General features: G+C 44.0%; 3 protein-coding genes across 21 annotated transcripts; 2 read left to right on the top strand and 1 right to left on the bottom strand.

Moving 5' to 3' along the window:
• Nucleotides 1–57,798: 57,798 nt before the first annotated feature.
• PLAT (plasminogen activator, tissue type) lies at nucleotides 57,799–86,005 on the top strand. The gene is given in 14 exon segments (NM_214054.1): nucleotides 57,799–57,865; nucleotides 71,137–71,231; nucleotides 72,403–72,445; nucleotides 74,406–74,543; nucleotides 74,899–75,009; nucleotides 75,348–75,522; nucleotides 76,803–76,894; nucleotides 78,570–78,741; nucleotides 79,309–79,394; nucleotides 80,899–81,094; nucleotides 81,187–81,323; nucleotides 81,482–81,622; nucleotides 82,572–82,738; nucleotides 85,193–86,005. Coding segments are annotated over 13 exon segments (1,689 nt in total). The 5' UTR covers nucleotides 57,799–57,865; nucleotides 71,137–71,159; the 3' UTR covers nucleotides 85,352–86,005.
• Nucleotides 86,006–90,773: 4,768 nt separating this feature from the next.
• On the bottom strand, nucleotides 90,774–114,484 carry AP3M2 (adaptor related protein complex 3 subunit mu 2). Of its 4 annotated transcripts, none has more exons than XM_005657654.4 (9): nucleotides 114,313–114,484; nucleotides 112,423–112,767; nucleotides 107,206–107,377; nucleotides 102,253–102,390; nucleotides 96,465–96,550; nucleotides 96,105–96,238; nucleotides 94,264–94,471; nucleotides 93,865–94,009; nucleotides 90,774–92,947 (listed from the first exon to the last, which is right to left on the bottom strand). In XM_005657654.4, the coding sequence occupies exons 2-9, from the start codon at nucleotides 112,693–112,695 to the stop codon at nucleotides 92,847–92,849; spliced, it is 1,257 nt and encodes a 418-aa protein (XP_005657711.3). In that variant the 5' UTR covers nucleotides 112,696–112,767; nucleotides 114,313–114,484; the 3' UTR covers nucleotides 90,774–92,846. The 4 variants fall into 4 exon arrangements, with proteins under 4 accessions (XP_005657711.3, XP_013846153.3, XP_005657710.3 ...); XM_013990699.3 differs by having other exon boundaries at nucleotides 112,627–112,767; XM_005657653.4 differs by having other exon boundaries at nucleotides 114,448–114,484.
• Nucleotides 114,485–171,734: 57,250 nt separating this feature from the next.
• KAT6A (lysine acetyltransferase 6A) lies at nucleotides 171,735–279,377 on the top strand. Of its 16 annotated transcripts, none has more exons than XM_085004290.1 (19): nucleotides 171,735–171,821; nucleotides 173,905–174,032; nucleotides 174,274–175,190; nucleotides 222,580–222,688; nucleotides 227,445–227,560; nucleotides 228,967–229,048; nucleotides 231,817–231,952; nucleotides 233,994–234,310; nucleotides 237,433–237,551; nucleotides 248,396–248,511; nucleotides 259,809–259,950; nucleotides 261,476–261,637; nucleotides 262,692–262,785; nucleotides 264,364–264,595; nucleotides 265,277–265,484; nucleotides 266,905–267,528; nucleotides 271,224–271,533; nucleotides 274,033–274,484; nucleotides 278,622–279,377. In XM_085004290.1, exons 3-19 carry the CDS (start codon nucleotides 174,591–174,593, stop codon nucleotides 278,712–278,714), a joined length of 3,912 nt encoding a protein of 1,303 aa, XP_084860416.1. In that variant the 5' UTR covers nucleotides 171,735–171,821; nucleotides 173,905–174,032; nucleotides 174,274–174,590; the 3' UTR covers nucleotides 278,715–279,377. The 16 variants fall into 16 exon arrangements, with proteins under 16 accessions (XP_084860416.1, XP_084860414.1, XP_084860418.1 ...); XM_085004288.1 differs by having other exon boundaries at nucleotides 278,619–279,377; XM_085004292.1 differs by lacking the exon at nucleotides 173,905–174,032 and having other exon boundaries at nucleotides 231,817–231,931.
• Nucleotides 279,378–288,358: the final 8,981 nt, after the last annotated feature.

Raw genomic sequence — 288,358 nt, 5'->3', positions numbered from 1 at the left:
TTTAGGGCTGCACCCACAGCGTATGGAGGTTCCCAGGCTAGGGGTCAAATCGGAGCTGTAGCCACCAGCCTACACCACAGCCACAGCAACCAGATCCAAGCCGCGTCGGCGATCTACACCACAGCTCACAGCAAGGCAGGATCCTTAACCACTGAGCCAGGCCAGGGATCAAACTCAAGTTTTCATAGATACTAGTCGGGTTAGTTAGTGCTGAGCCACAATGGGAACTCCCTCCTGCTGGAAAGAAGGACTCCTATTTCACAGACTTCATCAAAGGTTTGGAGCGATGGAGGGATTTACATGCCAGCACCACCACAGGCAGCTTAAAATAAGCTTCAGGCAGCTTCTCTTCAGCGGTTCCCATTCCCAGCACCTGGCCCCGCCCCGCCCCACCCCCTGGCCCTGTCTCTGCCCACCTGCTCCGACCCCTCAGTTCCAGGCCATGTACTCAAGGACAGAGAACCTGATCTCAGGCAGGGCAGCCCGACCATCTGGGCCACAACCCCCAGACTCAGTTATGTCACTCACAGAGCTTGCAGCCAGGGGCCCTGAGGCGGCCAGTACCAGGTGTAGCTTCCAATCAGATCCGAATGCTCTAGGCTTAGGCCTAAAGCCTGTCCTTTCCCGCCAGGGATTGGCCCACCCACTCTCCAGCTGCTGCCTCACCTTCTTCGGAACCCCCATCACCCCTTGGGGGCCTCCCCTCACGTGACCAAAATCCTGGGCTGAAGGAGGAGGTGTCTACACTCTAATTTCCTTCTCTGTCCCTACCCCGGTCCCCACCTAAGAAAAAGGGACTGGTAGTGATTTGATAGGAATTCTGCCTCCGATTAGAAGACAGAAACATCGACAGACCAGCCCTGGTCCCAAATAATAAGTATTTTCCCCTTTTGGCTGCACTACTGCTAACTGCCAGCCTGGATCAATTCATTCTGATCCAGGGGGTAGGTCTGAGAAGTGGGCCAAAAATTGGCAGGACCCAGAGGGATGATTTTTAGGAGAAAAAAACCGTAGATGCTTGTCATTTTATTATCAGAGGATGTCAGATCACTTAAATGCATAAATAATCTCTCTGCTTCATTTTTTTTTTCTTTTTAGGGCTGCACCTGTGGCATATGGAATTTCCCAGGCTAGGGGTTGAATCAGAGCTGCAGCTGCTTGCCTATACCACAGTCATAGCAATGCCATATCCGAGCCACATCTGTGACCTACACTGTAGCTTTCGGCAACACTGGATCCTTAACCCAACTGATCAAGGCCAGGGATGGAAACTGCAACCTCATGGTTCCTAGTCGGAATCGTTTCCACTGTGCTACAACAGCCTGGGATTCAACCCCTAGCCTGGGAACCTCCATATGCCAAGGAGGCGGCCCTAAAAAGAAAAAAAAGTTTTAGGAGTTCCCGTCGTGGCTCAGTGGTTAACGAATCCGACTAGGAACCATGAGGTTGCGGGTTTGATCCCTGGCCTTGTTCAGTGGGTTAAGGATCTGGCATTGCCATGAGCTGTGGTGTAGGTTGCAGACGAGGCTCGGATCCCAAGTTGCTGTGGCTCTAGCGTAGGCCAGCAGCTACAGCTCTGATTCAACCCCTAGCCTGGGAGCCTCCATATGCCACGGGAGCGGCCCAAGAAATGGCCAAAAGCCAAAAGCCAAAAGCCAAAAAAAAAAAAAAGTTTTATAAAGGTGCCATTTACATACTATGAAATCTACCAATTTTAAGTGTATAATTTCATGAGTTATCTTACAACCAGATGTAGCTTGTAACTTTTGTGAGATTCACCCTATAGAACATTTCCATTGGGCCAAAGTTCCCCTCCCTTCCGCCCCTTGGCCGTCAAGCCCTCCCTGACCTCCTGGCCCCAGCCTCGGCCAGCACTGAGGCAATCGCTATAGTTCTGCAGTTTGTTGACGTTCATTTCGTTCTTTAGCCACCATTTCTAGAGAATCCCTAAGACGTGCCTAGGACACTGGGTTGGGCTGAGATTCTCCTGCCAAGGAATCAGAGGTCAGGGATGACCAAACTGGGATGGGAAGGGCAAGGTCAGCACCTACAGACCCAGCTGAGCCAGCTAAGGCGGGAAGGACAGCTCAGCCCAGAGATGGAGCCAGGAATGAGGAACAGAGAGAAAAGAGAAAGGCCAGGCACACTCCAGATAGAGGACAGGGAGGCCACATGGCCGCAGGGTCAGGAACTTTCATGAAAGTCCTGACGTATGTTGCAATTCAACCGTCAGACCCAAATCCATCCCAGGCTGCTGTCAGCACTTCCCCTGGTCAGGGGTGTCTGTGTCCCTTGCCTGGCAGCCCCCACTTCTCCTTTCAGAGAGAGGCTATGGGCCACTCAGGGTGGCCAGGTCTCCAAATAGGTAAAGCAAGTTTCAGTCTCCCCACCCACTTCCTGCCTCTGCCTGAAGATGCCATGCAGTGCCCAGGTCCTCTCGCCCCTGGGCTTCTGCCTCCAACTTCATGTCCCTTTCTGAGACATGTCCCTTGCTGGGGCATTTGTTTTGTTTTGCTTTGCTTTTTTTGCACCCGCAGCATACAGAGGTTCCCAGGCTAGGGGTCAAATTGGAGCTACAGCTGCCAGCCTACACCACAGCCTCAGCAATGCAGGATCTGAGCTGCGTCTGTGACCTACACCATAGCTCACAGCAACGCCGGATCCTTAACCCACTGAGCAAGGTCAGGGATCGAACCCAAAGCCTCGTGGTTCCTAGTCGGATTCATTTCTGCTGCGCCACGATGGCGACTCCTGTTTTGTTTTGTTTTTGATTGTCCCATGGTGCTGGGTGGGGGATCGCACCTGCATCTTGGTGCTGCCGAGATGCCGCCCATCCTGTTGCGCCACAGCAGGAACTCTTGCAGGGGCATTTGAATTTTAAGTGGAGAAAGGAAAGGAAGTAAATTCTCCTGTCTTGAACTTTTTTTTTTTTTTTTTTTTTTTTTTTTTTTTTTTTAACCAGAGGAAAGGGAAAATTCAAACAATAAGAAAGAGGGAGTTCCCACTGTGGTGCAACAGGATCTGCAGTGTCTTCACAGTGTTAGGACAAAGGTTTGATCCCCAGCCCAGCATAGTGGCTTAAGGATCCAGCATTGCAGCAGGTGTAGGTCACAGCTGTGGCTGGTATCTGATCCCTGCCCCGGGAACTCCATATGCCTCGAGGTGGCCAAAAAAAAAGAAAAAAACAAAACAAATAGTAAGAAACAAAAAGAAAAATGAAAAATTCTCTCTCCAGGCCTCAGTTCCTAGTCTATCTCCAAGAGCCAACATGTCAAACACTTCTTGTCTGTCCTTTGTGGGGGGAAGAGGGGGTATTATTTCAAAGCAGGGTAATATACGCATGGTTCTGTACTTTCTCTTTTCCCCAGCATCACTGGAACTCTTTCTTTTTTTATTTTTATTTTCTTGTTTATGTTTTTAGGACCACAACTGTGGCATACGGAAGTTCCCAGGCTAGGGGTCAAACTGAAGCTGCAACTGCCAGCCTACACCACAGCCACAGCAACATTAGAACCGAGTCACGCTTGCCACCTACACCACAGCACAGAGCAACACCGGATCTTTAACCCACTGAGTGGGGCCAGGGTTCGAACCTGCATCCTCGTGGATACTAGTTGGGTTCGTTACCAGTGAGCCACGATGAGAATCCCTGGAACTCTTTCAAGGTTGGCATATATATTAATTTTGATATAATTTCAATCTGGTAGAAAACCTGCAAGCATAGGAGCCAGAACCCCTATACACCCATGAGCCAGATTCACCAGTTATTGACATTTCACCCCTTTTGCTTTATCCGTCTTCCCATATACATGTTACTTTTCTGAATCAGAGAACCTTAGAGACAGGGGACCTCTCACCCCTGATTACCTCAGAGTGTGTTTATCGAGAGTGGGACCTCCTTTTATGTAACTGCAAGTTCAATGATCAAAATCAGGAGAGTCAGCATAGGACTGTGAACTGTTACCCGGGTCACGGTTCATCCATAAATACCTCAGGTGTTCCAGTCTGGTCCTTCACGGTCATTTTCCCCAGTACAGGATCAATCAGGATGACATGTAGATGACATGTGGCCTTTCATTATCCTATCTCTGTAGTCTCCTTTCAGCCAGAAAACTCCTTAGTCTTTCTTTGTCTTCCTGGACCTTAATGTTTTGTTTTGTTTTGTTTTTCTTTTTCTTTTTTCTTTTTGGGGCTGCACCTGCGGTGTATGGAAGTTCCCAGGCTAGGGGTCGAATTGGAGCTACACCTGCCGGCCTACACCACAGCCACAGCAATGCAGGATCCAAGATGTGTCTGCCACCTACACCACAGACACAGCAACACCAGATCCTTAACCCAATGAGCAGGGCCAGGGATTGAAGCTGTGTCCCCATGGATACCTGTTGGGCTTGTTACTGCTGAGCCACATGGGAACTCCAGAACACCCTACTTTTCCAGCATCTGAAATTCACTAAGTGGTTGTCTTGGAAAATGACTACCAAGGCAAGGATGGTATCAACCACCAAAGAAACCATTTCATCTTCCTTGTATAGGAAGCTTGAAATTGCTTTATAAGGACAGTCAAAGGGCAGAAAAGCTGCTGAATAAACTGTTTTCCACTGGCTGTCCTGCTGAGATGCTGTGGTTTTCTGTACCAAGATCGAGATAGATACCTATTGCCCCTAGACGTTTCCTGATACCTCAAGGCTAAGATTTAGTAAGCATCTCCCCATGCCTGATCCACGTTAGGAACTTTATTATTTTTTCTTTTTAGGACTGCATCCATGCATATGGAAGCTCCCAGGCTAGGGGTAGAATTAGAGCTACAGCTAAAGGCCTATGCCACAGCCACAGCAACACAGGATCCGAGCCACATCTGCAACCCACACTGAAACTTGTGGCAACACCAGATCCTTAACCTACTGAGTGAGGCCAGGGATCAAATCTGCATCTTCACAGATACTGTATCAGATCCTTAACCTGCTGAGCCACAACGGGAACTCCAACTAGGGGCTTTGTAAATTGCATTGGATCCTCACAGATTTTATTGGATACACCTTTCCTATTGAGAGGCATTTAAATGCAAAATAATGTATCTCGGGAGGAAAAGACAGCAATACAGAAATGTATGATTCAGATAGTGAAACTCCCTAAAGGCAGCTCACAGAGATAAACTCTTCCGCAATGTTTTTCCACTTAATACACTGCTTTGCAAAGAAATCTACGTCAATGAGTAAGATTAAGAATTTGGGGGGGGGGGGTTTTCAGCTGCAGCCATGGCACAAGGAAGCCTGGGCCAGGGATCAAACCCATACCACGGCAGCAGTCCAAACCACAATAATGGCAATGCTAGAGCCTTAACTATTAGGCCACCAGGAAACTCCTGTTCTTATTCTTTTTTGTTTGTTTGTTTGTTTTTGTCTTTTCGCCTTTTCTAGGGCCGCTCCCGTGGCATATGGATGTTCCCAGGCTAGGGGTCCAATAGGAGCTGTAGCCGCCGGCCTACACCAGAGCCACAGCACCACGGGATCCGAGCCGAGTCTGCGACCTATACCACAGCTCACGGCAACACCGGATCCTTATCCCACTGAGCAAGGCCAGGGACTGAACCTGAAATCTCATGGTTCCTAGTCGGATTCGTTAACCACTGAGCCACGACGGAACTCCAGTTCTTATTCTTTTTAATATGTTTCATATTCCACTGGGTGGTTGTACCAATTCTTTTTTCTTTTTTTTTTTTTTTTTTTTTGCCTTTTTAGGGTAGGACCCAAGACATATGTAAGTTCCCAGGCCAGGGGTCGAATTGGAGCTGCTGGCCTACACCACAGGCACAGATCCAAGCTGAGTTTGCCACCTACACTGCAGTTCACAGCAATGCCAGATCCTTAACCCACTGAGCGATGCCAGGGATTGGACCTGCATCCTCATGGATACTAGTCCGTTTTGTCACCACTGGGCCACAATGGGAACTCTGGATATATGGCTTCTTAGGCGTTTTACTGTCATAGTTGTTCCAAATTTTGGCCATTGTAACAGTGTGGCAATCAACATCCTTGTACGTGTATCTTTGCGGAGATGTCAGGGATGCCGTAGAATTCCCTGGAAGCAGAATTTCGAGTTCAATAAGTATGCAGTCATAAATATTGTAATAGTTATTCTCAAATTGCTCTCCAAAATGTTTATATTTTACAGACATTCTCCAGATAAGTGCTCTTGGGTCTGGTGAACTGAGGGCTGCCTTTCCCCTCTGAGCCTGAGAGTCCTGATTCCCTCATGATCACAGTTAAGATGAAACTACAGGCTCCTGGACACAGGGGCTCACTCTCCCTGGATCGTGTTATCAAGTGCATGCCAAGCAGTCTCTGGAAGAAGTCCTCACTGTCCTCTGCCTGCCGTGTGACTCTCATCCTTCCAAAAGCTTCTCCTCCCAGAGCTGGGTGGCTCCCTGGGCACTGTGACAAATGACCTGTCCCTGAGCCTCTGTGTGCATCTGCGGTACTGAGGGGTAAAGTGCCCTGTTCTGTTGCTCTCCTTGGATCAGAGGATGCATACCCATGGCGTCATCCAGCCTCCACCCTCCCACTGCTTTGGGAATATGGACAGGAAAGGGGGCGGTATTCCTAACACATCCAGGAACACTAAATTTCTTAGACTCACACACACAGAGAATGGACTCGTGGTTGCCGAGAGGGAAGGGGAGGGAGTGGGATGGACTGGGAATTTGGGGTTAGTAGATGCAAACTATTTCATTTCGAATGAATAAGCAATGAGGTCCTGTTGTATAGCACAGGGAACTTTATATAGTCTCTTGGGATAGAATATGACGGAAGATAAATTTTTTTTTTTTTTTAAAGAATGTGGCTCAGAGGAAATAAATCTGACTTGTAGCCATGAGTATGCAGTTTTGATCCCTGGCCTCGCTCAGTGCGTTAAGGATTCAGTGTTGCCATGAGCTGAGGTATAGGTTGCAGAGTTGGCTTGGATCTGGCATTGCTGTGGCTGTGGTGTAGGCTGGTGGCTACAGCTCTGATTCGATCCCTAGCCTGGGAACCTCCATATGCTGCTGGTGCAGCCCTAAAAAGACAAAAAAATTTTTTTTAAGTTAAAAAAATTTAAAAAAGAATGTATATATATATGTATGACTAAGTCATCTTGCTGTACAGTCGAAATTGGCATGACATTGTAAATCAACTATAATTTAAAAAATAGAGGAATTCTCGTTGTGGTGCAGTAGAAATGAACCCAACTATCATCCATGAGGATGTGGGTTCAATCCCTGGCCTCACTCACTGTGTTAAGGATCCAGTATTGCTGTGAGATGTAGTGTAGGTTGCAGACATGGCTCGGATCCCATGTTGCTATGGCTGTGGTGTAGGCTTGCCGCTGCAGCTCCAACTTTTGACCCCTAGCCTGTGAACTTCCGTATGCCTCAAGTGTAGCCCTAAAAAGCAAAAAAAATAAAATAAAATAAAAAGAGAGAGAGAGAGAGAGTTTGTTTCTAAACAAAGGGTGTAAAAGCCTGTTCAGGCCAGAGCTTTCCACATGTCCTGTGGCTCTCCCCCTCATTGCAGGTGTGCCCTCTATCTGGGGAAGGGTACTCCGACCTTGGTGCAGTCATTGGAATAACCAGAGGTGAACCAGAGCCTGTGTATCCCTTTGATGTCTGTTCACCGGGAAAGTGCATTTGCTGGAGATTTTCCTGAAGGTTCTCAAGCTACCTCTGGACAAGTCAGTGAGGGAATCAGTATTTGAACCTGATTCAAAAGCCTATCTGGGAACATACAGATGGCCAAAAAACACATGAAAAGATGCTCAACGTCACTGATTATTAGAGAAATGCAAATCAAAACTACTATGAGTGAGTTCCTGTTGTGGCTCAGTGGGTAAAGAACCTGACACAGTGTCAGTGAGGATGTGGGTTCAATCCCTGGCCTTGCTCAGTGGGTTAAGGATCTGGCATTGCTGCCAGTTGCAGTGTAGGTCACACTCAGGTGCAGCTCAGATCTGGTGTTGCCATGGCTATGGCATAGGCTTGCAGCAGCAGCTCTGATTTGACCTCTATTCCAGGAACTTCCATATGCCACAGGTGTGGCCATAAAAAGAACAAAAATGGACTGCTATAAGGTATCATCTCACGCCAGCCAGGATGGTCATCATCAAAATTAATAAATGCTCTACAAATAATAAATGCTCTACAAATAATAAATGCTGGAAAGGTTGTAAAGGGAGCCCTCCTACACTGTTGGCAGAAATGTAAATTGCTACAACTGTTATGGAAAATAGTATGGAGTTTCCTTTAAAAAACTAAAAATTGGAGTTCCCGTTGTGGCACAGTGAAAACAAATCTGACTAGTATCCATGAGGGTGCGGGTTTGATCCCCAACCTTGCTCAGTGGGTCAGGGACCCAGTGTTGCCATGAGCTGTATTATAGTTCGCAGACATGGCTCAATCCTGAGTTGCTGCGGCTGTGGTGTAGGCCAGCAGCTGCAGCTCTGATTCGACCCTCAGCCTGGGAATTTCCATATGCTGTGGGTGTGGCCCTAAAAAGCAAAACAAAAAACAGCCTAAAAATAGAACTACCATATGATCCAGCAATTCCACTCCATTCCTGGGCATCTCTCCAGAGAAAACCATAATTCAAAAAATACATCCACCCCTATGTTCACAGCAGCACTATTTCCAATAGCCAAGACATGGAAGCAACTTAAATATACATTAACAGATAAATGGATAAAGAAGATGTGGTACATATATACAATGGAATATTACTCAGTTATAAAAAAGAATGAAATAATGCCATTTACAGCAACATGGGTGGACCTAGAGGTGATCATACTAAGTGAAGTAGGTCAGAGAAAGACAAACATCATATGATTTCACTTATATGTGGAATCCTAAAAAGAAGGATATAAATGAACTTATTTACAAAACAGAAATAGACTCACAGACTTCAAAGACAAACTTCTGGTTACCAAAGGGGAAAGGTGGGGTGAGGGATGGATTGGGGGTTTGGGACTGGCATATGCACATTATTGTATGTGGAATGGATAGCCAACAGGGATGTGCTGTCTAGCACAGGGAGCTCTACAATATTCTACAATATTCTGTCATAACCCATATGGGAAAATAATCTGAAAAAAAAATGGATGTGTATATGTATAACAGAATCACTTGGTACAGTAGAAACTAACACAACATTGTAAATCAACTATATTTAATAAAACTTGAAAACAATGAGGAAAAAAAAGCCTGTCTAGGTTTTGGGGGAGTTCCCTGGTGGCACAGCAGGTTAAGGATCTTGCATCATCAGTGTTGTGGCATGGGTTCGATCCCTGCTCTGGGAACTTCCATATGCTGCAAGTGCAGCAAAAACTAAAACAAATAGTGTTGGGAAAATTGGATATCCACATGCAAAAGTAGGAATTTGGACCCTTACCTTATACCACATAATATAAAAATTAACTAAAAATGGATCACATACAAAGCAAAAAAAAAAAAAAAGCAAAAACTAAATTGCAAGTAATCCAATTAAGAAAGTGGGCAAAGGACTTGAATAGAAATTTTTCCAAAGAGGAACATACGGATGGACAACACATACATGCAAATGTGCCCAACATCACTAATCATGAGGGAAATGCAAGTCAAAGTCCCATGAGATATCACCTCACACCTCTCAGGATGACTATCAACAAAAAGACAAAAGAAGCAAATGCTGGCAAGGATGTGGAGAAAAGGGAACACTTGTGTACTGTTGGTGGGTTGTAAATTGGTACAACCACTGTGGAAAACAGTATGGGGATTCCTCAAGAGATTAAAAATAGAATTACCATATGATCCAGCAATCCCACATCTGGGGCTACATCCAAAGGAATTGAAAACACTGTTACAAAGAGATATGCAACCTCTTGTTCATAGCGGCATTGCCTCCAGTAGCCAAGCCATCTGACACCACCTAAGTGTCCATTGACAGACAAATGGATACAGAAGGAGTTCCCGTCGTGGCACAGTGGTTAACGAATCCGACTAAGAACCATGAGGTTGCGGGTTTGATCCCTGGCCTTGCTCAGTGGGTTAAGGATCTGGCGTTGCCATGAGCTGTGGTGTAGGTTGCAGACGCGGCTCGGATCCCGAGTTGCTGTGGCTGTGGCGTAGGCCAGCAGCTACAGCTCCGATTCGACCCCTAGCCTGGGAACCTCCATATGCTGCAGGAGCGGCCCAAGAAATGGCAAAAAAACAAAAACAAAACCCCAAAAAACAAAAACAAACAAAAAAACCCAAATAGATACAGAAGATGCGGTACATATACAGAATGGAATATGATTCAGCCATTAAAAAGAAGGAAATCCTGCCATTGCAACAATGTGGATGGACCTTGAAGGCATTATGCTAAGTGACATGTCGACAAAGGCAAATACTGCATATTCTCACTTATATGTGGAATCTGAACAGCAGCAGCAACAACAACAAACCAAACCCATAGAAAAAGGGATTAGAGGAATTCCCACTGTGGCTCAGAGGGTTAAGAACCCAACTAGTGCCCATGAGGATGTGGTTTCGATCCCTGGCCTTGCCCAGTGAATTAGAGGATCCAGTGTTGCTGTGAGCTATGATGTAGGTCACTGACAGGGCTTGGATCTGGCATTGCCATGGCTGTGATGTAGGCTGGGCAGCAGCAGCTCAGATTCAACCCTTAGTCTGGAAACTTCCATGTGCTGCAGGTGAAGCCCTTTAAAAAAAAAAAAAGGAATCAGATTTGTGGTTACCAGAGCCAGGGGCTGGCAGTGGGGAAGTTGGATGAAGGTTGTCAAAAGGCACAAACTTCCAGTTATAAGATAAATAAGTACTGGGAATGTAATGTACTATATGATAAATATAATTAACATTGTCATTTGGTATATTTGGAAACTGTTAAGAGGGTAATTCCTAAGAGTTCTCATCCCAAGGAAAATAATATTTTTCTTTTTTTTATATCTACATGAGATAATGGTCATTAATTAAGATTATAGTGGTACGGAGTTCTCATTGTGGCTCAGCAGAAAGGAATCTGACTAGTATCCATGAGGATGTAGGTTGGATCCCTGTCCTTACTCCGTGGGTTAAGGATCCAGCATTGCCGTGAACTGTGGTGTAGGCTGGTGGCTATAGCTCCAATTCAACACCTAGCCTGGGAACCTCCATATGCTGCAGGTGCAGCCCTAAAAAGATTAAAAAAAAAGATTATTGCTGTATGTCAAAGATATCTCGATAAAACTGATGGGGAATGATTTTTTTTAAATGAACCATAGATCTCAATGTAAGAGCTAAAATTATAAAGCCCTTAGAAGAAAACATAGAAGTAAAGCTTCACAATATTGGATTTAGATATGACAGCAAGAACACAGGCAAGAAAAGAAAAAATAGTTTGGACATCAAAAAATTTTTTAATTTTGTGCATCAAGAGACAAACAATGGGAGTTCCCACTGTGGCGCAATGGGATCGGCAGCTTCTCTGCAGTGCCGGGATGCAGGTTTGATCCTGGCCTGGAACAGTGCATTAAAGGATCCAGCATGGCTGCAGCTACAGCTCGGATCTAATCCCTGGCCCGGGGAACTCCCTATGCTGAGGGATAGCCAAAAAAAGAAGAAGAAGGAAAAAAAAAATCAATAGAGTGAAAAGGCAGGAAGTCCCATCATGGCTCAGCAGGTTAAGAATCCAACTAGTGGAGTTCCCGTCGTGGCACAGTGGTTAACGAATCCGACTAGGAACCATGAGGTTGCGGGTTCGGTCCCTGCCCTTGCTCAGTGGGTTGACGATCCGGCATTGCCGTGAGCTGCGGTGTAGGTTGCAGACGCGGCTTGGATCCCGCGTTGCTGTGGCTCTGGCGTAGGCCAGTGGCTACAGCTCGGATTGGACCCCTAGCCTGGGAACCTCCATATGCCGCAGGAACGGCCCAAAGAAATAGCAAAAAGACAAAAAAAAAAAAAAAAAAAAAAAGAATCCAACTAGTATCTATGAGGATGTGGGTTTGATCCCTGGCCTTGCTCAGTGGGTTAAGAATCCAGTGCTGCCATGGCTGTGGCATAGGCTGTCAGCTGCAGCTCTGATTTGACCCCTAGCCCAGAAACTTCCATATGCCACAGGTATGGTTAAAAAAAAAAAGGGTAAAAATGCAACAAGGGAATGGAAGAAAATACTTGCAAAATATCTATTTGATAGATAATATCCAGAATATATGGAAAACTCTTAACAACTGAACAATAAAATACTATTAAAAATTAATGGAGGACTTGAAGTCCTTTTTCTCCAAAGAAAATGTATGAATGACTTAGAAGCACATGAAAATGTGCCTAACCTCATTAATCACTAGGGAAAGTCAAATCAAAACCCCAACAAGATACCACCTCACATCCATTAAAATAGTTTTGTTTGTATATAACAACAGGTATTTCCAGATGACAAAGAACTGTTTGAAAAGTGATCTTCTCACATCACCATTGAAAGATGGTTTAAGTTCTGTTTGTTTGTTTGTTTTTGCTTTTAGGGACACAACTGCGGCATATGGAGGTCCCCAGGTAGGAGTCGAATCAGAGCTACAGCTGCTGGCCTACACCACAGCCACAGCAACTCGGGATCTGAGCCATGTCTGTGACCTACACAGCAACAGCAGATCCTTAACCTGCTGAGCAAGGCCAGGGATCAAACCCGCATCCTCATGGATCCTAGTTGGGTTTGTCAACCACTGAGCCACTAAGGAAGCTTCTAGGATAGTTACTAAAAAACAAAACCAAAAACAGAAAAAGGAAAATAGTGAATGTTGGTAAGGATGTGAGGATATGGTAACTCTTGCACACTGTTGGTGGGAATGTAAGATAGTGGAACCACTGTGGAAAAAAGTGTGGTGGTGGTTCTTCAAAAAATTAAAAATAGAGCTTACTATATAATCCAACAATTCCACTTCTGGGTACAAACCCCAAATCATTCAAGCAGGGACTTGGAGAGATACCATTATTCACAATGGACAAAAAGCAAAAGCACCCAAGTGTCCATTGGTGGATGAAAGGATGAATAAAATGTGGTCCATACACAGCAGGATACTATTCATCCTTAAAAATGAAGGGAATTCTTTTTTTTTATTACTCAATGAATTTATTACATTTATAGTTGTACAATGATCATCACAATCCAATTGTACAGGATTTCCATCCCACAACCCCAGCCCATCCCCCCATGCCCCGAACTGTCTTCTTTGGAAACCATGAGTTTTTCAAAGTCTGTGAGTCAGTATCTGTTCTGCAAAGAAGTTCATTCTGTCCTTTTTTCAGATTACACATGTCAGTGAAAGCATTTGATGTTGGTGTCTCATTGTATGGCTGACTTCACTTAGCATGATAATTTCTAGGTCCATCCATGTTGCAAAAAATGCCAGCATTTCGTTCCTTTTAATGGCTGAGTAATATTCCATTGTGTATATATACCACATCTTCTTTACCCACTCCTCTGTCAATGGACATTTAGGTTACTTCCATGTCTTGGCTATTGCAAATAGTGCTGCAATGAACATCAGAGTACATGTGTCTTTTCGAGTCATGGTTTTCTCTGGATAGATGCCCAGGAGTAGGATTGCTGGATCAAATGGTAGTTCTATGTTTAGTTTTCTGAGGAATCTCCATACTGTTTTCCACAGTGGTTGCACCAGTTTACACTCCCACCAACAGTGTACTAGGGTTCCTTTTTCTCCACACCCTCTCCAGCACTTATTGTTTGTAGACTTTTTGATGATGGCCATTCTGGCTGCTCTAAGGTGGTACCTCATAGTGGATTTGATTTGCACTTCTCTAAGAATGAGTGATGTTGAACATCTTTTCATGTGTTTTTTGGCCATCTGTATGTCTTCTTTGGAGAACTGTCTGTTTAGATCTTCTGCCCATTTTTCGATAGGGTGGTTTGTGGGTTTTTTTGGTATTGAGCTGCAGGTGTTTATAAATTTTGGAGATTAATCTCTTGTCAGTCGATTCATTTGCAAAGATTTTCTCCCACTCTGTGGGTTGTCTTTTCATTTTGCTTCGGGTTTCCTTTGCGTGCAGAAACTTTTAAGTTTAATTAGGTCCTATTTGTATATTTTTGTTTTTACTGTCATTACTCTAAAAGGTGGATCTGAGAAGATGTTGCTGTCGCTTGTGTCAAAGTGTGTTTGGCCTGTGTTTTCCTCTAGGAGTTTTATAGTGTCTGGTCTTATATCTAGGTCTGTAATCCATTTGGAGTTTATTTTTGTGTATGGTGTTCAGGGAGTGTTCTAATTTCATTATTTGCATGTGGCTGTCCAGTTTTCCCAGCACCACTTATTGAAGAGGCTGTCTTTTCTCCATTGTATATTCTTGCCTCCTTCGTCATAGATGAGTTGGCTGAAGGTGTGTGGGTTTAATTCCGGGCTTTCTATCCTGTTCCACTGATCTATGTTTCTGTCTTTGTGCCAGTACCATACGGTTTTGATGACTGTTGCTTTGTAGTATAGTCTGAAGTCCAGGAGCCTGATTCCTCCAGCTCCATTTTTCTTCAGGATGTCTTTGGCTATTCTGGGTCTTTTGTGTTTCCAAACAAACTTTAAAATATTTTGTTCGAGTTCTGTGAAAAATATCCTTGGTAATTTGATAGGGATTGCATTGAATCTGTAGATTGCCTTGGGTAGTATAGTCATTTTGATAATATTAACTCTTCCAATCCAAGAGCATGGTATGTTTTTCCATCTATTTGTGTCATCTTTGATTTCTTTCATCAGTGTCTTACAGTTTTCAGAGTAAAGGTCTTTTGTTTCTTTAGGTAGGTTTACTCCTAGGTATTTTATTCTTTTGGATGTGATGGGAAATGGGATTGCTTTCCTAATTTCTCTTTCTGATCTTTCTTTGTTAGTATATAGAAATGCCATTGATTTCTGTGTATTAACTTTGTATCCTATGACTTTGCCAATGAATTCATGGATGAGCTCTAACAGTTTTCTGGTAGAGTCCTTAGGATTCTCTAGGTATACATGTCATCTGCAAATTGTGATAGTTTTACTTCTTCCTTTCCAATTTGGATTCCTTTTATCTCTTTTACTTCTCTGATTGCTGTGGCTAGGACTTCCAAAACTATGTTGAAGAGTAGTGGCAAGAGCGGGCATCCTTGTTTTGTTCCTGATCTCAGTGGGAATTCTTTCAGCTTTTCGCCATTGAGAATGAAGTTAGCTCTGGGTTTGTCATATATGGCCTTTATTATGTTGAGGTAGGTTCTAGTTATGCCCACTTTCTAAAGGGTTTTTATCAGAAATGGGTGTTGGATTTTGTCAAAGGCTTTTTCCGCATCTATTGAGAGGATCATATGGTTTTTATTCTTCAGTTTGTTAATGTGGTGTATCACACTGATGGATTTGTGGATATTGAAGAACCCTTGCATCCCTGGGATAAATCCCACTTGATCATGATGTACAATCCTTTTAATGTATTGTTGGATATGGTTTGCTAGTATTATGTTGAGAATTTTTGCATCTATGTTTGTCAGTGAGATTGGCCTGTAGTTTTCTTTTTTTGTGGTATCTTTGTCTGGTTTTGGTATCAGGGTGATGTTGGCCTCATAGAATGAGTTTGGGAGTATCCCTAAAAAGGAAGGGAATTCTGACCCAGGCTACAATATAGAAGGACCAAGCGAAACAAGCCAGTCACAAAAGGACAAATACTGTATGATTTCCTTAGTACTTAGAAGAGTCAAACTCTTAGAGACAGAAAGTAGATTAGCAGCTACCAGGGGCTGGGGTCAAGACGGGTGGGGAGTTGTTTAAAAATGTCATTATTATTTAATGGGTACAGAGTTTCAGCTGTGCAAGGAGACAAGAGGCCGGAGGATGTATGTTGGTGATGATTGCACTACAATGTGAGTATACTTGATGCCACTGAACTGGTACACTGAAAAATGGCTGAGATGGTACAGATGGTACATTTCATATTATGTGTAATTACCACAATTTAATTTAAGTAAAGTAAGTCAGAAAGAGAAAGACAGGGATTTCCCGTCATGGCTCAGTGGTTAATGAATCTGACTAGGAACCATGAGGTTGCGGGTTCTGTCCTTGGCCTTGCTCAGTGGGTTAAGGATCTGGCGTTGCCATGAGCTGTGGTGTAGGTTGCAGACGCGGCTCAGATCCCGAGTTGCTGTGGCTCTGGCGTAGGCCGGTGACTATAGCTCTGATTGGCCCCCTGGCCTGGGAACCTCCATATGCCATGGGAGTTGCCCAAGAAATGGCAAAAAAAAAAAAAAAAAAGAAAGAAAGAAAGAAAGAGAAAGACAAATACCATATGATATTGCTTATGTCTGGAGTCTAATATACAGCACAAATGAACTTAACTACAGAAAGTAAACAAACTCATGGAGAACAGACTTGGGGTTGCCAAGGGGAAGGGGGAGGGAGTGGGATGGACTGGGAGCTTGGGGTTAGCAGATGCAAACTATCGCTTTTGAGTGGATAAGCAATGAGATCCTGCTGTATAGCACGGGGAACTCTATCCAGTCACTTGTGATGGAACATGATGGAGGACAATGTGAGAAAAAGAATATATGTGTGACTAGATCACCCTGCTGTACAGCAAAAATGGATAGAACACTGAAAATCAACTATATAGAAAAAATAAAAATCTTAAATAAATAATAATAATTTTTAAAATTTCATGCTAGTTTTCCTCCAGTGTAAGATCTACACTGTCGGAGTTCCCGTCGTGGCGCAGTGGTTAAGGAATCTGACTAGGAACCATGAGGTTGCGGGTTCGGTCCCAGCACTTGCTCAGTGGGTTAACGATCCGGCGTTGCCTTGAGCTGTGGTGTTAGGTTGCAGACGCGGCTCGGATCCTGCGTTGCTGTGGCTCTGGCGTAGGCCGGTGGCTACAGCTCTGATTCAACCCCTAGCCTGGGAACCTCCATATGCCGCAGGAGCGGCCCAAAGAAATAGCAAAAAGACAAAAAAAAAAAAAAAAAAAAAAAAAAAAAAAAAGATCTACACTGTTGCTCAAAAGTGTGCCAAGACCATCAGTTTTTGTTTTTGTTTTGCTTTTTAGGGCCACATCTGAGGCATAAGGAAGTTCCCAGGCTAGGGGTTGAATTAGAGCTGTAGCTGTCAGCCTACACCACAGTCACAGCAACGCGGGATCCAAGCCCCACTGCAACTTACACCACAGCTCATGGCCACGCCAGATCCTTAACTGAGTGAGGCCAGAGATTAAACCCACGTCCTTGTGGATACTAGTCAGGCTTGTTATTGCTGAGCCGCAATGGTAACTTCCAAAGACCATCAGTTTCTCAAAAGATCAGATTCCTGGGCCTCACCCCCAATGCATGGAATTGGATGCTGGAAAGAGGAGCCCAGGAACTTGCCTTTGGACAAGTTCAGGGAGTTCCCAAGCCCACCAGCTTGAGAACCACTTTCTATTTTTTTTTTTTTTTTGCCTTTACTAATCAGATTTTATTATCTTTCAGATCCTATCACATAGGACAGTATGCACCTTAAGATCCTGAAGAAAAGGCACAAAATATTCACGTAATGTTTAGAAATAACTTGTGAGGTAAGAGTAACTCTTTATCTGGGTGTTTTTTGTTTTTGTTTTTGTTTTTTTGTCTTTTCTTGGGCTGTACCTGTGGCATACGGAGGTTCCCAGGCTAGGGGTTGAATCGGAGCTGCAGTGGCCAGCCTACGCCAGAGCCACAGCAATGTGGGATCCGAGCCCGCGTCTGTGACCTACACCACAGCCACGGCAACACCGGATTCTTAAGCTACTGGGTGAGGGCAGGGATCGAACCCGCAACCTCAAGGTTCCTACTCGGATGTGCTAACTACTGCACCATGCTGGGAACTTGGAGAGCCACTTTCTTAAAACCAAGTGGCCAACTGGGAAAATAGCAACTTTTTTGTGTGTGTCTTTTGTCTTTTTAGGGCCACACCCACGGCATATGGAGGTTCCCAGGCTAGGGGTCTAATCGGAGCTGTTGCTGCCAGCCACAGCCACAGCAACACCAGATACGAGCTGCATCTGTGACCTACACCACAGCTCACTGAAACACCCGATCTTTAACCCACTGAGCGAGGCCAGGGATTGAACCTGAAACCTCATGGTTCCTAGTCGGATTTGTTTCCACTGAGCCAAGATGGGAATTCCAGAAACAGCAACTTTCTAACACACACCCCTTGGCCCAGGGAAAGCAAGGGCTTGGGCTTTGAAAACAGAATGACACTCGAAATCACCTTGCTTTACTTCAGGGGTGTGGTCTGCAAGCCACCAGCTGCCCGCCCTCACCGCCTCCTTGCAGGTTCAGGACATGGCCAGGGCCTCAGACACAGCTGACTTGTGTCAGGCCTGGTTCTGACATAACTGATAAAGTCACGGATGATAACTGCCTCACCAGGTTGGCATGAGGAAGAAATGAGAAATACAGACTCTGGGAGTTCCTGCCATGGCATACTGGGCTAAGAAGCAGGTGTGGCCGAAGTTGTAGCTCAGATTCAATCCCTGGCCTGGGAACTTCCATATGTTTTGGGTGTGACCATAAAAAAAGAAAAAAAAAAAAAAAAGAAAGAAATACAAACTCTGCTTTGAAGTCATATGTAAACATAAATTGCTATCTTGGAATTCTGAGAATAAATCCATTCTGGCAACACATGCTCAGATCCATCTCCTGAATGCAGCCAAAGACCTTCCTCCATAGGGAGTGAAATAGAGCACATGGACAGAAGTGTTGTGTGGTCCGGCCTCGTACAGATTAGGAACTAGGTCCCATCGCCGCATTTCCTGCCTTCCAGTCCATGGCCCAATTATAGGAGCAGTCCAGTGTCGCTGGATAATCCATTGATAGCTGACAATTTAACACATATGATTAATTACAGGTAGTTCCTTCTGTGGCTCAGCTAGTTACGAACCTGACTAGCATCCATGAGGATGCAGGTTCAATCACTGGCTTCACTTAGTGTGTTAAGGATCTGGCATTGCAGTGAGCTATGGCATAGGTTGAGATGTGACTCGGATCTGGTGTTGCTATGGTGGTGGTGTAGGCTGGCAGCTGCAGCTGCAATTCGACTCCTATCCTGGGGAACTTCCAATATGCCAAAGGTGCTGGGCTAAAAAATAAAAGCAAGGGGTTCCCGTTGTGGCTCAGTGGTTAACGAATCTGACTAGGAACCATGAGGTTGCAGGTTCGATCCCTGTCCTTGCTCAGTGGGTTAAGGATCCAGTGTTGCCATGAGCTGTGGTGTAGGTTGCAGACTCAGCTTGGATCCTGCGTTGCTGTGGCTCTGGTGTAGGCTGGCAGCTGTTGCTCCTATTGGACCCCTAGCCTAGGAACCTCCATATGCCGTGGCAGCGGCCCTAGAAAAGGCAAAAAGACACACACACACACACACACACACACACACACACACACACAAAGCAAAAAGCAAAAAAATATATATATATTAATTATTAATTACTTCTTGGGAATTCCCTATGTGATGCAGTGGGTTAAGGATCCTGAATTGCCCACAGCTGTGGTGTAGGTTGCAGCTGCAAATCAGATTCGATCCCCTGCCATGGAACCTCTAGATGCCATGGGTGCAGCCAAAAAAAAAAAAATTACTTCTCAAATCATTGTTATTCCAGTAAAAGAGGAGTTCCCATCATGGTGCAGCGGAAACGAATCTGAGTAGAAACCATGAGGTTGCGGGTTTGATCCCTGACCTCACTCAGTGGGTTAAGGATCTGGTGTTGCCATGAGCTGTGGTATAGGTCGCAGACCTAGTCGCAGACATGGATCGGATCTGGCGTTGATGTGGCTGTGGCTGTGGCTGTGGCTGTGGCTGGCAGCAACAGCTCCGATTAGACACCTAGTCTGGGAACCTCCATATGCCTCGGATGAGGAAAAGACAAAAAAAAAAAAAAAAAAAAAAAAAAAAGAAGGTGGAAAGAAGCAAGAGGAACTTGGCACACTTAAATCAGGCCTGTTTGCTCAAGACATAATCTGTAGCATCGCGTGTGTTAGAGGAACGCCTTGTCCAGTCACATGTCTGGCAGTTGCAGCACTGGGATGGCCAAAGATACATCCATCTTATTTCTAAACAAGAAACAGATTGGACTCTGTTTTACTAGCTTCCTCCCCCCAGCAGGGTAATTAACCACCTTGTGTCAAGAGCGGGTCAGACCAGAAAATGGTGAAGCTTTGATGAATTAACCCATTCAAGTAAAATTATTCCACTGATAGCCATACACATGGGACTGGGTCTCCATATGTGGGTTGGGAGACCTCAAACCATGACAAACTCCCAGATACAGTATTAGTACATTTCATGAAAATATTCATATGTCATCAATGGAACCAAAACATGATGCCCAGAAGTTGTTACTCCCCAAGTAATAGGAAACATTTTTTGGAGTTTGGACAAGAGGGAACCCAGGCTCAAAGTCAGATCAGCACCCCCATCATGGAGTAACTGCTAATAAAGCCGGAAGCACCCAATGACCAATGTCTTGCATCCTCTGAGTTCAGCTGAGTTTCTACCTAGAGTCTAATTGTTTGGGTATAAACAAAATTTCGGGTATAAACACACACAAGTCTAAAAACTCAAAGGTTATGCATCCAACTGAAAATGTTCTTAAAATGATTAACCAAAGGACCAGGGTGTACATTCTTTTTTCTTTTGAGGGCTGCACCTGTGGTATATGGAAGTGCCCAGGCTAGGGACTGAATCAGAGCTACAGCTGAAAGCCTAAACCGCAGACACAGAGCAATGCTGGATCCAAACCACATCTACAACCTACACCACGGCTTGTGGCAACACTGGATCCTTAATGCACTGAGAGAGGCCAGGGGTCAAACCTGCATCCTCATGGACACTATGCGGGTTCTTAACCCACTGAGATACAACGAGAACTCATGTTTATTCTTATTTTAATGCTCTGAACATCAGTCCACCACCGAGCTCTCCTACAGTTAGTTACAAACTTGGGGTTCCTGCCAGGACTGTCCACCTCCCTGAAACTCAGTCCTGTGATCTGACTCAACCTGGAACCCAGGGGCCTGGAACCACAATCTGAAGTTGTGCTCACTGGTGTTCTACTGTCCACATGCTAATTAATAGCTGTTATTATTATTATTATTATTGGTCTTTTTGCCTTTTCTAGGGCTGCTCCCTTGGCTAGGGATCTAATCCGAGCTGTAGCCACCGGCCTACGCCAGAGCCACAGCAACGCGGGATCCGAGCCATGTCTGCAACCTACACCACAGCTCACAGCAACACCGGATCCTTAACCCACTGGTCAACTCCAGGGATCGAACCCGCAACCTGGTGGTTCCTAGACAGATTCGTTAACCACTGCACCATGACGGGAACTCCTAGCTGTTATTATTGTTAATCCTGACCGCAACTCGGAGGAGGGGTGAAACCCCAGAAGTGTTTGGGGCTCTGAGAACACAGAAGCTCCCTGCCCATGTCTGGAGTAACCTGCCCATCGTCAGCAAGCCAGGTTCCATAGCAGTCATGTGGAAGCGGGGACTAGGTGTGTCTAGTCTCCTGTGCCCCGCAGCCCACCTGAACAGCACCGGGAGCCAGTGGGAGAGGGTCCAAGGACCAGCTGGATCCTCTCAGCAGGGATTGGGGGACAGCATTCGAAGATGTGGCATGGTCTTTCTAAGCCAGCAGCCACGAGAGGACTGTGGGTGGCAGCAGACACTGCAGAGAGAGGGACGGTGATCAATGACCAGGCAGGGTTGACATCTGAGGAGGGTGGCTGAAATCAGTATGGACCAGAGAGCACCTCAACCCCCTCAGGACTCAGCCACAGTTCACCAACCAACTGCATGTATAGAGTTTGCATTACAACTTTATTTTCCTATGGGGCCATTTATACATCCCCTTGGCAACATCTACCCTAATATCTGTGATTCTTCTTCTATTATTATTATTATTATTATTAGGCTGTGCCTTGGCATGCAGAAGTTCTGGGGCCAGGGATGGAACCTGTGCCACAGCTATGACTGCTGAGATCCTTAACCCACAGAGCCAGATCCTTAACCTGCTGAGCTGCCAGGGAACTCCCTCTGCTTCTTCTATTCTTTTCAGTGCCCAGTGCTGCTATAAGATTTGCTAATAATAGCATCTAATGTGGACAATATTGGTTTTATCAAAATCTTAGCTGTTCTTCAATGCTAGAAAATTTTATTCCAACCACAGGGCTGATGCTTTAAACCATTCCAACATTATTTTACTTTAAAATTTTTATATATTTTTATTTTTTTTAATTTTATTTATTTATTTATTTTAGGGCCGCGCCCACAGCATATGGAGGTTCCCAGGCTAGGGGTCGAATTGGAGCTGTAGCCACTGGTCTATACCACAGCTCACGGCAACACCAGATCCTTAACCCACTGATCGAGGCCAGGGATCAAACCCACAATCTCATGGTTCCTAGTCGGATTTGTTACGGCTTCGCCATGACGGGAACTCCTGGATTGTGATTCTATGAAGAGAAGCCCATTACTTCTCATTTACTAAGAAAAATTTTAAGAAAGTTTAATTCCTGTTACTCTATGTAATCAGTGTTTTTTTAGATTTCAGATAATAATTTTTTGTTGTTGTTTCAGGAGCCAAAAACTTGGTAATACTCCAAATTAAAAGGTATTAATAGATTGAATAGTAATAAAACGGATGATTGCTTTTTCTGTGTTATCCCCACATTTGCACAAGTCATATCAATATTCAAATTATCTTAAAATAGCTCTTCCACATGCCTTTACAATTGATCTTCTCCCTGGCCCTGCATTCACTAGTGGAGGTCAGATGACTGCCATTTCAAACCCACATTGACCAACAATGCAAACATTTAGGCTTCTCAGAAATGTTAAATTCTCAAAAAAAAAAAAAAAAAAAGGGGAGTTCCTGTCGTGGCGCAGTGGTTAACGAATCCGACTAGGAACCATGAGGTTGCGGGTTCGGTCCCTGCCCTTGCTCGGTGGGTTAAGGATCCGGCGTTGCCGTGAGCTGTGGTGTAGGTCGCAGACGCAGCTCGGATCCCGCGTTGCTGTGGCTCTGGCGTAGGCCGGTGGCTACAGCTCCGATTCGACCCCTAGCCTGGGAACCTCCATATGCCGTGGGAGCGGCCCAAGAAATAGCAACAACAGCAACAACAACAGACAAAAAAAAAAGACAAAAGACAAAAAAAAAAAAAAAAAAAAAAAAAAAAAGAAATGTTAAATTTGATTGTATTTCAGTAACCTTCATTCCTACTGCCTCTTAGGAACAAAAGGGAGTACATATCTACTCAAATATTAATCAATAACTAAAAAAATTCACCCTGATTTATAAAATTTTCAAAACCTGGGTTTGAAAGGAGGAATTATCAAGTGATCATAAATCTACTTCGTAAGTTTTTTTTTTTTTCCAGGGCCACAGGGAGGGCATATGGAGTTCCCGGGCTGAGGGTCGAATCAGAGCTACAGCTGCTGGCCTACACCTCAGCCATAACAACACCAGATCCAAGCCGAGTCTTCGATCTACACCACAGCTCACCGCAGCGCCAGATCCTTAACCCTCTGAGTGAGGCCAGGGACTGAACCCGCAACCTCGTGGATACTGGTTGTGTTTGTTTCCACTGAGCAAGGACCAGAACTCCTACTTCATAAGCTTTTAACTAATTTTTATAATCAACTCTACTTGGCTACCCAGTTTCGACTTAGTTGAAGGCCCTGAGAAAGCACCCCAGTTTGGGCTCTGCTCATGACTGCTTCCTACAGAGGAACTCTTCCACACTACTGGCCCTACTTCATTCCAGGACAAGAGCGGAATAGGATTGGTTTAAACTAATCTGAGTCTAATATCTCCCTGAGAAAATAAAGCAAAACCAGCATCACAAAACACGCAAACCCGAAACCTGTTTATGAGTCCAGATAAACTAAGTTCTACAGAAACACTATATTTTAAAGCTGTTGCTTTTCAACCTTTGACATACTGAGAGTGGTAAGAATACCCAACTAATTTTTTTTTTTTTTTTTTTTTTTTTTTGCCTTTTAGGACTGCACCCGAGGCATATGGAAGTTCCCAGGCTAGGGGTTGACTAGGAGCTGCAGCTACTGGCCTACACTATACAGCCATGGCAACGCAGGATCTGAGCCTCATCTGCAACCTACACCACAGCTCACAGCAATGCCAGATCCTTAACCCACTGAGAGAGGCCAGGGATCGAACCCATACCCTCATGAATGCTTGTCAGGTTCATTATCCCTGAGCCACAATGGGAACGCGACCAATGGAAATTAATCAAAGCTACTTAAAAAGAAGATAGGGAGTTCCCTGGTGGCTCAGCCGGTTAAGGATCTTGCATTGTGGCTAAGGTTGCAGCTGTGGTTTCGGTTTGATCCCTAACCTGGGAGTTTCTGCAAGCAGCAGGCATGACTGAAAAAAAAAAAAAAAAGATAGGAGTTCCCGTCATGGCGCAGTGGTTAACGAATCCGACTAGGAACCATGAGGTTTCGGGTTCGGTCCCTGCCCTTGCTCAGTGGGTTAATGATCCGGCGTTGCCGTGAGCTGTGGTGTAGGTTGCAGACGCGACTTGGATCCCGCATTGCTGTGGCTCTGGTGTAGGCCGGTGGCTACAGCTCCGATTAGACCCCTAGCCTGGGAACCTCCATATGCCGCGGGAGCGGCCCAAGAAATAGCAACAACAACAACAAAAAAGACAAAAGACAAAAAAAAAAAGATAGATAGCAAACACGCACATATGAAATGATGCTCCACATCATATGTCATTAAGGAATTGCAAATTAAGACTACAATGAGATACCATTACGCACCTGTTAGAATGGCCCAAATCCAGAACACCGACAACACCAAATGCAGGTAAGGTTGTGGAGCAACAGGAACGCTCTCCTTCATTGCTGGTGGAAATGCAAAATGGTACAGCCGCTTGAGAAGACAGTTTGGTCATTTCTTACAAGATTCTTACCCACTCTTACTTTATGACTCAGCAGTCATGCTCCTTAACATTTACTCCAATGAGCTAAAAACGTACGTCCACACAAAAATCTGCATATGGGCGTTTACAGGAGCTTTATTCAGAACTGCCGAAATTGGGAAGCAAAGAAGAGGTCCTTCAGTGGATGAATGGATAATTAAACTGTGCTGCATCCAGACCTGGAAATATAAGCAGCACTAAAAAAAATAGGCTCTCAAGGCATGAAAAGTCAGGGAGAAACCGAAAATGTGTATTACTAAGTGAAAGAAAGCAATCTAAAAAGGCTACATGCTGTATGATTCCAACTCTGTGACAGTCTGGAAAAGGCAAAACCGTGGAGAGAGTAAAAAGATCAGAGGTTGGCAGGGATTGAGGGGAGGAAGGGTGTAGAGGCAGAGCACAGAGGGTTTTAGGGCAGAGAAACTACTCTACATGATATTATGATGGCAGATACATTTGTCTAAATCCATAGAAGGTTCAACTCTAATGTAAACCACAGACTTTGGGCAATAATGATGGGTCCATGTAAGTTCATCAGTTGAAACAAATATACCATCTGGTGCTGGCGGGAGGCTGCATCTGTGTGGGGGCAGCAGGTATATGGGAACTTTCTACATCTTTTGCTACACTTTGCTGTAAACCTAAAACTGCTCTCAAAACTATGCCTATTTTTAAACTTTTTTTTTTTTTTTTTTTTTGGTCTTTTGGCCTTTTCTAGGGCGACACCCGCGACATATGGAGGTTCCCAGGCTAGGGGTCTAATTGGAGCTGTTGCTGCCAGCCTACACCACAGCCACAGCAACTTGGGATCTGAGCCTCATCTGCGACCCACACCACAGCTCATGGCAATGCTGGATCCTTAACCCATTGAGAGAGGCCAGGGATCGAACTCAAAACCTCATGGTTCCTAGTCAGATTCATTAACCACTGAGCCACAACGGGAACTCCAAACATTTTTTTTTAATAGTTGGAATCCCCGTCCTGGCTCATCAGTAACGAACCTGACTAGTACCTGTGAGGACTCAGGTTCCATCCCTGGCCTCGCTTGGTGGGTTAAGGATCTGGCGTTGCCATGAGCTGTGGTGTAGGTCACAGATTCGGCTGAGATCTGGTGTTGCTGTGGCTGTGGTGTAGGCCTGCAGCTGCAGCTCCTGTTGGATCCCTGTCCTGGGAAATTCCATATGCCACAAATGTGTCCCTAAAAAGACGAAAAAAAATTGTTGCTTTTTCAAATTTTTCAAATTTCTGCTATTAAGAGTAATAATATACCAGCTAGAATTAAGTCAATGTGCTTAAAAATCCTTTACAACTAAACACATGCTTTTTTGTTCCAGAACAATTTTATTCATGGCTCTCTTCCTCATAGTTCTAAGGATGAATGGACACTGGTGAGACAGGAAGACTCGTCTCATTCTTCCTTTTTCCTGTGTCATGTTTTGCAGCTGAGAGCCTCACCTTATTTTTTTCCATTTTTTAAAGATTTTTATTTTTTTCTATTACAGTTGACTTTCAATGTTCTGTCAAGTCCTGCTGTACAGAAAAATGACCCAGTCATATATATATATTTTTTTCTCACATGATCCTCCATCATGTTCCATCACAAGTGTCTAAATAGAGTTCCCCGTGCTGTACAGCAGGATCTCATTGCTTATCTACTCCAAATGCAATAGTTTGCATCTACCAACCCCAAGCTCCCAGTCCCTCCTTCTCCCTCCTCCTCTCCCTCAGCCACCACAAGTCTGTTCTCTAAGTCCATGAGTTCGTTTCTTTTCTGTAGAAAGGTTCAATTGTGCTGTACATTAGGTTCCAGATAAAAGTGATATCACATGGTACTTGTCTTTCTCTTCCTGACTTATTTCACTTGGTGTAAGAGTCTCTAGTTCCATCCATGTTGCTGCAAATGACCTTATTTTATTCTTTCTATGGATGAGTAGTATTGCGCAGTGTATATATACCACATCTTCTTAATCCATTTATCCGTCGATGGACATTTAAGTTGTTTCCATGTCTTGGGTATTGTGAATAGCATAGTATTGCAATGAATGTAGGGGTGTATGTGTCTTTTTCTTTTCTTTTCTTTTTTTGTCTTATGTCATTTAAGGGCTGCATCTGTGTCATATGGAGGTTCCCACACTAGTTGGAGCTGTTGTTGTCGGCCTATGCCAGAGCCGCAGAAACTCGGGATCCGAGCTGCACCTGCGACCTACGCCACAGCTCACAGCAATGCCGGATCCTTAACCCACTGAGTGAAACCAGGGATTGAACCTGAATCCTCATGGTTCCCAGTCGGATTCGTTTCACTCCGCCACGACGGGATCTCCATTTTTTTTTTTTGTTTGTTTGTTTGTTTTTCTTGCATGTATCTTTTTCAATGAAAGTTTTGTCTGGATATATGCCCAGGAGTGGGTGTTTTATAATTAATTAATTTTTCTAAGTTCACTTTAGTTGAGTGCTTTTTCTAGTATATTTTAAAATTATAAATTGTGAAGTATTTCAACCTTTCAGAAATTAGATAAATAACAGACAATCCCATATCCACCATTCATTCAAAAATAGATGCAAATATTTTGCCATACTTGCTTCATTAACATCTTTGGGGGGGGGGCACACCTGTGGTATATGGAAGTTCCCAGGCCAGGGATCAAATCCTACCTGGATCTGTGACCTACGCCATAGATGCAGCAATGCCAGACCTTAACATGCTATGCCACGATGGGAACTCTGTTATTAACACTTTTAAAATACAAACTATGTGTAGCCTTATCACCATGCATATCATTTCTACATTCTTTCCTTCATTGGCAAACTCATGAGAAGCCAGCAAACCTGTTGGAGAAGATTCTTCTTGGCTGGGGTCCCTTTTTCAAAGCAGTTTCTAAGCTGAGCAATGGGTGGTCCTTCCTCCAGGATCATAAATCTAAAATTGCCCTTAATTCTTCTTAAATAAGACATCATCACAATGAACTCATGACTAATTGGTTCATTATCAAGCAAGATTTTGTCAGTTGGATATCTTTAGTTTTATATTGCTTTATTTTTATTTTATTTTATTTTTTTTGTCATTTCTTGCACTGCTCCTGCAGCATATGGAGGTTCCAAGGCTAGGGGTCTATTTGGAGCTGTAGATGCCAGCTTATGCCAGAGCCACAGCAACGCGGGATCCAAGCTGAGTCTGCACACTACACCACAGCTCAAGGCAATGTCGGATCCTTAACCCACTGAGCAAGGCCAGGGATCGAACCTGCAACCTCGTGGTTCCTAGTCAGATTTGTTAACCACTGCACCACGATGGGAATTCTTGTTTTGTATTGCTTTGATGTAAACTTAACATACCTACAGAAAAGTCCATAAATTGTAAGGCTACAGCTTGACATCATTCAGATCACATGGTATCTTATAAAGGGAGATGCTGTAATCCAGATATGACCATTAAAAACCTAAAGACAGTCTAAGAGCTTATAGCGTGTGATCCATGAATACTATTCTCTTAATGTTTGTAAGACATAAATATTTTATCAAAAGCAATGTATAATAAAGACATACACGGGCACAAATGTATATGAGGTAGTTAAGCAAAAACTAGAAATAAATATAAAATTACATCAATTTAATTAGTTTATTACAAACCCTCCTGAATTACCTACCCCTATTACTTTTTTCACCATGCCCACAGCATGTTGAAGTTCCCAGGCCACGGTTCCAACCAGCACCAGAGCAGTGACCCAAGCCACAGCAGTGACAACATTGGATCTTTAACCCATTAGACCACTAGGGAACTCCACTAGCCCTATTACTTTTAATATCTTGTTGGACCTCTAAAGTAAGATTAGTATATACAACAGCAATAATTGGTATCCTGTATTAAAAGATCAATTTTTAGGTATAAATGTTGAAGTTACTAATGAATCCTATAGATTTTTCAAAGTTCTTTGGTGGTACAGTAAGTTAAAGATCCGGCTTGGTCACTGCTGTGGCATGTGTTTGATTCCTGGAACTTCCACATGCTATGAGGATGGCAAAAAATAATTTTACATAAATTTACATAAATTCATTTATGTAAATCACCTGGTTTTATGCTTCGATACAGACACAGCACACAAAAGCTTCCCAAGTAGGTCTTACTTATATTAAAGCTGGACAACGGAAAGTCCAGAGGGCTTTTACAGGCACATAAACCTAAAAGCCAGGCCAGGTTTTATTGTTAGTGATCAGTAGAATTGTACGTGCCAGCATCAGCACGCCAAGGAGAGGGGCTCTGGTCCCCAGAGACTGAAAGGCCCTCCCTCCAAGACCAGCATAATGCAGCTTGCCACATCTTGCTTGACCACCTCCCCATGGAATCAAGTTATCAAATAATTTAAAATTATCCAATGATACATGGCAGTTTGACTAAGCTGACCTTAGAATGGCAAATCTCATTTAGCAACTGAGTTCATGTAATTGAACCACACCAGCATCACCCAAGTGTAAAGCATGTCTGAGAAGTGAAACGAGAAATTAATATTCAACTGAATTGTGGAGAGTTCCAGCTGAAATAAAAATGAGGCTATTTCATTTCCCCCTTTTTTGGTGGGGGAAATGGGGTGGGTTTCAAACATACGGAAAAGTGGAAAGAATGGTACAATGAATATCCTTATACCTTCCACCCAGATGAAATGACTGCTAACATTTTGCCGTACGAGGGAGTTCCCATCATGGCTCAGCAGAAACGAATCTGACTAGCATCCATGAGGACTCGGGTTTGATCCCTAGCCCTGCTCAGTTGGTTAATGATCCAGTGTTGCTGTGAGCTGTGGTGTAGGTTGCAAATGCGGCTCAGATCCTGCGTTGCTGTGGCTGTGATGTTGGCTGGTGCTAAAACTCCCATTTGACTCCTAGCCTGGGAACCTTCATATGCCACAGGTGCGGCCCTACAAAGACAAAAAAAATTTTTTTTGCCATATGTGTGTGCATGCGAAATCTCCGTTTTTGTCCCTCTGGGTGGATAGATTGATCAATAGATAAATTACCGTTATATAATTTATGTTCATGTTCGGCAAAGTCTTTAGAAAGTAAATGGGGGACAGGTTATCCCTAAAAGTAAAGGAAGGACAGGTCATCCCTAAATATTCCAGAATGAGTCTTCTTAGAATAAGGACCATCTCCCACCACAGTCCTACTATCACTCCTGAAAAAACTAACAATCATTCCTTAAGAGCATCTATATACACTCCATATTCAAATTCCTTAAATTCTGCCCACAATGTATTTTTTTAGTTTTTTAAAATTATATCTTGGCGTTCCCTTCGTGGCTCAGTGGTTAACGAATCTGACTAGGAACCATGAGGTTGTGGGTTTGATCCCTGGCCTTGCTCAGTGGGTTAATGATCCAGTGTTGCTATGAGCTGTGGTGTAGGTCAAAGACATGGCTCGGATCCCTCATTGCTGTGGCTCTGGAGCAGGCCAGCAGCTACAGCTCTGATTCGACCCCTAGCCTGGGAACCTCCATATGCCATGGGAGCGGCCCTAGAAAAGGCAAAAAGATCAAAAAATTTAAAAAATAATAATAAAATAATATCTTTATTAGAGTATTGTTAGTTTACAATGCTGTGCCAATATCTGCTGTGCAGCAGAGTAATTCAGTTATACATAGTCAAACATATATGTGTATATGTATATATATATATATATATATATATATGTATGTTCTTTTTAATACTCTTTTCCATCATATTCTGTCCCTGTACAGTAGGACCTCATTGCTTATCCATTCTAAATGTAGTAGTTTTCATCTACTAACCTCAAACTCCCAGTCTATCTCACTCCCTCCCCTTCCCCCTTGGCAAGCACAAGTTTGTTTTCTAAGTCCATGGGTCTGTTTCTGTTTTGCAGATAGGTTTCCTTTGTGCCATATTTTAGATTCCAGATATAAGTGATATCATATGGTATTTGTCTTTCTCTTTCTGACTTACTCCACTTAGTATGAGAATCTCTCGTTGCATCCATGTTGCTGCAAATGGCATTATTTTGTTCTTTTTTGTATGTATATATGTATCACATTTTCTTAATCCACTCATCTGTTGAATAGTGAGGTTATTTCCATGTCCTGGCTATTGTGAATAGCACTGCAATGAACATAGGGGTGCATGTATCTTTTTTAATAAAAGTTTTGCCCAGATATGTGCCCAGGAGTGGAAAAGTCTACAAATAACAAATGTTGGAGAGGGTGTGGAGAAAAGGGAACTCTCCTGCACTGTTGGTGGGAATGTAAATTGGTACAGCCACCAAGGAGAACAGTATGGAGGTTCCTCAGAAAACTAAATATAGAACTACGATATGACCCAGCAAGTCCACTCCTGGGCGTATATCCAGAATGTATTGCCTTGGAATCGCTTGTTACATGGTCTTCTGTATTTTTCAGTCTAGCAGTATCCCCAGCCCCTTTTATTCCTCATGACCTTCACTTTTTGGTGAATCCAGGACAGTTCCATTCCACTTGTCTCACTGGCCTCTTGATGTCATTTAACTTTTTCTCCCTCTTTTGCACCTCCTGTGAACCAGAGTGGATTTTACAGCCTTGGTAGACGCAGGCAAGACATTTGGATGAGTCTTCAAGGAGGATGTTGGGTGCTTTTTGCATCCCACTAGGAGACACATAAGTTGAGTTGTCCCACTATTTGTGAGGCTAGTTTTGGTCACTGGATCAAAGTGGTGACCACCAGATCACTCTATTAAAAAGTTATATTTCCAGGAGTTCCCTGGTGGTGCAGCAGAAACAAATTCGACTAGGAACCATGAGTTTGTGGGTTCGATCCCTGGCCTCGCTCAGTGAGTTAATGACCTTGTGTTGTCATGAGCTGTGTTGTTGGTCAAAGACAGGGCTCGGATCTGATGTTGCTGTGGCTGTGGTGTAGGGTAGCAGCTGTAGCTCCAATTGGACCCCTTGCCTGGAAACTTCCATGTGCTGCAAGTTCGGCCCTAAAAAGCAAAAAAAGAGAGATACATTTCCAGATTTACCTGATGACTCAACGGGTTAAGGGGCCAGCGATGTCACTGCAGTGGCTCGAATTGTTGCTGTGGCACAAGTTCCATCTCTGGCTCAGGAATTTTCACATGCCATGGGTGAGGCAGGAAAAAAAAAAAGGTACATTTCCTCTTTGCAGTTCATGATTAATCTGTGGGTTGCCGGGAATGTGTGCTGTTCTCTAATGATCCTTCACCGAATGGTTTGAGTATCTGTCAATGATTGTTGACTGAAAAAATGATTACATGTGGGGTTGGAAATTGGTGATTTTAAGAAAATGATTTTTAAAGAATATATAAGTCAAGATCATGATGAGAAGTAGATGCTTTTGGAGTTCCTGTTGTGGCTCAGCGGAAGGGAATCATGACTAGTATCCATGAGGATAGACCCACTCAGTGGGTTAAAGGATCCTGCGTTGCTGTGAGCTGTGGTGTAGGCCAAAGACATGGCTCAGATCTGCCATTGTGTGGCTGTGGTGTAGGCCAGTGGCTGCAGCTCCAATTTGACCCCTAGCCTGGAAACTTCCACATGCCTCGGGTGCAGCCCTAAAAAGCAAAAAATAAAAAATAAATAAAAATAGGAGTTCCCGTCATGGCTCAGGGTTAATGAATCCGACTAGGAACCATGAGGTTGTGGGTTCAATCCCTAGCCTAGCTCATTGGGTTAGGGATCCGGCATTGCCATGAGCTGTGGTATAGGTCGAAGACGCAGCTTGGATTCCATGTACTGTGGCTGCGGTGTAGGCTGGATGCTACAGCTCCGATTAGACCCTTAGCCTGGGAACCTCCATGTGCCACGGGAAGCAGCCCTAGAAAAGGCAAAAGGACCAAAAAAAAAAAAAAATTAAAAAAAAGAATTAGATGCTTTACCATGTTTCATCCTAAACTAACACAAAGCACGTTTTTTTTTTACCAGAAGACTGCTAGTAATGGCTGAAAGCTCAAATAATGTGTGGTTGTTGCATCCCTATGAAACTCTGTTCTAGAATGAATATTCCTGTAGAAACCTCAGCTTCCTTACCCTGGAGATTAGCAAAGCCTTGGCTGAGTAGAAGAGGAAGTACTAGTCATAAACTATCAGGAAATGGTGTTCATCTGGGTTAAGAACAAAGGAGCTACATTCCATAGAGTATGCGGTTTCTAAGCATCTCCATGCTTAAATGTTCCAAAAGAGGATTTATTCTTTTTTTTTGGCCATGCCCACAGCAGGTGGAAATTCTCAGGCCAGGGATGGAACCCTCGCCACAGCAGTAACAATGCCAGATCCTTCACCCACTAGACAACCAAAGAACCCCCCAAAGAGGCTTTAGTCATTATTAAAACCATCTATGAAGCACTCATATACAACCTCTGTGAAAAGTCTGAAATTCCTAACATGATGTATTTTATTGGAGTTTACAGCGGTCAGAACGTGGTAGTGAACGGAAAGCTTCTCTTGGATGAATTGAGAGTAGATCAGTCCAAGCCCCCAGCTGACTTGGGGTGAGTTGCGGGTCATGTGATGACTCTCAACTCACCTTTGTCCCTTCCTAAGTCTAAATAAACTGTGCTCCACATATCCCAAAATATTCACGTTCACTTAAAGAAGGGAAAAGGCACTGGGGATTTTAAACAAGTGCCTTAAGGAAGAAGAAGATGGCAAACAAAGTAACTGTAAAAATTAGCAAAGATCAAAACTGACGTCTTTTCTTTTTGGCCCGCTCACAGAGTGCGAAAGTTCCTGGGCCAGGGCAGTGACTTGAGCCACAGCAGTGACAATGCCGGATCCTTAAGCACTAGGCCACCAGGGAACTCCCAAAACTGACATCTTTGGCATAAAAAAAATGAACCAGAGCTAGACAGACAAAAATCTTATGGGTTTAAAATCTGGTAAGCAGGGAGTTCCCGTCATGGCATACTGGTTAGCGGATCTGACTAGGAATCATGAGGTTGCGGGTTCGGTCCCTGCCCTTGCTCAGTGGGTTGGGGATCCGGTGTTGCCGTGAGCTGTGGTGTAGGTCGCAGACGTGGCTCGGATTCCGAGTTGCTGTGGCTCTGGTGTAGGCCGGTGGCTACAGCTCTGATTAAACCCCTGGGAAACTCCATATGCCACAGGAGCAGCCCTGGAAAAGGCCAAAAGACAAAAAAAAAAAAAAAAAAAAAAAAAAAATCCAGCAAGCAGGAGTTCCTGTTGTGGCTCAGCTAGTTAAGAACCGGACACAGTGTCCGGGAAGATCCAAGTTTGACCCCTGACCTCCCTAGGGATCCGTGTTGCTGTGGCTGTGGCATAGGCTAGTAGCTGTGGCTCTGATTCAGCCTCTAGCCCAGGATCTTCCATATGCTGCAGGTGGGCCATTAAAAGAAAAAAAAAAATAAATAAATAAAATCCCATAAGTAAATGAGCCACTCCTGAACAACTAACAGAATGTAGTCATCTGTATTGCAGTTGTCGTGACAAGTTTTATTAGGAAAGTGGGAAAGGCCAACTCCACATAGACAGTTGGTTATAGAAAATGGAATTTAGGTTAGACTTTAAATACACTTTTAGCAATAATAACCTCAAGATTATTTCAATAGAAAAAGAAGGCACAGGTCTTTTTTTTCAGGGCTACATCTGTGGGAATGAAAGTTTCCAGGCTAGGGGTCAAATTGGAGTTAGAGCTGCCAGCCTACACCACAGCCACAGCAACTTGGGATCCAAGCTTCACCTGTGACCTATGCCACAGCTCATGGCAATGCCAGATCCTTAACCCACTGAGCAAGGCCAGGAATCAAACCCGCATCTTCATGGATACCAATCAGGTTCATTAACCACTGAGCCACTATAGGAACTCCTGGCACAGTCTTCTGAAGTCAAAAATATTCTTTGTGGGTAAATAAAAACACCAAAGCCCATTGTACATATGAGAAGGCATCAATTTAAGTGGCTTAATTCTCATAATCAAACACTCAAACAAACTATTAAACTAATCTACCTTTTTAGTTTAATTAACTTATTTATTTTGTCTTTTTAGGGCCACACCTGCGGCACATGGACGTTCCCAGGTTAGGGATCCAACTGGAGCCATAGCTGCCGGCCTATGCCAGAGCCACAGCAACGCAGGATCCAAGCTTCGTCCTCGACCCATACCATAGCCCATGGCAATGCCAGATCCTCAACCCACCAGTTGAGGCCAGGGATGGTACCCACGCCCCCATGGATGCCAGCTAGTTTGTTAACTGCTGAGCCACAACGGGAAATCCTAATCCACCTATTTTAGAAGAAACAATACTTATGTAAGTTAGAAATAAGAAAATCCAATGTCTTAGCACATCTCTATTTAAAGGATAAGAAGGACAGAGGCTGGAAAGGTGAGGTGGGAAGCAGACAGTGTCCAGACAGACTTTTTCTCAAGAGCCTGTACATCCTTCCGTAGGTAGTAGGGAGCCAGTGAATGTTTCTGAGCAAAGTGACAATACCAAGGAGGCATTCTGGGGGGATGATTGGGAACAACTCTCTGAGAAATGATTATGGCTGACCTGGGGGCATCCAATAAGGGCCAGGCTTGGAGTTTCCACTGTGGCGAAGCAGGATCAGCAGCATCTCTGGAGCACTGGGACACAGGTTCTATCCCTGGCCTGGCACAGTGGGTTAAGAATTTGGCATAGGTCCCAGTTGCAGCTCGGATCTGATCCCTGCCTTGGAACTCCTTATGCTGCAGGAAGGCCAAACAACAAGAGCAAAATCAATAAGTACCAGGCCGTGTGCTGGCCTGGTGGATATTCTTCTCACAGCTTCTCAGCAAGTCTGCAGAGCAAACACTGCCCCGGGTTTACAAATAAGGAAACGGTTCAGAAAACATATATCCTGCCCAAGGCCACACTGCTGGCAAATTGTGGAACTAAGATTCAAAACAAGTGTGTTGGGTTCCCATAGTGGCTCAGTGGTGAAGAACCCAACTAGTATTCATGAGGATGTGGGTTTGATCCTTGGCCTCGCTCAGCGGGTTAAGGATCTGGCGTTGCCATGAGCTGTGGTGTAGGTCGCAGACGTGGCTTGGATCTGGTGTTGCTGTGGCTGTGGTGTAGGCTGGCAGCTGCAGCTCCGATTCAACCCCTAGCCCAGGAACTTCCATATGCCAAGGGAGCAGCCCTAAAAAAAAAAAAAAAAGGACAACAACAACAACAACAAACAAGTGCGGTGTATTTTCCTCTGCCTCAGGCAGCAGCCATGGAAAAAGCCACCCCAGCAATGAGAGACCTGCCTTCCTGTGCTAAGAGCGCTGGCTGAACTGAGGGCCCAGGGCATCGGGGTTTCTGCTGCCTTTCCGGGGACAGTGCTGCCACCAGGGGATCCTTGTCCCCTTGTCCCATCCCTTGCCATTTTCATAATTGTGTGGCCTTGGAAAAGTCATCTTACCCTCACTGTAAACCTCTAAAGGATTGGCAAAGGAACAAAGAAGTAGGACACAAGGTAGACGTGGCCTACGGAAGATGGGAATTCAGGGCTGAGGACTGGCTCTGACTCTCACATGTGTCACTTGAAAATTTTTCTGCTCTCACTTCCTTCTTACCTAGGCAACCACCATCACTGCGGGAAATTTCCCTTGCCAACCACAATTGCTGCCAGAAGCAGGAATAGGGCAGGTGCACGCAAAGGAAAGAACTGGTAAGGGGAGAGACAGGGTGGGGTGCAGAGGGGGCTGATCGTGTTTTCTGGACTCAGAATATAGCTGGAGTCACAAAGTATGACGACTACGGTTTTAGAGGTGATTTAACATTTGAAGTTGGGATTAGTGACCGTTTCTGAGTACAGTTGCAAAATCACATTTCCTGGTGTTTCTCAAACTTAACTGTGCATATGAATCACCTGGGGATCTTAGTAGAAATAAAGATTCTGGGAGTTCCCACTGTGGCCCAAGGGGATCAGAGGCATCTCTGGAGCTCTGGGACGCAGGTTTGACCCCAGCCTGGCATAGTGGGTTAAGGATCCAGCATTGCTGCAGCTGCAGTCTAGGTTGAAACTGCAGCTTGGATCTGATCCCTGGACTGGGAACTCCACAGGCCCAGGGTGGCCAAAAAAAAAAAAAGAGAGAGAGAGAGAGAGAAATAAAGATTCTGATTTAGCAGGTCTAGGGAGGGTCCTGAGACTCTAGTCCAAGTTCACCCCTTGAGTAGCCAGAATCCAGACTTCTGTAAAGAACAAACTTCTGTAAAGTGACCTCAGAGGTCTCGTGTGGAGCCAAGGTGAAGAATCAAATAAAAGTTAACTGTCTAAGGAGTTCCCGCTGGCTCAGTGGGTGAATAATCCAGCTTGTCTCTGTGGCATTGCCGTTTCAGTCCCCGGCTGGGCACAGCGGGTTAAGGATCCAGCATTGTGGCAGCTGTGGCGAAGGTTGCAGCTGCAGCTCTGATTCCATCCCTGGCCTGGCCTGGCCCGGGCTGTGGGTCAGGCTGAAAGAGCAAAAAAAAAAAAAAAACAGTCGCTTGTATAAATCATAGACTTCGAGGTTAACTGTTTAATTCAGCAAGTGTCTGCTGAGCACCCACCCAATGCCTGGCAGATGTGGAAGAGGAAAAAGCTGTTCTGTGAATCACTCTCACTTTCAGAGCCGAGACTCAAAGAACCAAAATGTCCAGCAGCTAAGCAACAGTGTAAACGGTGACCTCACCTACAAGCCCCCAGGGAGGGACAGGAGGGGGATGACCCTACCCAAGAATTTCTGGAATTCTCTGAACTCTGTGACCTCAGGCATGAGAGCCTGCTGCACTGCGTGGACTCCAGGTGGGCCCTGGCTAGGGCCAGTGCCACAGAACAGGAAACTCTCAACCACAAAGGCATGCCCTCCCCCAGGGCACCAGCTCCCCTGGCTCCCAGTCAGCCTCGAGGGATGTGCCAGCCTAGGAGTGTGACCTGCCTACGCCCCTTCTCATTATCCCCTCCCCGCACCACCCATGGTTTAACTTTCTTCCAAATCTGAGCAATCTTGGTGTTTTTAAGACCTTCCCACTGGCAGGGGAGGTTCTGGTGGCAGGGGGTGGGGTGGAGGGGGGCGGACAAGGGAGGGAGGGGCGCTCCAGGAGCGGCTGGGGCCCACAGAGCACCAGGGTCCGGCACCAAATGCTGCCACTCAGGGGCAAGTGTTCCCATCACAAAGTGGGATAAATTGAGTTCCCGTAGTGGCTCAGAGGTAATGAGCCTGACTAGTATCCTTGAGACTGTGGGTTTAATCCCTGGTCTCACTCAGCTGGTTAGGGATCTGGCGTTGCCATGAGCTGTGGCAAAGGTCATGGATCGAAGGTGACTCGGATCCTGCGAGGCTGCGGCTATGGTGCAGGCAGCTGTAGCTAGGATTTGACCCCTGGCCTGGGAACTTCCATATGATGCAGGTTTGGCCCTAAAAAGGAAAAACAAAAACAAAAAAACCAAAATGTGACGTTCCCATCGTGGCTCAGTGGAAATGAATCTGACATAGGTTCGATCCCTGGCCTTGCTCAGTGGGTTAAGGATCCGGCCTTGCCGTGAGCTGTGGTGTAGGTCACAGGCACGGCCCAGATCTGGCTTTGCCATGGCTGTGGTGTAGGCTGGCGGCTACAGCTCCCATTCGACCCCTAACCTGGGAGCCTCCATATGCCATGGGTGTGGCCCTGAAAAGACCAGAAAAAAAGGGGGGCCGTTAATAAGGTTGATCTCACTGCGTTTTGTGAGAGTGAAAGAGATTGTTTATGTATATTATGCGGAAGACACTGTGTGCCTGTTTGTTCTCCTCTCCTCGGCCCTGAGAACAAAGACGGAGTCCTCAGTGGGGCTCGGAGCTTCCCTGAGCTGCCTGCTCTTTCCCCATTTCCCCCCAGTCCAGTCACACAACTGGCTTGTGGCTGCCAGATGTTCCCTGTGGTGCTGGCCACTGGGCTTGGCTCTGCCATGTACCTCCCTTTCCAGCCATGCCACCCCAGCCCACGTGGCAGGTTCAGCCTCCCGGGTCAGCTCAGCAGAGCAGGGCCTCCCTCCCAAGGCCTGCAACGTCCCACCATCTCCCCAGTAAAATGGCTGACCTCTCTGAGCCTCGTTGGGTTCGTCACACATACATCATCTTCTCTAGCACATTCTTGTCTTCTCTATTTTTAAAAAATTTTTATTTTATTTTATTTTTTTAGGGCCACACCCATGGCATATGCAAGTTCCCAGGCCAGGGGCTGAATTGGAGCTGCAGCTGCCAGCCTACACCACAGCCATGGCAAAGTCAGATCTGAGCGGCATCTGCAACCTACACCACAGTTCATGGTGATGCTGGATCCTTAACCTACTGAGCAAGGCCAGAGATCACACCTAAGTAGCACTCATGGATGTTAGTCGGGTTCATAACCCACTGAGTCACAGTGAGAACTCCTTGTGTCCTCTCTCTAGACTGCCTGAAACCTGAGGGCAGAGTGAGTGTCACCTGCCTCTTTCACCCTGCCTGGCACATAGCAAGAGTCCACCAGCGTCTAAGAGGTGGGAGGTTCAGCATGCAAATAAAGGAATTCGGGTCTGTCTTCCTTGTCCCCTCGCAGAGTGGGGACCCATTGTGTGGCTTGAATGTAAGGCATTGGGTTGGTTTGATGGAGATGAGGTCTCTTGGATCTCAGGAGGCGTATCAGAATGCAACGGTGACATAAAGCAGCTTTTCTGGGTGACAAAGAGCTCAACTTCAGCCAGGTGCTTGTAAAGATGCCTGGGGACCACAGAACAAAGCTCATGGACAGGAAGACAGCAGGGAAGCTGGGCGGGAGCCGTGTATACCTGCCTCCTCCCAAGGAAGAGCACATGGTCAGATTTTGTCAAGAGGGAAAAATCTTGGGCATGAGCTGTGGTGTAGGTTGAAGACAAGGCTCAGATCTGGCATTGCTGTGGTGTCAGCAACGTGAAGTGCCATGAAGCAGTGACAACTTCATGCATGAAATCTCTAGGGGCTGTCTCTACCTATTTTCTTTCTTTTTTTTTTTTTTTTTTGGCTGCCCTGCAGCATAAAAAAGGATCAGATCCTAGCCACAGCAATGCCAGATCTTTAACCCACTGTGCCAGGCTGGGGATCAAACCTCAGTCACAGTGCTCCTAAGACACTGCTGATCCCGCTTTGCCACAGTGGGAGCTCCAACTGCCTATTTTCATGGAGGATCATAATTGAGCCTTTCTTTGATAGGCAGGATCCTTACCTGCAGAAATATTTCACTTCGTCTGAGTCATTTCTTTGGCATGGGGAAGGTGATTTCACGGTGTTCTAGCGAGAGCCCTGGTCTGGGTCAAGGAGCCCTGGGGACCCAGTCCTACCACCACTGGTCCAGCACCTTTGAGATGCAGGGAAGTGAAAGTGCAGACTGTTGGCCACACCTTCTTCTGGTTTCATAATTCCAATAAATCAGAATTCCCATTGTGGAGCACTGGGTTGATAACTTGACTAATGTCCTTAAGGATGAGGGTTTGATCCCTGGCCTCAATCAGTGGGTTAAAGATCCAGCATTGCCATGAGCTGTGGTGTAGGCCAGCAGCTAGAGCTCCAACTGGACCCCCTACCTGGGAACCTCCATATGCTGCAGAGCTGCAGAATCAGAGCTGCAGCTGCTGGCCTACACCACAGCCATAGCCACGCGGAATCCAAGCCATGTCCTTGACATACACCGAAGCTCATGACAATGCTGGATCTTTAGCCCATTGAGGCCAGGGATCGAACCCACATCCTCGAGGATGCTAGTCGGGTTCGTTACCACTAAGCCACTATGGGAACTCCCCCCAGGATCTTTCTGTGGAGATGGGCTATGGGTACTATCACATCTGTGTCCCCGGAGGCATGGAATGCCAGTCCAAGAGCCCCTGGCTCGCAAAGAGAAGGGGAGAGGTATGAGCAAAGACCCAGGGTAAAGCCCCTCTGCACTCAAGACAGTCCACGATGTCAGGAGCACACAACAGAGCCCTGGCCTGACCATCACCCTTCAGGCAGCTCAGGGCCCCCAGACCCCCGACCTCCCACCCCTCGCACCCTTCCCACCCTCTCAGGGAGTCTCTGCTAGGTGGTACTGTGTCGTGATTACACAGACTGGGCTAAATCCTGGTCTGTCACTCGCTCATTGTGTAACGCTGGCAAGTGACTTCAGCTCTTGGTCCCTCTGCCTCCTCACCAGCAAAATGGGTGCAGTCGCAGCACCTCTCTCATAAGGTTGAGGGTGTGAGAAGGGTGGGGGCATAGAGGAGCTGGGCAAGATGGGGCTGTTCCTATCCTCCCTGGGAACTCACACCTCCTTTTAACAAAACTGTAAAAGTATGTCATTTAAGGTGTGATCAGGTCAAGGGAGTCGGAGGGGGCGAAGTATCTGAAACCCTGATGTGGGGCTCCCATTGTGGCTCAGTGTAGTGTCCGTGAGGATGTGGGCTCCACCTCTGCCCTCACTCAGTGAGCTGTGGTGTAGGTCTCAGACATGGCTCAGATCTGGCATTGCTGTGGCTGTGGTGGAGGCTGGCAGCTGCATCGCTGATTTTGAACCCTACCCTGGGAATCTCCCTATGCCGCGGGTACGGCCCTCAAAAGACAAAAAAAAAAAAAAAAAAGAAAAGTTCCATGATTACTTCCTATGAAGTCCCTTAAAAAAGGGTACAGACCGGAAAGGGGGGCGGGGGCAGGGCAGGAGGGGAGGGAAGGCAGCCCATCTCTAGGATCTTGCTCAGACGCCCTGGGGTCACCCAGCTGTGCGGGGGGCCAGGGTGAGGGGAGCTGTTTGACTGTTGGGGGATGTTGCGGTAAACAGCAGAGGGGGCGGGGGGCAGAAAGCTGGAAAGTTTAATGGGACTCTTTCCCTTAGGTCCTCTGCCCGTCCTAAACAGGAAATTGTGCCTGAATTCCGAATTCCTATAAATGATTCAAGGTAAAGCAATAAACAAAAATACATTTGAAGTGGTCCTATCCGGCGGGGACAAAATGCTAAACACAATTGTTGATGCACGCACTCACGCCCTGCCACACTGAGAGGGAAACAAATTGCCATCAAGGGTCTGAACTTCCTCAGCTGCGACCATGACCCCAGTTGGCACACAGCAGCACTCCCCAGTGGACAGCATAGCCGGCGCCCCAAATCTGTGTTTTTACTTCCCAGCAGTGGGAGGCCGTCTGCAAGGGTGCAGCGGTGTGGTTCTGCACAGATCTGCTCACTTTGTGACACAGGGAGGGACATGGCCCCTGAGGTCCTGCCACTTGCTGGCGCCAGTGGTGGCCACTGACCCTGTTGTCATTTTTTATTTTATTTATTCATTTATTTTGGTCTTTTCTAGGGCCTCACCTGCAGCATACGGAGGTTCCCAGGCTGGGGGTCCAATCCAGCTGCGTCTGCAATCTACACCACAGCTCACGGCAACACTAGATCCTTAACCCACGGAGCAAGGCCAGGGATCAAACCTGCACCCTCATGGTTCCTAGTAGGATTCGCTTCTGCTGAGCCACAATAGGAACTCCTCATTTAAAAATTTTTTATCAGGAGTTCCCGTCGTGGCGCAGTGGTTAACGAATCCAACTAGGAACCATGAGGTTGCGGGTTCGGTCCCAGCCCTTGCTCAGTGGGTCAAGGTTCCGGCGTTGCCGTGAGCTGTGGTGTAGGTTGCAGACGCGGCTCGGATCCTGCGTTGCTGTGGCTCTGGCGTAGGCTGGCAGCTACAGCTCCGATTCGACCCCTAGCCCGGGAACCTCCATATGCCGCAGGAGCGGCCCAAGAAATGGCAAAAAGACAAAAAAAAAAAAAAAAATTTTTTTTTATCATTCTTTTTTCTTTTTTTTATGACTGCACCTGTAGCATATGGAAGTTCTCAGGCTAGGAGTTGAATTGGAGCTGCAGCTGAGGCCTATGCCACAGCCTCAGCAGCATCAAATCCAAGCTGAAGCTTGCAGCAACACTGGATCCTTAACCCACTGAGCGAAGCCAGGGATCAAACCCGCATCCTCACAGATGCTATGTCAGGGTTTTTTTTGGTTTGTTTGTGTTTTTGTTGTTGTTGTTGGTTTTTTTTTTGTTGTTGTTGTTGTTGTTGTTGTTGTTGTTTTTTGCTCTTTAGGGCTGCACTCACAGCATAAGGAAGTTCCCAGGCTAGGGCTCGAATGGGAGCTGTTGCTGCTGGCCTACACCACAGCCACAGCAATATGGCCAAGCCGAGTCTGTGACCTACATCACAGCTCATGGCAAGGCCGTATCCTTAACCCACTGAGCGAGGCCAAGGATTGAACCTTCATCCTCATGGATACTAGTCGGGTTCATTATCCCTGAGCCACAAGGGTAACTCCTATATCAGGTTCTTAACCTGCTGAGCCACAATGGGAACTCTGTCACTGAACTTATTTTTGTGTAACAACATCTCACCTGTGATCGCTCTGCCCTCCAGCACCCCTCTGAAAGCTTGTCTTGGGTGAGACTCCCATTTTACAGATGAGGAAACTGATCCGAGAGCAGTGTGGGGCCTGGGGCTAGTTTAACCTAATTTAACCTCTGGACAGTGTCTGCACTAATAGAGGCCATCAGCCAGCCTCTGGGCAGAAGTGTTCCAGATGTGGGCTTGTCCATCACACCTGCCTCCTGCTGCTTCGCTCAGGTGAACACACCTGGCAGGGCTGCCCATCCCCCCAGGCAGAGCACGATGTCCTGCCTCCCACGTGCCAGCTGGATGAGGACCCATTCCCACCATCAGCACCTTCACCAAGCGGGACTCCCAGCACAGTGGGAGGTCCGTCTACAGGGCCAGCTTTAATGACCCTGGCAAGGGCACGCCTTTGGCATCTCCAGGGATGGAAAAGGAGTGACCTGTCCCAGGCCCGACGGGGTGGAGGCCGGTGGGGAGGGCAGAGCCGTGTGGCAGCTGCAGCTTTTTGCCATCCATACCCTCCTCCTGACCAGGTGGATGGAGCCCCTTCAGACGTGGCCGGTCAGGGGACTCGGGGGACGGGGCTTCTGCGCCCATGAGTGCAGGAGACAGGCAGGAGGAAACACAACACACCCACTTGGGAACATTCTGCAAGGAAAAGGGGGGCTGGGCGGTTCTGCCTTGAGGACGTGGAGGGTGTGGGGGTAGCGTGTGCTACAGGAAGCCACTTGGCAGGCAAACCTACCGCAGAGCATCCCTTCTGGCCAACACACCGTGAGAGGCAGCTTCTGATGTGGTGTGGGCCCTATTGGGAGCGAGAGAGACGAAAATATCAACAAACTTAATCCTCATCTGACTCACCACCCTCGAGAGGCTGCTGGGAGCTCTCTGCACCCGCGGACAGGTTGTCTGAGCCCCTCTGCCACGTGCTGTGCTGGCCCAGAACAGATTTTACTTCGTTCGGCCTCTCTGGGCTCCTCTGGTACCGGTGAGCAGTTCTGTGGCCACAGGCAAGTCCTCGCTGGGCCTCCGTTTGCTGCTCTGAGAACTGGGTACAACACCATCTCCATCCCTCTCCTAGGCGACCACACTTGGGAAGAACACAAGTGATCATGTACCTGAAAGCTTTGTAAAAGATAAGGCACTGCATAAAATTAGTTATTACTGGGAGTTCCCTGGTGGCTCAGTGGGTTATGGATCTGGTGTGGCTGCTGTGGCTCAGGTTTGCTCCCTGGGCAGGGAATTTCTGCATGCCTCAGGCGTAGCCAAAAAAATTAAAAATAAAAAAATGGGAGTTCCCACTGTGGTTCAGTGGGTTAAGAACCCTACATAGTGTCCGTGAGGATGTGGGTTCGATACCTGGTCTTGCGTTAAGGATCCAGTGTTGCTGTGGTGTAGATCACAGATGTGGTTTGGATCTGATATTGCTGTGGCTGTGGTGTAGGCCAGCAGCTGCAGTTCTAATCTCCTAGCCCAGGAACTTTCATATGCTGAGGGTGTGGCCATAAAAAATAAAATAAAATTAGTTCTTACCACAGTTGCATGATGTCTGCAAGGAGGGGCTCCCCCTCAAAGCATCCGGCATCTTCTTGTTGGAAATCTCCTTCCCTTTCTCTCTTCTCCAAAGACTCAGTCTCCCCTGGATGTCACAGCCATGGCACAGTGACAGTGCCAGTGCCATGGGGGACCACACAGCCCTCACCACCCTGCAAGAATAGCATCTCCCTTCCTCGATGACTCAGATTACCTTTCATTCCCCAACAAGCTGTCTTCCTTCCCAGCTTCATGCTGCCCCCAAACCATCCCAGTTCTCTGCCTCCCAGTTCTCCTGCTCTTTAGTTCCACCTCTCCCAACACTGAGCCCTATGCCCTTGGCCAGCCTGGACCCAATGGCCCATTACCACAATGCCCACCAATGTGTTAGAAACTCCGATGTTTTTATTCTAAATCCAAACTTGGACCTGACCTTGTCAACACTTCCTCCAGTTTCAAATATTTTTTCAGAGCAGTTGCCTCTCCAATCTTTAGTTCTAGCCTCTTTTAGGCTGTTAACCCTTTGGTAAGCTTTTTTTTTTTTAAGGGCCACACCAGGGCCATATGGAAGTTCCCAGGCTAGGGGTCGAATTGGAGCTACAGCTGCTGGCCTACACCACAGCCACAGCAATGCAGGACCCAAGCCGTGTCTGAGACCCACCTCACAGCTCACGGCAACGCTGAATCCTTAACCCACCGAGCAAGGTCAGAGATCGAACCTGCATCCTCGTGGATCGTACTCAGGTTCGTTAACCAGTGAGCCACAAAGGGAACTCTTATGTGTGTTTTTTTAAAAAAGTATTTTATTGAAGTATGATTGATTTACGATGTGTGAATTTCTGCTGTATAAGAAAGTGACTCAATCACACACACACACACACACACACACAGACATATATATACATTCTTTTTCATATTTTTTTCCATTATGGTTTATCACAAGACATTGAATATAATTCCCTGTGCTATGCGTCTTTTTATTCATCCATCCTATATATAAAATAGCTTACATCTGCTAATCCCAAACTCCCAATCCACTCCCCTCTCCCCTTGGCAACCACAAGTCTGCTCTCCTTGTCCTTGAGTCTGTTTCTGTCATGTAGATAGGTTCTTTTGCACCATATTTCAGATTACACATATAAGTGATATCATATGATATTTATCCATCTCTTTCTGACTTACTTCACTTAGTATGAGAATCTCTAGTTGCATCCGTGTTGCTGCAAATGGCATTCTTTTCTTTTTTTTTTTTTTTTTTTTTTGCTTTTTAAAGACACACCCACGGCACATGGAGGTTCCCAGGCTAGGGGTCTAGTCGGAGTTATAGCTGCCGACCTAACCACAGACACAGCAACGTGGGATCAAAGCTGCATCTGCAACATATACCACAGCTCACAGCAACGCCAGTTCCTTAACTCACTGAGCAAAGCCAGGAATTGAAACTGCATCCTCATGGTAACTAGTTGGATTTGTTTCTGATGTGCCACAACAGGGAGTCCTATTTTGTTCTTTTTATGGCTAAGTAATATTCAGTCGTGTTTATGTACCACATCTTCTTAATCCTTTCATCTGTTGATGGACACTCTGGTTGTTGCCATGTCTTGGCTATTGTGAGTAGTGCTGCTCTGAACATCTGGGTGTGTGTATCTTTTTGAATTAGAGTTTTCTCTGTGTATACACCCAGGAGTAGAATTGCTGGATCATACAGCGACTGTATTTTTAGTTTTTTGAGAGACCTCCGTACTATTCTCCATAGTGGCTGCACCAATTTACATGTCCACCAACAGTATAGGAAGGTTCCCTTCTTTCCAGGAATGTGTGTTTTTTAAAAGTTGGCATCATTACATTTTGAAAGCTGATTATTTCTTCACTTTGCTAAGTAATTTCCCTATTAGCCCAAACACAGCAAATAGTAACTTAAGAATCTGTGCCTGTAATCTGCTGCCATGTGGGGGTGCTGCCAGATAGGGTGGGGACTCACAAAGGCCTTTCTTCTGAGTTGGAGGACAGGTTAGAATATTCAGATAGAGGCACACCCCATGGAGTTCCCATCATGGCTCAATGGTAATGAACCTAACCAGCATCCATGAGGTCTTGGGTTTGATCCCTGACCTCGCTCAGTGGGTTAAGGATCCTGTGTTGCCGTGAGCTGTGGTGTAGGTCACAGTCGTGGCTCAGATCTGGCATTGCTTTGGCTGTGGTGTAGGCCAGCTGCTGCAGCTCCAATTTGACCCCTAATTTCCCTGGGAATTTCCATATGTCGTGGGTGCAACCCTAAAAAAAAAAAAAAAAAAAGGAATATTCAGATCGACAAGTGCATGTTCAGTGCTCTGTGTTCTGGCAGCTTCCCTCAGTTTCTACTCAGTTTCTAAAAAAAGCTGTGGACTGAGCCCTTCCCAAACCACACAGTGGGATGGGACAAGTGACATTTGGGATGTGATTAAAGCCACCAATCTAAAATCAAACAGGAAACCCTGTGCCCTACAGATAAAGGGGAGCTGGGAAAAAAAAATCTGATCTCAGCTTTGCTCAGATGGGTGAAACCCCCAGTCAGGATGAGTTAAAAGGGCATCCCATCAAAGACGCACCACTTCCCTGGGGTGGAGGAGACAGGCGCTGTGTGGAGCCACGCCAGGCCTGTATTCACGGGGCAAAAATGCTCGACTCAGGAAGAGGCTGCCAGGCGGGGGGTCCTGTGATGCTGCGGCAGGAAGGGGTCCAGTGGAAACAGAGTATTCCTGACAACCTGGACTCAGCCACTCCCCCTCGGTAACCAGAACTGATGCGGAGAGCCTCGCCCACGTAACCATGTCAGGGTGAGCTCATCGGAGGTGCAGAGGGTTTTGGCCTTTGCCCTGGAGCCCATCCCAGATGCAGCAAAGACCTGACACTGGGAGGGTCAGCTCGGGGGCAGACCTGTATCCACTTAGCTTTGGTTATATAGCTGCTGCTGTTATTTTAAGACAAAAAGGAAGTGGCCAGAAAGGCTGGAAGGAAGCAAAGTCAAGTACACACTTGCCACAAGGCCACCACATCTGGTGGGACCGGATTCAGTAGGACAAAACACGACATGACTCCGTAGCATCATCGTGGCAAATCTGGCCTCACTTCTGAGTGTCCTCAGGTGAAAGTTAAGGGGCTGGCCTAGTCCAATTTACCCAAACCTAATGGACTACAGACACACTTACCTTGAAATGCTGATAGAATCCTTATATGTATTGATCAGATAGAAAAGGCTTGCATAGAAGTAGGTGGCCGTGGATGGTTTCACAAACCAGTGGGAAAAAACAAACAAACATAAAAACTGCCCAAACAACCCATCAAAATGAAATTCTTAGTTATAATATGTATACATAAATATAATACTATATACTTTTTTGTCTTTTTTTTTTGTCTTTTTTTTTTTTTTTTTTTTTGGTCTTTTTTTGCCTTTTCTAAGGCCGCTCCCGCGGCATATAGAGGTTCCCTGGCCAGGGGTTGAATCAGAGCTGTAGCCACCGGCCTACACTAGGGCCACAGCAATGTGGGATCCGAGCCGCGACCTACGGCTCAGATTATTAATAGGTAGGTCGCTACCTATTAATAAGCGACCTACACAGCAGCTCACGGCAACGCCGGATCCTTAACCCATTGAGCAAGGCCAAGGATCAAACCCGAAACCTCCTGGTTCCTAGTAGGATTCGTTAACCACTGCGCCATGACGGGAACTCCTACTATATACTTTTCTATCAGAAATGGCCATACTTTGCATTTTCAAGTCAATATTTCTAAAACGAATAAATATTTAAACAATATTTTGAGGGATTTTTGGTTTGCTTTTTCTTTTTAGGGCCACACCCAAGGCATATGGATGTTCCCAGGCTAGGGGTGCAATAGGAGCTGCAGCTGCTGGCCTACACCACAGCCATGGCAACTCCACAGCACCAGCGAATCCAAGCTGTAACTGCAGCTTTCAGAAACTCCAGATCCTTAACCCACTAATCAAGGCCGGGGATTGAACCTGCATCCTCATGGACCCTAGTTGGATTTCCAACTCACTGAGCTACCACAGAAACTCCTTGTTTTTGTTTTTAATGATTTTTCTTTTTTCTTTTTTTGTGTGTGTTTTTGCCTTTTCTAGGGCTGTTCCCCTGGCATATGGAGGTTCCCAGGCTAGTGGTCTAAATGGAGCTGTAGCTGCCGGCCTGTGCCACAGCCACAGCAACGTGGGAATCCGAGCTGTGTCTGCGACCCACACCACAGCTCAAGGCAATGCAGGATCCTTAACCTACTGAGCAAGGCCAGGGATAGAACCTGCCACTTCATGGTTCCTAGTCGGATTCGTTAACCACTGCGCCACGACGGGAACTCCTATTTTTTTTCCATTACAGCTGGTTTGTAGTGAAAAAATAGTCAACATCCCTGATTATTAGAGAAATGCAAATCAAAACTTCTATGAGGTACCACCTCACACCAGTCAGAAAGGCCATGATTAATAAGTGCCCTAATAACAAATGCTGGCGAGGGTGGAGAGAAAAGGGAACTCTCCTGCACTGTTGGTGGGAATGTAAATTGGTACAACCACTATGGAAACCAGTATGGAGGGACTTCAGAAAACTATATATAGAACTATCATATGACCCAGCAATCCCACTCTTGGGCATATTCCGAGACAAAACTTTCCTTGTTTTCGTTGATTTAATGGCTGCACCCACAGCATATGGAAATTCCTGGCCCAGGGGTTGAATCCAAGCCACAGCTGCGGCAACACCAGATCCTTTAACCCACTGTACTGGGCCATGGATTCAACCTTTGCCTCTATAGCAACCTGAGCCGCTGCAGTCAGATTCTTAATGCATTGTGCCACAGCAGCATCTCCCAAGAAGAATTTTACTTACAGAAAAATTAAGCTGAAAATAGAGTTTTTCCATATCTCCTTCTCTTCCCTCATGATTATCTTGTGTTTGGTGGGGTAATATTGTTTTTAAAAGAAAAATGTCGGAGTTCCCGTTGTGGCTCAGTGGTTAACAAACCCAACTAGGAACCATGAGGTTGCGGGTTCAAACCCTGGCCTTGCTCAGTGGGTTAAGGACCTGGTGTTGTAGGTTGCAGAAGCAGCTTGGATCCTGAGTTGCTGTGGCTCTGGCGTAGGCCGGCGGCTATAGCTCCGATTTGACCCCCAGCCTGAGAACCTCCATATGCCACCGGAGCAGCCCTAGAAAAGGCAAAAAGACAAAAAAAAAGAAAGAAAGAAAGAAAAGAAAAGAAAAACGTCATTAGTTGTTTTTTTTTTTTTTTTTTTTTTTTTTTTGCATAAGTGAGACACTCATACTGCCTAAAAGACATTTCGAGAAGACTTGAGGTTGCAAAAAGAGGGAGAGGCTTTCCCCTAGGATGAATTCTCCATCTGAGGACAGACACAGGGAAGGGACAAGTCTGCAGAATGCATTTAGGAAGTGGCTTATTAAATCACTCACAGCAGGTTATGGGTCTAAGGGCTTTTTCTTTCCCTCAAGTTATTCTCTTGGCGCTGAATAACAATCCTTTGAGTTTATTGCACTCATCTGAAACAAAAGGAGGCTAAAGCACAGGAAAACTGGCCACAGTCATGCAACTGGTTTTGATCACACAGGGAAGGTGAACTTTCTGATTTCCTTCCACAAATTCTCACCATAGTCAGCACAGGTCACAGGGGGCACAGGCCCCAGGGAACACAGGTCATAGGGGGCACAGGTGCCAGGGGGCTCAGCTCACAGGGGCACAGGATCCAGGGGACACAGGTCCCAGGGAGCACAGGTGCCAGGGGGCTCAGCTCACAGGGGCACAGGATCCAGGGGACACAGGTCCCAGGGAGCACAGGTCCCAGAGGGATCAGCTCACAGGGCACAGGTCCCAGGGAGCTCAGGTCACAGGGGGCACAAGTCACAGGAGACACAGCTCATAGGCAGGGAGGACCGTGGACAGGTGCTTACTCGCAGACTCTTGAAAGGTTGACAGTGCTGTGATGCCTCAAAAGTCAAAGGGGCAACTTTAGGAAGGAAAAACTGGGGGGGCAGCCAGTTCTGTTTACAGAATTGAGAGGCTAACCTGAGAAACTCATTTCCCTCCACAAAGCGACCGATTGACTCAGAGACTTTGAGCACGTTCATGGGTAACTCCATAACTTTCCATACAGGCTCAGGAAAATTCCTAAGCCTCTGACACATTGTCTTGGACCAGCCTGCCTTTACGCTGTCTGTCGCAGAGAGAGACTGCTGGCCACATTCACACTTGCCTGGGTCCAGTGTGGAGCCCCTAATCTTTTGAATAAAGCAATTTCAAATTATCGAAGAAAAATTCATCAAAACCACGGGACTCCACACTTGATTTCCTCTTGTAATTTTTTTTTTTTTTTTTTTTTTTTGGTCTTTTTGCCATTTCTTGGGCCGCTCCCGTGGCATATGGAGGCTCCCAGGCTAGGGGTCGAATCGGAGCTGTAGCCGCCGGTCTACACTACAGCCACAGCAACTCGGGATCCGAGCCGCGTCTGCCACCTACACCACAGCTCACGGCAATGCCGGATCCTTAACCCACTGAGCAAGACCAGGGATCGAACCCACACCTCATGGTTCCTAGTCGGATTTGTTAACCACTGAGCCACAACGGGAACTCCTCCTCTTGTAATCTTGATCACACATCTATGTGGTGTTTACATAGTTTACATCATAGTTCATGTTCGAACTTGTTTTCTCCTTCTTTTGGGTAAGGTAATGTGTGATCAATTTTAATATTCTATGTAATTACATTATAATCATTAGAATGGCTACACAATATTGCATTATACTGACATATAATACTCCTCCCTTATGCTCAGCTATCTATCATTTTTAGTTTGTTTTTGGTTTTTTGGCTTTGCCCCTGGCATGGGGAAGTTCCCAGGCCAGGGACTGAACCTGTGCCACAGCAGTGACCCCAGCCACAGCAGTGAAAATGCCAAGTCCTTAACCCCCATTTCCGTCTTTAGATGGAAAAGACAATGTTTTGTACATATTGTTTTCTCATATGGGAACTTACATTTGTTTTTTTTACTTCATTGAGCAAAATATTCAGTAGTAGAATTATTACTCCAGGAGAATAACTCTGTTTTTACCTTTTTATTTTGAAGTCATTTCAGACTTAGAGGAAAGTTGCAAGAGAACTCAGATACGACCTGATGAATGATTCTTTTTTTTTTTTTTTTTTTTTTTGTCTTTTTTTGCCATTTCTTGGGCTGCTCCCGCAGCATATGGAGGTTCCCAGGCTAGGGGTCCAATCAGAGCTGTAGCTGCTGGCCTACGCCACAGCCACAGTAACTTGGGATCCGAGCCGAGTCTGTTACCTACACCACAGCTCACGGCAACACCGGATCCTTACTGAGCAAGGCCAAGGATCGAACCCGCAACCTCATGGTTCCTAGTCGGATTCGTTAACCACTGAGCCACGATGGGAACTCCTGTATATACATATATTTTTTTTGTCTTTTTGATGAATGATTCTTAACAGAAACGGCCATTCTCCCTCTCTCTCTTTTTTTTTTTTTTTCTTTTTTAGGGTCGCACCCTCGGCACATGGAGGTTCCCAGGCTAGGGGTCGAATCGGAGCTACAGCTACCAGCCTGCCTACACCAGAGCCACAGCAATGCAGGATCCTTAACGCACTGAGTGAGGCCAGGGATCGAACCTGCAACCTCACGTTCCCTAGTCTGACCTGTTTCCACTGCACCACAATGGGAACTCCAGAAACAACCATTTTCAAGAGCACTTCCCAAGGCTGGGCCTATCCTTATGGGTAGGTCACAGGAACAGCTAGCCAACGTGAGTGTTTTGTCTGGAGGCAGATGTGGACAGTGGATGCCCAGGGACAGCATTTCAAATCCATTGTGATTTTTACCCCATCCCTGAAAACCCAGATTGAAGTAGGAGGTAGATGGGCCCTTGGACTGAGAACAGCTAGAACTTGTCTGGCTGAGTACATGGAGCCTCTGGCACGTCAAGGAGAAAGTTAATTGCAAGAGCTGAGTTCTGCTGGAGGAAAAGATAAGACGACCACATCAACCACTCCTGGGGTCAAGAAGTTCTCCCCAACCACACATGCACGGAAAGACTCCCAGGGGTCAGAAAGGGAGGGGGCGCCAGGACATAGTAAGTCTTGATACCTTCCCAGAACCCTTTGCTCTGGAATCCATCTTGGCCAAAAGATGCACATGCATATCGGGGAGGGCTCTGGGTCTGGTTAGTTGTGAGAAATAAAACAAGCTAACTGGCCAAAGGAAAACAAAGACCCAGAAGAACGGTCCCATATAAGTGACTTAAATCACCTCACTGCCAGACCCTCATTCAGGGGGATGCCTGCACCTGTACTCCTTCTTTGGGGTGTGTATTACTGCTTTGCTTCTGCTGAAGATAAACAGACTACTTCTCCGTGGGCTCGCCCACATGTTCCCTTCTCTCGCTAACAATAAACTTTGTACCTCTTTTCATAGTCTTTGTCTCCTCGAAATAGTCTTCCTTTCCACAGGGGCAAGAATCAGGGCAATTCTGCTTTTAGCCACTAGCTGGTCTAGTGGCTAGGATTCCTTGTTTTCACCCAGGCTGCTCAGGTTCAATTCCTGTGCAGAGAATTAAGATCTTGCTTCGAAATGGAACCCTCCTACAGTTTTGGTGGGAATGTAAATTGGTACAACCATTATGGAAAACAAGATCGAGGTGCCTCAGAAAACTAAATATAGAACTACCATATGATCCAGCAAGCCCACTCCTGGGCATCTATCCAGACAAAACTTTCATTGAAAAAGATAACATGCATCTGTATGTTCATCCAATCACTGTTCACAACAGCCAAGACATGGAAATAACCTAAATGTCCAGTGACAGAGGAAAGGATTAAGAAGAGGTGGTACATGTGCACAATGGAATACTACTCGGCCATAAAAAAGAACAAAATAATGCCATTTGCAGCAATATGCATGGAACTAGAGATTCTCATACTAAGTGAGGTAAGTCAAAAGAGAAAGACAAGTACTATATGATATCATTAACATGTGGAATCTAAAATAGGGTACAGATAAACCTATCTACAAAGCAGAAACAGACAGAGACATGAAGAACAGACTTGTAGCTGCCAAGGGGTAGGAGAGGGAATGGGATGGGTGGGGAGTTTGGGGTTAGTAGACGCAAACTATTACATTTAGAATGGATAAACAATGAGGTCCTACTGTACAACACACAGGGAACTATATCCAATCACTTGTGACAGAACATGATGGAAGATAATGTGAGAAGAGTGTATATAGATGTATAATTTGGTCACTTTGCTGTACAGCAGAAACTGACAGGACATTGTAAATCAACTTTAAAAAATCTTTTTTTTTTAAAAAAAAGATCTTGGAGTTCCCATCATGGCTCAGTGGTTAACGAATCTGACTAGCATCCATGAGGACTCAGGTTTGATCCCTGGTCTTGCTCAGTGGGTTAAGGATCCAGCATTGCCATGAGCTGTGATGTAGGTCACAGATGCAGTTTGGATCCTGCTTTGCTGTGGCTCTGGCGTAGGCCGGAAACCACAGTTCTGATTTGACCCCTAGCCTGGGAGCCTCCATGTACTGTGGGCATGGCCCTAAAGAGCAAAATAAATAAATAAATAAATAAATAAATAAAATTTAAAAAGATCTCGCTTCAAGCCAGCACCCCCCCCCCTTTTTTTTGCTTTTTAGGGCCACACCTGCAGCATATAGAAGTTCCCAGGCTAGGGGTGCAATCATAGATACAGCTGCTGGCCTACATCACAACCACAGCAACGCAAGATCCTTAACCCACCGAGCAAGGTCAGGGATCAAACACGCATCCTCACGGTTACTAGGTGGATTTTTTACCACCAAGCCACGATGGGAACTCCATGCCATCACTCATTTCTGTTTCTCCAAAATCGAGATGACGACTAAAATTAAACCTTCTCAGATTGTACACGAAGTTTCTGTCTGCTGGTGCCAAACCATCTCGTCACAAGCCCTTTGTCCGTCTCTCTTTTCTTGGAGTTCCCAGACATCACGTCATTTTTTACTCAGTTGATTGGGGGCTCAGCGAGGTCCTTGTTCTTGAGGCCACCTACGCACACTCGGATGATAAGCGGCCCGCCTGGTGACTCAGGAAGCTGCGCCCCCTGCAGGAGCAGCATCTGCTGGAAAAGCCCTGCAGGAATATTTCAGTCCAGTTTTCCTGTGCTCCCTTGGTCTCTGCGTTATCTCAGCTTGGGTTTTATTTCTCCTTGAAAGCCAAAGACTTTGATCCAGTTTCCCAGGATGTGATTTCACCAAGATTTATTTTCATTTCTTTTTTTTCCCCACAGCAATCTTGTGACTAAAATCAAGGCTCCCAGGTTCATCAAGGGGCCTCCCTACACCCACCTCCCAGTCCGCAGGCTTCCTCCGTGAAAGGGAAAACATTCTGCTATTTAGTAGGAATACAAAGACCCATTCCCAGAACCAGGATATTACCTACTCTGAGTCATTAGGCTGGATTTCCACAAAACTCACCTGACCTGAAAACCTTCTCCTCTCAATCCCCTGTGCTGGGCCCACCTCGAGACCCCAAGCACCCCCCAACACACACGCTCTCCCCCCACCACCCAACAGACCGCCCCTCCCTACGGGAGAGCACTTTGAAGTTTAACCGATCAAATTTGCATTTGATTTGGGGCCTAAAACCTAAGGGGGGTTGGGGTTGGGGTTGGGGGGGATGGACTCCCCCTACCCACCCCCCTTGCAAACCTCCCCCCCACCCCCACAGCCTTCAATCACACCTGGCCACCCGCTTCCCTGCCACCACAGCATCTCTGGCCAAACTTTCGGAGTCCTTACCCAGACTTGCCGTCTCTCTGTGATCTAAGCATTTACGTGAGATCATTCATCTTCTACGGGAGCTCAAATTAAAGTCCTATTGCCGGAGTTCCTGTCGTGGCGCAGTGGAAAAATAAATAAATAAATAAATAAAGTCCTATTGCTCTTCACCTCTGCTGAGCCAAAATGCAAAAAACCAAGAAAGCAAGAAAGGAAAGAAAAACAACAAAAACCCCTCTGAGCCTCTTCCTAGCAAAGCACCTTACAGGAAAGTAGACCGTCTCAAGGGACAGGTATAGCTTATCCCTGATAGAGCTTTATCCGATGCTTGTCTGCAGATAAAGAGCCAGTGTAGCTGACTTGGCACCCCACCGCGCCTTTCTGTAATGGCCAGGGACTGAGCTATGGCTTGATAAAAAAATCTGGACAGACAGGAGTTTCCGTTGTGGCTCAGTGGGTTAAGAACCTGACACAGTGTCGGTGAGGATGGAGGTTCGCTCCCTGGCCTCACTCACTGGGTTGAGTATCCGGCGTTGCCATGAGCTGTGGTGTAGGTTGCAGATGAAGCTCCGATTCGACCCCTAGCCAGGGAACTTCTGTATGCCGCAGGTGAGGCAGTGAAAAGAAAAAAATTACGTGGAAAGACACTTCAACCTTGGCCATGACTCTTATTTTCCAACCTCTAAATCAGCTCTCAAGCTTGACAAGTACGAGGGTATTTAGAATCAGAGTACAGGAAAGCTGGCCTGCCACATTTTTCCTTGCCAGCCTCCTGCAGCCTTTGTCCCACTTCTCTCTCATTTTCACAGTGCCTTTTCTCAGCGGGACATCATCGACCAGCAAGAGCAGCTGCCGCTGGCTGCACCCTTCCACGTGTCAGGGATCTCATCTGCATTCTCTCTCTCTAATCCATAGGTGACCTCAGCTGCCAAAGCTCAGCATAACTGAAAAACTTGACTGAGGTCACATCCCTAATTCCTGGTACAGCTGATTCAGGCGTCAGGCTTTCCCCTATACTGTGCGTGCGGCCCTCATTTATCAGTCATTTGCCAGATCCAGGTCAGACGGGGACATGTACATTTAAGGGCAAACACGGAAAAACTTCCTTGGTACGACGGTGGGTGGGGAGGGATGGAGCTTCCGCGTGTGCAGCCCGGTTCAGGCAGAGAGTGGACTCAGCGCCCCCAGTGGGTATTCCACAACCCAGTGGGGACCTCGGGAGCTCAGAAGACCTCAGTGGCCCCAGAAGGATTCAGTTTACAGAGAAACGAAATGATTTCCCCCAAGGTGACAGAGCTGGGGAGTGGCTGATTCCCGGGCAGGGACACTTTCCAGGGCAGGTGAGCAGGGAAGCCCTGCCCACTTCTTGTTTACCTGTCCTCACCCTCCCTCAGGTGCCTGACTTTCCTCTGCCCTGAAGGCGGCTGGTCCATCTGTCCAGCTCTCCCAACCTCTTGTGTCTGGAGCAGCAGAGCTATTCCTAGAGATTCCAGAAGAATCCCCCTCCCCCTTCCAGTCCCCTCGGAGTGCATTCGTTTAAAAAAGTAAATGCCGCTTCTTCAGAAAGGGGCTTCAAGTCAGCGGGTCTTCAGCATCCATTGAGATGGTTGTAACAACAACAACAATAATAATATTTTGCTTTTTAGGGCCAGCCTGTGGCATATAGAAGTTCCCAGTCTAGGGGTTGAATAGGAACTACAGATGCTGGCCACAGCCACGCCAGATCCTTAACCCACCGAGAGAGGCCAGGGATCAAACCCACATCTTCCTTGATTGATACTAGTCAGGTCCATAACCCACTGAGCTGCACTGGTAACTCCCGGTGACTGGTGACTAGAGTTCTAAAGGAAGACGTATCTTCAGGTCACAGTCTACCTCCCAAATTCCTGTGAATGATGACATCAGGACAGTGAATAATCAGCCCTGGCCCGAAGCCAGGATGGCCTGCGCCCGCTTCCAGGGGGAACTTCCTCCCCCTCTTTATAAAAACAGGCCCGCCCCGGCTGGGCTCCAGCGGCCAGTCCACTGGGCATCTTCCGGCGGCAGCAGAGAAGCCCGCCCACCCCAGGGCCACCGACCCCACCCCCTGCTTTGAAATTTAAAGGAGGCCGGAGCCGGCGCCGGGTGAGTGCTGCCGAGGTCCTGCAGAGCCCGGGGCTGAAGGGAGAGCCTGTCCGAGGAGAGAAGACGGCGGCGGCGACAGCGGCGGGCAGTGGCGGTAGGTGGGATTCTGCACCTCTCGGTCTCCTTTTCTCTCGCTCAAAAGTCTTTCTGAGTCGAGGAAGGAGCGCCGTCTGATCAAGGGGCCGACTTTGTGATTAGGGCCAGAAGCGGTCTGCGCCCGCAGGGAGCTTTCTTTGTGCATCTAATGGGGTGGGTGGGCTGGAGTGTTCGGAGGGGCGAGGCGACGGGGGTCAGGGGTGGAGAGGGGGCTGGAAAGGATGTATTTCCTGGAGCTGAAGATTGCAAAGGGGACAGTGAAAAGAATGGAACCCAAAGGCTCTGAAGAGACAATGGACGCGCCTCATGACTAACGGGCAAAAGATGTGAAAAGGGCTATCAGGGGTGAGTGCGCGGAGGGTCCCTGGGGGCATCTGGCTAGGCTGCCTCCCTCTGCGAACCCACAGGGAAACTGAGGCTGGGGAGGGTGGAGAGGGACTTGCCCACCGAGCCGGGGACTAGAGGAGGGGGCTGGCCTCTGGGCTCCCCCTCAACACCCCTTCCTCTGCTGGCATCCCCTCCCCCACCCTGGTGCAAAGTGTGGGGACCTCAGAACTTTTCAACTCCAGGGGCAATCACAGCCATGTCATCTACTGCTAACATGTTCTGCAGGGAGCCTGTCTGGCCCTCAAGGGTTTCGATGTTATTATCTGCATTTTCTTAACCTCAAGGGGAGGGAGAGAGGGAGCTCTCGGGTAACTGATGGCAGACTCAAGCCCAAAGAAGTGTGGTAGTGAGAATCCGTCGTGGTGGTTTTCTGCACCTGGCTGATGAGAGAAAAATTACGTGTGTGAGTGTGTGAAGAAATTCCGAAAGCCAGTTCTTAAGTGGATTCCTCCCACCCCACCCCCCCAAAGGACTTCCTAGCAATTCTTGCCCGTGGGGCAGGAAGACATCCTGGGATGCACACACTGACCGGTCCAGAATCAATAGACGCAGGTCAGCATGAGCTGCCCGGTAAGTGCTTCCTGAGCACAGAGCCAGATGGGGCAGCTGCAGAGACACCGTGAAAATGGAGCTAGAAATAGCTCTATCCTATCCATCGGTTGATTCTACTTAAAACGTTCTCCAAGACGCCAGCCTCAAAGTGCTGGCTCTCATTGAGAGCAAATGAGAGCCACTCTTTGCAGAGTCTCCAGGACCCTCTCAGTAAATTAATTCTGGGGACCCTCGTATCAGATGCTCCTGGGGATAAGGCTGCCCTTGGTGGCTTCCTTACAGGCCTGGTTCAGTTCCTGCTTTGAGCGAGTAGCTGAGAAACAGCAACGGTCCTGTTACTAGTTTGTGCTCAAGGAGGGACTCTGGGACCTGGGGCCCTAGCTTGTTGGAGAGCAGAGCTGGAGATCAGTAGGAGCAACTCAGCCACAACCCCCTGCTGGTGTGAGTTGAAGCCACCAGCGCCCCTCAGAAAGCTGTTGCGCTTCTGGGGCAGTTACTGTGCAGGTGGGCCTGTCACTAATCCCCCTGCGGCCTGGGGTTTTACAGCAGCGTAAGCGGTCCTTTGGCTTGATCGTCCTTTGGAGGGAGCAATGTTGGCCTTGGGTCTTCCAAAGCTTCCAGAGTGTGGGCAGGTCATTCTGGATTGGAGGCCAAGGTGGCAACCTGGTTTTTGGCTTTAATCGTGGACTCAGTTCCAGTCAAAACTCCAAACCCGTGTGCTTCTCTGAATACCAAATATCTGTATTGAGTTGAAATGTTCAGTTTTGGAGTTCCCTGGTGGCCTAGAAATTAAAGACCCAGAGTTGTCACTGCAGTGCCTCAGGTTCAATCCCTGGCCTGGGAACTTCTGCATGGTCTGGGCGCAGCCAAAAGAAAAAAAAAGTGTTCAGCGTCAATGACTATTTGGCATCTGCTGTCTCAGAATAAAATTCCTGTTTTCCAGGAGTGCTGATAAGATGGCCAGAATGGACAATGAGTGACCAGAATATTCTGTTCATTCTTTCTTGGGGCCATTCGCTTTGCATAGAGAAAAATTCTGTCCATAGTTTCAGGTGGTAAACCTCCTCGTGGTCAACCAGCTCAGAGAACCATGTGGCAGACTTCAAATGAAGCCAGTTAAAAAAGTGAGGGTGAGGGAGTTCCCGTCGTGGCTCAGTGGTAATGAACCCAACTAGATCCATGAGGATGAAGGTTCGATCCTTGGCCTTGCTCAATGGGTTAAGGATCCAGCGTTGCCATGAGCTGTGGTGTAGGTGGCAGATGCGGCTCAGATCTGGCATTACTGTGGCTGTGGCTTAGGCCAGTAGCTACAGCTCCGATTTGACCCCTAGCCTGGGAACTTCCATATGCTGCAGGTGTGGCCCTAAAATAAAACAAACAAACAAACAAAAACCAAGGGAAAAAAAAAAAAAACTGAGGATGATGTAGGCTCACAGAAAAGGCTAGAAAGAATCTTAGAGACTACCCATCCTGATCCAACCCAAAAAGCAGCCACAAGGTTCCTGATATTGGCTTAGGTATACCTACATACATAAGGACAGCATGTTTTCTTAGTGATATTTGTGCATTTTATATTTCACTTCCCTGCCTGGGAAAAAGATTCCTACAGAAGGGCATAGAGAGATAAACCTCGTGATCATCTGAAAGTTAAGACCTGTGATGTAGGAAAAATGAACCAGTGGCTGAGCACATGGCACGCATTTCATTGTTTTTTAAAAGCACGAATCAACAGGTTAAGGACCTGGCCTTGTACTGCTGTGGTTCTGATTACTGCTGTGGCTCAGGTTTGATGCCTGCTCTGGGAACTTCTGCATGTTGAGGATGTGGCCAAAAAAAAAAAAAAAAAAGCAGGACTCAGACAAGTTCTGCTTCTGATCATAGTTCCCCAGGAAATGCTAGCAGCTCTTCTTCCTGTGGACAGGTACAATTGGGTGCCTTTAGCGGCTGCCCACGCCATCCACGCCAATGGCCAGGAGCCAGAGGGTGACTCTTGGCCACCTGGCCAGCTGGGCAACACCGCATGGCTGTGTGATGCTTCTGACACACACACAGTGGCTGGGAGAGGTTTGTTTGGCAACTGACCTACAAGCCCTGATTCCACCTGCGGTCTCTGAAGGGATGGCTTCAAAGTCAGGCTAAACCCTGATAATGGGGGACCTTTGTATTAAGAGACTTTTCTGTTTCTTAGAGCATCACAAATACACCTTTAACTTACAACTAGACAGTAAGGAATGCAAACTCCTCCTGCGAGACCCCTATCCTTAGAACCCTTGGGTGTTCCAAGACACACTTCTTGCTAGGGATGTTCTCGAAGCAAGAGCCTGGGGTGTATGACTCAGACTCTTGCCCAAAGAAAGGTGTCTGTGCTGAAGATTAAGGGGCTCTGGAGTCCCCTGGTGGCCTAGCAGGTTAAGCATCCAATGTTGTCAGTGCAGCAGCTAGGGTCACTACTGTGGTACAGGTTTGATCCCTGGCCCAGGAACTTCTACGTACTGTGGGCGCAGCCAAAAAAAAATAATAAAGACTAAAGAAGGGGCTCTGAGAGTTCCCGTCGTGGCTCAACGTTAACGGACCCAACTAGTATACTTGAGGCACAGCTTTGATCCCTGACCTTGTTCAGTGGGTTAGGGATCTGGCGTTGCCGTGAGCTGTGGTATAGTTTGCAGATGTGGCTCGGATCACGTGTTGCTGTGGCTTTGGTGTAGACCGGCAGGTACAGCTCTGATTTGACACCTAGCCTGGGAACCTCCATATGCCGTGAGTGAGGCCCTAAAAGAGACCAAAAAAAAAAAAAAAAAGAAGAAGGGGCTTTGGCTACTTGCTCCTAGTAAGTAGCCCCAACTTTGGGCTATGCTTGGTCAGCAACACCCCAGCATTGCCTGGTCCACTCCTACTTCTGTTCAGTAAACAGCTTATGTAGGATCCATTCCTGAAAGCTGACTTTGACCAGCCCCAGCTGCAACAAGAGGGAGCTGCATCCCTTCCTTTACATCCCAGGAGGCCCCCTTCTTCCTCTGTGTATCCACCTGCAGCCCCCCACACCCCTATCACAGTGCCGATAGCACTGTGCAACGGTTGTCTAGTTCCTTGTCTGCCCTGATCCTGAACTATGAGGTTTTAAGGATAGATTGCGTATGTCTTTTTGCCATTTCTTGGGCCGTTCCCTCGGCATATGGAGGTTCCCAGGCTAGGGGTCGAATTGGATCTGTGGCCACCGGCCTACGCCAGAGCCACTTCAACACGAGATCCAAGCTGCGTCTGCGACCTACACCACAGCTCATGGCAATGCCGGATCCTTAACCCACTGAGCAAGGCCAGGGATCGAACCCGCAACCTCATGGTTCCTAGTCAGATTCGTTAACCACTGCACCATGACAGGAACTCCAGGATAGATTGTATATGTCTTTATACCATGGAGCCTGACCTTGGTGCAGGGTGGGTGCTTGTGTCTGATGTGATCAGAGTAAGTCACCCCCCCATGAATTCAGGAAAGGAGGAAACTAGACTGAGCAGAGGCTTGAGGTCTAGATGGATGGGGTGGGGGACCTGAGAGATACTGGGAGAATGGTTCCCAAAATATTCCCAGACCCTTGGTTAGAGACCTTGGCATGGGCAGTTCCTTGAAGGTGGGAGAAGCTACCCGGTGGGGATATTAAACCCTAAACCCAGTTACTTCCTATGAATAATCTAAAACAGAAAGCCCAGGAGTTCCCTGGTGGTGCAGCAGGTTCAGGAGCCAGCTTTGTCACTGCTGCAGCCCCGGTCACGGCAGAGGTTCCATCCCTGGCCCAGGACCTTTCACATGCCATGGGCGCTGCCAAAACAAAACCAAAACCAGCCCACCAGTAACTTGTCTTGCTATTGACATATTGTCACATTCAGGAGAAAGAGGAACCTGTTTTCTTTTGCCCCCTCATAGCAAGAGCCAGGCTCTGCCACCTGGGCTGCAGAGAGACAGGAAAGATTTGTGGAGGGGTTTTCGGCGCTGCTCCAGTTTCCTTGTTTTTCTTTCTTAACGTCTCTGGCTTTCAAACATCCATGTGGTCTATCTCAGCACAGAGGGCCTGATCTTCTAGCTGCCTCTGAGACCCTGGTGTGTGTGGTGGAAATAGTTTGGGAGAGGCAAACAAAAAACCAGGTTGAAAATAGGATAAAAGACACCACCCCACGATCCAGGAAATACTGATCTCTTTACATAGATGAAGCGCGTGAAACTTGACATCAATTATAAAGAATCCGGTCACAGGTTATCATAAGATGTCCAGATGATCTAGGAAACAGGATTTGAAATTAACACTTGAACTTGACGGCGACCCCATAGAACTTAGCTTCCCTTCTGGGCCTTGTTCCAGGGAGAAGCTAGAAACTGTTGGTCCTGCCCCATCTGAAGTGCGCTCCTGGCACTAGGGTACGGTTAACTCTGCTGTGCACCAGAGATAAGTAGGGGCTTTACCTGCTTCTTCCCTAATTGCCACCAAAATGGATTCAGCAGGGCTAGGGTGGAAAGGATTAGCCCATTAGAAAACTGCCTGGAAGTGGCGTCTGGAGTTGGGCCCTAGGGCTTGTGCGCCTTGCATTCCGACCAGCAGCTCCTCTCCAAAAAGCAACTCTGAGCACATTACAAACATGACAGTCCAGCATCAGGACCCAGCCAGGGTTGTGGAAAGGGCGACCGTGGGGCTTGTAAAAGAACGGACCATCTATCCAGAGTCCCCACGCCTCCCCTTACAAGATGTGACAGGCCAGAGACATTTCCTTTGACTTTTTCAAAGTTCAATCCTTGCCTCCGTGAAAATGAGATAATAATATTGACGTTACTGATTCCACGGATGCCTGGCAAGGGGTGGGCTCTCCAGCGTTCAGCCCCCACACATTTCTCAAAACTACGCTGTCAGGTCACTTTTATAAAATGTGGACAAATTCTGCCTGGGGTGATACAATGAAAACCTCTGATCATTTTTGCCCTGATTCCAGTGTGTTGAAATCTTCAGGGAGACCAGAGAATTATCAAATGATTGCGTATTTCATTCCTCGGAGAGCTGTTTGTTTTAGGGAGTGGAAGGGACAGGAGGAACTACCTCAGCCTTGTTGAAGACTCTCTTAGACTCATCTCAGACTTCAGGTTTCTTGAGGTTCAGACTTGATGGTACTCTGTCCTTGCATCGAATAATGGAGTTAGCTTTGCCAGCTGAGTCTTGCATCTTCTTGACAAGGATCTGAGTTTATTAGGAAAGGGCTTCTTTGGTTGTTCTTGTTTGTTTGTTGTTTCTTTTGGCTGTGCCCATGGCATGTGGGCATTCCCGGACCAGGGGATCGGACCCGTGCCACAGCAGCGATCCCAGCCACTGCAGTGACACCACCAGATCCTTAACCCACTGTGCTACAAGCAAACTCAGGATTTCTTTTGTTTTTACCATATGAGGAGGGACTTCTGTTGTGGATCTGTTTTTCTAGATCCATAACTACACTCTCTGAGTTCCTCCAGATAAGCAGAATTACCTGGCCGAGGAATTCCTGTTGTGGCTCAGTGTGTGACGAACCTGACTAGTATCCATGAGGAGGCAGGTTCGATCCCTGGCCCAGCTCAGAGGGTTAAGGATCTAGTGTTGCTGTGGCTGTGGGGTAGGCTGGCAGCTACAGCTCTGATTCAGCCCCTGGTCTGGGAACTTCCATATGCCGAGGGCGCGGCCCTAAAAAGCAAAACAAACAAACAAAACCCCCAGAATTACCTAGCCAACAATGCTCCGTACACATCGTCCTTAGTGGGTTAACATCCTATAAAGCTCAGACACAGGTCACATGCCTATTATTTTGGAGAGGCTCTGCGGAGAATTCCACCCTGAGTGGAGATGGGTGGGGCTGGCGGAGCCAGGAGAAGATTCTATTCCATTCACCTCTTTGGAATCCATCCAATTAGATAAGAAAACAGACTCTTCCTCTCTTGCTCCCTAATTAAAAAGAGTTTGGTCCAGGAAGAGGGGAAAATCAGCTTTGGCACATCGAGAATTTTTTCCCTTTTTGCAAAGCAAAGAATTGCTTCTGTGACGGGAATGTTCGAAAAAAATTTTTTTTTTTTGTTTTTTTTGTTCTTCTTTTTTGTTTTTTAGGGCCACACCTGCAGCATACGGAATTTCCCAGGCTAGGGGTTGAATTGGAGCTGTAGCCATGTGGGATCCCGGAGCCTCATCTGCGACCTACACCACAGCTCACAGCAACGATGGATCCTTTAACTCACTGAGTGAAACCAGGGATCGAACCCACATCCTCATGGATACTAGTTGAGCCACAATGGGAACTTCTTGAAAAATGGTTTTTATTCTGAGAACATAAACTCTGTAAAAAATAGGACCTGTCTTGGTGAGACCAGAGGCACCAGGCTAACAGCTCAGGCTCTGGGCTGATGCTGGACCAGACACAGGTGGGCTTTGCCAGAGCTCATCCATCCCTTTTTCCAAAGGCTGCTTCCTCCCCCATCTTACCTTGTGTCTCGTGTCTCTTGTCCTGATGCGGTGGCAAGACTTTGCAGTTCCAAATTGTTCTGACCGCTTCTTTTCTAATTTGTTGGCACCCTTCCTGGGCATGATGGTTGAGGGTGGAGGGAGGGTGTTTGTTTTGAAGCCGTGAGTCATCTCAGGGTTTTGCTGTTCTTGGAGATTGGCTTTCTCTTACTCTGATTTCCAGAGATTTTGCAAAGTGAAAACCACACAAGAATCCCCTTTACCAAAGATGAAACTCGCAACCTTTCCATGGGGTGGGATGTAAAAAGTGATAATAGTATCCATTTACCTTTATCTTTCCCTTGCAATTTCCAAGGTCCTTCTTGCCTCAAGGGGAAACTGCAAGCCTTCCAGTCCTTTTAACATCTGGGGCAAGTGCACTCTTTGTACCTAGAATCACAGAACCACTGCCTTAGGTCCTAGGTCTTTATTGCAGATCATGTTATGGAATGTGGTGGAGTGTTTTGTAAAATTACTTATCCCCGTTGGTAAGTATTTCACAGCTGACCGAGCATGTGCCCACTCATGGCATCTGTTCTCACAACAACCAAAACCACAGAATGTTAGCCTCGAAGAAAACCCTGAGAGTTCAGCGCCCTTGGGTTTGCATCCCTTGGAGCTGGTTTGAGAGCTCAAATTATGGATGCTTTTTGGAAGGGCCACATGTTCATTTTCCTTGGCAGTCATTTTGCAAATGAGTTCATGCATATGCAAATGAGGGTGCCAGGTCCTTTCCTGAGAGCAGATGTTTCTGGGGGCAGGTGAAGGAGTAGGAGGATGGGGGCGGGATGGGTCATGCAAAGGGCAGTGAAAGGACACTCTGTTTCCCCAGGCCCATCCTCCGGCTGTCCTGCTGCCACTTCCATCGGCCCTTGCTAACCAGTCCCCATCCATCAGCATTCCCCATGTCACCACTGCAAAAAGGAACCCTGTGCTTCTGGCTTCAGTTTCCCAGCCGCAACAGCACACCCTCTTGGCTCTGGGAGACCAGCCCCCCTCCCTGTTTCCCAGACCATTGTTCCCATTCTCCCCTGGAGCAGTCATCATTCACGGTTGTTCAGAGGCCAGAAAACAGAGTCATTCTGTCTCTGCGGCCAAGCAGGACCCTGCACAATGTCCAGGCAGGCACCGCCTCCCACACAACGATGCCAGCCAATCCAGGCCATGCTTTCTTTGCCACATGTCTGCGCTGCCCCCAGACCTCTGTAACATTTCTAATTTGCACAGATTCTTTGTCAACTTGCCAAGCTCTCCATCCCCTGAGCGGGTACCTTTTGCAAAACTGCAAAAACTGACACTATGGGCCAAGGTGGTCCTGCCAGGGCTGGGGCCTGGGGACCATTCCACACACTCTCCCCCCATAAAGTGATGCTTCCAGTGACTTAGAGATTCCAGTCCCACGAATATCAGCCATCCTTGTAGCTTTTCTTTTTCCTTGTCTTTGCTCCTTCAATCCTTCCATCTTCCCTTCCTTCCATCTTTCTTTCCTCCTCTTGGCTCCTTGCTTTTTCAGTTCTTTGATTCTGGGAAACTATTAAATGTAACAAAAGAAAGAGTCCATAGAAAAAAAATGACAAGTCTCTGAATTCCTAAGATGAGCCTCCAGAGGACTTCTTACCCTTATCCCTCAAATCTCGTGGGCGGGCACTCAGCGCCTCTCCCTTTGATGGGAGCCTTTGGGCTGGGGTTGAAATCCACCTCGGGTCCAGTCTGTTTGTGGTGTCACTTGTTCTTTGTTCGGCCGCTGCCCCCAGACCTCCCGCCTCTCTCCAAAGAGAAACACAGGCCCATGTTTTTCTTCCCTCTTTCTTGCTCCCTTGTCTTGGGACAGCCTGGTCCAGCTGTCTGCAGGCAGGATGACTAACTTCTTTGTCATCCTCTTCCCCACTCGTCCCTGTCCAGCTGCTTGTGGGGCTGCTGTGCAGAGAGGATGGAGCTATCACGGGGTGCGTTTGAGACTCTTTGACTCTGGCTCAGCTCCAGGCCCAGCAAGGCCACCAGAGGCAGAGGGAGATAAGACTGAGAGAAGGGAGACAGGCTCCAACTGTCCCAGAGCAGAAGACAAAAGTCCACTCCTTTCCCCCGTCTGCTGATTCTTTAGTTGCAAAGGGGTCTGACGCGGTGCAGCTGTTGAAGCCTGGTCCAGGGAATGCAAATGCCCTCCCCCTTTTGGTCTTTTTAGGGCTGTACCCACAGCATGGAAGTTTCCAAGCTAGGGGTCTAATCAGAGCTGCAGCTGCCAGCCTACACCACAGCCACAGCAATGCCAGAACCAAGCCACGTCTACGACCTAGGCCTCAGCTCATGACAATGCTGGATCCTTAACCCACTGAGAAAGGCCAGGGATCGAACCCGAATCCTCTTGAATACTACTTGGGTTCATTACCCCTGAGCCGCGAGACAGGAACTCCTGCAAATATCTTTTTAGGGTTTTTTTGTTGTTTTTTGTTTTTTGCTTTTTATGGCTGCACCTGCAGCATATGGAAGTTCCCAGGCTAGGAGTCAAATTGGAGCCGTAGATGCTGGCCTACCCCACAGCCACAGCAACACCAGATCTGAGCTGTGATCTTCGACCCATGCTGCAGCTTGCGGCAATGCCAGATGCTTAACCCCCTGAGCAAGGCCAGAGATCAAACCTGCATCCTCATGGACCCGAGTCAGGTTCTTAACCCACTGAGCCACAACAGGGACTCCTCCTGTAACTGCCTTAATACTTCACTTGCCACTCTGTGATTTTCCAGTGTCTAGACTTGTATTCCGTTGAGGAGGACCTTGAGCTCTTGAGGTTAAGGGCCTCCAGAGAAAAGGCAAGCCCCCCATGTGAGGGGATAGAACTTGTTGGCAGCCCAGCTGGTTGGCAGAGAGGATGAAAAGGAGTCAAGTTTCCCGCTCGCAGGCTGGTTCAGAATTTCTTCGTTAAGTCCTGAGAGGGTAGAATCTCCCTGTCTCAGAGGCTTGGCTGAGATAACAAAGGCTGGGACAACCTGTAAAGGTGGGGAAAAGGATGCACGGCAGGGAGTGCACAGAGGGGGTGTGGAGGGGTCTAAAAAGATCTATTTTCAAAGGGCTTTGGGGTCATGCATGGGATTAAAGGAAGAAGTGGAAGGAGTTCCCGTGGTGGCGCCGTGGAAAGGAATCCGACTAATAACGCTGCGAATGCCGATTGGATCCCCGGCCTCAGTGAGTTAAGGATCCAGTGTTGCCGTGAGCTGCGGGGTAGGTCCCAGACAAGGCTTGGATCTGGCGTTGCTGTGGCTCGGGCATAGGCTGGCAGCGGCAGCTCCGATTCGACCTCTAGTCTGGAAACCTCCCTATGCCACAGGTGCGGCCCTAAAAAGCAAAAAAACAAATAAATAAATAAAAGAAGGGGAATTTAAGAGGAATTTGGGGAAATTTTGAGAAAAGAGGAATTTGAGGAAATCTGGAGCAACTCCCTGGGATCAGATGGTCCCCCACGTGCTCCAGTTTTTGGGCGATTCCTACTGCTTCCTTCTGCAACTGCCCGAAACCAGCCCAGAGCTGCAAGCTTCCTGATATGAGTGAAAAAAAGGCCCCCATGCGGCACACCCCCACCCTGCCCGGGAAGGGGCCCTTCGCAGGCCAAACTGGAACAAAGGCCCAGATCCTGGCTTCTTTTAGTTTCCTTTGAGATGGGGGCAGGGGCGGTGGAGGATGGGGCAAGCTGCCTGCCAGACGCCCTGGGGGCAGTGGAATCTCACTGCCCAGACCATCCCACCCACTTCCAAACAGCTCTGTGCCCTCCTCTGTCCGTCACCAGCCACCCCAGCAGGCCCCTGGGCACAGAGCATCCTGTTCTTTTTAGGGCTGTACCTGTGGCCACAGCCACAGCAACGCACACTATGAGCCAAATCTGCGACCTACACCACAGCCACAGCAATGCCGGATCCTTAACCCACTGAGCGAGGCCGGGATCGAACCTGCATCTTCACAGACACCCGTTGGGTTCTTAACCGCTGAGCTGCAACGGGAACTCCCACCCTCCTTTGTTTTTCATCCTTGGCCTGAAGCGGGGCTGTGGCCTCAGGAGGGGAACCAGCCAAGCTGGGATGAAGGTCCTAGAGGGCTCTGAACCCGCTCAACTGAGGAGACCCTGGGGATCGTGGGAGGGAGGGCCAGGGGCAGCTCCAACATTGTTGTGACTGAGGGGAAATGAGTCAAAGGAAGAGAAGCCCTGATTTAATTCTCATGGACGAGGGAGTGAGTGGGCCTGCCAGACCACAAAATAACACCCCAACCAACTAACCTACTGGAGGCTGCTAAGGGGGAGGCCCCTGCCCCCACCCCAGGGAAAGGCACACGGAACCAGGAACCAAGAGCAGGAGTCTAGAAAGATCCTAGTCTCATCACCAAGACCAGGTACCTCCCCTCCTTTCTGCAAATCTGCACTTCCTGGCTCTGTCTTTGAAAGAGTCTGGCTCCCCCTTGGAGAGGAGAGGGGAAGGGGAGGGGGAGGGAGGGTCTGTGGGGGAGCCTTTCCTTTAGTTGCATGAAGAAGCCTGGATAGTGTGGGTTTTTTTCTTTCTTTTTACGGTCACATCCACAGCATGTGGAAGTTCCCAGGCTAGGGGTCAAATTGGAGCTGCAGCTGCCTGCCTACGCCACAGCCATAGCAACGTAGGATCCAACCCGCCTCTGCACCCTACACCACAGCTCATGGCAATGTCAGAGCCTTAACCCATGAGCAAGGCCGAGGATCAAACCCACATCCTCATGGACACTAGTCGGGTTCTTAACCCACTGAGCCACAACAGGAATTCCCGGGAGCTTGGAAGTTCAGGTCATCTGAGGAAGGCTGGGTCTGTGATGTCCCCGCAGCAAAATCTCTAAGGTTTCCTCTGAAAGTCAGAGAGGAGACATCGCTATGGCTCCATCTAGTAAACCTGAGGGCAGGTACTCACTTCAAGGGAAACCGGCCAGCCTGAGGTCCTGGGCTGCCAGAAAGTGCAGTGGTGGTTTCATCCTTCAGCCCACAGAGATCAGGGCAAAATCATCTCCCCCCCTCCAAAAAAAAGGAGTTCCCGTTGTGGCTCAGTGGTAATGAACTGACTAGTATCCATGAGGACGAAGGTTCGATTCCTGCCCTCGCTCAGTGGGTTAAGGATCTGGTGTCGCTGTGGCTGTGGCATAGGCCAGCAGCTGTATCTCTGATTTGACTCCTAATCTGGGAAATTCCATATGCTGCACGTTCAACCCAAAAAGACAAAAAAAAAAAAAAAAAATTCTTCCAGCAACACATAGCCATGGACTGATAAACAGATAAGCAAGATGTTTTGCACAAGCACCGAGGAATATTATCCAGCCTTAAAAGAGAAAGCCATTCTGACAGACACAGGCTACAACACTGATAGACCTTGAGAGCCTGGTGCCAAGGGAAATAAGTCAGACACAAAAGGACAAATATTGTGTAAGTCCATCTATATGAGTTACCCGGAACAGTCAAAGTCACAGAAATAGTGAATAGGATGGTGGTCGCCGGGAAATGGGGAGTTAGTGTTAAGTGGGTGTAGAGCTTCCGCTTGGGAAGACGAAAGTTTGGAAATGGATGGTGGTGACAGCTGCCCAACAATGTGAATGTACTTCATGCCACTGAACTTATGCTTTAGGATGGTTGCAATGGCAAATTTTATGTTGTGTGTATCTTACATACAAAATATACATCAGTTTTTAAAAAATACCATCTTCCAGACACCTGCGATGGCCTGTCCTGCTGTGGGTGCCGATGCTCGAGGGACCGGCAGGTTCCTGAACTTGGCCATCCTTTCAGACCTCTCACATCACACGACTAATCTCTTTTTTCCCCATCTTCTTCCAGCATTTACGAGACACTGAGGAACAATGTATGCACTGAAGAGAGAGCTCTGGTGTGTGCTCCTGCTGTGTGGGGCCATCTGCACCTCGCCCAGCCAGGTGGGTGTACCGCTTGGGGTCTGTGCTGGGACCCACCGGACACATGTCCCTTGGCAGATAATGCTTGGGATCCAGGCTTCCAGGGGGAATCTCAGGCATCCATCCTGATTTGAGAAAACGCTGCCTCTCAAATGCCTTCTTTGGAGTTGACTTTAAAGGATGTGTTTGCATAATGCATTCCTAAAAGACAGGGCACGTGAATGGGAACATTTGAGCTGCCTGCGGACTGCTTGCTACCTAGTGGGGACGGGAGCTCTACAGTACACATGCTCTGTAAAGATGCTGGCAGCCAAAGGCATCACTGAGTCAAAGAGTGTTGCCCCCAGAGCAGGATTTTAGAGAAGGAAGAATTGGAACCGCTACATGTAGGGGACAGCATGGCGTGTGTGTGGGGGTGGGGGGTGTTCAACTCCACTAACCACATGTGGCTTTTTAATTTTTTATTATAATATTTTATTATTTTTTAATTTTTTCATTTAATTTTTATTTTAATTTCATTATTATAATATTTTATTATTTTTAGAATTTATTTCATCTAGTGGATTTACAAGGTCATGACAATCAACGAAGTGATTCAATTATACATGTACACACATCCATTCTCTTTCAGATTCTTTTCCCACACAGACTATCACAGAATATTGGGTAGAGTTCTCTGTGCTATATTAATTTAAAAATAGTTAAAATGAGGAATTCCCTTGTGGTGTGGCAGGTTAAGGAGCTGGTGTTGTCACTGCTGTGGCTTTGGTTACTGCTGTGGCAAGGGTTCAATCCCTGGCCCTGGAACTTATGCGTGCCACAGGCACAGCCAAAAAATAAAATAAAACGAGTTAAAGTTAAATGAAACTGAAAACCCACTTCAGTCACACCACCTCTGAAGTGCTCAGTCCCCATACATGACCAGCGACTGCCATATTGGATGGCATGGATATTAGACATTTCCATCACTCAGACAGTCCTTTTGGATGGTCTAAGAGAGGAAGAATTAGACAGGGAGGCAGGTAATGAGCATTCCACCTGGACCAGTTACCTGAGGGGGATGCTCTGGGCAGGTGGTATCTGACTGGTGGGCTGATGATGCTCTTCTGATGTGATCACCTTTATTCTCAAGACACCTTGCCTGTGCTGATCCTTCTTCCCCCCCCCCCCTCCACCCACCATGTCTTTGCAGGAAACCCACAGGCGACTCAGAAGAGGAGTCAGATCGTACAGAGGTGAGGTTGCTGAGGTGGACAGGGGTCGATGGAGGCGGGGACAGGGCTCAGGGTCAGGGTCAGGGTGCTCTAGGCTCTGTTGGGTATTTTCTCCCACTGTGCCCTGCTTACCTAAGCTCCAGTGAAGGTAGAGACTCTGCAGAGATGCCTGTGTCCTCATTCACTGCTCACACAGGCTCTGAGGGGACAGGAACAGGTGTGTTTTAGGGGCCAGCCAGCAGGGAGTCTCATGCTGCTGGAAGCCTGCCAGCCCAATGGCCCAAAGTCCTGTTACACAGATGGGAATGCAGCCCAGAGAGCCTGAGTGACTAGGCCAGGGTCACACAGCCTCTAGGCTGTGGGGCCTTTCCCTGGGCTGTGATCCCCGTCCTCCCAGACTCCACTTGGCATTGTTGTTATCTAACACCTCTGTGCCTCGGCTTCTTCAATGGGTAACAAGGGGATAACAAACCTGGGATACCTCACAGGAGTGCCATGGGAAGACCTCCTCTGCAAAGCCATGTCTAGAGTTGACCCTAGAAACCCAAGGAACATTCCACCAGGATCCTAAGAATAAAACATGGGAGTTCTCATCATGGCTCAGTGGTAACGAACCCGACTAGTACCCATGAGGAGGCAGGTTTGATCCCTGGCCTCGTTCAGTGGGTTAAGGATCCACCATTGCTGTGAGCTATGGTGTAGGTCACAGACTTGGCTCAGATCCCTCATTGCTGGGGCTGCGGGGTAGGTCGGCAGCTACAGCTCTGATTTGACCTCTAGCCTGGGAACTTCCATATGCCGTGGGTATGGCCCTAAAAAAGCCAAACAAAACAAAACAAAACAAAACCCCCCAAAAAAACAGAAAAGAAAAGAAAAAAGAAAAAGTTAAGGAGTTTTTAAGTTGGCATTCTGGTTTGCAAACAGAGAGGGAGACAGAGGGAAATCCATATCCATGCGAGTATACTTCAGTTATCTTCACTTTGCCAAAAACACGCATGGAAGTAGCGCCATGTCTGCACAGACTAAAATGTCATTTTCTTTGTTTTGGGCCAGAAATGCGTCCTCTCAGTGTGGTAATACGCATGCGGATCAAAAATTCTGGTAGGCAACTTGCATACATGTGCTTATTTTTGATTAATTAAAATAAGAAGTTAGAGTATTAATAGATGTGTTTTGATAGATAAACTCTTTCAAAACAAGGGCCCATCAGAGGAAAAACAATAAAAGGGGTCTTTTAAAATTATTTTCCCTGGAAGTTCCCATGTGGTGCTGCTGAGGCACAGGTTTGATCCCTGGCCCAGGAACTTCATATGCTGCGGGTGAGGGCAAAAAAAAATTGTGTTACGCAAGTGTAGTCATGTTTCATTGAAACTAAAATAAGACAGTAGAAATATATCACTATATTCTAGAATATATTTCAAGAAAATAACTGCTTTTCAGAGCACTTCTAGAAACTAAATGTAAAGATCACATAGTTGCAGTTCCCACTGTAACTTGGTGGGTTAAGAACCCGACTAGTCTCCCGAAGATGGGGGTTTGGTCCCTGGCCTCACTCTGTGGGTTAAGGATCCAGCGTTAGCGTGAGCTGTGGGGTAAGTCACAGATGCAGCTTGGATCCCACGCTGCTGTGGCTGTGGTATAGGCCAGCAGCTGCAGCTCCAATTTGACCCCTAGCCCAGGAATTTCCATATGCTGCAGGTGCAGCCATAAAAAGAAAAAAAAAAAAAAGACCACATAGTTGTTTGTAAAGTAACATTGGCACTACCCTCTAATAAACTTGATTTAAAAAATTTTTTTAATAACAATTAAACTAAATGAAAATGGTGGTTGGTGACAAAATATGGAGTATTTGTTGTCTTCCATCTGAGAAGAGAAAGGAATAAAGGATGGATTATCCTGAAAGTGAGCAGGACAGGTGGGGGCAGGGCTCCAGTTTGGGGTGAGTCATGCCCTAAAGAGGCCAGCCTGTCTCTCGTTACAGTGACCTGCAGAGATGAGAAAACACAGATGATATACCAGCAACACCAGTCGTGGCTGCGGCCCCTGCTCAGGGGCAACCGGGTGGAACACTGCTGGTGCAACGATGGCCAGACCCAGTGCCACTCTGTGCCTGTCAAAAGTAAGTGACCACCCAGGCCAGGCTTTGAGCCTTGGGGTCCAGTCTCCCAGCCCAAGCCCTATCTGTCACAGTCCTTGGCCTGTCCAACCCTCAAGGGGGGCTCAGGTAGCCTCCTCCCTAGGCCAAGGTAAAGGTGCCGAGAAGAACGCTTGAGGCTGCGGGCCTCAGTTTGCTCATCTGTAAAATGGGGGAACAGGAGGACAGACTTTGTGGACTGCTATGAGGAGTAAATGAGTTCGTTTTTGTAAAACACTTAGAATAGTGCCCATGTGTGGCGAGCATATTTTAACTCCGACTCATCTCCTCTTGGGCTGCTTGGACAGTAATTAGGGGTCCCCTTGCTTACACTTGACAGGTTGCAGCGAACCCCGGTGCTTCAATGGGGGGACATGTCTGCAGGCTGTCTATTTCTCAGACTTCGTCTGCCAGTGCCCTGTGGGGTTCATCGGGAGACAGTGTGAAATAGGTGAGTGGCCGGCAGGTGGGTGTGAGTGCGCGAGACCCCAGCTGCCAAACCTACCTGGCGAGGAAAGGAAGTGTGTGCGGACGGGGCAAGGGTCAGGTGGGGTGGGCAGGCCATCCAAGGCTGGTTGGGAAGCCAAAGTGCTGGGCCTGACAAGCAGAGCCCTGGGCGCCAGTCTGGAATCTGGCTCTGCCCCCATCAGCTGGGCGACCCCAGCCACCCCAGCAGCCAGCATGCCTCTGGTTGGCGGTGATGACAGAAGCGGAGGTGAGCTCCCTTCGGGAATTAAGTGACCGGGGGCTCTACATGCAAGGTGTCGTGTGTGTCCCGCTTTCCCTCAGATGCCAGAGCCACCTGCTACGAGGACCAGGGTATCACCTACAGGGGCACGTGGAGCACAACAGAGAGTGGGGCCGAGTGTGTCAACTGGAACACCAGTGGCCTGGCCAGCAAGCCCTACAATGGGCGGAGGCCTGACGCTGTCAAGCTGGGCCTGGGAAACCACAACTACTGCAGGTGAGTGGGCTGCCCTCCCACTGGGAGGTTTCCTCTGGGGAGAAGCTGCCACAGTTGGCAAAAGACCTGTGTCAGACCTGTCAGGTTTCTCCAGAGAAGCAGAAGCAAAAGGAGAGAAATATATACACACACACACATATATAATTACATGTTTATATATTTTATATATATAATGTATCTTCCAGAGAAGCAGAACCAATAGATCTATATCATATAATTATATAGTACATGTTTATATAATTATAGTAATATATTTACATATATATAGTAAATAATTAAATTATTTATAATTACATAAATATATAAATTATTTATAATGACACAAATATATAATTATATGATATAGATCTATTGGTTCTGCTTCTCTGGAATAGCTATAATATATAATTATAACTACATATCTAATTATATTACATTTATGATATATAAATATATATAGAGAGAAATTTATTTTAAGAAATGTGCTCATGTGATTGTTGGGGCTGGCAGATTTGGAAACTGTAGGCAGGCCCCCAAGGTGGAAACTCAGATTGTGAGTCTATACTGTGGTCTTGAGACAGAATTTCTTTTCAGGGGACTTCCCGTCGTGGCGCAGTGGTTAACGAATCCAACTAGGAACCATGAGGTTGCGGGTTCGGTCCCTGCCTTTGCTCAGTGGGTTGACGATCCAGCATTGCCGTGAGCTGTGGTGTAGGTTGCAGACGCGGCTCGGATCCCACATTGCTGTGGCTCTGGCGTAGGCTGGGGGCTACAGCTCCGATTCGACCCCTAGCCTGGGAACCTCCATATGCTGTGGGAGCGGCCCAAAGAAATAGGAAAAAAAAAAAAAAAAGAATTTCTTTTCAGTTTGGCTCTTCACACCTTTGCCTTCGACTGATTATATGTGGCCCACCCACGTAATGGAGGATAATCTCCTTTCCTTAAAGTCAGCTGACTCCAGATATGGAGCACATCTGCAGATCCCTTCACAGCACCACCTAGGTTGGTGTTTGATTGAGTAACCAGTCATAACAGTCCAGCCAAGTTAACATATAAAACTCACCATCACAGTCCACCCCTTGTGCAACTTGCCAGCCATGTGCATCTTCTTGAACCACAATCAATCATCAATCTCCAAAGGAAGACAAGGACAAGGTCATAGCTCCACCCAACATAACGCAACTCTCCTGTGTACAACAAAAGCCCAGAATTCCTTCCCCAGAAGAGGGAGCATAGCTTTTGGGTCCAAGCCACAGGCTTCACTCTTCACCTCCCCTGGCCTTCCCTGACTGATTTTTCAGAAACCCAGACAAAGACTCGAAGCCCTGGTGCTACATTTTCAAGGCAGAGAAGTATATCCCCGATTTCTGCAGCACACCCGCCTGCACCAAGGGTAAGTGCAGCCTGCCTCCCCATGGCCCCTGAAGCCTCATGGGGAGCAGGGTCTGGAGGCTGATGGTACTTCTGCCAATGAGGAGACAAAGGAGTGGGTTGGTAGGTAGGCACTGTGGTGTCAGAGGGAAGAAAGGCACGAGGCTCAGGTTAGGTCCTCGCCCAGGCTTCTGTCTAACTAGCTGTTTGTTTGACCTTGAGCTGATCTCTGCACACCTCTGACCGACAGTTTCCCCACTGACAGAGAAGACAGGGCAGGGCCAGTGGTTTCCTTCTGAGAATGCAAGGATTCCGTATTGCCATGAGCTGTGGTGTAGGTCCCAGACGCTGCTCAGATCCCACGTTGCTGTGGCTGTGGCATAGGCCAGCAGCTGCAGCTCTGATTGGACCCCTAACCTGGGAACTTCCATATGTCACAGGTGTGCCCCCCACAAAAAAAGACTGTTCATGTGAGAAAATTTCCCAGATTTAAAAAATACTAAGTTCCTGTGAATTTACTGGTGCTTTCACAAATAATTATGTTATGTATTACAATGGTATGAAAAATATGCTTTGAAGTTCTAAATGTGCATTCAGACTACAGCGAATGCTGATGGACTTGTGAATTTGGGAACTCTTAAAATTTTATTTTTATTTTTGGCTACACCCTCGGCATGAAGAGGTTCTTGGGCCAGGGACAGAACTTGTGCCCTAGTAGTGACAATGCCAAGTCCTTAAACACCAGGGCACCAAGGAACTCCTGGAAACTCTTTAGAGTAACACTAAAGCATACTCCCCATCCCCCAGATCTGGTATAAATTGGGATTTACTGGTCCTGATAAATCTTTTTGTTTGTTTGTTTGTTTGTTTAGGGCTGCACAGGCAGCATGTGGAAGTTCCCAGGCTAAGGGTCTAATTAGAGCTGCAGATGCTGGCCTATGCCACAGCCACAGCAACTTGGGATCCTTAACCCACTGACTGAGGGCAGGGATTAAACCTGCATCCTCATGGATACAAGTTGGGCTCGTTGCCGCTGAACCACGACGGGAACTCCTGGTCCTGATAAATCTTAAACGTCCCTTCTCATTATGCTATTTACATATATGTAAATTTACTATAGTAAATTTTTACTATAGTGGTACACCTTGTCAGTGTCAAATGGGGAGAAAAGAAGGTAAAATGGGGTAACTATGTGAAAATTTGAAGCACTTGAAGGTTCAGCCTCTCCCTTCCCAAGTCTGACAAACCCTTCAGGACCCTGACAGACAAAAATCTGAGAAAACTGGGCCTGCCCACGTGTCCCCCAATAAGCAGGAGGTTTACAGAAGCCTGTCAAGTATAAACAAGCAAATCCCTAGTCACTTTGCAGGCAGCTCCAGGAATAATCTCCACTAGCTGAACTCAGCATCCTTTCCTGCTAAACCTGAGTATATCTCAGAGTCTCTCTCAACACAGCCCTCGAGGAAGCCATGGCCCGTGATGGAAGTCGGCACCAGATGGAAGCCGCCTACCACCGCCTGTGAAAGGGCTTGAAGGAGAGGAAAGGGGGGGTGGGCTGTGCCCGGCCCTCCTCACGGCCAGGCTGGCCACCCTGGACATTCCAGGCTGCCAGCTCCACCTAAGGCCCTGCTGCAAACCTCATGAGCCCACTTTAGCGTGGGTGGCTTTGTTTCAATCTGAGATCTCTTGTGTTCCAGAAAAAGAGGAATGCTACACTGGGAAAGGGTTGGACTACCGCGGCACCCGCAGCCTCACCATGTCTGGGGCCTTCTGCCTCCCATGGAATTCCTTGGTCCTGATGGGCAAAATTTACACAGCCTGGAACAGCAACGCACAGACTCTGGGCCTGGGCAAGCACAACTACTGCAGGTGCGCAGCTCAGAATCCCCGGCGTCTGCGCAGGGCGGGGCGTCTGCGTAGGGGAGGCGCATCTGTGCAGGCGTGGGGCTTTGGGGCAGGGGCGGGACCTCTGCGCAGAGGCGGGGCATCTGCGTAGGGGTGGAGTGCTTGGGCAAGGGGCGGGGCGTCTGCTCAAGGGGCGGGGTTGGGGAGACCAGTGGGACAGGATCTGGTGCTGAAAGTTACCTGAAAGACCGAGATGGGATGGAACAATGGCCTCCAACCTATTCACTGGCTAGAATAGCACCCATTGTGAAAAGTCAAGTCCTCCAGTTTTACGACCCAAATCCCAAGTTTGAGGGGCTGTCCCCTAGCCACCTGGTCCTCATCTGCCCGTTCCTCACCTGGCCTTTTTATTCCATTCTAAGAGTTTTCTCCTAGCACAGCTGGGAGATGAGAACGTAATGTCGATGCAAGAAAAACAAAGTTACAGTAGTTTTCCTATGGTGGGGTCAGCGGTGGAGCCCCGTGGAGAGCTCAGGGTCCTTCCTTCCCCTACTTGTGATGTGAGTGGAAACCCTCATCCCTTCCGACTAGGAATCCAAATGGGGACACCCAGCCTTGGTGCCACGTGCTGAAGGACCATAAGCTGACCTGGGAGTATTGTGACCTGCCTCAGTGCGGTAAGAACGGCCCTGGCCCCCCCTCCCTCCCTCAGCCTCACTCTTATCGGTTTCTTCTGCCACTGCCTGTGTCTGCACTGTGGCTGGTTCAGACTGTGCAGCTGCCAGATTTTCAGAAAGGCGGGGCCTTGATGGGGAGGGGGCTTCCACCACTGAGCCAAAGATGGGTTGGCAACAGTCTTGGGCAGGTGATGGGGGGAGGGGGGGACCAAAATAAGGAAAAGAATGCACCAGTTTCCCTTAGAAGCCATAGGCTCCAGGCTCTCTCTGGATGGCTCTGTCAATGATGACAGTGGTGGTGGTGTCAGGAGAGGACAGCACATGCTCATTGCCCCCTCGATGCTTCTAGGTTCTCCCAACAAGGTGGTGAGGGTGGCCTTCCCACCCCACTCTCCTGGTTAGGAAACAAGCTCTCAGATGTCACGTGACTTGCCCAAGCCGGCTGGGTTTGGGAATAGAGCTAAGGCCTGACCCATCATTTGACTCCAGGGCCTGTGCAAGGACAGGCTGTGAACAATCCTGCCTTTCTCTCAGAAGCCAGTTAACCCAGGGGAACAGGCTTAGGGACACGGGGTGGAGACAGAAAGACATTCAGCTTGGCCCACTTTCCTAAGAAATGAAACTTGAGAAATTGTCTGAAAATAGGCTGTTATTAATCGGTTCCTGAGAACCCACAGATCAGCCAAACTCAGGGAATATAGAGTTTAATCGGGCAGGTAAGACACCGGCTCCCAGTAATCTCACAGCCAAGGTCACAAATGGCATGACTTCGGGAGCCATATTATCAGGCTGGCTCAGAGCCTGCTGGGCTGGAGTTTTAGGGAAGAGGCAGGATTTCACTCTAGCCTTGAAGGAGGGTTGAGGTTGAGGAGATGGGAAAGCAATGAGGAAATAGTTCCCAGGAGAATTGCAATGCCCTGTTCTTTCTTTTTTCTTTTTTTTACCTTTCTTTTTTCTTTTTATGACCACACCCGGCATGTGGAAGTTCCCGGGCTAGGGGTCAAATCAGAGCTACAGCTGAGGTCTGTGCCACAGCCACCACAACACTGAGTCAGAGGCGCATCTGTGACCCACACAGCTTGCGGCAACACCAGATCCTTAACCCACTGAGCGAGGCGGGGATCAAACCCGCATCCTCATGGAGACTATGTTGTGTTCTTAAACTGTTGAGCCACAGTGAGAACTCCCGCCTCATTATTTCTCAAGCCAGCAAGTGGCTACAGGAAGAAACTAGAGGTGGTGACGCATAGCAGAAAGACCCTGGTTTGGGGGTCAGACAGATCTGGGTTCAGGTGCCTCTCTGAAGCTGGGAGCTGTGAGGGTTAAAGAGAGCCTCTGCCCAGTGCTCGGTGGGTCCTGTGACTCACTGCAGGCCAGCTGTGGATTTATTGCCGTGGAGGCTGTTCTGTGGTTCTATAGGAGGACACACCAGGCAAAACACTAAGACAGGGCTCGGGGAGGTTGCCCCAGGTCTGACCCCCTGCTCTGCCCTTTCCTCACCCAGTCACCTGCGGCCTGAGACAGTACAAGGAGCCCCAGTTCCGCATCAAAGGAGGCCTCTATGCTGACATCACCTCGCACCCATGGCAGGCTGCCATCTTCGTCAAGAACCGGAGGTCCCCAGGAGAGAGGTTTCTGTGTGGGGGGATCCTGATCAGCTCCTGCTGGGTGCTGTCAGCTGCTCACTGCTTCCAAGAGAGGTAGGGAGGGAAGCCAGGTGGGCCATCCTCCTCCCTAAGACCTTGGACCAGGCCCGGTGGGGAGGAGCATCCTAAGGCCGTCTCTCTGCCAGGTTCCCTCCCCACCACGTCAGGGTGGTCTTGGGCAGAACGTATAGGCTGGTCCCTGGAGAGGAGGAGCAGGCGTTTGAAGTGGAAAAATACATCGTCCACAAGGAATTTGATGACGACACTTACGACAATGACATTGGTAAGGGGTGGGGAATCCGGATGGCCCAGCTCCGAGGGCCATCACACCTTCTTCCAGACCCCCCCCCCCCACACACACACCACTCCACTTCCCCATCCCATCCCCCCACCCCGCCCACCCCAGACAAAGCTCACCCTTCCCCGCCCCTCTCCCTCCAGCTCTGCTGCAGCTGAAATCAGACTCGCTGACCTGCGCCCAGGAAAGTGATGCGGTCCGCACCGTCTGCCTCCCGGAGGCCGACCTGCAGCTGCCCGATTGGACGGAGTGCGAGCTGTCCGGCTACGGCAAGCATGAAGCCTGTGAGTGTGAGGAAGTGGAGGCCCCATCCTGTCTGTTTTGGGGTGGCCTGGCGAGCGGGGGTACTGACCAGATAGAGGAGAAAGGGGTCCCCTGAGAGTGTCCAGCCTGGGGTCAGGCCCTGCTGCAATGACAGTGGAGGGAGGGCAAGTTCCTGCCCCCAGGGAGGCCCCACCCTCCTGGCCTCTCAGAGGAGCCATGCAGGTTAAGAGGAGTCTGAATAGCACGAGTGCTTTGAGAGCTTAAGGTTTCCAGGAGATCCTTTTTTGCTCTTTAGGGCCACACTCGAGGCATATGGAGGTTCCCAAGCTAAGGGTCCAATTGGAGCTGTAGCTGCCGGCTTACACCACAGTCACAGCAACGCCAGATCTGAGCTGCATCTGTGACCTACACCACAGCTCATGGCAACGCCAGATCCTTAACCCACTGAGTGAGGCCAGGGATCCAAACCACAACCTCATGGTTCCTAGTCAGATTCGTTTCCGCTGCGCCACGATGGGAACTCCCAAGAGATTCTGATAGGAAGTGGAGAGAGATGGAGTTCCCGTTGTGGCTCAGTGGGTTACGAACCCCAACTGATATCCATGAGGACACAGGTTCCATCCCTGGCCTTGCTCAGTGGGTTAAGGATCCAGCGTTGCCATGAGCTGTGGTGTAGGTTGCAGAGGCGGCTTGGATCTGGTGTTGCTGTGGTTCTGGTGTAGGCCGGTGGCTACAACTCCAATTAGACCCCTAGCCTGGGAACCTCCATATGCCATGGGTGTGGCCCTAGAAAAGACAAAAAAGACAAAAAAATAAAAAATAAACATTACCAATTTCATAAGATTCAATTTCATACATGTAACAAATTGATAAATGTTAGCTACTATTGGAAAGTTTGGCTTTCTCCTTCAAAAGGGTTATAAATAACTTTCCCTAAAACCACAAGAAGTCTTTCCTCCTCTCTTTCAGCTTCTCCTTTCTATTCTGAGCGGCTGAAGGAGGCTCATGTCCGGCTGTACCCATCCAGCCGCTGCACTTCAAAACATTTGTTTAATAAAACCATCACCAACAATATGCTGTGTGCCGGGGACACACGAAGTGGTGGGGACGATGCAAACCTGCACGACGCCTGCCAGGTAAACTCAGCGTCTCTCCTATCCCTTGACCCATCCCTTCACTCCTGACCCATCCCTTCACTGCTGCCCCCTGCTCCAAGGGCAAAATGTTCCTCTACCAACAGATTCTCAACCAAGAAAAAAAAAGTAAGGAGTTCCTGTTGTGGTTCAGTGGTAATGAACCCGGCTATTATCCATGACGATTTGGGTTCCATCCCTGGCTCAGTGGGTTAAGGATCTGGCTTTGCCATGAGCTGCAGTGCAGGTCACAGACTTGGCTCAGATCTGACATTGATATGGCTCTGGCGCAGGCTGGCAGCTACAGCTCCAATTGGACCCCTACCCTGGGAACCCCCATATGCTGCAGGTGCAGCCCTAAAAAAAACCCCCAAAAAAACAAAAAAAGAAAAAAAATATATGGCCGGAAAGGAGTGATTCATTTCAGTGAGGTGCTGGGGATTCTAGATGAAGGCCTCAGAGAATAAAGCAATTGGAAAAAGATCAAAGCCATCTAAACTTAAGAAGTCTAAACTGCAGGAAATTTCCCCGAGGTCTGCACCGGAACCTCCACCTGCTACAGGATTTCCTGTAAACCCAGGCAATTACATGACTATCAAGGTGATGGATAAAGCAACAGATATTAGGACACTCTTTTGGGGTAGGGGGGCTTTTTAGGGCTGCATCTTCACCATATGGAAGTTTCCAGGCTAGGGGTCTAATTGGAGCTGTAGCTGCCGACCTACACCACAGCCACAACAACCCAGGATCCAGGTCTCATCTGTGACCTACACCGCAGCTCACAGCAACACTGGATCCTTAACTCATTGAGCGAGGCCAGGGGTGGAACCTGCATCCTCATGTATCCTTGTCGGGTTTGTTAACAGCTGAACCACGACGGTAACTCCCTCCTTTTTTTCCTTTCTTTTTCTTTTTTCTCCTTCTCTCTCTCTCTCTCTCTCTTTTTTTTTTTTTTTTTTTTTTGTCTTTTTAGGGCCACATCCTTGGCATTTGGAATTTCCCAGGCTAGGGGTCGAATTGGAGCTATAGCTGCCGGCCTACACCACAGCCACAGCAATGCCAGATCCAAGCTGTGTCTGCGATCTATACCACAGCTCATGGTAACGTTGGATCCTTAACCCATTGAGCAGGGCCAGGGACCAAACCCGAGTCCTCATGCATACTAGTTCAGGTTCATTACTGCTGAGCCACAGTGGGAACCCCCATACTTGTATTTCATGATAACAGGACACTGGGTGTGAGACACAGACCAATCTGTGTGCCTAGGACCTAAAGAGACCAAGGAACCAGCCATGCTGAGCCATTTTTGTGCCCAGAGCACACCTGGCTCTCCACCAAGTCTTGGGCAGAGGGGACAGGAGGCAGCAGGACCGGCTCTGGTGCTGAAGACTTTGTGGGCTTGGTTCTCACATGGTGATCACACCAAGCATCTTCCTCCCATTCTTGGTTCCTTATCAGCCTTTGGCCTCTCTCTCTCTCTCTCTCTTTTTTTTTTTTTTTTTGTTTGTTCTTTCCTTTTTTGGTCACCCATGGCATTTGGAGATCCTGGGCCAGGGATCAGATCTGAGCCACAGTTTTCACCTAAGCCACGGCTACAGCCAATGCCAAACCCTTCAACCCACAGTCTTGGGCCGGGGTGCTGCGGAGAAGCCGCTGATTTCATTGCATCACAGCAGGAAACTCCACCTTTGGTCTCTTTCTGAAAGGTTTCTTCAGACCCCTCAACCACCCCACCCAGCTCGACAATCATAAAAAGGTTGCACGCAAAAACTAAACCGTGATCTATCGGCTAGGTCAAGTTAAAACAGAAATCGTTTCCATTCCGTAAGACAACAGCTAACAATTACCGGGAGTTTTACTAAAGGTCATACATTGTTTTTAGAGCTTTTTAAGCTTTCTCCCCCACAATTCCCATAACCTTATAAGGGAGGTAGGATGACTTCCATTGGGGATGAGTATTCATTCTCTAGTATCATTCAGGTAGGAACACTGAAGCTGAGTTAGCCCCAAGGCTACTAAGTGGCGGAGTTACAAGCCAGGTACAGACCTGAAATATCTGAGCAATTAGCTTAATTCCACTTTACAAGGTAAATAACAACCCAATTCTCCAGAGGACCGAGATCATGGAGATAAAATTTCCCTCCCCCAGGAGTCCCCACTGTGGTGCTGTGGGTCAATGAGCCGGCTCCTCTGTGGTTCAATCCCCGGCCCTGCACAGTGAGTTAAGGATCGGTGGTGTGGCTGCAGCTGTGGCACAGGTCGCAGCCACAGCTCTGATTTGATCCCTGGCCTGGGAACTACCACCTGCGCTGGGGGCAGCCGAAAAAGCAGAAAGAATGCCTTCCCCAAACTAAACTCTTTGAAGACTGTGGATAGTAATACTACGAATGTTCACCCTAACTTCCCCCAGAGCGTCTGCCTTCTCGTAAAACAGCTCACCTGTTCTCCTTCCTGCAGGGGGACTCGGGCGGCCCCCTGGTGTGTATGAAGGGCAACCACATGACCTTGGTTGGCGTCATCAGCTGGGGCCTGGGCTGCGGGCAGAAGGACGTTCCGGGTGTGTACACCAAGGTCACAAATTACCTGAACTGGATTCGAGACAACACGAGACCGTGACCGAGAACCTCACGGAGACGCTACTTCCTCCACCTTGGAGACGATGCGCCGAGGCGGGTGCTTCTTCCCGCCGCCCAGGCAGGGGGAAGGTGTTATCTTCGCAGGTACTTCCCATCTGAGAAGTTTTCAGGACTTAAGGTCTGAAATGGACTCTGTCAGTCGGGGACAATGGATGAATGCCACCTGAACACCACCACCCAGCACAGAAGCCCACCTCCTGCTCTGTCAATGCCAGAAGCATTGGAAACGGGACCACAAAGATAAAAGTGTGTCTCAAGAGTCAAAGAGAACTTGATCCTTCAGGGAAGAAGGGTTGCATTAGAAATAGAATGTCTATTTATAGTCACAGGAAGCTGGGGGCTCTTAGGGAGGGAGGGGCTGGCTGGCCAGATCAGACTCCTCAAATCCAGCCTTTAAATCAAGTGTCTGGCTTTCCTTTGCTCCAGCTCTTGGAAGGAAATCCTGTCGTGCACAGTGTAATTCTTTTTTCTTTATAAACATCATAATAGAAGAGGAGACACATGTCATTTGAATAACTGAGAAACTAGGCTTCAGCTTATTTATATCAATCCAGTCTCGTGTTTATTTACTATGTTGCCACAACCCTGAATGATATCTTACTGGAATAATAAAGTCTGATATATTTTTCACATATTTTCCCAAATCAGAGTGGAGTCGTTTGTGACCCCCGCCCCCCAGCTCTTTTATCCATGTTACTCCTGTCCACATTCTTTGAATCATTGGAAATATTTCCTTTCATTCATTCAGAATAGCTGCGGCATACAGTGTGCTGTACTAGGTGCTGTGGTTGGGAAAAAAAGGGGGGAAGAAAGGAGCTTTTGGTTTGATTGGAAAAGAGCTATTTAGGGAAATGACAAGGCAGAATGGAGATGGAGCACAAAAAGGAAGTTTTACTGAAACTTAGCTGCAGGAAGGATTGGAGAATGTTAAGGAACAAGATAAAATTAGGTAGGCTTTTCAAAAATTGGTCATGATTTGGGCTGGTAGAGAGAGGTGGTAAAGGCTTTTTTTTTTTTTTTTTTTTTTTTTTTTGGCTATGCCCACAGCATGAGGAAGTTCTCAGGCAGGGATTGAAACCTGTGACCTGAGCCACAGTGGTAACAATGCTGGATCCTTAGCCTGCTAGGCCACCAGGGAACTCTGTGGAGTGCATTCCTCAGGCAAGGAACATCCCTGTGTGAAAATCTGCAGATCTAGAGAGCAAAAAAGGCCGGGGAAGTGAGGAAAGGAACTGAGTTGTACAGTTGGTCCAAAGTGAAGTTTATGAAGAAGAATGTAGGTTGGAATTTAATTACGGTGTTTTGAATGCCAAACTGAGCTTTGGACTTGATTCTGAAACTGATAATACATGAGACTTGAACCTAGCCAGAGCCCAGACTGGGACTTGAACCCACGTGCTGGACCCAGCCAAAAATCCAGATTGGGACTTGAACCCATGGATTTTAAATGAGAACCACTCACCTGGTGTCTGGATTTGTTGAGGTTCCGGTTCTTTGTGCCTGAGCATAGAACGTATTCAGCGAGAGACAAAGTGATGGACAAGAGACAGATTTTATTAAGATAAGATGCTTGTGAGAGATGCAAGTGGGCAGGGGAGGAGACCCTGCCCGAGGATTAGGTGGACTACAGTTTTATCATGTAAGGGGAGTGGGGGTGGAATCTGCTTCAGTGAATCTGCTTCTTCTGTATCACTTTGAACTGAGACATAAAGAACCTGAACTTCAGTCCTGAAATCAGGTCCCGCTGTGGCTCAGTGGTTAACGGATCTAACTAGGAACCATGAAGTTGCGGGTTCGATCCCTGGCCTTGCTCAGTGGGTTGGGGATCTGGCATTGCTGTGAGCTGTGGTGTGGGTTGCAGACACGGCTCTGATCTCAAGTTGCTGTGGCTCTGGCGTAGGCCGGCAGCTACAGCTCCAATTAGACCCCTAACTTGGGAACCTCCATATGCCGTGGGAGCAGCCCTAGAAAAGGCAAAAAGACAAAAAAAAAAAAAAAAAAAGAAAGAAAGAAAGAAAGAAAGAAAAAAAGAAAAGCAGTGGAGAAGATCCTGTCATGGCTCAGTGGTTAACGAACCTGACTGGCATCCATGAAGACATAAATTTGATCCCTGGCCTCGCTGAGTGGGTTAAGGATACCGAGTTGCCGTGAGCTATGGTGTAGCTCACAGACTTGGCTCAGATCCCGAGTTGCTGTGGCCCTGGCATAGGATGGCGGCTACAGCTCCGACTGGACCCCTAGCCTGGGAACCTCCATGTGCGCGGGTGCAGCTCTAAAAAGACAAAAAAAAAAAAAAAAAAAAGGCAGTGAGATTAAGTCCCAATCTGAGTTGTGAGATTTTGTTAGGGCACAATTGACTGAAACTGCCCACCTTGGCAGGCATGGTAATAGCCACTTGCATGAGTTATCTTACAACAAGGGGGTGGGGTCCCAACAAGGAACAAAGTGCTACCCTGAAGAATAACTGGGAGGATCTGTGAGGGGCCAGTAGGGAGAAGATGACCAACCTCCCAGAATCCTTAGTGCTGGAATCCATCTTGGCGGAAAGATGCTCACACCACCAAGAAGGAACCAGAGCCAGACCACGTAGGGTCTGAGCAAGATGACTGGCCAGAAACAACCCAGAGGGAGTTCCCATCGTGGCTCAGCAATAACGAATCTGACTAGGATCCACAAGGATGTGGGTTTGATCCCTGGCCTTGCTCAGTGAGTTAAGGATCCGGTTTGATGTGAGCTGTGAGCTGTGGTGTAGGTTGCAGACATGACTCAGATCTTGTGTTGCTGTGGCTGTAGCGTAGGCCGGCAGCTGCAGCTCCAATTGGACCCCTAGTCTGGGACCGTCCACATACCGCATGTATGGAAGGAAGGAAGGAAAGAAAGGAAAGAAAGAACCCAGAAACCAATGCCATCCCATAAACCCTGAGACATGAGGCAGAACAATTCTTCTGGGTTCCTTCACCTGCTGTTTTCCGCCTGGGCACCCCTTCCCAATAAAGTCTCTTGCTTTGTCAGCACCTGTGTCTCCCCAATTCATTCCCGAGTGTTAGGAGGCCACACTCAGGCCCTGGAAGGGGGTCGTACCCCCGGCCCACTTCCTGCCAGAGTTTCACTGCCTGACAGTTTTTTGTCAGTGACACCCCGGATCTAAGAGTAAATCTGATGATGCAATGCTTGCTATTGGGTACAGGCCGGTTCCTTGGAGAAGAGGAGACATGGTCGCAATTGTCCCCTCCCCCCACCCCCCTTCCCCCCCGCCCCGGCTGTCAGAACTGCTCAGCTTTGAGGATCTTAGAAGAAAAGTAGTTTTCGACTCACAAAAGAGACTCTCCACTTCAGTGGCTCCGTTTGCTGCTGTGGCACAGGTTCCATCCCTGGCCCTCGAATTTCCACATGCCACAGGCACAGCTAAAAAGACCCCCCATAAAAACAAAAACAAAAAAAGAAAGAGATTCTCTAAAGGCCAAGAGCTTGATTCAGGGGGGAAAACGCCAACTTCCTCTAAAGGCTTAGGTCCCTGGACCAGTTCAATAAGCGCAGGTCACAGAAACTTAAGTGATAGGTTTCCTGACTTGAGCCTGTTCACTTATGAGTTCCCCTGTCAAAGTGGCAGATTTTGTCTCAGGTAGATAAGCATCCTAGCCATTTGGGGAAAAAAACTGCCGGAGGACAAAAGTAAGGAAAACATTTCTGGCAAGAATTCTGCTGGTTTTATCCCCTCCCCTTCGCAGGACCAGCTTTTCTTCAGATAGCTGGGTTAATGAAATTAACCAAAGCAGTAAGACCTCCTTTGACAGAAAGGCGAAGTGAAAAGGCCCCTACATTCCTCGCAGTGAAGTCCTGGAAACCACAGACTGCATGAAGACAATTGCTCAGGAGAGGCCACTGACAGAGCTCCAGGGCAGAGTCCCGGCCCCACAAGTGGACGGTGCTAAAACACATCATGACCCGGGGTGGGTTAGGAAATTCAGGATAAAATGTCTGGGACTCATCAGGAGAAGGAAACAGGTATAAGAGGAAATTATATAGTATTCCTTTATTATCCCAAGATGGTTAATAAAATAGATGCCAATAGACCCAAAGAACATGAAAGATTCTCAGATAATTGTGCAAAGTTTTTTTTTTTTTTTTTAATGGCCACACCTGCGGCATACGGAAGTTCCCAGGCTGGGGTCGAACAGGAGCTGCAGCTGCCAGCCTACACCACAGCTCACGCAACCCTGGATCCTTAACCCACTGAGTGATGCCAAGGATCAAGGGGTTCGTAACATTCGGAGCCACAACAAGAACTCTCTGTGCAAAGAGTTTTAATGAAGAACTGATTGAAACTGCGATCGCCCTGGAGCCCCCATCTTAAGGCAGTTGTCAAAGGGTGTCATAAACTTTGGTTTTGCATTTAGCCTTGAACGCCAAAGACACAAAACTCCCAGTACTTGGGATCTTGAGGGAAAGTTTGAGTTTCAAATTCAGTTCCTTTGAAAAAAATTCAATAAAAACGATTTATGTCATTGCTGGCTCTGAGTCACCACCAACTGGCCATGGAGGAAACTACAAGTATTATAAAATAGGTCCATTATAGACACATCACAAAGGACAGACCGAGACCAAAGAGATTGTAGTGACTGAGATAGGACGGGGTTGTAATAAACACTCAACCCTTGTGGTCAGAAGCAGAAAGAAGTCCTGTCTGTCCCTGGCTCCTGGGAGCTACAGAAGGACAGATATGGAGGAGGACCCATGTCTACACAGGAGACTCCCCATGTTTTTGGTTTTGTTTTTGTCTGTCTTTTTGCCTTTTACATGAGCCACTCCCGCGGCATACGGAGGTTCCCAGGCTAGGGGTCTAATTGGAGCTGTAGCTGCCGGCCTACGCCAGAGCCACAGCAACGCAGGATCCAAGCCATGTCTCCAACCTACACCACAGCTCACGGCAACGCCAGATCCTTAACCCACTGAGCAAGGCCAGGGATCGAACCCGCAACCTCGTAGTTCCTATTCGAATTCGTTAACCACTTCGCCACGACAGGAACTCCGGGATGTTTTATCTTCAGGAAACCTCCACCTCAATTAGGATGACTAGGACCTCAGAGTCCTGCTTTTCACCCAAACTAACCAACCTAAGATGGAGAGGTCGGGGAAGCGCTAGGACAGACACCAGCAACTTGAACGGTTTTTGTCCTTGACACCCTGGGGAAGCATGGCTTGGTTGATCTGGACCTTTGTCTCCCAGTCTTCAAAATGACATGAACACTAGTGTCCCCAAACTACATATGGCTTCAGGGGTGCTGGTTGAAAGCTGCAGACACAGTGAGAGCTCAAGCTGGTCTCTTTCTTCCCACTTCTACGGGTGCACGCATGCACAGCATTATGGTTAGTCCTGGTAACGAGACACTGGGGACAGGAAGGACTGGTAGAACTCAACTTTATTAAGATTTAAACATAGAAGATGCTTCTTACACATCAAACACATTTGGAACTAGTGGCCCCGATGGAGGTGCCAGGCACCACCTCTGCTAATACTGCGCTGGGTGGAGGGGGATGTGTGTATGTGGGCAGGGGGTGTGGGGGGGTCTGCGGCCCAGGGATTCCCCCCACCCCCATGCTAAGGTTGCGGGTCCCACATTCCTGATGCTTTATTTCTCCTTAACTTCTTCCCTTGAAATTAAGATGTGCTGTCCTGGAGGAAATAAAGCAGCTGGACCTAAGAATATTCAGGGACCAAGACTGATTGTTTCCTGTGACCGAGGAAACTTTGAAATCCCCCAGAGCCCTGGGTGGAAGTGGTTCCAGCATTCTAAAACACACAGACAGAGGAGTTTCTGTTGTGGCTCAGTGGTAATGAACCCAACTAGTAACCATGAGGACATGGGTTCAATCCCTAGCCTTGCTCAGTGGATTAAGGATCCAGTGTTGCCATGAACTGTGGTGTAGGTCACAGACTTGGCTCAGAACTGCCATTGCTGTGGCTGTGGCATAGGCTGGCAGCTGCAGCTCCAATTTGACCCCTGGTGAACCTCCATATGCTGCCGGCGTGGCCCTAAAAGGCAAAGAATAAAATAAAATCCTCAGGTAGAGAGGTGTCCCTACCATGGGGCCTGGTGATCCCGGGACAAGACTTTGCAGAGTGACGGGGTATGACACACACCTAGTTGTACACAAAACAATTGAATCCAGAGGAAAACCACAAAGCAACATCATTCTGCAGCAAAAACAAGTCCAGGAAGTAGGAAGATGAAACTGGGAGGGAGGGATTGCTTAAGTATTTGGAAACAGGGCTTTAGAGAAAAATCGTAGGGTTTGGAGAACTCAAGGGCTTCATTTTTCTCCGTGCACAAAACAGAGCACAAATGCCATTCCTTGAGCTATAATTAAAAAAAAAAAGCACCTGTCTTTTATATAAATATTTAAATGGGTAATGGGCACACTGAACTAGAATAAAAATGAGCCACTGGGAGAGCCTCAGGTACTCCTTCAGCTGCCGTGTTTTTAAAACTGGGCCGCGCACAATCGGCATGGCCCATCTTCCTACATCACTTTTATTCAAGGATGTCAGGGGCACCAGCGCTGCACCCACCGTGAATGAGAAACCCGTGGGTCACAGTGACAGAAGCCAGGCGGCCATATCGGTACCAGCACAATGACACAGAATCTGCTGCCCAGGGTGATGGGACTGGATCCTGAGAGTCTCCTCAGGTGACAGGAAGTCTGTAAGGTGAAGTGGGTGCAAGTGTTTGGGGTCAGGGGAAGAAGCATGTCACACCCACTGGGGACAGGGCAGGCCACCTCCTCATTGACAACATGAGCACTAAAGGCAGGCAGCGGTCAGTTATCTGAACACTGTTCGGATATTTATCGGATTCTAGTGGGGGTTTCTATGTCAACAGTGGACTCGAATTTAACAAGTTGCCAGTTCACTTCCAGAAGGACAAATTTTTACATGTATCGGGGTCAAAAAGAAACCAATTCAACTCCATTCCCTCGGCCTCCTGCAGGTGGCGCTGGCTGGTCCCCTCGCCCTTGCCCTCACTTCAAGCCCAGGAGCACAGCCCTCCCAGCCCTTCCTTGACTGATTCGCTTTCTTCCAAGCTTGTTGTCTTTCTAACCTTTGTTTCCACCTTAAAAAACACAAAGTAGACTTTCCCTGACTTTAGAGAATTAAAGCCAGGCAAGTAACAAGTACTGGTCTCTTCTCTGGTAACCACGTCACAAGGAGCCACACGTGGCCTCAAGTGCCTCCACCTCACTGCACACCTCTGCTTGGAAAACTGAGCTGTGCTGCTGGCGGGTCGTTCTGCCCAGGCTTCCCTGGTGGCCCTTCCTCCCTTTGTGGGTTCCATGGCACCGAAGGCTAAGGACAAATGGGAGCGGGTGGGTCCAGAGGGGGGCACGGACCCAGGAGACAGGCTGATGGTTTTTACTTTTGGACAAGTAAGAAATGAAAAAGTGTCCATGACTGTTCCCTTTGCAGAACTCTCCCTTCAGGTTCGAACTTGGAACTTCCCAGCTTTGGTCATGTATTTTATGCCCTTAAAGGGTTTGTACTTCTCGCCATACATATCCAGACGATTCACTTTGAGTCCTGGAAGGAAGGAAGGAGAAGATGCAGACATTATTCTAAAAGAGCATGTAGCTGCAGTTTCCATTGTGGCTCAGAGGTAACAAACTGGACTAGTATCTGTGAGGATGTGGGTTCAATCCCTGGCCTCGCTCCGTGGGTTAAGGATCTGGCATTGCCATGAGCTGTGGTGTAGGTGGTAGATGTTGCTGTGGCTGTGGTGTAGGCAGGCAAGTGCAGCTCTGATCAGACCTCTAGCCTGGGAACTTCCATATGCCGTGGGTGCAGCCCTAAAAAGCGAAACAAACAAACAAACAAAGGAGCAGGTAGCAGAACTGTTTAATTCATTTCAATTCAAAGAGATGAGTGGGCTAGGGAAAGCTGTGACAGTGAACTGGAAAACAAGTGTCCTTGTTTATATCACTTAAATGACAGGTTCTTCAGTCTTGATAGATACGCCGAAAATAAAAAACTACCCCCACAAAAAGCTAGCCTAATGAGGAGGTCTGTTCCTGAAGTGGAAAGGGCAGAAATGAGAGTAAGGGAAAAATAAGACCACCCTAGATTTTTTCTCAAGCTGGTGGGCTGAACACATGAATTAATAATAATAACAAAATTAATTAATTCATGATTAAATAGAATGTAACTAAGTGAATAAATTAATGATGGAAATGATGAATTAATAAACAAGGAGTTCCTGTTTTGGCTCACTGGGTTAAGGACCCGACACTGTCTTTGTGAGGATGCGGGTTTGATTCCTAGTCTTGCTCAGTGAGCTAAGTATCCGGCACTGCCGCAAGCTCAGATCTGGCATTTCTGTGGCTATGGTGTAGGCCGGCAGCTGCAGCTCCAATTCAATCCCTAGCCTATAAACTTCCCTATGCTGCAGGTGTGGCTCTAAAAAAACAAAACAAACCAAAAAAGCCACCAGGGTCACTCACCAGAAATGGCCAGCTGCTGGATCTTAAACTGCAGGTTGATCGTGGGGTTCTCATCTGGTTTGGAAGCTCCGGCCTGAAGACTCATGGTCCCCTTCAAGCTTGGTAGCTTTTGGGGGTTTATTTTTCCCACATCCCAGGACAGCATCTCCAAAGAAAGAGGAAGGGAGAAGTTCCAGTGGAACCTTCATCCAAGGCGCCTGACCCCGGGCATGTGTTCCCAGCAATATTAGCCGCCTCCGGGGTGTTTTCCAGCAGAGAACACTGCTTGTGACCGTAAGTGATCTCAGGAGGAAACTGTGGCCCTTTGATCAGTCTCCCCTTTCAGCAAGATGTCAGAGGTCCTGCAGAGTCCCTCACATTTATCACATCAGCAACACAACGCTCCCACTTTTCTCCTACCTTAGTAACTGGGTCAAACGTGTGTGTCCCCTGAGACGGCGTGAGGCTCATGTTCAGGACGCCTCTGGGCATCTGGCTGGCGACAGTCACCCCCTCTATGGTCTTCCCCATGGTCTGCTTAGGCCCCACTGTTATTTCAAAGCGCCCGAGAGAACTACTGTCCCGGAAACTGATGTTATGTTTGACGTACACTGGAATCGCCACCAGGCTGGGAGAGACAAGAAGCCCCCAAAGTTAAGGTACCAGGAAAATGGCTGGTTTCCTCTGGCCCTGAGGGCAGCTTTTCTGCCCTCACCTGCTTTCTGATTCCTTATCTTACAAAGCCAGCACAGAAAACACCCCTGACCTCTCCAATTGTTTTACTTTTGTAAAGCTGAGATGCTTACCAGTAAGTAAACTAACTCTTCTAATGACTCTTTGCATATCAACAAAACCAAAGAGTATACTCAGCATACTAAGTGAAAGGCATGGCAAATAAAAGCTGTTTTTATGTTTTACTTTGTGACACGAGACCAATAATTATGTGTACCTGGGAGAGTAAGAGTCATACCTCGTGAGCCTTTTAGGACATTTTTTTTGGCTGTGTCTACAGCATGGGAAAGTTCCTGAACCAAGGATCGAACCCATGACATAGCACTGATCACGATGGTTAGGCCACCCCCTTTACAGTTTCTTGAGAGTGCTTTTACCTGACTACCTCACCCTTATAAAAACCCTAAGAGGTAGGGTAGGTCGTCATGATTTGACAGAAGAGGAAATAGAGAAGCTACAGAATAATACTGAAGTATTACCATCCTAGCATCTCCTGATACCTCCTGCAGCCAGGACTACAGTAAAGGTTTTCTATGCTTTCATTTAACCTTCCCCATGAGCAGGAAGTAGGCTCAGCTGCTGTCCTGATGTTATGAATACTGATGTCCTTGACTTTTTTCCTTTTTTTTACTCCCACACCTGCAGCATATGGATGTTTTCTGGGCTAGGGGTCAAATCAGAGCTGCAGGTGCCAGCCTACACCACAGCCACGGCAACAATGGATACTTAATCCACTGAGCCAAGACAAGGGATTGATCCCACATCCTCGAAAAAACTAGATTGGGTCCTTAACCCGCTGAGCCACAAACGGGAACTCCAGGATGTCCTTACACTTAACTGAGGTTACCTTATTTGCCCATGGCCACAAGTCACAGGTATTGCAGATGGGGCTGCAGCGGGGCAGGCTGATGCCACAGCCCTTGCCTCAAGCACTCAGATCTTTCCCTAAATCACTTACTCCGATCACAGAGGAAGGCCCTGGTGGCTGTGAGGTCGAAGGCTCTCTCGAGTCTGCACACCTTCTATGAAACACCTACTAAAAGCCCTCAGACTCCCTAAGAGAGAGTGTTTCAGACTAAAAAGTCACTGAACTTTATGGCTTTTCATAGCATAACTCACTGCTTTTTTTGGGTGGAGGGGATTGAATACTGGTGTTCTCAGATTCTAACTAGAAAAAAAAAATGTTCTCCTTTAGGCATGTCATAACAACAAAAAATAACAGCAGCAAACTTAACGAGCACTGATTTCATGTGAAGTGCTGTTGAGGTTCTCTTATTTAATGCTCAGAACAAGGTACTTTTAATATTTTCAACTTACAAATAAGAAAACAGATATGGAAAGGTAAGGCGACTTACCTGAGGTTATCCCGTTAGTACAAAGGCTGGAATTGGAGCCCAGGTAACTTCAGAGCTGAGCTCCTCACCACCATAGGTACTGTTTCCAAGTGCGCATGCTCACACACACACACACACACACACACACACACACATACACACACACACACACTCTTAGGTACGAGGGCCGCTTACTTCTGTGCACTGACATGGTAAGAGAGCAGGCGGAAGTTTCCATCAGGGGGAATGAAGGACAGGATGCGCTCAGATTCCCAGCGCTTGAAGCGAACACACGGATGGAAGCTGACATCATCCAGCAACCTGGGGTTCTAGGGTCACCGGCCAGGAAAAGCAACAAGCAGGAATTAAACGCCTCATCTCTCGCAGGAAAGTAATTTAGCTGCCGCTCTCACTAAAACGCACATGCAGAGTCTGTCATTACGCCCGACCTGAGGTTGTGGCTGTCCTGGATCACTTCTTCTGGTCCCATCCCCTTCTCACCACTCCAGAAGCACTGAATTTCCCAAGAACTAAATCTCTGGCCCAGGGTTTTACCATGAAGGAAAGCGTGAGGTCGGGCATTCCGGTCAGCTTGACGCAGGCATCGATCACCCCCTGGATCTCAGCAGTGATGGTGGACCCTGAGCCAGAGGAAGACAAAGAGGAAGTCAAACCCCTCCGCTCCTTCCACAAATTTACCTCCTCCCTCGCTCCTCCTCAACTTTCTCTTTCCCTCCCCAACTTAACTTCCTAACTTCCTTCCTTCTTTCTTCCCTCCCTCATTCTCTTTCTCCTTTCCTTCCATCCATCCATCTGAATCATTGACTCAACCCATTTGTCCATTTTCCAAACATTTATCAAGTGCCTATCAAGTATGAGACACTCTAGTCAAGCAGTGGTTTATGATAAAGACCAGTTAGACAGTCTCGGACGAAAAGGAGTTTTCAATCTAGTACCAGAACCAAAGAGAACATCACTACCTCTTTTTTCGGTGGTTTTTTTGTGGGAGGGGGGGGCTTCTTAGGGCCAAACCCATAGCATATGGAAGTTCCCAGGCGAGGGGTTGAATCAGAGCTATAATAACTGCCGGGCTACACCACAGCCACAGCAATGCTAGATCCAAGCCGCATCTGTGACCTACACCGTAGCTCACGGCAATGCATCAGCTGTGCATCACCTTAACCCATTGAGTGAGGCCAGGAATTGAACCTGCATCCTCATGGATTCTAGCCGGGTTCTTCAACCACTGAGCCACGACGGGAACTCCCAGAACATCACTATCTTAACCGATGGTTCAGAACACTGAATTCACATCAGAAACTGCTTCCCCTCAGGGCACCAAGGAGCTGTGCTGCCAGATGGGACCAACACCTGCGGTCTTTCCCCTGGGGCCCCCCTGCCGCAGGCCTGCTGACCCCTGCTTCCTTTCAAGGGCTCCTGGCTCCTAACCACTCCTATTTTCTGTTTCTCTAGCTCTTCTTCCTCCTGCCTTTGGCAAGTTCCTCCTTCTTGGCACAGCCTTTAAACGTCTACATCTTTTCATCATTCTTAACTTCTCCTTTCTTGAACCTGACACGGTCTCCCTGGGTGACTTTACCTACTTCCTAATGTAATGATGCTTCAGTGTTCACTGATGGCCAGTTCTCTCCTGATCTGTTTTCCAGTTCAGCCTCACTCCTGTCAATGGGGGTCTCCATTTGGATGTCACTGAGGCACTTTAAACTACTCGTGTCAAAAAGCGAGTCCATTATCTGCACTCCTGGATCTGCGACTCCTCTCTTCCTGACCTTCATGACGACACCGTCCATCCTGTTGCCCAAGCAGAGACACGGATGCGTCCCACCCTGGGCCACTTCCACCTCTTCAGCGGCCACATCCAGCCAACAACCCATTCCTCTTTCCCATGACTTCTGTCTGTCTCCTCCACCTCTCATTTCTCTGCATCCTCGCTACCACCAAGGACACCTGTATCCGGGCTGGACTCCACGGCCACCTCCTGCCTCCCTGCCCCCAGTTCCCCCCAACTCCGAGCCACGCTGCATGCAGCAGCCAGACTAACAGCTCTGAACGACAGGCCCGTCAAGTTACTCCCCAGCTCAAAACTCCTCCATTGCTCCAAATTGTCCTTAAAATGGCGTATAAGAGTTCCCATTGTGGCTCAGTGGTAATGAACCTGACTAGTAGCCATAAGGACACAGGTTTGATCCTTGGCCTTGCTCAGTGGGTTAAGGACCCGGCATTGCCGTGAGGTATGGTATAGGTCGCAGACATAGCTTGGATCTGGCATTGCTGTGGCTGTGGTGTAGGCAGGCAGCTATACCCTGGGAACTTCCATATGCCACATATGCAGCCCTAAAAAAAAAAAAAAAAAAGCATACAAGACTGTTTTTTTTTAATGGCCACACCCAAGGTATACGGAAGTTCCTGGGGCAGGGATCAAACCCAAGCTGCACCTTTGACCTACACAAGAGCTGCGGCAACGCAGGATCTTTTAACCCACTGTGCTGGGCTGGGCGTTGAACTCATACCTCTGCAGCGAACTGAGCCGCTGTAGTCAGATTCCTTCCCCACACCCCAATTTTTAGGGCAGCACTTGAGGCATACAAAAGTTCCCAGGCTAGGGGTTGAATCGGAGTTGCAGCTGCGGGCCTACACCACAGCCACAGCAACCCCAGATCCAAGCCACATTGGCGACCTATGCCATAGCTTGTGGCAACCCCAGATCCTTAACCTGCTGAGCCACCAAGGAACTCCCAGTGATTACAACTTTAGCCCTGCCATGCGGCCTGAGAGTCAAATAATTCCAAAGTGAAATCTAACCAACAAGAAACTCATGTGTTACTTTTCTTTTCTACTCAAGAGGATAAAACCAGGAAAAGTGTGAGCTTGGCACTGGTCTGCCTCATGTTTTTCTACTGCTTTCTTCGGCTTTATGGGGCATAATTAACAAATAAAAATTATATATGTTTAAGGTGTACAACATGGTGTCTTTTTTTTCTTTTTTTTTTCCTTTTTAGGGCTGCACCCTTGGCATGTGGAAGTTCCCCGGCTAGGGGTTGAATTGGAGCCGCAGCTGCTGGCCTACACCACAGCCACAGCAATGTAGGATCCTTAACCCATTGACGCCAGGGATCAAACCCTCCTCCTCGTGGATACTAGTCAGGTTCTCAACCCACTAAGCCACAATAGGAACTCCTTTTCTATTATTATTATTTTATTTTATTTTTTTGATGTCTTGATATATGTTTCCAGTGTGAAAGGATCATCACAATGACACTTCTTGACATATTGTCAGCTCACATTGTCAGTTGGGTTTTTTTGTGGTGAGAGGCCCCACCCTCTCAGCACATTTCAAATATACAATATATATGTGAGGTGACAGATATGCTAATTAACTAGATGGGGCAGGGGGAGAGGGGAACCCTTTCACAGTGTATATGGATGTTAAACCACCATAATGTACATTCTAAATATCCCTACAATTTTGTCAACTATACCTCAATGACACTGAAAAAAAAGCAAACTTCCCTCCCCTCATCCCTGGTAACTGCCGTCCTACTCTCAGCTTCTATGAGTCTGACTATTTGAGATCCCACATGTAAGTGAGACCATGCAGTATTTATCCTTCTATCTCTGGCTTATTTCACTGAGCATCACATCCTCCAAGTTCACCATGTTGTCACAAATGGCAGGATGTCCTTCTGTTTACGGCTGAATAGTACTGCTGCGTGTGAGTGACTCACAGAGCTTGTTTCCATGTCTTGGCTCTTGTGAACAATGCTGCAATGAATATCAGGGCACAGGTATTTCTTCAAGATAATGATTTCATTCCTTGGGCTCTATACCCAGGGGTGGGTTTGCTGGATCATAAGTAGTTTTCATTTTTTTGAGGAACTGCCAGAGTAAGTTCCATAGGGGCTGGACCAATTCACATTCCCACCAAAGATGTATGAGGATTCTCTTTCCTTCACATCATTGCCAACACTTAGTATCTTTCTTTCTTTATTTTTTTTTTTTTTGGCCACACCTGTGGCATGTGGAGTTCCCAGATCTGGGACCAAACCCAAGCCATAGCAGAGACAATGTCGCATCCTTAACCAATTGAGCCACCAGGGAACTCCTATTTTTTGTCTTTTTTTTTTTCCCCCTCCACTTTTTTGGCCACCCTGAGGCATATGGAGTTCCCAGGCCAGGGATCAGATCCAAGCTGCAGTTGCAGCCTACACCATAGCTGTGGCAATGCTGCATCTTTACCCCTTGTGCTAGGCCAGGGATCAAACCTGCACCCTAGTGTTCCAGAGATGCTGCTAATTCCATTGCACCACAGCAGGAACTCCTCTTCTGCCTTTCTGATGTGAGGTGGGAGGCAACAGCTCACTTTGGTTCTGACTTGCTTTTCTCTGATGATCAGTGACCCTGAACACCTTTTCAAATTCCTGTTGTTCATTTGTATGTCTTTTTCTGACATGTGTTTACACAGATCCTTTACCCACTTTTTAGTCAGGTTATCCATTTTTTGAAATGTATAAGTCTCTCACGTATTTTGGATGTTAATTTACCCTTATCAGATACATGGTTTGCAAACATTTTTCTCTTATTTGTAGTTGTCTTTTCGCTCTGCTGATTGGTCCTTTGTTGTACAGAAGCTTTTGAGTTTGATACAATCCCATTTGTTTATTTTTCCTTTTGTTGCCTCTGGTTTTGGTGTCAAATCCAAAAACTCTTTGCCCAGACCAGGGTCAAGAAGCTTCTTTCAGAGTGCCCATCGTGGCGCAGTGGTTAACGAATCCAACTAGGAACCGTGAGGTTGTGCGTTCGATCCCTGGCCTTGCTCAGTGGGTTAAGGATCCGGCGTTGCCGTGAGCTGTGGTGTAGGTTGCAGACGAGGCTTGGATCCCACGTTGCTGTGGCTCTGGCATAGGCCGGAGGCTACAGCTCCAATTAGACCCCTAGCCTGGGAACTGCCATATGCCTCGGGAGCAGCCCTAGAAAAAGCAAAGAGCCAAAAAAAAAAAAAAAAAAAAAAAAAAGAAGAAGAAGAAGAAGAAGAAGCTTCTTTCATGTTTTCTACTAGGAGTTTTACAATTCTGGGACTTAATTTTAGGTCTTTGATGTGTTTTGAGTTGATTTTTGTATGTGGTGTGAGATAAGGGTAATTTTATTCTTCTGCATGTGAATATCCAAATTTCCCAGCATCATTTACTGAAGAGATCTGCCTTTCCCCTTTGAATGTTCTGGACATTCTTGTTGAAGACCAGTGGATTGTAAACACATGGATTTATTTCTGAGCCCTCTCTTCTGTTTCACTGGAGTATATGTCTGTTTTTATGCCATTACCATACAGTTTTGTTTTTTTTTTTTTTGCCATTTCTTGGGCCGCTCCCGCGGCATATGGAGGTTCCCAGACTAGGGGTCTAATCAGAGCTGTAGCTGTTGGCCTACGCCAGAACCACAGCAACACAGGATCTGAGCTGCGTCTGCAACCTACACCACAGCTCACAGCAACACCGGATCAACAACCCACTGAGCAAGGGCAGGGATCGAACCTGCAACCTCATGGTTCCTAGTGGTTATTCCTTAACCACTGCGCCACGACGGGAACTCCACCATACAGTTTTGATCACTGTAGTTTTACAATGTATTTTGAAACCCAGAATTGTGATGTCTCCAGCTTTGTTTTTGCTCCAGACTGCTTTGGCTACTTGAGGTCTTTTGTGGTTCCATAGGAATTTTAGGATTGTTGGAATTTTAGGATTGTTTTCTCTATTTCTAGAAAGAATACTATTGAGATTTTGATGGGCATAGAAGTTGGGATTTTGTTGGGGGTAGACTACTTTGGGCATTACAAACATTTTAACATTAATTCTACCGATCTGGAACACAGCATGTCTTTCTATTTATCTGTTCTTCTTTAATGTCCTTCATCAATGCTTCATAATTTTCAGTGCATAAGTCTCTTTGGTTAAGTTTATCCTAAGTAGTTTGTTCTTTTTGTAGCTATTGTAAATGGGATTGTTTTTGTAGTTTCCTTTTTGGATTGTGTATACATTGTGTATACAAATGCCACTGATTCTTCCATGTTGATTTTGTATCTTGAAGCTTTAATGAATTTGTTAGTTTTAACGGTTTTTGGTTGGAGTCTTTGGGCGTTCCTCCATGTATGATCATGTCACCTACATCATAATAATTCAGTCCAGTCCTAACACACAATGCTTGACACAAAGTTGGCACTAAGTTAGAATGAATGACCTTGAAGGGGGGATAATTGTGATGGCAGCAAGCATTATCTGAAAGGGGCCCCTTTCTATTTTCATAGTTCTGTGAACGGGCTAAAAACACATACCTGACTTATCAATGATGGCATCAATCTCTTCAATCACATCAAAATAGGCCTCATTGTTGGTATATTTCACCCCGGTCCGTCGCCAAGGTACCACGGACAGCTGCCCAGTGGGAAGTTGGTCACCCACATTGGTGCTTCCTGAAGCAACAAATATTTGATCATTAATATTTGATGTAACCAATTACCTAATAACTATAGAATCCTTCCCTCAAAGTTTCTATGCATCCACTATTCATGCACTTAATTGAAAATTTTTCTCAAAAAAAAGATGATAGTTTTCCCAACTTCTATCTTGGTAACCTAGTCTATTTTAAAAACTTGTCACCAGCTGGCCTGCCTCCTCTAGCAGAACAAAGGTTAAAAACGGTACCTGAGAAACAAGATACCATATTTTGGTTTTGAAAGTAACCTGACCTTGAGTCTCTCAAATTTCACAATAGCTGGCAGCTTAAATAATGCATTGGCTTTCAGTAGGAATGGTAATCTACATGTTTATATAACATTTTCATAGGTAAAGACAGTATTCTAGTTTGAGGGAGGATCTTAGGTACATTTATGCTTGGTATTAAAATGTACACATAACATAATCTCTTTCACATCAACACTGAAACTCAGGAAAAGAACATATATCAGATTGTTCCCTGTCTGTAAGACCTGTAAATTGATTCTTTGACTTGTTTCTCCCCCACGGGCTTCAAAAAAAAATTTTTTTTTTTTTGTCTTTTTAGGGCCACACCCACGCATATGGAGTTCCTAGGCTAGGGGTTCAGTTGGAGCTGTAGCCGCCGGCCTATGCCACAGCCACAGCAATGCCAGATCCAAGCCACGTCTGCGACCTACACCACAGCTCATGGCAACACCGGATCCTTAACCCAGGGATTGAACCTGCAACCTCATGGTTCCTAGTCAGATTGATTTCTGCTGCACCATGACATGAACTCCAAAAGTATTTTTTTAATTCAAAGATTCTAGATTGAAATTCTGAAATAGTAGAACTAATTTAAAAATCTGTTTCCTTCTTCTGTGACCTGGATCTTTTTAATCTAAAGAAAGGAACCATAAACACACGCATGCAGTCAGCATGTTTACAAGACATTTTAGCCAGATATCTGGTTCTCAGGTTATCTGTTCTAGATTTAAGAGAGATTCAGGAAAGTGATTTCATAGTATTCATTCAGGCACTACCAAAGCTTTTAAGGTTTAAAATGAGCCCAGAGGAGTTCCCATTGTGGCTCAGCAGTAATGAACCCAACTAGTGTCCATGAGGAGATAGGTTTGATCCCTGACCTTGCTCAGTGGGTTAAGGACCCAGCGTTGCTGTGAGCAGTGATATAGGTTGCAGATACAGCTTAGATCCCAAGTTACTGTGGCTGTGATGTAGGCTAGCAACTGTAGCTCCAAATAGATGCCTAGCCTGGGAACTTCCATATGCCATGGGTATGGCCCTAAAAAGACTGGGGGGAAAAAAAAAAAAAGGAAAGAATTAAATCTAAAAATAAAACCACAAAAGAACTAAAAGTGGGAGTTCCTGGGGTGGGTTAAGAATCCTACTGTAGCAGCTCAGGTCACTGCAGAGCTGTGGGTTCAATCCTTGGCCCAGCACAGTGGGTTAAAGGATCCACCATTGCCCTGACTCGGATTCAGTCCTTGGCCTGGGAACTTCCATATGCTATGGGTGCAGCCATTAAAAAAGAAAGAAAGAAAGAAAGAAAGAAAGAAAGGAAGAAAGAAAGAAAGAAAGAAAGAAAGAAAGCAAGCAAGCAAGCTAGCAAGCTAGCTGACTGTCCCAATACAATGTATTAGCAATTCAACAACTGGCCCATGTTCCACTGATTTGATATGTGAGCACATTTATCAACATCAAGTTCCTATAAAAGCAAAGATTTGTTTCTGGACTTTCTAGTTTATCCCAATCACTTATTTGTCTGATAATGGGCTACTACTATATTTCTTAAATTACCAAAATTTCACAATATATCTTGAATCAGATAGAGCACATTTTTTTCTCTTGCTCTTTTTTCTGGACACACCCACAGCATGCATAAGTTTCAGTGTCAGGGAACAAACCCGCACCACAGCAGTGACCTGAGCCACAGCAGTGGTAACACTGATCCTTAACCTGCTGTACCACCAGGGAACTCCTCTTCTTGCTCTTTTAAAAAAAAAAAATACATTTAAAAATACACTTCTTCCCCAAACTGTCTTGGTTCTTACATTATATCTAATTTATGAGTTTTTGTCTCACATACCATACGAACTTATGGTTTGATATTTGGCAAGGTAAATTCTTCCAACACCTTTGTAATCATTTTTCAAAATTACTCTGGCTATTTTTGCATGTTTATACTTTTTAAAATGTATTTTTTCAATCAGTTTCTCAAATTCCATGAAAACTCTTGTTTATATAAAGAGTCAGACCCCAGGAGTTCCCGTCGTGGCGCAGTGGTTAACGAATCCGACTAGGAACCATGAGGTTGCGGGTTCGGTCCCTGCCCTTGCTCAGTGGGTTAACGATCCAGCGTTACCGTGAGCTGTGGTGTAGGTTGCAGACGCGGCTCGGATCCCGCGTTGCTGTGGCTCTGGAGTAGGCCGGTGGCTACAGCTCCGATTCAACCCCTAGCCTGGGAACCTCCATATGCCGCGGGAGCGGCCCAAGAAATAGCAACAACAACAGCAGCAAAAAGACAAAAGACAAAAAAAAAAAAAAAAAAAAAGAGTCAGACCCCAAATGTAAAACCTGGAGTTCCCATTGTGGCTCAGCGGTAATGAACCCGACTAGTATCCATTGAGGCATGGGGTCGATCCCTGGCCTCACTCAGTGGGTTAAGGATCTGGCGTTGCCATGAGCTGTGGTGTAGGTCGCAGACATGGCTTGGATCCCACATTGCTGTGGCTGTGGCATAGGCCGGCAGCTGAAGCTCCAATTTGACTCCTAGCCTGGGAACTTCCATATCCCCTAGGGTGAAGCCCTAAAAAAAAAAAAGATAAAATATAAAATGAAACAGAATGATTAATTTGGCTAAATCAAAAAAACCTTAAATATGGCTAAATAAACACCACCCTGAAAACTGTTAAAGGACAATGGGCAGGTCAGGAGAAAACATATGCAACAGAGAGTCCAAAATATACAGAGAGTTCTACAAACTATCACCTGTATCTCCAGTATGTATGATAGTTTAATATCCTTAAACGAATATTCTTAAATATCCTTTTAAATTAGTATGAAAAAAGGAAAACATTTCAACAACAAAAAATGGGTGAAGAACACAAAAAGGTAAATCACAAGAAAAGAAGTCAATAAACATTTGAACAGATTTTAACTTTCTTTTCTTTTTCTTTTTTTTTTTTAAGCTTTTTAGGGCCATACCTGTGGCATATGGCGTTCCCAGGCTAGGGGTCTAATTAGAGCTACAGCTGCCTACCACAGACACAGCAACGTGGGATCTGAGCCTCATCTGCGACCTACACCACAGCTCACAGCAATGCTGGATCCTTAATCCACTGAGTGAGGCCAGGGATCGAACCCGTATCTTCATGGATCCTAATCAGGTTCCTTGACTGCTGAGCTATGAAGGGAACTCCAGTTTAAACTTTCTCAGTAATAATAATAAAAAAAAAAAAGTGTGTAAATAACAAGATATCACTAAACCGGAGTTCCCGTCGTGGCTCAGTGGTTAACGAATCCGACTAGGAACCATGAGGTTGTGGGTTCGATCCCTGCCCTTGCTCAGTGGGTTAACGATCCGGCGTTGCCGTGAGCTGTGGTGTAGGCCAGTGGCTACAGCTCCGATTTGACCCCTAGCCTGGGAACCTCCATATGCCGCGGGAGCGGCCCAAGAAATAGCAAAAAAAAAAAAAAAAAAAAAAAGATATCACTAAACCATCAAATTGCCAAAGTTTTAAAAAAATTATTAATAATTATAATGGGATTGGGTAGGTTGCACAAGCATTGCTACCGAAAGTATAAATTGGCGTAACTTGGCACAATGCATTAAAGTCCTTAAAATGTGCATGTACTATGACCCAGCACTTGCATTCCTAGTACCGAGAAGAGATCATTCTATATGTGCACAAAGATTTAGGCATAAGAATGCCAATTCCGTGTCATTTAAAAAAACAAAAAATCAGAAACATCATCAATGGGGGCTGAGTAAATGACTTGGGGTCTATTCCCTATGGCAGAAAATTGTAAAGTCACTAAAAATGATGTTACTATTTATCATAATGGGATAATGTTCACAAAATACTGATGAAAGGTAAGTTTTTTAAAAATACCTGAGTTGGAGTTCCTGTTGTGGCTCAGTGGTTAACGAACCCGACTAGTATCCATAAGGACATGAGCTTGATCCCTGGTCTCGCTCGGGGGTTAAGGATCTGGCGTTGCTGTGAGCTGTGGTGTAGGTCGCAGACATGGCTCGGATCCCGAGCTGCTGTGGCTGTGGCGTAGGCCAGCAGCTGAAGCTCCAATTCGACCCCTAGCCTGGGAGCCTCCATATGCCATGGCTGCGGCCCTAAAAAAGCAATATGTATACATGTCATATATATACATACATTTATGTTGTTTAAAAAATTCTATCTGTCCATCCATTATCCATCTAAAAAAGATAAAAAATACATATACCAGTATATTAAAAGTGTGGTGGGATTACGAGTTATTTTCATGTTCTTTGTGCTTTTCTGTATTTCCAACATTCCTACAATAATCATGTGCTTCTTCTGTAATCAGAAAAACATTTTTAAAGAAGAGTAGTTCATTCAGTCACTGAAATCAATATTTCTAAGTAACAGAAACATACTTCTATATTCACAGTCTATATTCAAAGACTATTGAGAGTATAATTAAAGCATCTGGATATTTGAGATTCCCAAAGACAAGCACTTAAAACAATGCACAACGGCAGCCTCGGTCACAGCCGGGGTGGCCGAAATCTTCCTCGGGCCCCGTCTCCGTACCTGTGATGGTGTTGACTACTGTTCGAAGGATAGTGGGAGGCTTTATCAGTTCTTTGAGGATGTTCGACTCGGTAGCCAATGGAAACCCATTGTCAAGCATCTCTTCCAGTACCTCGTAAACCACAACCACATTGTCTTTTATCACTGGCTCTGAACAGACTCCAAAATAATCCTGATGAAAACACAATACATATATACATTGATCACTCAGAGACTGCGATGAGTGAAGGACTGTTGTTAGAGAGTAAGGCTCTAGACTTGTCCACATGTGTTCACTCTGTGCATCTGAGATCTTCCACAAGAAGCGAATGACGCATAACCATCCCTCTCTGAGCCAGTCCAGCTTGGTGGGAAGAACACCGGACTAGACTATAGAACTAGTGTCATTAACAACTTCTTTCATAAACTAGAGTAAGTCATTTAACCTCTTTGGGTTAGTTTCTTAAACTCAATTAAACATGAAGCAGCCCAAAATGAATCCAGACTATTACATGTGCTTATGAACACGAATTTGAAAGAATTATGCAAAATGATAATACCCGGAATGACATGTGCTGGCCTGAAAAAAAAATTTATTTTTCTTTTTACAGCTGTACCCGCAGCATATAGAAGTTCCCAGGCTAGGCTAGGTAGGAGTCGAATCAGAGCACTACCACCAGCCTATGCCACAGCCACAGCAACACCAGATCCGAGCAGCATCTGCGACCTATACCACAGCTCATAGTGATGCCAGATCCTTAACTCACTGAGCGAGGCCAGGGATTGAATCCACATCCTTGTGGATACTAGCCAGGTTTATAACCCGCTTAGCCACAACAGGAACTCCTGGGCTGAAAAATCTTTTAACCCTTATTGTTGTGCTATTCCTTTACATTCATGCAGCAAGTAAGAATTGAGAGGAAAATAAAATGAAATGAGAGGGATGAGCTAGCACACCAGAAAATCTTTGAGTCAGTCTTACTCTTAAGACCCTAAGATTCTAATAATACTTTGTCCTTTGCTTTTTCTTTCTTTCTTTTCTTTCCTTTTTTTTTTTTGGTCTTTTTAGGGCTGCACCTGCGGCATATGGAGGTTCCCAGGCTAGGGGTGGAATCGGAGCTGTAGCCACTACTACACCACAGCCACAGCAACACCAGATCCTTAACCCGGTGAGCAAGGCCAGGGATCGAACCTTCGTCCTCATGCATACTAGTCAGATTTGATTCCACTGAGCCATGATGGGAACTCCCATGGATAATAATCTTCATTCTCCCCTGCTAGTTAAGTCATGCTGACTAATTTGGGTCTCACTTTCTCTAGTGTTATAATCAGGAAAATACCATGGGACACAAAGGGTTGTACAAACTAGATGTGATGGATGAAATGAGAACATGTATGAAAGTGCTTTGTACATTATAAAGCACCATGTAAACGGTGATGCACAGTGATGAAAGGATGTAGAGAGAAATGCTTGTAGCCACTTGGTGAGCCCTTCTTGGCAACATCCTGATCAATGCTGGACTTCAAATGGTCAGACAGTCCTCTAGGAATTCATCCACTGAAGAGACATTTACCCCTCCTGAGAAAGCCCATTCTATTCATGGACAGTGCTGATTATGAGAAAGTTCCATCTATTGCTAAACTGAAATTTGCTTGCTAGATCTGCCTTACAGAACGAGTTTACACAACAGCCCCATAGTGATCTGAAGGCAAGTATAAGCTTTGACTTCAGTTTTCCTTCTCAGGGCCAAACTCCCTGTTTGATCCCCACACTGTTCACGCTATGCTAAGTTTTCTAAATTCTTTTACTGCCTTGCCATTTCTTTGAATCTGCTCCAGTTTTCCAACAGTCTCCTCAAATTATGACATCCCAAACTGAACACAGGAGTTCCCTTTGGGGCTCAGTGGTAACAAACCTGACTAGTACCCATGAGGATGTAGGTTCGATCCCTGGCCTTGCTCAGTGGGTTAAGGATCCGGCGTCCGGCGTTGCTGTGAGCTGCAGTGTAGGTCACAGACACAGCTTGGATCTGGTGTTGCTGTGGCTGGTGTAGGCTCCAATTCGACCCCTAGCCTGGGAACTTCCATATGCTGTGGGTGCAGCCATAAATTAAAAAAAAAAAAAAAAAAAAAAGGATTGAAGGGGGAAAACAGTTACACATTTCCATCTCAAGAGTGATTTTATTTTGAAAAATAAATAAAACACCTCACTTGAGAAAAGGGAACCCTCCTATACTGTTGATGGGAATGTAAATTGATGCAGCCACTATGGAAAACAGTATAGAGATTCCTCAAACACTAAAAACAGAGTTGCCATATGATCCTGTGATTCCACTCCTGGGCATATATCCAGACAAAACCATAATTCAAAAGATACGTGCACTCAGATGTTCACTGCAGCACTGTTCACAACAGCCAAGACACAGAAATAACCTAAATGTCCATCAACAGAGGAATGAAGGTGTGGTACATATATATAATAAAATATTACTCAGCCATAAAAAGAATGAAATAAAGCCATTTTCAGCAACATGGATGGAACTAAAGAGTCTCATACTAAGTGAAGTCAAAAAGAGAAAAACAAATACCATACGATAGCACTTACATGTAGAAGCTAAAATATGGCACAAATGAACCCATCTACGGAACAGAAACAGACTCAGGCCTAGAGAACAGACTTGTGGCTGCGTAAGGGGGGGCGGTGGAGGGGGGTTGGGAGTTTGGGGTGAGCAGATGTAAGCTATTATACACAGAACAGATAAACAACAAGGTCCTGCTATAGAGTACAGGGAACTATCGTTAACATCCTATGATAAACCATCATGGAAAAGAACATGAAAAAGACTGCATATATGTATAACTGAGCCACTTTGCTGTACTGTAGAAATTAACACAACATTGTAAATCAGCTAGACTCCAATAAAATAAATTTGAAAAATAAAACACATCCCTCAATTTTTTATATATATAAAAAAGGCACAACGTGGAGTTTCCGTTGTGGCTCAGTGGTAACGAAACTGACAAGTATGCATAAGGTCGCTTGTTCAGTCCCTGGCCTTGCTCAGTGGGTTAAAGATCCAGTGTTGCTGTAAGTTGTGGTGTAGGTCATAGGTGCAGCTCAGATCAGGCGTGGCTGTAGCTGTGGTGTAGGCTGGCAGGTGCAGTTCCAATTCGACCCCTAGCCTGGAAACTTCCATATGGCCCTAAAAAGACCAAAAATAAATAAATAAATAAATAAAGGCACAACATGATTTTATATGTCAGCAATCAGAAAAGGAGCATTTTGACCGTGGCACAGTGCAATATCAAAAGCATGTGCAATTACAGCAGGAACTCTTGTGTCACAGTCCAGTGCCAGAGGAGTAACACAGCCAGAGAGCCCACATCAAATGAGGCATTAAAATCAGGATGCGTCCATTTACTTGTAACCAGTGCTTCAAAAATATCAAGCTCTGGTGTTCCCCATGGCTCAGCAGGTTAAGGATCCAGCATTGTCAAGGCTGTAGCTCAGGTCTGATCCCTGGCTTGGGAACTTCCATGTGCTGAGAGCATAGCCAGAAAAAATAGCTCTGAAGCCCCAGACATCCAAACTAGACACTTTGCTGTTTGGCCCAATTCCTCTGAGGTTTTGATGGGATTAAATAACATTTCTCACTTCTGCTTTGTAATCAGTTACATAACATGGCTGGGGAGTTAAGGAGCAGCCTGTTCCTATTAGAACAGGGAAAGTGTCCCGCGTGGTGGAAGATGGTAACTGCTGGTTCTGGTTCTTCTTCCTCCTGGGGTTTGTCACTCTCAAGTTTTGCCTGTGGGAAGGAATGAGTATGCCACTGGAATTCTAGAATTGTACTACTGGGACAAATGTGGGGGAAAAAATTTTTTTTATATATATATTAATTCTTTGGGGATGAAAACTGTTCTAAACATGTGATCTCTATATGAGGGCAAATAAAAGGACTCTTTGACTTGCTTTTTAGGTTTTATCATAATGTCTGGGTCCTCATTCTCTTCTCCAATCCCACAATTTCATGTGACTGGTTCCAGACCTCACATGACACAGAAGTTAAACCAAAGGGCCCTTGATTCTCATTTATCACTGAGTTGTGCAAATAACCACAACCGTTAGGAGTTGAGCAACTCTTTTAGGGAGAGGATTCCCTTGTGTAAATCAAGAGTCTGATACCCTAAAATCCTGTGCTATAAACAATGCTGGCATCCTGGTGTGGGATGTCACTCCCTAAGATCTTCAAATCTATTCCTGAAAGAAAAACTCAAATGAAAACTGGAGCTTGGAAAATGTGTCACTAAAAATTTTCATAGGTACACAAGATTTCCTAACCTTAAGTTTGCACAAAGAGCCCCTCGCTAGTAACTGTATGCTGAGGATAAGCCCCCAAATTTGGGATAAAGTATGAGTTCATGAACTAACCCCTGGCGGGGAGAGTGAAGTTTTTCTACTTAAATCATATATACATATCTTTACACACTCATCACTTTTTGATGCAACTCAAAACAATGGTTAATATCAAGTCCACCATAAAAAAAAAACTAAATTCCTTAGATTTGTGGACAAAAAGTAGGACAATTTCAGTCTCTAGAACTGAAATGACTGTACACAATCAGAGCAAGTATGGTAGCTTTCTCCTGCAACAGGTTCAAAAGTATACAATTTGTCATTTAATTAATTAATTTATTTTTTTTGCCATGCCCATGGCATCCAGGGCCAGGGATGGAACCTGCACCACAGCAGTGACAACACTGGATCCTTAACACACTGAGCCACCAGGCAACTCCCTGATTTGTCATTCTTAACTGCAACCAAGCCAATAAAGGGAAACAAGAAACTTACCAGATGGGAGACGAAGTGAGCAATGGCAGAGGTTTTTTGTTTTGTTTTGTTTTTTTTTTTGCTTTTTGGGGCCATGCTTGTGGCATATGGAATTGGGCCAGGGGTTGAATCGGAGCTGCAGACTTAAAACACAGCAACGCCAGACCCAAGCCACATCTGTTACCTACACCACAGCTCGAGACACCGTTGGATCCTTAACCCAATGAGTGAGGCCAGGGATCAAACCCACATACTCATGGATACCAGTCAGGTTTGCAACCCACTGAGCCACAGTGGGAACTCCCAGAGTTTTATTTTTGTAAAGTTCTCTCATGGAAGATGAAAACGATGGAAACAGAACTATAAAGACACGATAACATACATGGATGACCCTCCTCATAGTTACACACCTGAAATGTGTCCACTACTCGATGAAGGAACTCAATGACAAACAGAGGCGGGACCTCCGTCTGGATCACAGCCACGAAAAAGATCTTGTGACGGTAAACACTTAAGAGATAGTGGTGAGGGGTGGGAATAACTGGAGGGACATTTTCCGCCTCAGTTGCTCGCTCTTGCGCCTCAAAAAAGTAATCACAAACAGAACGGCTCACCACACTTTTCCAGTGTTTCTCCAAGAAAATATCTCCAGAGGAGTTGATCAAGAAAAGGCTATGAATCATGGTGGAGACCGTAGGTGGGAGAGGAAGGTCTTTTTCAGTCCAAGAGCCTCAGGATTTTGCAAATGTACAACTCTAAAAACATGAGAAGCAAAGTTAATGCCAGCCATTCAAAACCCCTCTGTCTGTCCAGTAGCCCAACCCTCTCACCCATCTCTGCTAGACTCAAGTCTTCTGCTACTGCAGGAGCCTGAAGTATCCCTCCCCAGAATCCCAAAGGGAGATTATCAGCCATCTCGTTTGTCCATTAATGATATATTGTCCAGTTATTTTTACTATTATTTGTTCTTCTTTTTTTGCCACACCTGCAGCATATGAAAGTTTCTACGCCAGGGACTGAATTCGAGTGGCAGCTGCAACCTGTGCCACAACTGTGGCAATGCCTGATCCTTAACCCACTGTGTCTGCTGGGGATTGAACCCATGCCCCTGCAGCAACCTGAGCCGCTGCAGCCGAGTCTCCTTAACCCACTGCATTACAGGAGAACTCCCAGTTATCTTTACTATTGTCTGGATCATATCCATTTAAAATTCTACTTAATTTCTGAGTGTCTGTTTTTTCATCTGGACTGGAAGCTCCTTGAGAAAAAAAGACCATGCCTTGTGGTTTCTGTTGTCTCCGTTGTACATTGCCTCCCTGCACCGAGGCTTCAGAGAACATGGAAAAGCTTCATGTATTTGGCGACACCTCACACATATGTGAGAAATGGTTAAGATTCTACAGTCTCATACAGCAGCCATTAACCAAACGGGGTCACTGAGCACATGAAATGAGACTAGTCCAAACTGAGATGTGCTGGGAGTTTAGAACACACACTGGGCTTTGATGGCTTTGTACAAAAAAAAAAAAAAAAGAATTTAAGATAATCTTACCAGCAATATAACATCAACTAATTAATTCATTTAATAATATAAATTTAATATGGATCATATTTACTATTTATATTTTAGATATACTGGGTAAATAAAATACATAAAAATGAATTCAACCTCTTTTACTTTTAAAATGTGGCTACTGGAACATGTAAAATTACATAGCATGTGGGTCGCTGCACACTTCTATTGGACAGCGCTGAGCCATGGAATAGAGCTGTCACTGTGGTCTTTATTCATTCGGTCAGACCCCGTTCTCTAAGTACTTGTTATGCACAAGGCTCTTCATTGGATGCCTTTTTAAAAAAAACCCCTCTGGGGACTCCTGCAAGTCCCTCAGGCGGCGGCATCTCTACGGTGCCAGTCCCCAGAATGAGGCGACCGCCCTGGACCCCAGCTGTGGCCATTCCTCGAACTGGCCCAGGTGGTCAAACCGCCAAGGCCTGTTGTGCCAAATGCCGCAGGGCGAGCTTAATCCCTTCGGCCGCGACGGGAGGGAGGGGGCTGCGGGGGGCCTGGCTGTGGAGATTCAGAGGAGGCAGCCAACGCAGGTTATCTCCCAGCTGGTCGCTGGGAGGATGGAGGCCGCTTGGGGCGGGGGTGGAGCGGAGGATTGAGGTGCGCGTGTGATGCGAGACCGAAAAAGGTCTCCCGTTTGCGCACCTAGTCTCCATGGCAACAGTGCCCCCCACCCCCAGCCCTCTGGAGGGCGCAGGCCACCTTCCCAGCCCCGGACTCAGCCCCTCACCTCTCCCAGCAGCATTCCGCAGCCCAGAGGGTCCGTCCGGCTGCACCTCGTGACCCTGCTTCCACTCCGCGAGCCCCTGCCCCGACCCCCGCGCGCCCAACCCCACCCCAGACGAGGGTCCTCAGCCCTCCTCACCGGCTGGCTCTTCACAGCGCCCACCAATCGGCCTTGCGGACAGACCCCGCCCCCGGCCGCCCACCCGCGGAGGTTTTTCGACCGCTGATTGGTCAGCAAGCGGGGCTCACTTTAGCACCGCCCGCGGCCAAGGCCTGAAGGCTCCTGATTGGGCAGTGTTGATCGGCTCCTCCCCTCTGATTGATCGCAGTCCGCGGCTCACCCTGTTCTCGGGCTCGGGGCTCCGATTGGTCCTTGTTCAGGCTTCGATAATCTCTGACTGGTGAAGCTCTGGGGCTCTGAGCCCTGATTGGCTGTCGTGAACAATCTGCGGACCACCGGCCCCCAGTTCACCCAGTCACCCAGTTCACAAAGGGCTGCGCTGACACCTGCGAAACCGCGGAATGGGCCTCGAAGGGGTGCGAAAAAGTGTGATTTCCAGGGCCCGATTTATCGAACAGCATATCATAGGTAATAAGTTAGGAGCAGTAATAACTGCTCTCCATTAAATAAGTGCATTTAAAAAGAGACATAATGTCTTCATTTATGTGCATTGAGTAAAAGTAAAGGCTGCATAGCGTCTTATCAAGAGCTCTGGACCTGGATTCAGGAAGTCTCTTCCAGTCCGAGCAGGACCACCAGCTGCTTGCCCTTGGGCAAGGTGCTTAACCTTTCGGAGTCTCAGTTCCTAGATTTGAAAATGCGGGGATTGGACAGGTCTCTTTCCAAATTGCACTGGCGCTCTGATGACTATTTTGAGTCGGGCCACTGTGACCCAGAAAAGCACGCAGTAGAGGTCCAAACACAAGGCTCAACTTAAGTTTTAAGTTTTCGCTTACGAAGGTAAGTGAGATGAGGTGTGGAAGGGGTTTGCCGGTACCTGGACATTGGATGTGTTCAATAAAAGGGTAAACTGTGGTAATGATGGTCGCGATGACTTAGATGAGGAGCGCGTCACCGTGCTGTGCTTTGGTTCTCAATTTGGTAAAATGAGCCTGAGTGAAAGCTCCTCCAGACACAGGATCATAAATGTTTACTGAAAATGGCGTAGACTGCTAAGGGCAGAATGTTGGCTAATTTTGAACTGAGTAAAAGAAAACCTCAAGTCAAAATGGCTGAGTGATGTGATATCCTGTAAGGTTAGGAGCTCTGCTGCCAGATAGCCTGGCTTTGATTCCCGCTCCAACAGTTAGCAGATGTGTCCTTGAGAAAGTATCTTATCGTCTCTAAACTTCAGTTCTTCACTTCTCAAGTAAGGACACTAATAGTACCTATTTTGGAAAACTATTCTGAGGATTGAGTTAGAAAACTGTTAGGAAGAAGCAGCACAAGGGAGTTCCCGTCGTGGTGCAGTGGTTAACGAATCCGACTAGGAACCATGAGGTTGCAGGTTCCATCCCTGGCCTCGCTTAGTGGGTTAAGGATCCCGCGTTGCTGTGAGCTGTGGTGTAGGTCGCAGATGCGGTTCGGATCCCCGCGTTGCTACGTCTGTGGCGTAGGCTGGCAGCTACAGCCCAGATTAGACTGGGAACCTCCATGTGCAGCCCTAGAAAAGGCAAAAAGACCAAAAACAAAACAAAGCAGGACAAGATACAATTACAAGCAATTACTAAGCAGTGTATCTAAGGGGCAGACATGCTCTCACTGCAAATCTCTGGGTCGCTGCAGGGACTAATATTAAAGGCAGAATCGAATCTCTGGTCAGAGAGTTTGGCTGGGAAGACAAAGGAGAAGCAATTACAAAACGGTATGATGGGAGTTCCCACTATAGCACAGAAGGTTAAGAACCTGAGACTGCAGGAGTTCCCATCGTGGCGCAGTGGTTAACGAATCCGACTAGGAACCACGGGGTTTCGGGTTTGATCCCTGCCCTTGCTCAGTGGGTTAACGATCCGGCATTGCCGTGAGCTGTGGTGTAGGTTGCAGACGCGGCTCGGATTCCCACATTGCTGTGGCTCTGTCGTAGGCTAGTGGCTACAGCTCTGATTGGACCCCTAGCTTGGGAACCTCCATATGCTGCAGGAGGGGCCCAAGAAATGGCAAAAAGACAAAAAAAAAAAAAAAAAAAGAATCTGAGACTGCAGCGCTTGGGTGGCTACAAAGATGCGGGTTTAATCCTGGCAAGGTGCAGTGGGTTAAAACATCTGGCAGGCAACATAGGTCAGATCCCCCCAAACTATGCAGGAGGTGTGGCCATAAAAAAAATTAAACCATTAGAAAAAATTTAGGCACACGTTGTAAATCAACTGTATTTTTAAAAAAATATGTAAAACAACAACAGTGACAACAACAAAATGAACTCATATATACAGAGAACAGATTGGTGGTGCCTAGGTGGAGGTGGGAAGTGGGGGTGAGGAGTGGTGATGGGAGGTAGAAAAGTACAAACCTCCAGTAATAAAATACATTAGTTATGCAGATGTAAGGTACAGAATATCAGGGTGACAATACTTAATAATACTGTAAGTAATTAAAGGGGTAGATCCTATAAAAGTTCTTATCATATGCACAAGTTTATAACGATGTATGGTGATGGATGTTAATTAGACTTATGGTGTCTCTGCCTTCTTGTATGAAGTAGAATTCTAGTGTGTTTGTTACTCACCACTCACTCCTACCACCAAAATTACCTGTGACACAGAATTTCAGGCTTGAAGTAATTAAATATTTGGACTAAAGTTGGGTAGTTTCTAATCACCCTCTTATTAAATATTAACAATTTGATTTAAAAAACATTTTTTAGAAGTTACTATTTTGGCTCAGCAGGTTAATAGCCCAACATAGTGTCTGTGAGGATGCAGGTTCGATCCCTGGTCTCACTCAATGGGTTAAGGATCCGGCATTATGCAAGCTGCTGTGTAGGTTGCAGATGCAGCTAGGATTCAACCCCTAGCCTGGGAACTTCTGTATGGCTTGGCGTGGCCTTAAAAAAAATTGTTTTTTTTCTAAAGTACATACAGAAAGCTCTAGAGACAAGAGAGTTAACTGTAGCTGAGCTAGGCTGGGGAAAAGAGTGTAGACTTTTTGTTTTCCTCTCTCTAAAATGAGATTAGAGGAGTAAGTAGGAGCCAGGTGGTTGTGAGCTTTGTAATAACTATTTAAAAATTATTTTTATTTAAGTATGCTTGATTTACAATGCTGTGTTCATTTCTTCTACACAGCAAAGTGATTCAGTTATATACAAATACACATTCTTGGGAGCTCCCATCGTGGCTCAGTGGAAATGAATCTGACTACTATACATGAGGATGTGGGTTCAATCCCTGACCTCACTCAGCAGGTCAGGAATCTGGCATTGCCGTGAGCTGTGATGTAGGGTGCAGACATGGCTCAGATCCCACGTTGCTGTGGCTGTGGTGTAGGCAGGCAGCTGTAGCTCCAATTCGACCCCTACCTGGGAACTTCCATATGCCGTGGATGCAGCCCTAAAATGAATATATATTATACCTACATAAAGCATATGTGTATGTATGTATATATGTGTATATATATATATATATACACACACACATACATATACATTCTTTTTCCATTATGGTTAATCGCAGGATATTTAATATAGTTCCCTGTGCTCTACAGTGGTTTATCCATTCTATATACGCTAGTTTGTGTGTAATCATTGCTATAAAACATGGCACCTCTAGTAGCCATCCAAGTGAAAACATTGGGAAGGATATATGAGCTTAGGGTCTGGGAGAGAGGTTTGGGCTGGAGATGAAAACAGGGAGTTATCAGTATACGGATATTTAGTCATGTGACTAGTTGCGATGACTAAGGGAGAGAGCTCAGAGTTAGGAAAGGCCCAGAGCCGGGGCTCTCTGTTTGTTTTGTTTTTTTGTCTTTTGGCCTTTTCTAGGGCCGCTCCCGAAGCATATGGAGGTTCCCAGGCTAAGGATCGAATGGGAGCTATAGCCGCTGGCCTCCACCAGAGCCACAGCAACTCAGGATCCGAGCCACGTCTGCAACCTACACCACAGCTCACGGCAACGCTGGATCCTTAACCCACTGAGCAAGGCCAGGGATCGAACCCGCAACCTCATGGTTCCTAGTCAAATTCGTTAACCACTGCACCACGATGGGAACTCCCTGGGGCTCTCTGAAGTTAAGCGTGCACAGAAAAGAGAAAGACCTAGGTTCACTTAATCCTCCCAGCTACCCTATAACCAATTATTGTTATGATCTACCCATCTTTTTTTTTTTTTCCCCATCTTTTTGGGCCACACCCTCAGCATATGGAAGTTCCCAGGCTAGGGGTTGAACTGGAGCTACGGTTGCCGGCCTCCACCATGCCACAGCAATGTGGGATCTGAACCGCATGTGTGACCTGTGCTACAGCTCACGGCAACGCCAGATCCTTTAACCAGGGATTGAACCCTCGTCCTCATGGATACTAGTCAGGTTTGTTAACACTGAGCCACAACAGGCACTCTGATCCCCTTTTTATAGATGAGAAACCACAGGGAGTGCTTAAGGAACTTGCTGAAGGTCAAGCAAGTAAGTAAGTAGCAGAGCTGGAATTCAGGCACACAGGGTGGTCTAAGCTCTGTGCCTGCAAGCGACCACCTGGAGCCTGAAAGCCCACTAAGAAATGTTAAGAGGAAGAGTGAAACACCTTGGGATTTACATTTCAGAGAGGCTGTGGGTGTGAGGCGGCTTGGGGGAGGCTGAACTTGGGGACAGGTAGACAATTTAGACCACTGCAGCTAACCACATGAGAGATGCTTGTGTCTGCAGCCAGGATGGGGGTTTGAAGAAAAGTGGACAAATTCCAGTGATAGGTGGAAGGATAAGGATCAGGGTTAATTGAAAGTGAGTAGTTGGGAATTCCTGTCGTGGCGAAGTAGAAACGAATCCGATTGGGAACCATGAAGTTGCCAGTTCAATCCCTGGCCTTGCTCAGTGGGTTAAGGATCTAGGGTTGCCATGAACTGTGGTGTAGGTTGCAAACGCAGCTTGGTTCCGGTGTTGCTATGGCTGTGGTATAGGCCGGCAGCTGTAGCTCAAATTAGACCCCTAGCCTGGGAACCTCCATATGCCATAGGTGCAGCCCCAACAAGCAATGATAATAATAATAATAATAATAAAAGTGAGTAGTGAAGGAAAATGAAAAATCAAAGGCAATTCATGGGTTTCTGGTTTGGGCAACTATGTGCACTGAAGTGTCATTTGTTGAGATGGAGAACTCTGGAGGAGAGACACCTTATGGGCAGAGAGAGATGGCGTGAATTCAGTCATAGCGATGCCCAGGGTCACAAACAAGTCGAAACTCAGGTTTTTTGTTTGTTTGTTTGTTTTTCTTTTTAGGGCCATATCTGTGACATATGGAAGTTCCCAGGCTAGGAGGCAAATAGGAGCTGTACCTGAGGCCTATGCCACAGACACAGCAACACCAGATCTGAGTCGCATCTGCGACCTACACTGCAGCTTGCAGCAACACCGGGTCCTCAACCCACTGAGCAAGGCTAGGGATCAATCTCTCATCCTCTTGAACACTATGTCAGGTTCTTAACCTACTGAGCCACGATAGGAAGTCCTCAAATATTTGCTGATTTGAACCAAACAACATAGAACTTGGGAGCCCATAGAGTGCGTTCCCATGGCTTTAAAAGAGACCACAGGGAGTTCCCGTCGTGGCGCAGTGGTTAACGAATCTTACTAGGAACCATGAGGTTGCGGGTTCCATCCCTGCCCTTGCTCAGTGGGTTAACGATCCAGCGTTGCCGTGAGCTCTGGTGTAGGTTGCAGACGTGGCTCGGATCCTGCGTTGCTGTGGCTGTGGTGTAGGCCAGCAGCTGCATCTCTGATTTGACCCCTAGCCTGGGAACTTCCATGTGCCCCGGGTGTGGCCCTAAAAAGACAAAAAAAAAAAAAAAAAAAAATCTCGAGGAGAAGATTTCCTAAAGCTGTTACTGATTAACCAGTTGCCCTCCAGCTCTTACTGCTCTCACTGCTGAGAAATTTTTTCTTTCTTTCTTTTTTTTTTTTTTTTTTTTTTTTTTTTTGCCTTTTTGTCTTTTTAGAGCCACACTCTCAGCATATGGAGGTTCCCAGGCTAGGGGTCCAATCAGAGCTGTAGCTGCCAGCCTACACCACAGCCCCAGCAACGCCAAGTCTGAGCCATGTCTGTGACCTACACCAGAGCTCACAGCAACACTGAATCCTTAACTCACTGATCGAGGCCAGGGATCGAACCGGCGTCCTCATGGATGCCAGTCAGTTTCGTTAACCACTGAGCCACGACAGGAATTCCTTGAGAGATTTTTTGCCACGAAAAGCCAACCCCAGCTCTCAGGGGTGCCTGAGAATGATTAATTAACCAATTAATTAGGGGGCCTAAGACAAGAGAGGCCTCTTACAGGTGAGAAGGACACCTGTAAGGGCTTTGCAGTGGGGCCCCCACCCTCCTCTCTGGCTTAACACTTCCTCCTCCCGTCCATGCATGGTGCCCTTGCCCCAGTCCTCGCTACTGGTCGTGCACTGAAGAAGTGGGATGCCCCCCTCCACGTCTTTGCTCCCACCCATCCCTCTACTTGGCACATACTCACCTCTTAATCCTCCTTTTGGCGGAAATTCTCTCCAGCCCTTGAAGCCCAGACATATGTTCTCTCCTCCATGAAGCCCGTCCCAAGCTTGATGCCCCCACACTGGAAGTAATTTCTCCCTCCTCTGTGATCGCATTGCATTGCACAGCTCTGTCAGGTAACCTGCAGCACTCTTGACACTCTGCCATGCACTGGGCGAGATTCCATTCCCATCACTGACCTGTGAACTCTTTGAGAACCACATGGTGTATATCTCAAGGCTTTATCATACACTCATTCACCTATGAAACCGACAGTAATGGAGGGCCTACTACTACCTGGATGCTGAGGGTACACATTAAAATGTGGCTTCATGGACATTACAATCAAATGTGGGAAAAATCCCTAAAGACCCGCTCGGAGTTCCCTTGTGGTGCAGCGGGTTAAGGATCTGATGATGGCACTGCAGTGGCTCAGGTTGCTGCTCTGGCGAGAGTTTGATCCCTGGCCCGGAAACTTTCACACGCTGAGGATGTGGCCATAAAAGAAAAAGCCTCCTCTTAAAATCAAGATCAGGGAGTTTCTGATGTGGTACAGAGGGTTAAAGATCTTACCTTGCCACAGCTGCTATATTGGTCACAGACTGAGCTCACATTCAATCCCTGGCCCAGGAACTTCCATATGCCACAGGTGTAGCCCAAAAAGGGAAAAAACAAAAATAAACATTAAAAATCAAGACCAGCTTCTTTAAGCCTGGCTGCAGAAGGAGTTGTTTGTGGGGAGCAGAGACCTTGAACTTGATACTCCTGCTATGGCACAAGAGACCCACTTCTCCCTTAGGTACCTCCCACTGGGCTGCTCCCCCCACCATGCTGGGCTTGGGAGGCCCAGTGTTCCCAGCTCTTCAACAGTGGGGTAGACACACTAGTTTTTTTGAGTGGGTGTCTTTTTTGAGGGCCACACCCAAGGCATATGGAAGTTCCCACCCAGGCTAGGGGTCAAATCAGAGCTACAGCTGCCAACCTGCACCACAGCCACAGCAACACAGGATCCGAGCCGCGTCTGCGACCTGCAACCACAGCTCACAGCAACGTCAGATCCCCGACCTACTGATCGAGGCCAGGGATCAAAAACGCATCCTCATGGATATTAATTGGATTTGTTTCCACTGAGCCACAATGAGAACTCCCTACGCCTGACTTTAGATGTCCATACCTCAACTTCTGGACACACCCCCAGACCTACATATCCAGTGGCTCGCTTGACCTTTCCACTCAGGTCTCTGCCTTCCAGATCTCTTCAAAGGGCAAAAAAGGAACTTGAGTTTCCTTCCCAGATCTGTTCCTTCCTCCAGCCCTACTCCACGTCCTGTTTTGCCATCCTGGTAAAGGACATTACCATCCATTCAGCTACTCAAACCAGGACCTACAAATCACCCTAAATCCTCCGTTACTCTCATCCCCAACTGGATCCAGACGCAAGCCCTGTTGATTCTATCTCTAAAGTATGTCAGGAATTTGGAGTTCCCCCTGTGGCATAGCAAGGTTAAAGATCTGGTGTTGTCTCTGTGGCAGTGTGGGTTTGATCCCCTGGCTCAGTGCAGTGGGTTAAGGATCTGGATTGCTGCAGCTGTGGTGTAGGTCGAAGCTGCAGCTTGGATTCCATCCCTGGCCCAGGGAACTTTCATATGATGCAGATGTGGCAAAATAAATGCCTAAATAAAAGGTATGACAGGAATCCATCTTTCATCATCTCCACTATCCCCACCCTAGTCCAGGCCACCATGGCCTGAAAGACTATAAACCACCTCTAGACTGGTGTCAAAGTTCCACTCTCACCCCTTCAATCCATGTTTTAAACAGAAGCAAAAGTGATCTCTTAAAACTTTGAACAGGGAGTTCCCATTGTGGTGCAGGGGAAATGAATCTGTCTAGTTTCCATGAGGTCACAGGTTCGATCCCTGGCCTCGCTCAGTGGGTTAAAGGTCTGGTGTTTCTGTGAGCTGTGGTGTAGGTCGCAGATGGCGGCTCGGATGTGGTATGACTGTGGCTGTGGCCGTTGGCTACAGCTCCGATTTGACCTCAACCCTATAAACAGTTACCTGCAGCTCAGAACCCTTCAAGGCCTTTGCTCAGCATTCAATCCAAGTGCCTTTACCACCTTGCTCTAGGCTCAATGTTTGTGTTCCACTGAAGCCCACCTGTTAAATCCTAAGGCCCAGGGGAATGGTATTTGGAGGTGGGGCCTTTGGGAGGTGGTTAGGTCGTACAAGCGCAGCCCTCATGAATGAGTTTCTCGTATAAGCGACCCCAGAGGGCAACCTTGTCCATCCTGCTAGGTGAGGACACAGAAAAGACAGTTGTTTTCTGAACTAGGAAGCAGGTCCTCACCAGACACCAAATCTGCTGGCACCTTCATCTTGGACTTTCCAGCCTCCAGAACAATGGGCAATAAATGTCTGTGGTTTAAGCTACTCAGTCTGTGGTCTTTTTTTTTTTTTTTTATTATAGTTGATTTACATTGTTCTGTCAATTTCTGCTGTACAGCCAAATGAGCCAGTTCAGTCTGTGGTCTTTTTTGTTATAGCAGCCCTCATGGACTAAGGCACACCCCTGTCATCTTGTCCCCTCCACCTCTCCAGCTGAATCTCTTGCCACTCCCCACCGCCGCCAACCCAAACATTCATGTTTCTAGGCCCTAGAACATATTGTTTCCTGTGCTTGAAGGCTCTTCCCTGGTCTTCATGTAGCCAGCTCCTTTCTTTAAGGTCTTCTGACATCACCTTCTCAGGCTTCCATTATCTCATCTAAATACCTCCACCTCCCTCTTCTTCTGCTGTGCTAAGCTATTCTCTATCTATTCTTTTTAAATTTTTTTAAACTTTTTTTTCCTTTTTAGGGCCATACCTGTGGCATGTGGAAGCCCCCAGGCTAGCGGTTGAATTGGAGCTATAGTTACCGGCCTGTGCCACAACCACTGCAACGTGGGGTGTGAGCCCCATCTGCCACCTACACCACAGCTCACGGCAATGCCAGATCCTTAACCCACTGTGGGGGACTGGGGATTCGAACCTGCGTCCCAGGGCTCCAGAGATGCTTTCAATTCCATTGCCCCACAGTGGGACTCCCAGACTTACTTCACTTAGTATGATACTCTCTAGTTGCATCCATGTGGTCTTACATGGCATTATTTCATTTGTTTTATGGCTGAGTAGTATTCCATTGTGTGCGAGTGTGTGTACCACATCTTCTTTATCCATTCATCTGTTGATGGACGTTAAGGTTGCTTCCATATCTTGGCTACTGTGAATAGTGCTGCAGTGAACATTGGGGTGCATGTATCTTTTCAAAGTATGGTTTTCTCCAGATCAATGCCCTGAGGTAGGATTGCAGGATCACATAGTAACTCAGTTTTTAGTTTTTCGAGGGACTCCACACTATTCTCCACAAGCTGCACTGGCTTACATTCCCACCAACAGTGTAGGAGGGTTCGCTTTTCTCCATACTGTCTATTCTTTGTAACACCCATCCCAGCCTGTCATGATTGCCTTTATTTCTCTGTTGCCTTTTTGTCAGTCTTCCCCACTAGAGGATGTGTGTCTTGCTGTATCTGTCTTTCTTACCCTTAGAGCTCTTGTCTAGCACAGTACCTGGCACCCAAGAGGCCTCAGTAAATGTTTGCTGAATACGTGGACTCTTCTTTTTTTTTTTCTTTTTTTCTTTTTACACACCGGCATATGGAAGTTCCTGGGCTAGAGGTCGAATCAGAGCTGCAGCTGAGGCCTAAGCCACAGGTCGAAGTAATGCTGGATCCTTAAACCCACCGAAGATCAAACCCTCATCCCCAGAGACAATATTGGATCCTCAACCTGCTGAGCCACAATGGGAACTCCAATAAATGCACAGTTCTGATTACTGCCTGGTTACCCTGTTGGTGAAGGAAGGATTCCTGCCTTTCATGGTATGAGATGGCCAAACACATGGCACCAACACTGGACAGGTGACACTAACAGCAGTTTATTAGTGACAGAGGCTCACAGCCTGGGGGAAAGGGGACATTATATACCATGCAGGGCCCCATGGGGGCACACCCTGGAATAGAGTGAGCCAGCGGGGACTGTGCGAGGTGAGGTTTGTAGGGACAAGAGTGTGGGATGGCCCTTGGTTCCTACAGGACCATGTGCCTGGCTTGTTTGAATAATAATTGAAAGGGAGATGAAATCCATTAGTTTGAGGACTGCATGGATTTCGGGGCTCCAGCTGGGCAGGTAGACTTTTCCTATTGGTGGGGGCATAGCTGGTGAGGCCTTTGGGCCCTGTGATGTTCAAAGATGCCAAAGCAGCACTTGAAATTTCAGGTCTTACAATACATGGACCCGGCATCGGGACAAGACACATGTACAGACAGAGCCTCCTTGCCTGCTTGCTTGCACCTCTCACAAGCATCCTATTTTTTTTTTTTTTTTGTCTTTTTAGGGCCACACCCACAGCATATGGAGGTTCCCAGGCTAGGGGTTGAATTGGAGCTGTAGCCTCTGGCCTACACCATAGCCACAGCAATGCCAAATCTGAGCCACATCTGTGACCTCCACCACAACTCACAGCAGTGCCAGATGCTCAACCCACTGAGCAAGACCAGGGATCAAACCTGCGTGCTCATGGATGCTAGTCAGATTCATTTCCACTGAACCACGATGGGAACTCCATGTGTCCTATCTTAATAAGTCTATTAATTGCCTATCAAAAAAAAGAGAGAGACATGCACATATAGAGCCAGGGGTAGGGAGTGGGGGATAGGAAATGGTTTCATTACATGAGTAAGTGAATGAATTATCATTATGCTATAGTCCTGTGAAGGTGTATGTAAGTACTCGGTGAGCAATGAGTACATCTTCAAAAAAAAAAAAAAAAAAGGAATCATTCCGGAGTTCCCACCGTGGCTCAGTGGTTAACGAATCCGACTAGGAACCACGAGGTTGCAGGTTCGATCCCTGGCCTTGCTCAGTGGGTTAAGAATTGGCATTGCCATGAGCTGTAGTGTAGGTTGCAGACACAGTTCGGATCTGTGTTGCTGTGGCTCTGGCATAGGCTGGTGGCTACAGCTCTGATTAGACCCCTAGCCTGGGAACCTCCATATGCCGCGGGAGCGGCCCAAGAAATGGCAAAAAGACCAAAAAAAAAAAAAAAAAAAAGAAAGAAAAAAAAAACCCATTCAATAAAGCTGAATCCTACTTTGTTCTCATCCTAAATGGGAGTCAGTGGAGACTAGGTTCAGCTGCATTTAAGAGAAAACCCAAATAACATTAACTGAGGATACGGGTTAAATTTTCTCTCACATTACAAGAGGAGGTAGGAGATCCAAGGCTGGCACGGCGGCTTCACATTAAGGATTCAGGCTTCTCTTAGCTTGCCCTATTTCACCATTTCTAGGATGGTGTTTTCACCCTCATGCTCACAAAATTGTTGCTGTGGCTCCAGTTCCCAAGTTATATTCCAGGCAGCAAAAAAGGAGGAAATACAAAGAGTAAAGGGGCATGAGCCACTGGAGTCAGTTCCCTTTAATGAGCTGTTCCTAAAGTCCCACTCATGCTCTATTGCTCAGGATTAAGCTAAAAGAAGTCCTGGGAATGATTTGTTTTCTTATTAGGGCTCCGTGTGTGTGTGTGTGTGTGTGTGTGTGTGTGTGTGTGTGTGTGTGTGTGTGTGTGTGGTGTTTTGTTTTGGGGTTTCTTTTCATGGGTTTTTAAAAATTGAAGTAGAGTTGATTTACAATGTTTCAGGTGTATAGACATTAAATATATATGTATATTTTTTCAGATTATTTTCCATTATGGGCTATTATAAGACACTGATTATCATTCCCTGTGCTAGATAGGAGGTCCTTGTTGTTTACCTGTTTTCTACATAGTAGTGCACATCTGTTAACCCCAAATTTCTAATTTATCCCTCCTCTTACCCCACAGTCCCAGGAATGTATTTACCTGGGCACATTACTACCCCTGCTCCCAGATGTAAGGAAGACAGGAGAATGGACATTGGATAGGCACCAGCCTTTCCACAGCCAGTGGGGATGAATACAGCAGCTACAACCAATGAATAGATTGAACATTTTAAATCAAGTCTGGAAATGAAGCCCTTAGGAAAGGCAGACTAGAAAATGGGGAGGTGCCACAAAATAGATTAAAAGAGGAAGAAAAGACCAAAAAAAAAAAAAAAACCATGTCCATAGTAAAAAGAAGGTTCAGTAAGTGACGGCCAGGGAGGGGACACTGCGGCCAGCTCTGGTCTGAAAGGGTTGTAGGAAAGGCAAGTGATCGCAGGATCATGAACAGCCAGCCACACACAGACAGCAGGATCTTGGGCAGGTTATCTAGAAGTCCTTGCATCTCAATGTCCTTACCTGTAAAATGAGAGGATTGGACAAAATTATCTTGAAGATCTTTTCCAACTCTAAGTTTCTTTTATAACAGTGGTCTTTTTCTTTCTCTTTAAATTTTTTTTAAAAATTTTTATTATTTTTCTTTTTACCGCCACACCTACAGTATATGGAAGTTCCCAGGCTAGGGGTCAAATCGGGCTATCAGTAATGCTGGGTCCTTAACCCACTGAACGAGGCCAGGGATTGAAGCCGGCATCCTCCCAGAGACAATGTCGGGTCCTTAATGCACTGAGTCACAGGAGAAATCCTTCTCTAGCAGTGATATCTTTTAGACAAATGAAAGCTTACATAGAAAACAGATAAGGCAGAACTTCTCTGCATGATACACGGATCTGAACCCTGGAGTTCTGTCTGCTTGGCCTCAGTTTTAGTCCCTAGGGTGGCCACTAAACTCCATGAAGCACTTTTCCATCTAGTAACCTTAATAAAATGATGTGTTTATTGATATAAATCCAATGACAGATATAACCATGAGTATTTCTGTCAAAAAGGAAAAATTGCTTTTACTTGTTAATAACAATCTTAAACTCTTTCTAAAACCTATTTAGGAGTTCCCGTTGTGGCTCAGCGGTATCCATGAGGACTTGGTTTCCATCCCTGGCTTTGATCAGTGGGTTAAGGATCCGGCCTTGCAGTGAGCTTCGGCATAGGTTGCAGACCCAGCTCGGATCCCGAGTTGCTGTGGCTGCGGTGTAGACTGGCAGCTGCAGCTCTGATTAGACCCCCTAGCCTGGGAATGTCCATATGCTGCAGATGCACCCCTAAAGTAAATAATTAAATAAATAAAAATTTGAAAATTAACTAAAACTCATTTAGTAACTAGGGTTTCAAATTGTGACATCTATTGTGACTCTCATTTGACTTTTTTTTTTTTTTTTTTGTCTTTTTTGCTATTTCTTGGGCCGCTCCCGCGGCATATGGAGGTTCCCAGGCTAGGGGTCGAATCAGAGCCATAGCCACCAGCCTACGCCAGAGCCACAGCAACGCGGGATCCGAGCTGCGTCTGCGACCTACACCATAGCTCACGGCAACGCCGGATCCTTAACCCACTGAGCAAGGCCAGGGACCGAATCCGCAACCTCATGGTTCCTAGTCGGATTCGTTAACCACTGCGTCACGACGGGAACTCCGAGTGACTCTCATTTGAAATCACTGGGCAAATATGCATCAGATCACATAGGAAAATTGACAGGATTTTCTCCAAAATGTATTCGGCCATGTTGGTGGAAAAAGGAGCTTGGATTGTAAAGAAAAGTTTTTGGTGTAACATCCTTATTATTTTCCAGGTAGTTATTTAGATAAAAATTATGCTCAGGGAAAAAAAAAAAAGCAACCCCTTGTTTTGCAAATACTTGTTTCCTGTGTGCCAGACGTGGCTGCTTCCTGTTTACCAAAAGTAATTGTTGGTAACTGGAAGCAAAGACCAGAAAAATGTACCTCTTTTCAGTCACCTGCTGAACTTCCTTTCTCTTACACTTGTCATACTTTTAAGATTTTAAGAGTCCCAAAGATTTTAAATGTCCCATCAAAATGTTAAAAAAAAAATTTGCTCTTTTTTCTTTCTTTTTTTTTTTTTCAGGGCCACACCTTTAGCATATGGACATTTCCAGACTAGGGGTCGAATTGGAGCTGCAGCTTCTGGCCTACACCACAGCCACAGCAATGCCAGATCCAAGCCAAATCTTTCAATCTACGTCACAGCTCACAGCAACACAGGATCCTTAACCCACCGAGCAAGGCCAAGGATTGAACCCAAATCCTCACGGATACTAGTCAGGTTCATTACTGCTGAGCCACAGTGGGAACTCTCAAAACTTTATTCAAAAACAACACTAGAAGGACTTGATGGGAGCTAATACAGTTACCTTTACATTTCTCCCTCTATAGCATCTACCCTTTGAATATTAGATAGAATTTTATGAGTACTCTGATTATTTTTCCTACCCCCACAGAATCCTAAGCACGTCTTTATCTCCATAACAGCTTCTAGACCCAGCTTTGCTCTCTCTCTCTTTCATTCTACATTGGCAATCACCATCCCAGGCCCTGCATTTTCCTCTTCTGTGCAATATTCCACTTCCTCCTCCTCTTTTTTTTTTTTTTTTTTTTTTTTTTGGTTTTTAGGGCTGTCCCTGCAGCATATGAAAGTTCCCAGGCTAGGGGGTCAATTGGAGCTGCAGCTGCTAGGCCCACACCACAGCCACGGCAAGTTGGGATCCAAGTCTCGTCTGCAACCTTCACCACAGCTCACGGCAATGCTGGATTTTTAACCCACTGAGCAAGGCCAGGATACTTAGTTGGGTTCCTTATGGCTGAGCCACAGTGGGAACTCCTCCTACCTTGCTTTTTCTCTCACCACTATAAGCTTTTTTTCTTTACAGATAGGTCTGGAAAACACCATCTGTTCCAATTTTAAGATCTCTGGTGCAGATTATAGGAGTAGTGATCCTACCAACTTCAAATCCCAGACACGGGGTTAGCAGATTTTTTTTTTTTCATTTTTAAATTTAATTTTTATAAACTTCCTTCACCGACAAAATAAAGGAAATCACATTTAGGTATTCCTGAAAAGTCATAAAAAAGTTTATTCTTTTTTCTTTTTAGGACGTATGGACATTCCCAGGCTAGGGGTCAAATTAGAGCTGAAGCTGAGGTCTACACCGCAGCCACAGCAATGCCAGATCCAAGGCATATCTGTGACCCTATGTTGCAGCTTGCAGCAATGCCGGATCCTTAACCTACCGAGCAAGGCCAAGGATCAAACCCTCAGCCTCATAGACACTATGTCAGTTTCTTAACCAGCTGAGCCACAATGGGAACTCAGAAAACTTTAAAAAAATAGTTTAGTAATACATTTCAGCTAGAAGTCTCGTTATTAACACAACAGTGTAAATTAATTATACTTAAAGAAAATAATTTTTTTTTTTTTTAAAGAAGACCAGAAGTGCCCATCGTGGCTCAGCAGTAACTAACCCAACTAATATCCATGAGGATGCGGGTTTGATCCCTGGCCTCAATCACTGAGTTAAGTATCCATCTTTGCGGTGAGCTGTGGTGTAGGTCGAAGATGTAGCTGGGATCCCGCCCTGCTGTGGCTGTGGTGCAGGCGGGCAGCTACAGCTCAGATTCCACCCCTAGCCTGGGAACTTCTATATGTCAGGGGTGTAGCCCTAGAAAGACAAAAAAGTAAAATATAAAAATAAATAAAAAATAGAAAAGAAGTCTGGGAGTTCCTATTGTGGCTCAGTGGGTAGTGAACCTGACTAGTATCCATGAGGAAGGATGTGGGATCAATCCTTGGCCTCACTCAGTGGATTAAGTTGCTGCAAGCTGACTTGGAGGTGGCAGACGTGGCTTGGCTTGGATCGGGTGTTATTATGGCTCTGGCTGTGGTGTAGGTGGGCAGGTGCAGCTCCGATTCTACCCCTAGTACAGGAACTTCCATATGCCACAGGTGCTTCCCTCAAAAGAAAAAATTTAAAAATACATAAGAGGTCTGATCAAAATACAGGTCATATTGTTATTATATGGCTTTTTTTTTTTTTTTTTTTTTTTTTTGCCAGAAAGCTTCCGGCTGTTTGAAGTTGAGATCCGCAGGACAGTTAACCTACCTGTTCTTGCTCTGAGGAACAGACCTGACCTGCAACTTGGGCGCCGAGAGCGTCCGCGGGCCGGGGCCAGGACAGCAATGAGCTCTCGGCTACGGAAGGTGGCGCTGTTAGGTCTGAGGGGAGAAGGGCTGGCGCCGGGACTCCCGGAGCGGAGTTGAAAAAAGCAACCGGGAAGTCCAAAGTGAGTTCCCCTAGTTAGGACATCACACTTGAGAATGGGACTTCTGGGGACTCAAAGATTTCGGAGAAATGGCAGAAATGCTTCAGGAAGAGTAAATCCCAGAGGAAATTTAGACCAAAACTCCGGGCGGGGACTGCGGGCATCTTCTGGGGTCGCGGCTCCGGGCGCGGGTAGAGGAGTTGGCGCGGAGAGAAGGGGGGCGATGAAAACCAAATGTCTTTCATCCCCTGGAGACAAAGAGGTGCCTTCTTTTGACAACAGCTGCCAGTGCCACACACACCATACGGCGGGGCCGGGGGAGGGGCGCCGGGGGAGCGGCGGGGCCGGGACCGCTCCGACTTCCCACAATGGTGGTTGTCATGGTGACGGGCCATCCATCTAAAGGGGTGGCTGAAAGGACCCATTGTTCCTCAGGCGGGCTGCCCGGGCTGTGCCTGTTTCTGAGACACCTTTAAACACCTCCCCGGCTTCCGGAGGGCTGTGGACCGTGGCTGGTGGCGTCCTCCCGAGCCTCAGGCCCGAGATCGCCGGGCTGTCTGGGTTCTGCTCGCTCTGCGCCGGGAACCTGCGGTCACTCGCCCCTCCCCGTCCCTTCTTTCGCGGGCGTGCAGCCAGCAGCGGAGAACACGTGCGGGGCACACACACACACACACACACACACACACACACACGGGCTTGGTAGCCCAGCAAGCACATACACAGAGGCCTGGCAACACAGCCAGTAGGCGCGCACGCGCACACACACACACACACACACACACACACACACACACACACGGGCTTGGTAGCACAGCTGCCACACAGACACAGACACATATATACATGCGCACACACTGGGTGCCACCTGGGTCTGGAAATCAGCGGGAGACACACACACACACACATACACACAGGCCTGGGCCAGCAGGTGAACTGGAGACTGATAACAAGGATTCTGGAGGAACCACACAAGTACTTGCTGAGATCTAGGGCCTGGAGAAAACCCCGCAGAATGACTTTGCAGTCGTGCTGGAAGAAAAAGGAGTACAAAGCTACAGGGTAATGAAGATTAAAAGTTACAAGGCAGCGTGGCACGTTTCCTTACAACAGCAAACACTTGGAGACAACCGAAAAGTTGGTCCCTGAGGGCTGGTTAAATAATGTGGGGTACATCCGTCTGATGAAATGTTAAGCGGCTGTTAAAATCACAAGGCAGCTCTATATGCGGAGCTCAGGGAATGTTCCGTCTATTCTAAGTTATAAAGCAAAATGCAGAACAGCATGAGTAGCATGTGGACGGGTGTGTACACACACACCGCTGTGCACGTGTGTGTGTGTGTGTGTGTGTGTGTGTGTGTGTGTGTGTGTTTGCATGCCAGGAAGCGGTTGCTTCTTAGGACAGTAACTGTGGGACAGGAATGTACAGCGAGGTGATGGAGAAAACATCCTTTTCATCCTATAGTCTTTTATACCTTTTGGATTTTGTCCTGTGTACCATGTATTATCCAAAAAATCTTTAAATAACTTTTTGGAGGGTGGGAGATGGGATGGGGGTTTGGGATGGAAATGCTATAAAATTGGGTTGTGATGATCATTGTACAACTATAAATGTAATAAAATTCATTGGGTAACTAAAAGAAAAAAGAAAGAAAAAAAACCCCAAAAAATATTTAAATAACTTTAAAATTGCATCTGAACACTATCTAATGAGATTGGGAATTCTCCATAAAGTGTCTGAGCTCTTTTTAAAAATATTTTAATAAGGGGAGTTCCCATCGTGGCTCAGCGGGTTAAGAACCTGACATAGTGCCTGTGAGGATGAGGATTTGATCCCTGGTCTTGCTCATTGGGTTAAGTATCCAGCATTGCCGCAGCTGTGGTAGAGGTCACAGGTGCAGCTCAATCTGGTGTTGGTGTGGCTGTGGCGTAGGCTGGCAGCTACAGCTCCAATTGGACCCCTAGCCTGGGCACTTCCATATACCGCAGGTGCAATTGTAAAAAGAATAATTAATTAATTAATTAAATTTTACCAAGTATTAAAATTTTTTTATGGTCACCCCAGAGCCTGGGCCAGTGATTGAATCTGAGCTGTAGCTACAGCAACACCAGATCATTTACCCACTGTGCCGGGCTGAGGATTGAACCTGTGCTTTGGCAGTGACCCAAGCTGCTGCAGTGGGATTCTTAACCCACTGTACCACAGCAGGAACTCCATTAAGTATGAATTTTTAAAGTATACATGGACAACAAATACCATTAACTCACAGATACAGAAAGAATGACAAAACTTGCAAATACACACCTCTGGGAGCCTACTGTACAATCTATTACATCAAATTAATCACAATTAAACAAATATGACATTAGGGTGATTTTCCTAATTAGAAAATGATTATACAAGTGAAGAAACAAGAAGTGTTCTTCATTTTACCTAATATCACACAGCTAAGAAAGCTGCAGAGCCTGGACTTGAACTCATATCTGCCTGACACAAACCTACATTCTTTTGTTGTTGTCGTCTTTTTTTTTTTTTTCTTTTAGGGCCGCATACATGGCATATGGAGTTTCCCAGGCTAGGGGTCTAATCGGAGCTGTAGCTGCCAACCTACACTACAACCACAGCAACACAGGGTTCAAGCCTCGTCTACAACCTACACCACAGCTCACAGCAACGCTGGATCCTTAACCCACTGAGTGAGGCCAGGGATCGAACCTGTAACCTCATGGTACCTAGTTGGACTCGGTTCCACTGCGCCTCAACGGGAACTCCACAAACCTACGTTCTTGGGTTTTTGTTTTTTCTTTTTTGGCCTAGCTGAGTGCGGTATGTGCAATTTCCAAGCCAGGCATCAGATCCGAGCCTCAGTTTCAACCTATGCTGCAGCTGCAGCAACCCCAGATCCTTAACGCGCTGCACCTGGCCAGGGATCGAATCCGCGTCCCAGCCCTCCAGATGCCACCCATCCTGCTGTGCCACAGTGAGAACTCCTAAAACCTAAATTCTTAACCTCTAATATACAAATCAGTTTTTAAATTATAGTGAAAATACAGACTCAGTATAACTCTTTAATCCTGAGGCATCACACATTTCTTAATTGAAATACAGTTGATTTACAATGTTGTTAGTTTCATGTATACAGCAAAGTGGTTCAGAATATATGCACATATATTCTTTTTTGGATTCTTTTCCCTTATGGGTCATTACAAAATATCATGTAGGAGTTCCCGTCATGGCTCAGCGGTTAACGAATCCGACTAGGTACCATGAGGTTGCGGGTTCGATCCCTGGCCTTGCTCAGTGGATTAAGGATCTGGCATTGCCGTGAGCTGTGGTGTAGGTTGCAGACGCAGCTCGGATCCCAAGTTGCTGTGGCTCTGGTGTAGGCTGGCAGTACAGCTCCGATTTGACCCCTAGCCTGGGAACCTCTATATGCTGCGGGAGCAGCCCAAGAAATGGCAAAAAGACAAAAAAAAAAAAAAAAAAAAAAAATCATGTATAGTTTCCTGCATTGTGCATAGTTTCCTGTAGGACCTTTTTGGATGTGGCTTCACAAATTGAATAAAAGCTTTCTAACTATTAAGAGTTAAACCATATTTGAGGAAACATCAATTGTAAACAGTGTGGTGGGCCTGTGAAATTTTAACTCATGCTGTAGTTTGGTTGTACAGAATAAACATAAAGTCTTTATTTTGTGAATAGCTAATGCCTTTATTTAGGTGTCCATAAATAAAGTTGAATTGGAATGCAAACATGCTCATTCCTTTATGTTTTGTCTGGCTGCTTTTGCACTGCCATAGCCGAGTTGCATACTTGTAAGACTGGCCCACAAAGACTAAAATATTTGCTATTTGGAGTTTCCTGGCGGCCTAGTAGATAAGGATCCAGCACCGTCTTTGCTGTAGCGAGGGTTCCCTGGCCCAGGAACTTCTGCATGCTGTGGGCAAAGGCCTAATTAAATAATTAATTGAATATTTGCTACACGGCCCCTACAGAAAATGTTTGCTGATCCTAGAGGTAAGGCCATGCACTTAGAAAGGCAAAAGAGGCAGGGACTTTTATCATTTACAAATTCTAGCCCCATTTCAGGAGTTCCCATTGTGGCTCAGAGGAAACAAACTGACTAGTACCTATGAGGATGCAGGTTCACTCCCTGGCCTGGATCAGTGGGTTATGGATCCACTGTGGCTGTGGTGTAGGCCGACAGCTTCAGCTCCAATTTGACCCCTGGCCTGGGAACTTCCTTATGCCGCAGGTGCTGCCTTAAGAAGAAAAAAAGGATTCTAGCCTCATTAAAAAATTACTATTTTGTTATTCACCCAAATATTCCACCCCTGTTCTAAGTTGTGCATTCATGGTTGTCCCAAAGGGCTTTGGCAAAGAGAAATAATATTTCAGTTCTTACAGGATAAAAATGGTAGATGTACCGACATAGGTATTTCAGTCACGAGGCTGTTGTTTTTTTTTTTTTTTTTTTTTTCTTCGAGAAGCAGCTCACTGATGACCACCTATCTTATTGCTTTGGAGGCGGTTTTTGTTATTGTTTGTTTGTTTGTCACACCTACTGCATGCAGAAGTTCCCAGGTCAGGGATCCAACCTGTGGCACAGCAGTGACCCAAGCCACAGTGGTGACAACACCAGATCCTTAACCGGCTGACCACCAGGGAATTCCTGGAGGCTGTTCTTAATTGAAGAGCTTCCAGAAAAAGAAAGAAGCCAAAGGTACATGATGTTTTGCCAAAATAAAGCAATTCCTATGAGCTGAAATATAGAACTTGTGATATATATAGAGGGATGACTGGCACGGTTTTCCTTAGATGTCAAAGAATTGTGTTCCTTTTTTGTCTTTATTTTATTTTTTTATTTTTTGTCTTTTCTAGGGCTGCACCCTTGGCATATGGAAGTTCCCAGGCTAGGGATCTATTTGGAGCTGTAGCTGCTGGCCTAAGCTACAGCTACAGCAATGCCAGATCAAAGCCACGTCTGCGACCTACACCACAGCTTGAGGCAACACCAGATCCTTAACCCGCTGAGCGAGGCCAGGGATCAAACCCACAACCTCAAGGTTCCTAGTCGGATTTGTTAACCACTGAGCCACGATGGGAACTCCTCCTCTTTCTCTTTAAAAGCTGTAGTGGCTCTGGGAACCCTGAAGACGTTTGTGTGAGTTTGTAGAAAAGACATGTGGGGGAGGGCACATTGCCAGCTGCAGGGACAGTTTCCACTAATCATAGAGGAAAACTTTGAGGAGTTCTCTGGTGGCTCAGTGGGTTAAGGATCCAGCATTGTCATCAGTGCAGCTCGGGGTCAATCCCCAGCCCAGGAACTTGCACAATCTGCTTCCGCAAATGAACAAACAAACAAACAAACAAAACTCTGAGGAAAATAGACGTAGGGAGTTTGTTAAGCCTGTTGCCCCTCCTCTGCATCACCTCCTGTCACCTTCTGGCCCAGAAGCAGTGTCAGTTGTCTTCTTGTCGCACGACTAGAAATTCTTCGGTTATGCCCATGGACAACACCTGCTTGCAAGAGCCAAGATCTGTAGGTGTCTTTAGGCGGCAAGCCAGATGCCTTTTTGAGTTTGAAATTTTGTTTTTTTAAGCTGTGAAGAACTCTCTGGAAGCTTCTCCACCCAGCTAACAGCTGACCTGTGTTAGCTTGTTTAAAGCATTCATGAAATTGGCCACAGTCCAGAGCTCTTATGAAGCACTGGCCCTACCAGTAGGAACAGAATCTTTCCTATGTAATTATGGTAGAGCTATTGCTCTCTTCAGCATCACTCAGAGGCTTAGGCAAATATGAATTCAAGCCAATAACAATTAAATTCTGACTCTAGAACCTAGGTTGTGGGTATGTGGGTGTTCATTGTATAATTCTTTTAAATTTGCTGTATGCTTACTTTTTTTTTTTTTCCGACGAGATGTTGGGGAAAAATTACATTCTTTTTGTGTTGTTGTTCTTTTTTAGGGCCGCACCAGAGTCCATGGAAGTTCCCAGGCTAGGGGTCAAATCGGAGCTACAGCTGCCTGCCTACACCACAGCCACAGAAACGCTGGATCCGAGTCACGTCTGTGACCTACACCACAGCTCATAGCAACGCAGGATCCCCAAACTACTGAGCGAGGCCAGGGATCGAACCTGAGTCCTCATGGATATTAATTGGGTTCATTACAAGAAAGAAAACGTCATCATAGTAATATTCACCTTATCAGTGATGAGTTAATATCCAGAATATATAAAGAACTTCTACAGCTCAACAATAAAACAACCTAATTAAAAAATGGACAAAAGACTTGAAGAGACAGTTTCTCCAAAGATGAGATGCAAATGGCCTACAAGAATATGAAAAATGCTCAACATCACTATTCAGGTGTATGCCAATCAAAATCACATTGAGGCACCACCTCACACTCAAACAAAATAAAATAAAATAACAACTGTTGGTAAGGCTATGGAGAAATTAGAACCCTTTTTGTTCCTTGGCACGACTGGTAGGAATATAAAATGGTGTGGCCACTATAGAAAAGAGTATGTTTTTTCCTGAAAAAAATTAAATATAGAAATATCTTTTTTTTTTTTTTTTGCTTTTTTCAGGGCTGTAGCTGCAGCATGTGGAAGTTCTCAGGCTAGGGGTCGAATCAGAGCTATAGCTGTTTGCCCACACCACAACGACAGCAACGTAGGATCCAAGCCACGTCTGTGACCTATACCACAGCTCATGGCAATACTGGATCCCTGACCCCCTGAGCGAGACTAAGGATCGAACCCGCATCCTCATGGATACTAGTCATGTTTATTTCCGCTGTGCCACAACAGGAACTCCCTAAATATGGAAATATCTTATGATCCATCAATTCCCCTTCTCAAATTTAAAAGAATCTAATCAAGGACTGGAAGAGATATTTGTACACCCATGTCCATAGCAACACCTTCGCACAACAGCCAAAATGTGGAAGCAACCTAAGTGTCCATCAGCAGATGAGTGGATGAACAAAATGTGGTCTATATATACACTGGACTATGACTCAGCTTTTAAAAAGGAAGGAGGAGTTCCCATCATGGCTCAGTGGGTTGAGAACCTGACTAGTATCCACGAGGATGCGGGTTTGATCCCTGGCCTCAGTGGGTTAAGGATCCGGTGTTACTGTGGCTGTGGTGTAGACCAGCAGCTGCAGCTCCGACTTGAGCCCTGGCCTGGGAACCTCCATATGCCACAGGTGCAGCCCTAAAAAAAGAAGAAGAAATAAATAAATAAATAAAAATAAAAAGGAAGGAAATTTGACACATGCCACAACATGATGAACCTGCAGAACGTTATGCCAAGTGAAATAAGCCAGTCACAAAATGACAAATTACTCTAGGATTCCACTTATACGAAGTATCTGTAGGGGTTAAATTCATAGAGACAGAAGGTAAAATGGCAGATGCCAGAGGCTAAGGGGAAGGGGAGTTATTTAGTGGGCAAAAATTTTCAGTTTTGCAAGAGGAAAAAGTTCTGGAGATTGACTGTATGACAATGTGGATATACTTGACACTACTGATCTGTACTCTGTAGATGGTTAAGCGGGTAAAATTTTATGTGTGTTTTACTACAATTAAACATTTTAGGGGAGTTCCCTGGTGGCCTGGCTGTTTAAGGCGTTGTCACTGCTGTGGCTCTGGTTAGATCCCTGTCTGGGAATTTCTGCATGCCACAGGCTCAGCCAAAAAACAAACAAACAAACAAAACTTTAGAAATTACTTCAAAACAGATCAAAGATCTTCTTCTTCTTCTTTTTTTTTTTTTTTTTTTGTCCTTTCTAGGGTGCACCTGTGGCATGTGGAGTTTCCCAGGCTAGTGATCTAACTGGAACTGTAGCCGCCAGCCTACGCCACAGCCACAGCAATGCCAGATCCGAGCCGCCTTTGTGACCTACACCACAGCTCATGGCAACACTTTAACCCACTGAGCAAGACCAGACATTGAACCCACAACCTCCTGGTTCCTAGTTGGACTCGTTAACCACTGACCCACAACGGGAACTCCCAAAACAGATCAAAGATCTTAACGTAAGAGCTAAAAGTATCACTCTTAGAAGGTAAGAGATACAAATCTGCATGACTTAGAATTAGCAATAATTTCTTATGTGTAAACCAAAAGTACAGACAACTGAAGCAAAAATAGATGTGTTGGACTTCATCCAAATGAAAAAGAGACTATCAAGAAAGTTAAACGACAACTGACAAAATGAGAGAAAATATTTGCACATCATGTATCAGAGAAGGGTCTAGCCTCTAGAGTATAAGGAACACAGTTCAACAAGAAAAATACGAACAACCAGCTTTAAAATGTGCAAAGGGTAAACCAACTATAATAGAAAAAATACAAATCTTTAAAAAATTTTTAAAAAAATAAAATGTGCAAAGGATTTGTATAGACAGTTCTTCAGAGAAAACATACCAGTGGCCAAAGAAGCACATGAGAAGATCCTTAAGATCACTGGTCAACGGCAAAATGCCAGTCAAAACCACAGTGAGACACCTCTTCATACCCACTAAGAAGACTATAATCCAAAAAACAAAAAATAGCAAGTGTTGGTGAGGATGTGGAGAAACAAGATTCTTCCTATATTGCTGGTGGGAATGTAATATGGTACATCTGCAGAGTTCCCATTGTGGCTCATTGGTAACAAACCTGACTAGTAACATGAGGATGTGGGTTCGATCCCTAGCCTCATTCAGTGGGTTGAGGATCCGGCATTGCCTTGAGCTGTGGTGTAGGTCGCAGACGTGGCTAGGATTTGGGGTGGCTGTGGCTGTGGTGTAGGCCAGTGGCTACAGCTCTGATTTGACCCCTAGCCTGGAAAGCTCCATATGCCCTGGGTACGGCCCTAAAAAGTAAAAAAAGCAAAAAAAAAAAAAAAATAGTAATAATAATAATAAAAAGCTCCCACTGTGGTGCAACAGGATCAGCCATGTCTCTGTAGCACCTGGACACAGGTTCTATCCCCGGCCCAGCACGGTGGCTTAAAGCATCTGGTGTTGCTGCAGCTGCAGCGTAGGTCACAACATCAGCTTGGATCTGATCCATGGCCTGGGAACTCCGTGTGTCTCAGGGCAGTCAAAAATAAATAAATAAATAAATAAATAAATAAATAAATAAATAAATAAAAATAATAAATATAAAATTAATACAATAAATTAGATTTACACACTACTTTGTGAATATACTGAAAACCGTTAAACTATATACTTTAAATGAGAAAATTTTATGATATGTGAAGTATGTCTCAATAAAGCTATAAAAAAGTATGACAAAAAGGACCATTATCTCCTACCCACTTCTCCATGTTTTCATTGTTACTGGGCCACTTGCATTTCTTCTCTTCCCTGCTCTCGGGCTGCTCTTTGTCTTGAGGCTGTCTTATGCTCTATAAAACACTCTGTTTTCTCTAACATGGAGAGGGTGTCTTTCTATTCTTGCCTTCCCACGTCCATTGGTGAGAACTGGCTACTTGGTCTTTTCTCCTTTCCTTTACCAGTGAAAACTCTGGACACCAAGGCTTGGAGGAGTTTCCTAGTGGATGGAGACAGTGGTGTGCCAGGAGGATTATACACTCAGACTCCAAGACCTCGAAGGCAGAGAGGCTCTGTGCTCCCCTACCGCAAAGTCCCAACATCTTTTATAATAAAACTAGTTACAAGCATAACACACAGCGAACTGGAGACGGTCACTTGCCATCTGCCTCTACACGGATCGAATCAGGAGCCACTTTGGCTGTTGACCTTCAATACCACCTGAAAGGAGCTCTGGGTGGGGATCAGGAGTGAGGTGCTCTGTGCTCTGGTGAAACTTGCAGAACAGGTCTTCAGATAGTTTGATATTTTCAGAAGATTTTATGAGCCCAATTCTCGCCCTGCCTCATCTCTAGAAAAGCCCTAAAATCCTTCATGGTGATGTCGGCTTCTCTCGACCAGCAGTGACCTTCGTGAGACTAGCAGCAATCTTCTGCAAAATGTGTGCTTGGCTGCATGGACCTCCCCCTTTACCAAAATCACATATATACTGACATTTCCCCTCACTACCTCTTTGGAGAGGTATCTCAGAGCCATCTGAAATGCTGCTTCCTGGGCTACTGTTCTCATTTTGCCCCAAATAAAACTAAACTCAACTTTTAAGTGGTGCATGTATTTTTTTGAGTTGACAGCACTTTCAGTGGGCTCTGTGAGTACTTTTGGTGAATTATGGAATCTGAGGGGGTCATGGGAATCCCCAAATGTATAGCCGATCAAGCAGAAGTATGGTGCCCTGGAGATACTGATGATTAGCATCAGAGTTGAATTGTATTGCATTCCACCCAGTTGGGGTCAAAAGAGGGGGTGATGGAAACAGAGTAAGACACAATAGTTTGATATTCAAATTAGGGGATTGTGGGAATATCAGGGCTGGAGGGAAAACAGTATGAGTTATGAGCATAGAGATAGTGTTTAGAGGCCGAAAAGTGGATGAAGTCATTGAAAGAGTGAGTGTGGATGAAGAGAAGACATCTGAGGCCACGCCGACATTAGAAGTGAAGAAGATGAGGAGGGAGCAGAAAGGGAGGCTGAGAAGTGGCGGAAAGGAAACCAGATGAAGGTGGTCCCGAAGACAAGAAAATGCATCTAACATTGCTGATGGAGTAAGATGGAAACTGAGATTTTTTCATTAGATTCAACAGTGTGGAGGTTATGGGAGACCAAAGTCAAAGAATTTTCAATGGAACTGATGGGGTTCAGGAAAGAATGGGAGGTAAGAAATGAGAGCAACTCGTTTAAAGAATTTTGATTTCCTCTAAAGAGAGGAAGAGAGATGAGGAGTTCCTGTTGTAGCTCAGCAGTAAGGAACCCGACTAGTATCCATGAGGATTCAGGTTTGATCCCTGGCCTTGCTCAGTGGGTGAAGGATCTGGCATTGCTGTGAGCTATGGTGTAGGTCACAGACACGGCTCAGATCCCACGTTGCTGTGGCTGTGGTGTAGGCCAGAGGCCACAGCTCCAAGTCAACCCTGGCCTGGGAACTTCCATATGATGCAGGTGTGACCCTAAAAAGACAAAAATGAAACAAAATGAAATAATATAAAATAAAATAAATAAAATAAAATAAATTAGGAAGAGAGATGAAGCAAAGCCAGGAGGAGTCGTAAAACCAAAGAGGGCACTGTGGCTTTTTTTCATTGTGAGAAGTAGCAGCAGGTGCATATGCAAATGGAAATGAGCCAGGAGGAAGGGGAAAATGAACACAGAGGGCGAGTCACTGGATGGGGCAATGTGGGGTGAGTGACAGGTGAACTGGGACTGGAAATAGTACACAAGTGGAGAGGACCATCCAGTTCAGCCCTAGTCACAGGAGGAAGTGTACAGAGCAAGGTGGGAATAAGATGAAGGTTTAGTGTTAGGAGCTATGCAACCTCTTCCCTAATTGCTGTTGTCCAAGGTTGGATTCTCCAGGAGCAGACAGCGAGACAAGGATATTTACTAGGGATTAGCACTTATGAAAGTGGAGTGCTAAAGCACAGGGAAAGTGGAGGAGGCAGGATGGGGCAGAGGCAGAATGTCAACTGTGAGGCAGACTCTCGGCAAAACCTTGGACAGCCCAGCGGGGTGCTATGGAGAAAGTATAGTCCATCAAACCTGCCCTGCACTGGGCTGTCCTCTAGGCACCAACTTCTCCAGCCTACTCTGTAGCCTGGGCTGTGGCAGGATTCTCCCTGTTCTCCTAGTGAAAGGCTGTCACACATGTGGGGTCACACTCCATGGGGCTGTGAGCCCCCAAGAGTGTCTCCTCCCAACCACTAGGTATTGAAACTGGCCTCCAGGGACTGGGAGTCCAGGGAAGATTGTCATGTATCCATTGTTCAGTATCTCTGATCTGTAGGAGGGAAGAGGGATAGGTGATGTGCAGAGTGGGGCAGTGGCAGCCTATGTGTGGGGCGAGCCAAATGAAGATTGAGAAGATGAGTGGAAGGTAGGCCAAACTGGGAGGATCAACTCAGATGTTGAGAAGAGGCTCTCAAGAATCCATGTCTGGTTCTGAGTGAAGTCCATCAGAAAGAGAAAGACAAATGCCATATGATACCACTTATATGTGGAATCTCAAATATGGCAGAGAAGAGCTTATTTAGAGAACAGAAACAGACTCACAGACATGGAAAACAGACTTGTTGGTGCCAAGGGGGAGGGGAGGGAGTGGAATGGACTGGTAGTTTGGGGTTAGTCGACGCAAACTATTACATTCAGAATGGATAAGCAATGAAGTCACTGCATAGCACAGGGAACTATGTCCAATCTCTTGCGACAGAACATGATGGAAGAAAACGTGAGAAAAGACATGTGCGTATATGTATGACTGGATCACTTGGCTGAACAGCAGAAACTGGCACAATGTTGTAAATCAACTATAATTAAAACAATTTTTTTTTTTTGCTCTTTTAGGGCCACACCTGCAGCATATGGAAGTTTCCTGGCTAGGGGTTGAATTGGAGCAGCTGCCGGCCTACGCCACAGCCACAGCCATGCTGGATCCCCAACCCACTGAGAGAGGCCAGGGATCAAACCCAAGTCCTCAAGGATACTAGTCATGTTCGTTACCACTGAGCCATGATGGAAACTCCCTAAAAAAAATTTTTTTTGTCTTCGTAGGGCCACACCTGAGGCACGTGGGGGCGCCCAGGCTAGGGGTTGAATCGGAGCTGCAGCTGCTAGCCTATGCCACAGCCACAGCAATGTGGAATCTGAGCCTCATCTGTGACCTATACCATAACTCACGGCAAAGCCAGATCCTTAACCCACTGAGCAAGGCCAGTGATTGAACCTCCATCTTCATGGATACTACTCAGATTCGTTTCCACTGAGCCACGCTGGGAAATACCCTAAAATTTTTCTAAAAGAGTTAAAAAAAAAAAAAAAAGAATCCATGCTCTGGGAGTTCCCTCGTGGCCAGGGGGTTAAGGACATGGTATTCTCACTTTAGGGGCTCAGGTCACTGCTGTGGTGTGGGTTCAAATCCCAGCCCAGGAGCTTTCACATGCTGCAGGTGAGCCCCCTCCCCCCCCCAAAAAAGAGAGAGGGAATCCATGATCTGGCCAAGACTAAACCCTCCCCTCTTCTCTGTTGAAATGGCCTCCTTTGGTGTGAATTTGGCTGACTGACTGTCCACAGGCCTGAACTCCCATCTGGCCATCTGGGAGTCTACCTCTGTGCAGAATGACACCTCTGTGCTATGTTTTCTGTTTGCCACTACCCTCTGCCCGGCTTCCTGCCCTGGAAGTCTTTGTAATTTAGCCTCCTCCCTCCCTCTTCTGAATGGTTTCAGTCACTAGGGAGCACTGTCGGAAACCAGAAGTAGGGAGGAGAATGAGGTCAGAAAGTCTGACCCTCTGGCTCCCCATGATGTCACCTTGGGCTGGCTGTGTCCTTTAACAGAAGGTCACTGGTTCTCTCAAGGAATTTTATTCTGCAAGACATTGCTTCACGTTGCAGTCAGACTTTTCCTCCTCTCATCCTCTTGGGGCTTAAGGCTCCAGGTTCCTCTCTCATGTTTTGTATGGGTCCTCTATACCCCACCCACGCTGGGGGAATTAATACCTTTGTAGATAAACCCTTCTCAAGCATTACATTTCTTTTTGATTTCCTGAGAATTTTTTTTCTTTTTCTTTTTCTTTTTTTTGGTCTTTTGGGGCTGCACCGGCAGCATATGGAGGTTCCCGGGCTAGGGGTCTAATTGGATCTGTAGCCACAGGCCTACGCCACAGCCACAGCAACTTGGGATCCGAGATATGTCTGTAACCTACACCACAGCTCTTGGTAACGCCAGATCCTTAACCCTGAGCAAGGCGAGGCCAGGGATTGAAACTGCGTCCCCATGGATGCCAGTTGGGTTCCTTAACTACTGAGCCACGACGGGAGCTCCAGAATTTTTTTTTTAATTCATTGTAATTGAGTGGAATCTAAAAAAAGGATGAAATGAACTTTTTGCAGAACAGATACTGACACACAGACTTTGAAAAACTTATGGTTTCCAAATGAGACATGTTGCGGGGGGGTAGGGTGCATCGAGGGTTTGGGATGGAAATACTATAAAATTTGGTTGTGATGATTGTTGTACAACTATAAATGTAATAAAATTCATTGAGTAATTAAAAAAATAAATTCACTATAATTGATTTACAATGTTCTGTCAATTTCTGCTGTACAGCAAAGTGACCCAGTCATACATACACACACACACACACACTTATACACACACACACACATTGTTTTTCTCATATTATCTTCCATCATGTTTTATTCCAAGAGATGGGATACAGTTCCCTCTGCTGTACAGTAGGATCTCTTTGCTTATCCATTCTAAATGTAGGAGTTCCTGTTGTAGCTCAGCAGTAAGGAACCCGACTAGTATCCATGAGGACTTGGGTTCAATCCCTGGCCTTGCTCAGTGGGTTAAGGATCTGGCATTGCAGTGAGCTGTGATGTAGGTTGCAGATGTGGCTCAGATCCTGAGTCGCTGTGGCTGTGGTGTAGGCCAGTGGCTACAGCTCCAATGATATCCCTAGCCTGGAACTTCCATATGCTGCAGATGCAGACCTAAAAAACAAACAAACAAAAACAACAAAAAATTTTTAAAACTCCACTTTTCCAATTTAAATGTAATAGTTAGCATTTATTAACCCCAAACGCCCAGTACATTCCACTCCCACTGCCTCCCCCTTTGCAACCACAAGTCAGTCTCCATGTCAGTCAGTCTGTTTCTGCTCTATAGATAGGTTCACCTGTGCCATTAAATATTGTGTTTCTTGGAGTTCCCATCGTGGCTCAGTGGTTAACGAATCCGACTAGGAACCATGAGGTTGTGGGTTCGATCCCTGGCCTTGCTCAGTGGGTTAAGGATCCAGCGTTGCCGTGAGCTGTGGTGTAGCTCTCAGACGTGGCTCGGATCTGTCCTTGCTATGGCTCTGGCATAGGCTGGTGGCTACAGCTCCGATTAGACCCCTAGCCTGGGAACCTCCGTACGCCACGGGAGTGGCTCATGTAAAAGGCAAAAAGACAAAAAAAAAAAAAAAAATTGTATTTCTTATCCCTAGCTACCCCCCCCCCCCAAGTCCTGGTCTGCTGCTGGGGCAGCTGAGAATGGAGACATGAGGACAACTGGCACAGACGTGCCATCAAAGGAAGAGTGTGCAATGGTCAGGGCCCTCTGGGGTGCAGGGGTCAAACCAAAGGAACTAACCAAGATCGGGGAACCATTGGGTCATATAACTAACGAGCATAGAGGCAACCCCTCTCCAGGCAAAGCTCATCCAAGGACTTAAACATGTTCTCAAGACTCCATTTCTTAGAGGTCCCGTTGTGGCCCAGCAGAAACAAATCCAACTTGTATTCATGAGAATGCAGGGTCTACCCCTGGCCTCGCTCAGTGGGTTAAGGATTCGGCGGTGCTGCCTCAAGCTGTGGTGTAGGTCACAGACTCGGCTCGGATCCCGAGTTGCTGTGTTGTGGTGTAGGCTGGTGGCTACAGCTCTGATTGGACCCCTAGCCTGAGAACTTACATATGCCGCACCTGCGACCCCTAAAAAAAAAAAGTCTATCTCTTGCCCCATCTCCTGCTTGCCTCAGTGTTGCTTTCAATCACAGCCATGCTCTTTCCTTGTGGAATCAAAGATGGCTAAAGGCAATATTGTGTTTATATCATCCATGAGCTAGTGATCTCATAGAAAACACTTTTTCCCTGATAGAACCAGCAAAAGTCCCAAGTCTTTTGCTGGGTGGCCTGGCTTGGGTCAAGGGCTCCTTCCTGAACCAACCACTATGATGTGAAAGAATTATTCAGACGTGGTTCTTCTGCCCAGTTTGGGGGGGGCAATGGGGGAGGGCTAACCCCCCTATGAGAAGTAAGAGTTCTATAACCAGCGGGGCGGGGAATGATCTGGGAAGGAAAAGTTAAAGCTCCCGCAGTCCAGGACAAGTGACTTCAGAGTGGAGGTGTGAGTGGCAGCCTTTGAGAATTCTGCTGGGAGAAATGGCTCCACCCCTTTGCTGTGGAGGTAAGTGGGGACCCTTTCCATGCGGGAAGGTCAGCCTCAGTGGGGGAGGGGAGGTAGGGGGTGGGGGAGGGGAGGTAGGGGGTGGGGGAGGGGAGGTAGGGGTGGGGGAGGGGTGTAGGATATGATGGCTGTGGATTGCTTTGAAGTTTTTTTTTGTTTTTGGTTTTTTTTTTTTGTCTTTTGTCTTTTGTCTTTTGTCTTTTGTCTTTTTAGGAAGCATCCAGCATATGGAAGTTCCCAAGCGAGGGGGCCAATCAGAACTGCAGCTGCAGGCTTACACCACAGCCACAGCAACACCAGATCTGAGCCACATCTTCCACCTACACCACAGCTCTCTGGCAACGCCGATCCTTAACCCATTGAGCGAGGCTAGGGATCAAACCTGTGTCCTCATGGATACTAGTCGTTTTCATTACAGCTGAGCCACGACGACAAGAACTCCTGCTTTGAAGTTTGACTGCCTCTCCTGAGATGGGGAATGACTGGGAGCCTCCACGTCTGTTTGGACGGCTCATGAGCAATGCCATGGATCGGGTGGGGTTCTGAGAGCCAAGGGCACCTTCAGCCAAGCTGGGTAGAGCCTCAGCCTGGGGACTGTGGGAGCCAGCCAGCAGATGTGTGTGGGCGTTCAGCCGCTGCCAGCCTCCACCCAGGTTTCTTTGTCCTCTTTGGGGCCTAAGCATTTTCATCATACAGGGACACTGTTAGGTTTTTTTGGAACCCTGTGCCTTGAGTTCTGGCTCTCTTTCAAGGACTTGGCTTAGACCTATCTCGCTGGTTTCATTTTTGTTGTATCAGTTCGAGAAAGAAGCCCTGCCCACATGAGCAATCCTAAGCCCAGCCATCTTAACACCCACCATGTTGGCCCCACTACGGAGAGTGGGCTGTGCACACCTTGGCTGGCTCTTCCAGAACAGGTCCAGAACTTCTGGCTATTAGAGCCACCTTGTGAAGAGGAGAGGGCTCTTTATGATTCTAAGGTAGTCCCTTCCACCAATATGTTCTCTAACTGTCCTGCTAAATAAGCATCCTTTGAGCTCCCTAGTGGCTCAGCGGGTCAAGGATCTGGCATTGTCACTGCTGTGGCTCAGGTCACTGCTGTGGTCTGGCACGCATTTGATCTCTGGCTGGGAATTTCTTCATGTCAGGGGCATGGGCAAACAAACAGAAAAGAGTTTTACAGTTTTAGCTCTGACAATTAGGTTTTGATCCATTCTGAGTTAATTTTTATTTTTTTGTGTGTGTGTAGATCTCTAGTTTTCCTAGAACCATTTGTTGAAAAGACTATTCTGTGTTTTGTTTTGTTTTTTTCTTTCTTTCCATTGAACTGTCTTGGCACCCTTGTTAAAAACCAATTTAACTTGGAGTTGACTGAAGTCGAACTTGACTGGAGTTCCCACCATGGCACACAGCAGCTTAAGAATCCAGCTGCAGGGGGTTCCCATTGTGGTGCAGTTACTAGTTGGAAACAAATCTGACTAGTATCCATGAGGATGTGGGTTTGATCCCTGGCCTTGCTGAGTGGGTTGGGGATCCAGCATTGCCTTGAGCTGTGGTGTAGGTCGCAGATATGGCTTCGATCTCGTGTTGCTATCTATGGCTGTGCCGTTGGCCGGCAGCTGTAGCTCTGATTTGACCCCTAGCCTGGGAACTTCCATATGCCGAGGGTGTAGCCCTAAAGAGGAAAAAAGAAAAGAAAAGAAAAGAAGAGAATCCAACTGCGGCTTATGCTGCAGGTGTGCCATTAAAAAAAAAAAAATCAATTGACCATAAATGTATAGGCTTATGTCTATACTCTCAATTTTATTCCATTGATCTATGTTTATTCTTACACCAATATCCTACTGACATGATTACTGTAGATTTATAGTAAGTTTTGAAATGCGAAACATGAGTCTTCCAACTTTGTTCCTCCTTTTCAAGACTGTTTTCACTATTTTGGATCCCTTGCAATTCCACATGAATTTTAGGATCAGTTTGTCGATTTCTGCAAGGAAGCCAGCTGAAATTTTTATAGAGATTGCATGGACTCTGTAGATCAATTTGGAGAATGTTGTCATTTTAAAATATTCAGCCTTCTGATCCATGAACATGAGATTCCTTTGCATTTATTTAGGTCTTCTTTAATGTCTTTCAACAATGCTTCATTGAAAAAAAAATGAAATAATGCCATTTGCAGCAATATGGATGGAGCTAGAGACAATCATACTATGTGAAGTAAGTCAGAAAGAGGAAGACAAACACCATGATATCATTTAAGTGCAGAATCTAAAATACGACAAGTGAACTTATCTAGGAAACAGAAACAGACTCACAGACAGAGAGCAGACATGCAGTTGACAAGGGGGGGAGGGATCGGGGAGGGGATGGATTGGGAGTTTGGGATGCAGATACAAACTATTATATATAGAATGGATAAACAACAAGGTCCTATTGTATAGCACAGGGAACTATACCCAATCTCCTGGGATAAACCATAACGGAAAGGAATATGAGCAAGAATGTGTGTATAAGAATAACTGAATCACTTTGCTATATAGTAGGAATTAACAGAACTTTGTAAATCATCTTTACTTCAATAAAATATTTTTTTTGAAAAAGAACTACTCTTGGAATTAGCATAGTGAGGTGAAGCCTTAGCTAGCTCCAGAGGTTCTTAGGTGCGTTAGATCAGAAGCCGCTCATGAACAAATTTCCAACTTTCTTGCTGTCTCCATGTTTGCTCCACAACAAATGGCAATCAAGCCCCAAAGTCCAATGTGTTCCTTTGTGGAGAGCAGCTCTGAGGTTAGTGAGTTGGTGGCTCGCTGGTTAGCAGGCTTAGGGAGGAGGGATGATGGAGAAAAACACCTCGGATCTAGAGTAGAGGTGGCAGGGGCTGAAAAGAGGCAAGAAGACAGTGTTTTCGGGTGTGTGACCACAAGGGAATAAACAGGTCCCTGGTTTGGGCTTAAGACGAGGCCTGAGGACTTCCCCTCATGGCTCAGCATGTGCCAACCCCACTAGTACCCCAAAGGATTCGAGTTCAATCCCTGGCACCTCTCAAAGAGTTGGGGATCTGGCATTGCCATGAGCTGCAGTGGAGGTCAAAAACAAGGCTCAGTTCTGGAGTTGCTGTGGCTGTGGCGTAGGCCGGCAGCTGCAGCTCTAATTCGACCCCTAGCCTGGGAACTTCCATTATGTCTTGGGTGTGGCCCTAAAAAGACAAAAAAAAAAAAAAAGTGAGACATTAGTGCTGAGCAGATGACAACATACCTAATCCCTGATCACTTGTCGAGCTCAGGGGAGCATGGGTTGGCCTTGACCCCCACCACTAGTTTTTTGTTTTTTTCCTTTTTTGGCCACCCCTTGGCATATGGAGTTCCTGGGCCAGGGATCAGATCCAATCTGCAGTTGTGACCTATGCTGCAACTGCAGCAATGCTGGGTCCTTTAATCCCCTGTGCCAGACCGGGAATCGGACCTGTGCTACAGAGATGCCTCCAATCCCAATGCACCACAGCAGCAGCTCCTCCCACCACCCATCATGCTTAAAACCTGGATCTCATGCCCGGTTAGCATGTCCCCAGCAGAAACCAGGATGGTGAAACCTATTATCCCAAGCTTTGCTGGAAAATGGTTGGGGATGTGGGCTGGGGCATATGCTGGATCAGATATTCTAGAACCTTCTGAATATCTGACTCAGATATTCCGGACTGGGTATACACTTGGATTTGGACACTGTTCCCTACACAAGGACTGGGAAACCATGTGGCCACTGGTCACTTCATGGAGCATCACCCATGGAAGTGTTTCAGCAGCCAAGCTCTGTATGAGCCCCGGCTCCCTAAAGCAGGTCTGGAAGATTGGGGCTAATAATGTGAACGGAGGTTCCAGAACACTGATCCCTGAGATGGCAGCCTTGGCCAGGGAGGTGAACAAGCAGTCAAACCCAGACTGTAGATGTTTTCTTCAAGAAGAACTTGTGGAGTTCCTGTCGTGGCACAGCAGAAATGAATCTGACGAGGAACCCTGAGGTTGCAGGTTCGATCCCTGGCCTCGCTCAGTGGGTTAAGGATCCGGCATTGCCGTGAGCTGTGGTGTAGGTCACAGACTCCGCTCTGATCTTGTGTTGCTGTGGCTGTGTAGGCGGGCAGCTACAGCTCTGACTAGACCCCTAGCCTGGGAACTTCCGTATGCCCCGGGTGCGGCCCTTAAAAAAAAAAAAAAAAAAAAAAAAGAGAAGCACTTGTAAAGTTTGTGCCTTTGGCAGATAAAGAGATTGTGCCCAGGAATTATGAGGTGATGGGGCTCAGAATGAGCAAAGAAGTTATCAGGGTGGTTTCCCTGGAGGTAGAAACTGAACAGGGCCCTGCCAAACCCAGCTCCAAGAAAGACCTGTACCGTGGGGTAGCAGTGGGGGTAGGGGGGAATTGGGCAGAACAACAAGAGAGTTCTCAGCAGCTGTGAAAAGTAACGTAGAGTGGGATTGTAGAAACAGCTGGAAGTTTGAACATAGATGTGAGAGCAATGCAAAGTTTCACATAGCGGTTCAGAAAAAGAAATAGCGTCAATGATTTTTTTTTTTTTTCTTCAAACTGGGGCTCTCTATGACCAAGTCTAGCCACTTAGCATCAGGTGTATGTGTCACAAAGTATTTTCCATTAATTAAATCCATCCGTGGCACTGGGTCCCATACCCACCTGTGGGATTTTATGAAGACCTGCATAGATGAAAGTGCTATGTAAGAACTGAAATAAATGCACTTGGGGAAGTTCAGGATCTTCCAAGGGGACCTACAGGTCATAGCCCAACTAGGCTGAAGGGAATCCAAGAAGGTGGCAATGATGGACTTCAAGGTGTGTGGTCACTGTCACCATGCTCCATGTGTTCAGATGCATCCGTGTCTGTAAAGGTCAGCAATCTCTAGAGGAGGAGGGACCACACCTCTTGGAACCCGGTTGCACTGGTCGAGTTGCTTCTGTGGAGTCCCACGAGGTTTGCGGTGGCTTCCTTCAAAACATCTACTAAGCCAGCAGAGGACCTGGCCTTGCAGGGACCTGCCACCCTGCCCATCTTCCTGCCTCATGCTACCGTCAGCAGCTTGAGAACATGACTTGAGTCACAGCTGAAAGAATTCATCCTTCATGAGGATTCTTGGAGGAGAAATTGCTAGGAGTTCCTGTTGTGCTCAGTGGATTAAGAACACAACATAACGTCCTTGAGGATGAGGGTTTGATCTGTTGGTTAAGGATTCAGCATTGCCACAAGCTGGGGCAGAGATTGCAGAGGCAGCTCAGATCCCGAATTGCTGTGGCTGTGGGGTAGGCTGGCCGCGGCAGCCCCATTTCATCCCCTAGCCTGGGAACTTCCATAAGCCACCAGTGTGGCCATTTAAAGAGAGAAAGAAATCCTCCATTTCATGGGTGGGATCTCTAACTATTACAATAGAAATCCCTGGAGTTCCCGTCATGGCTCAGTGGTTAACGAACCTGAATATCATCCACGAGGTCGTGGGTTTGATCCCTGACCTTGCTCAGTGGGTTAAGGATCTGGCGTTGCCATGAGCTATGGTGCAGGTTGCAGACGAGGCTCGAATCCAGCATTGCCGTGGCTGTGATGTAGGCCGGTGGCTGTAACTCTGATGGGACCTCTAGACCAGGAAGTTCTATGTGCCGTGGGTGCGGCCCTAAAAAGACAAAGTAAATAAATAAATAAACAAACAAACAGCAGAAATCCCAGAAGGCAGATCCGGGACCAGATGAAGATGGGAGATAACTTGTCAAGTGTGGGCATGGAGGGCCACCAGGAGGCCAGCAAGAATATTATGCCTTTTCCCTGACCTCCTCTCCCCCCTCATATGACCCTGGCAGGCCAACTCCTAATGTCTCTTGTATCTGTCATTTCCTCTGCATTCCCACGCACCCCCCCCACCCCCGCCCCAGAGCATCTGCCGTTTCTCTTCTGCTCTATTGCAAACATCACCTTGCCTGACCAACCCCTCTGCCTTCTTTGCACCCCCTCTGGCTAACCCTCCACAGTCACCTTGGCCTTGGTCAGTTCATTCCACCACCTGAAATCCTTCCGCAACACCCCACTGGGTCTCTGCAATGAAATCCAAACTTATGTTTTTTAACCAAGGAAACAGTTGTAGTCAAAAAACTTTTTCCCGGTTATAGGAGTTCCTGATGTGGCTCAGTAGATTAAGAATCAGACTGCAGGAGTTCCCATCGTGCCTCAATGGTTAATGAACCCAACTATCATCCACGAGGATGAGGATTTGATCCCTGGCCTCGCTCAGTGGGTTAAGGATCTGGCGTTGCTGTGAGCTGTGGTGTAGGTGGCAGACACGGCTAGGATCCTGTGTTGCTGTGGCTCTGGCGTAGGCTTGCGGCTACAGCTCCAATTCGACTCCTAGCCTGGGAATCTCCATATGCTTCAAGTGTGGCCCTGAAAAGACAAAAGACAAAAAAAAAAAAAAGAGAGAGAGAGAGAGGATCTGGAGTTCCCACTGTGGCACTATGGGAGTGGCATCATCTTGGAAGTGCTGGGACACAGGTTCAATCCCCAGCACAGTAGTTTAGGGATCCCACATTATCACTGGTCAATGTGGCTCTGGTCGCTGCTGTGGCACAGGTTGGATACCTGGCCCAGGAACTTCTGCATGCCTTGAATGCAGTCAAAAAACAAAACAAAACAAAACAAAATTGCGCAATATAGATAAGCACAAAACCAAAGCTGAAATTCCTCTGTAATTATAAGGTGAATATTAAGTTACATACGAAAGATGTTCCCTGGGAACGAGGTAGGTCACCTTAACATGAGTGCCTGAATTACGGAGGCTTTGAGAATCCTTCTCGCAATGGGAGTGTCCCTCTCAATCCCCCCCACAAAGGCTCCCTCAGCTATTTCTTTCTTTCTTTTTTTTTTTTTTTTGCCTTTTCTAGGGCTGCTCCTGCGGCATATGGAGGTTCCCAGGCTAGGGGTTGAATTGGAGCTGCAGCCTCCGGCCTACGCCAGAGCCACAGCAACGCCAGGTCTGAGCTGTGACTGCAACCTACACCACAGCTCACGGCAATGCCGGATCCTTAACCCACTGAGCAAGGCCAGGGATCGAACCTGCAACCTCATGGTTCCTAGTCAGATTCATTAACCACTGCGCCACGACAGGAACTCCTCCCTCAGCTATTTCTGAGTCTGGGAAGTGTCCCACATGGGCTCAGAAACAAATCAGCCTTGACCTTCCCCTTCAGCTTCCTTGTGGAGGCTCTGCTACGTTCCAGCCCTGAAGGAAGGCGCCTCAGCTACAGGTGACACCGAGAACACTGGTTCCCAGTCCTTCCACTGGATGCAACCGGCTCGACACCCTGTGAGCTGACACAGTGGCCAGCGCACTCTCCCTTCCTCCTCTGGGGCACCTCCATCACTGCGTTTCCCTCTTTTCCTTCCATCTCAAAGCTCCTGCCGGCACTCAGGCACCTCGATCACACACAAACAGGAGAGGAAACCCCAACAACTACAACAAAGCGTTTTTCTCTTTCAGGAGCCCAAACCCCACCTGGTATATCATAGCAAATATCAACATGTCCTTTCCACGTGCCAGGCACTCTTCTTAGCACTTAGTAAAACTTATAAAATAGGTGTAAATGTTTTCTTCTTCTTCTTTTTTTTTTTTTTTTTTTTTTTTTTGTCTTTTCAGGGCCACACCCACAGCACATGGAGGTTCCCAGGCCAGGGGTTCAATCAGAGCTGTAGCCACCGGCCTACACTAGGGCTGGGGATTGAACCTGCACCTCTGCAGTGACCTGAGCCATTGCGGTTGGATTCTTAACCCACTATACCATGGCGGGAACCTTGATGTCTGTTTTGTTGGTGGACCTGGCTCCTCTTTCCAGCCCTACTCTGGGTGCTAGGGTCTCAGGTCTCAGGTCCCTGACTTCTCTGGGAAGCTGGATGCTTCCTCCCATCCACTCCCAGGCCCTAAACTCTGCTAGAGGCCCAACCTACGATATCAGGGTTCTTGTGTGTGTGTTTCTGATTCCTGGAGAAGCTGTGAGCTTCCAGAGGGCAGGAACTCGACTCTGCGTCCTCTTTCCCAAGGGCCTGCGAGAGTGTTAATGAACTCACTTTAATAAACTCATTAACTTTACAGATGAATATTTATTGTATTTTTCAACAGTATGTAGGAAAAGTGATTCCATTGCTTTTCTTTCTTTCTTTGGCCACACCCACAGCACGTGGACGTTCCCCAGCCAAGGATTGAAGCCCCGCCACAGCAGCGACCTGAGCCATTGCAGTGACAACCATATCCTTAACCAGCTGAGCTAACAGGGAACTCCTACGTTGCTTTTCTTAGTCATGAATTCCAGTCTCCACACCTGCCACTTAGAACTTTTTTCCTAGTGGAATCTGTACATGCCCCTTTTCCTCTCCACGACAGTTACCAGGAACTCTCTTTCTTCCTCCTGTGCAGAATTGTGCAAAATGGATTATGGAATATGCCCAAGGTCATAGGATGTCATAACAGCCCTAAAAATGCAAGTGCCAAGGCATGCCGATTGAGAAACCTGCCCAACTCCACCCCACCCTTCTGAGAGGAAAAACAACCTCTAACTTTTACAAGGAACATTAAAGCTCATTTTCAATCTTGTATTTGTTTGTTTGTTTTTGTCTTTTTGCCTTTTCTAGGGCTGCTCCTGTGGCATATGGAGATTCCCAGGCTAGGGGTCGAATCAGAGCTATAGCTGCCGGCCTGCACCAGAGCCACAGCAACTCAGGATCTGAGCTGTGTCTGCAACCTACACCACAGCTCACGGCAACGCTGGATCCTTCATCCACTGAGCAAGGCCAGGGATGGAACCCGCAACCTCATGGTTCCTAGTCGGATTTGTTAACCACTGCGCCACAACGGGAACTCCCAGTCTTCACTTTTTTGTGAGGTGAAGCCTCTGGATCTGTAATACCATTTGTTTGGTTTTTGTTTTTCTTTTTTATTGAAGTATTGATGATTTACAAAGTTGTGTTAGTTTCTGCTGTACACTAAAGTGACTCAGTTATACATAGATACATGTTCTTTTTCCAGTGTAGTTTACTATAGGATATTGAATATTGTTCCGTGTGTTCTACAGTAGGTCCTTGTTGTTTATCCAGGCTATATGCAACAGTTTGCATTCTACTAACCCCAAACTCCCCATCCTTCCCTCCTCCTCCTTCCCCCTTGGCAATCACAAGTCTGTTCTGCATGTCTATGAGTCTTTTTCTGCTTTGTCAATAAGTTAATTTGTAACACTTTATTATTATTTTTTATTTTCATTTTTAAATTTTTTTGCCTTTTTGCCATTTCTTGGGCTGCTCCCGCGGCATATGGAGGTTCCCAGGGTAGGGGTCAAATTGGAGCTATAGCCGCCGGCCTACGCCACAGCCACAGCCACACGGGATCCGAGCCGCGTCTGCAACCTACACCACAGCTCATGGCAACGCCGAATCCTTAACCCGCTGAGCAAGGCCAGGGATGGAACACGCAACCTCATGGTTTCTAGTCGGATTCGTTAACCACTGCACCACGACAGGAACTCCTAAATGCAGTATCTTTTAAGTCCTGCTGCGTAAGAGATAGCGTGGAAACACTTGTGATTAGATTCGAAGAAGAATTATGTCAAAATCCAACCTCAAATTCTCATCACAGGAAAAAAATCTTTTTCCATTTCTTTAATTTCATATCTATGTGAGATGTCAGATGGTCACTAAACCTACTGCGATAATCCCTTCATGATGTATGTCAATCAGAGCATGATCTGTGCATGTGAAGCACGCATTGCTGTATGTCAGCTGTATCTCAATAAAACCGGAAGAAAAAAATCCAGTCTCTTGGTCAAGACATATGCATTTTCTTTTTTTCTTTTTTGGGCCACACCCTTGGCATAAGGAAGTTCCCAGGCTAGGAGCTGAATTGGAGAAATAGCTGCTGGCCTACCCCACAACTACAACAATGTGGGATTCGAGCTGTGTCTTCGACCTACACCACAGCTCATGGCAATGTGAGATCCTCGACCCACTGAGTAAGGCCAGGGATTGAACCCCAATCTTCATGGATACTAGTCAGATTCGTTTCCTCTGCGCCACAACAGGAACTCCCCTCCTTTTCTTTACAATAGTCCTTTATTTGTTTAGGTGTTGGAACGGAAGGAGGTTATTGCCTTAAGCATTTTAACATTAAATAATCCCAGTTTAACCTTTAACCTTTTTGGGACCATCTCTTCCTGCTTGGTTTTCCTGAGTCCATTTAGGGGTGTGTGTGTGTGTGTGTGTGTGTGTGTGTGTGTGTGTGCGCGCGCGCATGCATGTGTCCGATCGCCCCTGCTGGGTTGGGTGCTAAGAAAAATGCCCTGGGAATTTACACATACTGAACTTTTATTTATGCAAACAATAGCTCCTCACTCTTAAATATTCCTCATCAAGCAATGATTAAAAGCAGCGTCCCCTTGGAGTTCCTGTCGTGGCTCAGTGGTAATGAACCTGACTAGTATCCATGAGGACAAGGGTTCATATTTCCCGGCCTCTGGAAGTGGGTTAAGGATCTGGTGTTGCTGTGAGCTGTGGTGTAGGCCTAGCAGCAGCTCCGATTCAATACCTGGCCCAGGAATTTGCATATGCCACAGGTGCTGCTGTAAAAATAAATAAATAAATGAATAAACGTCTTGAGCTCTTAACTCTCAATGTATTTCTCAATTCCGAGTGGATGCCAACAATAGGTATGTTAAAGGTTCCTTAATGTTTCAAAGTTACAAGATTATGAAATTATCCTAAGAGAGAGGGAAGGGCCTCTTAGTTCCTGGCTAAACAGCAGTGGTTAGAAGTACTCCTTGCTCTATTTCTGATGATCAGCGTAAACTTACTTTAAAAAACATGCGAGCGAGCTCGTGGCTTGGGGGATTTAGGACCCAGCATTGTCACTTCTGTGGCTCTGATTACAGCTGTCACATGGGTTCGATTCCTGGCCTGGGAACTTCCATGTGCCGTGGGGACAGCTAAAAAATATGTATGAATTCTTATGTATTTATTTATTTATTTATTTTGCTCTTTAGGGCCATAGCTGTGGCATATGGAGGTTCTCAGGATAGGGGTCGAATTGGAGCTACAGCTGCCAGCCTACACCACAGCCACGTCAACTCGGGATCCAAGATGAGTCTGCAGCCTACACCACAGCTCATGGCAACGAGGGATCCCCAACCCACTGACCGAGGCCAGGGATCAAATCTGCCTCTTCATGGATACTAGCTGGATTCATTTCCACTGTACCACAACAGGAACTCCCAAATGTGTACTAATTCTTACTGAACCCCCACAATATGCCTATAACTAGGCTCAAGCATTTGGGCAGCACCCAGTCTTACCTGTAAAGAACTTGCAGCTTCTCAGGAAGACAAGATGTACATTTAGACATGTACAATGAAATTGCAGGCTGGTATTGTTAATGTTTGGATGACTGATTATGGAAATGAGGGATAAAATATCATGTGCCAGAATTCATCTTCCCAGTGATGACATGACTATGAAGCACTTGCAGTCAAGTGGGTTAACATTCACATTTGGCCTGGTTCATTGGGCAAGAACAAAAAGTTTACATGCTGAGGCAGATACGGTGGACAGTCCTTCCATCCTTATTTCAACCTCCTTCTAGGGAGCCCTATTGTCCTGCAAAAGCAGGAAGCATGAACAAGCATCCCCCAGATTCCCTTGCAGCTTAGGGTCTGGTATGGTTTGGGTTCCACCAATCAGATGTCTTCCTGCAAGGAATGAATGTGGGAGGTCCTGTTGCGGCTTAGCAGAAACACATCCATCTAGCATCCATGAGGATGAGGATTCGATCCCTGGCCTTGCTCAGTGGGCTAAGGATCTGGCACTGCTATGTGCTGTGATGTAGGTCGAAGCTTCGGTTTGGATATGGTGTTGCTGTGCCTGTGGTGTAGGCTGGCAGTTGGGGCTCCGATTCGACCCCTAGCCTGGGAACTTCTATATGCTGCATCTGCAGCCCTAAAAAAAATAAAAATAAAAATAAAATAGAAATAAATGTGAAACTAATTAAGTGGCAAGAGGGACCCAAGCCGTTGGCTGGCTGGTCTGGATGGCAGTAGGTGGGCTGACTGTTCAGTAGTGTTGCTGACCCGCAGACCACAGTTAAGGTGGCTGGAGCCTGGAAATAACAATGCGGCCGCAGCTTCCTGAACTCCTGACTCAGCTAAAATGGCCATAAACTAGAGCAGTGGTTGTCGAGCAGAGGCTATTCTGAGACCAGGAGGCAATCAGCCCATTTAGCAGTCTGAAGACCTTTTTTTGTTTTTTATTATAGTTGATTTACAATGTTGTGCCAATTTCTGCTGTACAGCAAAGTGACTCAGTCATATATTCTTTTTTTGCTTTTTACGGCCATACCTGTGGCATATGGAAGTTCCCAGGCTAGGGGTCAAATTGGAGCTGCAGCTGCCAGCCTACACCACAGCCACAGCAACATGGGATCTAAGCCACATTGTGACCGACATCACAGCTCGTGGCAACACTGGATCCTTAATCCACTGAGTGAAGCCAGGGATCGAACCTGCATACTCAGGGTTACTAGTAGGCTTTGCTACCACTGAGCCACAATGGGAACTCTGCCATTTTAAAATATAAACAAAAAAGCCAAGAATTTACTATGGGCTGAATGGAGGGGGTAGGGCAAAGGGTCAAGAGCACAGACTCTGGTCTAGAGCAGGTGTCTGGACTCAAATCCTGGCCATGTGTCCTTGGGAAAGTTGGTTAACTTCATCTTTAAGTTAGTGATGAGTAACAGTCTTTATGTCACCAGGATGCTGTTCAGACTGAGATAATTAATATGTTTTAAGCAGTTAAATGGTGCTTACACAGAGTAATGCTATTTAAGTGTTTGCTAAATAAAATTTAAATGGAGGAAGACTTTCACTTGTACGGGATGAGTAGCGTTAGACGAAGCAGGCGATGTGGAGAAGGTGATGTCCTGGGAAGAGCACCCTGAGCGCATCCAGCGCCTTTATGCCAGACTGACACAGACCCATGAGCCCCTGGCCAACTGGCCCATCAGAGATGCTTTCAACACCTACGAGTAAGTATTCACAGTAACCACCTGGCCTTTCCCTACTCTGAAAACCTATCCTGCCCTAGACAGGTTGTGTGGCCCCTGCAGTAGGGGACGGGAAGCTTGGAAACATATTAACTTTAATAAATATTTGTCTTAAAAAATATCACAATTGTTCTATGAAATTATATGTCAGTTAAAAATGACTGGTGTCCCTTGGTTGGCTTATTTCTTTTTCTTTTTTGTCTTTTTAGGGCCGCACCCACGGTATATGGAGGTTCCCAGGCTAGGGGCTGAATCAGAGCTACAGCTGCTGGCCTACACCAGAGCCACGGCAATGCCAGATCCGAGCTGCGTCTGCAACCTACACCACAGCTCACAGCAATGCCGGATCTTTAACCCACTGATAGAGACCAGGGATCAAACCCACAACCTCATGGTTGCTAGTCAGTTTCGTTAACCACTGAGCCACATGACAGGAACTCCTTGGTTGGCTTATTTCTTTCACTCTTTTTCTCTTTCTCCCTCTTTCTTTCTTCCTTCTTTCTTTTTCCTCTTTCTTTCTCTTTCCTTCCTTCTTTCTTTTCTTCTTCCCTTTTTCTTTCTTTCCTGATGTCTCAGCTAAATCTTTAGGGTTAGACGTTTATTAGGGTTCTTAGGCCCTACCCGCCACTGTCACCTCTTCCATGTCATTACCACAAGCACAGACTCCGCAAGAGATGAAGCAAGCATGAGCTGTTGCTTCTTGTTGTTTTGTCTGATAAGGGAAAAGTATCAGAGGTGGCTTGATCAAAACCAGGATTGTTCCAAATTTCTTTTACTTATCTGCTCAAAGTCAGAGGCATTAGGGAATGAAGATGCGGGAACTACCTAGAAAGTAAACTATAGAGTTCTTTGGGGGGATAGGAGAGAGGGAAAAACCAGGGACAATTCCTGGATTTCTGGCTTGGGTGACAGGAGTGGTGCCACCATCAAGTGACTTTAGGAAGCAGAAGGAGCAGGCAGGCCAGCTCCAAGATTTACAGGGCTTATCGAAAAAGGAAAATGCTGGTCCGTAGTACAAAGTGCAGGGAGAACACTTTGCTTTTCTCCATGGTGTTGATCTCAACTTGTCACTGGGGTATTTATTCCCTACTTAACAATCTCTTCAGTGCAGTGATAAGTATGGGTGAGAGCAGACCCTCCCAGAAGATGAGGCACAGGGCCACCAGGTTACGCCTCCTGCCCACCAGGGATCAGCACCTCTGGAACCCAAGCTGGGCATCTCCTCTTCCCTTGAGGCTGCTGTCCCAACCCAGCTGCAGGTGGGTGTCCCCGCAAGAATTTTGTTACTTCATCTTTTTGTCTTTTTTTTTTTTTTTGCCACACCCCCAGCATTAGGAAGTTCCCAGGGTAGGAGTTGAATTGGAGCTGCAGCTGCTGACCTACACCACAGCCACAGCAACGCCAGATATGAGCCATATCTGCAACCTACACCCAGCTCACGGCAACACCAGATCCTTAACCCACTGAACAAGGCCAGGGATTGAACTCAAGTCCTCATGAGTTACTCATTGTGTTCTTAACCCATAACAGGAATTCCTTAAATCTGTCATTCTGCAATAGTTTTCTGTTTGTCTCATCTGTTCTTTGTTCTGTTTTTCTTCCTTTCCTGTCTTCTAAAGTAATTTCGTGACTCCATTTTATTTCTAGTATTGGCCTACTGGCTATATCTCAATTTATTATCATTATTCCTTTTCGTGGTTGCCCTAGAGTTTTCTATATATATTTGTTTGTTTGTTTGTTTTGTTTTTCTTTATGGCAGCATCTGCGGCATATGGAGGTTTCCAGGCTAGGGGTCTAATCGGAGCTACAGCTGCCGGCCTACACCACAGCCACAGCCATGCAGGATCCGAGTCATGTCTGAACTATACCACAACTCATGGCAATGCTGGATCCTCAACCCACTGAGCAAGGCCAGGGATCGAACCCTCAACCTCATGGTTCCTAGTCAGATTCGTTTCCGCTGCACCAGAGCGGGAACTCCTATAATATACTTCTTTAGCTTAGCACCGTCTACCTTCAAAGAGCATGCAGTATAAAACCTTACAATAGCTACTCCCATTTCTCCAGACAACCCCATCATCCACTTGACCTCTATAAAGGTTTTAAACTCCACATGCATTGTTATTAATGTGCCTTTAAAAAATTCATCATCTCATAAGGAGATTAATTTTTTAAAAAACTTTTTATTTATTTATTTTGTCTTTTTTTTTTTTTTTTAAAGCCGCACCTGCTGCATATGGAGGTTCCTAGGCTAGGAGTCAATTGGAGCTGTAGCCTTCCGCCTACACCACAGCCACAGCAACACCAGACCAGAGCCACATCTGTGACCTACACTACAGCTCATGGCAACACTGGATCCTTAACCCACTGAGCGAGGCCAGGGATCGAACTTGTGTCCTTATGGATGCTAGTCAGATTCATTTCTACTGAGCCACAACAGGAACTCCTATTTTTTTTTTTTTAATTATACTTAGAGTTCCCATTGTGGCTCGGCGATAACGAACCTGACTAGTAACCATGAGGATGCAGGTTTGATCCCTGGCCTTGCTCAGTGGGTTCAAGATCCAGCATTGTCCTTGGAAGGTTCCCAGAAGGATGGAGACAGACCCCCACCCCCTCCCTTGAATGTGATTATTCACTTTGGAGACCTGCTGTGGACATTACAGCCCAGCACAAGATCTGCACCCTTTCTCGGAATGTAGAGCATAGATTAACCACCTACAAGGATTAATTGCCCTCTGTCACGGGACTCCACCACCTACCCCTCCCCACTTAAATTTGACCTTCCCTTCCTCCTCCTTCGTCGTTCCTGCCACAAGTTCCGCCATGAACTCCAGCCACAGATTCCCACCACAGAGCCTTTATAAGCCTCCCCCTCCTCACAGTCAGGGCTGGTGCCATCTGGAGCTCAGCCCGTGCCCCTCTGATGCCTTAATACCTCTCTCTTGCTTTACCAACTTGGCCTTGCCCATTCCTCCCTCGGCAAACCTAACAGTCCTGAGCTGTGGTGTAGGTCACAGGCAAGGTTCATATCCTGCGTTGCTGTGGCTGTGGAGTAGGTCAGCGGCTATAGCTCCAATTTGACCCCTAGCCTGGGAAGCTCCATATGCCACAGGTGCAGCCCTGAAAATAAAAACAGAAGTTCCCAGGCTAGGGGTCGAATCAGAGCTGCAGCTGCCAGCCTACACCACAGCCACAGCAACACCAGTATCTGAGCTGTGTCTATGACCTTCACTACAGCTCATGGCAACACCGGATCCTTAACCCACTGAGCGAGGCCAGGGATTGAACCTGCATCCTCATAGATGCTAGTCAGATTCATTTCCAGAGTCACGATACTACTTTTTGTCTTTTTTTTTTTTTTTTTTTTTTGGCTTTTCAGGGCTGCACCTGCCATATGGAGGTTCCCAGGCTAGGGCTCCAATCATAGGTGAAGTCCCTGGCCTATACCACAGTCACAGCAACTTGGGATGTGACAACCTACACCAAGGCTCATGGCAATGCCAGATCCTTAACCCACTTAGCAAGGCCAGGGATGGAACCCATGTCTCATGGTACTAGTCAGGTTTGCTAACTGCTGAGCCATGAGGGGAACTGGGAAGTTCCATATGCCCTAAAACAAAAAAACAAAACAACAAAAATTGTATTTATCTACACATTTCTCACTTCCGGCACTTTTTCTCTTCTTTTTTGGCCACATCTGCAGCATATGGAAGTTCCTGGGCCAGGGATCATATCTGAGCTGCAGCTGCAACGTACACTGGGCTGCGGATTGAAACCATGTCACCGCAGAGACAAAGCTGGATCCTTAACCTGCTGCACCACAGCAGGAAATCCTCACTTCCAGGACTCTTAATATCTTTCTACAAATCCAAATTTCCATCTAATAAAGGATATATCATCTTCTTACTAAAGAAATGCTTTCAACATTTCTGGCAGTTCAGGTCATCTGGTGATAAACCATTGTAGCTTTTTCTTCATGTGTCTGAAAAACTTGTTATTTGGCCCTCATTTCCAAAAGACATTTTTTGCTGAATAGATTTCTTTTTTTTTCTTTTTGTCTTTTTGCTATTTCTTTGGGCCACTCCCGCGGCATATGGAGGTTCCCGGGCTAGGGGTCCAATCGGAGCTGTAGCCACTGGCCTACGCCAGAGCCACAGCAACGCGGGATCCGAGCCGCGTCTGCAACCTACAGCACAGCTCACGGCAATGCCGGATCGTTAACCCACTGAGAAAGGGCAGGGACCGAACCCGCAACCTCATGGTTCCTAGTCAGATTCGTTAACCCTTGCGCCACGATGGGAACTCCTGAATAGATTTCTTAATCTAAAGTTCTGTTTTTCATTTTCTTCTTGCCTGTATAGTTTCTAATGAGAAGTCTAATGTAATTCTTATGTTTGTTGTTTTATATATAAAAATGTCTTTTTTCTTTGGCAACTGTTAAATTTTTCTCTTTAACATTGGTTTTCAGTAATTTTACTATAATATGCTTTTGTGTGGTTATGATTTTGTTTAGTCTACTGGGTGTTCATCAAACTCCTTGAATCTGTGGGTTTGTTTTGTTTGTCTGTTTTTGTTTTTTGTTTTGTCTTTTTAGGGCCACACCCATAGCATATGGAAGTTCCCAGGCTAGGGGTCAAATTGGAGCTGCAGCTGCCGGCCTACACCACAGCCACAGCAAGGCAGGATCTGAGTCCCGTCTGAGACCCACACCACAGCTCGAGGCAATGCTGGATACTTTAACCCACTGAACAAAGCCAGGGATCAAACCTGCATCCTCCTGGATACTAGTTCGGTTCATTACTGCTGAGCCACAACAGGAACTCCTGGGATTTGTTTTATTTATACTTTTTTTTTGGTGGGGGGACACCCACGGCATGTGGAAATTCCTTGGGCCAGGGATTGAACCAGAACCACAGCAGTGACAGTGCTGAATCCTAGGCCACCAGGAAACTCCTGTATACACTTTTTTGGTTCTTTCCCCTGATTTTTCTTCTCCAACATATGCAAATTAACATGTATCCACAGACTTAAGAGGGCCGCTTGGAAATAGCTGGGGTTCTACATATGAGCCCTTTGACCTTTCTGGTTCTCTGTCTTGCAAATGCTAGCTAGCTACCTTGGTTTCCTTCATCTTATACTTGCCTCCTCAACTCTACAGTATTTCTGGACTCTGTCTTGAGTCCTGGAATCTGTCTCAAAGTCGTAGGCTGGGGTCATTAGTTTGTTCAAGTTGTTCACTTCTCTTGGTTCAGTCATCACTGTCCTACACTATCTAATGTAGCATCCAAAAGCTGTTACAATTTCCAGTTGTCAAGTTTTCCAGTTGTTTTAAGAGCGGAGAATAAATCCAGTTCCCATGACTCAGTCATGGTCACAGCAGAAGGTCTTACCTGGGGAGTTTTTTAAACCACAGAGCCAAGTTTATCTCACTCTCAAAACTCAGATTTAGTAGGTTTGGTGTGGAATCCTGGAATCTTTACTTACTAAAATGGACTCAGGTGATTCTGATACACAGGCTGTGTTGGACCCTATCTCTCTCTCTCTCTTTTTTTGGGTCTTTTTGCCATTTCTTGGGCTGCTCATGTGGCATATGGAGGTTCCCAGGCTAGGGGTCTAATCAGAGCTGTAGCTGCTGGCCTGCGCCAGAGCCACAGAAACACAAGATCTGAGCTGCGTCTGCAACCTACACCACAGCTCACGGCAACACCGGATCCTTAACCCACTGAGCAAGGCCAGGGATGGAACCCACAACCTCATGGTTCCTAGTCGGATTTGTTAACCACTGAGCCATGACGGGAACTCCTAGACCCTATCTCTTTGGCAAAGCTTTGTTCACACATTTTCTAAACATAAGAAAGCGCAGACCTTTTTAAAACTTTTCCTGGTCTAACCCTGTGTGATAGGGTACAATTATGCATGCAGCTACAATATTAAACATCTATTTGAAGGCATCAGCGAGCAGCTGAGGCAGCCAGGATTTAAAAGGACACCACCTCAGAAAAGGGGAGACTACACGGAGAGGTGGGATGACATTCTCCAGCACCTTTGTCCCTCAGGGAAATTCTGGGCATAAGGCCAGAGTCTGAGTTTTGGAATAGAGCCATAAAGGATGCCCTGAGAGGCTAAGAGACCAGTGGGGATTTTGGCAGGTAAGCAAGGTTGGAGGGACAAAACTTAAAGACCAAAGGGGCCAGATTCCTCCTGAGAAGGGTAAGGTGAATAACTGAGCCTAAATCTCTGCCAAGCCACTTGTCAGATTCTGAAGATGCCCAAGACAGAAGTGTAAGTCCTGGGAGAGCAGAGTAGAGTTTTTTTTTGCAGTCTCACAGTTCTGAGGAAATAGATTTCAGTGTCCACTGGGGTCAAGGCCCCAGGGAACAAAGACTCTCAATTGTAACCCCTAGAGGGCCATGCTGTAGGAGCAGCAGCAAAAAAGGAGTCGACCAGGTCTTGCCAAAACCTAACCTCAAGTTAAACTATTCTCTGATTGGTTATGGTGCAGAGTTCTCCTAGGTGCTTTGGAAAGGACAGGTGGAGCCCTCTCTGGATGAAGATAATATTAAGCAGTGCCTCTACAATTTTCATACTTAACATGTGGCATTCTATTAAAAATTGCCAGGCAGGTCAAGAGCTGGTTAACAAACACACAAACAAGACCAAAAACCAATGGAAAGAAAATGCAATAGAAATAGACCCACAGAAGCTCTAGCTATTGTAATGATCAGAAAGACATTTAAAATACCTAGGACTGGAAGTTCCCATTGTGATTCAGCAGCAACAAGCCAGACTAGTATCCATGAGGATACAGGTTCAACCCCGGCCTCGCTCAGTGGGTTAAAGATCTGGTGTTGCCGTGAAGGTCGGAGACACAGCTCAGATGCTGGTGTTGCTGTGGCTGTGGTGTAGGCCAGCAGCTGCAGTTCCAGTTTGATCCCTAGCCTAGGAACTTCCACATGCTGCAGGTGTGCCCCTAAAAAGCAAAAAAAAAAAAAAAAAAAGCTAGGACTAGGACTGATGCTCAAGAATGTATTGGCAAACGTGGAGAAAAATAAAAAGATGGAATACCTCTCCAAATGAGTTAAATTTTATTATTTTTTTTTAAGGCCATATCCACACCATATAGAAGTTCCCAGGCTAGGGGTCAAATTAGAGCTGCATCTGCCAGCCTATGCCACAGCCACAGCAAAGCAGGATCTGAGCCGCATCTGTGACCTAGACCGCAGCTCACAGCAACTCTGGATCCCCAACCCAGTGATCAGGGCCAGGGATAGAACCCGTGTCCTCATGGATATTAGTCAGGTTTGTTACTGCTGAGCCACAATGGGAACTCCTAAATTTTATGAAAAAATTTTTTTCTTACAGCTGCACCTGTGGGATATGGAAGTTCTCAGGCTAAGGGCAAAATCAGAGCTGCACTTGTTGGCCTATACCAACAGCCATAGCAACACAGGATATGAGCTGCATCTGTGACCTACACAAAAGCTTGCAGCAAGGCAGAATCCTTAACCCACTCAGCAAGGCCAGGGATCATACTCACATTCTCTTGGAGACTATGTTGGGTTCTTAGCCCACTGATCCACAAGGGACACTCCTAAATTTACTTTTTTTAAAATCCCATGAACATCCTAGAGCTTGGAAATACAATGATCAACATTAAGAACTGAACATATTTAAGATAAGATTTAAATAGTGAATAGAAACTATAAAGACTCATGCACAAAGAGGCAAAATATAGGAAATATAGATGATAAACTATGAAAAATTCTGACATAATTGAAGTCTTAAAAGGAAAAGAAAGATAAGAAGAGATAGTGATCAAGATTTATCTAAAATGGAGAAAAGACATCAAGCTACCAGTTCAAAGAACTATATGAGTGGCACTCATCCCACCCATGAACCCAAATGGGATGAACACAAAGATAATCATATCTAGACACAAAACAGGAAAACGGTTGAAAACTAACCCCCCCAAACAAACAACAAAAACTAAAAGGAGCCAGAGGAAAAAAGACATTACTTTCCCAAGAAATAACAAAGGAATGATGAAACCAGAGGACATCTAAAAAGTGCTGGGAAAAACTTGCTAAACTAGAATGGTATACCCAGCAAAAATATGAAGGATAAAACGAAGTTTACAGGCAAACAAAAATGGAGAGAACTTGTTACCAGCAGACTTGCTTGGAACAAAGGAATTATTCAAACAGAGAGAAAAAATTCCACTCATAAGCATACAAATACATATTGGAAGAGGAACATAAAGGAACATCTAATGAATATTGACTGTACAATGATAACATCTTTTAAAAAAGTTTTATCGAAGTATAGTTAATTTACAAGGTGTGATTATTTCTGCTGTACAGCAAAGTGACCCAGTCATATATACACACAAATCCATTCTCTCTCGCAGACTCTTTTCCCACTCAGATTATCACAGAATACTGGGTAGAGTTCTCTGTCCTATATAGCAGGTCCTGGTTGGCCAATCATTCCACATACCTCAGTGTGCATATGCTAATCCCAAATCCCTAGTTTATCCCTCCCAATAAAATCTCATGTGCTTTAAAAATATACGCACAATTAAAATACAAGACAACCAATAAACACAAAAGGGGAAGGGGTTATGTGGAGACACAATACTATCCTAAAGTCTTAGTACTTGGGGGGAAGTGTTGAAAGTAATCATTTAAAATGGAGTGTAATAAATCAATTGAGACTATTGTAATCCCTAAGACTTCTTAAAAGTGTAAAATTAATAAGCTAATAAAGGAGGTAAACGGTATACTTAAATCAAAAGAAGGCAAGAAACAAGAGAATTACGGATATAAAGTAAACGGGCAAAGAAAATAATAGTAAGATGGCAGGTAAAAATCTAAACACAGCATTAATTATACTAAATGTAAATGGACTAAAAATTTTTCCTGTTGAAACAGGGATAGAGCAACGTTCCAATTTCAGGCTTGACTGGACTCTGCATAAAAGGTAGTTAACAGATAGAACTGAAAAGGCAGGGATTCTTAAAGCTAACTATGGAAGGGGGAAGAACTTTGAGCTGCTAGCCCTGCAGGGCTGAATTCTGAGTAAGCTGGAGCCCAGAAAGGCTGCCCTTTCACTACCTTAATCTGTCTTTCTGCAAACCTTTTATTTTAAGAAGACCGCCAGAATGTGTCATTAAGTTATGCAAATGTAAAGCAAAGACTCTCAATGGAAGCAGTTTGAAAAGCTAAACTGTGCTTTGTTGTTGCAAATTGTTTTAAATTCTTGCCACTGTGGGATTAAACTCCAGTTTAGTCTTTTCACAGGAGTGGCTCAGGCTAGTTTTCTTTTGAATTATCCAAAAACAAACACAACTCATCTCTGTATTATTTTTCTTCTGAAGACCGCATGCTAGTCACGTGAATAACTTTTCTTTCTATTAATATGATTTTATTTGTCCTCTCTGGGAAATAAAAACCTTAATTTATTCTTCTAAAAGATCATTTCCCCAACTCCTCTTGCTGTATTGCAAATATTTACAAATATTTTTCGTTTTACCCGAGTCTAATCCATCTAGGACAGAAAATATCCTTCATATTTTTCTATCCCTAAATTTCCATCCTAATGTAGGAATGTGGCTTGACAGTAGGTGATGAAGGGTGATTCAGTAAATCTTATCACACCACACCTGTTATCGTTGCCACTGCTAAGACATCAAATTGAAAAATATTGTTTTTATGTTATTGAATGATCTAGACAGTCTATGGTATAGGCTAAGGATTACAGTGGAGAAAAACTATGGAGATAGGAAAGTATAGGTTGAGGCATAAACAAGGCAGGCTTGATTTGGGGATGGAAATCCTCTCTTTCTCTTTTTTAGTTGTGCCCTTGGCATGTGCAAGTTCCTGGGTCAGAGATTGAAACTGAGACACAGCCGTGACAATGCCAGGTCTTTAACTCGCTCAGCCACCAGGAAACCCCTCACTCCCACCTCTTTCTTAGCGGGCTGAAATAATGTTCACCCACCAGTAACATTTTTTGGAGTCTGTACTGCTTGTACAAACTCGGTGCCACTGGCGATGCAAAGAGGCATCCTAGAAGAGAACATATCTGGGAATGCATTCATCAAAGGTGTAGAAAGGCCACACAACAAGCGCCCTGCGAAGAGTGCAAACGGTCGACCTAGAGAAGTTCATAAAAGGAAGTAAACACGAAAGTTAAGGTAGTGAGTGAGGGGATGGACTTTAAAAGTTAGGGCTGAGATAAAAGGAGGAGGTGCTGGGGAGGACCGTCTAGCAGGGGGGCACAAGGCAGATAAAAAGGACCAGTGGCAGGAAAACGCTTCCACACGAAGTCCTCACGCATTTTGCATGTCATTTACTGCCCTTCCAGTGAAGGCAGGGAAATGACTCAATCTCTGCCTCAGGAGTTTCAACTAAATGAAAGACAAAGAAACATCCATGCAGCCAGTATTGGACAGACAGGCCATGAAAGGTGCCCGTTCGTAGTTCAGCCATAAATTCTGACAAGAGCAATTCTGCGAAGGGCAGCAGCAGAAGACAGGCGACGGAATGAGACACTTCGAGGCTCCAAACTCAGATGTGTGCCACCCAACAGCTGTGTGACCTTTTGCGAGTCTCAGTCCCGAGCCTACGTGGTTCTTCACAAAAATGGCTCAACAAAAAGTCCAACAAGTCTCTCCGAGTGGGAATGAGGTCATTCTGATGAGAGGGCCCCGTAAGGTGTCCAACTTTCTGTCCTTCTCCCCTCTCATCGCACCTGCTCTTTCTCCTGCAAAGGGCTGAGGCGTGTGGGGAGAAGGAGACGGGAAGGAACGGTGAGGGCAGGCGGCCCTTCCCCGCCCTCCGCCCAGCTCCAGACCTCAGGCTCCGGGAGGCGCGGGGGGAGCGGGGCGCGGACATCGCGCTGCGGAGGGAGGCTCGGTGGCTGTAAACACGGGCGCCATCAGAGTTCAGATCCTACCGGATTTCCGCGCCGCACTGAAGCCTCCCCACCCGGGCGCTGCCCTCAGCTTCCCCAGCTGTGTAATGGGGAGACAGCAGCTTCTTCGCCCGGGTATCCGCCCGGCCGAACCTCGCAACGAGGGCGAGCTGGAGCCCCCGGCCGCAGGCCTCCAGCCCCTCCAGTCCTCCTCCCACTTTGGCTTTGGCCTTTTGTACCGGCCCCACGTGACCGGCCAGGCTGGCTCTTCCCTTCTGCCCCGCCCCGCCCTCCGGCCCTTCCCGGCTCTCGGCCCAGATCTTCCCGCTCCTCGGCCGCCCCCCTCCCGTGCGGCCCCTCCCTCCCCCTCCCCCTCGCCTCCCTCCCGGGCTGTTCCCGCGCCCTCCCCCAGGCAGCCGTTCCCTCGCGACGTTTCCCCTCCCCCCGCGGCTGTTCCGCCGCCTCGCCTCCCCTCCCCCCGGCCGGAGCTCACTGTCTCCAAGATGGCGGCCGTGTCAGTTTGGGGCATCTCCGCGGTCCGGCCCGGGGCCCCGGGAACCCGGCGCTCTCCGCCCCCGGTAAGTAGCCGAGGGGCCGCCCCCGGCCGCCCCCGGGCGTCGAGCCCGAGGCCGAGCCGCTCCGGGGCTCGCCCCGCCGCCTCGCGGGGCCGGTGGCCGCTGCAGGCCCCGCCGCGGCCTGTGCCGCCTCCCGCTGCTCTGCGCCAGGCCTCGGGCTGGGGCGCCGCGGCCGCCCCCTCGCGCCCGGCCGGCGCCCGGCGCCCGGCTCCCGGGTCCCCCGCCCCGCGGCCCGCGCGGCGCCCGCCGCCTCCGCGAGCCGAGCCGGGGAGCTGGGAGCCGGCAGCGGGAGGGGGCGGCGGCGGCCGCCCAGGCCGCGGAGCCTCGGGCGGGCCGTGCGGCGTCCGGCTTTCCCTCGGGGCGCGCCCACCGGCCCGGCCCCTGCGCCGGCCGCCCGCCCGCCGCCCGGCCCGCGCCTCCCCACCGCCCGCGCTCCCGGCGCTCGCTCTCGGCCCGGGCGGCCGCGCGGCGCGGAGGTGACAGGCGGCCGTGTTGTGGTGCCGAGGGCGCACGTGCGGCGGTGTGTCTGCCCGGCTGTCAGCCCCAGCGCCGGGGGCGGACGGCGGGCGGCTGTCAGCGCGGACCTGCCGGGCCCGCCCGCGCGCCGCCGCCCGGGACCCGGCCTCTGTGCGGCCGAGGCTTCGGAGGAGCTGGGAGCGCAGAGGTGCCGCTCTAACTCTTTCACGTGATTTCATTGTTAACTTACTCCTCGGGTTCTGTTCCCTTCTGCTGGGAGCCGCCAGCTCCCGGTTGGCGAGCCGCGGGCTGGTGCCGCTTCAAGTTTGTAAAGTTTCTCGCTCTTTAAAAAGAGAGCGCGAATCCGTGTTTGGGGGTGGGGGATGGAGGCCGGGCCAGGACTGTCGGAAGCGAGTTGAGCTTTCTCTTCAGCCGCCGGTGTACTTTCCGAGAGTTAAAGTTCAAGTCTGCAGGCGCTTTACTTTTGCAGACCTGGAGATGCGTTCGGAGCCCGGCCGGAGAGACAATGAGTGACTGTCATTCATTCTCTTGCCTGTGAGCTTCATCAGTTAGGACGGGCCCTGCTTCTTCAACTCGGCCGAAGCTGCTCATTTAGTTCAGCGTTACTGTCTCCATAATGAACTTTTTTGGAGGAGTAATACTATGATTTCTGACCTCTCGAAACTCTCACCAAAATGAAGCCTAGTGTTCTCAGGGGGCTTCTTTTCAGTCAGTTAATTTAAAAAAGTCTGGGCTCGGGTTTGAATGTTTACCTCGGCCTTTTCTTTCTTATCAGAGTTGATAGTACTATCAGTTTCCTCGTATCTGTTAGTTTTCCTTTTGATTTTGATGTCACTCTTAAGAGTAATTGCTCCGGGAGCCATTTTTCTAGCATTGTTTATGTTATAATGTAAATGCTCCTCACAATAAGAGAAGTTCTCAAAAACGTTTAGGTCAAGTTAAATCTGTTTTTGGAAGCAAAGGCGGTATTAGAGTCAGCATTCATTATTTCGATGATTTTAAAAAGATTGGCCTCTGCCAGATTGTTTTGTCTGAGAGAATATTGACTTTGATCCTGAAGAGGCAACGTATGTGTACTTGTGTTTCTGTTTTATTCATTAATGTTCCTTCCAGGACAGCAATCCTGAATCTTTATGAGCTCTACTCTTTAGACTCCAGACCGGCAATACATTTTTTTTTTTTTCTGTACTGTATATTTGATATGCGGTTTGTGCATTTGAACCCAGTGATTCTGGGCCTTTCTCATTTCTAGTTTATCTGTAGATTGGTTATGAACGTTTTGACAGTTGTTGGACTCCAGCATATTGAATGTTACTTGGAGAAGCTATCAGCATGTAATTCTTAAAGTTTGAATGAAGTTGGATTATTTTGAAATTCTTTAAACACTTTTACACTTGACCATTTTCACTGTTTTCATTGGGAATGTTTAAAGTGATATTGTACATAAAATACGAACTTGGTTTGCATTAATTGTACTTGTTTCTTTTAATTTATGAAATAATTAAATTTTCCTTCTTGGTTTTTCTGCCTATCTTATGGACTATTTTCATCCAAATCTGAATATCTAGAATTTTGCAAGATGAAAGATGCACTCTTACTTTCATTGCAGGATTCTTTCTACTAAAGAATACTTGTTGAAGTGCGGACTAGTTTCTGGGGGAAAGATGTCAAGGAAGAGTTTCAGTTCATTGCCTGGTGAGCAGAGATGTGGAGTGCAGAGTAACCGCAACCCCTCTGGTTAGTTGTAGCCTAAGGTCATCCATAGTACATTCCTTATTGTATCCTAGTTATTCATCTTCTTTTTCTTTTCTTTGTTATCCCAGTGGTTTCCATACATGATTGTTTTGGAATGTTGATAGAGACATGTTGAAACTCCTACAGGTGCTTAGTGAACACTTGCTATTTGAGTGCTTTGAAGACTGGGGTGTTTCTTTGAGTTTTAGCTTATTTATAATTTTTTGTTGTAATTGTCTTTCAGGCATAAGATGCACAGTTTTCTGCTGGGAATGAGATATTCTTGAGTTCTTACAACTTTATGAAGAAACCCATGTGTGGTGCTATTGAGAAATTTGTTGGGAAGTTTGAAGACATTACAAATAACAGATTGTTTTGGTTTCTGAAGTGAAAGTGGGAAGGCAGTCTATTTTGTGAAAGGAGGAAGGACTCAGGCCAGAAAACTTGTATGCTATGGTTAACTGGTTCCCAGCCTTCGGGAATGTTGTTTTCCATGGTGTAAAACTTGCTCAGCATCAGGATAAGGGATAACGACTCTATGGATATACAGAATCCTTCACCATGGTAAAACTCGCTAACCCGCTGTATACGGAGTGGATTTTGGAGGCCATCAAAAAAGTGAAGAAGCAAAAACAGCGTCCTTCAGAAGAAAGGATATGCAATGCAGTGTCTTCATCCCATGGCTTGGATCGTAAAACTGTTTTAGAACAATTGGAGTTGAGTGTCAAAGATGGAACAATTTTGAAAGTCTCAAATAAAGGACTCAATTCCTATAAAGATCCTGATAATCCTGGGCGAATAGCACTTCCTAAACCTCGAAACCATGGAAAATTGGATAATAAACAAAACGTAGACTGGAATAAACTGATCAAGCGGGCAGTTGAGGGCTTGGCGGAGTCCGATGGCTCAACTTTGAAAAGCATCGAACGTTTTTTGAAAGGTCAGAAGGATGTGTCTGCATCATTTGGAGGCGGTGCTGCCTCTGGCTTTCACCAGCAGTTACGATTGGCTATTAAACGTGCCGTTGGCCACGGCAGACTCCTTAAAGATGGACCCCTTTATCGGCTCAACACTAAAGCAACCAGTGTGGATGGGAAAGAGAGTTGTGAGTCTCTTTCCTCTTTACCTCCAGTGTCACTCCTTCCACATGAAAAGGATAAGGTAAGAATGGCATATGCATCAGTGTTCACAGAGCTCATGGTAATGGCATATTATGAAGCCACATTTCTAGGAAGTGAAATAGAAGTTCCATTTGGTGTTTGGGAACTTTTGTGGAATGGTTAACTCCTGTTTTTTTATTGGTGAGTCCTAGGTGTGAGAGTGCAATAGATGCTAATTGTTCTGATACTTTGAGTATTTGATGCCTAAGACTCAAAGTGTATTGATCTAGAGGAACATATTTGGACTAGAATTAAAAAGTAGCATACAACTTTAAAACTGTTCATAAAAGTTCTTATTCTACCTTACTGCTGAAGTTGATGAGCAGCCAAATGCTGGAGGCTCTGAGAACCTGTCTTCTTTATTTTTTCCGTTTTGTTGTAGATTATTAGACAGGAATGAGACTAATTCTCCTGACCATAGAAGTGGCTAAGCAGATTTAGCAGTCCTTATTTCTGCTGTTTGCAGTCTTTTTGTCGCATATTATATTTGCATATGGTGAAGTCTTGAGTGTTATTATTTATGACAGGTGTAGTAACTGCTATGAGTCAGGAGTACAGTATCCTGTAAAATTCTGGGGAGTTGGGAGTCTTGACACACAAATGTACCGTACTGTATTGTGTTTTTTTTGCTGTTATTTTGTACAGCTGGAAGTATGCTGTCTTAACAGTCACTTCTGGCCCTTACATAGACATTTGTGGATGAGGAGAGTTTTGTTAGTAGCTCCTTTTTACATTGACTTGGTGTCAGCTGTGAATTTATTTCAGATGCTCCAAATTGTAGTTCTGTGGAGAGTAGTAATACTTCAAGTTGTTGCACATCTTAGTGTCCACCCATAAAATAGTCTTCGTTTTGCTTAAGATTATGGAGGCTACTTCTAGGGTGTTAAGATTGTAAAGTTAACATTGAATGAACTTTAAAATATTTGAGATTTGACTTAAATTCATTGCAGCTAATAACCCACCAGGAGATTTTTGTTTAAATAGCAATTGAAAATTAAGGTTTTTTTCTTTTTCTTTTTGGATAAAGTTTTTAGAGAAGTATTTTAGGGTTAAATTTTCCCTGTGAACTTTGAAATAGAAGCATTATCTTACTGCCGTTACCCTTGAAATGATTCTAATGGAGTCATGAATTGATGGACAATCCATTCATAAAATGGTTCTGTGTTATTGGACCATTTATTAAGGGTGTAGTATTAAAAATTCAAGGTGGACAGGTAACTGAAATACATTATTTTGCAGTTTAGTGCTATAAGAGTTCTTATCTGTACAAGTAAGAACTGTTTCTTGATCACATATGGCTGAAATTAAATATAATGATTGATTTCAACAACTGTTATCAAATGATCTACTGGTTCACTGCATGGAAATAGGAAATAATTTATAGTTTAGAATGAATTCTGTGAATTGAATATTATAAATTCTTGTTGGAATACTTGGTTGCTTGTATTTATTATAATTTCCCTTACTTGAATTTAATATTTATTTATTTAAGGGCCGCACTGGCAGTATAGGGAAGTTCCCAGGCTAGGAGTCCAGTTGGAGCTGCAGCTGCCAGCCTACGCCACAGCAATGATAGATCTCAGCTACATCTGCAGCCTTGCACTGGATCCTTATCTCTCTGAATGAGGCCAGGAATTGAACCCGAATCCTCATGGATTCTAGTTGGGTTCTTAACCTGTTGAGCCACAATGGGAGCTCCCAATATTTTAGTATTTAAAAATATTAGCCATGCATTAAAATGTCAGTTGTGCTTTTTTTTTCTTTTAGCTTTTTAGGGCTACTCTCTTGGCATATGCAAGTTCCCAGGCAAGGGTTCGAATCGGAGTTGTCGAATGTGCTGCCCTGTGCCACAGCCACAGCAATGCAGGATCCAAGCCAGGTCTGTGACCTATACCAAAGCTCATAGCAACACCATATCTCTGAACCACTGAGCGAGGCCAGGGATCGAACCTGCATCTACATGGATACTAGTCAGATTTGTTTCTACTGCGCCACAGCAGGAACTCCAGTTGTGCGTATTTTTTAAAGGTAGCAGTATAGTATAGTGTAGGACAAATCTAAGCCCTGTCACCCTAGGATTTTACTTTTGGAAAGGACTTTTTGATCTAATCCAACAATCCTTATTTTGCGGCTGAGCCTGAGACCTCTGCGTTAAGCTGTTTAACCCAGTAGATATCTGCTGGTTTGCTTTGGTTAGCGATCTCTCTTTGGTTACGTAACTTTAGTGTATAGTATACAGTGTTGTTAACCAGAGTAACTAAATTTGGAGTATACTTTTGGGAAAATTGAGTTTTGTTGAGTAGACTTTAATGAGTTTGTCCTGGGTTGATTGGGAATGAATTTCATGATAATATCTGTGAAATTAGAGTTGATGAGGTCTGCTATATGCTTTCAAATGGCGTCTTATTTTCAGTGGTACATATTCTGAGTGACTTTACCCAAAGATACAAAAAGCTCACATTAAACATAACACAGTGAACTCAATGGTATTATTCTTCCCATGAACAAATCTGTTCCTCTTACTGTATTTAACTACTTTCCTATTTTCTAAAAAACTATTCAACTGATTGATTCGCTATAGTGAAATGTAATAGTCTCAAAAAAGTTATCCATAGTATATTCGATAGTTTTGGAGAAAGGAAAGTGTAGACCAGAAGTAGTTTCACTTTTAGGCATTAATTAATTCAGCAGATAGTTCTTGAGCACCTACTGTGTGTCTGGCACTCTGCTTGTGGAACTGCAATGGTATTAACTGCTCTGTATTGCACATGTATCTTTCTGTCTGCTCAGCTGTAGGGTAAGAAATAAAGTTCATGGACTATATGGATTGGCCTGAGTAAGTTCCTCTTTATTTTCTTCCATATCAGTTCTAATGCTTATTTATTTATTTTGTGTGTGATATTATTAACCTTTGGAAAGAACTGTAAGATTTTCAGCACCACTGGAATGGTTTTTGTTTTGCCCTTCTTGATGAGATAGCTGTATAGAAATATTTTTAAGAGTTTTTGTGAAGACACTTGAACTTAAGTGTGTTTTCACATTGATAAATAGGAGAATCTGGAGACACTGTGATTTAAAAGTTTTATGCATGTTGTGAGGGAAATTTCTGTCTAGCTTTAGGTTGTGGCAGTTAACCTAATGTTTATACTATGTGCCAGGTGTTACTTTAGAGCTGTACATATATTAACTCATTTAATCCTCATACGATTCAATGAGATAGGGACTGTTATTTTACAGATGAAGAAACTGAGGCGTAAAAGAGGTTCAGTAACTTGTCCCAGTCACAAAGGTATTAGGTGACAGAGCTAGGTTTTGAATTTGGGTAGTCTGGCTCCAGAGTCTTTGTAAGAGGGTTACCTGCTGTCTCTTGGGGGTTGTTTCCTATAATACCTGTCACTGTAGTAAAATGCTCAATTGTAAATGTTCTTGGTGTTGACTTCAAGGCAAATTCTCTTAATTTTGAAAGGACATGTCCCACTTCTACCTTTACTGTTTGCATTCCTTTTTTCTCTTTCCGTTGTAGAATGCTGAAATTGATTTTTTTTGGGGTTTTTTTTTTTTGCGATTTCTTGGGCCATTCCCGCGGCCTATGGAGGTTCCCAGGCTAGGGGTCCAATCGGAGCTGTAGCCACCAGCCTGTGCCAGAGCCACAGCAACTCAGGATTCGAGCTGCGACCTACACCACAGCTCACGGCAACGCCGGATCCTTAACCCACTGAGCAAGGCCAGGGATCGAACCCACAACCTCATGGTTCTTAGTCGGATTCGTTAACCACTGAGCCATGGCGGGAACTCCTGAAATTGATTTTGAGCCTGGGGTAAGAATGTATCAGAAACCAAAGATTATGAATAATCTAGCTGCATGTATCTGAAGTCCTCACATTTAAAAAATAGCTTGTCTGGAGTTCCCGTCATGGCTCATCGGTTAACGAAACTGACTAGGAACCATGAGGTTGAGGGTTCGATCCCTGGCCTTGCTCAGTGGGTTAAGGATCCGGGTGTTGCTGTGAGCTGTGGTATAGGTCACAGACACGGCTAGGATCCCAAGTTGCTGTGGCTCTGGTGTAGGCTGGTGGCTACAGCTCCGATTGGACCCCTAGCCTGGGAACCTCCATATGCTGTGGGTGTGGCCCTAGAAAAACAAAAAATAATAATAATAAATAAAAAATAGTTTGTCGATGGACATTTAGGTTGTTTCCATATCTTGGCTATTGTGAGTAGTGCTGCAATACAGAAAAGAAACTCATGGACACGGAGAACAAACTTGTGGTTGCCAAAGAGGAGAGGGAGGGAGTGGGATGGATTGGGACTTTGGGGTTAGTAGATGCAATCTATTGCCTTTGGAATGGATAAGCAATGAGATCCTGCTCTGTAGCACTGGGAATTATGTGTAGTCACTTTTGATGGAGCATGATAATGTGAGAAAAATATGTATACATGTGTGTGTAACTGGGTCACCTTGCTGTACAGTAGAAAATGGGCAGAACACTGTAAACCAGCTATAATGGAAAAAATAAAAATTCTTATAAATGAGAAAAAAAAAAATAGTTTCGGAGTTCCCGTTGTGGCTCGGGGTAGCTAACCTGACTAGTAACCATGAGGTTTCAGGTTTGGTCCCTGGCCTCGCTCAGTGGGTGAAGAACTCGGCGTTGCTGTGAGCTGTGGTGTAGGTGGCAGACTCAGCTCGGATCCCGTATTGCTGTGGCTGTGGTGTAGGCTGGCAGCTGCAGCTCTGATTCAACCCCTAGCCTGGGAACTTCCATATGCTGCTGGTGCGACTTTAAAAAAATAACTAACCTAAACTAAAACATATTTTGGTCTGTGTGACTTTTTTTCTTAAATATATTTTCCGTGTTTATTAATTTTCACTTTAGATGTCACTGAAATCTTCTGATTTGTAGTTTGGGTTTGGTGGCTGTAATAGAGTGCTTTCATTTGGGACAAAATGTTGCCTTTCCTTGAATTGTGGTATATAGGTGAGGGTGATAGTGAAGTTGTTAACAACTTCCTCCTTGTAAATTTCTTTCTGAAATACAGATATTACTGAAATGTAATTGGATTGTTTATTTAGTCATTTTCAGCAAGCATTTTAGGTGCCTACCATAAATAGTACATTTAGGATTCAGGTCCTGTTGGGGATTAGGACAGACAGCATAGAAATGTGAAGTACCTTTTGAATCCCCTTTTTAGTTTATGAAATGTAAGTTTTAGTTTTTTACAGTCACTTTTTTAAGGTATTGTGAATCTGTAAGAATGAGTTGTTTGCTGGGTGAGGCTTATTATTATTTGTGATTGTAATGGTCCATTAAAAGAATTACTTTGGACACTGAGGCCTGGAAGGATCGTTTCCCTTTGAGGAATAATTTTCACCTTCATTTCAAATTTCTGGGTTCATTTTACACACTCATGTTGCTAGTCCAGAAAACTATACTCTAATGGCAATCAGCCCAATCAGGAAAATGTTGTTAGTCTGTGGAATATTATGGACCAGTATATTTTGCTGAAGCATTCTGGTTGGAAAGGGAAGAGAAGATCTTGTAACTAAAGTTACTGTATAAGTTATTCTCTAGCTAGGTGACTTGGAGCAGAAAGATCAAATCACTAGTCTTCTAATATGTTATATCTCAACTCAGTAAACTCCTTAAGAGTCCAGATTGTTTTGTGTTACTGGAATTTGGCATTTTAAATTCATAGAATAAATAGGGCTTTGACAGGAACTTTTTTTTTTTAAATGGCTACACCTGTGGCATTTAGCAGTTCCCTGGCCAGGGTTTGAGTCTGAGTTGCAGCTGTGCGACATGCCTGATCCTTTAACTCACTGCACTGGGCTGGGAATAGAACCTGTGCCTTGGCAGCAACCTGACCACTGCAGTCAGGTTCTTAACCTACTATGCCCTAGTGGGAATTGCCAGGAAACTGATTTTTGATGGAGAGGTGCTAATTAGTATGGAAATATGTTTTTTTAAGTTATGAAGAGTTAAGAATGATAGTTTTGATTTAGCTCTTTGGAAATGGCTTTTATTGTAAAATTGTTTCATATTTCATATGTTAAAAAGTTTTATATTTTAGGAGTTCCCTTCCTGGCTCAGTGGCAACAAACCTGACTAGTATCCATGAGGACCTGGGTTCGATCCCTGGCCTTGCTCAGTGGGTTAAGGATCCAGCATTGCCATGAACTGTAGCTCAGATCCTAAGTTGCTGTGGCTATGGTGTAGGCCAGCACCTACAAATGTGATTCGACTTTTAGCCTGGGCACTTCCACATGGGGCAGATTCAGTCCTAAAAAAAAAAAAAAGACAAAAGACAAAAAAATGTTTTACATTTTATATTTTAGAACAGCGGTATGGTGAAATTGCTTATAAATGTAAACTTAGTAATGTCATTTTCAGATATTTTGTTGCTATGATACTTTACAGTAATTGTCCACGCTGTTTAATTCAGGGATGTTTTGACTACTTGGCCAAATGATTATTTTAAAAAAACGCACATACACACCAAAAAACTGGAAAGCAAGAGATGTTACAAAAAAGTTGAGAAGTGGAAAAAGTTCTCAATTTAAAAAGTGAAGTGGAAAAAGTTCTCAATTTAAAATCCTTATTAGAGAGCATATAAGCAGGTGTATTTTATAGTATAATTATTGGGAAACTCTAAGTTGAAAGTTTTAGTTCTTACATTGTGGGGAAGAGAATGGAGTATACTGCCAACTATATATCAGTCTTTAAGTAAAGAAGGATTATTTTAGGGAACATTATCCCAACCATATGTAGCTGACTTTAGTTTTCAAGTAATGGGAAGGACATAGTGACATGAATAATCTAGTTTTGTAAGGTCATCCAATCTGCAACTAATTCATCTTAATAATTATATTTTTGTACATTATAATTAATTACCTTAATTATATTACAATAATTATGCATTTCTTACACACCATTGTTTGTAGCATTTTTTAATAACTCTTAAATGTCCTGGGTCCTGAGGAGAAGCTGGCTAGAAATAAAAATTTGTTAATAACAAGTCATTGCAGTGGATAAAGTATAAATGTGGTTAGAAAATTGACTTTGTCTCAGTAGACTTGTTCTTAATTAAAAAAAAACACAGACGTTTAATAATAATTCCGCCAGAGAAATGTTTGTAATGCAGTATTTGTTTAAATCCAATCAGTTATACAGCTATTTTTTTTTTTTTTTTGTCTTCAGGTTAGCCTGTGAGCTCTGTGTTTTGGTAATTTTCAGTCCATGACACACACTGAAAGAAAACTTGAGCTACTAACGCAACCTTTGATTTAGCCATTGCTAATCAAAATTTCTATACCCAGCCAATGCACACAACCTAACATTTTTCTTACATTTACAGTTGTTAGCACTTTACTCTTTCTTGGGCTGACTTATAGTAAATTAATGAAATCAGGGGGAAAATTAATGAAGACATCATATACTACAAATTGCTTCGGGAATTAGAGATCTAGATGCTCTAATCTCTTTCTTTGCCCTGTATCAGGAGACCAAGGGAATGGAAGCAGTTGCTTATACAAACCTATTAATAGCTAGCATTTGTTAAGGCCTAACAATGTTGGGAACTGTACTTTCTTACTGAAGTCTCAAAAGAACTTAACATGGTTCAGTTTTATAGGCATAATATATTTATATAATAGCTATTTAATAATACAAATTTTTGTTATGGCTTCTCATAAAACACCAAATGGAAAACGAATTATCTTTCTTCTTAATCTGCTGCCTGTTTTTATTCAGTTCATCCGGACACATGGACCAGCACTTTTGTACATTACACTTACTGTTAATACTGTGAAAGTGAATAGATAACACAAACTGTTTGATGAATCTGGGAAGAAAAATATTCTTTCATTCCAGGCCTCTTGAGGTTGTAAGAATCTCCTTCACAGATATTTTTTTCCTTTCTAGTTAGAATATAGGAGAAAGCATTTTTACACTGACATGATTCTTAGCTAATGTAAGAGGACTTGACTCTGGGTGCCAAGTTTGCTAAGTTAAACTAGAATTGAAAGATTTTTTTTTTTTCTAGTGAACTGGGAACTATTTCTTAAAATTATAATAATGAGTACTTTCATGCTCTAATTAAAAATTTTTTAAATAACCAAATATATGTTACGTATAGGAATTAATAAAGAGGCTCATTCTGATAAAGTTGTTTACCAATTGGCTACTCAGGGGTGGAGTCAGTTCACAAAGGATCTGTCTGCAGCAGATGAATCAAACCTGTAGCGAGTTCGCCCTTCTGCTTCTCCCAGCTGGAGTAGGATTAGGACTCATTCAGCTACAGCTGGTTCCCAGGCAAATCTAGGCTGCTGCTTCTGTTTTTTTTTTTTCCTTTGACAGGAAAGTCATAGTTCTCAACAGATGGCTTTCATCAGCACTGTACATAACTCTGTAAATTCAAGTCCAAAGAATTACTTGCTGCTTCATTAGGGAACAGGTGAAGAAACAGTTCATAGTTTGCACTATTTGGTTTAGGGTTGAAATTAAGCACAGAGATTATAGGAGTGTAGCATTTAGGTTCGCACTATGCCATGATGGGTCAAAATAGTTTTTAACTGCTAGCAATGAAAGAAAAATATAACAAAAAAATCAGTCTGGTTGACTGTAGTGTTAAGTAAGGTATGCTTTTCGATTAAGGTATATTTTATATATTTATATTTTCTGTATTATATATTATTACATTTATATATTTTACATTAATATTTTATATTAAAGTCTTTTTGATTAAGGTGTATTATTTTTACTTCAGATTCTGTTATAATTACAAGGTATAGATAAATACCTGGAAAAAAAAGAATAGAGTCATCTACATTTTGTAGAATTTTGAGCAATCTCAGATAACAGTGATTCTAATCTTGTTTCACAAATAGAGAAACTGATGGCCAAAGAGATTTAATTGTCTTGTTTAATGTCACACAGCAGGTTAATCACATCTGAGAGAAGTGGTTGGCCCTTCTTGATTCTGTAGGTTTTTTCTTTTCATTAGGCTGTGCTACTGCTTTATATTATTAGAAAGTAATGAGTGTAAAATCTCTTCCTTAATGGAAACCATAGGATAAACCCTGGTGTAGAGAATTTTGGTGGTTTTCACAAACCACAAATATGTAAATCTACTTCTTTCGATGTTTGAAGATAGCTGTACACTCTAGAAGATGGAAGCCATTTTATTATTATTATTTTTTTTTGGACTAAAGAAGATTTATTAATTCCCTGAAATTGAATGCAGAATGTTGTTTGAATTGTATTTATTATTATTTTTAAGACTGCTTGCTTATAACCCAAATTAGAGGACTTAGAAAGTTTTCTTATGGGCAAGCTAAATACAAGAAGAAGAACATGTTAAACTACCTCAGTGCTGGGGGAAAAAGTGTTCCTTGAGTTTTGGAAGAAAAAAAAAAAAGAGTCCACTTACAATTAAGTCTGATTTTCAGAAAGTGTGCAAAGCAGATGTCTGAGTGATTTGGGTAATTGGTTCGAACTTAAAAGTATTTAAGACTGAGATGGGAAGGTGTAAATAAGTGTATTAATTAATGAAATAATTCTCATTAAAGGCATTAAATATAGGTGGCCTAGGAGTGCACAGTCTATTACTTGTTACATATACACAGTATCTTGGTCCTGGGTGATTTTGTAATACCAGTAAACAAACCTTACAGGGAATGCAGCAGACAACAGGTCATGTTTGTCTTTTTTTGGTCTTTAACATTCATTCCTGCATTACTTTTACTTTGTCTTTAAATTTAGGAAATAGACTAGAAAGTGGCTAATAAAGGTTAAGATTGCAGGCAGTTACTTAGAAAATAATTGGATAGAGTAGTTAGATTTGTAGTAGGGAGTTTTAAGATTGTTGGCAAAACTTGTTAAGGAGACAATGACTGCTGTAGAATGGCAGTGGGGCAGCCTAAACAACTTAAAATCTGTGTAAATGTGAAAGAAGACAGCTGATTCTTTCACCTTTTGTGCAGAAGAGGTAGATTCCATGGACATGAGGTTATTATCATGCTTATACGATAGGCTGCTTTTTCCTCCAGGGAATTGTGAACTGTAGTTAACCTAGAGCTGTTGTTCATGGTTGATTTTCAGTTCTTTCTTAGTAGAATGCAGGTTTTTCTTTTTTCTTCATCCTTGGATACAGCGAAACATTTAATTCCTGAGTTTTCTAGAATCTATACCAGAAATCTTGGAAACATCATTACATTTTTGTGTGTTTGTTAAGTGTGATGCTGTGTTTTAATAGTTTCCCAGCCTTCCTGTGCAGGGCATCTCTAGGTATCTGAAGTAGGGTTTAGATCTTTTTTCACCACTTTCCTGCTTTAGTTATTTCATTTCTTCTCATGCCAATCTGTTTTCCCTTTTTTTTTTTGGTCTTTTTAGGGCCTCAGCTGAGCCATATGGAGATTCCCAGGTTGAATCAGAGCTGTAGCTTCTGGCCTACACCATAGCCATGGCAACGACAAATTGAGCCAAGTCTGTGACCTACACCACAGCTCACAGCAATTCTGGATCCATAACCCACTGAGCAAGGCCAGTGATCAAACCTGAGTCTTCATGGATCCTAGTCAGATTTGTTTCCACTGAACCATGACAGGAACTCCCCAGTCTGTTTTTCTTTAATTCTATAATATAAACTCAAGTCCTGTTCTTTTTTTTTTTTTTTTTTTAAGTCCTATTCTTTCTAAGCAATGTTTCTTGACAGTAAATCCACTGAGAATTACCTGAAGAGCTTTAAAAAAATAAGCACCAAACCACTTAAATTCAACTCTAGCAGTGGGACCCAGATTTCAGTTTGTTTGCTTGTTAAAGTCTCCACGTGCATCTGAAGTACAGCCAGGGTTGAGAACCCAGGCTCTCGAACTTATCACCATGTCCTGTGGTGGGAACTGACTGAGAGAGTCAGGGGGCAGAATTACTTAGTAATGGAAATTCAGACAAATGCAAGAAACAACACACTTCACACCTGCTTTCATGAATGTACTTTGAACCCAGGACAGTGTACTTCTGGAAACCTAAATTTTTTTTCTGTCCTACTCCCTGACCATAACTGCTCTAATTTTCCACCTTTTCTCTCTCCTCACTCCTGCTGCACCTGCTCCTTTCTCTCATCAAGGTCCTATACAATGTGTAGTTCAGAGAAGATTCCCTGTGTGGTTATGGTGCCGCCCCCCCCATGCATTTCTTCTAATTGTTTGTCCTTATGGTTTATCACTTCAGTTACTCGCTTTACTTCTGCAAATTGGCAAGCCCCAACCTTGAAATTAAGCCAGCTATCCTCTCCCTGCTCCTTCATGGGACTCTCTGCCATTTTGAAAAAAATTCCACAAACCCACAAAGTGATGGGGTGCCACATACAAATTTGTGGCCTCTAATCTCAGCTCTGGCCTCTGCTTGGGGATGTATGTCCGTCTGTAATCTATTCTCTCTGCAGCAGTTCAGGGTCCCTCTAACTCTTTTGCCTCTCTCATTTTTAGTAGACACTTCCATTTCCAACTTCATAGAGAACAGTCTCTCTGGCCACATGAGCTCCTCCCGCTTTACTCCTCCCACCACACTAGCTTCAATATGTCTGTTCTTATTGTCTCCCCCTTTACTATTCTTTCAGAGGACGTCAAGTGTCGGGTCTAGACGTTGTGTCCCCATTTCTTCCTCTCTTCCTCTTTCTTTCTCCCTCTCTTTTTCTTCCTTTCTCTCTCTCTCTTTTTAGGGCTGCACCTGCAGTATCTGGAAGTTCCCAGGCCAGGGGTTAAATCAGAGCTATAGCCGCTGGCCTACACCACAGCAATGTGGGATCTGAGCCACATCTGCAACCTGCACCACAGCTCACGGCAACACCAGATCCTTAACCCGCTGAGCGAGAAGCCAGGGATCAAACCCGAATCCTCATGGATACTAGTCAGGCTTGTTACCGCTGGGCCACAGTGAACTTCCTGTATCCCCATTTCTGTGCAGGATCCTGTTCTTCTTACGTCAGGAGCCTTGATCCATCATAATGTTCCAATCTTTGCCCCTTAGCATGGGGAAGTTTCTCCCATCAGATTAGAATAAAAAAACCACTGCTCCAGATTCTTCTCCTCATCTATACGCTGTCTCCTTCCCTTCATTTTGAAACTTCTTGGAAAAAAAGTCTATAAAAAGGTTCCATGTCTGTTGCAATCTGGCCTTTGGCCCTAGAACACCGTTGGAAACAGCTCTCAAGGACAGTTTTCAGTCTTTATCTTACCTGACCTCTCAGCAGCACTTAGCACTTGTTGACTGTTCCCTCCTTCCCTTGACTTCTGGGATAATTCTTTCCTAGGTGTCTTCTCCCACTCCTCACATCTTTCTGGTGATTTATTTTTAGTTTACTGGCTTTTTATCTTTTGCCTATATTTTTAAGTGTTGAATTCCCTAAGGTTCTGTTCTTGTTTACTTACTGTTTTAACCTTCCTGAGTCAACCTTCTCTTGACTTAGCTTCTATATACTGACGGCAACTCTAAATTCATGTCTTAATCCAAACCTCTCTTTTGAGCTTTGGCCTTGCATATCCCACTGTGTGTTGTCTTATCTCAGTCACTTCAAATTCATGGTGACCCAGAGGGCGTTTATCACCCACCTCCAGCTTGCTGTTTTGATTTTTTACTGTGATGAGAGGCATTGCCATTGGCTGATTCCTAAAACAGGAACCCCTTTAGTGCCATCTTCTGCACATCTCTTACACCTCTTTTGGATTCAGTTTTATTCCATCCACAGCCTTTTCTCTTTCTGTAACATCTCTTTTAATTAACCTCTTCTCCATTCCAGCTGCTAATCTTGTTGCAGGTCCTCATGGTTTCTCTCCTGAGATTTACCGTAGTAGCTTTCTCACTAGTTTTTTCCCCTCCAGTTCACATTATTGCCAAGAATGATCTTATTAAGAATGCAGGCTCAAGAACCAGATAATCTGGGTTTGCATCTCATGTTGGTATTACTTGCTTTATGACCTTGGGTAATTTGTTTAACCATTCTTTGCCACATTTCTCTCTGTAAAATGGGGATGATGTAGTGCTTGTCTCATAATGAAGTTACGAAGATTTGATGAGTTAATGTACATTAGTTGATATACTAATAGAGCTTTGTATGATGGTGGAATGTTGTATATGATAGGTGTTTGGATGGGGTGAAACAGTGCTGTGGAAACACAGAAGGGTGGGGAAAGTTGGGACAGTTAAGGAAGCCGTCTCAGGAAGTCACATGTGAGAGGTTAGTGAGGGGGAAGTTAGTGGGTGGAGTGGGAAAGAGAGTGGTTCCTGCAGAGTGAACAGCATGTACAGAGGCCTAGAAGCAAAACATTGTGGGCCCATAATAAATGTTCAAATGAATATAAATAAAAAACCAAATCACCTGTCTAGCTTTTATATCTTGGTTTTAAAGTCACTACCCTCCCAGTAAACATTAGTTAACATTTTTATGTGCCTGTATTGTATAAGCAGCCTTTATACATTTTATCATGCTTTCTTTGAGCTGATGCTTAAAGGTATGATAGGGTAACCTCCAAGCCAGCATGACACATTTATCTTTTTTTTCTCCTTCCTTCCTTCCTCCCTTCTTCCCTTTCCTTCCTTTCTCCCTTTGCCTTCCTCCTTCTTTTTTTTTTTTTTTTTTTTTTTTTTGGCCTTTTAATGGTAGAAGGAAGAATTTGTTTTATCTGAAAAATTGTCCTACAGGGTGAGTAACACTTCAGTGGTAGCAATAGTAAACACATTCCTTTCATTGCATAAGAATAGGTCAAGATTTTAAGTCAGCAGCTTCAAATTTAGGGGATTGACAAAGCACTTCATTAAGAAGGTGGAAAGGCAGCTAGTGTGACAATCACTACCCTGGTCACTTCTGTAGTCCACTCTGTCTTGGGCCTCTTTGCCCTCTTGCTGCCTTCCTAGGTTTCTTGTTATTCCTCATTAACGCTCCATTGTAAGAGCATCAAGGCCTTGGTAATGTGTGGTGTAAGCTCCCTGTTTTGTAGCTTTTGAATACCTACCTTTGTTTGTATGGACTTTATATATGTGCTTTTCAGTGAAAACTCACCTTTTACTCTTGGAATGCTTTACAAGTGAGTTGGCACCATCATCTACTAACTTTGAAGAATGATGAAAATACAAAATTTTGTTTCTGTTAATTTCAGCTAAGCAGCCAAGAAAGCTCAAGAAAAAAGGAAATAAAGTATTTTTCCCAAAAACTTTATATTGGTGGCAATAACATGTTTCTGAAGTGTTTCACAGATTAAAAAGGATTTTGCTTTCACATATATTTTCTTTTGATGTAGTACTTGTAGTAAGGAAGGCAGTCCTGCTGTGGTGGCCAGGTTTTGCTTATGCAGAATTGTATGGTTAGTTAAGGGAATAAATAGAACTAAAACCCGGGTCTCTTTCAAGCCCAGTACTCCTTCAGCCACAGTAGGCTGCCTCTTGTTCATAGTAATGACAAGCATTTAAAAAAGTGGGTGCTTCTTTAGCACCTATTACGTACAATCTGTTAAACTGTTTATCAAGTCCTATGTAATACTAATGCCTGTATCCAGGTCTTGGGACATTGTAAGATGCTCAGAAAATGTTTGTTGAACAGAAACTGTCAGGTTCAAACTGAAGAGGAATGAAGGAAATTATTATTTTTTTAAGTATTAACTATCTTAGTAAATGTAGAAGCTGAACTTAGAAGCTTACCCTCTCAAAATATATAGATTAAAAGCTGAGATTTTAGGTGTTTCAGATGTTTTCTGCAAATGCTTGACACTTCGACTGAACAGCACCATTTGCTACTTCCTTCAAGGTAATATTTGTTCTCTGTAACCTACATAATATTTTTAAAAGTTTGAGAAATTTTGTTTTCCTAATAGATAATACAGTCATTAGTACATAAAATCTAAAAAGTTCAAAAGAGATTTCTGTGAAAAGTATTCTTCTAATTCTTGTTCCCTAGCTACCTGGTTCCCTTCTTGGGAGTTTGTTTCTTTTTTACTTTCCAAAGAGATTCTGAGTGTAAATAGCCAATCACTTTGTATATGCATTTTTCTCCACAATTGATAGCACTTTTTTTTTTTTTTTTTTTTTTTTGCTTTTTTAGTGCTGCACGTGCAACATATGGAAGTTCCCAGGATAGGGGTTGAGTTGGAACTGCGTTTGTGACTTATACCACATCTCACAGAAATGCCAGGTCCTTAACCCACTGAGTGAGGCCAGGGGTTGAACCTGTGTCCTCAGGGATACTAGTTGGTTTTCCTAACCCTCTGAGCCACAGTGGGAACTGATAGCACATCATAACAGTTCTGCACCCTACTTTTTTTCTCCCCTCCCTACTTAATGATATATCTTAAGTGGTGTTCCGTATCAATACATAAGGCTTGGTGTTCCCTTGTGTGGGTGTTGCACAATTTATATTACCAGCCCCTTGCTGATGGTATTTGTTTCTGATTTTTTGGTGACTGCAAACAGTACTCAATTAAAGAACTTCCTTTGTGTGTTATTTTACTTTTAAGTCCTAGAAATGGAATAATTGGGCAAAAGAATGTGTGTCTTTGTAATTTTGTTATTTCTGAATTTCTCTCTGTAGAAGTGTATGAGAATACTTGTTTCCCTACACCATTGGCAACATGGTTTTATCAAGTCTTTTGATTTTTGGCAATCTCATTATAAATTTTTTCACTCTCATTGGAGTTTGTTCTTCCACCAGCCTAGTGACTAGAGACAACCTCTGATCTATATTTCTACTACTAGGCTCTCTTAAGCCTGATTGCTTAAAAACATACAATTCTTGGGAATTCCCATCATGGCTCAGTGGTTAACAAATCCAACTAGGAACCATGAGGTTGTGGGTTCAATCCCTGGCCTCGCTCAGTGGGTTAAGGATCCAGCATTGCCATGAGCTGTGGTGTAGGTTGCAGACACAGCTTGTATTCCGAGTTGCTGTGGCCCTGGCATAAGCCAGCAGCTACAGCTCCAATTCAACCCCTAGCCTGGCAACCTCCATGTGACTTGGGTGTGGCCCTAGAAAAGACAAAAAGACAAAAAAAAAAACCAAAAATCAAAAAACCGTACAATTCTTGGCATTCCTGTTGTGGCTTAGCAGATTAAGAACCTTACAGTGTCTGTTGAGTATTTGGGTTTGATTGCTCAGTGGGTTAAGGATCTGGTGTTGCCACAAGCTTAGGTTGTAGATGCAGTTTGGATCTGGTGTTGCTGTGCCAGTGGTATAGGCTGCAGCTGTAGCTCTGCTTTGACCCTTAGCCTGGAACTTCCATATATCGCAGGTGTGGTCATAAAAAAAAAAGAAGAAAAACAAAAACGAAAAATCCCACATACAATTCTTAGAATCATCAGAAATTTGTTGTTGTTTTTAAACTGTTAACTCGGTTGCTTTTAGAAATATCTAGGTCTTTTTGCTGGATATCTCTTGTAAGCAGTGGCTCGTACTGATAGATTTCTGTCCTGTGGAATGAGGTCCCATCCCCTACCCCTAAAATAAAAATCTCATCTTTTTGCTTTTCTTCTGATGGCAAGGAAACCTTCTTTAACAGATGCTTTAGTATGACCTTGTTTTTCAGTCTTTTAAAGTGCATCTTATGGAAGTGCTCGTCTTTGAAAACATATAATTTTGAATAAGTACTGTATGCTAGGTATTATATTTAGGTCACAACAACCTTTTAAGGAAGGTTGTCTATTTTATAGAAGAACCAAAGGCTCATAGAGGTTAAGTGATATGCCCAAGCTTGTATAACTTTAGTATACATGCCAGAATGTGGAGGCTAGTGGACTGCTCAAAAGAAAAAAGCACTGTAAACTCAAAGTTGAGATAAGTGAAACTGGTAAATTGTGCAGTGGTTTAAAGTACTTCCTGAATTATCACAACATTAATTTTGATTGGTTTATGGCTAATATTTAAGAGCATATATCTTGGCCTCATCAGTTACTTGTTATTTGATCTTTACCCTCCATGAGCTTCAGTTCCTTTTCTGTAAAAGAGAAGTACTCATCAAATGCATACAACTGCATATTAAAGATTGTTTTAAGCTTGAACAGCTCATGGATCCAGTGATTTTTTTTTTTTCCCCCAAAAAATAAACAGCAAGAAATAGTGCTGGTTTCCCTCTCCTTTCTCCAGTAAAACAGCAAACAAAACCAATCAATTTACTAACCCTCAAAATATTGCTATCATATTTTAAAGACAAGCTTTCATGAACATGTATCAACTTTAATAGGACATAGAAACAGCCATCTAGATAGCTTAAAAGGCATTTTTCACATGTTCTATAGTCCATTTAAGTTAGGATGGATGTTCTCTGGTCATATTCTTTTGGAATAGGCAAAATATTTGACAGTCCTTCATTTGGCCCTGTTTTTAAACTAACAACATCTCTCTTCCCTTAGTAAAAACAATAGCTAAGAAGCCATCAACCCCCCCCCACCCCATGAAGCCCTAGAGCTGTTGTTTTTTCCCCCTGCAAAGCAACCTGGCCCATATTGAAAGTCAAACTAAGGACTTTAATATAATTAAGCACTTTGTTGTGTAGCACTACTTCTCAAATTTTCATCTGGGGATCTTGTTAAAATGCATGTTAGGTCTTTGCTGAAGCCTGAGTTTTTGCATGTCTAACACACTTTGAGCAGCAGATTTCTGTAGGACTGAATCTTTCCTTTACTCTTGACTGATTGTCTTAAATCATATGCTTATTTTCAGACATTCATTCAGCAGATTTCCACTGAATGTCTATGTCCCAGGCACTGCACCAGACTGGGATTATAACGGGGATGCTAGGTAGATACCCTGCTCTCAGTAAAGTAGGAAAGCCAAGGAAATAATAATCAAATAAATGAAACTGTGATGGCTAAGTCCAGGGGGCTCTGAAAATCTTAAGTACAAAAACTACTTTCTAAACAGGTTTATGAAGGTACTGAATCTAGGTTGTCTGATGTCTTGCCATCTAAGTTCCTAACAGGCATTAAATAGAACTCTGATGCAATTGATTGTCAGTCTAAAACAGATGTTGGCATACTGTTTTGGTAAAGGGCCAGATAGTAAATATTTCAGACTTTGCAGGCTCTATAGTCTTTGACCTAACTACTCATCTCTGAGCAAAGCAGCCATGGGCAATATATAAATGAACAAGTGTCTTCCTATAAGACTTACGGAGCAGATGGTGAGCTGGATTTGGTTGGAAGGCCATAGTTAGCCCACCCTGCTCTAGAACAGCAGCTTATTATACTCAGTTGTAAAATGTGTTGAAAATAATTTAAAATAAAATGAGTTATGTTTTATTTAAAAAATTGAGGAGCTTACCTCTCTAATGATGTCACTGATTTATTTGCTTCACATATGCTATCTTGGAACCATGAGTTGTTCAGATACTTAGGGATACCCCTGAGAATGTATCATGCCTGTGATTGTCATTTGTCACATGTGTCATTAGGTAGAAAATTACAGTTTGCAGTCCTAAAGACTAGCACAAATCCCTCTTTCTTCCTTGTCTTATATGGGGAGGGAAGCCATGACAGGTTAGAGGGGTTAGGGAATCTCAACATAGCTATACAATGAAACATTCCTGTAAATGACTTTTTCTGGCCAATATTGAAAAACATGTAATTTCTGAACCAGAAGAGGATGACGGTCTTGGGCATTCAAATCAATTACCATCATTTAAGGAGGTGAATAGAATTTGGGCTCTGGAGTTACCACTTTCTGGTTTTCTGGTTTTAACCACTTAACTAGTTGGGATCTTGGACAAAGAATTTAACCTCTCTGCTCCTCAGTTTCTTGTGGGACTCATGATACTGAACACAGTTTTGAAGATGATAAGAGACACTATTTGAGAGAGCCCTGGTAAATAGTAGGCCCTCAGTAGATGTTACTTTCCCTCCCTTCTGACCCGCCTGCAGAGCAGTGTATTATGTACTGAGGAAAATTAAGAAAATATGTTCCTGTCGTGTGTGAATGTTGAAATTTTCTGGGAGGTGAAAAAGTAAAAGAGAGGAGTTGAGGAGTTCCTGTCATGGCTCAGCGGAAATGAATCTGACTAGCATCCATGAGGACGTAGGTTTTATCCCTGGCATCGCTCAGTGGGTTAAGGATCTGGTGTCGCCGTGAGCCGTGGTGTAGGTTATAGACTCCCCTCAGATCCTGAGTTGCTGTGGCTGTGGCCGGCATCTGTAGCTCTGATTAGACCCGTAGCCTGGGAACCTCCATGTGCCTCAGGTGCGGCCCTAAAAAGGCAAAAAAAAAAAAAAAAAGTAAAAGTAAAACAGCACTTTGAAAATAACATGCTAACAAAAGTTAAGTCTCTTAGTAGAGAAGTAAGTAGATAAGAAATACACTTAATTGTGGAACTAAAAGTCTCAGGAATTCTTTTAATTCAAATCCATATTTTTACGCATGAGAAGAAATTAAAAGAAACAAACTTAAGTGTCTATATGTTGTCTTTGTAAATAGGTGGAAAAGGAGACATTCATCTATTAACTAGATGTAACTGGCTCTTGGTTAGTAATTTCTTTACCTCTAAGCTAAATTCATCTTGCTTCATTTTAAGCACTTAACAGCTTGCTCTGCTTATTTTGAACTGTTAGTAGATGTTGACTCAAATAACTTTCTGACTTCAACAGAGATGAGGAACAGCTATAGTGCTGACTGTAAATTAAATAGTTTTGATTTATATAATATTGTCATGAGGAAAAATTTTTTAATAATGTTTTTGTAGCTCTTTAATAAACTAGGATTTCTTTTTGCAGAAACTTTAGAATTTACAATACTGTTAGTCTTTTTGAATTGCTTTAGTAGAAGGGAAAGATGATATTGAATACTGAGAAGCCAAAAACACACACACACACACACACACACACACACACACACTAATTGCTGTTTAGCAGCTTTAGTCATGCTAAACATGCTATATATGTCCCCTGTTGCCTTAACTCAGTTCTTTTCTTTCTTGGGTCATTGCAGTTGTCTTCAGCTGGATTTTCTCCATTCATTCAATAATATTTAATGATACCTGACATATGATAAATGCTGTGAACCAAAGGATAAAAATCCCTGCCCTCATGGGGCTTATATTATCAAGCAGACTCCGGTCTAGACTTTTGGAGCTCACCTCTGTACTGTTTGATTATTCTGTCTAAAATACCATGTCTCCCGTTTGTTTAGAAGCCTCCAGCCTATTGGGTTTCTGCTACTGTCTGGGTAAAAGGCAGGCTCCTTAGCCTTTATGCAGCCTCCTCTGTTGCCACACTGTTCTCAACCCGATGCCTTCCAAGATGTTGTGGTTCCCTGTAGATACCAGACTCTTCTTGCCATTAGGTTTTTAAATGTATATATCTCTGCTTGGAATATCATTCTTTCAGATGTTCTTCCAAACAAAACCAAAGTTAGCTAATGATCATCTTGTAAGCTTCCTTAACCTACCCACTATCATTACTAGTTTGGCAAAATGACCTTCTTTCCATATGAATGTAGCAAACATATTCTCCTGGTATGCTAGGCACGCTAATTTTTCTCCCTGTGTTATGATAGACTGTCTGCTTCTCTTACCAGAATTAAAGGCAGAGCTGCTTTTTATTTCTTTATTGTTCAGTGTCTGTTAAGGGGCCTGGCTCATAGTTTGAAATAGTCATTGAACAAATGAATAAAATGCCTGAACTACTACCTCAGACCTATCAAGATGATTATAGAGTGTTGGGGGTTCTTTCAATAAACCTTTGAATTTGTGGAGTGCTTGCCAGATAATAGAGATAAGTAGATAACTTACTCTCAGATTAGTCAGTAATACAGCTGACAACTTCCTTATTTTCACAACAGGCTGTCCTTACTACACACTACACACACACACACACAGACATGCACACGCACGCACGCATGTAACTAATAAATTAGTCTCTACTAGCAAGTATCCAAACAGTGTTGATGGTGTCTTTTTAATAAAGCAGTGTTTGATACTATTGAATAGAGACTGATAACATTTTGGGGATCTACAAACCATTTAAGGGTCATATGAGGAAGGAATGTGAGTCCTGGTTTGTCAGAAAACCTTTGGTGGACTTCTTCTGCTAAGATTAAGAAAATGTCAGCATCCAGACTTGGAGAATATGGTCCATAATTTGGAAAAAAATTCTGGAGATCTGGAGTGAAACAGTCATTAAGAATTACTGCATCACTGACACCTGGATGGTTCATAGGGTAATTAAATAAACAGAAGTCCACCAAATAACAGATGAACATGACAACCCTGAAGAGAAAAGTGATCCAAGGAGTTCCCATTGTGGTGCAGGGGAAATGAATCTGACTGGGAACCATGAGATTGCGGGTTTGATCCCTGGCCTCACTCAGTGGGTTAAGGATCCGGCGTTGCCATAAGCTGTGGTGTAGGTTGCAGACGTGGCTCGGATCCCGCGTTGCTGTGGCTGTGGTGTAGGCTGGCTGCAACAGCTCCGATTAGACCCCTAGCCTGGGAACCTCCATATGCCGAGGGTGCAGCCCTAAAAAGACAAAAGACCAAAAAAAAAGAGAAGAAAAGAAAGAAAAGTGATCCAGAAGAGATGAATTCTGAATTTAAAAAAAGTTTAAGGATACTTATTAATTTTGCTTACATTTTTCCTTCTTGTATGCAGAAGATTAATATATGATAAAAATGTCTAAATACGAGCATTTTGAGTAAGTTTACATTAAAAATTTAAGAATTTTTGGCCAAAAGGAGGAGCAAAATGGAAATATTTGCAATGCTAATTTTTGCACCCCCCCCCCATTAAAATCATTTGGATAATTTAGTGATATATAAAATGTATTTTAAACAACTGTGCTTGCTCATTAGATCTTAAAAATGTGAAGGCTTGTAAATACTTTCTTCCCCAATTACGAGTAGTTTTGACCTTTAAATGCAACCCTTGGAGAAAAATTTCTTCTGCCCACCCCCCTCTCCCTGCATCTTTGTAGTAGAGTTGTCTATTTGCATATCTCGTATTTCACCAACATCTCTCCTTTTAGAAAATAGTAGATTAGTAATTTTCATATTACAGTTCTCGTTGACTCTTATACTTTGACTTTTGTGTTTGTAACCATTAGTCTCCCAGTCTGTTGTTTTATGTTTATAGAGATGTTAAAAGTGTTTTGTGTGCTCATGCTGGTATTTTCATTTCAGGGATATGCATATGTAAATTTCCTGTTTTGAAAAGGATTGTTAAAGTATACTGTGTGTGTATAGTTGTTACAAGGAAAGGGTTTAATTAATCTTTGATTAATGAGTCTTGATGTTAATTTTTATTGCTCACTTTTAATACTAATTTTGAAACAAGCAGAAGAGAGTTATGCTTCCCAAATTGCTTCCTTGGTACCCCAGTTCACGAATTTGTGTTTGGAGAACTGAGAAATCCCTGTCACAGGTAGGAACAGTGCATATTCATAGTTACATAAGCATATTAAAAGAATTGTGGAATCCCCACCTCTATACCTTTTTATCTTTGCTAACTAAACCTTTTTGTATAATGGAAGATAGCTCCCTCTTTTCCTACCTCTGCTGCCCTGGAGACCTGTTTAGGAAGCATGGCTATTATGCCTTTTCTGGGGCTCTAATATTCTTTCAGAACTTGGCTCTTTGGTTGTTAATGGCAGTTAGACGCTGCTCTTCTCTGCTTTTGTGGTAAAATATCCATAGGAGTTACTTAATGGTTAAAAAAGGAGCTGGTCGTTCTCAGTTGGAAAAAGCTGTGGCTATCTTTCTAATTCTTACGTGAATATCATACTTGTTGGTTCTTTGGATTATTGGAGCAGGAATAAGCTGATATTCAGCTCAATTGTTCATGGCATTGGAAGGGGCAAAAAAGATGTGGAAAACAAAATTGATTAAATAAAAAAAATTTTTAAGAAAAACTTTCAGTTGAAGAAAAGTACCCTTGAGCATAATGTTTAGCGCAACCTTTTAAATTACCTATTTCTCTGTTGAGAAGATAATATATATTCTAGGAGTTGAAATGTGTTTAGAAAACTGTCCAGGAAGTTGTGACTGGGCATCGAAGTCTTTTTTTTTTAGATCGTCTAATTTGTAAGCATCTTGATGATAAAGTGTTCGTCTTTATATTGCTTACAGGCAAGTATTATTTTATGGGTGACAGTAATTGTGTCCTGACTTAAGGCCATAAGGGTTTTGTGTTCAGTTATCAAGTGTCCCCTATGCGTCCTGACATTGTTGATTGTCTGGGATGGCCATTAAATGCTTTTCTGGAGTTTGGAAAGTTTTATAGTTGCCTGATTCATTTGCTGTCCTTGCTTCCCAGCTCTGTGTGGATTGTTGTCCTGCTCACGGTAGTACTGGGTTGCCAGCTTGAGTTGGGATTTGTTTTAGTACAGAAGGACACAAAGCATGGGCCTGATCTCATTGGACACATCATTTGCAGGTTTTTTGGGTTTTTTTTTGTTTGTTTGTTTTTGCTTTTTAGGGCCGCATCTGTGGCATATGGAGATTCCCAGACTAGGGGGTCGAATTGGAGCTACAGCTGCTGGCCCACACCACAGCCACAGCAACATGAGATCCGAGCCACATCTGCGACCTACACCACAGCTCATGGCAACGCTGGATCCTTAACCCACTGAACGAGGCCAGGGATTGAACCCGCAACCTCGTGGTTCCAAGTTGGATTCGTTTCCGCGGCACGATGATGGGAACTCCCATTTGCAGGTTTTGATGTCAGTGATATATCAGGAGGTTTGGGTATGTCTTTGTGGATAACATTGGTGGAGCATCTCTAACTTTGACTTGACATTTTCTAGCCTACTCTCTCTCCCCTCATGCAGTGGTTCAGCCATTTGAAATAGTCTCTTGAGGCTCAAGGATGAGGAGTAGTTGAAGAATTGTGAGCAGTGTTTCCTCAGCTGTTTAAAGAGGCCTGAGCCTGAAACTAAAATTAATCACTGCGTGTACCAAAGTATTTTACTCTGCTTCAGTTTCTGTCTCCCTTTATGAGAAGTTGTTCATCCTAAGTGAGTAATACATCTCTGAATTTCTTTCTTTCCTTTTTGTGTCTGTATATATATTATATACATATGTTATATATATATATATATATATTTGTGTGTGTGTGTGTTTGCTAAGCTGCTGTTCTCGTTGCCTCACTTTATCCTTTTATTTTTTTCTTACTTTGCTTCTCTTTTGTCCTCCTGTCTGCTGTGATTTCTGCCCCACTCAGAAATAAAAACAAAAGCAAAAACTGATCATGCTCTGGATTGAAGGTATATTTGTTGATTTAATTTTATATATTTAAAAAAACTTGGTATCTTGAGACTTCTCTCTGTGTTTTAAGAAAGAGAATAGCCCCTAAATCTCACGCCAGAAACATGGCTGCTTTTACTGGAGTATTTCCTTCAGTTGATTTATCTTATGTGGGATTTGGCCCTGGATAGCTATAGCATGGTATAGTGACTGTGAATGGCCTGTAGTAGCTGATTACAGGAATTACAGAGTTCCTACAGAAATTCTTTTGCTCTGTATTGTATAGGGGACAGTTCGGTAGGAATACTAGTAACTCCAGCAGAGAGCATGTCTGATACCTCTTTTTCTCACACGTCAGCTGCAGTCCAGTAGCAAACCCTTCTGGCTCTGCCCTCAGAGCAGGGGATTTTTTTTTTTTTTTTTTTTTTTGTATTTTTGTCTTTTTGCCATTTCTTGGGCCGCTCCCACGGCCTATAGAGGTTCCCAGGCTAGGGGTCTAATCGGAGCTGTAGCCGCTGGCCTACACCAGAGCCACAGCAACGCGGGATCCAAGCCTCGTCTGCAACCTACACCACAGCTCACGGCAACGCCGGATCCTTAACCCACTGAGCAAGGCCAGGGATCAAACCTGCAACCTCATGGTTCCTAGTCGGATTTGTTAACCACTGAGCCACCACGTGAACTCCTTAAAAACATTTTTTAATGATTGAAAAAAATCCAAAGAATACTACTTCATACATGTAAAAATTGTATGTAATTCAAATTTCAGTGTCTGTAAAGTTTTGTGGGAGTACAACCATACTTGTTTGAGGTTTCTGTCATGCTTTACAGCAGAGTTGAGTTGTTATAACTCATATGGTCTGCAAAGGCTAAGATACTACCTGGTCCTCTACAGAAAAAGTTCAAACCCTGCTTTAAAGTACACAGCAGCATCCACCCACTTCTTACTTCCTTCACTGATACTATCTGGGTCAAACTTCCCGACTAGACCATGGCTATTGCTTCTTAATTATTTTCTTGCTTTTGTCCTTGTCCCCCTGCAAGGGGGCCAGAGGACTGATTTTTTAAATGGTAAACCAGATCTTGTGATTGCTTTGCTCAAAACCATTTAATAGTTTACTGTCTTGCTCAGAGTAAGTGTCAAAAGTGTGTGAAGTTTCTCTGTTGATGATTGTAGTGTAAAAGCAGCCATAGCGGTATAACAGGTGGACACGGCTGAGTTTATCTCATGTTCCTCCCCACCTGCCATAGAGAAATTTCAGTCTCCACCACACCCAGGACTCCTTCAATGCCATTTTTGTGTTGTTTTTGTATGTAGCACTTACTATTTGACATTCTCTGTATTTTACTTTTGTCTGTCTTCTCCTACTAGACTGTAAGCTCCAAGAGAGCTTTCTTTTTGATTTCTTTTTCCTTAGTGTCTGGCATGTAGTTAGTACTCACTGTGTATTTATGAAATGAATCAATCTAGATGAAATGAAAATCCCCAGACTTATTTTTTACAGAGATATTTATAGCATGCTTATCAGTGCATGTATTCACTGTCTCTTAGTAAGAAATAGGTTATTGGGTAATTAATTGGGAAACAAAGGAGGAAGTTCAGCACCACTGAGTATTCATCAAGAGGATTTTGTTTCTTTTCAGATCAAATGGCTACTTATGTATAGTTAGGAAGACAGCCATTAAAAAAAAAGTGATGTTTGGGAAGTGATTGAAGGGAGGAAGAAACAAGGATGTACTAGGGGGACATGGGTGACATAGGCGTCCAGCTCAAAATAGGAGCGCCCTTGAGGAAGTCTGCCCAAGTGGCTCCTGCCCTCATCCATCATTTTTGTCTTTCCTAGTTTACAGTGGCCTCAAAACAGTTGTTTAGAGCAGGAGTTAGCAAACTAAACCCAGCCTGTGGGCCAAATCCTGTCCAAGACATATTTTTCTGTGGACCTTCAGCCAGTTTTATATGTCTAAAGGATTACTAAAAAAGAGACTATGCTGTAGGTGATATGGACTTTATGTGGTCTGCAAAGCCTAAAATATTTACTTTCTTACCTTCTGTAGAAAGTTTGCTAACCTCTTACAGGTAGGCACCTTCTTGGTTGCTTTCATGGTAGAAAGATACTTCATAAATAATAGAACCTTAGTGAGTTTCCTGGTGGCTCAGTGGGTTAAAGATCCAGTGATATCACTGCCTGGTGTGGGTTTGATCCCTGGCTCAGAAACTTCCATGTGCCATGGGCACAGCCAAAAAATAGAGTTTTAGAATTGGAATATGTTATCCATCTCACTTGTTTTAAAGATTGTGTTGAGACCTAGAAAGCTACATTAACCTTTTTTTTCCTAGGTTGAGATCCCAAGTCTCTATCTATCCCATTATTTTTATGTACCTTTTTTCATATCAGTAAGGAGTAGTATTCCTTCTTTTGTGATTCCCCCCCCCCTTTTTATGGTCACGTCTGTAGCATGTATAAGTTCCTGGGCTAGGTGTCAATTGGAGCTACAGCTGAGACCTACGCAAACCAGGGCAATACTAGATCTGATTCACATCTGTGACCAACGCCACAGCTTGCAGTGACACCGGATCCTTAACCCACTGAAAGAGGCCAGGGATCAAACCCACATCCTCTGTGGAGATATGTTGGTCCTTAGCCCACTGACCCATGGTGGGAATTACGTCTTCTACGATATATTAGGCAAACTGTCTTCTAAGACTCAATTTTTATCATCTGTAAAATGGAGACATTGATAGTATAGGAATTTTGTAATAAATGAAATAACGCATATAAGGTACTTATGTAGTCTTTGGGTCTGTTTTCTTTAGCATAATACATCCGAGATTCATCCATGTTGTGTGTGTCAGTATTTTGTTCCTTTTTTGTTGGCTAGGTAGCATTCCATTATATGGATGTACCATAGTTCATCTCTTCCTTTATTGAAGGTTACTTCAGTTGGTTTCAATTTTTAGCAATTATGAATAAGGCTTCTATAAACATTCATGTACAGGTTTTTGTGTGAACATAGATGTCTTAGTTTCCTGTGGCTGCTGTAAGAAATTGCTAAACTGGGTGCCTGAAAAGCAGTAGAAGTTTATTCTTTCATAGTTCTGGAGGCCAGAACTCTGAAGTCAGTATTTCTGGGCCAAAATCAAAGTGTTGGCAGGAACACTGTCCCTCTACAGGCTCTTCCAGCTTCCAGTGGCCCCTTACATTCCTTGGCTTGTTCCTGCATTACTCCAGTCTCTCCCTCCATCTTCACCTCATGCTTCTGCTCTCTGTGTGCCCACTCTCCTTCTGACCCACTCTCATAAGGATAAATGTGATGGCATTTAGGGCTACATGGTAATCCAGGATAGTTTCCAATATCAGGATCCTTAATTTAATCCTATCCACAAAGATCCTTTTCCAAATAAATTAACATTGACAGCTTCCTGGGATTAACCTGATGTCTTTGGGGGTAGTCATTCACCCTACAAGAGTAGGTAAGCTCCTCAGAGAGGGGCTGCAGTGTTGAATGGTAAAGATATGTTTAACTATAAGAATAAACTGCCAGACTGCTTCCATGGTGGCTGTATGTTTCGCAGTTGTACCAGCAGTGTTTGAATTTCATTTGCTTTGCATCCTCTCTAGCACTTGATATTGTTATTTTAAAAAGTTATTTTAAAGGCATATCATTGTGATTTAACTTGCATTTCCCTAGGGATTGGTCATGTTATATCTTTTCATGTGCTTACCTAAATATTTATATCTTCTTTGGTAAAGTGTCTGCTCATATATTTTACCTTTTTTTTTTTTTTTTTTTTTTTTTTTTTGTCTTTTTGCTATTTCTTGGGCTGCTCCCACGGCATATGGAGGTTCCCAGACTAGGGGTCTAATAGGACCTGTAGCTGCTGGCCTACGCCAGAGCCACAGCAACACAGGATCCGAGTCGCGTCTGCAACCTACACCACAGCTCACAGCAATGCCAGATCATTAACCCACTGAGCAAGGCCAGGGATCGAACCCGCAACCTCATGGTTCCTAGTCGGATTCGTTAACCACTGCACCACGACGGGAACTCCAAGAGTAGTTTTTAAGTGTTATTGGTGTGCAGCAAACTTGAGACAAGGCAGAATTTCATAGTTAAGTACACACTAAGGAATTTCGCCTTTGCTTTTTAAATTCCAATCTGGAAATTTTTAAAGGAGCATTGTATCTGAGATTAATATCTATGACAGTGTGTAGCAAGACTGATTCTGTAAAGACAAATTTATCTCTCCTGAATTGTCTTTTTTTTTAATTGGGTAAACGTGTGCTTTTTCTTTAATGAGACTTTTGTGTTTTTCACATGGATGCTAATATTGAATAAATTTGTGGGAAAACAAAAATATTAAAAGTTTTGTTAAGAATGTAACACACACACACGTCACCTTAGGGCCTCCTTGTATGTAAAGTTTTCGATGAAGACGTTTTTGTTATGCCTTTTCTTAAATAGTTTATTTTTATTTTTAAACTCCTTTGCTTGGTTATATGCACCTAGAATAAATAATGCTGGAGTTCCCATCGTGGTTAACGAACCTGACTAGTAACCCTGAATACATGAGTTCGATCCCTGGCCTTGCTCAGTGAGTTAATGATCCAGCATTGCGGTGAGCTGTGGTGTAGGTCACAGACAAGGCTCGGATCTGGTGTTGCTGTGGCTGTGGTATAGACTGCAGCTGCAGCTCCAATTCGACTCCTAGTCTGGGAACTTCCATATGCTGTGGGTGCAGCCCTAAAAAGACATAAATAAATAGTGCTATATCTGGTTGTTCAGTGAGAATTGTAGTTACTGTTACATTTCTTGAGATAACAGCATTGAAAATAATATTTAAAATTTTTGTTCCTGTATAAAGTAGTGGTGGTGCCTTTTTACGTTTTACTTCAGAGTACTTTAATTTTATTCCACTGAATCAAGTCAGAGCTAGTTACTGTTATTTCTATTTTATGAAGGAGGAAAGAGAACCAGTATAGATAACTAGCTGTATTTTCAGCAATCTACTAAACTAAACCCCAAGAGCATTGTATTAGAGGTGAGGAATGATATATGATGTGAGGCACTTAGTATAAAACCAGCCTTACACAGGGTGCTGTGCATGCGGTCACATACTGTAGAGTTTCTCAAAAATTGTTCTTCAGGGTAAAAAAATTGTAAAGTAGATGTTGCTTACTCACTTTTTATAATTGCTCTATTCATCAACTTTAAAATTTTAAGGCTTTATTCATCAGTTTTAACATGTGATTTCCTTCCATGTGGATTTTCTAGAATGGCACCCATACAGATGCCCTTGGCCATGATATAGCTATTTCAGTTTAAATTAATTGAAGGTAAAAAAATGAATGGTAACCACAGTTCAGGTATCTAGTAGTCCACATGTGGCTAGTGGTTACCATATTGGACAGCACAGATCTAGAACATTTTCATCATCACAGAAAGTTCAGTTGAACAGCACTATTCTGAAGAACTGTATTAAAGTATCATTTGAGGACAGTGTTTGTTTTTGTTTATTAAACTTTAGCAGTCTTTGGGAGTTCCCATTGTGGTGCAGTGGAAACGAATCTGGCTGGCATCCATGAAGTCACAGGTTCGATTCCTGGCCTTGCTCAGGGGGTTAAAGATCTGACATTGCCATGAGCTGTGATGTAGGTCCACAGACATGGCTTGGATTTGATGTTTCTACAGCTCTGAATGGACCCCTAGCTTGGGAACCCCCATATGCTGTGGGTGTGACCCTTAAAAAAAAAAAAAGAGCTTTAGGATTCTTCGGAGTTAAAAATGTTAGCTTTGAATTATTCACCCTAATGAGATGAGCTTTATGATTTACTATCTATGGAAAGCCTGTCATGTTCACGTTCATATTCAACCTAATCTTTTATTAATCTTTCTGGCTCTGTATAAATCAGTCCTATCAGGCCGGAGGTATTTTGGGCTAAGTAATACAAAATTTGCAGTTGTGTGTTTTATGTTGTTAATGTTTAATATCTTTTAATCCTTAATGCTTAATATCTTTTTCCTTATCAATAGAATGAGGATAATGAGGTAACGACTACATGGAATTTGAATTAATTGATGGGTTATGAAGTTAACACTTTTTTTTTTTTTTTTCATGTTTTTGCCATTTTCTTGAGCCGCTCCCTCGGCATATGGAGGTTCCCAGGCTAGGGTTTGAATCGGAGCTGTAGCCACTGGCCCACACCAGAGCCACAGCAATGCTGGATCTGAGCCGCGTCTGCAACCTACACCACAGCTCATGACAACGCCGGATCCTTAACCCACTGAGCAAGGGCAGGGATCGAATCCGCAACCTCATGGTTCCTAGTCGGATTCGTTAACCACTGAGCCACGATGGGAACTCCTAAAGTTAACACTTTGAATCTTGATGAGTCTCCTGGTCCTAGCAGAAATCTTGTTGAAGTTATCTAAGCCTCAGCTCTCCTTCAGACTCTAAATCCTTGACGTCAGGACTCTCAGCTCAGTGCCTCATTGAACAGTCTGCACCCTTGTTAAGTCACTGCTCTGGACCAGTCACTGTCTTATATTATTTGCTAATTCATTTATGATTACCCTTAACTAGATTATGAGCTCCTTGGAAGTAGGAAACCCTGTTTTGTATTTAAAAATACCTATAATTTTAGAAGTTAAGAACTGAAAGAGACTTCAGAGATAATCATGCCAAATATTTTCGTTTTGCAAATGAAGAATGTGACAGGTTAAGTTGGTCATAGTTGGAGAACTAGGACCAGAAAACTTGCATAGCTTCCTATCAAGCTGTCTCCTTAATTAGCTGATTTTAAAATTTGAAGTGAAGGAAGTCCTAAGCACAGCTGTTGGTTGAAGCCGATATATTTTGTGTGTGTAAACTATGTCAGTGTAGACCAAGGTTATTTATAACTACTGATTTCAACACATGATATTTCCTGTTTGTTTCTTATGACACATTCTTAGGGGCAGATTGTATGCTATTTTTGGAGATATAGCGTTTTGATCTTGAAAAGGCATTTTTTGGTTTTAGACTAGAATGGATTGGTTCCTCAGGTTAAATGCATATTCAGGGTTTTTGTTTTCATGTGTTGCATCTGGTAGTAGTGACTTATATAATGTTTCATGGGGTTGGAGTATCCATTTATTGAAACTAATAGTTTTGAGTTTCTATGAGCTATGAATTCTGATCTCTACTTTTACATTCCAGTTCTAGTTTCAGTTTCAGTATTGTTTTTGTGTACACACATGCACACCAGCCCAGACAAGCATAGAGCAGTGCTAAGAACAGCAAACTTTCCCACTTATAGATAGGACTAATGTTTCTAAGATGTCTGAACTGTTCCTTAAGATTCATTTTTATTTCCTGTTGTCATTGGCAATGTGTACATTAGGTATTTATAAAGTAATGGTTATTTGACAGGAGACTTTTGCTTTTCAGCTGCGTTACTGGTTTATTTCTGTTGTAGCACATGCCTGTAGTGGGCATGGACCAGAGCAGCTCAGGTTTTTTTGTGGAATGCTTGTTGTTTCTCCACAGGGTTAGAATACCTCTCCTCCTTCCTTCTTCCAAGAACCGAAATCAATCAGAAGGGAAACCGAAATCAATCAGAAGGGAGTCATTGCTTGTGAATCAAGACTTCAAGACTTTAATTACAGGCTTTCTTCCTTTTGAAGGCAGTTCCCTCTTCAGTTGATCTTTGGGTGGAGTGTGTGCCTCTGTGTGTGTGTGCGTGTGTGTGTGTGTGTGTGTGTGTGTGTGTGTGTGTGCGCGCTCCTGCGCTTGCATGCTTGCGCTTGCAGCATTTGGATCTGTGCAGCGGCAGCGCACTGGCTTTCTAGACATCCTTTGTATAGTAACAGCATGTGCGGTAGGACTGGCAGCCTGTAAAACAGTTTCTTCCTCTTCCCCCTCTTCTCAATCTCCCTCCCCCTCTAGATCTGGTGACATTACATAGATAAATGTGCTGGCTAGGAAAACAGCAGAAGGAGTTGAATGTCTGCCAAAAATGTGCAGCATGAAGCCAAGCTGGCTGCTCAGGCTCGCGTCCCCCATCTCTCATTGTGTGTGCAGTCTGCGTGCCCAGGGCTTTCCTTGTAGAGGATTACGTCACTGTGTTCCACCCTCATTACATCTCTTCTTTTCTTTTGAAAAGCTACTGTCCTCAGGCTTCAAACTTGTTAAACACTTAAGGCTTTATATATACTTTTATGGAGGTAGTAGTGAAGATGAAACAGATTTAAGTCTGGAAGAGACTTTAATTTGATGTAGTATTGACTTGGGTTACGTGAGTGTGCAGACACACGTGTGTTCCTGGGCAATCTTAGGGTGGTGTAGAGAAGTAAGGTTCTGGTAAATACCTGAAATTATTACATTACTTGAAAAAAATCTCTTCTTCAGGAGGAGAGATCTTCTCAAAGGACTTTGAGGACAGCTTAGAGAAGCACGGTTTTTTAGTTGTTGATCAGCATTGCAGATAGACATTTCTAAAACAGAAGTGACTTCATTTATTTATTGTGTTGGATAAAGAAGGTAGTATGAGATCTTGAAATTTGGGGTTCTTAATTTTAAGACTACTAATAAAGTTGAGTATCTTTTTTTTTTTTGTCTTTTTATCTTTTCTAGGGCCGCACCCGAGGCATATGGAGGTTCCCAGGCTAGGGGTCTAATTGGAGCTGTAGCTGCCTGCCTGCGCCAGAACCACAGCAATGTGGCATCCGAGTCGAGTCTGCGATCTACACCACAGCTCATGGCAACGCTGGATCCTTAATCCACTGATCGAGGCCAGGGATTGAACCCGCAACCTCAGGGTTCCTAGTTGGATTTGTTAACCACTGAGCCACGATGGGAACTCCTAAAGTTGAGTATCTTGACTGTGTAAAATGTCAGTGATTTCAGAGAAAAAAATAGCTTTTTATTCTTTTTCATAATTTAGTGAGACTTTACATCCATGTTCAAAGAAAATGGTTTTAGCTGTTAATTAAAGATTTATATAATCTTTAAAAAAAATCTAGATGTGGTCCTCCTTTTTCATTTTAGGGAAGCATTATTTCCATAGGTTCATTTGGGTGAAAATACTATAGTATAGTATATTGCATTTGTTTCTTATCATGTGTTACACTGTATTATAATGTATTTTTAATGCGTATATTCTATTTTTACAACTAGATTGTAAGACCCAGAAGCAAGGAACTAGTTTTGTTTCTCTAGCATCTAATTCAGCATTCTTACACATAAGTGCTATGGATAATAGTATGTGAAGGTAATATTGAAGGTGAAATTGCACGAGGTGATTTTATTAGCTAACTGTCTTAGTCAGCTAAAGCTCCCATTACAGAATATCAGAGACTGGGTTGCCTAAAAAATAGGAATGTCTGGAGTTCCCTTTGTGGCTCAGTGGTTAATGAACCCTACTAGGATCCATGAGCTTGTGGGTTCGATACCTGGCCTCGCCCAGTGGGTTAAGGATCCAGCATTGCCGTGAACTATGTAGGTCACAGAGGCGGCTTGGATCTGGCATTGCTATGGCAGCGGTATAGGCTGGCACCTGTAGCTCCAGTTCAACCCCCAGCCTGGGAACCTCCATATGCCGTGGGTGCGACCCTAAAAAGACAATAAATCAATAAGTCAATCAATAAATAAAAAATTGTATATATAGGAAAAGTCGAGAACAAAGTACGAAAAAAGCATGCACAATGCCAGGTTGAAGAGTGTAGGCTCTAGAGCCAGAATGCCTGGGGTTTGTATCTGGGCTCTGCCACTTTTTATGACCTTGGATATATTAATCTTTCTAGGGAACTGTGTATCATGGTGGGAAAATGGTAATAATGGTACCTACCCCATAAGACACTTGTTAGATCTAAAAGTTTTAGTACCTGCAAAGCATATATAACAGTGCTGTGAGCGGCTGCGGCTGCAGCTGCAGTGTATCCAAGTTCCTGGGCCAGGGATTGAATCTGAGCCACAGCTGTGACCTACGCCACAGCTGTGGCAATGCCGGATCCCTTTAGCCCACTGCACCTCCACAGTGGCCTGAGCCATTGCAGTCAGGTTCTTAACCCACTTCACCACAGCGAACACTGTTTTCTCTCTCATCTAATTTTTAAAATGAGAATATGGTTTTATTATTAGGGTAGAAAATAAAGTTTTCTATTAAAACCAAAAATGAGGAAGCCAATAAAGATATAATAAGCATTTTTGCTTACTTCTGGATGTCCTAGAAGCCCAAGATGCTTTGTAGGTAGAAGAGCTGACCACTGAGCTTTTCTTCTGACTAGCTGCTTCTTCATGTGGGGAAGGTGCTTCTGACTGGGCTCTGGGACCTCCATCTGTCTTGTCACAGCTCTCTTCCCTCTGCTATACTCCGTGCAAAATCATTTTTTTGTTTGTTTAATTACTGAAAAATTGCTCATTTCTATTTTTCATGCAAAGTGCGAGTTTCAGGTTTTTCTTGTAGCATAGGAACAATCTTAGAACTGAATATTATACAGTTCTTTTTTCCCTTTTCTTTGGTCTTTCTAGGGCCGCACCGTCAGCATATGGAAGTTCCCAGGCTAGGGGTTGAACTGGAGCTGCAACTGCCGGCCTATGCCACAGCCACAGGAACGCCAGATCCAAGCCTTTTCTGTGATCTACACCACAGCTCACGACAACACTGGATCCTTAACCCACTAAGCAAGGCCAGGGATCAAACCTGCATCCTCATGGATACTAGTCAGATTCATTTCCGCTGAGCCACAAGGGGAACACCTATACAGTTCTTAAAAGTCCTTTGACCAGCATGCCATTGGGAATTTGTTACTGGCCACCTCTGTCTCTACGTTCCAGCCTTCTTCCACATTTCTTGCCACTCTCTCAGTACTGTCTCTTGTAGTGTCTTAGGCAGAGCAGTTTGCCTTACTTGTTTACAAGGACACTGATGTGCTTTTGCTACCTACTTTAGCACCTCCATTTTTTTCTTTTCCCTCCTTAATCTCTGAGAATGGAGAAAAGGAGTAAAGATTGATTTCATATTGCTGTGAATAGATCTCCTCTTTGAAGAAAGCAGGAGAGAACCTCTGGTCAGTTTTAAATATGTAAGTTTAAATCCTGCCACAGCATATTTTAAGTGTATAGTGTCATTATTTACCAATAATGGAAACTCAACATTTCCCATCTGTTAGGTCTTTCTTTTAAAAAATTATTTTATCTCTAGATTGTTAACTTGAGTGGCTCCGAGTGACTGAGTTGAAGCTGTTGACTTGAGTCAGTACTCTAGTTATTAAATTCAGAATTTCTAGCTTGGAATAACCTTAATCGCTTTACTAGTGATGTATAGATTTTTATCTTTGGTAAAATGAGTATATAATGTTTTTTGAAGTTCCAAACACCATGATTCTGATAGTAGCAGCACACTGCGTATTCTGTTGGATATGTATCAGTTATTATATTTTGGTAGGTTTTCACTTATTATTTTTGGTAGGGCTTGAGGAAAATGATGCTATTTACCAAATTGTTTAAGTGTTATCTGTCTTAGGCCTTCATTTGGTCAGAATAAATGCTTGCAGTTGCAATCTCTTTAAAAGTATAAGGAACATGGATGTTTTGAACATCTTGCTCCTTCTAAATCATCACTTTTATATTTTTTTAGCATAGAAAATATTTCTTTGCTAATGGTCTTATACTCAAGTACCATTAAAGCTTTTTTTTTTTTTTTAAAGTGGTAGAAATTGTGTGCAGAAAGACAAAAAAAAATTTAATGCAGTCGTGCAGGTAAAGACCATATATAGCAAAACCTAGAAAATTAGTCATCATGTCTTTTTGGAGGTGTCAAAACAAAACAGAAACTTGCCCTGACTTAAAAAAAAATGGTCACTTAACAGTAAGCTTTGAAGAATAGATACAGTTTTGAAAGGGGGTTATAAGAAATAAGCATTTTCAGGTGTTTCTTAGGTTTTAGTTATACTCCCATAGCTTTATCTCATTTAATCATGATAACTTGAAATCATGAAAGGTAGGTATGTTGCACCATTTTACACACCAACGAGGTTAAGTAATTTGGCCAAAGTGATGCCTTAAGTAGGAACCCAGTCTGTCCCTAAACTCTACTGAGTTGATTCTTAGAGTCAGGGATACAAATAACCTGGAGAAAGGGCATTAAGTATGGTCTTTGAAGGCAAGTGAGTAGATTGTAGTCGATGAAGATAGTGTGAGAAAGGTAGTTTGGTATACGGTGATGGGAATGGAATACCAGCTGGCAATAGTTGGCAGTGGGGATGTGTTGTGTGAGTTTGGGCCAGGTGAGTAACTGGATTTAAAAAAAAAAGTTCCCATCATGGGGTGTGGAAATGGATCCAACTAGGAACCATGAGGCTTCGGGTTTGCTCCCTGGCCTCGTTCAGTGGATCCGGCATTGCAGTGAGTTGTGGTGTAGGTCGCAGACGTGGCTCGGATCCTGCGTTGCTGTGGTGTAGGCCGGCGGCTACAGCTCGGATTAGACCCCTAGCCTGGGAGCCTCCATATGCCGTGGGTGCAGCCCTAAAAAAGCAATTTAAAAAAAGTAGTGTTTTAGGATACTACACTAATCGAGTAGTAGTGTGCAGAAATAAATCAAAGAAAGAGTCCATAAATGGTCTCTGAGGTAGGGGAGAGCCATGAGTATATAAAAGAAACTGAAATGGGAAGGAAAGGAGAGGCAGTGGTAACTTGGCAGTGTCATATTTCAGTGAATAGGAATTGATACATAATGATGTACCTGACAAACAGAAAGTAGAGCTTTCAAGTAACCGATGAATGTGTGAAGGAGAACTTTTTTTTTTTTTTTAACAATTTCTTAGTGTAGAATTTAAGTCTAGAAAATATGCATATTATCATTTTAAGTCACCTCTGATTAAGAAATAGAAAATTTTTATAGTATCTGGACAAATTGCTTCCTCATCTGAATGTATAGTAATCTATATACATTGTAAAAGTGCAAATTGAAATTGATCATTACTGATCTAATTATGTCATTAACTTATTTTCTTTTACCAATGATCTTGTTATTTTATCTAATTGTAGAGGTCATTGAATGAACTCATAATAAAAATGAATTTAATTTAGTACCCTATTAAAGCTTTGTAATGGCTAATGGGTTATGTTGGAACTGATTAAAATTATGCAAGATTACCTTATCATAGACTATAAACAGTGGAAAATGAACTCTTCTAGGCTATTCATGTTGTTTTATTATTTATTTTATTATCTTTCACAGCTGTGTACTTTTGAGGAATATACTATCCTAAAAAATGTTTAATAAGCAGCCATAGAGTGTTTGATCGTATATGGGGTGCTGAAGAATTTAAGGAGATTAGATCCTACCCAAGTATGTCTCCCTTGAAGATTATTGATTCTTGGGAGAAAGGCTTTGAGTAAGTAACTGATAAACCTGTTTGGACCAAAGCATGATTTTGTTTTAATATCAGTAAATACATATATAGTACATTCTGTAATTCGAGGCACTTAAGGGGTGAATTAAAAGGTCTAGGGTGATTTCTGCTTACCTAGGATTGTCTTTCTGGAAAAGATGAGGACAAATCTAATTCTAAATTCTTAGAAAGGATTTGGGAGGAGCATGAGTTCATCTAAGGCTGTTGGTAGTGAAGGCTGGGTAGAACTGAGAGTAGGGCTTGCCTTGAGAACAGTGTATTTTATTTTATTTTATTTTTATTTTATTTTTTATTTTTTTGCTTTTTAGGGTCGCACTCACGGCATATGGAGGTTCCCAGGCTAGAGGTCTGATCAGAGCTACAGCCACCAGCCTACACCACAACCACAGCAATGGCAGATCTTGAGTCTTCGTCGTACACCACAGCTCATGGCAACGCTGGATCTTTAATCAGGGATCGAACCTGCAGCCTCGTGTTCCTAGTCAGAGTCGTTTCCCCTGCGCCATAATGGGAACTCCTGGACTTTAATAATATTAATAAAGATATGAGTATCTCAGGTGATATATCTCAGAATCTAGAAAATGTCCTTGTATTTAAGATATTCTAAATGATTTTGCCTCATATTTGTTTTATTTCATAGTATAACCTCACGTAGTAGAGATCGTTGGGCAAAATTTTTACTGTTCTTTTTTTTCAAAGTTATTTCCAGAAGTTCAAGTCAGGATGCTGCTCAACCATCTGTCCACTTTTCGGAGCATCTATTATGTATTTGCCTCAATGCTGCCATCTAATGATTCTTGTGGAGAGCTCAACATGTTGCTTAAGGCAGCCTAGGATAGCCCATGACATGGGGCACAATCTAAGTGCCTCCTGCCACGATTCTCCCCCAAAGTTTGAGAAATGGAATGGCAGTGGGTCGCTGTGACAGAAATCTTACGTAGTATTTAAGGCCATGAAATTATTTGGTAAGATTACATGAAAACAGTAGAGCATTTTTATATTATTAAGATTATTACCGAGCTGCACGTAGCTTTATCAGGCTTATAGCCAACTCATTTTTTCTTTCTCAGATGCTGTTTTTCTTATTATTTCTAGATTTTCTAGACAATTAGTTCATTGCATAGCACTTATTAAATGCATATTATATGCTAGGAACGGTTCTTTGTACTAGGAATACAGCCCTCAACAAACAGAAATCAGCCTTCATGGGCATTACATTTAGTGGGAGACAAATAACAAGATACACGCACAATATTTTAATTAATGAAAAGGATTAAAGAGGAAAAAATAAAGCAAGGAAGGGGGATATGAATTATTGTGGTTGGTGGGTGGTTTTGAAATGTTAGATGGAATGGTCAAAGAAGGCCTTACTGAGAAGATGACTTTTGAGTAGAGATCTGAAAGATCTGGAGAAGAGCATTCCGGAGAGAAGGGAAAGCAGATGCAAAAATGTATAAAGAGAGAGCACGCAAGGAAGCAGGAGTAGAACGTGAGAGGAAGAGGCATTTGTGGGTGCATATATGGGGGCATAGGTCATATACGGCCTCTACTCCGAGATGAAGTCACTGGGCTTGATGGAGAGTTTGATTCAGCCAGAGACATGCTCTGACTTAACCTTCCAACTGGTTCACTCTGGCTTCTGTGTTTAATGGTTTGTAAAATCATTTGCTACAAAGTTTGTTCTTGTTTTGTTAGCTGTTGAAGCAGGTTTACTTTAAATAGATATAAGAACAGTCAGTTATAAGAACTAAGTTTGGATAGTTCTGAGAACAGTGATCACATGGCATACTGTGTATCTCCAAATATTTTAAGAGATTTTTATTCCTGGGTTATTGACTGTCTTTTTTTTTTTTTTTTTTTTTTTTTTAAATCTCTGTGATATAGGATCATTGAAATCAGCTATAGAATTTTACTTGGAAAATGTTATGAATATCACCACCCCAGTGTATTTCAGGTTCAAATCTCACAGTGAACCCAGTGTAGTGTCAGCCTTTCTCACTGATTTTCATGCTCAGTAGTATTCTGGGGATGAGAATGATCTGGAGTTGTAATTTTTATGCTCTTAATATCATTAGGCATTATACTAAAATCACACTATTAACTAACTAGCAGTTTTAGTTAATGAACAAAGAAAACCTCATAGATTATGTTGTAACCTAGGGGGTTTATTTAAAGCACTTTTTTGCATCAGCTAAAATGATTACTCCTCAAAATACTATTACTCTTTCCCAAATTGCACTTAAAAATGCCCTGAAATTATTATTTTTTAAAAAAACCCTGAAATTATCAATTAGTTAAAATATGATCACTGTTGGTAGTAGTGTTTCTCTATGGATCCAGTTTTGTTTTGGTAGCTGAAATATTTATTATGTGTATGTTTGGTCCTATGATGTCACAGGATGAACATCTTCAGTGTCAAGTGTTTATTTAGGTCAAGGAAATTAGGGCTGTACTGCCATGTGTTAGTGTTCCTGTAAAATCTGAGTCTTTTGAACAGTCTTTTTAAGTTGATTTCACAAATTAGTCTTCAGTCTGTCTTACTTTCACACTGTAAATACCAATGCTGTTTAAACTTACATTGTTATTGCTGGGAATAATCAGCGAATTGTTTTTTGTACGGAGTAGCCAAGGTCTAAGACTATGGTTGTTTGATAAGTACCAGTATAATTGAGTTAAACTGTTTACACAGCTCCAAGTTAACCAGGCAGCCAGTTTGTCTAAATCACTGCCCACCCCTTTCCCCTAATGAATTGATTTGAATGACCTCAGTTATTTTGTTTTGGTTTGGACAGAATCTAGTAATGTGGAGCAGTGATCATATATAAAAAATATTAACAGCAGTAATATTACAGGGGACATACAGGAACACACGGGAACAGTTTTGGTAAAAATTTCTTAGGTATGATTTTAAATAACTTCTGCCATCGAGAAGTTTGATTTCTAGTTCTTGATGATAGAGGTAAATGCTTGAAGACACAGATTACTGCATAGTTTTGCTTTTTTAAGACTACATTGCCTATACTGAAAAATAACAATAGTTTGTTTTTCAGAGCTTCTCTTTTCATTATCCTTGTGTGAAGTAGCAGCAGATTAACCAAGGATGTTGCTATACTTAATATATGTTAATTATGGTAACTTCGTTGAATTATGATACTATCCCTGCTCTGCCCTGTAACTTCTCATTATAATGTAGGTTTCTCCATCTCAGTGATTACAGGTTATACAGGAGTCTTTATCTCAACCCAATTTTGTTCCTTTTTTTAGCCAGACTGCTGAAGTGATATGCTGTATCTTATATGGCAGACACTAGTGTACCACTGGCAGGTCCTTACATTGAACCAAGTCTTTATCTTCCTATGGAGCTACTTTTCCATATTCTTACCTCTATTTTAGAAAGAGGGTGGGGCAGGGAGAGACCCAAGAAGAAGAGTTGACACGCAGTCTTGATGCTGCTCCCTTATTGAACAAGTTCTGACATGGTATTCTTCCCATTTACTAATACCATGAGCTCTGATTTTGAGTGTGTTTGGCGGGGAAGAGGAGCTGTCATTTATCAAAAGTTTTTGCAAAACGTTCCTTTCCTGTCTTGGACACAGTCATCGTTTTTGCTGATGTGAACACAATTATATGATTCTTCTAAAATCGTGCTTTCCCAGACTTTTGACTTTATTGTCTTCAAGTTCACTTTCTTCAGCACTCGACTAAAATATAAACGCTATGAAAATGGGGCTTTGTCTTTTTTACCATTTGTACCTTCAAGTGTCTAGAATAGTGTTTACTAAATACTGAAGAATTTGTGCACATTTGCCATTTGGGGTTTTCTTCACTAGCTAGAATCTTATACTTAAGGAAATCAGAAACTCTAATGTTCCTCTGCTTACTGAAGAGCTCAGGCCTTCTCCCTTTCCATTTGTTTTTTCTTCCCACTGGTCCTTTATTTCCATTTGATCAGGATTCCTATGATTCCTTAACTCCTTAAACTTTGAGTTTGTCAGACCCTGTTCTGCTTATAATATCTAGCCTTAACTTTGTGGCCCGCTATTTTAGAAATAGTAGTATTTGCATTTTGGGGAATTCTCAACCTTTAGCTTATCTTGTCCATCTACAAGGCTCCAGAGATGTTAAGGAAAGTTGTACAACCATCCTGGTTGGCAGTACTACAGGTTGATTCTCTCCTAGCTTAACTTTGTGGTTAGGGCTGATTGACAGTTTTGTTTTCCATCACAAATTGATTCCCTGTCACCTTTCACACAGAGATTTCCAGACCTTTTCTGCCCTCTGTAAATGCGCAAATTCATACCTATCCACTTTTCTTGAAGCAAATGACATTGCCTTCATAGTCACCGTATGGAGGCTGCTTTGCAAGGGCTCCATCAACTTTTCTGTCCTGGTATTTTGAATTTATTCTCTATGATAAATAGAGATAAATAGAGTCTGTCTTGCTCTATTTATCCACTTTACATTTCGATCAGAGAGTGCTTGCTTGCTTCCTTTCTTTTCTTCTTCTTCTTTTTTTTTTTTAGAGCTGCACCCACAGCATATGGAAGTTCCCAGGCTAGGGGTTGAATCAGAGCTGTAGCTGCCTGCCTGCGCAGCCACAGCAGCGAGGGATCTGAGCTGTGTCTCCAGCCTTCACCACAGCTCACGGCAACGCCAGATCCCGACCCACTGAGACCCACTGAGCGAGGCCAGGGAACAAACCCGAATCCTCATGGATACTAGTCGTATTCGCTTCCGCTGCACCACAATGGGAACTCCCAGGAGGTTGAGTTCTTTATCTCTGTTCTAGGACCCAGCCAGTCTCATCTTTTAATTTTCTCTGTCAGTTAATCACTTTCTTATGCTCTATCTGGCCAATCCTTGTCCCACTTTTAGCAGGTGATTTTATTTTTCTGTTTTCCAGAAATATTGAAGCTATCTGAATTGAGCATCCTTGACATTTCCTCTTCTCATCAACCCACCTGCAAACAGTATGCATCTGTACCATCCTATACTGAGAGGTCCAGACCCTTTACTTGTGCTTAAAAATCCATCTTCCTTACTAAGCTGGAGTTCTCCAAGAGAACCTTCTTTAATGATGGAATTGTTCTGTATTTTTGATGTCCAGTACTGTAGCCACTAACCACATGTGCCTGTTGAGCACTTGAAATGTAGCTAGTGTTACTGAGGAATTAAATTTATTTTATATTTACTTAGCCACATGTTGTAGCTGTAGTGTCTGCCATATTCACCAGTGCAGCACTGAACCTTACTACATAATGTGTTCCTGTTTTTTTTCTTGTTTCTTAAATCTGTTTGACCATGTGTGTCTTCTCCTTTCTCCTCCACATTGAAATAGGTTTAGTCTTTCTCATTTGAAATACCTAGAACACATCAAAACCCTTTGCCATTTCCTCTTAGCTGTCTCCCTTCTGCCCTCTGTCCCCATATGGCAGTTTGTTGGTTCTTATGACTTTAGTTCTTATGCTGTCACTGAAAAGGACTCTCTCTTAGGTCTCCAGCTATTTCTCGGTTGTAGAATCCAGTTGTTACTTTTATTTTCCCAACAATGGTTGTTGATTGCTCTCTGCTTCTTGAAATTCTTGTGTTGTCACTTCTCTTGGTTCTTTCTGGTCTGCTTGTCCTCCAGTGCTTCTAAATGTTGCTACTCCTCCATCCAGACTTCGTCTCACTTCTTCATTCCCTTCCCTTTACTCTCTGCCCCTTCCACCCACTCCACTTCACTCCATGCTATCACCAGACACTGGCACTTATCACCTGCACATTGACCTGCTCCATAGATGTTCATTGATTTGAATTTAACTGTGGAACTAAAATATGTATTTAGAAAAGTATGCAGATTATAAGTGTATATTGTAATTAATTCACAATTAACATCCATGAAATGGCCGTCCAGGTCAAGAAAAATAATATTGCTTGCACCTCAGAAGTCCCTTTCCAATTCATTACGTCTTCTTTTCTTCCTAAATGTAACCACTGTCCTGACTTATGAGAATTTATATAAATAACTTTATGTAAATAAAATGATATGTATTCTTTTGAGTCTGTTCTTTCATTCAGTATTGTTTGTGATATTTGTCCATGTTGTTGACTGTAGTTTGTGTAATATTCTACTGTATGGATATAGTTCTTTTTCTACAATCATTGATTGATAGTTATTTGGATAAGTTTTTTTTGAAATACATGTTATGAATAATGCTACTCTGATCATTTTTATGTATGCTCTATTATATTGTGTATGTATGTACTTCATTTGGGTATATAGCTAGGAATGGAAGTTTTCAGAGTCGTTTTGTCAATTTCTGTTCCTGTCAGCAGCGTAAGAGAGTTCCTTTTGTTCTACTTTCTTATCAATACTTACTATTGCCAGTCTTCATAATTTTAGCTATTCCTAAAGCTCTGCTTCCTTGATGGCTAGTGAAGTTGAGCATCTTTTCTTTTGTTTATTGGCCACTTGTATATCATACGTGTATTTTCTGTTGTAAAGTACCCATAGAAGTCTTTTGTCTGTCTTTTCCTTATTGGTATGTAAGAGTTCTTAATATGTAGAACATTTGGGCGTGAACATTTGCTAGTTAAGTTTGTGTTAATACTTTCCACTCTGTGGCTTACTCTTCACTTCTTTAATGGTATCTTTCTAGCCTTTCATCTTCCTTACTGTGTTCCCTAGCCCAAATCAGTTGGCCATCAGTTCTTGCCAGGTACCTTTTAAATGTCTCTTGTGCCTCTTCTCCAGTCTTTTTGTCAGAACCTCACTGCAGGCCTTTATTACTCATGGCCTGGGTCATAGATCGTGTCCATTCCAGTCCATTTCCAACCACTTACAGTGTGGCTTTTCTAAACTTTAAGTCTTGCTGCTATCATTCCTCTGCTTAACATTCTCTAGTGGTATGTAGAGGCTATAGCATAAAGCTCAAACATCATGACCTGGCTTCTGCCCTCTTTAGAGGTCACTTCAACTTTCTACTCCTGGATGAAGTCTTCCCTGACTTTATTCCCTGGTTCTTTTTCATATTTTAAAATTATTTATTTATTTATTTATTTTTAGGGCCTCACCTGTGGCATATGGAGGTTCCCAGGCTAGGGGTCAAATCAGAGCTACAGCTGCCAGCCTATGCCACAGCCACAGCAACTGGGGATCTGAGCCATGTCTGTGACCTACACCACAGCTCATGGCAACATGGGATCCTTAAATCACTGAGCGAGGCCAGGGATGGAACCCATGTCCTTATGGATAGTAGTCGGGTTCGTTAACTGCTGAGCCATGACGGCAACTCCTCATATTTCTTTTTAAAGGAAGGATGTGGTTGTCTTTACTACAGCTAAGACAGCTTCCAGCTGTTTGTCTCTCATTTTGTCTCTTGGCTTGAGCAGTAGTACTGTTAATTTGCTTGTATAGGACGTTTCTGTTTTGCTGTGCCATCTAACTCTCTGACTAAACTATTTCCTTTTCAGACTTTTCCTCTGCCAGTCACTTAATACTGACCGTAGCTCTCTTCTTTCCATCTGTTCTCAATGGGAGAACCCGTCAGCTGATGGCCTTGTTGCCATTTCGTATATACCAACTCAGCCCTTGGTATGTGTGGGTTCTAAGGTATCCACCAGATTCAACCAGATGACTTGGATCCACGGTTGGTTGAATCTAAGGATGTGAAACCCGTGGATGCGGAGGGCCGACTGCTGTGACTTCTAGACTTTCATTCCCAGACCATTTTTCTCTTGAATTCCAGATCTCTGTGTCAAAATGTCCATAAGTGTTGCTCTGTGGATATTTCATAGACATTTTAAATTCAGTAACTCTCAAACTAAGCTCATACCTCCCTCCTCCCAAATCCGATTGTGTAACAATTCTATATTTTCTTTGAACATCCCCATCAGGTGGACCTGCCTGTCAGATGCCTCCAGAAGAACATGAGTCTGTGACACCTTACTCTGTGCCACTTTCCCTACTTCTTCCTTTGTTTCCCACAGTATTACTTCTGTCTGTCATGGTACCTGCAGACATTTTATCTCTTCTCCCCAGTAGACTAGGAGCATCTTGAGGGCTTTGTAAAACTGTTGTGCACAGTGCTTCACATAGACAGTTGAGAATTGACTGAGATGACCTCCAGCTAGACACATCTGAAATCAAAATCATTGTCTCATTGCTTTCATCTTGATTTTCTTCTTTAAAATGACTTACCTTTCACAGTTGATGGCGTCATCATCTTTTCAGATAAGTTATCGTATTTAATTCATTTCCTTTTCTATCACTTCTGCAATTAGTTGGCTTCTAAGTTCATAGCTTTTTCTTTCTTTCTTTCTTTTCTTCCTTTCTTTCTCTTCCTTCCTTCCTTCCTTCCTTCCTTCCTTTCTTTCTTTTTTTTTGTCTTTTTGCCTTTTCTAGGGCCGCTCCCGAGGCATGTGGAGGTTCCCAGGCTAGGGGTCTAATCGGAGCTGTAGCCACCGGCCTACGCCACAGCTGCAGCAACGTGGGATCCGAGCTGATTCTGTGACCTACACCACAGCTCACGGCAACGCTGGATCCTTAACCCACTGAGCAAGGGATCGAACCCACAACCTCATGGTTCCTAGTCGGATTCGTTTCTGCTGTGCCACGACAGGAACTCCAAATCCAAATTCTTTATAGGACATCTCTGTGGCAATCTTAAAAAACTAATCTAGTGCCTCCCATTCACCCACCACTATCACAGAACTCATATCCTTTAAGCACTGGCCTTAGCAGACTGCAAACTGAGGTTCATCTTATTTATACTACCTGTACTGCCTTTGTTCAGGGTGGAGGGGGCGCAGTGCTGTGGAGCTACCTGGAGACTTAGGTTTAAACCTGCTTTTAGGGGAGTTCCTGTCATGGCTCATCGGTTAGCAAACCCACCTAGCATCCATGAGGACTTTTAGTTCGATCCTTGGCCTCGCTCAGTGGGTTAAGGATCCGGTGTTGCCATGAGCTGTGGTGTAGGTCGCAGACGCGGTTCGGATCGCGCGCGTTGCTGTGGCTGTGGTGTAGGCCAGTGGTACAGTTCCTATTGGACCCCTAGCCTGGGAGCCTCCATATGCCTCGGATTCGGCCCTAAAAGACACACACACACACACACAACACCTGCTTTTAGCAATGACTACCTCTTAGCCTGGGAACCTCCATATGCCTTGGATTCGGCCCTAAAAGACAGACAGACAGACAGACAGACAGACAGACACACACACACACACACACACACACACAAACACCTGCTTTTAGCAACGACTATCTCTTGTCCTTGGACAAGCTTCTTAAGATACCATAACACACATGTGTTAAGTACTGGCACTCAGTACATGTTGTCTTCCTTGTTCAGCTCTTCTCTGCCAAACCTCAATTAGAATTTACCTTTCCCATTTGTACTATGGATCTCTTGTAGCACTTACTGGCTTCTGCCTTTCCTCATGCTCGTTATGCATCTTATCACTCTTAAGGGCTGATACTATGATTCCTTGTATTTAATTCAGTTGAATTCTTCAGTCTTAGGTGATGGATTTGCTTTGTTTAAATCATACCATGCCATTGAGTTTCTAAGTGACCAACATGATTGGGGTATTTTTTTAGACTAAAGTTGTCATTACAAGGATGCTTTGTAAAGGCCCAGCCAAATCAGGCTTGGTAAAAACCCACCTGCTTAGTTGGAAATTTAGGAGGGGAATACGGTGGTCCTATAGGTACATGTAACTCTCAAAGGAATTTAAAACTGTAATTTTGATGTCTTAATACCAAAAAAAGTACCAGTAGCTGAGGGAATTGTGTTTTTCTTTACAGCCGGTTGCTGAACCAATCCCCATCTGTAGTTTCTGTCTTGGTACAAAAGAACAAAACCGGGAAAAGAAGCCAGAGGAACTCATCTCCTGTGCAGACTGTGGCAACAGTGGTATGTGACCCCTGTGTTCCTTCTAACAGATGCTGTGGGGCAAGAGTATGTTTAACTGAGTTTGTATCCTTGATCCTTAAAGAAAGTAACGTTTTAATTAGATTCTGCTCTTAGGTAACTCAGATGAGCTTCTAGACTAGGGAGGAATTTAAATGTTCAGTTGAAATGTTTTATTTGGTTAACTTAAATTAGGTCTTTGTTGTTTTTAATAAAAAGCTTTCCATAGACTTATTTTTTCTGTTGGTTTTTATATTTCACTATCAAACATCTGTTCGAATCACAGCAGTTAGTTGAAAGTTATTGCTGATTTTTTTAATAATCATTGCCTCAGGCTTCATGAATAGAACTAGGATGATAACAGATTTGTTTTTCTTGATAGAAACTTACATATGTCACACTGGGAAATAGAGTGTTGACACTGCAGTTTGATGAGCTGTATGAAATTCTGGGCTCTAAAAAAGATTTTTCAAAGTGCTTCCTAATTTGTCAGTTCCAGAGATATTCTTGGTCTACATGTGAGGAACTTACCAGGCTTTACATTATCTTTGATCATTGGCTAAATGTTTAGTGTTTTATACCAGTAACAAACAGGATATAGTCCAGAAAGCAGAAAGCACAGTACATACTTCAAAGGAATTTATTACCAGAATCAGGTTTTTGTGAGCTTGTTGGAAGGGCTGAAGAGGCAGGCTCTGGACTGGGCTTTAAGGCTTGACTCCTGGGACATTGCAGAACTGACCCCCAGGGAGCCATTTCATCTGCTTCCATCTGGAAGAGGTGGGAGTGGGAGGTACTGCAGAACCGTTGAGTTCTGTAGCTGGTGCTGAAATGCTGCACGTGGCCATCATCACAGCTACCATGAAGGTGAAGAGTAGATACTGGAATTCTCTTTTTCTTTTTTCCTTTCTTTCTTTCTTTTTCCTGTCTTTTGTCTTTTTAGGGCCCCACCCGCGGCATATGGAGGTTCCCAGGCTAGGGGTCTGATCCGAGCTGTAGCCGCCGGCCTATACCAGAGCCACAACAACACCAGATCTGAGCCAAGTCTGTGACCTACAACACAGCTCACGGCACCACCAGATCCTTAACCCACTGAGGGAGGCCAGGGATCAAACCCACAACCTCATGGTTCTTAGATTTGTTAATCACTGAGCCATGACAAGAACTCTGATGCTGGAGTTTTTATAACTTTGTCATTAGCAAACAGTGTCAGGAAGAAGATGGTCTTTGCTTCATTACTGCCTTTCGCAGATCCCACAGGCACATCCCCTTGGCAGAATCTAATTCAATTCTAGAGCCTAACATCAGGGACGTCCAGGACGTATAGTATTTAGCTTTTCAATTTTCTTATGTATAAAAAGCCTTAGAAGGAGGGGAAAAAGATCTTGAGTGGTAGGTGACCATGTCCAGCATATACGACAAGCCAAAATGAATTCTGGATGGATTTCAGTTAAATATAAACCATAAAATCATGAAAGATTAGACAAAAATATAGTGACATGTCATACAATGAAGTGATTTCCAAACTATTTTAGTAATGGCATCCAAAGAAATCTTATGAGAACTCAAATAAAATGTAAAACAGACAAAAATGGAAGTTCCCGTTGTGGCTCAGCAGTTAACCAAACCCGACTGGGATCCATGAGGATGCAGGTTCGATCCCTGACCTAGCTCAGTGGGTTAAAAGGATCTGGCGTTGCCGTGAGCTATGGTGTAGGTTGAGAATTGGCTTGGATCTGGTGTGGCTGTGGCATAGGCCGACAGCTGTAGCTCTGATTGGACCCCTAGCCTGGGAACCCCCATATGCTGCAGTGTGGCCCTAGAAAGCGAGGGGGGGGGCGAGCAAAAATGAATCTGCTTCAGGTGAAATGAGAATGAAATGGAAACAGGGAGAGGGTTGTGTTCAGCCCTGCTTTCTAAGAAGCATTACATTTGATAAGCTCAGATCTCAAGTTGCTGTGGCCGTAGTATAGACTGGCAGCTGCAGTTTCCATTCAACTCCTAGTCTGGGAACCTCCCTGTGTTGCAGGTGAGGCCCTAAAAAGCAAAAAAAAAAAAAAAAAAAAAAAATTCAGGTCCTGAGCTTGGGTCATCCAAAGGCTTCCATGACGACTCACTTACCTGGCTGGCAAGTTAATGCTCCCTGTTGACAGGAAGCCTCAGCTCTTTGCCCTGTGGACCTTTACATAGGACTGCATGAGTGTCCACATGTGGCAGCTGATTCCCCTAAGCAGGCATCTGAGGGAGAGAGCAAGGTGGAATCGGTGGTATTTTTTATACTCACCTTAGAAGTCACTCTGTCATTTCAGCAGTATCCTGTTGGCGGCCCAGACCAGCCCCATTTGGTGTGGGGGGGAACACCACAAGGGTGTGGGCTGGTGTTCTTGGCAGGAGGATTGCTTGGAGCTTGCCTTTCACAGTAACTGAGGAAGAAAATATAGACAGAGTCAAGTATATAGTTTGATATTTTCCAAATTGAGAACTGAAATACCACACATTTTAAAAAGAAAGAATTATTTGAGGAAAATAGTTACATTAAATAGGACAAAGGGCCAAAAGCTTTATACCATAAGGTATGAAGAGCATATTTACATTTCTAAGCATAAAGTCCAAGGGTCAGAGCTTATGAACAAGCAGTTTATAAGAGAGAAAGTTAATAGTTGAGCACATAAAAAAATGTTTTACCCAAGTAATAATAGGAATGTACAGCAAAGCAGCAGTGAAGTGTCATTTTATAGCTTTTATAAAACTTGAAAGATAAGAGAGCCAAACTAGAGCTGATGAAATATTTGTCCTTTGCTGGTGGCACTGGGTGTTATATCATAGGGTTTGAAGCATGCTTGGCGGTGCATGTCTGCCTCTCAAGCTAAAAAATTATTTATTTCATTTCACTCACTAACTCTACTCTCAGGAATTTATTCTAAGGAATTAGCTTAAAAGAAGGAAAGAATCTATAAACATGAAATTATTCATTTTAGTGTTCTTAATAATTATTATGGGTAATTGTCTAAATGTTTACTATAGGGAAATGGTCAGGTGGGGTATAGTGTATCAACTCAGTGGAATGCAATCAGTTTAAGGAATAGAAAGTTTGCTTGAAAAAAATAATGAAGAAAAGTAAAACAAAACAAAAATTATACCCTAAATTAAAACCATGCAAGGGCTTTTTAGCTAGTTTATTTATTTTTCTTTTCTTCTTATGGCTGCTCTCAAGGCATATGGAACTTTCCAGGCTAGGAGCCAAATTGGAGCTGCAGCTGAGGGCTACACTGCAGCTTGCAGCAATTCCAGATCCTTAACCCACTGAGCAAGGCCAAGGATCAAACCTGTATTCTCATGGATACTGTGTCAGGTTTTTAACCTGCTGAACCACAGTGGGAACTCCCTTTTTAGTTAGTTTAAAAAGGAAAAGTAGAATACGAAAATGGCTATTCTAGGATAATGAGATTATGGATGAGAATTTTTTTTTAACACCTCCTCTCATTTTCCTTTGACGTTACTGATGTTCCTGTGATAAATTTCTTATCATTTCTTAAAACAAAATTATTTAGGGATAGAAAAGAGAAGAGAATTTAACCAACCTTTCTCTCATTGAAGAAAAATAAACATAACCAACTTTTAGAGGAAAGGGACAAAGCTTTTCAGAGTTAAGAGTGAATCGGCTACCCTAAGTTTTTGAGAATCAAGCTGATACTAACTCTTGGGAGAGGAAATATTTTTTTCAGTTACTATTAATCTGATCAAATAGAAACATTGCTTATGTTGTAGTTTTAGGTCAGTGCCTTAAATCATGAGCACATAACTCACTTTTTTGGGGGGTGCTGTGCCCATGGCATGTGGAAGATCTGGGCCAGAGATCAAACTCGCATCACAGCAGTGACCCAAGCCTGCTGAGCCACCAGAGAACTCCCAGAACTGATTTTTGAATGATGGGATTTTCATTATATATTTTTTAGTTATAAATTTGTAACACATTATTGTTTAAAAAATGGGAGCACAAGAGTTCCCTAGTGGCACAGTGGATTAAGGATCCAGCATTGTCACTGACCCTAGAACTTCTGTATGTTGCAGAGGTGGCCAAAAACCAACCAAACCAAAGAACAAAAACAAAAAATGAGAGCACAGAGGGTATAAAGTGTAAAATTCCTTTCCCGCAAAATATTTCTAGCTCCATATCCTAGGATGTTACAATTGTAAACAGTTTTTGTGTTATTCCAGTAATGGCCCAGGCATATTATGTATTCATATACATATGAGCATGTGTACACACATAGTGCTTTAATTAATGCAGGCTTAATAAAAGTTTGGAGTTTGTCACGCTTTTAATAATCAGACTGGGGTGGGGGTGATGCACTAAATTCTGTTTAGCCCACTGAGAACTGAATTGAAGTTCCAGGTCCTGATGAGGCTTGCTTCCAGGAGCGTCTTGTTTTTCCTTGATGTTTTGATTTAAAATAGTTGCCTTTTTCTTTTCTTTTTTTTTTTTTTTTTTTTATCATCGTAGCATAGTTGATTTTTTTTTAATATATATTTTTTTATTTTCCCACTGTACAGCAAGGGGATCACGTTATCCTTACATGTATACATTACAATTACATTTTTCCCCCACCCTTTCTTCTGTTGCAACATGAGTATCTAGACAAAGTTCTCAGTGCTATTCAGCAGGATCTCCAATAGTTGCCTTTTTCTACATCATTCCTTTAATATAGTTACACGGTGATTCTTGATTGTTTCATTTGTGCATTTCCCCCTTTATTAGGTCATCCATCCTGTTTAAAGTTTTCCCCCGAACTAACGGTTAGAGTGAAGGCCTTACGGTGGCAGTGCATCGAGTGTAAGACGTGCAGCTCCTGTCGAGATCAGGGCAAAAATGCGGTGAGTATCTTTGCTCTCCAGCTCGAATATTTCATTTAGAGGTAGAAGGTACAGCTGGCACTTTTCTCTAAGTGTGGCTTGTTATTTTTCAGTCACTTGGTCCAGCACAATTTACAACAGTAGCCTCTTCAAATTACACATCATTAGTTTAGAATACTTGCTCACTGACACTTAGATTATTTCTAGGTAGTTTCTTTCTTTTCTTTCCTTCCTTCTTTCTTTCTTTCTTTCCTTTTTTCCTTCTTTCCTTCCTTCTCTCTCTTTCTTTCCTTCTTTCTTTCCTTTTTTCCTTCCTTCTTTCTTTCTTTACTTCCTTCCTTCCTTCCTTCTTTTTTTCCTTCTTCCTTTCCTTTCCTTTCCTTTCCTTTCCTTTCCTTTCCTTTCCTTTCCTTTCCTTTCCTTTCCTTCTGTCATATATAAGCTAGCTTATATCTGACAGCTTCCTTTCCTTTCCTTTCCTTTCCTTTCCTTTCCTTTCCTTTCCTTTCCTTTCCTTTCCTTTCCTTTCCTTTCCTTCTCTTCTGTCATATTTTTAGGGCTGCATTCACAGCATATGGAGGTTCCTGGGCTAGCTAGGGGTTGAATTGGAGCTACGGCTGCCAGCTACACCACAGCCACAACAACACCAGATCTGAGCTGTGTCTGCGACCTACAGCACAGCTCACAGCAACTCTAGATCCTTAACCCACTGAGCGAGGCCTGGGATTGAACCCTAGATACTAGTTGGGTTTGTTACTGCTGAGCCACAGTAGGAACTCCCTATTTCTATGTAGTTTCTAAAGCATCTTAACTATATATTTGCAGAGACCAGCTACTTTCTTTTTTTTCTGTTTTTCTTTTTTGTGGCCACACCTGCAGCATATGGAAGTTCCTGGGCCAGGGATTGAATTGCAGCTGCAGCTGTGGCAATGATGGATCCTTTAACCCACTGCACTGGACTGGGAATTGAACCCGTGCCTCTGCAGCTACCTGAGCCATTGCAGCAGTATTCTTATTCCACTGCACTGCTATGGAAACTCCAAGATGAGCTACTTTAAAGAAATATTTGTTAAACTTTTTTGAGTAGCATGGAGGTATTCATTTAGGAATGGTCAGTTATATTAATTACAGTCATCCTTTTCTCTTTTCTAATAAAACAGACTCAAGTTAGCTTATATCTGACTACTGGATAAACTTGAAAGTAATGAAACTTTAGTTCTTTATTAAAGATGGATGAAGCAAAACTTTGCTAACTCAGACTGTCCATTTATTTACTCAGTTTATAATACAAGTTAAGGGAATTTCTATTATTATGGTAACTCATCTCCTTTATGAGATGGTTGAGGCTTCCTAGGTTTCATGAAGTCAGTATCCTGACATGCTTCCGTTTCATAAAATTAAGCAGACCTGTTGTTTCTCTTCTTTAGGATAACATGCTCTTCTGTGATTCCTGTGACCGGGGTTTTCATATGGAGTGTTGTGATCCACCACTCACTCGGATGCCAAAAGGTAAGAAGTACTGGCAGGATAAAGGGGTAGGTTAGTGAAAACACTTTTTAATCTACTTTTTAAAATGAAAGACTAGTTTGCCTTTTTCTTTTTTTTTTTTTTTTTTGTCTTTTTTTTTGTTGTTGTTGTTGTTGCTATTTTTTGGGCCGCTCCCGCGGCATATGGAGGTTCCCAGGCTAGGGGTCGAATCAGAGCTGTAGCCGCTGGCCTACGCCAGAGCCACAGCAACGCAGGATCCGAGCCGCGTCTGCAACCTACACCACAGCTCACGGCAACGCCGGATCCTTAACCCACTGAGCAAGGGCAGGGACCGAACCCGCAACCTCATGGTTCCTAGTCGGATTCGTTAACCACTGCGCCACGACGGGAACTCCTAGTTTGCCTTTTTCTGTTCAGGGTTGTGTAAGGACGAAGAGAGCTGTCGTCTTAGAGGTGGAGTAGTCTTTCTTTTTAGACATCCTAACATTCTTATGTGATATGGATTTATTGTTTTCCTCTATTTTCAATGTTTTAGCATCCTTGGAGGGTAAAAGTGTCCGTTTATATATATTTGCCAGTCCTATAGCTTGAGGACAAAATGCTTGCCCTATGTAATATTTTGAAATCTCTCTGGGTTTTTTGTTTGTTTGTTTGTTTGTTTTGGTCTTTTGTCTTTTAGGGCTGCACCCACGGCATATGGAGGTTCCCAGGCTAGGGGTTGAATCGGAACTATAGCTGCGGCCTATGCTACAGCCACAGCAATGCCAGACCGTAACCCACTGAGAGAGGCCAGGGGTCGAACCTGCATCTTCATGGTTACTAATTGGGTTCTTAACCACTGAGCCATGATGGGAACTCTAATATCTCTATTTTTTGAAAGGAAGAAGTGAAGCTGTATTAGGTCCTATTGATAATATCACAGCTCTTCACTTTTGAGAGGCCTAAAACCATTAGAGCCTCTGGTTTATTGAAAACCTAAAAAAGTTATAATTGCAAACAAATAGTGCCCAAATCAAGAGTACAGCTTAGTAATGTTATTCTACTGTTTTAACTCCTGTTCCTTGTGAGGTATTTAGTTGGTATAGAATCATGTGCTGATAACTTAGATAAGATGATAAGTTTCCATTTTATCATATGCAAAGAGTTTTTAAAAAAAGATCTAGTCAGTCTACCCTGCTTTGTCTCATAAATTCCATTTTCAACTCTGGTTTTGTAATTTATAGGTTTCTTAAGTAAAATGCTTATGAGATACTTGATAATGTCAGTTTGAAGAAATTTTTCCTGTTGATGGACTCATCAAGTTATTCCACTTCCACATTTTACTTGAGTGTCATTATTGATTGTTACCTTCTGGAGAGTCTTACATTTGTATGTATTGGAAAAATAAGTATCCCTCTTTTCCCTGCCTCTTACATTTACTTGAAATCTGGGCAAAAGGCCTCCTGAGAATCCTTCAAGATAATAAAGATTTTCTTAGGAAGGACCTCATTCCTGTGTATTTAATGCCTACAAATGAAGATCTATGGCTGCTTAAAGCAGGAAACAGTTTATTTTTAAGTGGTTTCAGACTTACAGAAAAGTGGTAAAAATAGTAGAGTTCTCATTGTGCCCTTTACTCGGCTTCCCCTGATGCTAACACCTTATAGTTATTGAAACCTGGACACCGATGTGATCTGATTAACCTACAGACCTTATTTGAATTTCTGGTCCTGAGAATCCAGCCCAGGATATCACATTACATTTAGTTGTCCTATTTCTGTACTCTCTTCTAGTGTTAATTCCTCAAACCTTGTCTTTGCTGACCTTGACACTTTTGAAGAATACTGCTCAAGTATTTTGTAGAAACTCCTTCAGTGTGGGTTTGTCTTTTGCTTTATCATGGTTAGAATGAGGCTATGACATTGGACAAGAATACAGAAGTGAAGTTGTGTATTTAACGGGTGTAGGATACCAGTGTGTCTCATTCCTGTGATGCTATCTTGGGTCACCTGATTATAGTGGAGACTCTTCACAGACACCCTAAAGTTATGCTTTTTCTGCTTTGCTGCTCTGTTAGCATCAGTTGTTGGTTCATGCACACACCATGTTTTGCTGTGGCGTTTGTTTGCGTAGTGATGATTTTTCTGTTTCTATCATTTCTTCTTACTTTACTAACGGTGGAGTTCTGCTGTAAGGAAGAGTGATCTTTTTCTCCCATTTATTTACTTATTCAGCTATTTATATCATTATGGTCTCATGGATCTTTATTCTATAGGTTATAGTCCATTGCTGTTATTATTCCCTTTTTTCTTTTCTTTCTTTCTTTTTTTTTTTGCTTGGATTGACCCAGATTCAGATATTGGGGGCTCCTTCAAGTTGGCGCCTGTGTCTTTTCAACATACTTTCATCATCTTTTGGGCACTTCTCTATTTTCGGGTACCACAAGATGTTCCAAGTTATCTTGTATTTTCCCAGCTCCAATCCTGGAATGAGTCATTACTCTATGGGACCCTGGCTTCTTTTCTTGCAGAATGGTAATTAGAAGCCAATATGTATGTAAAGTGAGAATCAGGGGATGAGCCCATGTGTGGCCTTCAGGACATTTGTGCATCTCTCCTAGTTATTTGTAGAATTTTGTATGTATATGTTTTTGGATTTATTTTTCTGGGGGGTTCTTACCAGATTTTCAAATGAGACCTGAAAGAGTTCTTGACCTGAAAGAGGTTAAGAACTTCTGGCTTAGAATATCTGAACTCTTTCTATGTATTTATGTCTATTGTGCTTTTATGTGGAATTTTCTTTCTTTATAGGCATGTGGATATGTCAAATATGTCGACCTAGGAAAAAAGGACGGAAACTTCTACAGAAGAAGGCGGCACAGATAAAACGGCGCTATGCTAATCCAATAGGACGTCCAAAAAACAGGTTAAAGAAACAAAACACGGTGTAAGTTGTACTTGTGGCAAGGTGAGGGGAGAAGAGGATAGGGTCTTCTCCATAGTGCAGGATTCTCTTGTTTGCTGTATGAAAAGAAATTCAGTTGTTACAGCTGGCATGTTTATGTAATAATAATGGCTCGCTCTTATTGAGCCGTTAATGAAGTGCCAAGGCCCTCACTGTTCTAAGTGCTTTATGTGTACTAAATCATTTATTCTCCCAGCAGCCCAGTGAAGCAGGTACTGTTGTTACTCTTATTTTTCAAAGGAGGGACCTACAGCATAGAGTGATTAACTTGCATACTTTATAGTATGTGTCTGGCTCTTAACCACTGTCTTATATTGCTTCTTTCACCAAAAAAACAACAAAGAAAAAATTATGTTAATGAAGCATTTCACGGATTCCTCTCTTGATGTAGTCTCAGGAGTTTAGATGTACAAATTGCTGGATAGCTTCTTCTTTTGAGGTCATAGCTAAGTCCCATTTCTATGTCCTGATGTAAAAGAATGGGAATTTTTCATCTATTAGCAGAAATCAGGGGTATAATTATCTCTTGTGGACTGGAACACTGGGGTATATCTGGAGGAGGTGGGCCAAGATTCAGTAGCTGATTCTCTTTTTGAGGGAGTATCTCTATAGTAGTTCACCTTTGATGATATGTAAACTATCTTTAGGTCTGTAAACCTCTCTTCTTTTTTTAAAAAATTTTTTTATTATAGTTGATTTACAGTGTTCTATCAATTTTTGCTGTACAGCAGGGTGATCTAGTCACACATATATTCTTTTTCTCACATTGTCCTCCATTGTGTTCCATCACAAGTGACTAGATATAGTTCCCTGTGCTGTACAGCAGGATCTCATTACTTATCCACTCCAGATGCAATAGTTTGCATCTGTTAACCCCAAACTCCCCGTCCATCCCACTCCCTCCCCTTCCCCCTTGGCAACCATAAGTCTGCTGTCCTTGTCTGTGAGTCTTAAACCTCTCTGTATTCTCACAAAATTTACCCACCTTGTTTACAGTTAAGACTGTCTTGAAGGTGATATAACTGTAACCGAGTGGGCATTAGCAGCTTGAAATACGCAGAACCAGTATTGTAGTTTATATTTTAAATCTTAAGTCAAGCTTTAATTTTCCTATAAAAAGACCTTTTCTTTTTTGTTTGTTTGTTTGTTTTTAGGGCTGTACCATGGCATATGGAGGTTCCCAGGCTGGGGTTGAATTGGTGCTGTTGCCTATGCCACAGCAATGCTGGATCTGAGCCGAATCTGCAACCTACACCACAGCTCACAGCAGCGCCGAATCCTTAACCCACTGAGAGAGGCCAGGGATCGATCTTCGTCCTCTTGGATGCCAGTCAGATTTGTTTCCACTGAGCCACGACAGGAACTCCTCTTTTTCTTTTTTTAAATGGCTGCACTCACGGTATAAGGAAGTCTCTGGCTAGGGATTGAATCCATGCTGAGCCGCAGCTGTGGCAATGCCAGATCCTTTAACCCACTGTGCCAGGGTGGGGATCAAACCCACGCCTCTGCAGTGACCTGAGCTGCTGCAGTTGGATTCTTATCCTACTGTGCCACAGTGGGAACTCCTAGAAAGATCTTTTGATTCCTGACTTGCAGAGAGTAACCTGTCCTTATGCTTAGAGGTGAAAGTATACTCTGAGTTGGTGCAGAGATCCCAGGACTTCATACTTGGAAGCATCTTAGTTGTCCCCTGGCATAATTCTCATTTTACAGATGAAGACACTGTTGTTTACAGAGAATGTGAGTTGTCCAAGATGTACAGCTAGTAAGTGGCAGAATTGTGATTCAAATATATCTTCTGACTCCTGGCTTAAGATTCTTAACACTATAAAATGAATAAACTTCCCAGAAATAGATGGGATCATATAATACTTCTCAATCATATAATATTTGTAGTTTATGGAATATTCTTAACACTATAAATTTTTAAAACGTACATTGTTTACTATGTGTTATATATTAAATAGAAACCTTATGAAGATTTCTTTTTAATAGTTACCCTTTTCCCTGTTTGATCCTTTAGGTCAAAATGTCCCTTCAGCAAAGTTCGAACAGGCCCTGGAAGGGGTAGGAAACGTAAAATCACTCTCTCCAGCCAGTCAGCATCGTCCTCAGAAGAAGGCTATCTAGAGCAAATAGACGGCTTGGACTTCTGCAGAGATGGCAGTATCCCCTTGAAGTTCAATAAGAAAACCAAAGGGCTCATTGATGGCCTTACCAAATTCTTTACCCCTTCCCCTGACGGGCGGAAGCCTCGAGGGGAAGTGGTAGACTACTCCGAGCAATACAGAATCAGGAAAAAGGGCAGCAGAAAGCCAAGCACCTCAGATTGGCCCACAGGTAAATGTTTGTTCACTTAGAAACAAAAAGTGTGCCCAAGTGTATTATTTGGAATAACATTGGTTATCTGGATTAGAATTAAATTTAATTATTAACAATTGGTTATGGAATATAAGAACATGTTAGAGGTATGTATTTAGGCAATGCTCAGGTGATAACTATGGCAGGAATTTAGAGGTTAGAGATGAAGTTGGACAATGGACAAGTAGAAGTTTTAGGTGAAAGAAGGTGCTTTTTGGTGGAACCACAAAGAATCTGCCTATAGAAATTTGGGGTATAATCTTGAATCCAAGGATAACTTCATTTTTCATAAATTACAGAATAAGGCATGTGATGAACATGATGGTGCTTACTTTATTCCTGAAAGGGAATTAGAGTATGGGTAGGTAGATAAAATGCTGTTGATCTAAGCAGAAGTAAAAGACCAAAATTATATACAAGTATGATAAGGTGATTGATTTTTCTACTTCAAATCTTGGCAAATAGAGTTGTAATTTTTCAAGGATTATTCTTAAAAAGAGGAAGAAAGAGCCATAGCTTTAGAACTTTTGCTTATGTATTAGGCTAAGTTCCCTAATTTTCAAAGTAGAAAACATCTGTGGGAAAGAGGTAAAAGTATAACTAATACTTGATGTTGGAGGAGACAATTTTGATTAGCTGTCCACATAATTAGAGCTGGCCTCATCACTATTGAGTTGAGAGAGACTAAGCATGTGAAGAAAGTAGAAAGGACTCTGAGGGAAGTAGAAAGACAGGTTGGACTCTGGGATTACAAGGGCCAAAAGCTGTAGTATCTCATGTGCTGCATAAGAATTTCTTAACTTTGACTTCCTTCCCCTGAATGTCCCATTGGTGATTGTATTCACCACTTTCTCATTTCTCCTTATATAAATAATTGATTGGTCCAATGCAGAAGAGACAAATGCTCATCTTTGTCAGGCCCCCTTTTATTCAGTATTGGTTGGCTTTTCACCAGAATGGCAGTCAGCTAATTACTCTTTAAGCATTTGAGTACTTTCCATGTCTTTATTAGCTGTGTAGACTGTAGTTAAGCTCCACTCTGAGTATGTTTATCTAAGAAAATATGCTGGTTATTCAGGTTGGACTTAGAAGGAAAGACTCTCATAAAGCAGATCCCAATAAAAGACTTTTTTTTTTTTTTCTTTTTAGGGCCACACCTGCAGCATATGGAAATTCCTGGGCTAGGGGTCAAATCGGAATTTCATTCATTTCATATGCCACAGCCACGCAACACCAGATCTGAGCCACGTTTGTGACCTGTGCTTCAGCTTGTGACAATGCCAGATCCTTAACCCACTGAGCGAGACCAAATCAAACCCACATCCTCACAGACACTGTGTCGGGTTCTTAACCCACTGAGCCACAATGGGAACTCCTAAAAGATGTTTCTTTTTTTTTTTTTTTAATTAAAGTGTAGTTGATTTACTATGTTGTGCCAATTTCTGCTATACAGCTGATAAAAGACATTTTTGAATTAACCGTTTCATTGGAGATGGATTATTAGAAGAATCTACTGGAACTTTAGAAATAGAAATTATTAGAGCAAATGTATAAAGTATATGGAAAAGCATTGTTGAGCTTAGGCAGTCATGTGAGCTTTCGCTGTCATTGGCTCTGCCATTTTCTTTATGAATTGGAGTCTAAGAAGCAGGAGGCCTCATCTGATACAGTGCTCCTGAATGTTGTGCTCGGCTGTGCCTGCATCCTCTGTGCCATGCACTAGGGGGCATTAAAGGCACAGAGTATCATCAGAGTATGTTTATATTTTTCAGTTTAGTAACATTGTCCTTTTTCTTCTCACACTAAATGAATGACTGTATGTGCAATTGATTTTAAAAGAACTGTCAACCAATTGGTTTTTTCAGCCACATTCATACAGAGAGGAAGTGAGACCACCATCATTGTCATCCTCAAATGCAAAGATAATGATGTACTTAATCCTCCAACACTCCTTTCACTCAGTTCTTTGCCCTTTGGAGGGAGGTACATCATTTAGTGGGTGATTATTACAATTTCTCATACTTACCCAGAGGATTATCGTCTGTGATCCTCAGGTTTTGGAGTTTATCCTTTAAAAGGGTACCCAGAGGAAGTTCCTGTGTGGTGCGGCCCGTTAAGGATCTGGTATTGCCACAACTGTGGTGCAGGGTTATATCTGTGGTGCGGGTTCAGTCCCTGGCCTGGGAACTTCCACATGCTGTGGGTGTGCCTCTCCCCACCCCTACCCCAAAAAGAACCCAGGATGTGAGGGGAGTTGGGGGTACTTACAATCAGTTAAGACCGCTATTTGAAATATATGTTCTTGGAGTTCTGTTGTGGCGCAGCGGAAATGAATCAGACTAGGAACCATGAGGTTGTGGGTTCAATCCCTGGCCTTAATCAGTGGGTTAAGGATCTGGTGTTGTCATGAGCTGTGGTGTAGGTCACAGACACACCTCGGATGTGACGTTGCTGTGGCTGTGGCGTAGGTCCGTGGCTACAACTCCAATTAGACCCCTAGCTTGGGGACCTCCATATGCCGTGGGTGCGGCCCCAAGAAGACACAAAATTAAAAAATATATATATATGTTTGCTGGGATAAGAATGCATTGGCCTTATTAAGATTGCAGAATCATTGAGAATTTTAAAGGGAGCAAAATTTCCCTGTTTTGTTCCAAAGTGATGAAAATTATGTCTTGCTATAAAACATAAACTTTTTCCATACTACCACAGAATGAAAAAGCAATATTTGCATGTTGACATGTTAAACTCATAATAAGTTTTATATTCATGTTGTTTCAAAATAGGTACCATATTCTCTAGACCTTTTGCCTATTCTGCTTTTGTATGTATGTATGTATATACTGAAATATCTCTTTCAATGAAATTTGAATTTAGTTATGTAATATTCTTAAGACGCTTTAAGGTCAATTCAGGGTTTTCATTATAAGGCAGATATAAGATGTACATATTCTTTATTGACTAGTATCTTTCTAGGAATCAGTTTAGTGTTATCCTCTTCTCTGTTACATAATAAAATTGAGACTTTCAAAATTTCATCTAGTTTATGTACTAAACTAAAGATAGTATTGATAACATGTGAGCCCTTTTTTAATGTGCAGACAATCAGGATGGCTGGGATGGCAAACAAGAAAGTGAGGAACGGCTTTTTGGGAGCCAGGAAATCATGACTGAGAAAGATATGGAGTTATTTCGTGATATTCAAGAACAAGCACTGCAGGTAAAGTTGAATATTCAGATTGGACATACAGTCTGTTCATGGATGAGAAAGAGGGTTGATTATATTATGGTTAAAGCAGAAATAGTGATTTATTTATCCATTTCATCTGCAAATAGATGTGATTTGTGCATGTACATAGTTCTGCTGGTTAAGGTGTTCCTTTCAAACCCATGATAACTGCAGATAAATTCCTTGCTTTGGCTACCAGTGTTAAATGAGCTAGTTTATTTATTTTCTGTCTTATGTATAAAGAAGAGTTTAGGATTTGACCCAACCAACAAACAATATATTCATTAATTCAAGAAATATTTATTAAATGCTTCTGCCTTAATTCTTAGTCACACATAGCAAGATATAAATGTACACACACAGAACCTGCTTATGTGCCAGATGCTGGAGATGCCAGCTACAGCCTAGGAGAGACTAGTAAGTAGATCATTTCCTTAATGTGGAAGTTGAATTATAGGATCCATGGAATTTGGGGATCGTAGGAGACAAACAGGTACTTCTGCCTGGGGAGGTTGGAGGAGGATTCAGTGAGGGGAAATACCACTTGTCTTGGTCTTAATATATGGAATTTTATCAGGATGACAGGGAAGGGTCCCATATAATCAGGAGGAACAAGTATGAAGATTTGAAAATAGGGGACAACGTGAGGACCATAGAGTGTAGATAATGGCAAGAGATAATATGGGGAAAGTGAAGGAGTAGGTCTTTATAATCTGCTTTTGGATTGTATTTATCTTTTGTCTTTTCCTTCTTTTCCAACTTAACATGTGAGCCAAGCTGAGTTCTCTCTATCTTGAAAGTAAGAATTCATAACGCTGATGCTGGGGATGCTGGTTGTGCAGGTGAAACTCTTTGGATTAAGAGACCCATTGGTGAATAGGTTGTTTATGTGGGTTATTATATATTTTTGAAAAGCAGAAACAGCAGTATAAATAACCAGCATTTACTCATTTTACCATCTTACTATTTAACCAAGTATTTGCTTTGAGTGAGATGGGTCTGGGTTCAAGCCTTGCCCTGTGGTTTACTAATTTCTACTTGGGGCAAGTTGCTTCTTTTTTACCTGACAATAAGTAAAACAAAGCATTAGAGGTACTGAAGTAGAAATTTACATCATATTTAGCGAAAATTCAAGGGAAAGAGTAGTTTGGTCTTTACTTTTTAAGAACTTTTTTTTCCTGAAGACAAAGCAGACATAATACTAATGCGTTTTACTTCTACTTCTTTGTATTTCCTAAAATCATGGACATTCTCTTATGTGATCCAGCCATCAAATCAGGAATTTAACACCAATGAAGCATGTTATCTAATCTGGAGATTTTATTCCAATTTCACCAATTGCACCACTAGTGTTGTTTAAAGCAAAAGGGAAAAAAAAACCTTGTCCTGGTCCACTGTCCAGTCTAGGACCATATCTTTCTTTGACTTTTATGTCTCCTTCATCTCCTGTTAACCTGGAGCAGTATCTCAGTCTTTATCTTCCATGTCCTCAACATTTTTTTTTTTTTTTTTTAGGACCACAGCTTCAGTATATGGAAGTTCAAAGGCTAGGGGTCGAATCAGAGCTACAGCTGCCGGCCTACACCACAGCCACAGCCAAGCCAGATCTGAGACCTACAGCAGCACCAGATCTTTATTAACCCACTGAGCAAGGCCAGGAATTGAACCTGCATCCTCATGGATACTAGTCGAGTTTGTTACCACTGAGCCCCAACGGGAACTCCTCCTTGACATTTTTGACATGTGCAGGTCATTTATAGACTGTCTGCGGTAGTGATGTGTCCTCAGAGCATTATACCAGGAGGCACGTGAAGTTCACTTTGATCACTTGGTTATGGAGGTATTCTGCCTTGTTTCTTCTCTGCAGAATCATTTGCCCTCTGTAATTAAGTATCTTGTGAGGACACATTTTGAGATCATGTAAATAGAACATTTCTCATCCCACTTTTACTCACTAGGTGTTGTATCCACTGGTGATTCTCACCTGAAACCATTACTTTGTTGGTGGCTTTAGATGGAATTAGAGGATTTTCTAATCATCTTAGTGTAAGCCACCATCATCTCTTGCTTGGGCTGTTGTACTGTCTCCAGACTCATCTTCTTGCTTCCACTCTTGTCCCTCACCCCACTCTCGTTTGTATTGTTTGTTTATACAGGTCCAGAGTAGATGTTTTCAAACATAACCTCTTTCACTCTTACTTGACCCACTGTGACCCTGTACCTGCCTCCCTTCTCAGCTGCTGTCCTCCTGCTCAGCCCTTGTTCACTCTACTCCAGCCACAGGCCTTCCTCCCTTCCCCAGACACATCTGGCACACTCCTGCCTTGGAGCTTTACTCTTGTTGCTCCCTGTGTGGGTTGCCCTTCTTCTGGTCCTGATGTCTCCTCGGCTCACTGCTCACTCCATTTAGGTCTCTGCTCCTGTCACCTTACCAGAGAAGCCTTCCAGATCCCAAATTGAAATAGCAAACATTTATCCCCACTGTATGTGCCCTCCTGCCTGCTTGCTTGTCCTGCCTAGTACTTATCACTTCCGAAATGTAAATATTCAATTCTAGAGTAGAAGTGCCTTGAGAACAGGTTCTTTCTTTTTGGTCACTGCTTTATACTTGGAGTATAATAAAGGCCCAGTAAATATTTGTTTAATAAATGGATATTTGAATGAAATTTTCTGCTGGGAGAAATGGGCCAGGAGTTAGAATAATTGTTATGTGAAGAGAAGGATGACTAGGGAGAGTTAAAGGGGTGCTGAGCCTTGCTGAGGCCCAGTGGAGACAATATAAATTTGTTTTAACAATGATCTGGCTAATTGTGTGTTACTTCCAGTGATTGTCCATGTATGTATATGGCACCACGGAAATAGGCAGCTAGGTATTTGAATTCTGGTCTGCTTATTTGGAGTGCATTAAAATTCTGATGATGGTGATATTTCTCCACAAGGTTCATTCATTCAGGATTCATGTACCTGGTGTGGAACTAGAGCTGTAGAGTGAACAACAGGACATGGATGCTGCCTTGATGAAGCCTTCAGTCTGTTTAGTGAGACAGATAGTAAATAATCAGATAATTAAATCTAATTACAATCTGATAAGTGATAGGAAGGAAATATGCAAGTAGTGAGCAATTATAGGAGGGACTTCCTGGTCCAGGTTTCTGGGATTCCTCTTTTAAGGTGGTGATAATATATACAGAAATCTGAAAGATAAGGAGAAAGTCCACAAGGCAAAGAGCTATTGAGAATAATATTCCAGATCTAGGGGGCTGCCCGTAAATATCTTTTTTAAATTTAAAAAAAAAAAAAAATTTTTTTTTTTTTTTAAATTTTTTTACCATGCTCAAGGCATGAGGGAGTTCCTGGTTCAGAGATTGGGCCTGTGCCACAGCTGTGACTGGACCACTGCAGTGACAATGCTGGATCCTTAAACCACTGTGCCACCAGGGAACTCCCTGCCTGTAAACATCTTGAGGCATGGGAGAACTTGGTGAATTTGAGGGACTGCTTAAAGAAGGCCAGTATAACTAGAGTATGGTGACTTAAAAGAGTCACAGGAGCTGAAGCTGGAGGGATAGGCTGAGGACATAAGTTAGGATTTGGGTTTTTATTGTAACTCTAGTGGGAAATCATTGAATGATTTTTTTAAAAAAAATTCTTTTCCATTATGGTTTATTACAAGATATTGAATATAGTTCCCTTTGCTGTACAGGTCTTTGTTGTTTATTTTATATATAGTAGTATGTATCTGTTAATCTCAAACTTCTTAGTTATACTTCACCCTCTTCCCCTTTGGTAACATAAGTTTTCTATGTTTGTGAATCTGTTTAAGTTCATTTGTATCATTTTTTTTTTTTTTTTAGATTCCACATGTAAGTGATAGCATATAATGTTTGTCTTTGTGTGACTTTATTTAGTGTGGTAATCTCTAGGTCTATCCGTGTTGCTGCAAATGGCATTAATTCTTCCTTTTTTATGGCTGAGTAGTATTCCAGAGAGGGGGCAGGGAGGGAGTAGGAAAGAGTGAGTGTATATCTATGTACATGTGTACATGTGCATACACCACATCTTTAACTGTTGAATGATTTTTAGCAAGAAAATAGAAGGATCAGCTTTTTTTGTTGTTGTTACAGGGATCAGTTTTGCATTAAAAGTTTTTTCTTGACCACTTCTTGATTGGAATTAGGCAAGAATGGAAGCAGGGAAAGCAGTTTAGGGGCTTTTTCAATGATCCAGATGAAGAAAGATCAAATGAGATGAGGGCTACATGGCATGCGGAAGTTCTCAGGCCGGGGATCGGACGTAAGCCACAGCAGTGACAAAACCGAATCCTTAGTTGTTAGGCCACCAGGGAGCTCCAGATCATCATATTTAGTAACATGGGGGTGATCTTGAGAAACTGTTTATATAATGAGGAAGGGTATAATTGGAGCAGGGTCAGGAAGGAATGGAAGAAGAGAAATTGGTTATAGAAGTAATGTGTGGCTACTCGAGATATTTTCCAATGAAGGGGAGCAGGAAGGAGATAGTTGGATGGAGATGTAAAGGCAAAAGAAGGTATACTTTTTTAATATAGGAAGATAATAGGAATGATTTAGTAAAGAGAAACCTGATAATGCAAAAAAAGAAAGGAAAATTGTTGGAACTATGTCTTTGAATAGGTAAGAGGAAGTGGGGCATTGGCCTTGGGCAGGGTCTCTGGGCACAGGGGTGGACATTCAGATGTGGCCTGGAAAGCTGCAGAAACTTTCTCTTGATTGCTTCTTAGAAAGCAAAGGCATTGTTGAACATGAAGACAGGGTACAAGGTACTGGAGGCTTGAGGGACAGCAGAGAGTATGAAATACTCTTTTAGGAGAGTGCAAGAATGAATGGAGTAGAGAAGCGTCACTGAAGTTAGTGGTTATGAGTTGTAAATTGAGAGTAGTTAGTACAGTTTTGTCTTTCTCTAACCATGTTCAGATGTGAAGATAATAGCTTAAATTGTGTTGGAGAATTGAATTTATCCAGAGTTGGGATTTCTTTGAATCAGGAGATGAGAAAAAAAGTTAAGGATACATGCAGAGACGAGGTACAGTAAAAGACCTTGAAGCTAAGCTGGATAAGGAGAAGAGGGAAGCCTCAGGAAAGTGAAAAGCTGGTAGGATCATGGGTTATCAGTCCTGTGGAGGGAAAGAATGAAAGAGCTGAAGACAGGATCCCAGATTTTATCAATATTTACTGGTAAAGCAAAGAAGTGCAGAAGGAAAAGGCATGGGGCAAAGAGATAGGAAATAGCATAGTCACACCTAGAATTCTGAGATCCAGAGTCCTGAAAACTTAAAAAATTATTGTGGTATAATATACGTAACATACAATTTATCATCTTAATTGTTTTTAGGACTGCAATTCAGTGGCATTGAGTACATATACAGTGTTGTACAACCGTCACTATCATCCATCTCCAGAACTTTTTCATCTTCCTGAACTGAAAGTCTGTACTCATTACACACTAACTCCCCATTTCTCCCTCCCCCATCCCCTGGCAACCACCATTCTACTTTCAGTCTGTGAATTTAACTACTCTTGGTAGACCTTACAGAAGTAAGTGCACTCGTCCTTTTGTGTCTGCCTTATTTTACTTAACATAATGTCTTCAGGGTTCATCCATGTTGTAAGCATGTATTAGAATTTTCTTCCTTTTTAAGGCTAAATAATATTCCATTGCATAGACTGTATCTTATTTTTTTTTCCTTTTTATGGCCACACCCTCAGCATATGGAGGTTCCAGGCTAGGGGTCGAATCAGAGCTGTAGCTGCCGGTCTATGCCACAGCCACAGCAATGCCAGATCCTAGCAGAATCTGCGATCTACACCAAAGCTTGGGGCAACGCTGGGTCCTTGACCCACTGATCGAGGCCAAGGATCGAACCCACATCCGCATGGGTACTAGGCAGATTCTTAACCTGCTGAGCCACAATGGGAACTCCTAGACAACGTCTTTTTTTAATCCATTTATCCATCATTGGACACTTGGGTTGCTGACTATTGTGAGTAATGTTGTTATGAACATGGGTATACAGATAACTGTTTGAGTTCTAGCTTTCAATTCCTTTGGCTCTGTACCCAAAAGTAGAATTGCTCATTTATATGATAATTCTGTGTTCAATTTTTAGAGGAACTGCCACAGTGTTTTCCACAGTGGCTATACCACTTGACATTTTCACCAGCAGTGCTCAGGGGTTCCAGTTGCTCCACATGCTCTCCAACACTTGTTATTTTCTGGTGTTTTGGTTTGGCTTTTTATAGTAGCCATTGTAATGAGTGTGAAGTGATCTCATTTTGGCTTACATTTGTATTTCCCTGATGATCAGTGATGTTGAGCATCCTTTCTTGTGCTTATTGGCCATCGGTATGTATAACTTCTTTGGAGAGTGAAAAAACAATTATAACTCATTTTATAGTAAGTCTCATTTACCCTTATTCAGTTGTTGGCAAAACATGATCTGAACTGACTTGGGACACTATATATTCTTTATTACTTAACTTAGTTATTTAATGTGAATGTTTGTACACTTTGCTAAAGAAATATTGATGTACCTGATTATGGAGTGTTGTCCCCAATCCTGCTGGGGCTGTTGATTTAAGACACACACATGGGGAGTTCCCGTCGTGGTGCAGTGGTTAACGAATCCGACTGGGAACCATGAGGTTGCGGGTTCGGTCCCTGGTCTTGCTCAGTGGGTTAACGATCCAGCGTTGCCGTGAGCTGTGGTGTAGGTTGCAGACGCGGCTTGGATCCCGCGTTGCTGTGGCTCTGGAGTAGGCCGGTGGCTACAGCTCCGATTCAACCCCTAGCCTGGGAACCTCCATATGCCGCGGGAGCAGCCCAAGAAATAGCAACAACAACAACAACAAAAGACAAAAAAAAAAAAAAAAAAAAAGACACACGCATGTATTGTAGTACTTTTCTAAAATGAGAAGAATTCAGAATTCCAGAGCACATTGTATTCCAAGGACTTTGGATAAGAGACTGTGGACTCGTAGCTTCATTTCTTTGGAAAGTTAAGTTCCAGTTCAAAAATAATTATACACAAACTTTTGGAATTCAGAAATTAATTAGTTGGAGGTACCTATACGTCCCATCTCACCATGTACTGTTTTGTTCTGTCTTTGTGCTTCACTTTTTTTTCCAGTTTAAAATTTTTTTAAATATTATGACTGCATCCACAGCATATGGAAGTTCTCAGGCCAAGATTGAATCCGAGCTGCAGCTATAGCCTATGCCACAGCTGCGGCAACACCAGATCCCTGCCAGGCTGGGGATCGAACCCACATCTCCACAGCGACCTTAGCTGCTGCCGTTGGTTCCTTAACCCACTGCACCACAGCGGGAGTGGGAGTTCTTTGCATCTGTCTCTTAACTTCTCTGAGCCTTGTTACCCCCATCTCCCCACACACACACATTGATTGTGGGGATTACCTGAGTTCACAGTGTAAGATGCTGAGTCTGCAAACTCTATATATGCTGACTCTCCTTAAAAGTTCATGTTTCTTACATTTGCAACATGTGAACTCATTCTTACATGTCTCTTTCATCATGTAACTTTTAATCCCTAATTAACAGAATTAATTTTTGCTAGTTTTTATAGGAAGGTGTTCTAACAAAAACATGGCTTCTTCCCACATTTCACATTCTCATACTGATAATAAGGGTACGGTCCTACCCTCCACTCCTGCCTCAGACTGTCATTTCCCATGGAGAATAGAAAACAAAGGTCGGGCAGGGTACATCAGTTGTAATTTTTGTTTTGTATCTGATCTGGACTTGGGGTCTCTCTATGCAAGAGTGATCTCTGTATATTGGAAACTAAAATTAAATAAGTCATTTAACAGAAGTGGAGGTTTTTCAGAAGAGTAATTAACAATCTTTTCTCATAAACTCCTGGTGATTAAAATTTCACTATCTAGAATAGGCGTATTTAAAGTCACCTTTTGGGAATTCCCTGGTGGCTCAGTGGGTTAAGGATCCAGGGTTGTCACTACTGTGGTACGGGTTTGATCCCTGGCCCAGGGATTTCTGCATGCTGCGGCATGGCCAAAATAAGTAAGTGAGGTTACTTTTTGGTTTAGCCCAATTACTAGTGCGTGTAGTACCTCCCTTACTTTCTTGGATTAAAATGTCCATTCTGGCCCAGAACATGTGTTACATTTTAAAGATTTGGCATTTTCAAATGAGAAGCAGGGCACAGAGTAGTAGAACTTGAGTTAAAAGTTTAAAAAATAATAATTTGTGCTCTTGATTGTATTAGATAGCTGCAACTTTGGAGAGTTGCCTGTTTGATGAAATTTTGAGTGAAACATAAAAATAAAATGACTTAGCAAAGATAACCTTGTAATTCTGATTTGACAAATTGATTTTGGCCAAGACTGGGTTAATTTAGTGTGGTGTAGATGCAGCTGTTCCTTCCTCAAGGCGCAGAGCCTTTGTTAACTTCTAAACCTCAGTGAACGGAAGCACACTGGCTCAGAGGCTTTCTTTCACAAGGGAACTGGAGGTGGTGGTGACAGGTGGGTGTGCGAATTTCACAGTGTGGAAGAGCCAGGGTGAGTGAAGGCAGGAGAGGTCTGCCGTTGAGTCTAGAGTTACACAGACTGTCTTGGTTGCGGTGATGTGCAAACAGTTGTACTGGAGCTGGATGTCCACTTTCACGTCGGGCATCCACCTGGAAGAGCGCCAGGCAGTGGATGGGAAAGCTCTCAAACAACAGGCGGTGCCACAGCAGGTGTGTGCTCTCAGCTTCTCTGCTTCCTATGTGATCTCAGCTCAGAAAGTTAGATTGGTTTCTTCTATTGTTTATTTTGATACTCTGTACTACTGTTCTTGTTATTTTTGACCTGTGAAGACATACTAAAAGACACTACTTTATGAATTGGAATACTTGATTCTGAAATGTAGCCAAAAGAACAGTGTGTTTAGAATCTTTTGCAAAGTTCTCTTTTGGTTTTGAGAAACAGAAAAATCTTATTTTAATCCTATCTTGTGGTTTTCTTTTTGATTTTTGCCTTCGGAAGAGCCTCAGTGCTCCTTGGTGTCAAAACAGTTTATCCAACTAATAGATGTTTGGCTTTTGTTTTGAGGTGTCTAAGGGAGGGTGAGGCTTCTCCTGGCTGTGCTCCAGCATGAAACCTGAGATCAGTCCCTTGGCCTTTTATAAAAGGGAATGGTTAGAAAGACCAGGGAGAGTTCTCAAATGAGTTATAGTGAAGAGGCTTCATCCTTAAATGAATTTATATAAAAACAGTGAATAAAAACCTCTGACATCCTTCTTAAAAAAAGTCAGTTGATGTTTATAGAATATCCATGATAAATATACATGCTTATATATGTCCTATACATACCACCCCCATGGGCAAACATTGTTTTATTGTACTTCACTTTATTATGCTTCACAGATAATTGTATTTATTTTTTACAAATTGAAGTTTGTGGCAACTCTGAGTTGAGTAAGTTCATCAGCACCATTTTTCGAACGGCTTTTGTTCATGTCTTTCTGTCGCATTTTGGTAATTTTGCAGTAGTTCAAACTTTTGGTGATCTGTGGTCTTTGATACTACTCTGGGACTTGGTGAAGCCTCAGATGATGCTTAGCATTTTTTAGAAATAAAGTATTTTTAAATTAAGGTATGTGCATTTTTTTTAAAGTCATAATGCTACTGCACACTTAATAGGCTATAGTATAAACATAACGTTTATATGCACTTGGGAAACCGAAAAATTCATGTGACCAGCTTTGTTGCAATATTCCCTTTTTGCTGTGGACTGGAGCTGAGTCCACAGCATCTCTGAGGTGTTCCTGTATACATGTATGCATATTCATGAGTCTCTTGCTGTATTGGTGCAGAGCAAATCAAATTCCCTTGAATTTAAGGTTTTAAAACCTGATGTTGTAGTCATTAACAGTGGCTTATATTTGAACTGCTTATGTGGAAGTCATAAAGGCTTTACAGATTACTCCTTTTTTTAAGATAATGTAATTCCAGAGTTCCTTGGTGGCTCAGCAGGTTAAGGATCCACTGTTGTCATTGCTGTGGCTCAGGTTGTTTCTGTGGCATGGGTTCCATCCCTGGCCTGAGGACTTTTTGGGCGCAGCCTGTAAACAAACAAATAAATAATCCTTTCTTTTTAAAAAAGATACTGTAATTCAGGTCATTGCAAGATTAGATGCATAGAGATTACTTTCATTATAAGCAGAAGGTAGATTAAAAAGGGATAAAAATATGTGACTAACAAGAGTATTTTTTCTTTTGGTCAAATCTGTGAAAAAAACCACTAATGAATTGGGGCACTATAAAGTTAATTGAAGACTCCGTTACTTGTTTTGTTATATTTTTTTAATATTGTTCTTAACATCTACTTTGGCAAACTAAAAGACAAGTCCTTTCTGTCTGCATTGCTGTGGCTATCAGTCAGGGACCCTCGCTGTGGCCTGGGCAGGCAAGCAGCCCTCCTCCCACCCCATCTCATCTCTCCGAATGCCTGCAGCATCTCTTTAATAACCAAGGCATCAAGGAGTGAGGTTGCTTGAGTCAAGTATTCTCAGTATTATTAAATATGGAAAATGCAATGTCACCAGCTGGATTTGGTCCTGAGAGATTCCCTAGCATTTTTATTCTTTATTGGATACTCTACTTAAAGAATAATACAGCTTATTTCAAAACTTGTTAGCTTGTTCCTAGCTTTTTAAATTCTACTGTGGAATCCTGACAAGGCAACACTTAGACTCAGATGGGTGTTTGGTTTTGTTATCCATTTCAGGGTATGTAATTTAGCTAACCTCTGTAATGTGTTTTCTGACTGCACAGAAAGTTGGAGTGACTGGTCCCCCTGACCCTCAAGTCCGCTGTCCCTCTGTCATTGAGTTTGGGAAGTATGAAATTCACACCTGGTACTCTTCCCCATATCCTCAAGAATACTCAAGGTATGTTTTGAGATACCATTTACCTTTTGTTTATAGATTCATAGAACTCCAGCACCTGAAGGGTACCCTGTGGGTTAAACATATGTTCAAAGTACGGTCATTACATAGCTTCTTACCTACTTAGTGACATGGTTTGTCTGAAATATTAGCCAAAATAATTATACCAACATTGATTTATTTAGTGCTTTACAGTATACACAGTGCTTTAACGTAGGTTATTTCTGAGAAGCTGGGAGTAGGCTGATATAATGGTTAAAAAAAACCCCAAAAACTAGAAGTCAGTATTTTTTTTTAACTTTCTCTTTCCATGTAGCTTAATAACTTGTTTGTCTGGTTTCCAAGTCTAACAGAAATAGAAAAATAGGAGTGAGAATATTTTTTCAGACCCAGATCTCAGTGACAAAACAAGAAGAGAGAGCAGACCCCCAAGAAACTAACACATAAGCTCATGAAACACAGCAACTGAGAGCTATTTCTTAAAGTGTCAGTTACCCCCAAACTTTGTGAGAGATCTTCAAGGCAATATTCTGTTGATTCCAAAGAAGAACAGCAATCTTAATTTGTTATAAATATATTTCTGTATTGTGTATGTATTATATATAACATATACATAAAACACACAGGCACGCATGTGCATGCACATGCACGCGTGCGCGCGCGCACACACACACACACACACACACACAGTGTTACAAGAGGAAAGGAAATTCCTACCTACAGAACACAGGTGTGCAAGTCAGTTTCCTCTGCAGGAGTTCTGGATAGCCAAGATCTTGTATGATCAAGAACAGCAAAGCTGAGGAGTTAATTTCTTCATTAGGTTTAAAACAGATTATTACTGTCAGCTGTTCCAGGGGTTGTAGTGCCAGGATTGGAACCACAGACCCCTTTTCCCTTTCCTTCAAGGGGAGGAGAAGAAACCAGTTGATTCACAAACGGAGAGCAAGCCGGTCTCAGAAGAATTAGGAGGCTCTTGACTTTTAAAATATTAAGTCTCATTAAAAATGTTGCTTTGTGTTTAGATAAAGTTGTTGCTAGAACCTGACTTCTTAATCAGGTTTGAGGGAATAACTTATCAATGAAGGAGTAAACAAATATTTCCAGCAGAAAAATAAATAACAAGAAGTGTAGTAGGAATTGTAATAGCAAGCAGCAATAGGATAAGAACTGTAAAATTCTTCAACTTTCTTAATTTCTTAAGTAGAATTGTAGATGTTTTCTATATATTTCCTTATCTACCATTGTGGAGGGTTCCCAGAACTTTTCATCAGAAAATATTCTGTAATTTAATAAATTCATCAGTACTTAGGATTTTTCTATCTATGTATTTATAATTAATTGCATTTTTAGAAAACCACATATATATTTAAATGAGTTTAGGCATGTTTCACTTCTGAGTTCTTTTTTTTTTTGTTTTTTTAGGGCTACACCTGCAGTATGTGGAGTCTCCCAGGCTAGGGGTCAAATCTGAGCTGTAGCCGCTGGCCTACACCACAGTCATAGCAATGCCAGATCCAAGCCTCATCTGAGACCTACACCACAGCTCACTGCAACACTGGATCTTTAACCCACTGAGTGAGGCCAGGGATCGAACCTGCATCCTCATGGATGCTAGTCAGATTCCTTTTCACTGAACCACAACGGGAACTCTGTGAGTTCTTTTATTTTTATTATTATCTTTTCTTTTTCTTTTTACGGCTGTACCTGTGACATGTAGAAGTACCTGGGCTTGGGGTGAATCAGAGCTGCAGCTGCAGGCCTGCCACAGCATTGCTGGATCTGAGCCACATCTGCGACCTGTGCTGCAGCTTGTGGATCCTTAACCCTCTGAGTAAGGCCAGGGATTGATCCTGCATCCTCACAGAGACAGTTTTGGGTCACAGAGACAGTATCGGGTCTTTAACCCACTGAGCCACAACATGGACTCCCTACTTCTGAGTTCTTTTAAAATTGAGTTGATTGAAATGTTTAGAGAGCTTATGTTTTCCGAATAATAAACCTGTATTTTTACTTTGATAATGACTATTTATTATTCTCTGCTAAATTGCTTCTAAATTATTTTCTCATTAAAGGTCTTAAACACTTTTAAAAATTTCCAAGTCCTAAAGCATGCAAAAACAAAACAGTTGGATAAGTAAAAATAAAAAAGGACAGATCACAAGAGTAAAAATCATTTGGGGAGTGGGATTGTGCATTACCTCCTGTAATACTCAGATATTTGTGTGTGCAATGTATGTTAAGTATTCTTACATCCTTGACTTTAAAAACAAAACCAAAACCCAAATGAAACAACAGCAGTAAAGTAATAATGCTACTTCATCTGGAGCAGTGTGATTGTCTTAGATATTGAAGAATATAAACCAGAGTTTTAACCCTAGTTTTCTCCAACAGGGCCATGTGATTCTCACACATGGCAAACAGGTCCATAAAGGGCCCAACTTTGCCTTTTAAAAATGACATAAATGGGCTAAAGGCAAGAGGAATTGTGGTCATAGGGTATCCTTTATTCCCGAGCTATTTAGAACCTAGCTTCTTAACAGCCGCTTTGCTCCAAGATCATAGTAAGATCCTAAGAAGGCAGATTACCACATAATTGAGTAGCTTAGGAATTTTGCTGCTTTTGATCCTGTTGCTGATTTGATTTGATGCATCAGTTATGCACAGCCCTAGTTACTAAAGAATAGCATCCTTGAGGTCTTTGGGTGACTTAAATATGAAGTAAAATGGATGAAAGGAGAATAGAAATATTCATAGTATTAATTACAAATAATAACATCTATAGTTATCATTGACTGAGTTTGCTACAGGACTAAACAACTCTGGAATAATTCTGTGAGGTGGATATTGCTATCTTTGTTTGATAGACCAGGGCCCAGCAAATTATTCGAGATCATGCAGCCTATAAATGGTAGAACCAGGATTTAATCCCACTTTTCTCTTAGCACATGGCCATCACCTTTAACCACTATGCTTCACTACTCCATGTAGCATTGCTATCTAGATTGATCTCAGATAGATGGCTTATACCATAATCTTCAACTTAAGTAATATTTGATATAATCTTTATTGTTGTATTAAAATTTTACTACAAGTTGATGTATTATAAAGGTCGCACAAACTGCTACTATCTTGGACAATGTTCAGGAGCCACACAGGTACAGTAGGAATTCCCAGGAAGAGTATTGGCATTAGAAGTTAAGGGAAGCAATACACCTGCAGCCCAGTCCTGCCTTCACAGACTGTGGTGTCAGTGTAGTGGGTGACTTAAAAATAAACGTCAAGGATGAGGCTACACCCCACAATGCAGCTATTTAGGGTTATCATACACCTACTTGATATGGGCCTGGGTGCTATCAGGGAGAAGGTGACAGAAAGCAGCACCCAGCAGTATTCTCTAGGGCAGGGAGTATTCATCATCTCAGCAGCTGCACTTCATTTCATGTGATGTAATGTTCTCGCTGTGTGATACATCCTCTCAGGGAGAAAACTGTGGCCATTGGTACTATTACTTTTTTCTAGGAGTTTTATTGAATTATTCCCTTTAGACTAACAGTGTTACCCCAGTAGGCTTGGTTTTAATAAAGAAAAGGTTTTTACAATACAATGGATCATAAGAGACTACGACAATTATATACCAATCAAACGGACAACCTAGAAGAAATGAACAAATACCTCACAATGTACACTCTCCCAAGCCTGAACTAGGAAGAAATAGAAAATATGAACAGATCAATTACCAGTAATGAAATCGAATCAGTAATAAAACAAGTCCTAACAGACAAAACTTCAGGACCAAATGGCTTCACAGGTAAATTCTTCCAAACATTTAGTGAAGAGTTAACACCTGTCCTTTGCAAACTATTCCAAAAATTGCAGAGGACAGCATGCTTCTAAACTCATTCTATGAGGCCAACATCACCCTAATACCAGAACCAGACACAAATACCACAAAAAAAGAAAATTATAGGCCAGTATCACTAATGAAGATAGATGCAAAAAGCTTCAAAGTATTAGCAAACCAAATCCAGCAGTACGTTAAAAGGATCATACACCATGATCAAGTGAGATTTATCCCACAGATGCAAATCAGTCAGTGTGATACACCACATTAACAAATTGAAGAATAAAAAATCTTCTCAGTAGGTGCAGAAAAAGCTTTTGACATGCATTTATGAAAAGAACTCTCCAGAAAGTAGATACAGTGGGCAAAATAATCTTTAAGAAGAAAAACAGAACTGGAAGCATCACACTGCCTGACTTTATACTACAAAGTTTCAGTCATCAAAAACAGTCTGGTACTGGCACAACACCAGACACAGAGATCAAAGGAACAGAATAAAGAGCCCAGAAAAAAACTTAAGCAATTGTGGTCAGTTAATCTATGACAAAGGAGGCAAAAATATACAATGGGGAAATGACAGTCTCTTCAATAAATGGTACTGGGAAAACTATGCAGCTAATGCAAAAGAATGAAGTTAGACAACTTTCTTCTTCTTTCTTTTTTTTTTTTTTTGCCTTTTAGGGCCGCACCTGCGGCATATGGATGTTCCCAGGCTAGGGGTCGAATTGGAGCTGCAGCTGCCAGCCAACACCACAGCCACAGCCACAGCAATACCTGATGTGAGCTGTGTTTTCGACTTATACCACAGCTCATGGCAACACCAGATCCTTAACCCACTGAGTGAAGGCCAGGGACCAAACCCACATCCTCATGGGTACTAGCCGGATTCATTTCCACTGTGCCACAATGGGAATTCCTAGACAAGTTTCTTAAGCCACGTACAAAAATAAGCTCAAATGGATTAAAGACCTAAACGTAAGCCCTGAAACCATAGCATTCGTAGAAGTAAACGTCAGAAGAACGCTCTTTGACATAAATTGCCGCAATTTTTAAAAATCTATTTCCTAAAGCAAAGGAAACAAAAGCAAAAGTAAATAAATGGGACCTAGTTAAATTTAAAGCTTTTGCACAGTGAAGGAAACCATTGACAAAATGAAAAGACAGCCTACTGAATGGGAGAAAATACTTGGAAATGATATGACCGATAAGGAGTTAATATCCAAAATATATAAACAGCTCATACAACTCAACATCAAAAAACAACCTGATTAAATAATGAGCAGAAGACCTGAATCAACATTTTTCAAAAGAAGACATGTAGGTGGCCAGCAGACACATGAGAAGGCCCGACATTGTTAATTATTAGAGAAATGCAAATTAAAGCCTCAATAAGATATCACCTCATGCTTGTCAGAATGGGATGTCTACAAGTAGCAAATGTTGGCAAGGAATTTGAGAGTAGGCAGCCATTGCATACTGTTGGAGGAAGTGTAAATTGGTGTCATCACTGTGGAAAACGGTATGGAGGTTTCTCAAAAAACTAAAGATGGAACTACCATAATATGATCCAACAATTCCACTCCTGGGTGTATATCCAAAGGAAACAAAAACATTAATTCAAAAAAATATATGTTCAAGGAGTTCCCATTGTGACTCAGTGGGTTAAGAACCTGACATAGTGTCCATGAGGTTGAAGGTTTGATCCCTGGTCTGGTTCAGTGGGTTAAAGTTCCATTATTACCTCGAGCTGTGATGTAGGCCTGCAGCTGCAGCTCCAATTTGATCTCTGGTCTGTGAACTTCCATATGCCGCAGAAAGCAGGGGTTAAAAAGAGAAGAAGAAAAGAAAAAAAACGAAAAAAATATATGTTCAGGAGTTTCCACCATGGCACAGTGGTTTAAGAATCAGACTGCAGTGGTTCAGGTTGCTGTGGAAGCATGGGTTTGATCCCCAGTCTGGCACAGAGGGTTAAAAGGATCCAGTGTTATCTCAGCTGTAGCTTGGATTCAGTCCCTTGCCTGGGAACTTTCATGTGCCCTGGATGCAGCAAAAAAAAAAAAACAAACAAACAAACAAACAAAAAACAACAAAGTTCATAGCAGCTTTACTTATAATAGCCAAGATATGGAAGAAGTATCTATCAGTTGATGAATGGATAAAGATGTGATGTGTTCACACACACACACAATGAAATACCATTTAGCCAAAAAAAGAATAAAATTTTGCCATTTGCAATATCAGTGCACTTGGAGGGTATATATGCTTAGTAAAAATAAGTCATATAAAGACAAATACTGTATAACTTACATAACGGAATCTAAAAAGTAAAACAGGAGTCCCCACTGTGGCGCAGCAGAAATGAATCCGACTAGTAACCATCCCTGGCCTCACTCAGTGGGTTAAGAATCCGGCGTTGCTATGAGCTGTGGTATAGGTCGAAGACATGGCTTGGATCGTTGGTTGCTGTGGCTGTGGTGTAGACTGGCAGCTGTAGCCATGATTCAACCCCTAGCCTGGGAACCTCCATATGCTGTGGGGGGCAGCCCTAAAAAGACAAAACAAAAACAAAACAAAACTAGTGATGTAACAAAAAAAAGAAACAGACTCACAGATGCAGAGAACAAACTTACCCGAGGGAAGAGGGGAGGATCAATATAGAGATAGGAGATTAAGAGGAACAAATATAAGCTAAAAGGATAAATTGTATAGCACAGGGAATATAGCCAGTATTTTAATGTAACTATAAATGGAGTATAACCTTTAAAATTTTTGACTTAACTGTGTTGTACACCAGCTATCCTCAGTATGGGAAAAAAGGAAAAATAAGAGCCTTTTCAGTAGATCATGTGCTTGCTTCTACTTTACTATTTTTCGTATATTAAGTTCCACTGAAGCTTTTTAACAAATCATCAATAAAATGCCATACATCTTGCTATTCCAAGTAAATAGCATAAACTCGCAATATACCAGATAAGACTTGGCAGCAGTTTTGTCAGAGATTCCATTTCTTCTGATGTTTTCTTAAACAACTTGCTTACTACTAGAACTTTAAAACTTTAGACCTTCTCTTATAGACCGTAGGAAGTAACCTGCATTTTATTTTCAAGTCTCTGAGACCTAAAAGTTGAATTAGATGCTTTTAAAGTTGGCATTTATTATCATAACCTAAGAAGTCACTAGTTCTTTTCCCCTACCCTCCTCCCTCCCCCCTTCCTCTTCACCCTCTCTTCTCCCTTCTCCTTCCCTCCATCTCTCTTTCACTTTCTTTCTTAATATTTTAAAAGTTCAGGATTTTGTTTAGGTTTCTTAGATTCGCATTTGTAGGGCGTATATATTTATTTATTTATTTATTTATAGTATTTAGCCCTCAAAATGAACCTTCTGTCTCTTCATGTTTTAACAAGTTAAAATTGTTCATTGAGAATTTATTTTTTAATTGAAGTATAGTTGACTTACAGTATTGTGTTAGTTTCAGGTTAACTGCAAAATGATTCAGTTTATATGTGTATATATCTTTTTTTATATTATTTTCTATGGGTTCTTAAAAGATATTGACTATAGTTCCCTCTTACACAGTAAGTCCTTATTGCTTATCTATTTTATGTATAGTAGTTTACATCTGTTAATCCCATATTCCTAATTTATTCCTTTGGTAACCATAAATTTGTTTTCTATGTTTGTGAGTCTGTTTCTATTTTGTATCTAGATTCATTTGTATTACTTTTTTGGATTCCATATATAAGTAATACCACAAAATATTTTTTTTTCTCTGTCCAATTTATGTCATTTAGTATAATCTCTGGGTTCATTCATGTTGCTGCAAATGGCAATATTTCATTTCTTTTTTTCTGGCTGAGTAATACTCCATTATATGTATATATGTGTGTGTATATATGTACCACATCTTTTTAAACCAGTCATTTCTTGATGGGTACTTGGGTTGTTTCTATGTCTTGGCTATTGTGAATAGTGCTGCTAAGAACATTGAGGTGCATGTATCTTTTCAAAGAGTCTTCGTCTTTTCTGGGTGTAGCTCATTGACAATTTAGAACTGGTAATGAAAGGTAAATAGTAGAGTAGTTGGGAGAGAAGGATGCCATTGATAACATTTATGTAGGGAGACCCTCCTTCTTTTACCTTTCTTTTCTTTTTTTCTTTTTCTCTCTTTGGCTGCACCTGTGGAAGATGGAAGTTCCTGGGCCAGAGATCCAACCTACTCCACAGCAGCAAACCAAACTACTGCAGTGACAATACCAGATCCTTAACCTGCTATGCCACAGGAAACTCCCTTCTGCCTTTCTTTTAAGAAGAAATTATTCAGGGAATTCCCTTGTGGCTCAGTGGGTTAAGAATCCAGTATTGAAACTACAGTGGTTTGGGTCACTGCTGTAGCACAGACAGATTCAATCCCTGGCACAGGTTCAGTCCCTGTCCCAGGAACTTTCACGTTCTTTGGGCGTGGGCAAAAGGATTTTATTTATTTATTTATTTATTTATTTTGGTCTTTTTGCTATTTCTTGGGCCGCTCCCACAGCATATGGAGGTTCCCAGGCTAGGGGTCGAATCAGAGCTGTAGCCGCCAGCCTATGCCAGAGCCACAGCAACGTGTGATCCGAGCTGCATCTGCAACCTACACCAACCTAATGCCGGATCGTTAACCCACTGAGCAAGGCCAGGGATCGAACCCACAACCTCATGGTTCCTAGTCGGATTCGTTAACCACTGCACCACGACGGGAACTCCAAGAATTTTTTTTAAAAAGAAGAAATCATTCAAAATTCAGGTATTCAGGAAGACAGGCTGGCAGTTGTGGGGCACCTTTGAGACTCAGTAAATACATTCAGTGTCCGTGCTAGATGATGAAGTTTACAACTGGGGCTGTTTCATTCTGAGATTTTTTAATTTCTGGTGGTAAAGAAGGAAAAAGCTATTTCTCCTGCTGCCGTTCCTTCTCTGGGTAGTTTGAGACAACATGCAAAGGAAATAAGCAGAGTAGCCTAGGAAACCTTTCTTTTCCATGCTCTTGGCTCCTGCTTCTTTTATTTCTGGTGTCAGGCATTATTTGTTTTACTCAGTACTTTATTCTGGAATGACTTTTGTACTAATGATCTAGTGTCAGGTTGTTTGGGTTTGGCTAATAGTAGATATTTTTGAAAATAGTGTTACATATCGTAAACATTTAGAAATACTATTCCACAACAGTTCCTTGGAGCTTTTAGTGTGCCATTTGAATGGCAGTTTTAAAAATAAGATGTGGGATTATAGAGAAGGAATTAATATACATTGTGAATCCCCAAGGAAGAAGGAAGAAGAATCACATGCCTTTTCCCACCTTATTTGAGCATGAGATACTTGGTGCATACAGAACTAGTGTTCCATAAATACACTTGGGGAAGGCTTTAGCTGAATATTAGATGTTTTCAGATAAATTATAATTATGCTTCAAAAGCTGCTTCTGAACTAGAACTTGAAAAAATAGCTATCTGTGGTCTTCACACTTTAACAAATCAGACATTTTTGTGTGTTAAATCTTTTTCTTTAATTTAGATTAATCTTCTTAAAGCATAGCTATCCAAACTGATAGCAACTAAATTAATGAAGCAATTTTTAAGAAAAATTCCCTTCACTTTTAGTACTTACTTATGTGAAGGAAGTTTCAGTGTTTTATTTGGATTATATTTTTTGTCATCATTTCTTTCATTATTTTTATATATGAAGTTTTAATGTTAGTATCAGATCTTAGGTTACCAAGGCATGACCAGTTTTAGACACATTCAGGCTGCAGGGACACCTCTGTGCTGAGGCTACATGGGATGTGTATTTTATAATAGAGAGCCATGGGGTCATCTCAGTTCAGGCTAAAATAATTTTATTTATTTTTTGGGGGGGTCTTTTTGCTATTTATTGGGCCGTTCCCGCGGCATATGGAGGTTCCCAGGCTAGGGGTCTAATCGGAGCTGTAGCCACCAGCCTACGCCAGAGCCACAGCAACGCGGGATCCAAGCCGCGTCTGCAACCTACACCCCAGCTCATGGCAATGCCGGATCATTAACCCACTGAGCAAGGGCAGGGACCGAACCCGCAACCTCATGGTTCCTAGTCGGATTCGTTAACCACTGCGCCACGGCGGGAACTCCAGGCTAAAATAATTTTAAAAAGCCACTGGTTTTTAGTTAGCTTATGTTCCTTCCATTACATTATGAACTTATCAGATCACTTTATTGCCTAGCTCCTCATGAAAGAACATTATAAGAAAGAAGTCCTGTTAAACTAGTGCTAAAATAGCAAAAACTATTGAATAAATGTAAATTACATAAATATAACAGAGAGTATCTAAATGAATAATTTGAAATTTTATTTCACTTGTTGAAAAATAAACTTTTGAGTTGTAGGGCTTAATGTGATATTTAACCAGAGTGAAAGCCAAAATTTCAGGGGCGGAAGGAAGGAGGTAGTATAATATGTCCTAACTTGAAAAAAAACATTCGCTATTGTAATTTTATACTTAAAAGTATATAGAAAATATGCTTTTATAATACTCACTATATGTCCATTTTACTCAGCACTCTATACCTAGTGTGCCCAACACAGGGCCTGACAGTAAGTATTCAATAGATACTCATTTTCTGAAATTATTGAGTAAATGGTCAAATAAAGGAGGAAAGTATATGACTTAACAAAATCTTCCTCATATTGGTGTGTTGTCAAAGTAGAGTTTGTTTTCTACTTATTGGAGATATCAAGGAGGAGAGAAGGTGAGATTTTTCATGTCTGTCAGTGGGTGATTTGAAAAGGCTGGAAAGGGAGTCCCTGTCATGTCTCAGCAGAAACGAATCTGACTAGCATCCATGAGGATGCAGGTTCAATCCCAAGCCTCACTCAGTGGGTTAAGGATCTGGCGTTGCTGTGAGCTGTGGTGTAGGTCACAGACGCAGCTCGGATCTGGCATTGCTATGGGTGTAGTGTAGGCAGGCAGCTACAGCTCTCATTGGACCCCTAGCCTGGGAACCTCCATGGATGGGGCCCTAAAAGCCAAAAGAAAAAAAAAAGAAAAAAAGAAAAAAGGATGGATAGTTAGTTTAACAGGAAGAGCACTGGACTAGGTGTCTTGATTTCTCACCCCTGCCCTCCTAGCATTAATTTGTTGGATATTGTTATTCATATTACTTTAATCTTTTTTTGTTTTTCCTTTCTTTCATTTGATTAATGAGGATTGTGATACGTTCCCTGCCTTTTTACCTAGGTAGTAATGAGAATCAATAAAGAATATGTTCCCCATAGTTCTGTGGTGGCTCTGTGGGTTAAGGATCTGGCATTGTCACTGCTGTGGCACAGGTTCATTCCCTGGCATGGGAGCTTTCACACGCTACAGGAGCGACCACCAAAAAATAATACTAATAACTGTGAAGTTTAAAGTCTTATAAAATCTAAAGCCCTCTTGTGTAATTTTTTACAGGCTGCCTAAATTGTATCTCTGTGAATTCTGTCTAAAATATATGAAAAGTAGAACCATCCTGCAGCAGCACATGAAGAAATGTGGCTGGTTCCACCCTCCTGCTAATGAGATCTACAGAAAGAGTGATATTTCTGTTTTTGAGGTAAAGTAGAAAGTGTTTAATACTTGTCTTCCTGTCCATTTCAAATACAGCACCCACCTGTACTTTATCTAATTGTGCAACTGAATTTGGGGGGGAAATGTTATTTACTGCTTTTCGCTCACTCTTGAGTAATTTCAGCTGTATGAGAAGCAGAATTGGGCCAATCTAAGTGCTACGAAGTTCACAGGATTGATCTCTGAATAAATTATTCTGTATTTCATTTGAGTCACAGATATCAATTGTAATATAGCTTATGTACCACTAAGAAGGAAAAAGTACTGCTAGTTATGATTTGTAAGACTCCATTTGATTATTAAATACCAACAGAATTTACTGACATTTAGATGTGATAATATTGTGTCTTAGAATCTATGAAATAGGGCACTTAAGTGAAGAGATTTCTACTGCTCTGTACAAAGGAATATTTCATGGAGGTATATGTAATAGCTGTAGTAAATCTTCTTATGTTTTCGTTGTGATTGTATGACCTCTGCAATGTCTGTGTTGTTAACAATGGTTTTTAAGTTCTTGACCCTCAGTTCTGTGGTTTGATTGCCAAGTATTAATTGAGTACCTGCCATGTGCTCAGGCTGGTTAATTACTGCGCTGTTGGAATTTCAAATGGTCAGGGCCTCCTCCACCTCTCACTTTCTTGATTCTCCCTCAGCCTTTATTTTAGTGACGAGTAGAGGAGCCCTTCGCCCTGTGGGGAGGGAAATTGTGTTACAGTATTGTGTACAGTACTGCTTCAGTATACCCAGGATCAAATTGCTTTCCCACTGAAGCATATATTGGTGTATACTTTATAAGAAGTAATGTGAAATTGCTTAAATTGTTGAAGTTTCAGCCTTGAAATGTCTTTTGGGTCTGATGTGAGTAATCATTGGCATTTTAATGTAAGAGCAGGCTCCAGCAACACCAAGAGTACAGGGGTGTCAGGAGCAGTATAGCCTGTTGCTCCTGATCTTGGCCAACCTGAGTCCAGGAAATATTTCATTTACCAGGTTGCTGCCTAGGGAACCTGCTTGGTGCTTTTGAGAACAGTTACTAATCCCTCAAGTAGCTTTATCTGGGGGGGACATTTCATCATGGCAGTTGGGCTACATTGCTTCTAGCTGCTGGCACAGATTCAACTGTAGTATATACCTCATTTTACTTAACAGATGTATTTTAGAAGAGATTGCATTTAGACTTTTGGCTGAATTAAATACTTGCAAAAATACATCAGATCATCTTGCCATCTGAAGGATTCCTATAGTCATTTCTATTATAAAAGCAGAAAGTGGCATCACCTTCTCATTGAGCCTCTCTGGCTTTGCTGAGGTACTGTTTGATATATTCAGTTGTCTTAAAGTGGCAGTACTGTCTTCAGCCATTTCAAGAGATGGCTTATGAGTCTCTGTGTTCTGAGAGCTGGCGGCTCCACTAGGCTGGACTATGGATACTCTCAGGTGCTGGTAACCAGTGCCTGTTATTCTAGGACTCGAGACTCTGCTGACCGTTTTGTCTCTTTCTATTCCTCTAGGTTGATGGGAATGTGAGTACCATTTATTGTCAGAACCTGTGTCTCTTGGCAAAGTTGTTTCTTGACCACAAAACACTCTATTATGACGTGGAGCCATTTCTTTTTTATGTACTAACACAGAATGATGTCAAGGGCTGCCACCTTGTTGGGTACTTTTCTAAAGTAAGTATATCAGCTTAAACTGAATTTTTATGGAAATCTGTAACAGTGTTTGCTGGTTCTTACTAGGAGACACTTCAGGATGTAGCACATTCTGGGTGCCGTCAAGCTTTTGGGGAAAGGAAAACTGAAGGAGCACTGAGAAACTTAGGAGGTGCCAGCCAGTGCCTAGTAACATTCAACAGACTGCTCTCCTGGGAGCATAAACCGCTGCTTATACTCCAGAGGGAATACCTTAAAGTGACTTATAGTCTCATGGCAATAACAGATAGAAGTTATGAGATAAACAAAGTCATTACCTTTCTGAGTTTGTTCTCAGTTTAAATCTTCCTAATTTGAATTTTAGGCATAGAGATTAAGAATGTCTAAGAAGTCATTTTTATTAAAGGATATTTTCTCTCCCTCCTTTAATTTTACATTCTCTTGGGGAGAAAAAAAATTTCTTTTGTAGTCAAACACTGTAAGAGATGTGCTTTTATTTAAGCAAGCCCATGGTAAAATCTAAGTGTGTAAAATATAAAATAGTTAAGTGAATAGTCCTAGCTTTAGATGAGTTCTGTTTGTAAGCTATTTCAGTGGTTAAAAATAACTTAAAATATTTTGCTTGATTTATAAAAAACGTATTTGTACCCACCCTGTGTAGCAACACAGTAGGAAATAAAAGCAACTTAGAAATTTTGATAAATCTTCCTGCTTCTTGGTGCCATATTGATGCACCAAGTGTAGCTTTGCAGATAGGTTGGGCTTCAGATTCCTCTGCTCATCTCAGGCATTGACATTCTGTTTTTGAGTTGCAGATGGTGTTGGGTAGTGTTGTTTTATTTTATATTTTTATTCTCTTGAGATGGTTGCTTTGTGGGTAATGGCAGTTCACATTTGTGACCTAACATTGTCCTGTCTTCTCCCAGAGGAGTATTTTTTCCTTGATGTGCATTGCTATTCCCAAAGGACCAGGGCTCTGGTTTTGACTGTTAGTCTTTGTCTCTTAAAAATTAGCATTAGTGTTCAGTCTTACCAGCCTGTTGTTTTAAAACTTGCCTTCTATTTTCTCCACCAGGAAAAGCACTGCCAACAGAAATATAACGTTTCCTGTATAATGATTCTTCCCCAGTACCAACGCAAGGGCTATGGCAGGTTTCTCATCGATTTCAGTAAGGATTATAGTAACATAATTGCTCATTGTCATACTGCTGAATAGGACTTTATAGCCTAAGGCCAGGAGCATGTTTTTACTTTTGGTTAGACATGAAATATTTTAAAATAGCTAATGTTGGATATGAGCTTCTGTGTGATCTATAAGCAAATATCTTTAATTTGTAACTATTAATTTACAGTGGAATGTAGTTTTACTTTATGCAGTAATTCTGTCCCACAACAATATTAAAAACATGTATAACCTACTTAAATAGTACGAATAAAGACGTACAGCACCTGCCCTCTTTTTGTTATCCAGTGTTAGAAAATGTATGCATCATTTTTTAGTTACAGGCTCTACCTTGTGGTTAAAATTTGCAGTGCGCCTTTTTTAAAAAAGTAGAAGCCAATGATGGAGTAAATAATCTGAGTTAAAAATTGAAAATAGTTTTAAAAAGATCATTGTGGAACTTGCATTTTGTTTTATACATTGATAATCTTATTTAGAGAAGTAGATGTATGCTTGGAGTAAATTGATTATTAAGTATTGGTATTCGAAGGCATATTTTCCCTCAGATAATTGCTAAAAATAATAATATTTAAAGGAATACATTCAGAAGAATAATTCAAGCTAAGGATTTTGATTCAGGCAGTTCTTGTAAATATCAGAATTAACTAGTGTTAATTCTCATGTGGACCAGTGAAGCTTATTCTTCTTTTCTGCCTGGCCATAGACTGTATTCCTGGCCATATTTTATTGCAGATATGTTCTATTGCCTTTTTTCTTTTTTTCCCCCCTAGGATTCTTTAGGATTAACCTAAAAACTGAAAGCATTCTTTTGTATTGTGCAATTCATATACAGCTGTTGCCATCTAGTGGTCCACATAAAATTGCAAGGGTGGTTTTCCCCCTTTGTATATTAAATAAAAAGCATTATCATCATGATCTTATCATTGTGGCCTATTAGTATGAAGTCCCAATATTTTTTTGTCTTTTTTTTTTTTTGGCCACACCTACAGCATGTGGAGGTTCCCAGGCTAGAGGTCCAATTGGAGCTGCAGCTGCTGGCCTACACCACAGCTCACGGCAACGCTGGATCCTTAATCCACTGAGTGAGGCCATGGATTGAACCTGTCTCCTCATGGATGCCAGTTAGATTCGTTTCTGCTGTGCCATGACGGGAACTCCTGAAATCCTAATTTTTAACAGTTGGAATTTTTTTGGCCACACCCACAGCATGCAGAAGTTCCCGGGCCAGAGACCAAACCCATACCACAGGTGCTACAATGCTGGATCCTTAACCCGCTGCATCACCCACGGGAATTTCCACCAGTTTGGATATTTTAATGATGTTATTTGTATTAACTTTAGACAAAGTAATACTAACTTAATGTTCAATGTATACAAACTAGGGAATCTTCCTACAAATTTATTTTCAAGTGATTTTGCAATTTTGTTCTTTTTCTTGAAGGAATTTACCTTTGAAATTATAGCCTAGAATACTTGGATTGATTGTGGAAGAAGAAATTCTTATTTTTGTAAACTACTCTCTTATAGACTTTCTGACGTATTTGTGATTTGGGGGTTTCTTTAGGTTATTTGTTATCAAAGCGTGAAGGCCAAGCAGGGTCTCCAGAGAAACCATTATCCGATCTAGGTCGTCTTTCCTACATGGCTTATTGGAAAAGTGTAATATTGGAGTGCCTTTATCACCAAAATGACAAGCAAATCAGCATTAAGAAGCTAAGCAAGCTGACTGGAATCTGCCCTCAAGACATTACTTCCACACTCCACCACCTGCGGATGCTGGACTTTCGGAGTGACCAGTGAGTATCACATCCATTTGCATACCTTCCAAATATTATTAGATCCGGCAGCCAAATTACCAATGAAGGAGCATAAACTAGTATAAGTGGTGTACTTCGTGATCCTAAGCCATCATATTCCTTTCTGTGTTTTATATTGTTGACCGTATATATTTTTAAAATTTTTTTTTTCTTCCTTCTAACTTTTGGACCTAAGCTACTGAATCTCTTATTTTTACTTTATTTATTGGGAGTTCTTTCATAGTACAGGAAGTAATAACTATAGAGACCATGTCAGATAAAATACACCGGTGGTTAATTTCCATACAAATGAGACAAAATGGAATATAGATCAAAGGAAAGGTAGGTTCCCCTTTTCTAGTGTGGTTCAGAAAAGGTCACAAAGGAAAGAGGCATCTGGGCTAGGAGAGTAAAAGAGTATAGGAGAGAAGCAGAAGTTTCAGGGGTGGGAAACTTCAGGGCGGGAAACTGAGTGGCCGAAACAGCCTCAGCTATTGCGCTGGTGGAGTGTGAAGTGTGTCCAGCTTGGGGTTTCTGTGCTCCTCAGTGGTGGCGTCTCCTAGGCATGCTTTCTGTGAAACATTTGTCCTCATCTCCAGGGCTTCCTGGGGCTAGGGCCATAGTTGTCATTTAGTACTCCTTGTGCATCTTTGATCGCTATAAACTTTTCTCTGGTTTCAGATTTGTGATTATCCGCCGGGAAAAACTTATCCAGGATCACATGGCAAAGCTTCAGCTGAATCTGCGGCCCGTGGACGTAGATCCAGAATGTTTGCGCTGGACACCTGTCATAGTCTCCAACTCTGTCGTCTCAGAGGAGGAAGAGGAGGAGGAGGAGGAGGAGGAACAGGAGGAACCTCAGAGCCAGGAGGGGGAGCTGGAGCCGAGTGTAAGGGCACGAGTGGTCCCTGGTGGTGATAGAGGAGCACTCTTGTGGTTTTCATAAGTATTTGTGATGTACATAAACTGCCATCTTAAACCAGCACAGTGAGCTCACATTAGAATTCCCAAGTCTATTTCAGTGATAGGAATCTCAGGAAGATTGGATTTTGTTTACTTATTTGTATATTTTTAAGCCTTGTATCATTAGGAAACCTTCAAATTTGTTATAATGTATTACTTATGAGTAAATATTTCTCATCCAAGTGCCAATAAGCAGCTATATTTGAAGCTGTATAGTAATTGAAGAATCTGAATTGAATCTAAATCTGACCACTGTTTAAAATAAAATGAAGGTACGTTTTCCTTAAAACATTAAGCAAATAATGTGAACATATGCATGTTTTCTAATAGAGCACTAAATAGTTCAGTGGGTACACAAGTGTTTTTAGCCATTAAAGGGTTAATGAGGCACTGTACTACATTGCATCGTTTTCAGTATTTTTCTTCATGTGATGCATACTTTTCTGTGTTCTTTTTTTTAAAGCAGTGCTTTCATCCTTTAAAAATCTGTGCCCTCCTTTGATAAACATGCCTCCGTTTAATGTAATTTAATTTTCAAAATAAAATTAAATATTCAGAATAAAATAAAATATTTACAGAAATTTTCTTTCATTTTTTTGAACAACCCCTTTCTCTAGTCCGTGCCCCGGAGTCCATCCCCTCTCTGTTTATAAATTTTTGTTTCTGAGAAATTTCACAGACTCTCATTTAACACTTCTTGGATTATAAGGGCGATAACGTTCACTTTGTTTACTGAGGACGGTACTGCGTAGTGGTCAGGAGCACTAGCTCGTGGTCAGGCTATCTGCCTTCATACCCCAGCTTCTTCTTTTGCTGTTGCATGACTTGAGACAAGTCACTTAACTTTTTTGTGCCTCAGTTATAAACTCATTTGTAAAATGGGGATATAATAGTACTTCATGTAAGTGTTGTGAAAGTTCAATGAATAACCATAAAGCATTTAAAACAGTGCCTAACATGTAAGAGGTATTTACGTTAGCTCTTAAATCATTGATAACCTTTTTTAAAGCTCTGTTTTCTTATCAATATTTAAAAGGCCAGAATAGGAAATTCTTTTTAATGATTTTTATTTTTTCCATTATAGTTGGTTTACAGTGTTCAGTCAGTTTTCTCCTGTAGAGCGAAATAGATACATAGATGTGTACACATCCTTTTTCTCACATTATCCTCCATCATGTTCCATCACAAGTGACTAATTGTTCCCTGTGCTATACAGTAGAATCTCATTGCTTATCCACTCTAAATGCAATAATTTGCATCTGTAAACCTCAAGCTCCCAGTAGAATAGAAAATATAATCAAATGAGACTGAAAATTAACCAACATGGTTTTATTTTCTAAAATCAGGTGGTGGGGAAGTCTGCATCTTGTGAGAACAAAGAACAAGATTCTTACTCTTCAGTAGAAAGTGAAAAGAAACCAGAAGTTACAGCCCCAGCCAGTTCCACACGTTTGAACAAACAAGTCCTTCCCCGTGACAGTCTTCCTGCCAATAATCAGCCACCTCGGAGAGGCCGCTGGGGGAGGAGAAACAGAAAAACCCAGGAACACTTTGGAGATAAGGATTCCAAACTACTCTTGGAAGAGGCATCAGCTCCTCAGGAACAATATGGCGACTGTGAGGAAAAATCAGAAACATCCCAGGAACAGTACATGGAGGGGGAGGAGCAGTCAGTGGCCTCGCAGGAGCAGCCAAGCCAGGATGGGAAGCCGGATGCTCCCAAGAGAAGACCCAGCGAGGGGCTTGAGCTCTGGCGAGGACCCCTGAAGAAGAGCCCTGAGCCTCTGAAGTGTGGGCTGCCAGAAGGCCATGACCGGTTGCCCCGGCACTTCGGCGAGGGGCGCTACGGGGATGCGGATGGGGCCCGGGCCCTGATGCGGGAATGCAGCGAGAGCAGTGAGGAGGAGGAGCCTGAGAGCCCTCGGTCTAGCTCCCCCCCAGTCCTCACCAAGCCCACGCTGAAGCGGAAGGTGAGCCCCCTTCCCGCCCTGGAGCTCCTTGAGCTCTCAGAATCAGCACAGGGATTCTGAGTGTGTTGGCCTTTCAGCCTCAGGCCTCAGGGTAGCTTCTGTAGCTTGTGATCTTCCCAGTGAGCCTTTGAAATGGGCACTGACTTCTCTGGGTTCACGGGAATTCACTTAGAAGTCATCACCTCACTCAAGGCCAACAAACTGTTTTCAGCTTGCTGGTATGATTTCAGGTTATGACTTTTTAGGGATTTTAAAAGTATGTACAGCTGAGAAATGTTTCATCTTCACCTAGAAGAGGAGAGGAAGATATTACAAGTGGAACAGAAAGTGGGCGTATCGGTGCCCTGTGTTGGGAGCTCAGAGCCTTTCTTCTCACTTGGGCATTACTCTCTCCTCCCATCCCTCTCTCTCGTCTTCACCCCTCCTGTGGTTTGACTTTGTTTTAAAAGTATTTTCTGGAGTTCTTGTTGTGGCACTTTGGAAGTGAATCAGACTAGGAACCACGAGGTTGCAGGTTTGATCCATGGCCTCGCTCAGAGAGTTAAGAATCTGGCGCCATGGTGAGCTGTGGTGTAGGTCGCAGACTCGGCCCCAATCCTGCATTGCTGTGGCTGTGGCATAGGCTGGCAGCTGTAGCTCCGATTGGACCCCTAGCCTGGGAACTTCCATATGCTGCAGGTGCGGCCCTAAAAAAAAAAAGGAAAAAAAGTAAAAGTATTTTCTAAACTATATCGCATCATCTTGCAAAGTCTGAATGATGGTCAGATTATTAATAAATGTGCATTTATAATAATAAATTCTATTAAATTGTGTACCAGAAGTATCCCAGGATGTGGAGTGAACTTTAAACATTGCTACAGGCCAGCAGACTGAAGTGGGACAGCTTTCATCTAAAGCAATGAAATCATTCTTTTTTTTTTTTTTTTTGTCTTTTTGCCATTTCTTGGGCTGCTCCCACTCCCGCGGCATATGGAGGTTCCCAGGCTAGGGGTCCAATCGGAGCTTTTGCCACAGCCACAGCAACGCCAGACCTGAGCTCAGTCTGCGACCTAAACCACAGCTCACGGCAACGCCAGATCCTTAACCCACTGAGCAAGGCCAGGGATTGAAGCTGCGTCCTCATGAATACTAGTCAGATTCGTTTCCACTGAGCCACAATGAGAAATGCCCTAAAAAAAAAAGTTTTCCATTTTAGAACAGTTTCAGATTTATAGATTTATTGCAGGGAAAGTACAAAAAGTCCCTATGTTCCCCACACCCATTTTCCCCTATTATTAGCCCTTTACCTTGGTATGGTACATTTGTCACAGATAGTGAACCAGCGCTGATACATTATTAACTAGAATTCATACTTTATTCAGATTTCCTCAGTTTTCCCCAGTGTTCTCCTTCTGCCTCAGGATCCCATCCAGCACAGCCCATTACATTTAGTCATCATGTCTCTTTAAGCCCCTCTTGTCTATGACAGTTTCTGGCACTCCTTGGTTTTGATGGCCTTGGCAGTTTTGAGGAGTACTAGCCGGATATTAGAAGGGGTGATGTGTTTTGCAAAGAAGACCACAGAGGTGAAGTGCCGTCATCGCAGCATAAAAGCCATCAGTATTCACCGATATACCCACTACAAGGGGATTTGCCATCAGTGTGCCCTCTCATTGTTATGTTAACCTCACTTATCTGGCTCTGGTTGTTTGTCAGCTTCCTCCACTGTAGAGTTACTCCTTTTTTTCCACACCCTTTCCCATACTGTACTCTTTGGAAAGAAGTTACTGCCCGCAGCCACACTTGAGATGTGGGGAGTTATATTCTACTCCCTAAGAGCAGCATATCTGTATTAATTATTTGGAATGCTGCTTAAGAGATTTATCTGTTCTTCTTCATCTGTTTATTTATTCAGGCATTTATTTATATTAGTATGGACTCAGAGATATTTACTTTATACTTTGAGTTATAATCAAAGTTCTGCCACTTCATTTATTAATTTGTTGCTCAAATTATTCCAGATTCAGCCATTTATTAATTTGTTGCTCAAATTATTCCAGATTCAGCCATTAGGAGCTTTTTCTGCTTTTGCTCAATGTGCAAACCCTCATCATTGTAAAGTTGTTTTGTTTTGAGTACTTCCTTACATTTTTGTGCTACAAAATATTCCAGGAGTTCCCATCATGGCTCAGTGATTAGCGAATCCAACTAGGAACCATGAGGTTGCGGGTTCGATCCTTGGCCTTGCTCAGTGGGTTAAGGATCTTGCGTGGCTATGGCTGTGGTGTAGGCCAGTGGCTACAGCTCCGATTGGACCCCTAGCCTGGGAATCTCCAGTTGGTGCCTGTGTGGCCCTAGAAAAGGCAAAAAGACCAAAAAAAAAAAAAAAAAAAAAAAATTCCAGGTTCATGTTGTGTTTATCATGCCCCAATCCTATAATCAGACATTTCTTCAAAGAGTAGGGCCATGTTTAATCTAGTTTGAAAATTGTGTTCTCAACTAGAAGGACTACTAAATTTAAAGTAGAGAAAAATTCTACTATTCTTTATATAACTATGAATAATATATCTTTGCAATCTTAGGCTTATATTGTCTATTTATAAGATGAAATTATACTACTTCCCCATGTAAAAAGACAATAGGGAGTTCCTGTTGTGGCTCAGCAGGTTAAGAACTGGACATAGTGTCTGTGAGGATGCAGGTTCGATCCCTGGCCTCACTCAGTGGGTTAAGGATCCAGTGTTGCCACAAGCTGTGGCATAGATCTCCAATGTGGCTCAGATCCGGTGTTGGTGTAGCTGTGGTGTAGGCCTCAGCTGTACCCCTGGTTTGACCCCTAGCCCAGGAATTTCCCAGCCCACAGGTTTGGTCTTTAAAAGAAAAAAGAAAAAAAAAAAAAACAGTATTATAATAGGCAGTGAGATCATGTATAAGATACTCGGACATGAAGTTTTGAAAAAATTCACTTGACTCGGAGTCAAGCTATTTTACAGCCATTTCTATACTGACTGGATATGACCTTAAAGCAGGTCCTATAACTTCTCTGGCCTCTCTAGAATGAGGTGATTGAAGTAGATCAGTTTTGGTGATGTGATATCTAATATTATATGATCTAAGGTGTTAAATCAACCCTAGTACACAGTTGTGTCTAATGTGCCAAATTCCAATAACAGATTTATTTTACTTTTGAAATTCTCACCAATACCAAGGAAATCTGTACTGACTCCGAATTCCCACGCTGCTCTGTGACTCTTTGTGGATAGCTCCTGAAAACAGTGTACAGCATTCCTAATGGTTCTGCTGACCTGCACAGTAGAGCTGTGAGACAAAGTGTTTTGTTTTTTGTTTTGTTTTGTTTTGTTTTCTTTTGTGGAAAGAGAATTTAAGGGACTAGGCTCTGTGTCATTTCAGTATTGAAATAAGCAGCTCCCTAGGGTGTTAAAATTAATGGAACTGTTAGTAATACCTGCTCTTTGGGTGTGCCTGTCTCTATTTTTTTACAAAGTTGTATTCAGTGATAATTTGTGTCTGTGATACTTTAGGTATAGTATCTTACTCTAGTATTTTGAAATAACATTCAAAATGTCTTTTGGCAAACAGCATCCTCATTTTATATGTGTTAATCCTATTAGGTTTAAAAACTATTAATTGTGTTATTAGTGGAAATGATAGCATTCATTACTGTCAATAAAATGCTTTCTTTCTCTTTTAAATAGAAACCAATTCTTCACCGAAGAAGGCGAGTCCGAAAGCGCAAACACCACAATAGCAGTGTGGTCACAGAGACCATTTCTGAGACCACAGAGGTATTAGACGAGCCTTTTGAAGACTCTGACTCGGAAAGGCCGATGCCAAGGTTAGAACCCACATTTGAGATTGACGAGGAGGAGGAAGAGGATGAGAATGAGCTCTTCTCTAGAGGGTACTTCCGTCGCTTGTCCTCCCAAGATGTTCTCAGGTGTCGATCTGCTTCTAAGAGGAAGTCAAAAGATGAAGACGATGACGAAGAGTCAGACGATGTTGATGGTATGTTTCACAGACCTGTTGCTTATTGCAGTTCTCTTGCAACAGAAAGGGCTGAAGACAGACATGACCCATTGGGCATGTGCAGGACAGCTTGTAGCTTCTAAAGAGTTGTAGGAAGTGTATTCATTCTCATTTTCTTTTTCAGTTCTTTGTCCTTTTATAAAAATGCTTTTTCCTAGTTCCTCCTTCAACTTACAACCTTTTTTGCCTCTGTAGAAAATATCTTGCTGTTAGGAAATTGTTCTTTTTTGCCTAATTTTCTCTCAGCCATTATCTGAATCATTTGTTAATGGGTAGATTAGACTTAGCATAAGGAAAATATCTAATTAATAACCCTTTCCTAGAATGTGCAGTCTATAGACACAGTGTGTTTTGCTAATTATGTATGCTGAATGCTTAAAAGAGGCACTCAGTAAATATTGTTAAATAAATAGGTGCTTAGAAGGTAGTTCTTAAATAAGGTCAGATACATGTCAGTTTGGACTCACTTCAAATCTGTTCCTGAATCATATTTCTATTATGTCTTAGCTAGTAGTATAATAGATATTTATTAGTAAATTTCTAATGAAAGGTAACTGTACCTAAAAATAAGTTAAATTTTATGGCATAGCTAAAAATCCAGTGATTAGCCTTGTCATTTCCTCTTTAGAGATTAAAAAATGAGCTCATATATGACTTGGGTCTCAAACTAGTCATTCGCATCTTAGCCTGAAGTTTTTGCCCCTGTGTCACTCTGCCTCTGTCTGCAGTGATTGCCTTGATGGGCTCGAACTGAGCTGCTTTGCTTTGCTTGGTACATAAATCTGTAGCTTTTATGTACCAACTAGTTGAGCTTTTATTCTCCTTTTAAAAATAAATTCAATTTCAAATCTAGCATTTTCTCCAGTCTTATATTTTTATGTACTTTTAATGTAGTGATAAGATGAATAAATTTTTTGCTTTATTCTGAATGATTTTCCAGAATTACATTTTGAGATATAGAACTAAAAATTGTAATTGTAAAAAATGTGGCACTTTATTAAAATTCTATCTTGGATCATTGCAGATTAAAATAATCTCTAAGTTCCTGTTGGACAAAGTTTTCTCTAAAGTAGCCATTACCTTTGTTTTCAGGTTATTACTGCTAACTATACCTTTTAGTCCCACTGGTTCCCCCCTGCACTCCCCAAAATTCCATTCTTACATTGGTGTTCTTCCCTTTAAAAAGTAATGGGAAATGTGAATGTACTTAATTCCACACCAAACTGTAGTATCTGAAAATGGTTAAAATGGTGAACTTTATATGCTGTGCATATATTCATTCATATATGAATATATATGATACTCCAGTTTTTAGAAATAGAAAAAATTAATGAGAATATAATGCTGATATCAAATTTATTTCTGATAAACCATTGTCATTGGTACTTTAACTTTTGCTTCAGGTCAGTATTTGTCCAGGACTACATGCCTTGCAGCTATTCCTGTACAAACACTTTGGTTGGGAACAATGTGGGATTGTTCAGTCGTGGCCTAGAATCATTGGCTTACAATATTACCTGAAATAATGATTTTGGTAGAAACTAAGAAACCCAGAGCAGTAATACAAATGGCGAACAGAAAAAAAAAAAAAAAAAAAAAAAAAGCAATGAGCTGATTTGTAATTTAAACAGCAAAGACAGCTTGTCTACAGTAGTTGTAAGGGAGTTCCCACAGTGGTGCAGTGGGTTAAGAATCCAGCTGCAAGAGTTCCTGTGGTGGCACAGCAGTAACAAACCTAACTAGTATCCATGGGGACACAGGTTCAGTCCCTGGCCTTGCTCCGTGGGTTAAGGATCTGGCATTGCGGTGAGCTGTGGTGTAGGTTGCAGATGCAGCTTGGATCTGGCATTGCTGTGCCTGTGATGTAGGATGGCAGCTACAGCTCCAATTCGACCTCAAGCCTGGGACCTTCCATATGCCGTGGGTACAGCCCTTAAAAAAAAAAAAAGAATCCAACTGCACCAACTGCAGTGGCAGGGGTTGCTGCAGCGGCATGCATTCAGTCCCTGGGTGGCTCAGTGGGTTAAAGGATCCCACAACAGCTGAGGCGTAGGTTGCAGCAGCTGCTCAGATTCCGTCCCTGGCCTGGGTACTTCCATATGCCCAGGGTGCAGCCATAAATAAATAAATACATGAAGTAGCTATAAGGACTGTTTAGTATATGCATCTTTGTAAAGCTTATCTCCGTTTTCTAGATACGAAACTGAATCTTAGAGTAACTTCCCAAAGCTATACGGTTGGTAGTGATAAACTTGCACTGCCTTGAACTAGTTAGTGGGTAGGATTCTTTCATTGTTCTGTCAGTTCCATTATGTGACTTGAGAAGATCTCAGTAATTAGGTTTTTCCTGAGATTTTCTTAACCTGAAAATGAAGATAATCAGGAGTTTGGGATGATTACTCATTTCTCTTGTATGGGTTATCTCACAAGATCCTGTAATCTTTTTTTTTTTTTTTTTTTTTAATCCCTCCTGTGCAGACACTCCTATCCTAAAGCCAGTATCTCTATTGAGAAAATGTGATGTGAAGGATTCTCCTCTGGAGCCAGATACATCCACGCCCATGAAAAAGAAGAAGGGGTGGCCCAAAGGCAAGAGCCGAAAGCCAGTGCACTGGAAGAAGAGACCTGGTCGCAAGCCGGGACTCAAGTTGAGTCGGGAGATGGTGCCCGTGTCTGCTCAAGAATGCGTTGTTGAGCCCGTTGTCCCCCTTCCTAAACCTGGACGTAAATCCAAAATTCAAGAGAATGAAGAAACTGTTGAACCAAAAGACGACTTGCCTTTAACTGAGGAAAGGAAGGAAGAGGAGGAGCTGCCGGCGGAAGCAGAGGATGGCGAGGATGGGGAGGAGGAGGACACAGCCAGCAGTGGTGTCCGGGCGGGGTCTCCGGTGGACAGCAGCAGCCCCGAGGCAGAAGCCAAGGAACCCGAGGCAGGGGAGGAGGAGGAGAAGCCCCGGGTCCCCGCAGAGCAGCGGCCGGTGGTGGAGGAGCCGCGGGAGCTGGAGCGGCGTGAGCAGGAGGAGGAGGAGGACGCAGCTGCTGAGACCAACCAGAGCGAAGACCACGATGCAGATGATGAAGATGATGGGCACCCGGAGTCCTCGAAGAAGGAGGAGCCAGAGGGGCAGCCAGCCCAGGAGGATGTCACAGAGGAGCCCGGCAGCCAGGGCTCTTTTTTAGATCCTAATGTACAGAGCAGTAGGGAGAACCCAAAGGAGAAAGATGACACAGAGCCGGAGTCAGAGGAGGAGCAGACGTCCCAGGAGGCGTCCGTGCTGTCGGAGCACATGCCAGGCTCTGAGGACGATCACGAGGAAGAGTCGCACTCGAAGGAGGAGCTGATGGAGTTGAAAGGGGAGGAAGAGATTGCTCACAGCGAGCTGGATCTGGAAACCGTGCAGGCCGTGCAGTCTCTGACCCAGGAGGAGAGCAGCGAGCACGAGGGGGCCTACCCCGACTGCGAGGAGACCCTGGCGGCCTGCCAGACCCTGCAGAGCTACACCCAGGCCGATGAGGACCCCCAGATGTCCCTGGTGGAAGACTGCCACGCCTCGGAGCACAACAGCCCGCTGTCTTCCGTCCAGTCCCACCCCAGTCAGTCGGTGCGCTCGGTCAGCAGCCCCAGCGTGCCCGCCCTGGAGAGCAGCTACACCCAGATCAGCCCCGAGCAGGGGTCCCTGTCCGCACCTTCCATGCAGAACATGGAGACCAGCCCCATGATGGACGTGCCTTCCGTATCTGACCACTCTCAGCAGGTGGTGGACAGCGGCTTCAGCGACCTGGGCAGCATCGAGAGCACCACGGAGAACTATGAGAACCCCAGCAGTTACGACTCCACGATGGGCGGCAGCATCTGTGGGAACAGCTCCTCCCAGAGCAGCTGTTCCTACGGCGGGCTGGCGTCCTCCAGCAGCCTCACCCAGAGCAGCTGCGTGGGCACGCAGCAGATGGCCGGCATGGGCGGGAGCTGCAGCCTCATGCCGCAGAGTGGCGTCCAGCCCGCCGCCAACTGCAGCATCAAGTCGCCCCAGAGCTGTGTGGTGGAGAGGCCCCCCAGCAACCAGCAGCCACCCCCTCCCCAGCCACCCCCACAGCCGCCGCCGCCCCCGCCAGCGCCACAGCCTCCGCCCCAGCCCCCGCCCCCGCAGCCCCAGCAGCCCCCGCCCCCACCCCCACCCCAGCAGCAGCCCCCTCTGTCCCAGTGCAGCATGAACAACAGTTTCACTCCGGCACCCATGATCATGGAGATCCCAGAGTCCGGAAGTGCGGGGAACATCAGCATCTACGAGAGGATCCCGGGGGACTTCGGTGCTGGCAGCTACTCCCAGCCGTCAGCCACCTTCAGTCTCGCCAAGTTGCAGCAGCTGACTAACACCATTATGGACCCCCATGCCATGCCTTATAGCCATTCTCCTGCTGTGACTTCCTATGCAACCAGTGTTTCTCTGTCCAACACAGGATTGGCTCAGCTGGCTCCGTCTCACCCTTTAGCTGGGACTCCTCAAGCACAAGCCACCATGACGCCGCCCCCGAACTTGGCCTCCACCACCATGAACCTCACGTCCCCTCTGCTGCAGTGCAACATGTCTGCCACCAACATCGGCATTCCCCACACTCAGAGGTTGCAAGGACAGATGCCAGTCAAGGGGCACATCTCCATACGCTCCAAGTCCGCGCCCCTGCCCTCCGCAGCGGCTCACCAGCAGCAGCTGTATGGCCGCAGCCCGCCCGCAGTTGCCATGCAGGCCGGCCCCCGTGCATTGGCCGTTCAGCGTGGTATGAACATGGGGGTTAACTTAATGCCAACCCCTGCCTATAATGTCAATTCCATGAATATGAACACCTTGAACGCCATGAACAGCTATCGAATGACACAGCCCATGATGAACAGCAGTTACCATAGTAACCCTGCCTACATGAACCAGACAGCACAGTATCCTATGCAGATGCAGATGGGGATGATGGGGAGCCAGGCCTATACCCAGCAGCCTATGCAGCCAAACCCTCATGGAAACATGATGTACACTGGCCCCTCCCATCACAGCTACATGAACGCTGCTGGCGTGCCCAAGCAGTCACTCAACGGACCTTACATGAGAAGATGAGCAAGGCGGACTTAGGGTGAAAAACTTAAATATATATAAATAAAGGAACCTTTTATACTGACAAACCAGAGAAAAATGGACCTTTTTTCCAGTTAAAATATTGCTGTAGATTTAGAGAAATTTTTCTTTGGTTTATTTTATTTTTTAGAAAATCTGGTCTTCTCTTTTTTGGGGGGTTTGTTTTGTTCTGGGTTTTGGTTTTCTTCACAATCTTGAACATTTTACAGTAGAACTCATCTAAAAATGGATTTGGGGAATAGGGGAAACATGCACAAAAATCTTTTCATAATTAAAAAAGAGCCTTACTTTCTTTACATACCACATGGACAGAATTTGTGTAAAAGCGAATTATCTTTATTTTATTTTAAGATGTATGTTTCCCCTCACTGTTTGCAGCTCCCAATGTTGTCATTTTTAAATGTTCTGTATACATCTCGAGGGTTAGCCAGACCCTTTCCTCCAAACCCAGCCTTTCATTCCCTACTTCATTCCAGCAGGAGGCACTTATGGGAGACTCGGACGGGGACATGGAGAACACCCAAGCTCCTTAAACTTATTATTATTGTTAATATTATTATTATTATTATTAATAAAGTGAGGCAGGAAAATGCTTCTCCTCTTAAAATCCCCTCCACTCCCTACACAAGCATAAACACACACACACACACACACACACACACACACCTCTTGAAACCTTTCCCCAAGAATGTTTCTTTGTAGATGGACTTCATTGAAATGTTTGTTTTTTCTTAAATGTAATATAATTTTTTTTTTTTTTTACTACTCCCACTCAGCACTCAGAGACACAAAAACAATACTGTAAGTCTCAGTTTAACGGCAGAATCTCAGAGGAAAGCTGTTTGCAATCCTAATCCGGTCTTGGAGGAATAGAAATGGTCAATTAACAATCAGAAAGAGGAAATTAACCTCTGTTGTTATTAACACCTGATGAATCAGCCATAACGCACACACTCCTCGCAGCCTCTTGTTTTCAGTATGTACTTTGAGATGCCAAGGGTCTTGATTCTTGAGCCTTCGACTCTGATGAAACTCGGCAGTCCCTAGTGATCAGCCTCTCACGTTCTCACGTAAAGCGTCGGTGGATGACGTCAGTGATCTGAGAAACACCTGAGTAACCTTTGACATTGTTCGCCTTGTGCTGGAAGGGATGACGCGGAGTGTGTGTCTTAAGGGAGAGCGTGGTGTGAGTTTTATAGCTACTTACGTACCTCTAGTTTTCATTTGTCCTTTGAGATCCCGAGTTCATCCCCTGTGAATCAGAGTGCGCCAGCCCCGCCCCTGTGAGGGGCTGAAGAGAAGAGGGATAAACCAACCACCAGCATAGTCGGGCAAATCTGGACAGCAGGGTTTTAGCAGGCTCCTATGTTGCACCCAACTTCATTCTCTTTTCTCTTGTGCAGCCAGTTCGCCCATTTTCTTCTTGTTACTTGCTCCAGGGATAGGTAAAAAAAAAAATTATATATATATATAAAAGTATATATATATACAATATGTTCCATCATTAGAAGATGGAAACTATTATACCACTTGGTATGTGCAGTCAAATATCCAAAAGGGGGGAAGTACTGCTTAAAGAAATACCTGTAAGCGTTAAACTCTCTCCTTTATTTGTACATTTTATATAGATAAATTTTTGAAGTACGAATTAGGCATTAAATTTTTTCAAATGCACAGGTTTGTTGGTTTTTTTTTATACACTTTAATTGACTTTCTCAATTAAGTGTGTTAGGTAGAGAAAGGCAGAATCCCACATCTTCCCGCTATCAATTCTGAGCATGTGCAAGGCTGTGTAGGACCCAGTTTCTCTGTATATACGATTCCAGTTCCCAGTCCGCTGTGTAGAATGTGCACTGTGCTGCCTCTGCCTACTCTTCGGCTCTGTCATTGCTTCCTGTTGGGGTGGGGGTGGGGGGGGTCGGGAGGGAGGTGTATGGGGAGGAGGGGGGGGTCAAGGCAGAAGGAGAAGCTGTTGAAATGAGGGCCGTGAATTCAGTTTCTGTTGGTTTGCAATTGTGTTTGGTTTTGTTTCTTTAAAAAAAAAAAAAAAATTCAATCGGGCAGCTCCCTTTTCCACAAGCCTTTTTGTGACTTTAGAACTATTGTAGAGAAAATGTTCTTTTCTATATTATAAAAGAAATTATCCAACACAGTAATATTGGTACCTGTCATTTTTTCACTTCTGTTTAAAAAAAAATGTATTTTTAGCAAGATAACTTGGGTAATCTTCTAAAAAAGAAATTTAAAAACTCACTGTTAGTGACTTTGATGCCTTTTAAAATAAGAGCTTTTTCATTTCATTCCATCTTTAAAATTTTTTATCTTTGTTGTAGAATATTAAAAACTATTTTAAGAAAGATAAAAATTCTCTTTAAAGAGATCTCTAGAGTGTGTGAATAGAGCTCCAGATGCCTCTAAAAGCCGCATGTACAAATGAAGCTAAGTCTATTCCTGTCTGTTTATATTTGCTTTTCCTGTTTTGTAACCTCTTTGTACTTTGTTCATGGTGACTTGTAAGCTAAGGGGAAGGGGTGCCTAGATGCCTTTGTATTTCTCCATGTCACGCGCTCCTGGGCCAGCTGGTCTCCTTCCTCTCCTGTATGTAATATCACTTTTTTTTCCCCTTTCTAGCAAGTACTTTCAAAAGAACTCTGTACATTTTAACATAAAAAAAAATAAATTATGTTGAGCCATTTTGGATGTCTGTCTTGCATGTGGAATTTTTCTTCCTTCCAAATATTTGAAACTCCCCAATTCTTTTTCTACACCAATTTCATGTTCCTCTTTATATGCCAAGTATAAGTTCTTGACCTTTGCTTTGAGATATCAGTTTTCATTCATAAATGTGTTTAAATGCCAAGAAAATAGATGGTTTTCTGTTTTGCCAAGAAAATGGTATTATAACCTCACTTTGGATTTTTTTAGGGAAACCCATTTGAAAACTTAAAGGGATTGTAGTTCCTTCAGTCAGAGAAGGGAAATAAGAGTTGCAGCAACAAGTAGCTCCCAGGTTTGGAACAAAGCAGTGCTTTTTTTTTTCTCCTCTCATTTGACCTGATTATGTAATCTAGGAAGGTTTGCCAGAAATCCAGGTCCTAAACATTGATGCTCTTTTCTGATACTTTGAGTTACTGTGTTCACCTCTCATCATTAAGAGTTTAGAATATAAGGGAGATTCCAGAATTAGATTTAGCTTTGGGAAATTGACAGCTTCTTGGTTAGGGAGGTAAGGTAGGTAGGTACCTGTTTGAATGCCCTCCTAACTGGATCTGCTGCCCTTTCATACTAGGCGAGGAATTTAGGAAGTGCACGTGAGCAGTATCCACAGCAGACACTGGTTCTAAAACTCATGCCGTTAAAGTGTTACACCACATAGTCATGCCATCTCTGGAAAATAGATGGTTTGTTTCCTTTGATTGCTTGCTTCAGTAGCCACAGTTTGGACCCAAGAACGTCACCGCACTATGCAGTTATTACTGAGCTGTCTCAAACACATACTGCCTTGGCTACTGCAAACTACTACCTGCTTTAAGTGAATTCAACATACAATAGTTAGGATTTTTCCACAAAGGAGACAGTGTGGCCAAAGACTGTTAAAGATGTCTTTTTTTTAAGTGTTCACAACACTCACTGTGTATTACATGTAAAATATAATTCCAGGGAGTTTCTGTTGTGGCTCTGTGGGTTAAGAACCTGAGTAGAACCCATGAGGATGCGGGTTTGTTCCCTACCTGGCCTCACTCGGTTAAGGATCTGCAAGCTGCAGCATAGGTGGCAGACTCGGCTCAGATCTGGCACTGCTGTGGCTGTGGTGTAGGCCAGCAGCTGCAGCTCTGATTTCACCCCTAAACTGGGAACCTTCATATGCAGAGGGTGCGGCCCTGAAAGGCAAAACAAACAAAACCCCCCCAAAATAACAAATAATTTCCTTTACAGCCAACTCACGAGGGTTGTGAGTGACAAGGTACTCTCCTTTCTTCATTGTCCGCCACGTGGCCTTTTCACTCTCAGAGAAGGCAGGTGTGGGAAGAAGGCGCAGCACACACGATTGCTGTATGTACTGCTGAGAGCCCTGGTCTATCAACTTAAGGATCTACTGCCAAGCTTTCAATAACCAGGGTTCAAGGAATCATGTTCCTACACGGCCTCTCTGAGCATCCCAGCCGTTGCCAGCTTCCTCCCTAGCTGGTGACACCTGTGCGTATTCACTGAACACTGAGCCTCTCAGGGTGACAGTTCTAGCTCTTAGGTTCTCCCTGCTACAGCCTGGGCAGTGAGGTGGTTTTCATCCTTCTGTCTTTTCAGAATATGTAAGATAATGGGGCAATGATGATCACGGAAAAACATTAGTGAAAAGGCAAAAAAGTAACCGTCCTTGTTGGCAGAACAGAACAAGTAGAGTTATGACAAGTGGGGGGAGGTGGTGCTCCATGTTTGTAATGTAACTTTCAAGAAATCTAAAAATTCAAGTGATGAGTTCCCTGGTGGCTCACTGGGTTAAGGATCCAGCATTGCCACTGCTGTGGCATGGATTCAACCCTGGCCTGGGAGCTTCTGCATGTCACCAGCAAGGCCAAAAAAACAAACAAACAAACTAACAAAGAAACAACAACCTTGCACAACTTTCTAGAAAATTTGGGAAAATTAAATAAAATTTAAAAAATAAATACAAGTCGCACATTTCTGTAAATGAATTCAAGACCATGTAGTACAACCTTTTTTAATGTTGGGAAATGTCTGAAATTCTTGAACATGGTCATCCAATTAAAAAGAGAACACCCCCCCCCTCCACACACACACACAACAAAACCTGTCATTTGTTGATAAATTTCTGTTAAGGGGCAGGTCGGGTTTGTTATGTAAGTTGGTGTGATTACATAATGCAGCACAGACCCATGGGTTTTTTTCTTTCCAGAGTGACAGCTACAAATTTGGCTTAACTGGGATTCCTTTCTAAGGAATAAGGAGCCTAAATATTGGTAAATAGATTACATAAAACCTCAGAAAAGTAGCAGGTGTAATTTTTGCCTGAAATAAGAAAAACATGGAATTTTGGGGGTTTTGAGCTCTTGAAATAGTGGACAGACGTCGTCACAGGGAATTGTTTTCCTGTGACTATTGTGAATGAGCTTTTTGAGAGTGAGCTGTACATTCTTGTTGGCAAGAAAAAAAGTTCTAACATTTAACTTTATACTAAATAGACATTTCTGAAAACCATATTTAAGCCAACATTCAAAAAAAGAAGCCTTCTCTGGGGTGATGTGTTCACTTTAAGCGTTTTTAGTTTATGCATGCACAGAGAGGAGCAAGCCAAGGCAAGCCGGTGAATTGAGATAAACCCATGTCCTGTGCCTGCAGTGGAGAACAGCAGCCCTGGACTCCCTGGGGTTTCTATGACTCTCCATCAAAAAACTAATGCCGGGAGACCAGTCATTCAGATCATCTCTCAGATTATTTACATTGGCCTTAAAGAGCTTTTTGAGGAGTTCTGGTCGTGGCACAGCGGAAACGAATCTTACTAGGAACCATGAGGTTGTGGATTTGATCCCTGGCCTCGATCAGTGGGTTAAGGATCCAGTGTTGCTGTGAGCTGTGGTTTGGGTGGCAGACACAGTTTAGATCCCGTGTTGCCGTGGCTGTGGCATAGGCTGGAAGCTGTAGCTCCGATTCGAGCCCTAGCCTGGGACTCTCCATATGCTGTGGGTGCACCCCTAAAAAAAAAAAAAAAAGAACTTTGAGTCTCAGAATCGTCTATTTTGAAAATGTCATTTAAAACCTTTCAGTTGGCCTGTTTAAAGTGTCTTGAGGCTCAGGGTGTTACGAACACAACTAGTATCCATGAGGACGTGGGTTCAACTCCTAGCCTTGCTCAGTAGGTTAAGGATCCAGCATTGCCATGAGCTGCGGTGTAGGTCCCAGCTATGGCTCGGATCCCGTGTTGCTGTGGCTGTGGTATAGGCCAGCAGCTGTAGCTCTGATACGACCCCTAGCCTGGGAACTGACATATGCGATGGGTATGGCCCTAAAAAGACAAAAAAAAAGTCTTTTGTGAACAAAGGAAAGGAAGACCTTCATACTTAAAACCCCTTTGCCAGGACTGAGGCTCTGCCCCACGTACCAACAAGCTCTAATGGATGCGACTTTGAATGAAATTGACTGGTTGACTTCATTTTCTTTTTAAAAAAGGTTAGAAAAACTGTTGTAGTCAAATATGTCAAAATGACTGAATTTGATCATATTTTCCTGAGAAAGTGAGAACACTTACATGTTGACTGGAAGACCGTGACAAGCCTTTGCTAGAGGCAAGGACCTCTTGCAAAACAGAATAATTACACGGTTTTTAGAGTATGTCTAGCTCCTGTTTAAGGGGAAAAACTAGAATTGACTGGAATCCCTAACGTGACATTCCCAAAAGCTTCTTGATCAAAAGTGGAGTATCTGGAGTTCTCGTGGTGGCTCCGTGGTTAACGAATCCAACTAGGAACCCTGCGGGTGCAGGTTCGATCCCTGGCCTTGCTCAGTGGGTTGAGTATCCAGCATTGCCGTGAGCTGTAGTGTAGGTTGCAGACGTGGCTCGGATCCCGTGTTTCTGTGGCTGTGGTGTAGGCCGGCGGCTGCAGTTCCAATTAGACCCCTAGCCTAGGAACCTTCATGTGCCGCAGGAGCAGCCCTAGAGAGGGCAAACGGACCAAAAAAAAAAAAAAAAAAAAAGTGGAGTATCTGAAGTTCCTGTAGTGGCTCAGTGGTAATGAACCTGACTGGTATCCATGAGGACAAGGGTTCGATCCCTGGCCTCACTTAGTGGGTTTAGGATTCCTTGTTCCTGTGAGCTGTGGTGTAGGTCACTGAGGCAGCTCAGAGCAGGTGTTGCTGTGGCTGTTCTCCAGTTTGAACCCCTGACCTGGGAACTTCCATAGGCCACGGGTGCGACCCTAAACAAACAAAGAAGGTGGAGAATCTGAAAGCTGAATAATACAGAATATGGCATTAGAGGGAAGAAGTTCTATTAAAATTACAGAGGGAAAGAAAGTAAAATAGATCCCAATCAGCTCCTGTAGCCTGTCTTAGCTGTTTCTTTGGGGCATCCGGGCTGTGGAATGTCTTCCTTTGACCTGCTGCACCCTCTTTGCTGGATAGGGTTTGTCTGTATTTGGCCCCAGCGGCTCCCCTCTGAGGTTTCAGGCACCACACAAAATGTGAATATGCCCGGAGAAGAAGAGGGACTTTGCTCCCCAACATCTTTTTTATGCTTTTTTTGATTGTGTAAGTAGACAGTTTATGGGGTACATAAAGCATGCACAGCTTAATGAATCTATAACACAGATACATTTGTAAAAGTAAATCAGTCTGAAAAATAGCTGGGAAACCCTCCATCCCAACCCTGAGAGACCCTTCTAAACACAGTCCTCTCTCCCAACCAAAGATAGTCACTACACTTACGTGGGAAATACTGTGGGAAGTTCTGTTTTATTTCGTTACCTAGGTCTGCTGCTTAAACATCATAGTTTTCATTTTGTCTGGGTTTAAACTTTATAGAAATGGTATGGTACATTTTGCATCTGGCATCACTTTTTTTTTTTTTTTTTTTTTGGTCTTTTTAGGGCTGCACACATGGCATATGGAAGTTCCCAGGCTAGGGGCCAAATCAGAGCTGCAGCTGCCAGCCTACACCACAGCTCGTAGCAATGCCAGCTCCTTAACCCAATGAGCAAGGCCAGGAATGGAACGCACGTCCTCATGGATACCAGTCGCGTGTGTTACCACTGAGCCACTACAGGAACTACCCTTCACACATATATTTATGAGATCTATTCATGAAGTTGCTTATTGCTATAGTTCATTTATTTTCATGGCTATGTAATATATAGATACACTTTAATGTTTAAGTGTATTTATACATTCTAAAGTGTATTTATATATTCGAAGGGTTTTTTTTTGTTTTTGTTTGTTTCTTTGTCTTTTTTTTTTTTTTTTTTTTGTCTTTTTTGTCTTTTGTTGTTGTTGTTGTTGCTATTTCTTGGGCCGCTCCCGCGGCATATGGAGGTTCCCAGGCTAGGGGTTGAATCGGAGCTGTAGCCACCGGCCTACGCCAGAGGCACAGCAACGCGGGATCCGAGCCGCGTCTGCAACCTACACCACAGCTCACGGCAACGCCGGATCGTTAACCCACTGAGCAAGGGCAGGGACCGAACCCGCAACCTCATGGTTCCTAGTCGGATTCGTTAACCACTGTGCCACGACGGGAACTCCTTCTTTGTCTTTTGAGGGCAGAACCTAAGGCATATGGAGGTCCCCAGGCTAAGGGTTGAATTGGAGCTGTAGCTGCTGGCCTACACCACAGCCACAGCCATGCCAGATCTGAGCCGCATCTATGACCTACACCACAGCTCATGGCAATGCCAGATCCTTAACCCACTGAGCAAGGCCAGGGATCAAATCTGTCCTCATGGATAATAGATCAGTTTCTGCTGAGCCTCAGCAGGAACTCATATATTCTAAAGTTGATCTAAACTAAGTTGTTTCTTGGTTTGGGTTATTGCAACGATGCTGCTCTATTTAACCCTGTGTAGGTGTCCTGCACGTTTGCAGACCCTTCTAGTATTTTCCCAGGAGGAGTTTTACAGAATGCTGCTGGGACAGGTGTAATCCCAACTATACTAAATGAGGCAAAAGAATTTTCAAAAGTAACCTTGCCACTTTGTTTCCTCTTATCAGCAGTGTAGAGAATTCTTCTCATCACAATTCTCTTCAATATTTGTTATTTTAGTTTTCAAATGAATTTTAGTTGACTTACAAAATTTAGTTTCAGGTGCACAGCAAAGTGACTCAGTTATACATAAACATATGTCCATTCTTTTTCAGATTCTTTTCCCATATAAGATACATCTTGCTCATTCACTTGATAATCACGCAGGGCCAGATACGGGAGGCTGAAGCTATAGCAGTGAAGGGACAGAGAACAGGGCAGCTGCGCCCACATCTGTTGAGGCTTAGTGTTACTCGTTCATGTCCCCGAGTGGATCCCAGTGGTCACTGCTTGGAAGAGGCCACACAGCCTGTCTAACTCTGGACTCTGGACGGCCTGAGTCTGCCCACTCGCCACACCTCCTTTCCTCCCTCCTGCACTCCCCCACCAGGGCCATCACAGGACTCTTGGCTGATGGTGCCTTTGACCTTCCTTGCAACCTGTGCTGCCCTGTGTGGGGTAGGACCTGCACCGGGATGTGTTTGGCCCCGTGCACCCGGCAAGATGAGCATGCTTACTCACCTGGGTCCCCACACCCCTCTGTGAGCTCCCTGTGCCCCAGACATCTTAGGGAGACTGGCCTCTCCCCATGCCTGTTTCCCTTCCGAAGGAGGAGGCTCAGGGGATCTCGAAGCGCCTTTGGCTCTGACATGGGGCATTCCATCAGCAGCCTGGGGCCTGGAGGCCGCCCTTATCGGTGACTTTGACATCCTGAGGAACAAGGGGATGCCTGGAAACTCTTCTAAGACGCATGCTGAGAAATGCCCCTGGGTCACAGGTGAAATCAAAGGAAACTGGTGCTGCGGAGGTGAGGTGTGTATGGTCCCTCCCTGACCCTCTTCACGTTACCCCAAATCACCGCCCTGCACCCTGTGCTCACACATGTTCTTAATTCCAAAATTGGGAGCCCAGAGAAGCCATTTAGAAATTCTAGGGGGGTAGTTCCCATTGTGGCTCAGTGGGTTAAGAACCCAACGTAGTGTCCGTGAGGATGCAGGTTCCATCCCTGGCCTCGCTCAGTGGGTTAAGGATCTGGCATTACCACCAGCTGCAGTGTAGGTTGCAGATGCTGCTCGGATCTAGCATTGCTGTGGCTGTGGTGTAGGCTGGCAGCTGGGCTGGCAGCTGCAGTTACAATTCTAGCTTGGGAACTTCAATATGCTGCAGGTGTGGCCATAAAAGAAAAAAAAAAAAAAGGAAATTCTAGGGGGAAATAATGAAGTCAAGAAACGACCTTTTACCAAAGAAATGTCAGGACAGCTGTACCTAACTTGATGCAGTTCAAGTGCTCTGTGTGGTCTTATAAGAGCAAATGTGTACGTCTATCCACATGGTAAAGGCACTAGAAGAAAACCACTGTTAAGGAAATGCACACTGAATCCTTAAAAAGAAAATAATAATTTTTTTTTTAAAAAAAGGATCTTATAGTAAAGCAATCACCCTTCCCTTTTGCTCCCTTGCTTTAGTTGATGTTTGAGGCATTTATTTATTTATTTATTTATTTTTAAATATACCGAGTCTTTTTAAAGCAAAGCCCACAATTACAGAAAATTCACTGGAGAAAAAAGGCTGCATTTATGTTTCTCAGGGTATGTTTTTAAATACCAAACAGAAGGGCAGGAGGGAAAAAAAATTACACACCTTCTGGTGCCAAGAGGAGATTAAGAAACGAAAAGGCCTATACAGTTGGATCGAGGGAAAGTTACCAGGGAAAAAACAGTCCGCTAATAAATGAGCAAAGCCTGCCGTTCCTGATGACAGCAAATGTTGTAGATGATGGGTCCATTTGCAAAGCTCATTAAAAAATCTTTAATAAAAACATGCAAGCAAAGAAATACCAGTTCCAGCGTGTTCTGGAGGCCTTACAAAAATCATTGTGGCTAGAGTTCCCTGGTGGGGCAATGGGTTAAGGATCTGGCATTGTCACTGCTGTGACGTGGGTTCGATCCCTGGCCTAGGAACTTCTGCATGCCATGGGCATAGCGGGGAAAAAAAAAAAAAAAAGAAAAGAAAAGAAAAGAAAAAAAAATCATTGTGGCTTTAAGTAATTAAACATATATGAATAATTTTTTTGTTTTTTGTTTTTATGATTTTTATCTTTTCCATTATAATTGATTTACAATGTTCTATCCATTTCTGCTATACAGCCAAGTGATCCCGTCTTACATATATATATACATATATTCTTTTTCTTATGTTATCCTCCATCGTGTTCTATCACAAGTGACTAGATATATGAATGATATGTTAATTGTGCTGTTTTAGCACAGCGTCTGCCATGTCCCAAGCTCTGTTAGAGGCACCGGGGATAATGCAGGGAACCCAGCTGATACAATCCTGCTCTCACAGGGCTTCCAGTCTAGTGGGGAGACAGATGAGAAACAAGATGCAGAATGAAAACACACAGTGTGACCGTTAGTGATAAGTGCTAAGGAACAAACTGAAGCAGGAAAGGGAGAAACGAGGTGTGTAGAGTGGAGGGGGTGACATTTTAGGTAAAGGGGTTAAGGAGGATGGTTATGGGTTGAATTGTGGCCACTCCCCCCCACCCCCTGCCCCAACTTCATATGTTGAAATCCTGAACTGCTGGCACCTCCGAATGTGAGTGTATTTGGAGATGGGACTCTTTAAAAAGTTAATTAAGTTCAGACAAGATCATAGGGCGGGGCGTAATCCAGGATGATTGGTGTCCTTCAAAGAAGAGAAGGTTGGGGAGTTTCCTTTGTGGCTCAGCCATAAGGAACCCGACTAGCATCCATGAGGACACAGGTTCGATCCCTGGCCTTGCTCAGTGGGTTAAGGATCACGCATGGCTGTGAGCTGTGGTGTAGGTTGCAAACGCGGCTCAGATTCTGAGTTGCTGTGGCTGCAGCTGCAGCTCGGATTCGAACCCTGGCCTGGGAACTTCCATATGCCACAGGTGTGGCCCTGAAAA

Source organism: Sus scrofa, chromosome 17, assembly GCF_054392235.1.
Source record: "Sus scrofa isolate SSC_HxYL_T2T_F1_AM1 chromosome 17, Sscrofa_HxYL_maternal_Yorkshire_Landrace_v2.0, whole genome shotgun sequence".
Taxonomy (NCBI): domain Eukaryota; kingdom Metazoa; phylum Chordata; class Mammalia; order Artiodactyla; family Suidae; genus Sus; species Sus scrofa.
Note: the sequence above shows the minus strand (reverse complement) of the source record. Positions and strands in the feature narration are given on the sequence as shown.

Bases quoted from the DNA above. Each gene is read 5' to 3' on its own strand.
- AP3M2 (XM_005657654.4), bottom strand. From the start codon at position 112,695: ATGATTCATAGCCTTTTCTTGATCAACTCCTCTGGAGATATTTTCTTG. The intron at 96,239-96,464 runs GTAAAACCCTGG...CGGTGACCCTAG, and splicing joins ACCTCACGCTTTCCTTCATG to AACCCCAGGTTGCTGGATGA. The intron at 92,948-93,864 runs GTGAGTGACCCT...CCTTCCTTCCAG, and splicing joins CCAGCAGCTGGCCATTTCTG to GACTCAAAGTGAATCGTCTG.
- KAT6A (XM_021078038.2), top strand. From the start codon at position 174,591: ATGGTAAAACTCGCTAACCCGCTGTATACGGAGTGGATTTTGGAGGCC. The intron at 229,049-231,816 runs GTAAGAAGTACT...CTTTCTTTATAG, and splicing joins ACTCACTCGGATGCCAAAAG to GCATGTGGATATGTCAAATA. The intron at 248,512-259,808 runs GTATGTTTTGAG...AATTTTTTACAG, and splicing joins TATCCTCAAGAATACTCAAG to GCTGCCTAAATTGTATCTCT.